Source organism: Hemiscyllium ocellatum, chromosome 29 (assembly GCF_020745735.1).
Source record: "Hemiscyllium ocellatum isolate sHemOce1 chromosome 29, sHemOce1.pat.X.cur, whole genome shotgun sequence".
NCBI classification, from domain to species: domain Eukaryota; kingdom Metazoa; phylum Chordata; class Chondrichthyes; order Orectolobiformes; family Hemiscylliidae; genus Hemiscyllium; species Hemiscyllium ocellatum.
In genome coordinates this window covers 50,750,301-50,980,141 of record NC_083429.1, presented here as the reverse complement: position 1 = coordinate 50,980,141, position 229,841 = coordinate 50,750,301, and the positions used below count along the sequence as shown (strand labels likewise).

General features: G+C 40.7%; 4 protein-coding genes across 8 annotated transcripts; all 4 read left to right on the top strand.

The window, feature by feature from the left end:
- Positions 1-9,886: 9,886 nt before the first annotated feature.
- On the top strand, positions 9,887-15,348 carry atp5l (ATP synthase, H+ transporting, mitochondrial F0 complex, subunit g). Its single transcript, XM_060846878.1, has 3 exons — positions 9,887-9,997; positions 10,853-11,013; positions 15,165-15,348. Exons 1-3 carry the CDS (start codon positions 9,934-9,936, stop codon positions 15,261-15,263), a joined length of 324 nt encoding a protein of 107 aa, XP_060702861.1. The 5' UTR covers positions 9,887-9,933; the 3' UTR covers positions 15,264-15,348.
- A 12,857-nt stretch (positions 15,349-28,205) lies between these two features.
- Positions 28,206-176,526, top strand: kmt2a (lysine (K)-specific methyltransferase 2A). Of its 5 annotated transcripts, none has more exons than XM_060847052.1 (36): positions 28,206-28,409; positions 70,043-70,121; positions 78,464-81,033; positions 87,872-88,049; positions 93,169-93,394; positions 93,906-93,970; positions 95,156-95,524; positions 97,349-97,425; positions 101,748-101,876; positions 103,299-103,412; positions 104,151-104,303; positions 105,839-105,931; positions 107,509-107,629; positions 110,420-110,533; positions 112,053-112,237; positions 115,935-116,105; positions 116,307-116,417; positions 117,950-118,023; positions 123,373-123,569; positions 132,826-132,932; positions 134,278-134,415; positions 136,119-136,277; positions 136,574-136,691; positions 137,559-137,637; positions 138,533-138,693; positions 140,640-140,819; positions 142,766-147,284; positions 148,227-148,319; positions 148,673-148,761; positions 153,273-153,440; positions 154,634-154,708; positions 164,448-164,622; positions 165,301-165,408; positions 166,378-166,461; positions 172,834-172,963; positions 176,219-176,526. In XM_060847052.1, exons 1-36 carry the CDS (start codon positions 28,227-28,229, stop codon positions 176,492-176,494), a joined length of 11,868 nt encoding a protein of 3,955 aa, XP_060703035.1. In that variant the 5' UTR covers positions 28,206-28,226; the 3' UTR covers positions 176,495-176,526. The 5 variants fall into 5 exon arrangements, with proteins under 5 accessions (XP_060703035.1, XP_060703034.1, XP_060703033.1 ...); XM_060847051.1 differs by having other exon boundaries at positions 78,380-81,033; positions 104,151-104,297; XM_060847050.1 differs by having other exon boundaries at positions 78,380-81,033; positions 104,151-104,297; positions 105,836-105,931.
- A 9,640-nt stretch (positions 176,527-186,166) lies between these two features.
- Positions 186,167-189,196, top strand: ttc36 (tetratricopeptide repeat domain 36). Its single transcript, XM_060847018.1, has 3 exons — positions 186,167-186,272; positions 187,232-187,420; positions 188,922-189,196. The coding sequence occupies exons 1-3, from the start codon at positions 186,167-186,169 to the stop codon at positions 189,194-189,196; spliced, it is 570 nt and encodes a 189-aa protein (XP_060703001.1).
- Positions 189,197-197,188: 7,992 nt separating this feature from the next.
- LOC132829670 (transmembrane protein 25) lies at positions 197,189-217,553 on the top strand. The gene is made up of 9 exons (XM_060847017.1): positions 197,189-197,337; positions 200,926-201,040; positions 202,135-202,446; positions 205,517-205,807; positions 208,093-208,224; positions 211,176-211,209; positions 211,944-212,056; positions 213,401-213,493; positions 217,258-217,553. The coding sequence occupies exons 2-9, from the start codon at positions 200,968-200,970 to the stop codon at positions 217,329-217,331; spliced, it is 1,122 nt and encodes a 373-aa protein (XP_060703000.1). The 5' UTR covers positions 197,189-197,337; positions 200,926-200,967; the 3' UTR covers positions 217,332-217,553.
- Positions 217,554-229,841: the final 12,288 nt, after the last annotated feature.

The following is a 229,841-nucleotide window of genomic DNA, read 5'->3' as shown; positions in this document are numbered from 1 at the left end:
CCAACGTTAGCTCCTTGAATTCAGTACATTCTTACTTATGTAGCTGATTGACCGTTTGAATTGAGAAGATCTGTTAAAATAAGTCTACTGAGTGAGAGAAGGAACCACTGCATATTTTAAAGTTGGTAAATGTTTAGTGGCTTTGAAATTGTGTTGTGCTGTATTAAGATGCAAGCACTTCACCTGTTTGGACAAAGTTCCATTTTGCTGCTGTTTTAGCGGATGCCTTAATGTGCTTATTCTTAATGGCTTAAAAACTTCACCTAAATGGCAGATAAAGAAATTTGGTACACTACTGTAGCACAGCATAATTCCCAAGCCTGGAGTTTTCATTGTAAAAGTCTCAGAACCACCTTTTAGAGGCACTGACTGGGCACTATTGCTAATTCAGCTATCTGGCTAAAATGACTTGAAAAGTTCTGTGTGAAATTGGAAACAGCTAATGTGTTGGTGATCTGAGACGCAGATGTGTTGGTGCGCAAAGTCCCTGTAATCATTATGCATGCACCAAGACCAGAACTATTGTGTTATTGCAATGACACTACTCGGCAATGAGTACTAAACAGAAAACTGGTAACTTCTGTTGTGTCACTAATTCTGTATTGAATCTTGCATGCCAGAAGCTTGCGTTAGTGAAGTTTCTGAAATGTCTGGTCCATTAAGATTTCTATAGGTGCTATTCACAACGCCAGTTGTGACAGGGAGATCTGCACATGTTGATATTTTCCAATACATCTGCAAGTATTGCCACACCTTTGGGAGCCAAGATCCCTTCTCCCATTGTCTGTTAGTGACATCAAGGAAACCAGAACATTAGAGGAGAGTTTTTACTTTTTGTTTTACATATCAACGATAGAACTGGTATGTAAGTCCAGAAACAGATGTACAGGATACAGAGTAGCATTCTTAGCAACAGCAACAAAAGCTGTGCTTTAGCCTCTCACAACTCAGTGATTTTTACACAGCCCCTAGAATCTTGGATATCTGATTGGATATCTAATGTGCTGAAACAGAAGACTCTAAACAATTTATGTTGGCTATTTTTGCCTTACAAGGAGTATTGTAGATTTTTTTTCTTGAATTCCCAAAGACTGCACAACAAAAAGCAAAGGCTTACTGTGTGTCTATAACAGAATTTCAACACAGTCTTATAGAAAGCACTGTCCATGTGCAACAGTATGATTTTTGAAGATCTTTGTTTCTTCTTTTTCTCTATCTTTCTCCTCCAAGATAGTACAATCTTTTAGGTCAGTATCAGTCAATACTTGCCTGTATTTCTGAATCTTAGGTTCACTGGCAGCCTGCTTTTCCTAACGCAGCTGCGAATGGATATTAGATAAGCATTGTGTAAGTTTGAACTGGGGTGATCAAACAATACTTGTACAGGCGTGATGTAAAATATGATGTCAGGGATAAGGACACCCAGGTTTATGGAAATCAGTAGTCATTTGACAATTAAAAACTTGAGTATTACTTTAAAGGGACACATTTGTCAAAGCTTTTCTCTTGTACTTATCAGGACAATTCAGAAGAAATTCCAAAGTAAAGGGAAAACAGCAGTATAATCAGAATGATTAGTTGGAAAATGAGTTCTAAATTGTTGTGGTGTTGACTGTGAAGAATATACCAGTTAATGTTTGACATTTAATTATTGTGCTTTGTTTTAAACAAGGCAGGTCGATTCTGATTGACTTAAGAAAGGAACCAGAGAATGACTGTCACTTACTTTGTTGTATTGAAACAGGTTTTGTGTGTGGTTTGTGCACCTTCTTTCAGTCTACAAAGGAGAGGCTCCTCTGCATTACCAGCTGCAGATTCCAGTATATACTGTATTGCTGTACTGCGAGCCTAACTAGCTCTGTTCCTTATCGATGAAAAAAACACCAACCCACACTGCTTCTGTTTCAGAGCAACAAAACACGTGACTGCCATTCTCTGGTTCATTTCTCAGGGCAATGTCTTGACCAATCAGAGTCAACCTGCCTTGTTTAAAATTTAAGTAAAGCTTGAGTTGGTAAAAAAATGTCAGCCATCATTAAATGGTATATTCCCCATGGTAATGCCTCAACCAATCAGAGTCTATGTGTTGACCAATCATCATCTTCCTCCCACACAATATAAATGTTGTTTTCCCTTTCCTTCGGTATTTCTTGCCAATTGTCCTGATGAGTCCAAGGTGAAAGCTTTAACAAAGTATCTTTCTTTTCAGCAATACTCAAGTTGATGGAAACTAGTAAATGGTAGCAATTAGAAAGTATTTTAAAACTATGTGAGGATAAGCTGTTGCTTTATTTTTCAGGTGGCAGCGACTCAGGGGATATTCCATGAGCAGTGAATCTAAAGGAATGGTAATAGGCATTTCATGTATTCAGTGTTCTTCTGTCTTCCGAAATGTGCTGTAGTTTTTTAACTTGATGAGAGTGTCATCAAATAGTAGCACTTGCAACAAAACATTTCTTTTAATAAAATAAGTTTTTGAATAACTGGTACTTGACTGGTGTCCAGTGCAGTTTGAGGCAGAGTAATGTTTCTGATTTCTGGCAGGTTTCAAAAACCTTTGACCCTATCTTGTTCTTTGAACTTTCAAGTGAGGCCATTTGCATTAACCTTAAATTTGTTTCATTTGGAAAGTGTCCATTTCTTATACCCTCTTGTGTTGGCACCTTTAAATCCAGTGCCTCGCCGATTGGCCTCCGGTCCCATTTAGTTGGAACGCAGAACTCTCCAAATCTCTGAACCATTTGAGGAATGTTATTGGGAACTTTCCTTCAGCCCTTCCTTTGTATCGATCAAAATGCTTTGTCTCCTGTTTTTCTACAGATATTTGCAGAAAGATGCTAATTGGTGGAAATGGAAGAGGAATAGAAATTAATTGTTTAATTTGTTGCTCTTTTCAGCTGCAGAGGAACTTAATGGTGGACTAAGAGATTACCTTTGCTACCTTGTCAAAGTGAACAATCACATTTTATTCTTTCCCACCTGGTACAGCACTGCTGTAATATTGAAGCAATGCAGTTGAAATTAGTACTGATAACTTAATCAACAAGCTAACTAGACATGAAACCCTTTTCCATCTATCATTTAAAGCTTTGTGGTGTGTACCTCCATGGTATCACACTGTGACAGTGGATGTTAAACATTTTTTTCATATGATCCAAGAACATTACATTGACCTCCTTGACTTGTACTGGAAATGTTTGATTTCTCCTTGTTTGGAGCTGCAAGACTTGAACACTTGTAAAGAATGTTTTAAAGGAAGTTTATTCACAAATTATAAGAAGTTACTTGTTTTGAAGGTCTGAAATTTATGGAATTTCAGCTAAACGTATTTTCACCTCTCCTCTTTGTTAACCATCCTGGCTGTCCTAGCAAGTCTGGCACCCCTATAGCCTTGACATGATGCTGAATGAGGGAATTAAAGCTCCAAAGTGTGACTTCATATTACTTGGCTACATTGGTGTCTAGATTTTGCTATCCTATCTCTCCCATAAAGGCTGACAGAACAGGCTGTGTGCAGGAGTCTGCTGGGCACCACCTTCGTTATTCAAAAGAGAAAAAAACTATTGATTCAGCACCTCAGTAAATCTTGAAACCAGTCTTGGTTCCTTTGCACATGTTGGGATGCATGCACGAAGATGTTTATATTTTGCTTCTGTACTTAGAATTCATAAATTGAAGCCAGTGTACATTTTAAAAATATTCAAGATTAAACGTACAAAGGAGATCAATATTATCTCTTTTTTTTTATAAAAGAAAAGCTGGTTTTCTTTGTGCTTCTTTACTGATTCTTCTCCTCCTCACCCCAAGCACCATTCATCCCCTTCACTAGTCACATTGAGTAAGAGCATGGTATTGCCTTTGCTGGTATTGAAATTAACAGCTGTGAAGGTACACTGCAGCTGTTGTGTCCTCTCTTTTGTAACATCTGTACACAGTGTTCCTCTTCCATTGGGGAAGCCATTCCACAAGGAGATTATTGAAACCTACCACGGATGAGAGAGCTTCAAGCATTTGAAACATGGTGTGCCTCTTGCCACATCTGATTTCCTGGGGGAGTATGACATTGGCTGGACAATGACCTACTTGCAGGCTGTGCTAGGTTTTATTCTTTTGACATATCTTCATTAACAAGCTTTAGGTTCACCAGGAACCCACCCAATATTTATTAGATTTTCTTTAAAACAGTCTTTCGAGTAGCTAGATACAATGTGGAGCACTTCAAAGTTTTTCAACAGTTCCTCAACCTTCAAGCAAGTAAATCTGTTAATATAGCTAGTTATTTATTACTGCACTTGTTGCTTTACATTTCATTGTTATTTTGTGTTAAACACACTGTTGATACTACAGTTGTTGATCTTGAGGAAGAACACTCAAAAGATTTTTTGCAAAGTGAAGAAATAACTTAATGCAAAGGCGATCAGATTTCAAGACACATGGGCATGCTGCAGCTGAAAAATGGCCAAACATATTATTGACTAGCGTGAGAAACTAGATTTATGACAAAAGGATCCCTGTACTCCCCTAGTGTAGTTTAATCAATTATGGGTGACTTCAGCCCTGCAGCACTAGGCAATCACAAACTTTTTAAAGTTAATAGGAAGCTTTTTTGTATATTTGTTTCTTTCATCTCTGCCCCCTTTCCATAAAAGTGGGAATAGTGTAACCAACTTAATGTCCCAATACCCCACCCTCACAACTTATACCCCCATACACCAAGCTTGAAGTCCGTTCGCTCTGTACTTGTGGGCTTGAAGGGCAGGGGTGCCAATTTATCTGTGGTCGCTTGTTTAAAATGTTGGATAAAGTACATGCTTGTCCTTCTCTTCCCCAATCTCATTTCTGTTGGATTAAAACTGGGAAAGGTGTATTGGACAATTGCCTATTTTACAAAATCAAAATTTTATTTCCAGACTCTTCATGTCCATTGAGGTGTCCTAAGTGGTGCATTTTTTTTTACTTGAACTTTCCTCGAGGGCTTTGTTGTATAAAACGTGGATATGTGTTCATAAATAGAGAGTGACGGCCCTCAACTTCTTTAAGCTGGTGTAAAATTGCAGAGAAGCAGCATGGGGATTCTGTTGTTGCTTCACTTTACTGTAATTTACTTTTTTTTTCTGAAGCTACTGTTGAACTTTATGATGCTTTGGACATGTCGTCCTGTGTAATCCAAGCACTATATCCACTGCTGTGCCGAGTCCTCCTGACTGAGACCAGAGAGAGAAATTGTTTGGAGTTCCTTGCTTGCAAGTTACTCTGGCAGTGTGTGGGAATACCCAAATGGTACAAGTGGGAAATTAAATGGGCAAAGTTTCAGTGGAAACAGGTTCTACACAGAATATTCTGTAATTTTACATTCAAGAGCTTGTTACCAAAAGATGAAATTCTGCCAAATTGTGTTGCTACATGTTGCAAAAAGAATTCTCTCAAAAAGTGAACACAAGCCAACTTGTGATCATTTGCATTCTAGTAAATGGCCTGAAGTTGTTTGCTGTATATAAAAATCTTGTCTTTCTAAGACACTGCCCCCCCCCCCCCCCCCCCCCCCCCCCCCCCCAAATGTCAGCTTATGACTGTAAAGTAACGAGATTTCCTTTCAAGCATTCTCTCATTTTTTAATCCTAATCAACTGTGATGCGCTTTGTTTGGCACTGAATTTATCCCTTGTACTTAATGAGCTGGCAAGGCATGACACAATTGTATACGAAGATAGTCCTGACATTTGTCCGGACCTGCAAAAGCAGTTTTTGCTATAGTTTTAATAGTTATTTAGTTATTCTGAAACGGGTCGTTGTTGGATGATCAATGATATTTTTTTAAAATAGGATTATTTCTCCAGGTGCACATGTCCAAGAAAACAAATGGAACACAAGTTTCCAAAGACAATTAACATTCCATCTTGATTTCTAATGTTTCAACTATTTAACAATCTGGTACAATAACACCTCTGAAGCACAGATAATCAATCTAGGCTTTGATGTTTGTTAAACTGCATTAAAGAATAAATAAATAGTGTTAAGTTCAAAGATCTGATGTGTTTCTTAGATTGACCCATAGCTCCACACCTAAAAAATGGGTAATTTTCATCCAAAATGGCAAATCCTAATCTCTACAGAAGGCAGTGCTGGAGTGTATCTTAACTAGTGCCATGTTGTAAACTCATCCTGAATGTGTATTTGGAACTACGGATCATGCAGCATTTCTCTGAGCTGTGTTTGTCCACCAGTCTCATAGCATAACCATCTTCTCTTATCTATTGAGTCACCTGCTTTGATGCCTTACATGATTATTCAAAATATAGTTTTCCATGATTAAATTATCAGTTCACTGGTTTATGAGAAGATAATATTTGTTTTACTGACACTGTTCTGAGACAGTGCACAATGCATTAGTTATTCCTAACCTTGTAATAATCTTTTTACATAGAAAATAAATACGTTAAAAATAGAAACAATATTAAAATGGCTACTGTGCATTTTTATCCCTATGGATTGGATATAGGGGGAAAAAAAGGTGTGCTTCAAATCCTGATTCCTTGTGGGATTTATGCATTCCTCTGTCCCAGTATAGGGAGGGGTGACTATTCAGGGAGAAAGTGAGGACTGCAGATGCTGGAGATCAGAGCTGAAAATGTGTTGCTGGAAAAGCGCAGCAGGTCAGGCAGCATCCAAGGAGCAGGAGAATCGATGTTTCGGGCATGAAACGTCGAATCTCCTGCTCCTTGGATGCTGCCTGACCAGGGGTGACAACTCACCCTGTTAAAATTACTTTTTAAGTACTGCTGCATCAGGTGTAGTTTCAACTCTGCAGATTTGATGTAGACTGACATATTGATGCAGTACTGAGGAGGTGCTACACTGTCAGAGGTGCGTTATTTCAGGTGGACATTTAAAGATTTCATGGCACGATTCATGAAAGAGGTAGGATTTATCTGGTATTGAAATGTCAATCAAGCAGTTTATTTCTGCTGTTTGTAGTACCAACAATATAGAACACAGCATGGGGAACACTTATTTCAATTTCCTCCCCATCTTCCCTGAAAACGTGAACTTGCACTTCAGTCAATAATTTATCATTTGCCAAGCTCTGCAGGATTCCCAGAGGTGATAAGAATTGCATAAATGCAGATTCTACCTTCACCTCGTGAAATGTGGATCGACTTGTGCTGATGTCTGTCAAGTATCTTGCCCAGTACTCTTCCTTCATGTGAACCTAAAATCATTTGCAATATAAAATATATATATTTGATCCAACTGGGTCCACGCTTATATCTTAGGCGAAAATGAGGACTGCAGATGCTGGAGATTAGAGTCAAGATAAAAATGGTGCTGGAAAGGCACAGCATCCGAGGAGCAGGAAGATCAACGCTTCAGGCAGGAGCCCTTCATAAGCCACCCTGCCCCCTGTAAAAACGCCATCCCATATTCCCAATTCCTTCGTCTCCGCCGCATCTGCTCCCAGGAGGACCAATTCCAACACCGCACAACCCAGATGGCCTCCTTCTTCAAGGACCGCAGATTCCCCCCAGACGTGATCGACGATGCCCTCCACCGCATCTCCTCCACTTCCCGCTCCTCCGCCCTTGAGCCCCGCTCCTCCAACCGCCACCAAGACAGAACCCCACTGGTTCTCACCTACCACCCCACCAACCTGCGCATACAACGTATTATCCGCCGCCATTTCCGCCACCTCCAAACGGACCCCACCACCAAGGATATATTTCCCTCCCCTCCCCTATCAGCGTTCCGCAAGGACCACTCCCTTCGTGACTCCCTTGTCAGATCCACACCCCCCACCAACCCAACCTCCACCCCCGGCACCTTCCCCTGCAACCGCAGGAAATGTAAAACTTGCGCCCACACCTCCACACTCACTTCCCTCCAAGGCCCCAAGGGATCCTTCCATATCCGCCACAAGTTCACCTGTACCTCCACACACATCATCTATTGCATCCGCTGCACCCGATGTGGCCTCCTCTATATTGGTGAGACAGGCCGCTTACTTGCGGAACGCTTCAGAGAACACCTCTGGGCCGCCCGAACCAACCAACCCAATCACCCCGTGGCTCAACACTTTAACTCCCCCTCCCACTCCACCGAGGACATGCAGGTCCTTGGACTCCTCCACCGGCAGAACACAACTACACGACGGCTGGAGGAGGAGCGCCTCATCTTCCGCCTGGGAACCCTCCAACCACAAGGTATGAATTCAGATTTCTCCAGCTTCCTCATTTCCCCTCCCCCCACCTTGTCTCAGTCGGTTCCCTCAACTCAGCACCGCCCTCCTAACCTGCAATCCTCTTCCTGACCTCTCCGCCCCCACCCCACGCCGGCCGATCACCCTCACCTTGACCTCCTTCCACCTATCCCACCTCCATCGCCCCTCCCCCTAGTCCCTCCTCCCTACCTTTTATCTCAGCCGGCTTGGCTCTCTCTCTCTTATTCCTGATGAAGGGCTTATGCTCGAAACGTCGAATTCTCTATTCCTGAGGTGCTGCCTAACCTGCTGTGCTTTGACCAGCAACACATTTGCAGCGTTTATGCTTATGTCTTGCCCAATTTGTACCTCCCCTCATCCTTCTAACTGTACATATGTAATATTCAAGCCCAGACAACCTAATCCTGGACATGTGCCTTCAGCTGCACATTTCAGATTGAAAGACGTGTTAGATGGACAGATGTGTCTTAATTTATAAGATGCTTGACAGCCTGATTATGCAACCCCAAATTAATTCAATCCTATACCTTGACAACTTGGCAGCCAGTGGGGACTCCTGCCAGTGATTTGACATCAGCGCAGGATTTCACGGTGGTATAGCAGGTGGGCTTGAACTTTGGCCTCTGCTGATTTGCACACTTTTCCACCAAGAGTGGGTGAATAGTGGCTGGCAACAGGAATCCAAGGACACTAACCTGAGGAACTACTGTAATGATGTCTTAGACAACTGATCTCCAATCAACACAACCATCTTTTATGTGTTATGTATGACTCCAACTGGCAGAGTTTTCCTCCTGATTCCTATTGACTTCAGAAATGTAGAAATTAAGCACGAGTAAGCCATTTGGCCCTTCAAATCTGCTATGTCTCTCTAGTTTTGCTAGGACTCATTGATGCCACATGCAGTCAAATACAGTTTTGGTGTCAAGGCCAGTCACTCTTATCTCACCTCTGGAATTCAACTCTTTTGTCCATGTTTGAACCAAGGCTGGAATGATATCAGGAGCTGAGTGGCTCTGGCAGAATTCAAATTGGGCATGTGTGAGCAGATTATTGCTAAATAAGTACTGTTGATGACACCTTCCACCCATCACTTTACTGATAATTTAGAGTGGGCTGCTGGGGCAGTAATCGTGTGTTGGATTTGTCCATTTTATTTGTATAAATAGACCTACATTGTTAGCTAAATACCAATTTTATAGCTGTACTGGAACTGTTTGGCCAGGAATGTGGCAAACTCTGGAGTAGATGTCTTCAGTGCTATTGCCGGAATATTGTCAGGACCCATTGCGTTTGCAATATCCAGTACCTCCACCTGTTCCTTGATATCACATTGAATTGTAGATTAGGATTAAAATATTTAGAATTGCATTTAAAGTTATTTAAATTTACTTAAAGATCTCCTTAATGTCATTTAACTCATTTTATTTAAAGTTGTAAAGGAAATTAAATTTATTTTAGTTATACTGAAGTCTTAAAGTGTTGAATCGTGTTTAAAGTAATATTTAAAGTGACATTTATCTGTTTAATAATGTTCACTGGGAGTTGTACTGTATTGAGTAGGAAGTTGAACAGAGCTAAATGGGATAGGTGTCTATAAAGCTGCCTGCTTGCTCAGTAATGCTCGGAGGACCCCGGGTGGATATTGTGGAGTCAGGCAGTGATCTGGGCTGCTGCAGCCGGGGTCCTGGTGGTTGTCCGGACGGTGACATTGGGAAGATGGCGGACGCGACTCGGCGGCTCGTGCAGAACCTGGTGACCCGGGGCCCGAAACTCGCCCTCGGTAACTACCCGCGCGTCCTGTCCCCCCCCCCCCCAGGCCCGGCCCGGCCCGGGGAGCGGGGGCTGGGGGCGTGGAATTATGATCACAGCAAAAGGGGCCCACTGTCTCTCCCCACCCCCCATCATCCATGTCTCCCCCTCAACCTCCCTTCCCCTACCCTACTCGGTCCCCCCGACCTTCCCTACCCCACCCCCGACCCTCTTTCCCCCCCCCGACCCTCTCCCCCCGACCCTCTTCCCCTCCCCGACCCCCCCCCTCTCCCCGACCCCCCCCCCTCTCACCGACCCCCCCCCCCTCTCCCCGACCCTACTCGGTCTCCCCGACCCCTCCCCCCCCCCCCCCTCTCCCCGACCCCCCCCCCCTCTCCCCGACCCTACTCGGTCCCCCCGACCTTCCCTACTCTCCCCCCGACCCTCTTCCCCTCCCCTCGACCGACCCTACCCCTCCCCGACCCTCTTTTCCCCCCACCCCCCGACCCGACCCCTGTCCCTCTCAGTGGCAGTGACTGGGGAGTGAACATTTTAAGGTCAGGATCCTTCCTCAGATCTAGAAGGTCATCCACTTTGAATATTCACCCTCTCCGCAAATGCTGTCTGACCGACTGAGTATTTTCTGGCCTGTAATGTAATGTCTGGTGTTTATTTCAGTATTTGTAGCTTTTTGCCATTTCCATTTATATTCTGGGTGTATATTCTCTTAGTTGAAAATGTGTTGCTGGTTAAAGCACAGCAGGTTAGGCAGCATCCAAGGAATAGGAAATTCGACGTTTCGGGCATAAGCCCTTCATCAGGAATGAGGATATTCTCTTATCCGATCAGTGATGTTGTACATGCACTTCTCTTTCCCACCCCCCAGCTGCTGCTAATTACTCTAAGCCTCGTCTAGCTACCTTCTGGAAGTATGCCCGCGTGGAACTGAGTCCTCCAACGCCTAAAGAAATCCCAGTGGCTGTTGAAAGCTTGAAGGGTTTAATAGCATCGTTTAAGGAGGGAGCTTACAAACATGTAACTGTAAAGGTAAGACATTCAGAAAATTAGGGAAATATGTGGGCCAAGAGTGAACTTAACTGGAGATTTAGATTTTCATTTTGTTTGTGTACTTAATAAGGAAAGCATACATTTGTTGTAATAAAGTCACCTTTTCTGTATCTAGTTGGCTTATTCAATATTGGTTCAGAAAATATATCTAATATCCAGCAGTCCATTATCTTGTAGCCTCTTAAATCATTGGTTTTACTGCATAGCATTAGAAACCATCTTGAGATTTCAAGTCAATAATTGCTGCTCTTAAAATTGATTTGAAAGCTTTTCAATCTTCAGAAAGTTGCATGAATGTAAAACTGATTTTTGCCTTTTGCCTGGCCATTTGGTTGTCAACTGCCCAAGTAGAATTAATCTATTTATTCTGCTGAGAACCACTGAATTATTTCTCAACCAGAAGCCACGGGCAGTAAGGGAGATGGTGGAGTAATGATAATGTTATTGGATTGGTAGTCCGGGGGCCCGCTATCAGTATGCCCTTGAATGTTCTTTGCGGCTGTGTGGGTCTCCAAAGCCGGTGTGTTGCAGTGATTTTTGGAAGTAGAAGTCAATGGCCTGATTGGAGGGCCAATGCCAATCGCCATTCACAGAATGTTGCAGCAGTTGTGGAGCTAAGAGGGAGTGTTGATTAGATGGTGCATTAGGAGACCAGAGTTCAAATCCTACTCTGACTGCCTGTGGAATTTAAATTCAGTTAATTTTTAAAAATCTGATAACAAAGCTAGTGTCAGTAATTATTTAAAAAGAAATGCATCTGGTTCAATAATGTCCTTTTAGGGAAAGACAGCTGCCATCCTATTCAGTCTAACTTATATGTGACTGCTCTCTGAAATAGCTTAGTTCAGTGGCAACCGATATTGGCCTTGCCAGTGTCCACATGTTAAGAAAGAATAAAGAAAAATGAGGCAAGAGACAAAGGGAGTAACATGTTTTCTTTGAATATTTTTCTTCTTGAAATACAGATGGAAACTTAGCATAAAAATAAATATCAACCCTGTTTTTAAAAACAAGAATAGCAACATAGGAGCAGACATAGGCCAACCAGGCGACTGAGCCTTCATTATTTAATGTAATTTGACTGATCAAACTCTCTTAATGCCTTTTACCCACACTATCCCCACAAACATTTATGCCATCAGTAATCAGAAATCTACCAGGCTCTCTACTTTAAATATTGTGACTATGCTTCCACAGTCCTCTGGGGTAGAGAAATCACGATATTTGCAGCTGAGTAAAATTTCTCCTGATCTCAGTCCTAAATAACATTTTTCTTTTAAATTTTGTCCCCAGTTCTAGATTCTTTGACTAAAGTAAACATCTTACCAGCATCTACTCTGTCTATCCCTTTGTGTACTCAGCTGTGGAGAGAAACAGTTAATATTACTTTTAAATTAATAACTTTTTATCTATCAATAGATGCTAATGAGCATTTCCAGCAGCTTTTGTTTACATTTTCCACTATACATAGGGATCTGTTTTAGTATTAGTTTTAATTTCCCTGACCTTTTTTATCTGGAATAAATTTGCATGCATCACTTCTCTGCTGTGTTCACTTTACCCGAAAATTTGTTTTTAGGAAAGTGGCCTCAAGGATCAGTGCGAGGTTCACTGCTTATTGTCATTTTTGTAAATGATTTGGATGTGAATATGGGAGGTATGATTACTAAGTTTGCAGATAACACTAAAATTGATGATGTAGTGTACAGTGAAGTAGGTTACTGAAAAACAATGGGACCTTGATCAGATGGGTCCAGGAGTGGTAGATGGAGTTTAAGTTAGATACATGTGAGGCATTTTGGAAAGGCAAATCAGGGCAGGACTTATAATTTAATGGTAAGGTTCTGGGAAGTGTTGTTGAACAATGAGGCCTTGGCGTGCAAGTCCATAGTTCCTTGAAACTGGAGTCTCAGGTAGACAGGCTGGTGAAGAATGTGTTTGGTGTGCTTGCCTTTGTTGGTCAGCGGATTGAGTATAGGAGTTGGGAGGTCGTGTTGCGGCTGTACAGGACGTTAATGAGAGCGCTTTAGGAATACTGATTTCAGTTCTTGTCTCCCTGCTACAGGAAGGATGTTGTGAAATTTGAAAGGGTTGAGAAAAGATTTACAAGGACGTTGCCAGGGTTGTATGGTTTAAGCTACAGGGAGAGGCTAAATAAGTTGTGACTATCCTCTGTGGAGCAACAAAAGTTGAGGTGTGACCTTCTGAAGGGCGTGGATAGCGTGAGTAGCCAAGGTCTTTATTCCAGGATAATGAAGACCAAAACTAGAGGGATAGGTTTAAGGTGGGAGAGGAAAGTTTTAAAAGAGACCTAAGGGGCAACTTCATGTGGAATGTGGTGCATGTATGAAATGAACTGTCAGAGGAAGTGGTGGAGGCTGGTACTAAAACATTTAAAAGACATCTGAATGGGTGCATACATAGAAAGGATTCAGAGGGATATAGGCTAAATGTTGGCAAATGGGACTAGATTAATTTAGGATATCTATTCATATGGAGGAGTTTCCATGATGTGCATCTGTATGACTAATTCCTCATTAAATTTCTTGCATTTCTGAGCCCAGATAATACACTACTGCAGTATCTTGCTGTGGTGCATAATTTCAGTCTTGATTATGTTGAGATAGCTGGTCTCTGCTTTGGCACCAGTAAGGGTATGACCCTCTGGATTAGAGGGTCTGCTCCTGATTGTTGTTCAATCATTCTTCCTTCCTAAACCCCACCAAAATCATCAGGAAGGCATTTCAAGCTATCATCTAGAAATTGGACTTATTGATGTCTCTAGAATATTTCTCCTTTTAAGGCAATGGACAGGATTGCACTTCACTGTGTTCTTTGTATTCTGAGTTTCTAGTTGCTACACAGGGATGTACAGAAATCTGCTTTGGAATCTTTGCTGTTAATTTAGTTGCATTTCATTAATTCCGTCCTAGTGTGTTTTTGGTCAAATGGATGTATTCCAGGCAGAATGAGTGGAACACTGTTATACAGAGGAACCTCGATTATCCGGCATTCGATTCCGATTATCCGGCAAGATCGCAATGTTCCAATGACTGTTATCTAGTGTTTGATTATCCGATCGCAATACTGCCTGCCCATGTCCTTCGGATAATTGAGGTTCCTCTCTATTTATCTGCGGTGTAAGTAAAACCTTTTGAGGGAAGTAATGGAAATGGAAACCCAAGTGTTTAATGTTTATGAAATGCAATCTTGAAGTTCAGACATTGTGATGTAAGCTGCTTTATTATTCAAAGCTGCCTGACTCTCATCATTATTCTGACTGGTATCAATAGTTTTCCCCAAACTTGAGATTAACCTGAGAAAATTGCAGTGACATTCCTTTTCTTTGAGAAGATGATATTTTTCAGAGTTTCTAGTCTCTCATTGTTGTCTCTCTCATTCATATGCAAATAGACTGTGCCATCTGCTCCTGCTGCCTGACTTTGCAGTCCCAGAATGAGATCTGGTTAAATGAACTGTATAAATAGTGATATTTGGATCCCTCCTTGTGTAAGACCATTGAAAGATGACAAATATAGGAGCCTTTGACTTTAGGGTTTTTGAATTACCTAGCCATGCAGTTCATTGAAGCTTGGGGGGGTGGGGTCTGGGGAAGGTGTAGTCAGAACTCATCTTTTTTGGCCCCCGCCCCCAATCAGATCTGAGTCAATTAAACATTTTCTAGGGAGGCGAATCTTGCGCTCAGTTTTTTTAATACACACAGCTGTTTTCCCTGATTCTGGGATCCACACATTGCTGAGAAAGACCAGCTGGAGAGAGAATTTACATATGAATTGTGACATTAACAATGAGCAACACAAAGTTTGAGAATGGCATTGAAATCTTTACAGACAGTCTTGCGTTGGAAGTCGCAGTAAATGAGAATCCTGTTTAAAGTCAGGATAAATTTCTAAATGATGTATATAGGGATCATGTCAAGAAATTTGATGGAGCTATTTTTTTGAACTAGATGCACTTCAAACTAACTGTCAAAGTCAAGTCTTGTTGCACTCATTCTTTTCTGGCAATTGTAAACCTCCCAAGTTTCTACTCCCTTACGTTGTGCTTGAGTTTGTAACTTTGCAAAACCTAATAACTACCTCCAATTTTATCTTGCCTTCTGTTTGCAGGATGCTCTAAGGAACACACTGGTGGCCACTGAAGTTGTGATGTGGTTTTACATTGGCGAGGTCATTGGTCGACGAAGCTTGATTGGATATAAAGTCTGAACTATGCCCTCTGTTGAACCAGCATTCCATTGTAAATGAATGAAAAATACTTCACATTAAATAAAACCATTATTAGGACTTCGAACACTAGTACTGCCTTTTATTTCAGCATTACACATTTGTGAATCATTTTTGTTTGTCAACATGAATATTATGTATGCTTTGTGTGTTACCACTTCTGGAACATGCTGTCAGACTGGCATTATCAGATAAGACACAGCAAAGCTGCCGTTATTTTTCTTTAGCTGTCTCAAAAATCTCATGTAAGTGTTTGCACCCTATACTACACTATTATGATTCTTAAAGCATTTTTTTTCTTTGAGATTGCATCAAATCATAGATAGTTCTGCTCTAGATTCTCTCTGGATTGGTTTGAGTCTTCCAGGCACATTTCACAAGGCTAGTATATAAAAAGTATTTTTTTTAAACTTGTGACTGTACAGGTTCAAAATCCAACTCTGGCCTCAAGTTAACTTCTGTAGTTGTCTGAATTTTAAAGTCTCTCATTTCTTATTAAAGTCTGCAGACCACTGGTGTAAACACATTTCATACAGTGGACTTTCTGTGTTAGTACTGTGATTATTTACCTTCGGGTTATACCTGGTCCAGTTTCTGATATTATTTCAAAAATAGGTTTCATTGTTCCTTTATATGAGGAAAATAAATATATTTTGTGAACATAATTTGTCTACATTTGTATATCTAATTGTGCTGTTTGCAAGTTCTAGGAATGAAAAGGAAATAAGAGCGCAGATTATCTTTGTACCCTTGCTGTTGGGCGATTTTTAACTGGAGTTGCTAAGAGATCAGGTAAGGATGCTTGTTTTGGGATTGGGATGAAAGAATTCTATCGTTTTCTGTGACAGAATTGTTGGAAGTGCCTCGTAAAATGGTATGTTAATTCCTAATTGCATTGATTTTGATTTTTAATTCTGTTTGACCAGCAGAACTATCATTATTCACAAGTGTTTGGATCTTTTCGAATGGGAGTGTGTTGCTGAACCATCTGCATCCTGTGACAGAGCACCTGTGAATTTCTCTTTCCGTTGACTATATCTTTTTTTTTACTGCTCCATTTAGATAAATGATCCAAAATAGTGGAGACAAAGCTAGTTCAGAATTAAATATTGGTGATACTAACTTTGGTTTTAAAGGTAGACAAGCAGGAGGCTGGAAGAACACAGCAGTATCGGAAGGTGGAGAAGTCGGCATTTCGGGTGTAACCCTTCCTCAGGACATCCGAACATCGACTAATCCAGCTCCTGAAGCTGCCTGGCTTGCTGTGTTCTTCCAGCATCCTGCTTGTTTACCTTGGATTCAAGCATCTGCAGTTTTTTTTGTCTCTAACCAACTTTGGCTTTAAAAGCCAGTGAATTGCAAGGTGCAAAGAAATGAAATAAGGAGTTGGACGATGTTGAGGTCTTGGGAGATTTCATGTTGGATGCTGTTTACTGAGTTCTTTAAACCTAGCTGAGTGTCTAAGATGTTTTCTGTTTGTGAACAAAGTTATAAACTTTGTAGAATTACTTCACCAAAAGTAATGCAAATTTAGAGGACCCAAGAAGAACCGGAGAGAGATGGGAGAACAGAAGTGACTGGAATTGATTGGATATTAATGTCAACTAAAATTTATGAACAAAGAATGCCAACAAGTTAAAGTAATGGGTGATTCAAAGGGTGATAGGTGTTAATTGTGTATATTTGAAAGCAGGAACAGCCAGCCCTGGGAGTGGAGAGAGTGAAGAAATCAATAAACTTTTCAAGGAAAAGCTTGGTGCCTGCTTCACCTTCAAGTTTGATTGCTAATCACATTAAATAGCATTTTTCTAGTATCTTGCCAAGGAAAAGGAGAGAGGAGTTTGACCTTCACATACTCGAGCTTTATAGAGGTCTGTGTTGAGGGAGGCCAGGGTATGAGCACCAATTATCTTGATGGTGCAAGTTTAAAGAATGTTACTGGACTATTGGTGATTTCATCAAAGGGGAATGGAAGGTTATTTGAGATCTGCAAAATACACAAACTTAGAAAATAGGAGCGTGAATAGACGATACGGTATCTTGAGCTCTTTGCCTTTCATTATGATCATGGCTAATCATCCAACTCAATAGCCTGTTCCTGCATTTTCCCATATCCTTTGATCCCATTATTCCTAAGTGCTTTATCCAAATCCTTGGAACCTAATAAACTTTTGGCCTTAGTACTTTCTGTGGTAGCATATTCATAAATGAATAAGCCGTCTTTAAAGAAGAGAAAACGATCCTTTAACCCATTGAAAATTGTGAAGAGAGCCAGATATGGTGATCAGCAAGTCTGCTGTGAGTGGGTTAGAAGTTGAGTACAGAGGGAAATGGTCTTAGTTTGAAAACAATTATAATTGCAGATACGTTAGAAATACAAAGTTATGCATCTTATCTGGAGGAATATAGGAACTTGTTGGACTGTAGGGAAAAAGCAAGGGAGTAGGATTAATAAGAAATCTCTTGATGAGCACTATGATCACCCTTCAGTGTGTCTGATTCTCTGATCAGACTTTGACCATCTTTTTTGCTATGGCATTAGCTGACTAGGTTTTCCAATCTTCAAATTGATAGAGTTTAATAAAATGAACTTTTATTCTGTAGGGCGTGGTTTGATATCTGAATGATTCTTCCAGAAACATGATCTATTCACATCTGGGGATGGGTACATTATTTGGCTGCAGTGCTTAGCATTGATTCAGTGGTTAGCACTGTTGCCTCTCAGTACCAGGGACCCCGGGTTCAAGTCAATGCAGGGAAATGCTGGATTATAGGGATAGGGTAGGATGCTCTTCAAAGGGTCAACTTGCATGCGGGCTGACTTGCCTGCTTCCACACGATCTGAGTTCTATTAAGTACCTGCAGAATCCAGGCAATCAATTGTTTGTGCCCTATTTCCCTAAGGCAAGGCGCTATGCTTAAAATTAAATATGGTGCCTTTGGATTAGCTAGCGCTCTAGTTACTATTTTATGTTGACTCCAGTAGCTGCCACTGTACTGTATAACATCAGTTTCAACAAGTGGCTGGTTTATGTATCTTGAATATAGTTATCTGATTAAGTACAGTTGCACGGTCCTTGGGCAATGGTGTTAGTTTGCCTTCAAGTGGTGTGCCTTTATGTCATGTGGCAATAGATATGTTACCTTCTATAATGAAACAAACTGGGTGTGAATATCATGGAAATGAAGGATCCGTCAGACATTAATTGCAACTAACTTGTGTACAAAGATTACATTCCTCAGGTACTTAAATGTATGGACTAATATAAGCTACTACTTTACCATGGTTTCCAGAGGAGTGTTATGCTTCAAGTGATCTGAGGTAAGATGGAGTATGTGATCTTTATACCCTTGGATCACAAACTAGGTTAATGATGTTGTCATGAGCATGACTGTTAACAATATACTGACAGAGAGACAACATAATGGTCAATGATTTATAAGAATGTACAGCTGAATTGATCATGTGCCAGTGCAGAAATCCTTGGTGTACCTAGAGCTTTGACTTAACTAAGTCAGATACATCATACAATCCATCCCTCTTGTTTTTTTGAACTGGAATGCAACTTTGTTCCTCTGACAATAACCTTTGATTTCTCTGCTCTGATGCACCTTCAGATGTCTGGCTTAAATTTAAAAATAAATCCTGTAAAAGGTGGAGGTTACTTTGTACGTCCCTGCCCAAAACAAAAGACTATGTTCCGTTAGATTGACTGACCTTTATCTCCGTTTACTAAATCTGGGTCCAAGCTTCTCAATCCTTGGCAGGGTCTTGCCATTTACCTTGCCTCTGTCTTGTTTGCCTAATTGGTTTATATTGGTCCAGGATTAACCCCATGAGTTTTAACAAGAAGAAGCTGTTGTCTTAAGATATAGTTTATTGCATGATTGCAGTTGGGTACAAGGTATATTAATTTGTTAGATATGGTTAATAAAACTAAGGAGAGCTGTGGATATCAGTCTGTACATCTTGATCTTAAAATATTTTGCACTTTTTTCCATTCAAGCCTGTACAACATAATCAGGTGGGGCGGAGCTTAATACAGTCTCCAGCATTACCACTTTTAAGAACTATATCTTATACAATGTTGGCTACTTATGTATTTTACAATATTTGGACTATGATTAAAGAGCGAGACACTGACTTACTTTTTTTTCTTGTCTCTTTCCTTTCCAAATCACCCCCCCACTTTATCACGTGCATGGACAAAGGCCCGAGGGCAGTGAAGTGTACTGCAAAATTCCTATTCATCAATTTAAAATTGACTAAACATAGCTCTCCAGGTCTGCAACTTGCAGATCCACACCAATTTGTACACTTACCAGTTGAATTGTTCTGCTCAAAGAAGAAATGCAACAGAACCCGTGATTGCATATGTTCAGCATAACTGTCCAGAGAACATGGATTTAGAGAAATGTATGGGATTGGATAGGGAGAAAAAAGTGAAGCTGATAGATACGGAGGAATTATAACACTGGAAATCCTCGGTGTGTTGAAAGTGCAGAAGTTTCTTAAAATTAAGTGAAGAGGACCCATGAAAAAACACTAGTGGGTGATATAAAGCAAAATCCAGAGGCATTTATAAGCATGTTTGGGCCAGCAGGATGACGGGAGAAAGAGTGGAGCTGCAAGATGTAATTGAGGTTTCAAAGGAATACTTTCTATCTATATTCATAAAAGAATGATGAGGGTATAGAAATTGTGGAAGAGGAACTGTGATGTATTTGAACAAAGTAAAATTGAAAGGAAAGTGTTATTAGCAGTTTTAGAAAACCTAAAATTGAATAAATGACTAGGTGTATCCCAGCTATTGTATTAGGCAAGGAAGGAAATTGCTGGGACTCTGTCAATAATTTTCCAATACTCTCTGGCCGTAGGTGAGATGCCAGTGGTTTGGAAGTTGGCTAATGTGCTATCTTTATTTAACAAGGTTTGGAGGGATTTGGGAGGTCATGTTGTGGCTGTACAGGACATTGGTTAGATCACTGTTGGAATAGTGAGTCAAATATCAGGGAGAGGGAAATATTTTGTTTCTTTAAAATAAAAGGGACAGAATTAAATTCCAGTTGAAGAGCAAGGGACCGATCAAGGATGTCAACATGGTTTTGTCAAAAGGGAGTAATGTCTGACAGGTTTGGTTCTTTTGTTGAGTAAGTGACAGTGTTTGGATGAGGGTAGTGCAGTTGATTCAGTCTACAGATATTCATTAAGGCTTTTGACAAAATGTCACAGAGACTGATCAAGAAGATGAAGACCCATTGGATTGAAGGCAATTATGCAGATTGAATCCAAAATTGGAATGAATGGCAGAGGTTGTTTTTGTGAATGTTAGCCTGTGAGAATGGTGTACCATTGGGTTTAGTCCTGGGTCCTTTGCTGTTTGTGATGTACATTAATGATTTAAACATGAATGTAAGAGGTTTGAGGTCTGATCAGTAAGTTTGCAAATGACATAAAAATTGGTATGAGGAGAGATCCTCAAGAGTTCACTACAGGCTACTGTTATAGCTGGGCTGCTCAGATGGGTTGTGTGCAGGCAAATTGACTTTAATCATGAAAAGTGGCAGTCTTCCCAAAACACATCCATCAGGTCCAGGGTGTACATGATGAATGGTAGGACCTTAGGAAATATTGGCTTACTTTACTTGAAAGCAGCAGGACAGATGGATACAGTCAAGATATTGATTATAATATAAGGGAAGTTCTGTTGGATCTTAATAGATCTTTAGTTAGGCTACAGCTGGAGTACCTTGTAAGTTCTGGTCACTACATTACCAGAAGAATGTGATTGCCTTAGAGAAGGTGCAGAGGAGATTCACTCGGATGTTGCCTGGACCGGAGCCCTTCAACAGTGAGGACAAGGCTAAGTGGAGTCAGGGGATCTCATTGAGATTTACAAAGTTGAGGGCTAATATGGGGGGTAAAACTTCAAGGGGTCAATAACAAGGGTATATAGATTCAAGGAGAAAGTGAGGTCTGCAGATGCTGGAGGTCAGAGCTGAAAATGTGTTGCTGGAAAAGCGCAGCAGGTCAGGCAGCATCCAAGGAACAGGAGATTCGACGTTTCGGGCATAAGCCCCTCTTCAGGAAGAAGGGCTTATGTCCAAAACGTCGAATCTCCTGTTCCTTGGATGCTGCCTGACCTGCTGCGCTTTTCCAGCAACACATTTTCAGCTATATAGATTCAAGGTAAGGGAAAGTGGTTGAGAGAGGATTTAGAATTTATTTTAACCAGAGAATGGTGACTATCTGGTACTTACTGCCTGAAACAGGGTAGAGGTGGGAAACATCATAACATTTATTAAGTATTTAGATAAACACTTGAAATGCCAGTGGCATACAGAGCTAAAGCCCATGTGCTGGAAAATGGTACAAGAGCAGATGGGTGCTTGATGACTGGCACAATCATGCTGGTCCTCTTTCCATCCTGTAAAATTCTGACACTAAGACTATTGCGGATAACTACATTATCAGGTTCTCTAGCTTTGTTCTGGTTTTGATTGCACCCTCACTCATACCTGGCTAACAGTTCTTTAGCTTAAACAAGTCCTGATGCTATAAAATGAAGGAGCCCATTGAGTCTGATCTCCCATTCAATATGATCACAGTTAATTTGTCCTCAACTCCACTGTCCTTCCTTTTCCCTTTAACCCTTCATTCCCTTACTGATGATTTCATGATTAAATCTGGGACTGCCTTGCTTTATCTAGGTCAGAGCTGGACAAAGTATTATGGGCATCATTAATGAAATTTTAATTTTAATTGATTTAAACTATTTTAAAATATTTGTCCACCTGAAATTTGATCTCCCAATCTAGGCTGACTTGGTGCAGGACTAAGGGAATGCTGCACTATTTGAACTGTTTTGCTGTTGATGGTAATAATGAACTGAAACATTATTTCCCTTCCCTGGTTTGAGTAAATAATAAAATGCCGTTGGCATCATTTTTAAAAGAATACTTTCAAAATTGTAAACATATCATTGAAAATGAACTACTTGATACACTCATCATAGCTGCTTTATGGGATTCTACTGTTGCAGTTACTTGTGTGCTTGAATCATTGCTCTGCATACTAATTAACTACACAAATAGAAGTTTATTTTCCATCTGGGTTAAACTTTAGAAAGGAAAAGGTGTTATTATTTGGGTGACAATGAACCTGCCTGACTATTATTTCTTGACTTCCCAAGACAAATGTGGTCATCTAATTATACTAATCAGAGTTGGAAATCTTGACCTGTAGAATGAGAGATTGTAGAGTAAGTGAGCTGCATATGTGTTTTTTTTAGGAAAAGTGTGTGAATTGAAAAATGTATATCATTTAAGTGCATTATTGTTTTGGAAAGTTGGAAATGATGCCGTTATCTGCTTAGTCCAGGCATAGTTAATGCATTATGTAGAAATGCATGGCATGTGTCTATACAAGTGACGCAAGTCTATAATCAGATTGCCATGTATGTTCAAGGTTGAGTATCATCTTTGCCTCCAGGCATCATTAGGCATTGCTGGTGCCAAGATTCTGTTATGCAATAAATTCCAATGAAATGTGACCTAGGTGATAGATGACTAAACATGTTGCAGTTCTCACTGGCTTGAATTTAAAAATCCCATCACTGTGTAAGAAGACATTTATTTGTTGTTAAAAGTTTGTTTTTACTTTCTACTAACGTGTAGATTCCTTAAGCTTTGATGGTCTGAATTATGCAAATCAGTTTGATCATTCTGAATTTTTCTGCTTGTTTCCTGCACCTGATTCTCTCTTTTTCCCTGAAGCTGTTGAATTTATTGGTGGGAAACAGTGGGTTTAACAGTCTTCCAGTCCATCACCCAACTGGTCATTTTTCACCTGGACCTTGACAATGACCCTTCAATTTGGAAAGAGAAGAAAGATAATCATTTTTTTTTCCACTCTTTAACTGGCTGATATTCACATGCACTTTGCAGTAGGGCTTTCGTATTTCTTTCTCTTTCCTATCTTGAAGGCATTGAGTCAAATTATGTTCACATTGTTTGACACCAACTAACAAAACTGAACTGTGATCAAAACTGTGGGTTTAACAGTCTCCCAGCCATCATACTTATGGCTGACTGCTGAGCTATGATGGCGATCACTGGCCAGGTATTTCCATGAATTGCTATTTTCATACGATTTCACAGTTCTGAGCATTGTATATACTGAAATCTTATGTTCTTGTATTTCTCCTAATTTTAAAGTTTTGTTTTTCCCATACTTCAGTATTTTGTATTTATCATAGTGATCAATTCCTAATATGTGCTTGTAATGGTACAACGTGCCCAGTATTATTAGTTAACATTGCATACCCGATGTCACTGCCCCAAGCCAAGATATCATAGGCACATTGAAGCGAAATATCCTTTTTTTAAAGTGGCAACTATATGCATGTATAATTTTCCTGGGTTTAATTTTGACTTGTTCTTATGCCAACGACTATTCTCAGCAGGTATAATTGTAGGGTTACTACAATTGGATCCTTACCTCCCAAGGCTTTGGGGAGGGGTGTCTTGTACTAATCTCTGCTGTTTATGTAGATTTTTGCTGGAAGGAGTGTGCTAGGTGAAGATACGTGGGGATGTTGATTAGTTTTTCCTATTTTTTTTCCTGCCTTGCAATTTTACCTTGTTGGCATTAACTGATCATCTTCTTGTGAAGATCTAGTTGAGGCCTGCAAGATTATTTGATAATCGTGAACTTTATTATAGCACACAGCTAGTTTTCTTCACTCCTTGGAGTATCTTGATAATTTGCTGGTGAATGGTATTGATAGCAATTGCTGTGGAGTGATCTAAGGAGTTTTTCATTTGCAGACACATTCCACCCCCACCCAAAGCAACTTCCTCCTTATATATTGTGAATTTGTCTGGAATTTAATAAGTTAAGTCTTGAGGAATTTTTAATATGTATAACAATACTGAGAGTTTCACCAGCTAAGCCAGTTGTTCTATTCCTCCATAACTCCCTGCTTGCTCAGTCCTTGACGATTAGGTAATTGGATTTTCAGGGTGGATTGAAGGGAGCCAGAAAAGGGCAGAGGGAAGCTCTCTTTAATTTATCAGCACAACAGAGACAGTTCAAAAAACTTGAATGTACAAGCAATTCAAGTAGAGATGAAAAATAGTAAAGGCAATAATTCACACATGGGAATGATGTACAGGCCACTTAATAGTAAGCACAGGGTATGGTGGGGTATAAAGGAAGAAAGAATGGGAACTTGTAAGAGAGGTACAATAAGCATTGTAGATTTTAATCTACATGTAGGCTGGAAAATTCAGAAGTGCTAAGGTAGTTTAGATTAGTTCCTAGAATGTTTTGGAACAGTTTATTTGAATAGCGCCATATTAGAATTAATTAACTAACCTTCTAGTGAAGGAGACCCTGAGTGTCAATGGTCATAGAATGTTTGAATTAATATTCAGTTTGAGGGAGAGGTGAGGGGGTCCAAGATTAGGTATTTAAATTTTTTAAAAAAAGAGTATTTTGGAGGAAGTTAAAGCAGAGCTAGCAAAAGTGAACTGGCAAATTTGGTTAAGAGATGGGCAAGTGGCAGGCATTTAAGGAGATATTTCAGAATGTGATTGGTATGTTGCAATAAGAAAAAAATGAGGGAAGGACTCATCATCCATGGTTAATGAAAACAGTTAAAGATTGTATAATCACATCAGATTTGATGTTAAGATAGGTGGCAGCTCAGAAGATTGAACGGAATATAAAAACAGCAAATAAGCTGTTGAGACTAAAGTTAATTTGAGAGAAAGTTAGCTAGAAATATTAAAAATGGTAAGAGTTTCTATAGATATTTAAACGTAAGTGTTAACAACATGAATATTGCTCTGGTCAAATTGAATCTGGAAATTAATAGTGGAAAATAAGGAGATGGCAAGAAAATTAAACTGGTATTTTGTGTGTCTTCACTATAGAGTAACACTCCAGAATAGCTGTAAATCAGGAAACGAAAGGGAGGAGCTATTGGAAATTCGTTCCAGTAATGAAGAGGCATATTACCTAAATGCAGATTGCAGATCCGAGATGCAAAGGTATCTGGATATCAAAGTGTACGAATTGCAAAAGTATGTGTAGGTACAGCAAGTAATTAGGAAAGCTAGTAAAATGTTTGCAGTCTATTACAAGTGAAATTGAATGCAAAGATATGGAAGTAACGCTTAAATTATAACAGCATATTGTTTGAGACCACACCTGGAGTATTGTGTAGAATATTGGACTGATTATTTCAGGAAAGATATAAATGCATTGGAAGCTATGGGGAAGAGTGAAGGTAGGTAAGTAAATATTTTGGATAGATCTGGGTGACCTGAGAAACTGCTGTCTGGCAGGGCTGGAGGTTTGTCAGATCTGAGGGTTTGGATCTAGTAGCTGGAGGGTTGAGTCAAGTCTGCTGTAGCAGGCAGAGGGAGATGGATGGTCAGGTCTTATTGCAAGAGTGTGGTTTGGATCCAATGCAGCAGCATGGTGAGGGTGTTGGATCTGTTAATTGTTGAGAAAAACCTACCTGGTTCGCTAATGTTCTTTAGGGAAGGAAACTGCCATCCTTACCTGGTCTGGGCCTACATAGGACTTTAGGTGCACTGCAATGTAGGCATTTAACTACCCTTAGGGATGGGTAATAAATGCTGGTCCTAACCAGTGACACCCACACACTCTGAATACTTTTTAAAAAAAAATTCTTAAGATTGACAAGCAGGTTCACTTGGCGGTTAGGAAGGCAAATGCAATGTCAGCATTCATTTCAGAAGGGCAAAGAACACACCAACAGAGATATACTGCTGAGGCTGTAAAAAGCTCTGGTCAGACTGTTTGGGATATTGTGAGTAGTTTTGAGCCCTGTATCTGAAGGACATACTGGCTGTGGAGGGGGTCCAGAGGTTGTTTACAAGAATGATGTGGGGAATGAAGGTCTTGTCATGAGGCATGGTTGAGAACTCTGGATCTATACTCAATAGAGTTTAGAAGGATGAGGGAAGAATCTCATTGAAACTTACAGAATACTATGAGGCCTGGATAGACATGAAGATGTTTTCATTTCTGGGAGAGATTAGGACCCAAGGACTGAGATGAGTTGGATTTTTTTTCAGCCAGAGGGTCATAGCTGGAACTCATTGCTGCAGAAGGCTGTGGAGGCCAAGTCATTGTGTGTACTTAAGACAGATAGAAAGGTACTTGATTGTTAAGGGGATCAAAGGTTCCAGGGAGATTGGGGTTGAGAGAAGTAACAGCCAAGATCAAGTGGCAGAGCAAATTCGACCGAATAGCCTTAATTCTGCTCCTACATCTGTTTGTTTTAGTACTACTGTATTTCATTGCCTTCTGTCAGTTTCAAAACCTGCTGAGCTTACCCCCTTCCAACAACTTGAATTTGATCATGTATTTATTCTCTAATTTAGTGGGTTGAGTTAGGCAAAAATGTCACTGATTGTAATAAACTGAGACCTCGTATTGAAAGGGTGCAGTCATTCCTGAAATCTTTCGGCAAGCCGTGAAAAAAACTAGCACTTTGCCTGTGCCTGTTTACATGTGCCCCCTGCCCCTGCATCAATAGGAGTGGCATGATGCTATTTATATTCAGTCTCCCAAGATTTCCAGTGACAACAGAAGGTTGCACCTTGTATTCAATGTAAAATTTAAACTGTCCCCTCCATGAATTGCACACTGCGTCCAGACTCTACTTTTTCGACATGGGGCCCCCTTTCCATCTGTTACTGTGTTTTGCTAAAAAGGCGTCTGTTTTAATTTGCATGTGAGCCCAGCCCTGTTTTTCCCCCCCCCTCTTGCATATAATGCATTTTAAGTTGCGTCACAGTACTGTGGCAGCTGGGGTGCAAGTACCACAAGTGTGTTGCATGTGAGGAGCTGCTGCTCTCTGTCTGACGAGCAATTAATAGCAAAGAACTTATGTTTGCATTTCCACATGGCACGTTTGCCCCGTCTGTGCCCACACAAAATGATCAATTTAATAGCATTTGAATTTAACAGCATATGCAAATGCAATATTTTTTTTAAAAAATGACCTTTCTGCCACATTAGCTCCACGCAGTTTCTAATTCTATTTTATTCGTTACATGCTTTTAAAAACGCACTTTAATCTGATGCATTTAATTTTTCTTATTTATCCTTGCGTTTTGCTCTTGTGTTATTCAGGTTCCAGAGTTCTCTTTGGACCCTGGACCGTGGATAATATGGTATTATTAGACACCATATCAGTACAATGTACTTCAGTTGGAAGAACGATGTCGTAATATGGCTTGGTGCCCGACCCATGTATATTATAAGTACCTATTTACAATCACTAGGCCGGTGCTGAAATATGCCGATACGGGGTTAACGGCGTTTGAACCCTGGTCCCTGATTACTGCATAACTCAACAGGGATATTCATTGACGGATTATTCCTCATTCAGCCGCCGGGGGTGGGTTTTCCCCAAGTTGTTCCGCAGGCGCGGGAAGCTGTATAGCACCATCACCTTTCGTAGCAACCGCCGATATGTCGGGTTAATATTCATGGTCCAGGGCAGCTGGTAAGGTTAGACCCCCCTCCCCCCGGACCATGAATAATGTAATCCTCGCCGCTTTATTGGTGGGAGGGGGGGGCGGAAGGTGAAACGTCGGCGTGCTGCGCTATGCAAGTTGCGGGGCGCGCCGCCCTCACCCGTGCAGCCAACCTCGGCTCCTCCCTCCCACCCCTGAACCTGGATAGGGCAATGCCCCTCCGGCGGCGGCCTCCGGGCGGTCGTTGAGTTATGCAGGTTGCGGGGCGGGGAGATCCCCCTGCTCCCTCTCCGGCTCGCTCTCTATCTCCCTCCTCGTTCACCCACCGTCATCACCGCCTTCTCTCTCTCTCTACCCCCCCCCTCCCCTCCCCCCTACAACACACACACATACACACACACACATACAAACAGACTCCCTAAAATGGCGCACACAGCTCGGACCCGTTTCCCAGCTCGGCCCTGGAAAAAATCGGGACGGTCGCGGATCCCGAGCCTGAGGAAAGATTTGAAACACGGATTCGACGCCGCCTTGCCCGTCTCCGCCGCCATCGGCAAAAACCTGCACAAGTTCCACGACCTCTTCGGAGAAAGCAGCAGCAGTGAGGTAAACCCACCCCCTCCCCCCAGAAAAAAAATACCCCGCTCGCTTCACCCCCCCCCCCACACAAAAAAAAATTATATATTTTAAAACAGTGAAGGTTTTGGTGATGGATTGTTTGTTGAAGTGGGGGGGGGGGGGGGGGGGGGGAGCTGGCAATGAGAGGCACCGGGGCCTGTCTGACAGATCCTGACGTCCAGAGACTGAGGGAGGGAGGGGAGGGGAGGGGAGGTGGTCGACTTTCTGGAAACAGAAAGAAAATTAAAATTGCGTGTCTTGTGTCTTTTCAAAGCATTCCCCCCCCCCCCCCCACCCCACAAACACATACACTTCTCCTCCTCCTTTTCCCCCCCCCCCCAACCCCCCCAGGATCTAGATTCCCTGTTTGAAAAGTTTGCCCTCCCTTCTGAAAACCTGTTTATTTTTCAGTTGGATTTTATTTTCTCCAAATAAAATGTCAAACCCTCTGCCCCGAGCCTGGAGTTACAGCCTCAGCTCCCTTTGCATTTCTAATCACCTGTTTGGCGGGCTTTCCTCCAGCGACCGCCATCATGTTCAGGATGGATGTAAATTCAGTTGATTTTTTTCTCCCTTATCCAGCTCCCCCACCCCTCTTTCCTCCGTGCCCCTTGCTCACTCTGCATCTGTACATTTTTAGTTTTTTTTTTGAAAATTGCACCTCAACGCATCATTTGCAGCTTCTTGCACATTATATTTAGGAAAAAGGCTACCGACGTCGTAAGCCCCTTCCATTTGAAATTCATCTTTTTCCTACAAGTTCACTCGAAAGGATGGGGGAGTAAGTGCATATTGCGTTTCTTTTTTTAAAAATGCATCCATTACTGTTTATGCACCTGAATGCATTATTTGCAGCTTTTTAAACGCCTACTTAAAATTTACTGAGGCTGTAAACCACTCCAAACCGGACTTCATTTCTCTCTACACTTCGGGAGCTGAGTGGCGAATAAGGATTATTAATCTGGTTTTATTTATTAGAGATTGGAGTCTTCTAAAATTATTTATTTAATTCTCAGCAAACCTTTCATTAACCACACCCCCACCCCGCCTCTTTTTCTCTGCCCAGTATTTTAGGCCCTATAAATGATTCATTTTAGTACAGTGTTATTACTTGGCTTAGAAAGTCATTGAAACCTGACTAATTTTGATCGTTGTGGTTTAGTAAAAATAGCCCCGATGTAGCACATGGTTCCTAGCAAGTAGTTGCATTGGGGTTTGGTCCTGGGGACTTTAAGTTTATGGCTCTGAAACAAATCATTAACTGTTTTTTGTGCAGTACAGTTAATGTCATTGCAATAGTGAAACTTCCACTGTCTTTTTGGATGACAGATCATTAATGGAGGGTGGTCAGTTGATTGTATTAATCTTTTAGGCAACAAATAGCAAGCATCAAAATTTTCTTATGTCTATGCATGTAACCACTCAGTAAAAACATATGTCTTACAGACAGGTCTTTAGTGCATATCTGTACCACTGTAGCGCAAAGCATTTTGTAAACTTCTTTTGAACACCTAAACTATACATTTTGGATTTGTACAAGTTTGTCTAATTCACACCCTAAAATGAACCTTACATGGGTGTCTCATCTTCTGATCAGGCTACTGTACTTCCTTTAGAGAGCAGGGCGATTATTTCTCCTCAACCTATTCTTTTGACATAACTCTTACTAACACTGCAAAAATTGAAGATTTCAAAAACATTAGATTGATGAATTAGCAAAATTATCAAATTTGCAAACTTGAAAGGAAAGGGCTCTGTCACCAGTTGAACATTATGAAAGTATTTCAAATTTTTAAAAAAAATGTTGCTAACTTGCTGCATGTTGGTGTGTAGCAGGTTTTTGGATTCTGCTGAGCTTTTCCAGTCTGATGTTCACCTACATGATGATCTTTGATTCTATTCTGTTTGGTCACATTCTACCCCTGTACACTTTTTTAGTGATTACAAGCACTCTGTTTGACATTGTCCAGCCTTACCCTGGGAACCCAGCTGTATCATTTCTACTGTCATGGTACAGTAGAAAGGGTTGACTCCTGGTTCTTTGAACTGTTCCATTTTCTGTTTTTAAAAATGCACATGCTGCCAAATGAAATCACCATTTTGACTGACTCAAAACTAACTTTATGCACATTGATTTGCATTTACAAAGTCTTTGGTTGTAGGTTTTCAATTGTTTCCTCAATAACTCCGGTTATCTTGGAGTGGTTCTTCACAGTCATTGTAGACTTGAAATAGTTTATGCATCAATCTTTTTCCAAGTTTGTTTTTGTTTTTCACACAGCTGAGCCTGAGCAGTGGTAGTCTTTTTTTTTCTACCTCCTTTTCCAATTCAGTTCTTGACAATATTCAGGCCAAGCATAGTCACCTGAACTATGCTGCTTTGATTGTGATAACTTTCTATGATGACTGATAGAACTAGGGATCTATATTATGTAGCAAAGCATTGCATTGTTGAATAGTTTACCCAATGGGTTGCCTCACCTTTTATCAGAAAAAGGATGAACATCTGATTCAAGATGTGACATGCTTGAAAATATGTCCTTGTTCTCACTGAAAAAAATTTGCATTTTAAGTAAAATTGATTTGCTTCCAGTTCTACAATTGATGCTGACATATTTTCCAATTAACTTCTAGCTTCTGTTGCAGTGATTCATTGAAAAATAGAGATCAATTTATTGATCTGTAATCAATATATTTCTAGTTGTGTAGGACTTAGTGATTAGATGTTGTTATGGAATACAAAGTACATTGGGGAGGGGAACCTTGCAGCGGCATCATTAACATCGAAACTTTAGAATAAAAGTATTGATACTGTTGACCACAAAGCATATATCTCCCAAAAATGGATAATATGCTTGGGAACTGCTAAGGTTAATTTCTTATGGTGGCTCAATGGTTAGCACTACTGCCTCACAGGCCAGGGGCTCAGTTCAATTTCAGCTTCGGCTGACTGTGTGGAGTTTGCTCATTCTCCCCGTATCTGCGTGGGTTTCCCTGGTTGTTCTGATTTCCTCCCACAGTCCAAAGATGTGCAGGTTATTTGGATGCTAAATTATCCCATAGTGTCCAGGGATATGCAAGCTAGGTGGATTAGCCATAGAAAATAGAGTCATAGGGATAGGTAGGGGGTTGGGTCTGGGTGGGATGCTGATTGGAGAGTTGCTGCCTGAACCCTATGTGCCAAATGGCTGTCTTCCACACTGTAGGGTTCCTTAGATTAATATGTAGCCTACCAAAGAGAATCTGTTTGACCTTAAGAATCGATTTGGATGTTGAAACTTTCCACCCAGGCTGTCGATGTGGGGCTAAAGATGAGGCAGTAGTTTCTGTAATAAGCAGCATGTCAGTTGATTTTTTGTTCTGATAGCACCATCTTCTATATCTCTAATGCTGTAAATTTACATTCATTAAAATCTTGATTTTGTTTTTCTTTTTGTCTGATAATGGGAACTCAGTTTCTCTTTGAGGAGGTCTTCTGTTAGTTAGCCTGGTTCTAACTATTAGGTGGAAAGTAATACTGTTGTTGCATATGTAGCTCCATCTCTTGAACAAGATAAATCCAAAGTCCAAGATCTGAGGCAGAATTTCCAATAAAGTTGTGTTCCCCAAATGCAATACTCTGTTTTCATTCTGTAAATGGGGATGTATTTGACTAACTTGGTTGTTAGCTAACCCAGCAATGAACTGGTGAGATCTGTTAATCTATATGTTGAGACATATTCTTTGCTCAACCCATTACTTGATGCTGAGATCTTGCTAAACTTAAAATACACTTAACAATCAGAAACAAACAATAACTTTCAGGAATCGGTTTAATTCTTCAGTGCCCAGTTCTCCCTCCATTCTCTTAAGCATGTTACACCTTTAGTGTTTCCCTCTGAGTTCCTGTGTTCTTTGATTTGTCAGATATATGACAGTTCTTCATATTTAAACCAAGACTGAGTACTAATCAACTGCTTGGCTGCGAAATGCATCACAACTGTTCTTCCCCTCTCTTCCTCCTGCATACATCATCCCAAACTTTGTTCAAATGCCTGCTTTTCACTGGGGCTGGGCAATGTTGCAAGAAGACTTGGCTGCTGGACACTTCACTATGGAGCTTAATGTGTATACATGTTTAAGGGCTTGTATTTTCTAGTGGGATAGAATGGGTGTGATAAGTGACAGCAGTCATTTGACAGTGATTACGAGGGTAATGTTTGCTGATTTACCTGTTCCTGAGATCAAGGATGCTGCTGCTTTGGCTAAGCTTAGATATGATTTTAATTAACAATATTGAAACTCTGCTGGTTTGATGGAAGATTTCTTAAAATTGTAAATAAAAGGATATATGGTAGTTTTCATCTATCCAGTGTCATGATATTAAGTAACATTCTAATATTGCAACATGAAGTTCAGTATGGTCTGAAACGAATAACTAATTTCTGCATAGGTTTTGTAATACATTTTATATCCTGTTATTTTATTACATATTATCTGATTTCTTGTAGATATTCTCAATTTCTATTTTACTCCTAGTGCCTTGAAAGTAGAGACTGATGTTGGCATTTGGTTCTAAATTAGTAGTCTTGTGGCATTGTGATAATATCCCTACTCCTGGACCAGAAGGTTTGGACTTACATCCCACATGTCCTGTAGGTGTGAAATCATATGTCTGAACAGGTTAATTAAAAATAACTGTAGTCCTAAATGTCTTGTGGTATCTGTCTACTTACCGATTGATGTGAATTAAGAGTATTGATTGATTGCGGAATGTGGGCCTATCCTTGCCAGTGCTCTCTGATTGTATCCCCCAGCAGGGGGAGCTCCCTCTCCAGGCTCAGTACCACACTACAACTTATTTCTTTAAGTAGCTATTAGGAAAACCCCAGCTCTATTCTGGAACTTTGTGAATGGCAACCTACAAAATTGAACCGCAGAAGTGCTCATGGAAGCAGTGGCCAAGCAAGATGAATTTTAGGTGAGAAATTGGACCTTTTTACTATTCACTTGTGAGATATAGGCCGTGCTGGCTGGGCCGACACTTTGCCCGTTCCTTGTTAACCTTGAGAAGGAGGTGGTGAGCCACCACCTTGAATTACTGCAGTCCATGTGCTAGATTCACAGTGCTGTTAGGGCGGGAGTTCCAGCACTTTGAGCCAGCAACAATGATTATATTTCTAAGTCAGGAAGTTAAGTGACTTGGAGAGGAGCTAGCAAGTGGCGATGTTCCCACCTTCTTGTTACCCTTCCTTCTAGATGAATGTGATTGTGGCTTTGTTGATTAGCTAAGGAGTCTTGTATTTCTACAGTGTATCTTGCAGATGATACACACTGCAGCTGTGCGTCAGTGATGGAGGGAATGAATGATTATGAATGTGATGTCAATCGTGTAGTTGTTTTGTCCTGGGTGCTGTCAAGCTTTGTGTTGAACTGTATTCATCCAGGTAAGTGAGGAATATTCCACCACACTCCTATTATGCTTTCAGTGGTGGACAGATTTTGAGAAGTTGGGAGGTGGCTTACTCACTGCAGGATTCCTAGCCTCTGATCTGTACTTATAGCCACGATAATTATTTGGTAACCCCAGGATCTTTAATATTGGGGGAATTCAATGATGGTGATGCCATTGAATGTCAAGAGATGGTGAGGTTCTCTGTTGGCGATGGTCATTGTCTGGCATTTTAATGCTGTGAATGTTCCTTGCTATTTGTCAGCCTCAGCCTGACTATTGTCCTGGTCATGCTCCATTGGGACATGGACTGCTTTAGTTTGACTTGCAGCAAATGGTGCTGAATATTGTGTAATTGTCAGCGAACATCTTGACCTTAAGGAGGGGAAAGCTATTGAAGCAGCTGGAATGGTTGGCCCCACCTTGAGGAATTCTTGCAGTGATGCTGTGGGACTGAGATGATTGACCTTGTAATGAGGTTAGGAGCTAAGTGGCCCTAATGTAACTCAAACTGAGGCTCAGTGAACAGGTTATTATTAAACAAATGCAGCTTGATAGTACTGTTGATTATCCCTTTCATCATGTTACTGATTATCTAGAATAGACTAGTGTATTGATTGTCCAGGTTGGATTTCATCCTGCAATTTATAAGCTTGACTGGCTATCTTGTTAAATTTCTATTCGATTAGTCCAAAAAACATTTTGGGTCGCGATGATGTTCACATTCATTCCATTTCTTTTTGAGCTGGAGGTCATCATTAATTGTGTGGAGTGCAGGGCTGAAACTGGAGATGCTACAAGGAATGAATGTTATGGTAGTTTTGAGGTCAAGCAACATTTGAATGTAAAATACTCTAAATATTGGTAGACTAGAATGCATTGATTGTACTTGGTTTGTAATAGGAGCTGTTAGTAATGGAACCAATGGCCCTTAATCATTGTAGATATATTTAATTAACCTGTTAAGATATATTATAACACTTCAGAAGCAGATGGAACTTGAACTTGGGCCTTCTGATTCAGAAAAGGACACTCCCACTGTGTTGAAAGAGCCTTCCAAATTCATCTAAAGCTTTTCTCTATATCACTTAGCACATGAAAATATAACTTACTAAGTTGTTGTTGCCCACTTCTTGCTCTTGTACAATATGACCTAGCCACCACTTTGGCTGAGTGTTGTTGGTCTGAACATTCTAGCCTCCAGGTTTTGATGAAAAAGGAAGCTGTAGGTATGTTTGCTGTTTCAACTACTTTATTGAAGGTGGATTTCATATTCGTGGCCCTCTTATCTCTCCAGGGTTAGATCTAAACAACAGGGATGGGTTGCTTAGCAAAAAAAGGAGGAAATGAATCATGTTTCAAGTGAGTCCTAAAACATTGAAATCATGTTTACATCTGACTCTGCTCTGTCCTGCCCTTCTACTCTAAAAGATAAAATTTTGAGGCCAGTGATACTGTGTCTGAGACAAGCTGAGTTAACTAAGGTCAGTGATGGATCCTGGCATCTTCTTGGACCATAAACTCTTCACCATTTAATTTGGTGCATTTACCCACAGGGAGATGTGAAATGTACATTTACATAGCTTTAATTGGCTGCAATGCATAGAGTTTTTGAAATTGTTACAATTGCATAGAACGCAGCAATTTTCTTAACTTCAGAAAAAGAGCTGTATTGGATTTAAAGCATTAACTCTCTTTCTTTCTCCACACCTACTCTCTGACCTGCTGAGTCTCCCCTAGGATTTTTTTTTGGGAGCAATTTTACTGCCTGACTCATGGAAGATGGTGTTTTTGTTTCTGGTCATGTGAGGTGGTGGTTGCTATTTGGAGTGGTGTTACATCATTTAAGCATTTTGTATCTTGATTTGAAATTGAATCAAATTTACAAAGTATGCAAACTATGGATCCAACAGGAAAGCAAAGCAAATTTCTGCTGCCAATGAAATCAGTTCTGAAAACACAAAAAATGCTGGAAATCACAGCAGGTCAGGCAGCATCCATGGCGAGAGAGCAAGCTAACGTTTTGAGTCTAGATGACTCTTCAGAGCTGGTGAGCTTCAACCCAGTTCTGATGAAGAATCATCTAGATTGAAGAGTTAACTTGCTTTCTCTCCATGGATGCTGCCTGACCCTCTGTGATTTCCACCTTTTTTTTTATTTTCAGTATGTATGTACCAGAATAGGAGTGAAGATAGGATTTCAGTTGAAAGATAAATTCAGCTGACCAGTCTAAAGAGGTATGATTTACAGGACTGTTTAGAGTAAAACCCATTTAAATTCCATTACTAAAGTAGTAATCACTTGAGGCCTGCATATGAACAGTACACAGATTTTACAACACAAAGTAAGGAATAGGAGTTCAGGCATAATCTGTCAGACTGAATCAACTATGCAACCTAGTAACGACAGTAAAAAGGATTGTGCTTTTATCCCAAAGTAAATTGAGATTTTACTTGAAGTTGGTGTACTTGGTTAAACCTCCAGGTATGGTGTGTTTGACCAGCTCTCTGGTACATGTTGGCCATAGTCCTTCATAGCTAATTGTCAAAAGTATGTTGTAATAGAACATGCAGCAAGTTTCACCTGCCATGTGTTTGAAAACATAATTCGTGAGAGATTGTGATGCCAGTTTGCCTTGGAGGAGAAGCTGCTTACATAGTGAACCTGTCTCATTACTTTGCACGTGTGGTTGAGTAATTCTACTTTGCCAACCATCACCTATGCTGCCCTTTACTTTGACTTTAGTCATTGTTTCCTTGGTGCCCTTTAAAGGATGACATTTTCTTCTATCACACTACAACATTCAGTATCGAGCATAAATGTTGGGGTAGTTCTGACCAAATATTCAGGTCTTTTGATATTTAAATTATTTATCTGCTTTGAAATTGTGACACTAGGTTTTAAAATCTAGACTGAACTGTAAAAATTTGATCTGCATGTTGCATTTTTGACTTTCAGTGTAAGAAGTGTGTATAAATTGGTCCATTTATGATCTGTATTTGGAAAGTTAATATGGGCCAGTTTAGTTCTGTAACTCCTGAGCTCAAAATTCAGCACCGGATCCTCTGTTTGTAGGAGCATCCACTTTGTTGTTGCACAGGTGGTAGCACTTGCATCAGATGATTGTGGATTCAAGTCCTGATTCAGAGACTAGTCCAAACATCCAGGGTGGTGGTGCCTGCTATCTTATAATTGAGATTTAAACCTGTCCACATTCTTGTTGGATGTTAAAGCTTATATTTTATATAAAACTGATGTACTGCATTTTTTAGGCTGATATGTACAATTGAAGAGGATTAGAAGTTTTCTCTGAATGTACTGATGAATATTTACCTACTATATCAGTTAGCATCCCTAAAACGAATGTGGGAGCCTGTAGTACAGAAAGTAGCTATCGTGTTTACTATAGCAGTGAATAGACAACAAAAAAAAGACTCAAGTGTTTTGAGACATCCAGGTTCTGTACAAATACAAGATCTCCTATTCCTAACGCATAAATGGGAAAAGGCTACTTAATGTTTTGACATTGCACCGTATTCAGTAGATTGCTTGTATTTCTACAGGTGCTCTCACCTTTTGTTTAAAATTTCAAGTTTTGAGGTTTTTTCCTAGCTCACTTAAAGTAGTCATAGTAAGCTAATAAAGATCTGGGATTAAGGTGGGAATTTCCACATGGCATATAGCCAAGGCAGCTACTCTGTAACTTTATGATGATAAACAAAGACTTGACAAATTTTAAGTATGTGTTTTTCCATCCATCCAACTTTTCTGCCAGTGTATTTTTTTCTTGATGAATTTGGAAATGTTTTGGTTTAGCTTTGCTCCCTCCTTTTCTCTCTCAAGTGTTCCTTTTAAAGTTGCTTTTCCCATCTCACATCAGTGCACTGGACTAGCCCACACTGATGTCAAGAGCAAAATTCAAAATATGCAAGATAATTATGATTAACGTATCTGGTTTTCTTAATTGGAACTTGGAAATCTACAAGAGGGACATGGATAGGATAAATAGACAAAGTCTTTTCCCTGGGGGTCCAGAACTAGAGGGCTTCGGCTTAGGGTGAGAGGGGAAAGATGTAAAAGTGACCCAAGGGGCAATCTTTTCCATGCAGAAGGTGGTGTGTGTATGGAATGAGCTGCCAGAGGAAGTGGTGGAAGCTAGTATAATTGCAGCACTTAAAAGGCATCTGGTTGGGTATATGAATAGGAAGAGTTTGGGGGATGTGGGCCAAGTGCTGGCAAATGGGGTAAGATTAGGTTGGGATATCTGGTTGGCATGGACAAATTGGGCAGAAGGGTCTGTTTCCGTGCTGTGCATCTCTATGACTCTTAAGTTGTGTGCTGTGTTAAAATGAAGGCCTGTGTTGGAGTTTTGAAGCATGGAAGTAAAGTCCCACTTATTATTCATGAGTTACACTACATGAACTGATATCAAAACAATCACAGCAGTTGGAACTTTTGAAATGACCTAGGTGCCCCTGGGCTCGAGAGGAGGAAACCAATCAGATTTTCTTAACTGCTGATCAGTGACTGCCTGCTGGAAAGTGAGTTTGAGAGCATTGTCTTGCAGTTCTATGAAATATAAACAGTCTGATAGCTGACTGGAATTTGTTGCCTATGTTGTCACAGAAATGACTACATGAGCAAATTATTTGCTATTGGGAGTACTTACACTCCTAGGAGGAGGCTAGGAAGTCCTATGTTATTTTGCAAATTATTTTTGTAACTTAGTTAAAGTACAAATTGCATAGATACAGCTTAAGGTTACCTCTTAAGCGAGTTCCCTGAAATGATTTTTCACAGGTACACACAATGTAGCTTATATTTTATATAAAACTGATGTACTGCATTTTTTAGGCTGATATGCTCAGCAGTTGATGTTTTCATATGTGGTTAACCTGTAATTCTCTTTTCTCTCCTTTTGCACTTTACCTTAACACAACTGTGGAGGGTAGTACACAATAAGGAAGTTGGGGAACTGCTTGTGATTACCCACATAGTGGATCATGTTGTCATTTAGGAGATGACCCTGCACTTTATTGAAGGGAGTCAATACATTCCATGTAAAACTTAACCGAGCTGACCACCTTTTTGAAGAGGGTGAGCAGCGAAAATACAAGTATATACTAGGAACATTCCCTCAAGAAAGGAAGAAAATCTGTAAGATGCATTCCATGGTGTTTATGTTAGACATCATTTATTTATAATGAATATTTTAGATTAGATTAGTTACAGTGTGGAAACAGGCCCTTTGGCCCAACAAGTCCACACTGACCCGCCGAAGCGTAACCCACTCAGACCCATTCTCCTACATTAACCCCTTCACCTAACACTATGGGCAATTTACCATGGTCAATTCACCTAACCTGCATATTTTTGGATTGTGGGACGAAACCAGAGCACACGGAGGGGGGCCCATGCAGACATGGGGAGAATGTGCAAACTCCACACAGAGGAGGGAATTGAACGCAGGTCTCTGGTGCTGTGAGGCAGCAGTGCTAACCACTGTGCCGCCCACGGTGTTCTGATATGTTCTGATTTTTCACTGCAATTTATTTTTGTGCCTGCATGCTTGAACTAACATTGATTTCTTTGTATTATTATTTGAATCTTTTGATTTTGTTTAAGGCTTATTGTTTTTCATTTAGAATAATGGCTTCTAAGTTTATTGTCAATACTGTTTCCTGCTACTTGGGCAGCAGGATTGCACTTCAGATAGCACAGTGTTTATAAACCTGTTTTTTTATATATATTCTGTAATGGCTGTTGAACTGATGACCTGTTCACAACCCTGACTCTCTTCATTGAAAATCCACCTATCTCAATTGGATGACTTCAGCCAAGAAAAAAATTCAAATGAAAGCTGGCATCATTCCTTTTGATTAGTTACCTTTAAGTCTATGCCACATGCAGAAACCAACCACACGGTTTTCGTTTTCTGGAATTTATTAGTGTAAAGTAAATATAGGCTGACTTTTTTTTTTCTTTTGGCCAGTGGGACATTATCTGTTACACCTGAAAGTTGAGGACCTTGATGTATGAATGAATAGAAATGAGCGATTTGTATTTATTGTAATCTAATTAGGTTAGACTTAGTGTGGAAACAGGCCCTTCGGCCAACAAGTCCACATCGACCCGCCGAAGCGCAACCCACCCATACCCCTACATTTACCCCTACCTAACACCACGGGCAATTTAGCATGGCCAATTCACCTGACCCGCACATCTTTGGACTGTGGGAGGAAACCGGAGCACCCGGAGGAAACCCACGCAGACACGGGGAGAACGTGCAAACTCCATACAGTCAGTCGCCTGAGTCGGGAATTGAACCTGGGTCTCAGGCGCTGTGAGGCAGCAGTGCTAACCACCGTGCCGCCCATTTAAAAAAAAAATGTTGGAGTGGTTCAACAGTCTAAAGATGAAATAGGTTTGTCCAACGTAATAATCTTAATTTAGAACAATAATGAACTGACTGGTATACGGGAGATACAAGCATATAAATGAACTTGTCTACAAGATTACTTTTCTTTATTTATCAACAATATCAGGAGAGCTTTGTCTACATATTTCCGCAATCATGTTTATCAGTTATGATCCAAAATTCTTGTTTTTGTTAAGTCGTGTGGGACAGTGAGAACTTGCCTATTTTGTAGTTCAGTATAATTTGGAAGAAGAAAACATTGTTTTTGTTTATGCATTGAGGTTGTGAATTAAGTAAAGACCCAGTTGATGAAGGATTTTATCAACAGCGAATGATGGATATTCTGTTCTGAGCTAACATGCAAATTTTGTTTTGCTTGGATTCTTGTCAATAAATAGAATTAGTTATCATCTAAGATATTTTCTAATTATCCTGTTAAGGGATGTTATGACACACCTATAGCAAGTGAGACTTGAACCTGAGTCTCCTGGCTCTTTTAATTGTCATTTAAAGGTAGATGGTGGCCACTTTTGCATTTTGGGGTCAATTGGTGAACCACTTATGAAGAAAATCAAGTTTTTAAATTGAATGGATTGGTATAAAATTTAATTCTCTGTGAAATGGGATATTGGGTTGCCACAAAGAGTTTGGTAGACACCTTAGTAAATCAATTTGAATGCACAGATTACCATCGTTTCTCTATCTTTTTAATCCACTGGCAATCATTTGCAGTAATGAAATCAGACATTCAGTCCAGTTAAACATCAGTGGCCTAGAGTGTGCTGATAGCTGTTAGCCAAAAAAAAATTCCTAAAAGCTGAAGGTGTGATCCATTAGTTATTTGAATTTAAAAACTACAACTTTGTTCATGATGGTTGCAGACTACAGAGCTTTGCCTTTTCATGACGTACTGAACCTGGATCTATTGCCTTATTAATTTCCTGCTGTAATTTTTAATGAAGTATAAAGTAGAGATGTTTCAAATTAAACTTACTGATCAAGTGTTTTCTCTGGGTAGATACTGCAAGTACTTAAAAGGAGAGGTAGGAAAAGTTTTGAAATATCAAGAATCTTGCATAAAAGAGGAATACGGTCTGGTCAAAGCAGCCAAGATTTTACTGAATAGTGGGCAGACTTGAGGGGTTGAATGACCACCTCATACTGTTTATGTTCTGAAGATAGTTTGGGATAAATGGTGACACACAATGTTATTTCAAGTTTGAATAAATTGGTTGTTCTTTATTTTCTGTAAGTGCTAAGATGCCACTTAGGATTTGATTCTTTGGGTCTGGTGATACAGTTTCATTTTAAAATATGCTGATTAGTATCAGCTGCAAAAAAAAATCATTTGGTTTAATTTTTTTGCTTTTTTTTTGGGTAATGGAATAATTGTCTTAAAATCTCTTTCTAATTTATTTATTTATTTATATTGTGGTGGAAGCATTATTCTGAATTTCTTTCCAAATTTGTTATGATTTTGTATTTCTGAATTTTTGTAATGCTGGACTTTTTTTTTCTCTCTTTCCCTAATTTTTTTCCTCCAAGAATTTGTACTCCAGGGTTTGTACCTCTGTACCTAAGCTGGCACTGTAAGTGGTGACTTGTAAACTCTTCACTGTACTCACGTGAGTACATCTTTCAATAAAGAAAATTCAATATTGCACCAAAAAAATCAAGGGAAAGTAGGGAAATTGTTAATAGGACAAGCTTAGTCCTGTATCAGGCAAAGAAAAACCAATGTACTGTATATACTCATGTATAAATCAAATTTTGAAGATGGTTTTATTAAGCTGGAATTAGGAGTCAACTAATACAGGAGGTATTGTTTTCAAGAGGATAAAAGTCATGCTTGGTAAGAGTCAAAAAATGGACAAATTAGAGCTCTCTCCCCCCCCCCCCCCCCCCCTCTCAAATAATAAACAGCAAAAGGAAAAAGAATTATGGCCATTGCATATTTATCTACAAAATAACTGTCTCTATTCTGCCTGCTACAGTAGGATGGTACAGTAGTCCCCCCATACCTGTGGGGAATACGTTCCAAGATCTTCTGCTGAAGACCGAAACAGCAGATAGGTGCGAACCCATTCATTAAATGGGAAATTTATCTCTCTGGCTGGTCCCTGGTTCTGGAATGTTCCCTGTAACATGTTTGGGCAGCAGTAAACCGCGGGTAACTGAAAGCATGGAAACTGACTCTGGATATGGCGGTCACTCTACTGTCGTGTCATTTACAGCAGTTCTGAAAATCTGGAGTGGAGCATGACAGACTGGAAGACCCGAAACGGAGCAACACGGTCAGGTTGGAAAGCGGGAGCAGAGTGCATTGTGAAGAACTAGGGTCCACTTATGCATAGGATATATGGAAATACAATATTTTTGGCCAAAAATAAGGGGTCAATGTATTCATAAGATCAACCTATACACGAGCATACACAGTATTTGTTATTCCTGTTTTCCAGCCAGTGTACTTCAGTGAAATGTGCACATAAGTGTAGGGAGAGAACAAATCGTGATGCTGTTTGATCCCTGGTCACTTAGTATGAATGGCTATTTGGAAAATGTGTTCAGGGAATTATGCATTCAGGAGGGTTGAAATCAATAATAAACAAATCTGTAACAAATCCAATACAAATTATTCATAAAATGTGCGTACGTAAAACCAGTTTGGTTGTTAGCACTTACCTCTGTTTAATCAAATCACAATTAATGGGAAATAAAATGGAAAGGGTGGAAATGGGGCATGGGGAGGAGGTATAAGGAGGCAGGAGTGCAGGTTAGTGACAAGGCTAACTGTTACCAGAAAATAAGAGGAAGGGACAGTGTGTGAATATCATATTACGTTTTCCCTGCCATTGTATAAGCTTTGTATCTGAATGAATGTAGCATCTGGAAGAAAATTAGTTGATAACGTAAGTAGAGACAGTGGGGTACAATTTGGTGTCCATCATTCACATACAGTTAACCAGGTCTTGGAAATAACTATCCAAGAATATTTTGGTATCTGCGTTTTAGAAGGGTCGGATAAAAGGAATATGAGGAAAGGAAGAGTGCTGTCATGAGAAATGAATTTGGAACTGGAAATCAACGCGTAGAATCAGTCTGGATAGAAATAAATACTTAACAATAGTTCCAAATCAGGTAATAGTGGAGGTTTGAAAGAAAGATGCAAAAATAATTGAGTGAGTTTAATATAGACAAGATTAGTCAAATTGGCAAGGGTAGTGTCAAGGGAGAATTCATAGAGTGAATTAAAGATCAGTTCCCCTACATACTGGACCAAGAAACAACTAGAGAGCAGGCTATTTTAGATTTATCATTGTGCATTAGGATGGGATTAATTAATAATCCAACAATAAAGGGTACTCTGGGAAAGAGTGATAACATGCTGGTTTCAAATTCAGTTTGAGAGCGAGAAACTGGAGTTTGATGTTAAAGGTAACAACATAAAAATGAGGATATATTTGGCCTTAGTAGACTGAACTGAAAAGTTAAAAGGTAGGGCAATTGGTGAACTGTCAGATATTTAAGGTGGTATTCTCCAACAAGGAGAAATGATTGTGTGTGCGGGGGGGAAGAGGAGGGAGGGAGGATGAAATGTGTGTGAGAGGAATCTGCCATGGCTAAGGAAGGTTGTTTAAAAAATAACAAAGGCAAAAACTAAGGTGTAACATATTGTAAAAGTCACTGACCAGCTGGGAGCTGTCAAGACCAACAAAAAGTTACGAAACAAGGTCAAAGAACCTTCACTGTATTTAGTTTTTTTTAATGATCCCAAGATAACTGGGTGGCTCAGTGGTTAGCACTGCTGCCTCACAGCACCAGGGACCCAGATTCGATTCACATCGACTCTGGATGTAGATTTGCTTGCTGCACTGGGAGGTTCATTTCTAGATGTTTCGTTACTCTGCTAGGTAACGTCTTCAGTGGGCCTCAGGCGAAGCAGTGTATATGATTCCTGCTTTCTCTTTATATGTTTGGGTTGGTGATGCCACTTCCTGCCCTTTTTCTTAGGGAGTGGTAGATGGGATCAAACTCTGTGTTTGTTGATAGAGTTCCGGTTGAAATGCCATGCTCCTCGGAATTCTTGCGGGTGTCTCTGTTAGGACAATCCATCTTAGGACAAGCCAAACAGAGACATGCGCAAGAATTCCTAGAAGCATGGCATTCCAACCAAAACTCTATCAACAAACACATCGAGTTAGACCCCGTCTACCACTCCGAGGACAAGAACAGGAAATGGCATCACCAACCCAAACACACGAATAGAAAGTAGGAATCATGTACACTGCTTCGCCTGAGGCCCACTAAAGGTGTTACCTAGTAGAGTGATGAAACGTCTGGAAATGAACCTCTCAGCTCAACAAGCAAACCTACATCCATTACCATGGATGTTAAAAATCTGAATAGAAACAGAAAACAGTGGAGTCAGTAAGATGGTCAAGCAGAATTTGCACAGAGAAAACAGTTAATATTTAAAGTCTGTGACCCAAATAACAACTGGGGAAGTTCCAATCAGGTTATGAGCAGTAACTGACAATGAATGGATAACATATATAACTACTAAACCAAAGTAGTTAAGATCAGCTGGAAAAGCGCAGCAGGTCAGGCAGCATCTGAGGAGCAGGAAAATCGACGTTTTGGTGAAAGCCCTTCGATTTTCCTGCTGCCTGACCTGCTGTACTTTTCCAGCACCACTCTAATCTTAACTCTGATCTGCAGTCCTCACTTTCGCCTACCAAACTGATGTAGCAGAGCTAATGACCACATACTGATTTTTATTTCAGAAATATTAAGTATTTGCATAACTTATTGATGATCAATATTTGCACATTTGGAGGCATGGCAAAAATTTTGCAGCTTTAAAAATGTCAATGCATTACAATGTTAGAGAGTTAAGACAGACTAATTGAGCAGGAGGCCACATTTTTGTGACTAATACAAGATAAACGTAGTGAAGAAATAAATTTAAAATTGGTATCATGGGAACAGTGTCATAACATTCCAGGAATTCTACCTCCTTCCATTTATGTTGGTTGATGGTATAAGAGGAGTATTCCCAGTTTCAATCGTAAATAATGAACACCAACATAATCCATCAATGAGTTTTTGTATGAATTTGCAATATTTTGCTAAATATTAACTCATCGATTCTGAATACCGTAATTCTTCATTGGCACTTTATTTAAGAGCATAAGAACTAGGAGCAGTAGGCACCTTAAACCTGCTCTACCATTTAATACGATCATGGCTGCATTCACCCTTGCCTCAATTCTACATTTTTACATGCTCCCCATACACCTTTAATCTGTTATTTATTAAAAATCTTTCCATCAAATTTAGAAGGGTCACCAGACCCGAATCATTAACTCTGATTTCTGTTCACAGATGCTGCCAGAACTGCTGAGCTTTTCCAGCAACTTCTTTTTGTCACCTCTTGCTGTGAATTGTTCACAAGGGGGAGCATCTGCTCTATACCTCAATTAAGCTTTCTTTTATTCTTGTAAACTCTGACAATCATGGGCCTCAATCTCCCTTAAGTCGTACACCACATTTCTGGAATCAAACTGAGTGAACATTCTCTGAACTGCCTTCAGTCCAATTATGTCCTTTCTCAAGAAATGGGTCCAATACTCTCTGCAGTACTCCAGATTTAGTCTCGCCTATGACTTGCATAGTTGCAACATTGCTTCCTACTTTTATACTCTTTATTTTGCAATAAATACCAACATTTAATTTACGCTCATTACCTATTGTACATGCACATCAGTTTTCTGCAATTCATGCACAAGGACATTCAAGTCCCTCTGCATCAAAGCATTTTGAAATCTCTCTCCATTTAGGTAATTTTTTTATTCTTCCACCAAAATGGATAATCTTTCACATCTATGGGTGGCGTGGCTCACTGGTTAGCACTGCTGCCTCATAGCGCCAGGGACCCGGGTTCGATTCCCGGCTTGGGTAACTGTGGAGTTTGCACGTTCTCCCAGTGTCTGCGTGGGTGTCCTCCGGGTGCTCCAGTTTCCTCCCACAGTCCAAAGATGTGTAGGTCAGGTGAATTGGCCATGCTAAATTGTCCATAGTGTTAGGTGAATTAGTCATGGGTAAATGTAGGGGAATAGGTGGGTTGCTCTTCGGAGGGTTGGCGTGGACTTGTTGGGCTGTTTCCACACTGTAGGGAATCTAATCTATTCTAACCCCCATTTGCCAAATTTTGGCCCATTCATCTAACAGGATCTAAATGCATAAATAGAAAACGTCCCATACCACCAAGTGCTTCATCCGGAGGCTCACTGATGATATCTACCATGGTGATAAAATGCTTGAAAAGAAACATTCCAGCTCAGCGAGCAAACCTACATCCAGAACCTCAACCTGAGCTACAAATCTTCTCAAAACTCACTAATCCATGGTAATATGCTTTGGTCTTCAATTATTTGGTGGATAAAATATTGCCAGTGCCCCACCATAAAATTTGGTGTGTTGAATTAACTCTGCTTGGGTGTACAGCATTAGTGAAGACCACAGTTGGCATCAGAATTCTGGAAGGAAATGAGTCAGAAGGTGTGTGTTATGGGTGGTTTGATGATGCAGGTAAATTGCTGGAAAAATCATTCCAGCATTCCTACTGTGCCCTCTTTCCAATTTGTTTAAATTTTTGTGTCTCCTCCCATAAAGATGATCCTTCAAAGCTATCTCTTTGTACAAGCTTTAGGATCTATCTTTTTGACTACTGCTGTGAAATGCCTTTGAATGCGCTACTGTTACCGGCGTTACATAATGCAGCTTAATGTTGAATCTTGCTGGAAAGAGTGGGGAGGGGATGAGAGTATAATTCATTTGTGATGCAATGTTTTTGGGATTGGAATGTCATACTGTAGTTAGAAAATGAGAAATTGTCAGCTGGGAAAGAGATTGAATGGCTGAAATTCTGCACCCTAGCAAGAGTTAGTTAATTCCTTTCAGAAGAGTTAAAATTTTAACTCAAAGCGTCTAATTTACTCCGAAATCAACACAATAAAATTTGAGTTTGTTGAAGGTGGATTCGGAGATCTGTGTGTCCTGAACAGCAACACAAAAATGGGGAAGGTGTGTAAAAAAAAAGATAATGTGTTTGATTGTGATAGAAATAGATTGAACTGAAATTTGCAATTGCATCAAATTAATGAAGGCAGCTGCTCTTTGGAGAGCAAATATGCAACCAGATCTGCCTTGTCAACTAATCTTACATCATTCACTGAAACATTATGGATTTATATCTGGAGAACTGGATCTATGTTGCATACCTGGCTGTGTTTTAGGAGGTATCTTTTTAATCTTGTTTTAATTTATTTACTATTTCTCACGTAGCAGATCCTAAGGTTGAAATCCACTTTAAACTCCATGCCATGTTAATTTTGAGACAATGTAGTTTGAGAGAAATTTTTAAAATTTCAATCCTGTCTTGATAGAGCTAAGTACCTGCCAGACAGGTATAACCACTACAATTTCATACTGTAACATCTTTAATGTAGTAAAATATCACGAGCATGATCAATCTGTACTTTTTAACTGACTTTCATAAGGACAATCCAGGATTGGCAAAGATATTAAGGAGTCTTGTAAAGGAAGATAGAGAAGCGGAGCAGCTCTGGGAGAAAAGTCCACAACTTTGGGACTGGGCTGCTGCATGTGGCAAAACCACCCATGGTGGAGCAATTAAAATTGTGTACGAAAGTTCAGCAAAAGAAATCTTTGGAGACAACTTTGTGTTGAATGTTCAGAAATAGGAAAGTGAGAATCTGACCAGGACACCATAACAGTAGTTATCTTGAGACAATAGAGGTTTAAACAAGGACTTCAACTGGTGAGCTGAGGCGGTGTTGGATTCAAATGATTTTTATCCTAATTTAAATAGGAAAAGTTTGTTAATTGAGAGGCTATTCACAACAAAAGGAAAAAAAAGTTTAAATACATTCCCCAGATTTCGTTGGAGTGCAGTGTCTCATGGGCTTTTTAAGTTTGTTTTATTTTTTCAGCTCAAACCTTTTGGCACTGACTTGCAGGAGGTGCAGCTGATTAGCTTCATTAATAAAGAAAATGAGTGAGCTGTAGTTCTACACTAGTGCTGCTGCTCTGGTAGTGCTAATACTAACATGGATGTTTATGGATATTCCAGTTCGTGGGAAAAGTGGACTAAGTTTCAATTTTGGCTAAGATATTTGTGATCCTGCTAGTTAATAGATTTAATTTTATTCCATATTCAGAACATGACTGTGTATGTTTTAATGGGGAAGATATCAGCTGGTACTTACAGCATTGCCAATACTGTGAAGCATGCACTTTTGATTTGGCTCAATACCATCCTCTTCAACAGGGTTACTGCGTACTTTTGCGTTTGGAATATCTATTGGTCATCATTGGAGTTGTCTTGTATAACCAGGCTCGGCAGTATCCAGAGAAAATCCAGTCTTTGATATCTTGCAATAACGATGGATGTAAGGTTCAGCATCTGCTGAGTGAGGACTTTCAGGCTTTTAAAAAATAAAAGTACAATTTTAAAAATTCCAATTGTGAAATTTTGTATCAGATTTTAAAAAAATGGCATTGTTGTTTCTGAAATGTTTAAGAAATGCAATCATCAAAAACTTGTGTATACATGGTGACTTTATTATGGTAAAGCATTCCAATGCATCTCGCAGGAACATTTTTTAACAAAACTTTTACATGCATCTGCAAGGCACATGGTTTAGTGGCTAGCACTGCTGCCTCTTAGCACCAGGGTTTGGTTCCAGACTGCGTGGAGTTTGCAAGTATTCCCTGTCGGTGGATTTCCACTGGGTGCTCTGGTTTCCTTTCATAGTGCAAAGGTATGCAGGTTAAGTGGATTGGCAATGCTAAATTACCCCGTAGTGTCAAGGGTTGTGCAGGCCAGGTGGATTAGCCTTTAGTGAGGGGTCATGGGTGTGGTAGGGTCAGTTGCAGACTTGGTGGGCCAAGTGGCCTATATCTGTATCTCATTAGATTAGATTAGATATTCTGACTCTTTGATTGGATAGATAAGAATGAAACCAGCTGAAATCTGTCCCAGCCCTGTGGAAGATGGAGAAGAGGCTTTGGGGGAGGACAATGTCAGTGGTTGAACACCAGTTGAGAAGGATAAAGAGGAATGGTTGCAATTATGTAAGAGATTGTTGCAACTGTTAGGGCTTTTTCATTGATACTTGGATGGAAATATGATTGTTCCAGCAATGGCATGACTGATCCACTTCAATCAGATGGATTTGAGAGAAACAGGTTCAAGGACTTAGGAATGGAGTAGGACGTTAGAAGTTAGTTAGTTTACAAAAACAGAAGGGTTGAGAAGATGTTTCTTTTTGAGCAGAGATGGTGGCAGATTTGAAGGAAGTAAGCAATATCAGGTATAAGGAGATCCAGAAAGGGAATTGAAAGATTATTAATTTGATTGAAATAGGCTGAAAGGAGCAGAAGTAGGGTAAAACACAACCCTTTACGTCAATAGCGCAAGATATACTATCCTCTTACGTATCTGTACAATTAAATGGGAAAAAAAGTATTGCAATGCATTGTGTTATAACACAACTATTTGCAGTAAGTGACTTCAGTTGTAATGTAATCTCAGAGTTGAGATCGTGTTACAACTGACCTGAATCTCTTCAACCCCCTTATTCTGTTTCTTGGCCATAACATTTTCTTGTCTGTAATTATAGCTTTTAGGGTTTCTGTGATACAAGACAATTATGAATTAAAAACAAACTCCATCTTTGGCAGAACACAACTTTTTACCTACTTGTAATCAGTATGCAGTTTATTTAGGACAGAAATTATATTTCCAGTTTGCAGCAAGTGTAAATCTTTTTCAGCTTAAATACAAGAAAATATGTGACTGAGTTGGTGTATTGTATAATTGACAGAGTCTAACTATAATTGTTTTGATATTTTAGTTTCCATGATATCAGATACACCATGTTAAATAAGATCCCAGGGGTTTGACTCTTCACCAAACTTTTTTTCCAAGCACAAAACATCAAGCATCTATTTTGGAAGGTGAATGCAGTGTCTACATATATAAATAAAACTGGTGTACAGCACTTTGGTTCTCAGTGCTAAAGGTCGATCTGTTTCTGCACAATCAATCACTTGGTCATAGAGTCATAGTCATAGAGATGTACAGCATGGAAACAGACCCTCTGGTTCAATTCGTCCAGGCCGACCAGATATCCCAACCCAATCTAGTCCCAACTGCCAGCACCTGGTCCATATCCCTCCAAACCCTTCCTATTCATACACCCATCCAAATTCTTTTTAAATGTTGCAATTGTACCAGCCTCCACCACTTCCTCTGGCAGCTCACTCCATACACACACCACACTGTGTGAAAAAATGTTGCCACTTAAGTGTCTCTTCCCCTCTCACCCTCAACCCATGCCCTCTAGTCCTGGACTCCCTGACCCCAGGGAACAGACTTTGTCTATTTATACTATCCATGCCTATCATAATTTTGTAAACCTCTATAAGGCCACCCCTCAGCCTCTGACGCTGCAGAGAAAACAGCCTATTCAGCTTCTCCCTATAGCTTGAATCCTCCAACCCTGTCAACATCCTTGTAAATCTTTTCTGAGCCCTTTCAAGTTTCACAATATCTTTCCGATAGGACGGAGATCAGAATTGCATGCAGTATTCCAACAGTGGCCTAACCAATGTCCTGTACAGCCACAACATGACCTCCCAATTACTGTACTCAATATTAGAACATAGAACATGGAAAATTAAATTGCAGTACAGGCCCTTCGGCCCTCGATGTTGCGCTGACCAAAGCCTACCTAACCTACACTAGCCCAATAACCTCCATATGCTTATCCAATGCCCGCTTGAATGACCACAAAGAGGGAGAGTCCAGCACTGATACTGGCAGTGCATTCCATGAACTCACAACCCGCTGAGTAAAGAATCTACCCCTAACATCTGTCCTATACCAACCCCCCCTTAAAGCTGTGTCCCCTAGTAACAGCTGACTCCATACGCGGAAAAAGGTTCTCACTGTCAACCCTATCTAAACCCCCTAATCATCTTGTACACCTCTATCAAATCTCCCCTAAACCTTCTTCTCCAATGAGAACAGCCCCAAGTGCCTCAGCCTTTCCTCATACGCTCTTCCTACCAAGCCAGGATTTACCAATCCTGGTAAACCTCCTCTGCACCCGTTCCAATGCCTCCACATCCTTCCTATAGTATGGCGACCAAAACTGAACACAATACTCCAGATGAGGCCGCACCAGAGTCTTATACAACTGCAACATGACCTCAGGATTCCGGAACTCAATTCCTCTACCAATAAAGCCCAGTACGCCATATGCCTTCTTCACAGCACTATTTATCTGGGTGGCAACTTTCAGATACCTGTGTACATGGACACCAAGATCCCTCTGCTCATCCACACTACCAAGTAGCCTACCATTAGCCCAGTAATCCATCTTCTTGTTACTCCTACCAAAGTGAATGACTTCACACTTAGCTACATTGAACTCCATTTGCCACCTTTCTGCCCAGCTCTGCAACTTATCTATATCCCGCTGTAACCTGCCACATCCTTCTTCGCTGTCCACCACTCCACCGACTTTCGTATCATGCGCACACTTGCTCACCCAGCCTTCAAGCCCCTCCTCCAGATCATTTATAAAAATGACAAACAGCAATGGTCCCAAAACAGATCCTTGTGGAACACCGCTAGTAACTGCACTCCAAGATGAACCTATACCATCAACTACTACCCTCTGTCTCCTTCCAGCCAGCCAATTCCTAATCCAAACCTCTAATGTATCCTCAATGCCATACTTCCGTAATTTTTGCAGTAGCCTACCATGGGGTACCTTATCGAATGCCTTGCTAAAATCCATATACACCACATCTACTGCTTTACCCTCGTCCACTTCCTTGGTCACCTTCTCAAAGAACTCTAAGGATTGTGAGGCATGACCTGCCCTTCACAAAACCATGCTGACTATCCTTGATCACATTATTCTTGTCCAGATGTTCATAAATCCTATCCCTTACAATTCTCTCCAAGACTTTGCCCACAACAGAAGTGAGACTCACTGGCCTATAGTTACTAGGGCTGTCCCTATTCCCCTTCTTGAACAAGGGGACCACATTTGCTATCCTCCAGTCTTCTGGCACTATTCCTGTAGACAACGACGACATAAAAATCAAGGCCAGTGGCTCCGCTATCTCCTCCCTAGCTTCCCAGAGGATCCTAGGATAGGATTCTCACCAGTAAAGCAAAGCGTACCAAATGCTGCCCTCACTATCCTCTCTACCTGCGACTCCACTTTCAAGAAGCTATGAACCTGCACTCCAAGGTCTTTGTTCAGCAACACTCCCTAGAACCTTACCATTAAGTGTATAAGTCCTGCTAAGATTTGTTTTTCCAAAATGCAGCACCTCACATTTATCTGAATTAAACTCTATCTGTCCCTTCTCAGCCCATTGACCCATCTGATTAAGATCCTGTTGTAATCTGAGGTAACCTTCTTCACTGACCACTGCACTTCTAATTTTGGTATCATCTGCAAACTTACTCACTATACCTCTTATGCTCACATCCAAAGCATTTATATAAAAGACAAAAAGTAGAGGACCCAACATCGATCCTTGTGGCACTCCACTGGTACCGGCCTCCATTTTGAAAAACAGCCCTCCACCACCCTTTGTCTTCTACCTTTGAGCAAGTTCTGTATCCAAATGGCTAGTTCTCCCTGTATTCCATGAGATTTAACCTTGCTAACCAGCCTGCCATGGGGAACCTTGTCGAATGCCTTTCTGAAGTCCATATAGATCACATCTACTGCTCTGCCCTCGTCAGTCTTCTTTGTTACTTCAAAAAAGTTTATTCACGTTTGTGAGACATGATTTCCCTTACACAAAGCCATGTTGACTATCCCTAATCAGTCCTTGCCTTTCCAAATGCATGTACCTCCTGTCCCTCAGGATTCCCTCCAACAACTTGCCCACCATCGACATCAGGCTCACTGGTCTTTCGTTCCCTGGCTTGTCCTTACCATCCTTCTTAAACAGTGGCACCACTTTAGCCAACCTTCAGTCTTCCGGCACCTCACCTGTGACTATCGATAATACGAATATCTCAGCAAGAAGCCCAGCAATTGCTTCCCACCGAGTTCTAGGATACACCTGATCAGGTTCTGGGGATTTATCCACCTTTATGCGTCTCAAGACATCCAGCACTTCCTCCTCTGTAACATGGACATTTTTCAAGATGTCATCATCTACTTCCCTGCACTCTATATCTCCCATGTCCTTTTCCACAGTAAATACAGATGCAAAGTACTCGTTTAGTATCTACCCTATTTCCTGTGGCTCCACTCATAGGCTGCCTTGCTGATCTTTGAGGGGCCCTATTCTCTTCCTAGTTACCCTTTTACAAATATATTGAGGACAAAAACCTGTTGGATTCTCCTTAATTCTATTTGTCAAAAGCAATCTCTTGTCCCCTTTTTTTGGCCCTCCTGATTTCCCTCTTAAATATACACCTACTACCTTAATACTCTTCTAAGCATTCACTCGATCTATCCTGTCTCTGACATATGCTTCCTTCTTTTTCTTAGCCAAATCCTCAATTTCTTTAGTCATTCAGCATTCCCTATACCTACCAGCCTTTCTTTTCACCCTAACAGGAATATACTTTTCTCTGGATTCTCGGTATCTCATTTCCAGCCGTCTATTTATCTGTCAACATCTGCTCCCAATCAGCTTTTAAAAGTTCTTGCCTAATGCAGTCAAAATTGGCCTTTCTCCAATTTAGAACTTAAACTTTTAGATCTGGTCTATCCTTTTCCATCGCTATTTTAAATCTAATAGAATTATGGTCGCTGGCCCCAAAGTGCTCCCCTACTGACACCTCAGTCACCTGCCCTGTCTTATTTCCCAAGAATAGGTCAACTTTTGCACCTTCTCTATTAGGTACATCCACATACTGAAAATTTTCTTGTACATACTTAACAAATTCCCCTCCATCTGAACCTTAACACTATGGCAGTCCCAGTCTGTGTTTGGAAAGTTAAAGTCCCCTACCATAACCTATTATTCTTACAGGTAGCTGAGATCTCTGCCTATTAGGGGGTCTATAATACAATCCCAGTAAGGTGCTCATCTCTTTCTTATTTCTCAGTTCCATCCAAATAACCTCCCTGGATGTATTTCCGGGAATATCCTCCCTCAGCACAGCTGTAATGCTATCCCTTGTAAAAAACACTACTCTCCCTCCTCTCTTGCTCCCCCTTTCTATCCTTCCTGTAGCATATGAATCCTGGAAACTGCCAGTCCTGCCCATCCCTTAGCCACGTGTCTGTAATTGCTGTGATATCCCAATCCCATGTTCTTGACTATGCCCTGAGTTCATCTGCCTTCCCTGTCAGGCCCCTTGCATTGAAATAAATGCTGTTTAATTTATTAATCCTATCTTGTCCCTGTCTGCCCTGACTGTTTGACTTGCTTCTGTTCTCAACTGTACCAAGCTCGGATTGATCTCTTTCCTCACTATCTCCCTGGGTCCCACCCCCCACTTTAGCAAATTTCCCTGCCAGTATATTAGTCCCCTTCCAATTTAGGTACAATTCATCCTCCTTGTACAGGTCACTTCTACCCCAAAAGCAATTTCAGTGATCCAAAAAACGTGAATCCTTCTCCCATACATCAGCTCCTCAGCCATGCATTAATCTTCTCTATCCTCCTATTCCTTCCCTCACTAGCTTGTAGCACTGGGAGTAATCCAGATATTACTACTCTCGAAGACCTTTTTAAATTTCTGCCTAACTCTCTAATCTCCCTTCAGAATCTCCAACGTTTCCTTTCTTATGTTGGTTCCAAAGTGGACTATGACGTTGCTGGCCCCTCTCCTCCTTGAGAACATTCTGCACCCCCTCTGAGACATCCTTGACCCTGGCACCAGGGAAGCTACACACCATTCTGATTTTTTTGGTGCTGACCACAGAAACATCTGTCTGTACCTTGGACTAGAGAGTCCCTCAACACAATTAATCTCTTGGAACCCTTCGTTGCATTAGAGCCAATCTTGATACCAGAAACTTGGCTGTTCGTGCTACGTTCCCCAGTGAATTGATCACCCCCTACATTTTCCAAAACAGCGTACTTGTTTGAAGTGAGGGTAGTCACAGAAGACCCCTGCGCTACCTGCTTTACTCTTTTACCTTTCCTGGAGTTAACCCATCTATGTGACTGTATCTGAGACTTTCCCTCCTTCCTCTATCTGCCATCCATCACATTCTGTTGCTGTTGTAAATTCCTCACTGCCTCTAACTGTCTCTCCAACCGATCCATTCGATCCGATAGGATTCGCAACCAACAGCATTTATTGCAGGCATAATCCGCATAACGCCTAAACTGTCCTTATATGCTTCTTGTCAGATGTGGGAGTTTATCACTCTACTAAAGGCCATTTTTGCTCCTTCACAATTTGCTGACCCAGAAAATAACACTGTCTTATTCCTCTACAAAACACTGCTCCAAGTTAAATGAATAGTTATGGCTTATATTTTAAGTTTAATCAAGACATATCTCAAAAAACATAATCAAGAAAGAACCCACTCTTCTCACTACTGCAGACTTTCTGTAGGTCACACTAAAGTGAATTTTTTTATCTGTCTGTGCTGTGACTTCGCCCAAACAGTTCCTCCAAGATCAGTTGTGAACCTCACGGTTTGTTAATTTTCCCAAAGGCATTCCGATGTCCAGCACTACATGAAGTCGAACAGCAAAGGCAGTAACTGTGCATGTTTTATCTCCTTCCCCCCCACCCCCCCCCAAAAAAAACTGCTCGCATTTTGAATTTTTTCTTCCAAAGTTCCAAAGCAATGCAATAGCATGTAAAAACAGGAATTGCTGCTCCCGGAATTCACCTGAAGCTAGTATCTGCATGCTTGGCTTGAATCACTTAGGATGAAAAGAAGGCCATTCTCTTCTTCCATGCCTTTTAACTGTAGCTGATCATTACTCTTAACTACTGATTTTGATTCTGAAATCCTTAATTCAACAACCCATCAAAAATTGCAGCCTGTATTGTAAAAAGACTGAGGAAAGGTGCATACAGTACAACCTCCACTATCCGAATTTCGGATCTCAAGGTCCCTTTAAAAACTGCATGAGACAACTCAACATTCAGTTAAGCTGCATTATGGTGTGCACTGCCAGATAACTGAGAAATGTTTGATAACTGGCACTCATATATTGCCACTGCTTTAAGATCAGATCGATTATCCAAACAAAATACTCTCCACCTGTTTTGTTTGGATGATCAAGGTTCTACTGTACAGGAATAGGAATAAAAGGTGGGAGAGCCATATGAGAAAGTTGGTACAAGTTTGAATAAAGCAGAAGAGAAAATAATAAAAATAAGGTGGGAAAACAGAGGGAAAGATGTTTGCAAGTATTGCAACAAAATTTATATATCTTTATAATTTGTGACCACATGAGAGACGAGTGTTTGATATTTCATTGTCGAGCAAAATGTTTCACTCATCTTAAAGTGCTGATATTTTACATCATAGAGCTGCATGGATTCTTGATACTTCAGGTGCTAGGGTTATCTTTATATGTACATCTTCTCAGCAAATGCATTATTTGGTTCTCAGTAGCATCAGTATAGAGCATAGTTTCACTCCACAATGCAAAGATAGAAACTCTTGACTGGTAGTTAGGAGAGGGAGTGCTGACTAATCCTCCAAGTTCTGTAGCCAGTAGTACTCAGATGAATTGTTGTAATCCAACCATTGTTCTAACAGCAGCATAGTTAGTTGGCCAACACCAAGCTAGAATCTTTTCTTTTATCAATTTAATTAATACTGTGCGCAGTGCTGCCAAGGTTAGTGTTTATTGCTCATACCTAACTAACCTTGAGAATGTGGTTGAGCTGCCTCCTGTCACTGGTGGCAGTTTATGTAGTGCAGTTTTGCCCGGTGTTTCCATTTACAGACAAATCTATCAGAGAATGTGTTATTTTAAGTACATTGAGTGTTTATAGCACAACTTTCACTGGCCCAAGCTGCAGTATTCTATGCCAGCATGTTATGCAAGATTGCAACGAAAATTGTGCTGCACAGAAGATTGTACAAGTAGAAACAGATACCGAACAACTGTTGGTACAAAATTCATTTACAGGGTAGCTTTGAGTAGGTGAAGGAAAATATGACTACTTTTACTGCAAATTTACAAAATAATTAGGGTGTTTCCCACTAGAGATGCATATTTTTTGAACTGTTTGCTTTGAATACCCACATAAGCTTTTGAATACATTTGAAAACCAGAACAATAGCAAGAAAATTGTTGCTGGAAATATTTACATATAAGGTTTTGTATAAGGTCAACTTGAAAACTGTACCTTAAAACACAAACTAATTTGTTGCAAAATAGTCAACCGCCACCAAAATTCTCCTTTTTATATTGGCTGTTACTCACAAATTACATGTGCTTTCTGTATGGCTGATTTTAATCATAAGGAAAAAAGTCTAAATTTGGAAAATGCCATTCATCAAGTCTTTTTTATCCATTGTTGATGTCCGACTGCTATATAACCTTGTCTTTGGGCATTAAGGGGAAGAGTTGCCCCTTCAAGCAAATAAAAAGTGATTGGAGCATGTGCTTAGAGCAGAGGATTAATGAGGAGGTGACAACATGAAGGCAAATAATTAAAAGGAGATAAATAGGGTGGTGAACAAGGTAGAAGTTGATATCTACAATTTCTAAGGTTGCAATCCCATTTTCACAATGCGAGTGGTAAATTGGACACCGTTTCACTGTGCACTCATATGATTGCAGTTTACTATAAAACAGTGTTGACTGAGACATTGATAAAGATCACCTCTATTTTCTCAGCTAGTGAAGGAGGAAAATAACTCAATTACCTCATTGTGACCAACAACTTTATTTTGTCCCACCAACAGCTTTTGGGTCTCTGTTATGCCCTGGTCTGCCTAACTTGAATATTACTTATATGTTTTGAGGCTTTTCTTGCACTGTTACCCAAGATGCAAGGAAAATGGTTGCCTGATAAGTGATTCTTTGTTCTTTCTTTCAAGATTCACGTTCTGTTTTGATAATGAATAGTGTAGAGTAGTTTTTTCTTTGTTATTTCTACCATATACAACTGATACAGTAAAAATGAGACAGCGTTCCTCCAGTACCGAGGGTGCTAAATGGACAGCACAGACTACACAATCATATGTAGCATATGTTACAGTACTCTACTGAGCTGTCATTCGTGTTCCAAACAGGTCATTTGACATGCTCTTTTACCTTCATACATTTCCACTGTTGAAATAATGAGTCATTTATGGACTGTTACTCCAACTCATTTTTATGATCTACCGTCTGACTATTCAAATCTTTCTTCCCCTAATTTAATACATGCCAAAATTCTCACTTTAAATATTCTCTAACTGAATGAAAGTCCCAGGATTTGTGACAGGGTCAACAACCTTTCCATAGACTTACGTCGCAGAACAGAATATTTGATCATTGTCACATTGTTTGGACAAGCTGGCTGTGTGCAATTGGTTGCCATGTTTCCTACGTAACTGTGGTGATGTTTTAAAAGTACTCATCTGTTGTTTTGGAACTTACTGTCTCTGAAACACCCTGTATAAATGCCAGCCTTATAATTGTTCCAATTCCCATTGATAAGGTTAACCTTTAAAAAGACACTTGAATTGAAGGTTTCAATAAAATCTCAAGTCTTATAATATACTTTGCTCAAGTGCAGAAAATAATCAAGAGTGCTACTGGAATGCTGGCCTTTATATCAAGAGGATTGGAGTATAAGAGTGCAGAAGATACGTTATATGTATACCAAACCCAGGTTAGACAGTACACAAAGTACTGAGGGCAGATCTGAGCACCCCACCTTAGGGTGTATTGGCATTGGAGCAAATATGACATAAGTTATCACTCTTGTTAACCTAACAACCCTGAAGACAAGGTCTGAGGAGAAACTATGCAAATTAAGCCTGTTTTCACTCGGATTTAGAAGGTTAAGGAGTGATCTGATCAAAGTCTTCCAAGATTTTAACAGGAAATGACAGGGTAGATAAATATGAGCTATTTCCACTGGCTGGAGATTCTAAAACGGAGTGGCATTGTCTGAGAATGAGAGCCATCCCATTCAGGTGAAATGTTAGGAAGCACCTCCATACACAAAAGCTGAAACTCTCTTTGACAAATAGCAGTTGATGCTGGATCAGTTATGGAGTTATAGAGTCACACAACATGGAAAGAGATCCTTTGGTCCAACTTCTCCATGCCGGCCAAGTTTCCCCAAAATAAACTAATCCAATTTGCCTCCGTTTTATCCATATCCCTCCAAACCGTTCCTTTTAATGTACCTATCCAAATGCATTTTAAGTATTCTAACTATATGTGCATCTATCACTTTCTCTGGCAATTCATTCCAAATATGAACCATCCTCTGTGCAAAGGTTGCCCCTTTGATCCCTTTTATATCTTTCTCCTCTTGGGAAAAGATCTTTGCTATTATGCCCTTCATGATTTTAAAAACATCTATAAGTTCAACTCTCAACTTCCTATGGGAGGGGGGATTTCTGGATTAGAGTGGTGCTGGAAAAGCACAGCAGTTCAGGCAGCATCCGAGGAGCAGGGAAATTGACGTTTCGGGCAAAAGCCCTTCATCAGGAAAGGGCGTTTGCCCGAAACATTGATTTTCCTGCTCCTCGGATGCTCCTGAACTGCTATGCTTTTCCAGCTCCACTCTAATCCAGAATCTGGTTTCCAGCATCTACAGTCATTGTTTTTTACCTCTCAACTTCCTATGCTCCAGTGAAAAATGCCCCAGGCTATCCTTACCACTCAAACCCTCCAATTCCAGAAACATTCTTGTTAATATTTTCTGTATCATCTCTAATTTAGTATCCTTCCAATAGCACGGTGACCAGAACTGTACACAGTACTCCAAAAATGGTCTCACTAACATCCTGTGCAATTTGAATATAATGTCTGAACTCCTATACTCAATGGCCTGAGCAACGAAGGCAGGCAAGCCGAATGTCGTCTTTAGCAACTTGTTAATTTTACGTCTGAAATAGTTTTCACTAAGCAAAGATGTCAATGGATATGGGTCAACAGTAGGTATATGAGTTAGGCCACAGATCAGCCATGATCTCATTAAATGGCAGAACAGGTTCAAGGGACCTAATGGCCTATTCCTGTTCCTATTTTCCTATATTACTATAATAAACTAAAATCAACAATGACTTAACATTGTTGAGCAAGCAATTTAAACTGTAAGGAAATGTTTCTTCATTTAACCTTTGAAATGACTGAAAATTCCCTTCCTGGGCTTTTTTATTTGCTCTGTCCCTTCGGTTCTCCAAGAGCCAGCCTCTCTCTCTTGTTTTCCCTCTCCTTAAGTCTAAACACCATCAGCTTAACTTGACTACGGTCATTGTTTATAGTGTGAGTATTGTGCACGTTCTTCCTAATAGGTTCTATCTCTTCTTCCTGTCACTCTCTCTCTTCACCACCATCACCAACTCAGCTTACTGGGTAGGATTTAGAGCAGATCATATGGTCCCCTTCAGTCCTGTATTTTACCTTAAATTAAAGAGTCCCAAATCATCATCATCATGCAAAATTTGCCACAATGTTAGGATGCAGAACACCATTTCACCGTCAGAAAATCGAGACTGATCAAAGCTCAAAAAAGGTTTTAAAAAAAACTTACATTTTCAAAACCTAATGAAGTACCAATAGTTAAATGAATTAAGGGAGAAGTTGTAGATGAAAAAAATGGAAGACTACCATTAGCATCTTTCATTACTATTGTATATCTCAATCTCCTATATAGGCCATAAAGATGTAATCATAATTGTAATATAGGAACTGCAACAGCCAGTAAGTGCCTAGCAAGCTCCTACATTATCCAGTCATTATATTACTATTTGGTCAGGACAGTGGGATAACTCCTCTGATCCTCTCAGAATCGAGGGAAATCAGGTTGATGGTGTCCTACTTCTGAGGTGCTCTGCGTTTGAGTCCCTGTTTATGGTTGCAGAAGGTGCATTCGTGATAGAGCTAAACCAAAGCGTAAGCCTTGGGTGGATAATAAACATGGGAGAGTTTCCTGATCTGCTTTGCCTGATGCAGAGTGGAGTCCCTCAATGTAAATGGCTGGCCACTGGTTCCAGGAGAAACTGGAAATGAACATAAACATTTTTTTTTGGTTTGCATCATTGGAAACCTGTAATGTCTCTGAGAAATAATGTCATTGGATATTTTGTATCCATTGGGGTAAGCGCATGGTGAACTGCTCTTAATGTCTCAACTAAAAGACAGTACAGCACTGCCCCTCTACTGCAATGTCAACCTTGTTTCTGTGCTTAAGACCTGGAGTCAGATTTGAAACTGAAACCTGGTCAGTCGGAGATGCGAATACCATAGCCGATATGTGCCTTCCATTTGTATAGTGCAATTTATGCCATATTTCAGATCAGAATGTTGTATGCTGCTTACGATGTAAAGATCCCGTTTATCCACTTTATTCATATTAGGTTGGTTAACTCACTTAGCTGGACAGCTGGTTTGCAATGCACGTCACACCAATAGTGTGGGTTCAATTCTTCCACTGGCTATGGTTTCCATGAAGGATTCTCCTTTTCAATTTCTCACCCTGCCTGAGGTGCGATTAACTTTCGACTAAATCACTGGTAGTCATCTCTTTCTCAGAGGGAGAAGCCCTTTGGTTGGCTGAGACTATGGCAGTTTTATCTTTAGTTAACTGAACATCGCTCATTAGGCTTAGAAATAACCAGGTTGTTTTGCAATAATAGTGACCTCTCTTGTATTGAGAAACCCAGAGGGAGGTTGAAGAAAAAGAATAAGAATTTTAAGTTCTAAGCTTAGGGTGATTGGTATAATGAAGAGAGGGGTAATAAAAAAACTGACAGGAATCCTAATTTAAGCTAAGACAAATGCTGTTCTAATGTGAAACTTAACAGCCAGTCTTTGCACAATGATCCTTATAAATAGTACCTTTGGTGCTATGAGTTTATCATCTTGCTGTTTGTCAATTGTCTTTGGCATTTGCCAACATCATAAGCTGCAGTTAAAAGCAAGTTAGATAGTACATAAAAGATCATTTGGCCTATAAGGTCTGCATTAACAAAAACTACTTAAATCTATATTCTTTCCACTTTCTAGCACTTAGCCCAAAGTCTTGAATTATGACAATTCAGGTGTTCATCAAAGTGCTTGTTAAAATTGTGAGGTTTCAACTGTCTTCACAGACAATGCATTGCATATTCCCACCATTCTCTAGCTGAAAACATTTTCCCTCAAATCCTCTCTAAAACTTCTGCCTTTCACATTAAAATTATGTCCTCTTGTTATTAACCTTTCAACTGTAGGGAACAACTAGTTTTTATCGATGCCCTCACAATCCTATGCACAACAATCGGGTCCCCCCCCAGCCTTCTCTGCTCTAAAGAACACATCCTGAGGTTATCCAGTATCTCCATATAGCTGAACTGGTCCATCCCAGTGAATCACCTCCAGGCCCTGCTCCAGTGTAATCACACCCTTCTGATACTGTGGTGACTGCTGAGTTCTTTTTCTTGAGATTCTTACACACTTGATGCACCTGCAGTAGGCCAACTTCTGTGAACAAGCAAAATTTTATTAAGGAAGTAAAAGCTTTCTGGAGGTACTCCTAACACACTTTGCAGGCTTGCGGAGTGGTGTCAAAGATATCTCTGAGCAAAAGAAACCATCCTTCCTTTATACAGTGCAAGAGTTTCACATTACAGTCAGTAACGTCCACAAGACAACCCCAGCCATTCCCCCAGTCACGTGTCACTCAAGATACAATGTAGTGATCACATCATTTCCAGAAACAGTGTAATGTAAGTCATCCCTAGATGACTAGATCTGTTGTGAATCATTTTTTTAACTACAGGACACAGTCAGAGTTTTAATTGAAATGTTCTTATTGATTCTGAATAGGGGATGATGATAATGTAAATTCTTTTACTCTGAATAACTAGGAAATGGCTATGCAAATGGCTCTGAATGGCAAGAGATAGCAATGTAAATTCCTTACATTCTACCTGTAAGACAGAGACATACCACCCTAAGACAGAAGCATACCACCCTACCCTTGGGACATCCGATTTCCTGCATGTCAGCAGAGCAAATTAACCTCTTAACAGCTCTGTGACGAGGACTACATAGACTACTTTACCTGTGCTCTTCTAAAGTCCAGAACAACAACTACAGATTAGCCTTCCTGCTCATTTAATCCAAGCCACAACTGATGATGGCAGGTATACCATATGCTTTCTTAACTACCCGATTACAGTAATCTCTCCGGTCTTAAGGGGTCTGTGGACAAGCACCCCAAGACCCCTCTGTACCTTTGAGCTTTTTCATGTACTTGAGTACACTTTGAGTGCGCCTTGACTTGTTACTACTTCCAGAGTTAAATTGTATCTGCCATTGATTTGCCCTTCTGACCAATCTACCTATATCTTTTTGTATGCCAAGACCTCCTTCCTTATTCTCAACCACCCAGCCAATCTTTGTGTCATTTGATAACATCACCCCTGCATTTTCTTCTATATCATTTATATTTCTTCTATATCATGTATCAGAACCAATGAGGGACCCAGCACTGATTCCTGTGGGTATGCCGCAAGTCACCGGCTTCCAAACCCACAAAAAAACCTCTGCCTCTATCTTATGTATCCTATCACAAAGCCACATTTGGATCAAACATAGAGATGTACAACACGGAAACAGACGATTTGGTCCAACTCGTCCATGCCGATCAGATATCCTAAATTAATCTAATCCCATTTGCTAGTATTTGGCCCATGTTCCTCTAAACCTCACGTACCCGTACAGATGCCTTTTAAATGTTGCAATTGTACCAGTCTCCACCATTTCCTTTGGCAGTTCATTCCATACACCACCATCTGTGTGAAAATGTTGCCTCTTAGATCCCTTTTAAGTCTTTCCCCTCTCACTCTAAACTTATGCCCTCTAGTTTTGGGACTCCTCACCCCCTGGAGAAGTCATTGTCGATTTACCCTGCCCATACACCTCATGATTTTATAAACCTCTATTACCCTCTGAAGCTCCAGGGAAAATAACCACAGTCTATTCAGCCTCTCCCTATAGCTCAAACCCTCCAACCCTGGCAACATCTTTATAAATCCTTTCTGAACCGCTTCAGGTTTCACAACATCTTTCCTATAGCAGGGGGACGAAACTGAATGCAGTGTTCCAAAAGTGGCCTAACCAGTGTCCTGTATAGCCACAACATGACTTCCCAACTCCTATACTCAGTGCTTTGACCAATAAAGGCAAATGTACCAAATGCCTTCTTCACTATCCTATCTACCTGAGACTCCACTTTCAAGGAGCTATGAACCTGCACCTGAAAGCCTCATTGTTCAGCAACACTCCTCAGGACCTTACCATTAAGTGTATAAGACCTGCCCTGATTTGCCTTTCCAAAATGTAACACCTCACATTTACCTAAATTAGACTCCATCCGCCAGTCCTCAGCCCATTGGCCCATCCAACCAAGATCCCATTGCACTGTGAGGTAACCTTTTTTGCTGTTCACTACACCTCCAATTTTGGTTAATCTGCAAATTTAGTAACCATTCATCTTTGTAAACATCCAAGTTAATTAGATAAATGATGAAAAGCAGTGGACCTAGCACTGATCCTTATTGCACACTGCTGGTTACAGGCTTCCAGTCTAAAAAGCAACCCTCCACCACCACCTTCTGTATTCTACCTTAGCTCCAGTTCTGCATGCAAACATATAGTTCTCCTTGTATTCCATCTGATCTAATCTTGCTAACCAGTCTACCAGGAGGAATCTCCTGGTTGAATGCCTTATTGGAATCCATATAGAACACGTCCACCGCTCTGCCGTCATCAATCTTGTTTGTTACGTCTTCAAAAAAAACTTAATCAACATAGTGAGACATGATTTCCTCCACAAAAAGTCATTAGACTATCCCTGATCAGTGCTTGCCTTTCCAAATACGTGTAAATCCTGTCATTCAGGATTCCCTCCAACAACTTGCCCACCATCGATTTTCACTGTTTCACTGGTGTGCAGTTCCCTGGCTTTTCCTTACCACCTTTTTTAAATAGTGGTATCACGTTAGCAAACCTATGGCTAATGATGATACAAATATCTCAGCAAGGGGCCCAGCAAACACTTCCAGAGTTTCAGGGTACAGTTGATTAGGTTCCAGGAATTATCCACTTTTATGCATTTTAAGATGTCCAGCACCACCACCTGTATAGTATGGGCACTTTTCAAAATGTTGCTATTTATTTTCCCATGTCCACTATGTTCCATATTCTTCTCCACAGTAAACACTGATGCAAAATACTTGTTTAGCAGCTCCACACATAGGTGGCCTTGCTGATCTTTAAGGGACCCTATTCTCTCCCATGTTACCCTATCTGTCCTGAATAGATTTGTGAAATCCCTTGGATTCTCCTTAATCCTATTTGCCAAAGCTACCTCATGTCCCCTTTTTGCCCTCCTGCGTTCCCTCTTAAGTATACTCCTATTGTCTTTACACTCTTCTAGGTGTGGAGGTACCATAGTTGGACTGGGGTAGACAACGTTAAAAATCACACAACACCAAAAGGTTTTTTTGGAAGCACTAGCTTTCAGAGCGCTGCTCCTTCATCAGGTAGCTACTGAGCAGGATCATAAGACACAGAATTTACAGCAAAAAAATTAGTGTTATGCAACTGAAACGATATATTGGACAAACCTAGACTGCTATAAGACATAGGAGTGGAAGTAAGGCCATTCGGCCCATCGAGTCCACTCCGCCATTCAATCATGGCTGATGGGCATTTCAACTCCATTTACCAGCATTCTCCCCGTAGCCCTTAATTCCTTGTGACATCAAAAATTTATCAATCTCTGCCTTGAAGATATTTGCGTCCCGGCCTCCACTGCACTCTGCGGCAATGGATTCCACAGGCCCACCACTCTCTGGCTGAAGAAATGTCTCCACATTTCTGTTCTGAATTGATCCCTTCTAATTCTAAGGCTGTGTCCATGGGTTCTAGTTTCCTCGCCTAACAGAAACAATTTCCTAGCGTCCACCCTTTCCAACCCATGTATTATCTTGTAAGTTTCTATTAGATCTCCCCTTAATCTTCTAAACTCCACTGAATACAATCCCAGGATCCTCAGCCGTTCCTCGTATGTTAGACCAACCATTCCAGGGATCATCCATGTGAATCTCCGCTGGACACCCTCCAGTGCCAGTATGTTCTTCCTGAGGTGTGGGGACCAAAACTGGACATAGTACTCCAAATGGGGCCTAACCAGAACTTTATAAAGACTGCTGTTAAGTTTTCCATCTTTTAGAATAGGTTGCAGGTTTCGGTTCATTAATATGTAAATCACAGAACTTCATTTAAGTTTTCTCGAGTTTTATAAAGCAAAAAAGTGACATCTCAGCTCAGACAGTGCATTAAGGGTGTGAGGTTAGAGTCTATCTGTATCCCAATCTTGAGTCAGACTGGTTCTATTTCCAAAGTAGAAGTTTATAAAATGTTACAGGGGGAAAGTGAGGACTGCATACGCTGAAGATCAGAGCTGAAAATGTATTGCTGGAAAAGCGCAGCAGGTCAGGCAGCATCCAAGGAGGAGGAGAATCGACATTTCGGGCATGAGCCCTTCTTCAGGAATCAAAATGTTAGTCAAAAATTGACTGCCTGCAGATTGTATGCTTTTTTGAGCAAAATAGAACGTGGTCTGCATATGCAAATTCACCCCATAGACTTATGTCTGTGTGTGCGTGTATGTGAGTGTGTACGTATGAGTGTACATGAGAGTGTGTGTGTGTGTTTGCGTGTGTGCATGCTTGGTAGAGTGACTCGGGAGAATTTCCTGGTCTGCTGTGCCTAATGGAGTGGGGTCCCTCAACCTAAAACGTCAGGACACTGGCTTCAGGAAAAAACTGTGGCAATGGACATAAACACATTTTTGGTTTGTCTCATTGGAAACCTCTAACATATCTGAGAAATAATGCTATTGGATATTTTGTATCCATTAGGGCAAGTGCATAGTGAGCTGCTGTTAATCTCTTATTTGCCAGGAGTAGGTCAAGTAGGTACATCCACATACTGAATCAGAAAATTTTCTCGTACACACTTAATAAATTCCTCTCCAAAGGAGCACTTAACACTACGGTAGCCGCAGTCATTGTTTGGAAAATTAAAATCCCCTACCATAACCGCCCCATTGTTCTTACAGATAACTGAGATCTCACAAATTCATTTCTCAATTTCCTGCTAGCTATTGGGGGGGGAAGGTGAGGTCTATAGTACAATCCCAAGAAGGTGATCACCCATTTTTCAGTTTCCCCCAAATAACTGCCCTGGACGTATTCTCAGGAATATCCTCCCTAAGTATAGCCCTAATATTATCCCTAATCAAAAACACTATTCCCCCTCCTTCTTGCCCCTCTTCCTATCCTTCCTATAGTATCTCTACCCTAGAACATTGAGCTTTCAGTCCTGTCCATCCCTGAGCCACAACTCTGTAATTACTATGACATCCCAGTCCCATGTTCTCAACCATGCCCTGAGTTCATCTGTGTTATCTGTTAGGCCTCTTGCATTGAAATAAATGCAATTTATCAGTCCAGCCTCGCTTTCTGATTTGTTCCTGCCTGCCCTGACTGTTTGACTTGCTCCTTTTCCCACCTGTATTGGTCTCAGCCCAATCTCTTTTCTCACTGTCTCCATCACTTGCTAGTTTCTATCCTCCCGAGCGGCTCTAGCAAATCTCACCACCAGTATATTAATCCCCTTCAAATTCAGTTGTCCTTCTTATACAGGTCACTTCCACCCCCGAAGAGATTCCAATGATCCAAAAATGTGAATCCTCCCCTGCACCAGCTCCTCAAGCATGCACTCATCTGCTCCATCTTTCTACCCCTACCCTCACTAGCTTGTGACACCGGGAGTAAACCAGATATTACTATCTTCTAGGGACTTCCTTCTTAAATTCCTGCCTAACTTCCTATATTCTCTCCTCAGAATCTCATCCTTTTCCTGTTTCATTAGATCCAATGTGTACAGTCACCTCCTGCTGGTGTTTCTTTCCTTTCTGCAACCTCACCAAGATATTTTTGATCCTGCAACAGGGAGGCAATGCACCATTCTGATTTCTAGTTGTTGGCTGCAGAAACATCTGTCTGTGTCTCTGACTCGAGAGTCCCTTGTTACACTCAATCACTTGGAGCCTGACATGCCCCTTGTTACATTAGAACCAGTCTTGGTACCAAAAACGGGCAGTCAGTACTACATTCCCCTGAGAGTCCATCAGCCCGTATATTTTTCAAAACCACATAATGTTTTGGAAATAGCCACAGGAGACTCCTGCACGACCTATCTCCCTCTCCTACCTTTCTTGGAGGTAACCAATCTACCTGTTTCTTCAGTTCATCTCCCATTCTGCAACTCACACCTCCTAGCTCCTGTAAATTCCTTATTGCCTGTAAGTGCTGCTCCAATCTATCATGCAATCTGAGAAAGTTTGTGACCAAGCACACTTCTAGTAGACATAATCATCGGTGACATGAAACTGTCCCTTATCATCCACATCTAACAGGAAGAGCACATCACTCTACTAAAGGCCATCTTTGCACCTTAAAAATCTATAGCCCAGAAAATAACACAGTCCTGCTGCTGCAAGCTAGCATAGTACCTATGTATTTATGTTTTTAAAGTTTAATCAAGAGACAGATCCCAATAAAACATATAATCAAGAAAATGCATTTATCTTCTTTATCAGTCTTCTATGTGGGACCTTTTCAGAGACTTGCTGAAATCCACATAAGCTTCATTGACTGTACTACCCTATTCTACACACCTGGTCATGTCCTCTTAAAAATTAATTAAGTTTGTTTGCCATGATTCCTGACAAAGCCATGCTGACTATTCCTGATCAAACTTTGCCTTCCCCAAATGGAGATCATTTCTGTTCTTTAGAAATGTTCTCCAAACGTCCCTCTCCCACTCATGTGAGACTCACTGGTCTGTAATTAACTGGTTTATGTCTACTATCCTTCTTGAAAAGTAGTTGATTCTAGCTTACATTGTCCTGACGATGTGAAAAGCAACATAAGAGCAAACTCTTTACTTTCTCTACAAAGTAAATTTCGGTAAATGGTGGCTGCCTTGGCCAGTCGCAAGAATTGAACTGGGATGTTTGTTTGGCATTCTAATGTAGCTCATTTGTCTTATATAAATAAAGTTGTAGCCTATTCAGTGCTGAAATAGGTAGTGCTCTACTACCTGGTCATCCAAAAGAAAACAGCCCTTGCTGCTCCTTAAACGATAAATAATGAGCAGGCATAGGTTTAAAAGAAGCAAATTAAGTTGAGGAAAGAACGTTTTCGTACAAGTTTTGGATTGCACCTCCTGGAAACTGTTGGTGGATACAGGTTCATTATGAGGAATTCAGGGGATGTTGGATGATCATTTCTATTCAAAAATACAATGATATGAGGAAAGGCAGAAAAATGAGTGATGTTCATTTGGAGAGCTGTTATTGCAGATCAGATGGACCGAATGATGTCTTTCTGTACTGTAACACTTATCTGATTCTGTAATCATTCTAGGTGAAGTCGGCAGGCAGTCAGTTTTCCTAATTTCAGATTTTGATTTGTCTTTCAGGATGAACAGTTTTTGGGTTTCTGCTCAGATGACAACAGCGTACGAAGCCCTACTAGATGCCATTCCAGACCTCAGAGAAGTAAATGTTATCTTTTTTGTGTTATCTATTATAAATGCACACCAAAACACCTCTGTTACCCTCCTTTCTTCTCCTCCTCCTCCCCCCCCATCCCCTCTCTTCCTTCCCTGCCCCAAGGCATGTCCTTACCTTACAGTATTCCTTTCATGTCTGTATCCTGTGCCAGTCTTTTCATTTCCCAATTTCCTGTGCCAGTCTCTTCAATTTTCAAGTAATAAACCATTGATTTTACTTTTCTTCTTGAAGTTTCTCCTCCATAATGTCTCTTACACATGTGTTTCCTCAGTTTGATAGGGTTCTGAGGGGTGTTGTCAGACAAAGAGATCTAGAGGTGCAGGTGCATAATTACATGCAAGTCGAGTCTCAGGGAGACAGGGTAGTGAAGAAGGCGTTTGGCATGCTTGCCTTGATTGATCAGTAGATTGAGTATAGGAGTTGGGATGTCATGTTGTGGACTGGAATTTTTTTTGTTATAGGCAGAGGCTGAATAGGCTGGGGCTTTTTTCCCAGGAGCATCAGAGGTTGTGGGGTGACCTTATAGAGGTTTATAAAATCACAGGGAGCATGGATAGAGTGATCAGCCAAATTTGGGTGAGTCCAAAGCTAGAAGGCATAGGTCTAAGGTAGGGGGGCAAGTGGTAGAGACAGATGCAAGTACAAAATTTAAAAGGCTTCTGGATGGGTACATGAATAGGAAAGATTTAGAGGGATATGGGCCAAATGCTGTCAAATTGGACTTGGTCACATTGGGATGTCTGATTAGCGTGAACGAGTTAGACTGAAGGGTCTATTTCTGTGCTGTGTGACTGTATGATTTGAAATACCTACTGAGATTCAGTCTGTTTTTATTACATTTCATTGTTTAGTTACTTTGTTCATTTACTCTCCACAGTGCTGCTTCGTTTGTTACTTTCTCTGTTCAACTGATTCTTTTCATTCTTCTCCAAACCCAAATTTCAAACCATTTTAGCAAGTCAGTCTCTTCTTTCCTTAAGGTCCAATTTCTCATTCATACAAAACAGCACTTCCAATTAAGGTCTTTACAGATTGCTTCATGAGTTGTTTGTTCAGCTTTTTGGTTCATTGGACAGCCTTCAGTTTTTCAGGCAGCATCAGGAGGTGGAAAAGTCAACATTTCAGGTGTAACTCTTCTTCAGGACTGGAGATGGGTGTAAGGGGAACTGCATATAAAGTGAGTTGGGGGGCACGGTGGTAAGGTGGGGGATAGGTGAATACATGTAGAGGATACAACCTGGTTGGTCAATGAGAGGAATGGAAGGGAGAGGTGAGGGCTTGGAAAGGAGTTGGGTGATGGGAAGGGAGATTATTTGAAATTTGAGAACTCAATGTTAAGTCCTCTGGGCTCAGATCGACTCTTCCTTCTAGCCACCAACTGGATTCATTCCATCGACCAACCAGTTTGTACCCTCTACTTGTGTTCACCTATTCCCACCTCACTACCTCCCCCCCCATCCCGTTTATCTGCAGCTCCCCTTACACCCATTCCCAGTCTTGAAGAAGGGTTACACCTGAAATGTTGACTTCTTCACCTCCTGATGCTGTCTGGCTTGCTGTGTTTCTCAGTCCTGCTTGTCCACCTTGGATTCCAGCATCTGCAGTTTTTTTTTGTCTCTAACCGAGCCTTCAGCTTTTGGCAGATTCCATTGTTGTGCTTAGTACTTTGCTGAAGTATTAACTTGGATTTCATTAAGCCAAGCAGCCTGATTTTTTATAGAGCTCGTACTACAATTCTTAAGTCTTTCCAACTCTTTTCTGTTCTCCACGTACTCTGGTACTCACTGGGTGTCATTTTGTAGGTGGGGAATTCCATTCATACCACACAGTTGTCTTGTGAGAGCTTGATAGTGGGTGTTGTACTGCAAGGTGCATCAAAGCTGAAGCTGTCACCATCTGTTTTCCATATGTGCATCCTTTTCAGTAGATATGTTTAAGTAGCAATCAGAAGCCTAATTTCAGCCAACTTTCTCTACATCCTGTTTATGGCCCAGTTGCTGTCTTCCAGTTTACATGATTTAATGCTTCACTAGGAAATGCATTTGTTAGACCATTGATGGAGCTCATATGATTCTGTTTTAACATTTTGATCTTTGTGTCAGATGCTATGCGAATCTCTAGCTCATAACAGAGGAAAATAACTTAAAGGTCCATTGTAATTATTTCAACTCTCGTTTTGATATTTCAGTCACAGGAAAGTAGGGATCGCTCCTTTAGGAATTCAAAAAATTTATTAAAATAACATAGACTCTTGAGAATTTGTCAGCAGTTTTCAAATGCTGGTAGACTCTCCTTCATTAAACATCTGGAAAATATTGTTGTTCGTAAATAAGTTATTATATATTAACTCCTTGGGGCCAATTTAACATCTGTCACAAAAACACTTGATTCGGCTGTTGTTGTTACTGTATGCTGTGCTATATTGCTCTAATCCGGTGAGCAGCACTGTGATGAAGTTTTCTGATCTGAGACCTTGGGAGAATGACCAGTTCCTGCGAAAAAGCAATTATCATGCTGAGGGAAGCGGTGATTTTGGTTAACATAGTCTAGGAACAATACGAGGGCTTTTATGAGACCTTAAAAAAAAGTCTTTTCTCATCTTCCTTTAAAAGACCATCAATCATAAAGGTTAAGGTTGACAGCTTCTCTCTCCAAACTGCTCGCCCCGACAAATATTTCTAGCTTTTTCTGTTTTTATGTTTGTACTGCAGGTTTTTTGTTGAGTTTTTTGAAACCTTAAGGTTTGGCAGTTCTGCACCAGTGTGAATATTTGTAGTTATGAAGCGAGAGTTAACATGTCTCATTTTTCCATGAGAGCTGAGTAGATTCAGGATATAAAGTAAAATACTAAAAATGCTTGAAATCTGAACAAAAAAACTAGAAACATTCAGCTAGTTAGGTGGATATGTGAAGAAAATGTAAAAAGTCACATTTCTAGTCTAGAGGCAAAGTCACGATTTCTTCCCCTTTTTGAGATTAAGGCTTGATAAGTTTATGACGGGATATAACATGAACTGATGGGTCATTCGCACTGAGCAACAAAGTGGCAATAAGAGAACTCTCTGCTAGTCAAATCTAGTATAAGGAAAGTTGGTTGTGGTTGCCTCAATCTTAGGGCATCACTGCAAGAGTTCCTCCGGAAAGTGTCCTATGCCCAATCTTCAGCTATTTCATGTATAACCTTCTCTCCACTGTAAGTTCAGAAGTGGGGATGCATTGTGGTGATTGCACAATGTTGAACACCATTCATGACTCCTCAGATACTATTTGTATGTGCCCTGTTTGAGTTCCAGCAGGGCCACTCAGCACAAGATCTCATTACAGCCTGGGTTCAAAGATAACAAAAGAGTTTGATTCCACAGGTGAGATGAGAGTGACAACCCTTGACATTAAGGCTGCATTTAACTAAGTATGGCCTCAAAGAGCCCTAGCAAAACTAGAGTCAATTAGCATTAGGGGCAAACTCTGCTGGTTGGAGTCATACCTGGAACATAGGAAGATGATTCTGGTAATTTGAAGTCAGACATCTCAGCTCTAGGATGTCTCTGCAGGAGTTCCTCAGGGTAGTATCTGAGACCCAGTCATCTCAAACTGCTTCATCAATGACTTTCACTCCGTCATAAGATCAGAAATGAGGATGTTTGCGGATGATAGAGATGTTTGGCACCATTTGTGAGTCCTCAGATACTGAAGTAGTCCATGTTCAAATGCACAAGATCTGGACAATATCCAGACAAGTGGCAAGTAACATTTATCCCACACAAATGCCAGGCAGTGACCAACTGCAATAAGAGAAAATCTAATTACTGCCCGTGATATTCAGTGGTGTTACAATCACTGAATCACCCACTATCAAAATTCTTGGTGTTACTATTGATCAGAAACTCAACTTGACTCACCCCAAAAACACAGTGGCTACAAGAGCAAGTCAGAGGCTCAGAATATTGCAGCGAGTAACTCAGCTCTTGACTTCACAAAACCTGTCCACTAACTACAAGGAACAAGTCAGGAGTGTGATAGAATACCCCCACTTGCCTGAACGAGTGCAGCTCCAGCAACACTTGAGAAGCTTGACATTATCCAAGACAACGCAGCCTTCTCGTTTGGCATCACATTCACAAGCATCCACTCCCTCCTCCGCTGACACTTAGTACACACTGCTGCTACAATCCACAAGATGCATTGTAGAAATTCATCAAAGATCTTTAGCACCTACCAAATTCACAACCACTTCCATCTAGAAGGGCAAGGGCAACAGGTACGTGGTAACACCACCACCTGCAACACCCTCTGCAAGTCACACTCCATCCTGACTTGGAAATATATTGCTGTTCCTTCAGTGTCGCTGAGTCAAAATCCTGACATTTCCTCCCGAAAAGCATTGTGGGTCATGCTGCAATGTTTCAAAAAGACAGCTCAGCATTCTCAAAGGCAACTAGGAACGGACAATAAATACTGGCCAATAACTGTGCCCATGTCCAGCAAGTGAAATACAAAAACTATGTGCAGCAAGACCTGGACAGTGTTCAGGGTTAGGTTGATAAGTGGCAAGTAATACATGCCACATTAATGCTGCCAGGCCGTAATGTGCCAGACAACGACCATCTCCAACAAGAGAGAATCTAGTGGTCTTTGCTTGACATTCAGTCAATTGCCATAATTGAATCTCCTCTGTCAATATTTGAACATTGACCAGAAACTAAACTGGGTCAACCATATAAGTAACTCTGACTAGAAGAACAGGTCCGACTGCTAAGACTAGGTAGGATGGCTAATGTGGTGCCATTATTTAAGAAAGATGGTAAGGAGAAGCTAGGGAAATATAGCTGATAAGCCCAACATCAGTGATGAGTAGGTTGTTGAAGGGATTCTGAGGGACAGAATTTAAATGTACCTAGAAAGGCAAGGACTGATTAGGGATAGTCAGCATGGCTCTGTATTTGGGAAATCATGTCTCACTAATTTGTGTTTTTTGAAGAAGTGACAAAGAAGATTGATGAAGGCAGAATGGTGGATATTGTCTGTATGGACTTCAGCAAGGCATTCAACAAGGTTCCGCATGGTGGACTGGTAACAAGGTTAGATCATGTGGAATCTAAGGAGAGCTAGCCATTTTGATCCAAAATTGGCTTGAAGTCAGAGGGTGATGGTGGAGGGTTGTTTTTCAGACTGGAGGCCTGTGACCAATAATGTACTGCAAGGATAGTTGCTGGCTCCACCGCTTTTTGCTTTTTATATAAATGATTTTGGTATGAATATAAGAGGTACGGTTGGTAAACTTGCAGATCACACCAATATTGGTGTGCACAGGGAAGAAGATTATCTCGGAGTACAACAGTACCTTGTTCAGCTGGTGTGATTGGCTGAGGAGTCACAAATGTGGGGGGTTGCATTTTAGTAAGGCAAATTAAGGCATGATTTATACATTTAATGGTATAGACCCAGGAAGTGTTGCTGACCAAAGAGACCTTGAGGTGCAGGTTCATAGTTCCTTGAAAGTGGAATCGCAGATAGACAGGATAGTGAAGAAAGTACGCTTGCCTTTATTGATCAGTTCATTGAGTGTAGGAGTTTGGAGGTCATATTGTGGCTGTACACGATATTGGTTAGGTTACTTCTAGAATACTGTGTTAAGTTCTGGTCTCCTTCCTGTAGGAAAGACATTAAATTGAAAGGGTTCAGAAAAGCGTTGCCAGGATTGGAGGGTTTGAGCTATGGAGAGAAGCTGAATAGCCTGGGGCTATATTCCTTTGAGTGTCAAGACTGAGGAATGACATAGAGGTTTATAAAATCATGAGAGGCATGGTTAGGGTGAATAGCCAAGGTCTTTTTCCCGGGATCGGGGAGTCCAAAACTACAGGCCGTAGGTTTAAGGTGAGAGGGGAAAGATTTAAAAGGGACAACTTTTACATGCAGAGGATGTGTATATGGAATGAACTGCTAGAGGAAGTGGTGGGGCTGGTACAATTACCACATTCAAAAGGCATCTGGATGGGTACATGAATAGGAAGGATTTAGGGGGATACGGGCCAAATACTGGCAAATGGGACTGGATTAATTTAGGATATCTGGTCAGCATGAACAAGTTGGACTGAAGAGTCTGTTTCCATGCTGTACAACTCCATAATTCTGTAGCAGTAACTCAACCGTTGACTTCCCAATGCCTGTTCATAAGGGAGAAATCTGGACTGTGATTGAACACTTCATCTGCATGGATAAGACCATAAGAGACAGGAGTAGAAGTAAGCTGTTCAGCCTGTCCAGTCTTGATGCAGCTTAAACATCATCCATGGCAAAGTAGCCCCTTCTGTGGTACCCCATCTGCCACCTTAACCATTTGCTGACTCCACCGCTGATGCTCAGCAGCAACCCTGCACTGCAGATGCATTACAGTAACTCACCAAAGTTCCTGCAGCAACACCTTCCAAACTGCAAACTCTACCACGTAGAAAGATGAATACAATGGATGCATGGGAGTATCACCAATTACATATTTTCCCCCAAGCTGCACACCATTCTAACTTGGAACTTTATTGCAATTTCTTCAGTGTCATTAGATCAAATTCCTGTAATTTCTTTGCTAAAAGCCCTGGATTGTTTGTAGCCCCCCCCCCATGAGCTAGGAAGACAGCTCATAACCACTTGCTTATGGGTACTTGGACATAAGCAATAAATATTAGCCTAATCTACGATGTTCAGATCCTGTAAAGACTTCTTCATCACTCTTCTTGATCCAGTGGCAATATTTGTGCCATTAGGCTGGCTTTGCAACGTCAAGGCATGAATTAGTCACAGTTCCTTCCAAGTGAACATCAGAAGCACCAATGCTATAATATCTGTCCTCTACCCCTACCAGGTTAAAGTAAACATTACCTACATTCACTACTATCCTCAGCTCCCTACTGCTGTTGAAACATACACTTAAAAGTCAGCTAATTTATGGTATATCATATCTACTATCCTTACTGGTCTTCCATCCATTACTCTGGATAAATCCCAACTTATAGAAAACACATCCTGCTGTGCTCTAAGTCCCATTTGCTTTTCAATTCACTTTGATTTGTATTGACCTTCCTGTTATCTGGTTCAGTTAATTTAAGATCCTTGCTTATGTCTTTACACTTCTAGGTGTGACATGTTTGGTTCTTTACCATCTGTATCATCTGATCACCAATTACCAGTAGAAATGGTTCTTGATTTGCTCTAACAACACTGTTCAACTTTCTGAATATCCCCATCAACTCTTCTGCATTCTCAAACAACTGCAGAGCTTGGTAGATTTAAAAGTAGAAATATTTGGGCCGAGAAATTTGATTGCAGAATCTCTTAAGGTTTCTGAATCCTAGTCTTTCACATCTCAGTACAAAACAGGTGTCCTTGCTTGTGGCTGAAACAGACATTAAGGGGTTTACAATTGCAGTTCGGGGTTTGGCATCTGAGGCCTTCTTTGAGTTGCTGACACTGGCATTGTTCAGGAAAGTGTAGTTCATGTTCAACCTAACAAGTGTTTAAAGGCTGCCATTAGAAAGGTAGTTTAAAAGTACACTTTAACCTGGATGTTGATCCAAAAGGAACAGGAATCCACTTCCTGATGCTTCACTGTAACTGGAACCAGTGCCTGAACACCAGCACTTACCTGGAACGTTGTTATGCCCTTCCTGATTCTGTTCCTTTCCACCTCTGACGTTTACATTGTAACAGTGAAACACTTTTATCAATTGGCATTATGGTTGTCTTTTTCAATTATTTCTATCAGTTGCTGCACTGATAGTTGCATTAAGTTAAGCTTGATACCTATTTCTATTTATCAGAGTGATTTTGAGTATATTTCTAGTCCTTACAACTCATTATTCAACTTGCCTATGTTTAACCACATGTCTGCCTTTTGATGTTTGTGACATATACAGCTTTTGCAGTTAAGTGTTTATAAAGAATGCATTCTTCATTCCTATTTCTTATCCCTCTCTAGTCAGAATGCCCACTCAACCTGAGTTGATTGTATCAGTAATGTCTAAGTTTCTCTGCTCTCTGGCTTAAACAAAAGCAGTAGGTCTCTTATTTTGGGGGGGGGAAGAGAAAAAAAGCACAATTTATTAATATAACCTTAATAAAACTGCTATATATTTTGTTTTTGGCTAATGCATCTGTGACTAACATGGGTGTGGTAATTTGTCTTGAACTTGAAAATATGATAACTACAATATGTTAAGATTTCTCACATCAGTATTTCTCTTTAACATTAGTTGAATCACCTCAAAGAAAACTTCGAGGAAGACAAAGGACATTTTCTTCTCAAAGTTCAGATGTGTTATCTGATTCATCCTCAGCATTGTCCCCTCCAAATAAGCCTGAGTTAAAGCCTGACGAGAAGGAGAAGAGGCAAGAGCAAAGCAGCGGGGAGAGGAGGAGAGGTCGGCCTCCAGTGTTGAGCAATCCCAAAGTTCATCTTTCGCATGACAAGAAAGAGACAACAAATGGGAAGGCAGAAAAAGAAAAAACTGAAAAAGAAAAGAAAGTGAAAAAGAAACCATCTGTGTTACTGCAGCAGGCTACAAAAATCAAGAAGCTTAGGGCAGTCAAACTGTCCCCTTTGCAGTCCAAATTAAAGGAAGCTAAACTACAGATAAATAGCAATGGGGGGAAGATTGAGCGGAGAAGAGGGAGGCCACCATCTTCAGAGCGATTGAAGACCATTCCAAAATTACTTATTCCTCCACAACCCAAGAAACAGAAGAAATTTCGTAAGGAGAAAGATGTCACAGCAACACCAAAACAGTCAGTGACTAAGGAGGTAAAAACTGATGTCAAACAGAGGCCCCGCAGGATATCTAAACCAGTCAGAGTTGTACCTGTCACAAAAAGAACCGATGCAGCCATTGCAAAACAGTTGCTGCAGAGAGCCAAAAAAGGAGCACAGAAACGGATGGCCTCCCCTCAGCTGAAAAATATTCGTCAGTTTATCATGCCAGTAATCAGTGCCATTTCTTCAAGGATAATTAAGACTCCAAAAAGGTTTATAGAGGATGACAGCTATGTTCCTCCTGTCAAGGTACCACGTCTAGAGTCAACTCCAGCCGGTCGGTTCAGCACAATATCCTGTGGGTCTAGTGAGAAGTCTAGTGCTGTTTCACAGCATTCTTCACAAATGTCCTCTGATTCTTCACGGTCAAGCAGCCCCAGTGTCACCTCCACTGATTCACAGGCATCTGATGAACTGCAGACTCTTCCTGAAGTAGCAAACCAGTCCACAGACTTGCACAGTTGCTTAAGTACTACGCAGCAGAGTGAATCGGGTGGTATGGACAAAAAGGGCCATCGATTCTCGATGCCGGAAAGAAGCAGTACAGCCGGCAAGAAATTGTCAACTTCATCACCACAACCAACATCATCATCTCCGCCACCACCCTTGCTTTCTCCTCCCCCTCCATTGCAACAATCTTCAAATATGTCTGATCACTCTCCCTGGTTGATGCCTCCAACAATACCATTTATTCCACCAACCACACTGCCGGAGAAGCGGAAATCTATCTTGAGAGAGCCAACATTTAAGTGGACATCGCTTAAAAACCTGAGGCCAGAATCGCATCAGTACTTCTCCTCAGCAAAGTATGCCAAAGAAGGACTCATCCGCAAGCCAATATTTGATAACTTCATAACGTCACCTTTGACTCCTGAAGATGTTGGCTTGCCTTCCAGGTTTCATGCATCCTCCAACACCCCACCACCTCGCTTTTTCTCACAGCTTCACCCTGCTTCTAGGTTTGATACTCATAAGAGAAGTCCTCTACTTCGTGCTCCACGATTCACTCCGAGTGAAGCTCACTCCAGGATATTTGAGTCTGTTACTGTGTCGTCGCATGCTGTGGGTCGATCTTCAGTTGCTGCTTCAGCTAAGGGCCATTCTTCCAGACGGAAGAAGAAAGAGATGCATGTCCCAAGTCGCACTGATCCAAAATCTCCCTCGCACTCCATGAGAACCAGAAGTGGGCGATTAATTTCTACAGATTTGTCGCCAGTCACTCCGCAGTCATCTGTAGCCTCTTCATCTCCTGTAAGCTCCATCCTAACTGGTGCCTTAACTCCCCCTCTTGGTAGTTTGGTGCACACTGAGGGAACAGTGAAGGATAAAGATGGTAGATCAAAGCTGGGGACTAGACACACCAGCACTCCAGGGGACAGCTTCTCTGTGGAATCTGCCAGTCCAACATCTCCGCTGTTTCCATCACTAGCACCAAGCGTCCAAAAGGACAAAGGAAAAAACAAAGACAAATTAACTGAAGATTTATCCAAAGAGAAAGACAATGAGAGAGGGTCTGAGAAAGACAGAGATCGAGACAAAGAAAAGGAAAATAAGCGTGAAACGAGGAAAGACAAAGAAAAAAAGTCTCAGAGTAAGGGAACAGAGGTTCAGTGTACTGCACCTTTGTTTCTTTTTCCCAGGGCAGTTGATGAAGACAAAGCTACAGCAGATGCTGCTGCTTCATCTTCCATGAAGAAAGTTTCAGGGAGAACCAAAAAATTGATATCAGTTGATAAAGGTGTAGCGGCACTGGGTGATAGCCCAGCCCCAAACCTGTCAGATGTGAGGAGTAAGAATTCAAAGAAAGGCAAACTTGGGTCTGAAGAGGTAGGGCCTGTAACAGGTGATACTGAAAACACTGCAGCTGCTTCCATCGGCAATAAAGACAAGCCTGCTCAGCATTCCTCCATTACCGCTCTGCTGTCGTCTGGTACTCTTAAACATTCGGCACCTGCTATTAGTAGCATGCTTGCACAAGCAGACAAAATGCCAACAACCGATAAGCGAGTTGCAAACCTGCTGAGAAGAGCCAAAGCACAGCTCTGCAAAATTGAGAAGAGCAAGTCATTAAAAATAACTGATCCAACAAGATCCCAGGTAAATTTTGACTTAGTCTTGCTTAAGATCTGTTTGAAATTGAAGTTTCATACATCTTATGGGTACTATGTAAATGCAAACTATTGTTCAGTATTCATTCCAGTCTTTTTTATTTTGTTTACATGCTTATAAACTTCAGAAGTAAAAATATTACTTTTTGAAGATACTATGTAGGAAATTTAAGGAATAGGTGGAGGCCATTTGGCCCCATTCCTTTATTGATACACAAATTCAATGTGACTGTGGTCCTACCGTCTTCGTTAATCTGTTCTCTGATGAAAATGTGTCAAAATCTCTTGATCCAATTTATACTGGTTTACTGGTTCCTCCCCAGTGGATGATGCTACAATATATTTAATATGTTCGAAGAGTGGGTTGTGTTGCTGGCTAGGTCAGCACCTATTGCCCATAAGGTCAACAACATTGCTGTAGGTTTGGAATTACATGTAGGCCAGAACAGGTAAAGATTGTAGATTTCCATCCTTAAATGACATTAGTGAACCAGATGAATTTTTATGGCAGTCGACAATGGTTACATATTCACCAGTAGACTAGATTTTCATTTCAGAGTTTTGATGAATTCACATTTCATTATCTAGCACAGTACAATTTGAAACAATGTCCACATAGCTGGATTTCTGGATTACACGTTCAGTGACTTTATCACTATGCCACCACCTTCTCTGAATTCAGTTATCTTTCAAAGTCAAAAACATTTAACTTAGTCTTACTTAACAATTCCAGTTTTATTTTGAAGCTGGTAGTGTTTGATTCTTTGCATTGAACAGTTAAGTTGCCGTAAGATTTAATTTCATTTGTAATCTTCAAACCATCAAGCATATATTCTTTGAAAGGAAACCAGAAACTTCCTCATTTGATAATCTGAAGTAATTTAAAGTTTGGTTTTTTTTTCCTTTTGTCTGAACGTAGGAATAGCAAAATATTATTGTTGTTAGGTGGTCATGACCATTTCACATGAGGTTCAAGCAATACCCTGTACATTAGTTAACAGCCTTAATAGCTCTGAAGGTTGCTTGCTGCATGAGTTACACATAGTCCATGGCATTCTCTCTAATGACTGCAGACTCCAAAATTTTCCCTGTTCTGACATGTAAGCTTAGCTTTACTCTGCAAATTGAGAGAGTTTAAAAACAGTATGCTGTTTTAAGTTGCCTATTATAGAAGAACCATTGAAGCAATAGAGAACAGACGGGTTAGATCCATCAGATTGGGATGTTTTTCATGAGAGGCTTAAGATTCTTGAATTCCATTGGAGTAGAGAAATCTGACAGGAGTTAATGGAAAATGTTTATAAAATGAGGAAGACTTTTGATAAGATGACTATTGTTGTTGAAGAGTCTGTAGTAACTGTTCTTTATATAAAATTGTCACTAAAAGGACAAGAGGAGATTCTGAACAATTAATTTAGGTAGAGTGCTGGGAAAGCTTTGTCACACTGGTCGAGGCAGAGACCAGTGTGTCTTTTTGGGAAAGTTACATTGTTGTGAGGAGAATGCTGAACAAGGGATTGGTTTTAGATTTTTTTCACATTTACAGAATAATCAATCAGATGGCTGCCTCTTCTGTTGTAAACCACAGCTCGAGAACAAGTTGGCACAGACTGCTTTGGTGGAACTCATAACTGCTTGGTAATGATCATGTTAGAAATAGCCTAATAAGATTTCCTTCACCCTTATCAAAACCACATGGATGGTTTTAAATAAAACGGGGAGGTAAGTTGATAAAATGTCTTTGAACTAATTGATGAAGTAATTGATGGAGAGTTCAACTTTATTCTTCTCAAAAGCAAGTTCCTACTTTCTGTAAAGGAGGTGGAAAAAAGTTGAGGTAGATGCACTTACCCAAACTACTTGGGGAAAATGAGAACAATAGTACCTATGCCACGTGTCCTCATTCCTTGCAGTATGATAGTTGAACATGAAACAGGGCAATGGAAATACTCAGCAGGTCAGGCAACATTTGATGAGAGAGAAACTTAACATTTCATTCCATGTGTTTTGGGGATATTTAGAGGAATATGCATTAATGTTTATATATTACTGATTCTATGTTAAATGCTGACTGCACCTTTATCAGAATAAAACTTTTTCAATAATAATCCATAATTATGTTTGTTAAGAGGTTTGGTTGATAGACCTTTTGGTTTAAAATATAAAGTATACGAAGAATTTGATTAATCCTCCTGGTGATTGAAAGAAAATATTTTATTTCATTTTATGTTGTGATGAGTGGTTCCGTGGGACGAGTGAGAATGCAGTTCTTTAGCCTTGGTTGTAGCATCACGTTCTCTGTTGTCAGAAATATGTTAACTAGTATTTTCTGCCTGTATTTCAGATTTCCAACATCTGGAGTGCTTTGCTTTGCTGTGGTAGCATACTTGTACAATCACCTGCCTTTGGCCTTTGTTCAGTTTCAATGAAAGCCCTCAGGTGCCTCAGCTATACTCACTGGAACTTCTTACATGTGGCTTAGTATCTATTCACTTCAGTCTGAACCTTTTCAAAACCTCCTCAGCCCACACAGTGATTAAACTTTCGGTCACTTGCCCTAACTACTCTTAACCTAGCTTGGTGTGTGTTCCTTAGAGTCATAGAGATGTACAACACAGAAACAGACCCTTCGGTCCAACTTGTCCATGCTGACCAGATATCTTAAATGAATCTAATCCTATTAGTCACCGCTTGGCCCTTATCCCCCTAATCCCTTCCTATTATATATTCATCCAGATGCCTTTTAAATGTTGTAATTGTTGTAGCCTCCACCACTCCTCTGGCAACTTATTCCACACATACACGCGTTGCATGAAAACGTTGCTTCTTAGGTCCCTTTTAAATCCTTCCCCTCCCACTCTAAACTTATGTCCTTGTGTAATTACCCTATTTCTGCCCCTCATGATTTTATAAATTTCTGTAAGGTCATCCCTCAGCCTCCGATGCTGCAGGGAAAACAGCCCCAGCCTATTCAGCCTTTCCCTATAGCTCAAACATTTTGGGTGAAAGTTTTCTCTCGTTGTAATGTACCTTGGGATGTTTCCTATGCTATGTTTTGTAGGTTAAAGACACTCTGTATGCAGGTAGATGTTGTCACAATCCATGTGGGTGCACCTAACAGCAATATTTATGATTGTGAGCGTGTGGTTTAAAATACAGATACAAAGGTCAGCAAAGCATCAATGTCCCACACCACCAAAAAGTATGTATTTTGATGGATGAATAGTGGATCAGGCCCCTTCTGGTTGACCTTCTATGTTCTCAACTGGGTACAGTTGAGAAGTAAATGCAAAAATATAGATGATTAGCAAAAGTGTGTTGAAGCACCTTTTGCTAATAGTGTAATCAGAATAAAGTCCTAATTCAAGCACAGATGTTAAATGTACTGAACAAGATGTTACATGCACAAGTAATGGCTGTTCACCTATAAAAGCCAATCTCTGAATTTTTACCAAAAACGATAAGATGTTCATATTTTTTGTGTGTAGATCAACGCCTCACTTTTAACCAAAAAAACCCAAACTCTTTGTACTTGTGACCTGCTTCAGCTGAAGCTAAACTGTCTGTGTGGCAAGCTTTGTTTGATAAAATTTTAGGAGATTACATTATTAAGGCACAGGTAGAATTTATTCCCTTGCCCAAGTAGAAACTTAAGGTTTCCAGATAGATGGAAATGATTGTATGATCTTATTGAATGTGGAACAGGATTGAGGGGCCAAATGGTTTACTTGTGCTCCTATTTTACATGTTTGTAATAGCTCACTATTTAAGAATTAGTCCTGTGTCTGTACATGTCATCGTGTATATTATGGCTATCACTTCAGAGTCATGTGCTGCGTTCCTGCCAATCCTACTATCTAATATGAAAACATGATATCAAGAAAGAATGGAGGATACACAACCCAGTTCAACCTTGAAGTCTTGAGATTTACAGTGTAAGCAAATAATTTTGCAAAAGCTAGAGAATTCAAGATACTGGAGAAGAACATTCGAGGTAGGAGCAAGCTTTCTACACCAATTAGGCAGATATCGAAGAATAAATGCACAGAGGAAACCCTAACATGTGGCCACAATTAGAAGTCAAAATGGCAAAATATGCCAGTGAAAATCTCCAGAACAGATTTTGTTTATGGACTTACCTGAATTTTCACCTTGAAACAAGCAAGAAAATTAGGCATTGCAAATTTCAAAGCCAACTTTGGAAGTGTACCAAGTTTACGAAAGGAAACAACTTTGCACTGAGATGGAAAGTCCAAGATTTCAACAGCACCTCCCAACAGAACTCAGTGACAAGCCTATCTCTCATTTCAGCGGTTTATAAACAGACTTTGATAAAAGAGTTGACACAGATTGACACATATTAGAATTTGGATGCAACTTCAAGAATTTTGACATGCCAGACTGTTAAAAGGTGAGCACAGTAGTGGAGAAAACCACTATAATGAAGTTAGCTGAACATAAAAGGAATAGATTCAGTTACCTTGTAAGACTGAAGGGACAAACCTTAACCAATGATGCTGTCCAAAAGAGAATCCTTCCCCAAAACAACACTTTCCAAAAGGAGTGATCGTCTATTTTCGCAATAAAGAGTGGATGGATGAAGACGACTCAAAAATATAGCTGTGAATGGTTAATTGGAAACTCCAAAGAGGGTTATATAAAATATCTTCTGATCTGGTACATGTTAGGATCATGCCTGGTTAATGTTGAAATTTGATTGTAAAGTAGTGATATTCGGCATTCCTAGTGGTCTAACCAGCCTTGTTTGGCCTTGGATGTCTCTGTAAGCAAACCTTTCAAGGAAAACATGAGAAAAATTTGAAACTACTGGTTGACTGGAGGAGAGATAACTTATATTGAGGAAAACAGCACATTGGCATCAATGTCAACTATTCTGGGAAAGCGGCCTATAGGAGCCAGAGAAGTCATGAGGCAGATTGTTTTTTTTCAAAAACGTGGGATATCAAATAAACTTGGCTGCAGAAAGGATTATTATTTGCAAAATCACATGGCTGTGACAATGTGCGTCCTTAAGACTTTTGATGATTCATATGATGTTTCCATTCTGGAAGCAGATTTGGGTGCATTATTTCTACTCTGAAGATTAATTAGATGATTTGTATGAATTTTAATACTTATTCATTGTATACGCTGCATTGTGGTGGGGAGAAGAGATGAAATGGTATAAGTTTGTACAAATAGTTTTTAATTTTAAATTGATAACTTGGTGTACAGAAATTAATACCTCTCTCCATGGAGGTTACAACTTATTTTTTTATTAATAAATTTAGCTGTTTCTTGGTTTAATGCTACTTCTAAAGGTGATATCAGTTCCTACATGACCACTGTGATAGCAGTGTAAAGGGAAAAGATTTCCATCTATCCGAAAATGTTACTCATAAAAAACTCAATCTCCATCTTTCTGACCAACTATTTTGTCTTTGAAACTTGACATTTATATGTGCGTTACATTATTCCTGACAATCAAATATTGTTTACATAATGTTCTTTCAGCAGTACTTAATTAGACAATGATGTAACAGAATAGCAACAGAGTAATCACCTAGTCTCGAGCTCTAGAGCTAAAGGACAGAAAATTCACAATAGCTAGGTTCATATGCCCTAAGTGCAGTTATGATAATTCATATTTATTCCAGTTTTATTCTACTGAGATGAGCTGGGATATGTATCTATGCTACAGTATTCTGCAAAAATGTATGTTTCTTAAAAAATCCTTGTATGTGTGTCCATGTTTCCGTATAACCACAGAGAAATTTTTAAATTGGAGACTTGGATGAATAAGTAATTTATTGACTGATTTGATCAATATTTAGTCAGCATGTCCTTTGAGAACTATTTGTGAAAATGTTTGCAGGTTTCCAATTTAACTTTATTTTGAGTTTGTGAAATCCTCCTTTCTCCCTCCTCTTTTCATTTGGATTATCAGCAAATGATCTCATCCAGCTTCTGCCACTATCATTCCTCAGTACATTTCTAGGAAATGTTCAGTTTCAGAACTATTGCCCAATTTTAAATACCCAGCCTTTTCCTTAAGTGGAACCATGTTTCTCTACTTGGACACCTTATTAAAAATCACTCAACACCAGGTTATAGTCCAACAGGTTTAATTGGAAGCACACTAGCTTTCAGAGCGATGCTCCTTCATCAGGTGGTAGTGGAGGGCTCAATCCTAACACAGAATTTATAGCAAAAATTTACAGTGTGATGTAAGGAGCATCGCTCCGAAAGCTAGTGTGCTTCCAGTTAAACCTGTCGGACTATAACCTGGTGTTGTGTGATTTTCAACTTTGTACACCCCAGTCCAACACCGGCATCTCCAAATCATGGACACCTTGTATTATTAAACCTCAATTATTTTTATTCTATAATTACTTGAATGTAATCCTGAAGAGTTTAGTGATATTTCATTAGTTTGTTTCCCATAAATTTAATAAATTCAGTTAGAATATGCTGTTGGTTTTGGTCTCTAGTGTCAATTCTATAAAGCTTGCAGTTGTTTCAATAATTGTGCTAATGTGCATGTGAACCTAGTTGAAGTGAACTATTGTATTCTTTATTGTTCCAGAAATTAGAAATAGCTGATTACTGTATTGGTATTCTCATATGTCTTTATTGTCTACTTAAATACTGTTCCCGAACATTGTGAACAGTGCTTGACTTCCAAGAGTTAAGGTAGTTTTTGTATATATTTATTTTAGGTAGTTAATATTGCTAAGACTTGCAGGTGCAATGGATAAGAACCTTAGGTATTTTTTACTTCTCTATCTGAAAATTGATGTGTCCCAATTGGTTTATAATTGTATCAGGGTCAAGAAAGTGATTCTTCAGAGGCATCAATACGAGGGCCTCGTATAAAACATGTTTGCAGACGGGCAGCTGTTGCCCTTGGTCGGAAGAGGGCTGTGTTCCCTGATGACATGCCTACCTTGAGTGCCTTGCCATGGGAAGAGCGTGAGAAGATACTATCTTCAATGGGAAATGACGGTAGGCAAAATTAAATGCTCTTGCTGCTTAAATTATGGGGTGGGAATTTACCTCTTGGGGTGAAATTGTTTTGTCTTATTTAAGAGCAAAAAGTTTTTTAAAACTGAAAACGCTCTGGTTCAACTACTCCCAAGTTTTGAAGTGGAAGTGTGTTTAAACTTTCAAAAATATGATGTGAAATTTCATGAGGTTGTCTTAATTTGGAACTTCAGTCCATGAAGCGTATGGAGTGAATTATGAACCATCGCTTTTGTAGCATTGAATTAATAATATTCTGTCTTGGTTGCAGTTGGTTGACCAGAATAAATGAATAAAGCTGACTAAATCTACTTGTCTAGGACATGTCAATGAGTGAAATATTATGTTACCTGTGTATGAAGATAGTGACTAAAATATGGTATAACTGACTGCTGATTTTACAATTTCCTAGGTGAAGTTTTAGATTGAACCTGTGAAAATGTTCATCCATAAAACATTCAGCTGTTCAAGTATTGCTCATATTGATTGGTCAGAAACCACATTGTTACAGTTTGTTTTCAGAAAGTTTCAACTGCATTTATTTTAATGTATTATGAGCAATTTTAGAAGAGGTATTAAGATTACAGTTTTACTTTTAATAATAAAAAAGCCCTGGTTATTCCCTCTTGGGAAAATGTTGCACATTCTTGTGGCAGAGACTTTGCTTAATCAGAGTCTATGGTGACAGCGAGTGCATGATTTGCAGATTGTTTAAGTTATAATTGCTACATTAAGTTAGAATTTTTTATCTGATAAGTGCCCAAGTACTAACATGAGATAATAGTAAATCACCATGTACAGTTGCACAATGATCAGTACCAACAGTTTTGTTTACAACGCTTAACGATTTAAATCTGCTTTGCAGTTGGGGGCATCATTCAGGGGAAAAAAGTTTTTATGTTGCCTGGTTGGAATTGTAAAGGCCTTACCAGGAACTGTGAGCTGTTTCCTATTTGTTTAAAAAAATAAGTATTTAAAATGTAGAAAGGATAAGTTTCCTGTTCTTTCTAAAAACTATTTAAAATGAGGTTTAATGAGTTTTGAAAGTGTCCAAAACTTTGGGTAAACCAGGTTCAGCACTGCACTGAAACTTTGAACTATGTTTAGGAAGAGGTATGATCTTGCTGCCTCCAAGGGCTAGCTTTCTGGTTCACTCAAGAATCAGGTTAGCTCTTGAATCCTAATCCATAATCCGATCCTGGTGTTGCTGAATCTCAAATCGCTTCACAATGGTACTAAATTGAGAGGATGAAACCATCCCAGTCTACAATGCCAGTCGTTGATATGGAGCATGCCTCAAATAAATCTTGATAATATGGTTTCTGATTTTCCCATTTATGCCAGCAACATTTGGTTAAGTCATGGTATTGTTTGTAAGTATAATACTGTCTCATTGGTAGAATGTTGTTCTTTAGTGGTTGGGACTGGGTGTATTTGGAAGGTGAATTGGAAGCTTTCCATTACATCCAACTGCAACTAGAATGCTAGATGTTGATTGTCTGAAATGGACAGTGTTCCAATCCTGTTATTGCCCCTTGTAAAATCTACAAAACATCATTTATATTCATTTCTTGTGCGTGAAAATGCAAATCAACTGCATTATTGCACTGCTAAATTTCAAAAGTATCTGAATCCGTGATTGCTTTTCTACTTATTTAGCTCTTTATCTCAGAGTACTTGCTCTTGCACCTCAGACATATTATTAAAGAACATTAGCATTGACAATAGTGGTGAGAATGTTCGGAAAACAAGCAGGTTGCTGTGATGGCATTTTTTTTTCCCTGGTAGTTTGTTGTTTAAATGTGGCTTTGTTTTCTTTTGATTACAGCACCATTCTTTCAATAACTTATTTGTTAGTATGCTTGATTTTTCTTTCCGATCTACAATCATGTGCTATTCTCATATTCATGTAACAAACAGGAAGGAGCAGGACACATTCTCTCATGCCAGTGCATCCATATAGCCTGGACCCACTGTTACCCATTCTCACCCTCAGCAAAGTACCCAACTATATCCAAATATATTCCAGGGTCCTGTGGTCACAACAGGACTAAATGGGCAATTTACTTAAAGAGTTGCACCATTTTAGCATGCTCCAGTTTAATGTTGAAACCCAGTATTTGTGTATTTTTTTTGCAGCTGTTTATCATAAACCACACCTCCCATTCGCATATTCTGGCTGTCTATCCCTGGATAACCTTAGCTAAAACTCATCAATCTCATTCTTGAAGTTGCAAATGACTCCCAGTGTCTACAGCCTTCTAGGGGACAGCTCTATGTTTTCACTAGTGAAAAAAGTATTTTCTAACTTCACTCTCAAACGGCCTGCAATTCTCTAACTGCCATCTCCATAAAAAAAGGTAATTTTTTGACATCAAAGATCCAGCATATGTGTTTAAAGTTGAGATAGTATCTTTTGTATTGATGTAATAAAACAAAGAACTGCAGATGCTGGAGACTGAAACAAAAACAGAAATTACTGGCAAAACACAGCAGGTCTGGCAATGGGAAAAAAGCAGAGTTAACCTTTCAAGTCCAGAGACACTCTTGTACTGAATCCTAGAACACTGAGGATAAATCCATTTGAGGATAACACTAAGTATATTTTATGTTTACAGTTAGTCACATGGTGTATTCTTGACACTAATTTTCTTGATGAATGACCAAGTGTAGTCTGGTTGTTTTGCCAAATTGGATGCCATAACTATAGAGTGAATGATTCTGTCACATCTTAATGACAGTTACAGAGCTTTGTTAGTACAGAGTCCTCTAGACTGGAACAATTTCTGCATACGTAACCACTACTTCCTAACTTAGCTCGATTGCATTTTTTGCAACTACAGGCGTATAATGCGAGCAAGCCTAGGCTTGCTAGGTGTCAAAATTTGAAAGACTGAATGCTGTTACCCAGAAAATGTATTCAACTTTTATAATGCGTAAAAATGTATAGAAAGTTTGGGTCATTTCAGGAGCTGTGGTAGTCAAGATAATAGGTTGTTGAAACCCAACTTCAGTTTAGTTCTGACCAAGCAAGTTACATATCTAATCAGTGTTTTATGATGCATCTGACTCTGTCGTGATGTTCTGTGTGCTTGTATTTGTCAGTTGACTAATAATGAAGATGGGAAATTCCAACTTAAGTTTTCAAACCCATGCTGATATTTTATGGTCGAAGTTGTTTCAAAAGCCATGACCATGTATAGTTTGGAGTTTGAAGTGCTTGTCTGGCTAGTAAAAAACATGTGGCTTTTGCTTATACCTGTGCAAACAGTAATACTAGAATGAAGTTGTACCTAACTTACTTAATGTTTCCTAATGGTTTAATATGTGGAGTTACAATGAAACCAATGCAACTTCCATATGGTCATGAGAAATTGAAGCAGGCGTAGGCTGTTTGGCCCTTTGAACCTCTTCCACTTAACCCTGGTCCACCAATAAAATAATGACTGATTTGAATGTGACTTTGAATTTAACTCCATTTTCCCTTCTCCCCTCCATAATCCTTGGATTTAAAATCTTTGTAACTCAGGCTTGAGTATATTCAGTAGCACAGCTTCCACTGTTCTCAGGAAGAGAATTCCAAAAGCTAATTGATCCTCTTTAGAGAAGAAATTCCTTCTGTTCTCCACCTTAAAAGAGGAAACCTCTTAATTTTAATTTTCATTGGATTTCGCCACAAAGAGAAGCATTGTCTCTGCACTTACCCCATATGCCCTCCTGAATCTTACAATTCAGTAGGAGAAACTGTGGTATAGTGCTTTAGTAATCTGGAGACCTAGACTAATTGTATAGCAAAGTGGGCAGCTGATAAACTTAAATTTTCTGCTGGCCAGGTAGTCATCATGTGGGCATAGACTAGTGTTGTGCATGGAAACACTGCAGAATCCCAGTCTCTTTCCCTTTTTGTGTAAGGGTGTCACGTTGATAGCTTTCAAATCATGCAGGACTTTTTCAGAATATAAGGATTATTGGAAGATTATTACCATGTAATTTTGTAGGTGGACAATCATATACGTAGTTAGTGAATGATGACAGTGACTACCAGTGCAATAGCTATTGCTGTAGCTATTTCCTTTAATATCCTGAGATTCACCCTTTCAGATCCAAGGGTCATATTACTTTTTAGCCCCATTAGTACCTTTTCTCAAGTAATAGTTAAGAATTTATTTCCTGCTCCTGTTTTGCCACTGGCAGCCTAGGATATTCTTACTGACTGGCAATCTTGCAGACCGATTAGATAAAGATACTTTGTTAGACTTGGTGACACAATACTGTGATAAGGCACAAGGAAAATAGTTATAATTAATGTGTGTTCATAACCTCTGACTTACCATTGAACAAGTGGTTTCACGTGGAAGGCAATGAAAATCTAAAATAATCTGCCAAGAGAAAATAGTGGATGTGAAGAGAGAGCCCATCTGTACGTGTGAATTTGCTGACAATGTTTTGAGAGACTGGTCAATAATTTTTCAAGTTTTAGGTCAATTGGAAATGAAAATTAGGCCTTCATTTGGAATCCTGACTCATTACAATTGGTCAGTGTTGTTCCTCTGACTTAACTGATAGGGAGCCTTCTCTATTGGAGAGCATATGTTCTCTACTGAGAATCGAATTTTGTCAGGTGGAAACTTGTAGAGGTCAAGAAAATTGTAGGTTCCATATTTGGCTTTTGGTTTTCAATTTGTATAATTGTGGCCTTGAGCTACTTGGAGCTGGTCGGATATGTTTATAGTATTAAAACTGAGTTTCAAGAATCCAACACCATGAAGGTAGCTCTGGGGACCGGCATGACATCAAATTTCTGTCTGTGCCTGTGTACAGATAGTTATGAGCATAATGTATTAAGAATTATGTCTTATGTTATTTCCACATTTACTGCTATATATATTTAAAAATTGTATATATTTAAAAGTTTAACATTTATTCCTTTTAGATGACTAACATTTATATTTGGAATGTAAAATTCATCCTTTGTGGGAATGAGTGTCTATATGGAATGTGCCTATATTTTGTGGAGATCTCTGCCACTAGAAATCATTGGAATGTAATCCCTGTTGCCCAGAAAATGACAGATATGAAACTTTTTGTCATTGCATTACAGATAAATCGTCTGTAGCTGGGTCTGAGGATGCTGAACCACCTGTGCCAATAATTAAACCAGTTGCTAAGCACAAGGTGCCACAGGAGCCTATTGTTCGAAAAGGGAGGAGATCACGTAGGTGTGGGCAGTGTCCAGGCTGTCAGGTACCAGATGACTGCGGCCAATGTACAAACTGCTTGGACAAACCTAAGTTTGGTGGTCGGAATGTGAAGAAACAGTGCTGCAAGTGAGTGAGCCTTTATAACCAGCTGGATGGTTCAAGCTTTAGGTTAACTGATCTCATTCAGAAAAAAGATGGAATGCTACAATTTGAGCTGCTACACTGGGCTAGGTTGGGGAAGATCGGCTAGGGATTCCTTCTATTGACCCCAATTTAATGAACACCTCAAAAGTGAAACCAGACATTTGATTTACCCTAAATTTGGCTTGCTGGAATGAATTATTGGAGGCCTGCTAGTCTCTGTCTTTATGAAATATAACATAAAGAAGTGTATAAAATTGGGTATGGAGTTTGCTGTGCGTGGTTTATGGTGCTCTTGATTGTCTAAGTGGTTTTTCATGAAGACTGTCCTTTCAGGAATTTTGTGTCAGGAGCTTTGTTTTTCAGAACTATAATATTAAACTGTTCAAAATGCAATGCCTGAAATTGTAATGTGTGTTCTATAACTTTTGTTTCTTTTCAATCTGTTCTCTTTTCAACTGTATCTTAACAACTCCATATTTTCCTGTGAATGTAGAATGCGGAAATGTCAGAATCTCCAATGGATGCCTTCTAAAACACCTCCACAAAAACCAGTTAAAGGTGAGTTCTTGCAGTTTTCTCTCAGCTATGCGCTTCTTAATTTGCATTTGGTTCTGCTTCTGCACTTCACTTTAGGTCAATTTTATAAAGTTGCACTTGCTGTCTAGATAGAAAATCAAGACTTACTTGATTAGCATCTTAGGCCTCTTGTCCAAAACTTTGCCAAAACGCTTGGCCTGCATTTAATTGCTTTAAAGAGCAATGATTATGGTATGTTAGCCTTTAACAAAACTTACCCGAACAGAATTTTTGCATGTGTTTAATGTGCCCTATGAAATTTTTGCTAATAGGATAGGAGCCATCTTATTTGTTGCTGATTTATAAAAATGAAGATATACTGAGAGATAAAGTGTATTTATGTAACAGGTAAAAATCTGTTTTATTTCCTCCAAACTCTCCTTCCTTTGTAATTTTACTCCCCTCATCATAGACACTTATCTTCCTAGTCCCCTGCTAAATGGCACTGTAAAGCTTGCCTAGTGATTTCCTGTTACCCTTAAAGTTATACATTTCTTGTAAATAATTGAATTAAGAAGTTAATTAAGCATAAATTAGTGCTTTTTGTCTATTTATATTTGTTAGGTCTTAGTGAAAGTGTTGAGGTTCATTATAAAAGAACTATCACAGTAGATTAGAATTTCATCTAAACGGCTGTTTGTCCTTAAATTGTACTACCTCATCGTATTGGGGCAGGTCTTAAGTCGGTGGATTTTTTTTTAAACCCGGAAGAGCTTGGAACTGACCAGCTGCTAAAATGTCTGCAGATTGAGTAGAAGTGGCTAGTGTGATCTCCAGATACATCTGTTCAAATTACGAATCAATGCTTTGGGGTGATGCTCCCTTTTTGATTCATGGATAAGCTATGTCATACAGAAGCATATGGAGCATGCATTGTGTTGAACTAGCAGCCTTTGCTCCCCATTAAGAGGCAGCATTTTCTTGAACAAATGTCTGCTTTCCTTCAGAGCACTCTTGGAAGTTGATTATTCATGATAGTCCCTTATTGACAGTTAATCAATGGGCTGAAGTTCACCATGCTATAGTAACCTATCCAGCCTGATGTGTTGGTTTCAGTAGAACCATGTTGTCTATGAGTCTCTGCCCTCTGGAGAGGTGTGGGAATTGGGCTTGATGAGAATTGTATCCTGTTCATTATGACTGATATGTTCTAACTTTGCTTCTTAGTAAAGAAAAAGGAAAAGAAAACAAAAACACAAGAGAAGAAGGAACTTCCAGCAGTCAAACAGCATTCTGACTCCAGCCATAAAAGCTCTCCCCAGGGTGGTTCACAAGGTCAGGAACATGCCCTGAAGATTAACCAGGTTCCTCATCAACACAATGACCAGCAGTTTGAGGAAGACAATGCATCTTCACCTTCTGAAGCCCGGCAACAGACAGCCTTGGTTTCACCTATCCGGAAACCTAACAAACAGCCCCCTCAGCCCCCTGACCTCAGCCTGCCTCAGCAGCCAGGACCTGTGCAACTAAAGAAAGAATCAGTCAAACCTGGGCTGAATGACCCTAAGAAAAAACAGCCATTGCAAACAGATTCAGGTAATCCAAGCTTGGCATTTACGCTACCACGCACATCACTGGAATTAACTTCCATTTTGTGCTTAGGAGTGACGTTTTAATGTAAAAGTGACAAAGTTTCTTCTGGCCATCATTTTAATGAATCTACTCATTTGCAAAAACAGTGTAATTGTTAATAATGCACTGCATTATTTCAGGGTGCGGGTTTTCACTTCCCTAGATGTCACTCATCCCCCTTCCAGTTGTATAATAAGCATGTAGTTCTTAGCTATCTTGATGCTAAATATACATTGTTCTTAGCAGTTTTGTGGATCTTATTGGGAGGTGCAGGAGGGGAATCCAGACCAGGTGCCATTGCAGTTTGATATATCTCAGCTACAAGACGTGTTGACATCTACCAGTCAAACTCTTCACACGTAGAACTGGTTGGCATTACTTGATTGTGTCCTCTCTCTGCAAAGTCACAAGACAATTGGAAAGCAATATTCTAATATAAAAGTACTGAAAAATTCTAACGTTTTGTAATTAAAGATTTATTTAAATGGCAGTTTCTGTTATTTCCTTTAAAAGTGTTGTCATCTCAAATGTCACATCATTTATCTGACAGCAAGTCACTTTTCCCTGCCTTTTGTGGCTGATTACTTCTCATGCTTTGTCTCAGTCCATTAGCTGCAGGTGGGAATACATTGATGGTGTTGAATAATGCTATTACAAGATATCCCAATCTATAATTGTTACACATTTTTCTTTATTAAGTTTTAAGGAATGCTTGCATGCCATGCAGGAAATATTTGTGCAGAGTTTATTTTTTAGTATGTGCCTCGGGTTGTTGTATTGAGAACCTCCTGACTTAGAGCACTTTGTTCCCTCAGACCAGGCCAGGTTGTCTTCCATTACAAAAACTGTGGCACTCCTGTTTAATGAGTTCAAGATAAAACTGTTAAAATTGGTTCTACAGCCAGTTTAGTGTCTAGCACCTGAAATATATGATGCATCTTCCAATTTATTTGTTTTATTTCTTTTCCCTCTTGTTGAGGATTCTTAAGATGTACTTGAGAGCAGGCAGGCAGTTTGATCCCAATCTTCAACTAATGTCTCTCTTGAGGGTGTTGTGGGGTTTCTTAGCTACTTATTTCCACCTCTGCTCCCCAACTTGCATGGGACCTCTTCCTAATATCCGGAATCTTCCCCATAAGGAAATTAGAAAAGGAAAGGTACATATACACTTACCACCTAAAATGGTACAGTGCGATTATATATTACCAGCTTTACCATATAATATCCATTTTCGTCTATCTCCCTTCCTCTGATGCAGGCAGTTCTACAGACACAACTTTGGTACCTTGCCCAAATGGTATTTTACCATAACTGAGCTTTAAGGTAAATTATGACAGGCTGTTAATCTCATGGGGTATCGCAGCCAAGCTTGACCCCAGCTGAATCATCTCATTGTGTCTAGATGGCTGCTGGATAGCACCCAAGAGCCGGAGCCCTGCATGACTTCAATCCTTGTTCTAGAGTGTTGAGAATATTTGCAGAGTCCCCACATGCCACGTTGGCAAACATCAGCAGAGACTGGGAGTCGACCTATGATCTTAAGACCTGTATGGCTCAGTTACACACTGAGCCATCAGAACTGTCCACAATGTCTTTTGTTAAAGGTGCCATAAAGCCCCTGTCCGTTCTCAAACAACTAAAGGGCCGCTGTACCTTCAGTTAGGTAACATCAGATTTTACTGAATTTGAAGCATTTCAGGGAAAAAAAATGCCTCATACGATCTGAACCTGTTGTCAGTGAAAGGTTCATCTTGGTTTATTGCTTAATAAAGATCTTTGTTTCCCCAGCACTAGAGCTGAACAAGCAGAAGAAAGCCCCTGCTCGTTTCAATGTTCAGTTAAAAACTAAAAAGCCGAAAGAAAAGGTGAGATTTAAACTTTCATCTTAGCATTTTAATTCTACCTTACTTAAAGGACAACTCCAGCACATTTTGGTGTATGTGTGTTCTCCTAGGTAACCTTTATCATTCTGATGATATTAAAACTCATGCCACTGTTTTAAATCTTCTGATTGCATTTGCCCAAGATGCTTCCATAAGTTGCAGATATCTGATGTTCTTTCTTTTTATTGTGCTGTTCCATGCTGGTTGAACTGCACATCAGGTGTCTTAGAACCACCCTTCATGTCAAGCCAAAAATGTTGCTTCTACTTCACCTTATCCTGGTTAGATTTTACAATTTACAGTTTTTACTCTCAGCACATGATGCTCTGTACTGTTGTTGGGAATCCTAGTGTGCAAATGTCTGTGTCGTTTTTGTGGCTTCAAATTTCCAGTCTGTTCAGTCTGTACATGGAACCAAACAGGGCTGCGATTCAGGTATATCCCTAAATTGTGCACCTACATTTTCAATGTCCACATATATGGTGCATAATTCTTTCCCAGGGCGCTAACATTGTAAAACCTATTCAGCTGCCCACCTTTATCTCTTAGTCATTTCTTATCCCTTCACTTTTCATTAAGATGTTCCTGTTACATATGGATCTGTGACAAAAGAGGATTCTTAGCTATCAGTACGGTCCAATGACAGCTCAGAAAAATGCATAAAAAGCCAATTATTGATTTTCCCTGGCATTTCACTTAATGCTGGTAGCAACACATGGGGCTCCTTGCTTTGCCCATCTTGCTGTAGAGAATCTGGGAGCCAAGAGTTTCTGGCATTGGTGTTATATGATCAGTACATTCATGCAGAAAATGTATGATTTTAAAGGGAAGTTAACTTTGCTGACTCAAGTAGGTACAGCTCACTAGACTGGCAATGTACATTTTAACCCAGATGGTAATTGCATTAGTTTTAATATAGCGAGCATCACATAAAGGATCCTGATTGATTTTCTTGGCGCTGCTCTAACCTAAGGGTCGGAGACTAGTTGACACAGTAGATCTGTTGGATATAGTCATGTGTTAAAGTTGGCCTTTAACTGTTTGAGCAACTGAGGCCAGCTTTGATTTAAATGGTATTTGCATAGGGATTATTTTCGCAAATGTGTTCTCACAGAAACAAGTCTTTCTTTGCGGGAGACCACAATCAAAAAATTGCAGGAATATTTCCCACAGGTTTTCTTATACTAATAGGTGAGAAACAATGGTGAATATACTTATAATCTTTCAGTCTCCTTTTCTGCTGGACCTGGCGCCCCATTTTTTCAAAAAGGTACCATTATAATTGTTGCTTTCACTAAACTAATAAGTCGACCCTTCTAATTCTCCTGCTCAATAAAATCTTGTCTTTCTTTCATTACTGGAAAAATGCTGAAGACTTTTCAGGTGCAGGGCACAGAGATGGCCCAAAATGTATCTAAATCTAGTGGAAAGGACTGTGCACTAAGGGCTTCAGTGACTCTTTGTTCACTTGATATGGCCTCAGTTCTCATAAAGCAGGTAGAGTTAATGTGTGCAATTCATGCTCTGATCATAGATGCTCCTTCTCAGTCCAACTTCTACACATTTTAATATCAGAGGCATGGGGACACAAAATTCTTGTAGAGGATTCATGTCCGCAGTGTCTCTTATCTAAGGTCTTAGTTTAATATTAAAGGAACAGGTGCTATAAATACTCTGTATCTTCCCAGTTTGTAAGCATGATACTAACATGTTTTTCCTACAGTTGTTTTGTACGATTAAAAACTTATTCCTGGGTTGTTGTTTGTCATACCAAAAATCAGTTAAAAAGAATAATGGGGCAGGAGAATTGAAATAGAACTGACACAAACATTTTAAAATAGCATTCTCCATTTTACCAAGCATTGTTCCATCAGGATGAGTTTCTTTCAGGTATCTGCCAATGCTGCCAAGACAGGCTACAAGCAGGTGTGGCTTAGGATGATTTGCTGTCCAACTGACCTTCCTTCCCTTGGGACTAGTTTCTCCTCCAGCTTGGCCCAGCTGACGTCAGGACTGTATGAGAGAAATGATGCGCTTGAAACACATGTCCTACTAGTCTTATGCTGCAGCATATTCACATAATTCCTCGTTAAACTGCCAGGTTGCTTCATGCAAAGTTTTTGTTGAGGGAGGACTGAAAGAGAACAGAATAAAAGCAAGGAAGTAAGAGAAGAAAACAGGCAGAAGAAAGATGAGAACAATAGACACTGATCATAGTCATGAGAAAGACCACAGGAGTCATGAAATTTCAACTGAGGTAGAAAAGCAGAGTGGAAAATGAAAGAAAGATGTAATAAGTGAGACAGGAAAAAAAACCTAGAAGAGAGGGAGAGAGGAGGAATTATTAAACTACGATTGTTCTTTGCAAGGAGTGAAGTACTGTGAGTATTGGAATTGTATTTCATTTTATGGACTCTTGTATAAAATAATTTAAATCACCCCCCTCCCCCCAATTGAAGAGTAGACTTCACTGTTATCCACAGTCCCTTGAATCATACGTTGTAATGTTCTCATAGTTTTTTTTTTACCAGTCATGCTTCATAACTGATTGTTAGGAGCAGCACTAAGTTTCATCAACTTTACCTCAGTCACTGTTCATGTTATCTCCAGTATTGAAACTGCTATCAGGACAGAAAAGTTTTAATGTTATCACTTGTATGGTAGAGAGGAATTTAAAGTTTATTTTTTCAGGAAACATGAATGGCAATATGATGAAAGCTATCCAGGTGCATCACTGCAGTGACTAACTATTGACTAGTTTGACTTTAAGATGTGTTATTCCCCATCTCTATTGAAAGGTATTTAATGCTGATTTGTGCTGTGTCTGATAAGTGGAGATGGGTTCCACTACATTGGTCACAGATTTGTGATGACAAATGCACACAAACTGATAAAATTAAGTAATGATAGGCAGATAATAATGTCAGAATGTTAATACTCTTTTGGTGAGTGTACATAGCAGTGAAATGTACCTGCAAAATTAAGATTATTGCAGGCATTTCCTACAGCAGTGTAAGTCACCTTGCTTTGCTCTTTATTTGATGCGAAGGCAGAAATTGTTGTAGAAGATCAGCGGGTCTGGCACTATTTGTGGAAACAAAGCAGAGTTAACATTTTGGGTTCTTCAGATCATTTTATTTTCACTCTTATTTAGTGTTTTGCTTTAAGGCCACTTTGAGGAACATTATTGTAGGCTGCACTGTAACCTGATACTATGTGGGTTTGTACCTGCAATTACCCATACTGTGACATCCCAGTTTAATTCTTGCCTCTGATTATTTGCCATTTGGAAACCCGGCACTTCTCTGTGGGAAGGAAGAAGAAAAATGAAATCATATGGCAAATAGGTCTATTTTAATAACTGCTGGGATATCCTTTCCTTTTCTTAGAGAGCGCATAACTGGACTGAATCCAACTTTGGTTCAATCCCACTATCGTGCAGGCTCTAAGTAGAGGTCAGAGACACAAGAACCAGCAAATTGTCATTGGCTGCTTGCCATTGTTCTTGAGAATTTCCAGTCCTACATTCATAGTATTGGGTTAAATACCCTGAGCAGCCTGAAACTTACTTCCTTTAGGATATGAATTTACATCATCATTGCTCACTTACTGTGAAGCTCCCGAGTCCACCTACACTATTGTGATGGCCAATAGGCTGAAGTGGAGCATGAAGCAGTGACAGATCAGGTCTGAATTCTCTATAGGATATACATTCAGGTGGAGGTTCTATTTTGATGACAGTTAAGTGTCTTTTTGTCTGACACACGTATTCCAACCCAATCACATAATTGCTGAAGCATGATAAAAGCTTTGTGGGATTCTTCATGTGAAGAATCCAGTTTTGCACTTACATGTTCTTTTTGTTTACTTTCTACATGTGATCCTTGTCACCCCACCCAAACAAATATCTTGGTTCATTATCACTAAACTCCCTCAGGTTGTGCTAAATATTGTAATACTAAACCACACAGACAAGTTCACAAGTGTAATCCTTATTCCAACCTGAGTTAGCTGATCTGAGCAGCTAAACCTCTGTAGTTGGTCCCAACTCTCTGTGAGGGCAGGTAAAATGGTGATGGAGAAATTTTTAAAATGGCATTATTTTAATGGAACAAAATGTAAATTGTATGGTGACCAATATTTCTTGCATATTTCCAGTAGAAGTTATAAATTAGTCTCCAGTACTTAGCTCTCAGTCAAAAATTATGTTTTTGAAAAGGATAGCTTGAGCAGATATATCTAATTGCTGACAAATATTTTTCAGCAAACAACAGCTTTATTTATTTAATGTTTCTTGTTTTTAGGATAAAGTGATTGCTGTCAGTAAGTTTGAACCCAGTACCCTGAGCCTGCTCACCCCTTTGATGAATGTCACTTGTGGAAAACAGAAACCATTAGCAGACGGAGTCCATAGGATCAGAGTGGATTTCAAGGTAGAACAAAAAAGTGCTGGGACTGCTAAGCTGTCACATAAACTATAGAAAATATTAGTTTAGGACAAGAAGGGTAGAATTTAATTTTGATTTGATTTCTGTCCTCCTCCATTCTTCATGGACACACACATCCTGACCTTCTGGTTCTTCCTTGCACTGTTACTGTGAATCTTGATCAGTTATCCATACCCCTTTTTGTTTCTTACATACTCACAGGCAACTGTTCACTGGTATTCCATTTTCATCAGGGAATTCTTGGAGCAGTAAGAATTGACTTTCCCTTTGTGTTTGTCAGTCCTTCTCCTCATTGCCACTTCTTTCTGATTCTTTTCCAATACGCAGTTTAGCTGAGTTCTCGGACACTAGAGAATATTTTTTCTTCCATGTTCAATCTTCTAAACTCTATTGCATGAAGATATGGTGAGCCTTTCCCTGTCTGCTCAGTACATTGTGATCTGGTATTTCTCTCAAAAAAACTTCCATGGAGATTTAGTAGCAGTCCTGTTAATGCTGTTTTACCTGGTTTTCTGAATTGAATGGTAGATTGGGAAATAATGTTCCTTCCACAGAAATCTCTGCAGATTGGGAGACTTGAATATTTTCCATCATAAAATAGAACCAAACCATACAACTGTATGTAGGACATTCTGGCTTGTAAATTGGTTCCTGTCATCCGAAAGGATCATACCAGGTTTTGCGTCATAGAATCGTACAGTACAGAAGAGGCCCTCGACCCATCGAGTCTGTGCAACAAAAATAAGCTACTATTTCTACTAGTCTAACTTTCCCGCATTAGGCCCCATGATCTTGAATGTTATGAAACTTCAAGTGCTCATCCAAGTACTTTTTGAAGTTTGTGAGGTTGTCTGCCTCAACTACCCTCCCAGGCAGTGCATTCCAGGTCCCACCACCCTCTGGGTGAGAAAGCTTTTCCTCAAATCCCTCTAAATTCCTGCTTTTCACTTTAAAATTATACCCCTTTGGTATTGACTCTTTTACTAGGGGGTGCAACTGTTTTCTTTTAACCCTGCCCATGCTATTCATAATCTTATACACCTCTATCAGGTCCTCACTTGACCTTCTTTGCTGCACAAAAACCAACTTATCCAGCCTCTCTTCATAGCTGAAATGCTCCATTCCAGGCAACATCCTGTTGAATCACTGTGTGATCCTAGCTGCTGCACAGCAAAACAATATTTTTTACAAAAGGCTATTCATTATAATGTGATATTTCTAGTGAATATACTGTTAAAGAATGGATTCGGAAAACTTACGTGCATTTTGTAGAAGGAGGAACGACTGAAGTCGGCAAATGTGAAAATTAACGCATGTAGGCTTCAGATGAAATTACTTAACTATTGAGTAAACTGTTTTTTTTTGCTGTTTATATGTCTTCTAATATTGTTCTGCTGACTTTGGCAGGAGGACTGTGATGTGGAAAATGTGTGGGAGATGGGTGGACTTAGTATCCTGACTTCTTTACCCATCACTCCCAGGGTGGTTTGCTTCCTCTGTGCCAGCAGTGGACATGTCGAGGTATGGTTTCCATCTCATGATCTCAGTCTTGCTGAAGTTTGACTTCCATTTAGTAAAGAAGGTTACTTAATGCATTGGTAAAAATAACTCTGTTTAAGAGCAGCACACCACACCATTACCCTTCTAATTAAAATCTTCTGATCACCCCTTACTCAGTAAGTTAGTTTAAACTCCATCTGAATTTGAGTCAGCCAGCGGCTGTGTGTCTGATAGAGTGGAACTTGGTCTTAACATTTACTGGCAACATAAGCAACATAAATGTGGTGAAGAGGCATCAGTAAAGTGTGGTAGTACAGTGCATGTTCTACTGAGTTTTTTGCAGTGAAATGATCAACTCTGTGTTGTAATGTTCTGCATATAACCAGGTGATGTTTCTGTCTGGAAGGACATTTGATATTCCATAGGCACCAGGCAGTGTTCACATTTTCTGAATTGTGATGGACAAGTTAATATTGCTTGGATGCTGACTAATCGCAAGGCTTGGTGGTTTTCAGTGTCAAATTTATAGGGTCTTCCCTGCTGCGAATGGAAAAGTCACAACATATTTCCATTGTGGAAATGAACAGCCTTGAGGGGTGGGAAGAAATGAAGAAGAGTTTGTATACGCAAACAAATTTGGCTGTATGTACATTAGGGATTGTGACATTGTTACAAATCTGACAGACTCAGGGGAACAATCATTATCACTTCAGGAGTGTAGAGTTTGCTGATTTATTTTCCTTTGTGTTTTGTTTGCAGTTTGTTTACTGTCAGGTGTGCTGTGAGCCTTTCCACCTCTTCTGCCTGGAGGAAAATGAGCGACCCCTAGAGGAGCAGTGGGAGAACTGGTGTTGTCGGCGCTGCAAATTCTGTCATGTTTGTTGCCGACAGAATAAATCCTCAAAGGTAATGGTAAGCTGTGCATAATTGTTTTAGGTGGGCATTTTGGATTTGCCCCTGATAGTGCTGAATGAGTGATATTCTGACTTGTTCTAATTTTAGTACAGAATAAGTAAATTTGACTACAGTTCAATATAACCAAGCAGTATATTGCTAACAAGATTCACATTTCTAACTGGTTCATCCTCCATGTCTATGTCAGTGATTACAAGAATTAAGTGGTTTGAGGGTGACTTTTAACCGAATTCTTATTTTTTAAAATAGCTTGGGCAGGAACAAACTTCAAATCCTGACTCAGACCTTCTTATTCATGCCCCGGAGTGTTCTGTAACAGGAGTCATGCATTTGCAAAGCTGATTAACTCCCTCTGGAGTTTAACATTTCTGAACACCTAGGAGAACTGTTAATCACTGCTGTCTGCTCCTGATAGTCGTTTCTACTTCTTAATAAAGACACATTTTCTTTTCTTTTTGAACCTCAACTTTGTTGTGTTTATTGCTGATCATTTGACAGTCATAAAAAAACTAGGTTTTCAACATAAATTATTTATTTCAAAATAAATGTTACCATTTTATAAAGCACACAAATTCTCTTTTATAAGCTATCCATTGTTTTAAGTCCTTCTGCCCATAATCATCATCTCAGTGTCTCTGACAAATTGATTACCTGCCCATTCTGCATTTGCTGCCTCTGAGCAGCTGCCAAGATGTGAGGCTTAGAGGTGTCAATTCCAGGATTTTTCAGTCCTCTTGGTTTCTGTTCTGCTTTCTGCCTCTTCATGAAGGCTCGTTTAAAATCAGGATCTCGTGAGGCAAAATAGCATGTGATAGAATGGAGCACGTTCTAGCCTAATGCTCCCTTGTTTACTCCATTAGTGCACTTAACACCATAGGATTAGATGGTTTTTATGTAAAATGAATTATTCATGATTATCTGCTTTTCACACCTTTTTGCTCAGTCATCTAAATGCTCAGTCCATTTGCCCCTTGTCAATTTTGATTAAGGCAGACTTGAAATTTTAGCTTGTATTAGTTCTTTTTAGATTGATGGACCTTGTGTAACATAAACATTTTTTTTATATGTGATCCAATAGGTGAGAATCAGATTGAAATTGGAGCAGTATTAGATTAGATTAGATTACTTACAGTGTGGAAACAGGCCCTTCGGCCCAACAAGTCCACACCGACGCGCAACCCACCCATACCCCTACATGTACCCCTTACCTAACACTACGGGCAATTTAGCATGGCCAATTCACCTGACCCGCACATCTTTGGACTGTGGGAGGAAACCGGAGCACCCGGAGGAAACCCACGCAGACACGTGGAGAACGTGCAAACTCCACACAGTCAGTCACCTGAGGCGGGAATTGAACCCAGGTCCCTGGCGCTGTGAGGCAGCAGTGCTAACCACTGTGCCACCGTGCCGCCCAGTATTTAGGAGAATTTCTCTAAAGAAGGGAACTGATCCTAAAAAAAACCTTCTCTTGAAGACTGATTATCATAAGTAAAATGCAATCTCTTAAAACATTTATTTTTACACAGCAGCTTCTAGAGTGTGGCAAGTGTCGAAACAGCTATCATCCAGAGTGCCTGGGACCAAACTACCCAACAAAGCCAACTAAGAAAAAGAAAGTATGGGTAAGTTTTGTTTTCTCATGTGACTCATTTTACCTCATGGCTTAAATTCCATCAACTCTCTTTCTTGCCTCCTTACCCATTTTAAAAGCATTAATATTCTTCTTGGCAATAGGAAATTGGTAATGGAAAAAACAAATATATGGATTGAATAAAGTGACTTAGTTCAAGACTTGTGAGTCAATACATGTAACTAACATTAATATGCAAATGTATTTGTACAAAAGATAAAATGTTTAGTGGGTCTGGCAGCAACTGTGGAGAGAGAATTAATTAATATTTTGTTTTTATGATACGAGAAGTAAGCTCATCATTCCAGTATTTTCACTTTCTTTAGACTTCTGGTATCCACAGTATTTTGCTTTTATACTTGTGTAGTTTTTCTATTTGTTCATGGAATGAGGCGGTTCCTGGCTAAACCAACAAATTGCCCTCAAAGATGGAAATGAGCTGCCTTCTTGAACGCAGCAATCCCTGGGATTCTTTGTTACAGAATATATTTTGCAAGAATAATACTCTTAATGGGGATTTTCTTGTACTTTTCAATTGAATACATTAGAATAGTGTTTAATTGACGGTTCCTTCACGAACCAAATTAAGGCCCTTCTGTCTTAATCTTCTTAAAGTTCTGTTTCCCAGTCACTGGAGAAAGTCTTACCTTTACTTTTCCCATGCTGTAGAAGATCTGTCATGCTGTTGCTGCTGTATCTATATGACAAGTTGTGGCTAGATTTTTTTCCCTCCTTTTACATGGACAGGACTAAATCTGGAAATGACAGACAGCAAAGTGCAGCACACATTATTTCATACGCTGTACTTCTGAATAAAATGCACTCTACCAGTGTTCCATAGTTGAGATCTCAGATTTGCTTTGGAGACTTGGAAAAGTGGCATGTTTTAATTTTCACTGATGTAATAAGGTCAAAGAGGGTGAACCAATTAAAGTTCCAAGTATATTTGCATGTCTTACTTTAGTAAAGAAGCAAACAACTTTATATTTTATGTGTAGCCCGTTTAAATATTGGTAAAAATTGAGTGTTAGGTCTGAAGGATCCGTTTTTCACATTAGTTAAGTGAATCAATTGGAAATTCAAGTTAACATCTATCCGTAGCTCACTGAATGTGGCCCTCATTGATATGCTGTCGGATTGGACATAAGATGAGAGATGGATAGCCTCTTTCATTTATGTAGCATAAATTTAAGTTTCTAGGTGTATTTTGTTATGGTTGAGATTTTGTAAGATCGTTATATTTTGAAATGGTCTTTAACTTATAGTAAATTGAAGGGGTCAGATAATGCTGCATGGCAACATATGAGTGTTGAGTCTGTTAAAGATGAAAGGAAGGCCAGATCGTTCACCAGAAAGAAGGTGCGAGGTTTTCCCAGTTGTAGATAATAGTAGAGACAATTGTGATGCCTGTGGATAGATTGTGGATCTCCAAGCCCATAGGAATTGTTAATAAATGCTGTGCAGTGAAAGGGTATACTTTGGACTGTACATTTAATTCCAGGATAAGAAATAAAAGGGGTCTGAAGAATACCTACTGGGCATTTCTAATAAAGGTCTCCTCTGCTGTAGATCTGTACAAAGTGTGTCCGATGTAAGAGTTGTGGAGCCACAACTCCAGGGAAAGGCTGGGATGCACAGTGGTCACATGATTTTTCTTTATGTCACGAATGTGCAAAGCTGTTTGATAAAGGTAAGTGCATACATTTGTTTTGTTCATAGTACATAGAGCTACCTGGGGCTGATTCCAAGATAGCCATTAAGTGGCTCAGATACTGTCTTAAACTGTGAATTGGAGTTTAATATATAGTTAATACATAGTTACTCACAAATAGGTCCTATTTCATGATGAGAGGGATATCACACTGTAATATACAACATTGCTTCATTTAGATAAAAAATTATATTATCCCTTTAATGCCATAAATGCTATGAGCTAAAAGCTGGCTGAGGTCACAGTTTATTTTTCAGTCGGATTTGAAAAATGGCCTTTTTAAAATGTGGTTGGTGGACAAGTTGAGAGGAGAGCAAAAGAAATAGGAGCAGGAGTAGGCCATTCAATCTTCAAGGCTGCTGTGCCATTCAATAAGATGATGGCTAATTTTACCTCATGCTTCGCCTGTTCTTTCACAGCCTGCAACTCCATGATATTTAAAAAATCTATCTACTCCTCTTTAAATAGTTTCAGTGATCTAGCCTCCACAACTCTTGCGTAGAGGTTTCCAGATATTCAGTACTGTCTGAGAGATGAAATTGTTTCACATTTTAGTGTTAAATGAGTGTCCCCTTATTCATTAACTATATCCCCTAATTTGAAATTCCCTCACTAGTGGAAATATCTTCTCAAAATCTACACTGTCAAGCCCCCTCAGAATTTTGTATGTTTAAATAAGATCACCACTCATTCTTCGAAACGCTGCTGAATAAACACTTTGCTTGGTTAGCCATTCTTGATATGTTACTCCGTCTAGCGACTGTCTTGTGAGTTACCACCAATGCCTGTATATCTTTTCTTCAGTATGAAGACCAAAATTGAACACTTTACTCCAGGTGCAGTGTCACCAACAACCTTTACAGTTGGAACAAGACTTCACTACTTTAATGTTCCATCCCACTCCAATCAAGCCGTGGGAGCCAAAATTCCATTTTCCTCCTTTTAATGGATTGCTGCACCTTCACCCTAACATTTTGTGCACAAAGTTAAAAATCACACAACACCAGGTTACAGTCCAACAGCTTTATTTGAAAGTACATGCTTTTGGAGAGCTGCTCCTTTGTAAGTTAGCTAATGGGGCAGGATATCTAGGACACAGAATTTATAAGTAAAAGATCAAAGTGTCATACAACTGATGTGATATATTAGACAAACCTGTTAGATGGCTGTTAAGTCTTTAATTACTTAGAATGGTGACACAGGTTTTGATTGATAAATATGTAAATCCCTAAATTTCTTTCAAGTCACTGCCCTGAGAAAACTTAAGGTTTTCTGTGTGAACAGGACAGATTTGTGTCTTCCACTGTTGGGGAATCTTTAAGTTGCATTCCAGAAACTTAAGTTTTGTCACAATTATGAAAGATACAATGGGAGTCAACTTTAGGCTTGAAACATTATTTCTCAGAAATATACATTACACACATGCACCACCTAAACTCAAACCACAGTTCCAATCTGTTTCTCTTTATAAAAACATAATGAACACTACTTGCATCTAATTGATCACAAGAAATAAATTAACATCATGTATATTACCTGTTTTGTTTTTAACATATTTTTTGCATCGCACAGAAAAAGTCATAGGAGAAGTATGGTGGACAGGAAGTACCTCATTAAAATAAGTTTAAGTTGATAAATGTCTATAAGTGGCAACTGGTATATTAGGACATGTATTGGAAGTTTTCCTTCAACTCATGGTTTTGTGACTTTCCATTGGATGCCAGATTTTATCCAGAATTGCATGTCTCATCACGTGACCAGATGTCAGCATTTGCATTTCTACCCACCAGAAAAAATATTCAGCTGATGCAGTCTGGAATAGAGTTCCACAGGAAGTAGAAGGGCTAGGGATATTTTTTGTAGTGTGTAACTTCCCTTTTTGCCTTCCTTGCAGTTGTAGATTGCTTTCTCTGGTCTAGTTTAGAAGGTGTTGGTCATTCTTCTGTCCTTGCCCATATGTGAGATTCGACAGGCTAATATATAGCAGAGGAATCATGGGTAGGTCTGACCCTACTTTCCCTTGCTTTGATTAGGAGAATTGGGATGGAATGGATAGCAAACAACAGGCTTCACTAAAGCTAGGTGTTTTGAGAAAGTTTCTGGTGCCACTATGATTGGCTGTTAGTCTGAGGTAACTGTAGAGATTAAGAGTTGAGAGATCATTCAATTAGTAACATAAAGCAGCCAGTCACTGCCTAAACCATTTGTGTTATTAGAGAAGGCCCTTGTTGACTTTTCTAAAATTTACATAATTTTGTGTTATTTTCCTGTGTCCTGATTAAATTGTTCTTTATTTATAATGCCACTATTCTTTGGAGCTCATCAGGCGGTAAATTGTCGCAAGCATTACATAAGAAAATCTACATGGGTAGAGTAGAATACACAAGTCTGACCTGTTCACAGAGAAAACCTGTGTGGCATTATTCTTGGTTCCACATGCTTGTGGTAACTAAATAAGTCAAGTCCTGGTTTAATTGTTTAGAACTTCGTTAGGGATTTTGGTCCTGTGCTTCCTTTCCATGTTGGCATAAAAATCCACATTTACTTATTTTTATCCTAAGTCTGTCAGTGGCCCTGGCCTGATCCTGTAATCATTTGGCTGATAAACCTCTGTTAAGATATTGCATGCAGCTAAGTAGATCGGGAAGTATAGAGCCAGTTCATTCGAGTGAAATTATATACAAAACTTATGTCAACAGTGCTGAGGATTATCAGGAAAGCTGTGAAAGGACACCAGCTGTGTTGATATAAATTGTTGTTTATTTTTAGGAAACTTCTGCCCACTGTGTGACAAGTGCTACGATGACGATGATTATGAGAGCAAGATGATGCAGTGTGGCAAATGTGATCGATGGGTTCATGCAAAGTGTGAAAGCTTGTCAGGTATTTTAAAATGCAGGGTGTGTTTTGTATTTAAAACACATGATGCCATTAAGGGGATGTGATGTCTGGCTGGCTGGTATGTTTCACTGAATTCAGGATTTGTTTACATAGACTTTCCTTTTAACTATTTAAAGTATAAATGCATAATTTGTTAATGCATATAATCTGTTAAATAACATTTAACTTCTTGAGTTCCTGTTTAGCTGTATCCCCAAACATTATAAATTCTGTCCCTTCTGATGAAATTTCTATTATATTTATTACAGCACTAACCAATCTTAGGAACAAAAAATGCTATATTACTTGCCTTCTCATCTGTGCCCCAAACTGCTCCTGTCTTCTTCTGAGGGTTTTGGGTTTTTTTGCTTGTTTTTTGATTTTTGCATTAATTTTCCTAACAGTTTCTTGCTGCTATATATTATAAAAATTACACTTTCAAAATAAATTAGTTTGTTTTTAAATCAGAAGGCGTGTAATTGCATGAACCTGTTCCTGAGTATTGATAGTTGCCTTTTTAAATACTTCTTAGGTCTAACTTGTTCTGTCCAACATGCTGTACTTTCTTTTGGCCAGCTTCTTTATTTCTGTTGAGTTAATGTTATGGAACCAAAGCAGTCAGATAAAAATTCAGAGCGTATTGGCTATGATATTAATGAATGCTGGACCGGACCTGAGTTGAAGGACCACCTCCAGTTCCAATATAAATTTTTTTCTGCAAATATTTAATGGGTTTTCTCTCTCAATAAAGTAAATGTTGTGTTTCAAATTTTAATCCGAGTTTAGCAAGTGAAGCTACCATGATAATTAGAAGGGGGCAGTTTCATAAATGTTACTAGTTTGTTTTTTGGGAAGGGTTGGGATTGGGCAAGCAGATTCTACGTATTAGTCAATTTGACCTTTCTCTCTGCCATTAATTTTTAAGGCTAGCACATGCTTGCTTATCCAAATGAGCTCGCTCATCTTTGATTGTGAGTGGAGAAATTCAAATAATTTAGGTATTTCATTTGAGTTGACCGCTCATAGTTTATTGCCTCAGAAATTGGTTGCTACGTGTAGAGGAACCAATTTATTGAGGTTACTGCCCAGTTTTGAGCAGTTGCTGTGTTCATCCAACTTGCATTGTTTGTGCCCCATGCCCCATCATATTCGTCCCATTTTGTTCTACAGCATTATTATTTCAATTAGCCCAGAAGACCATAAGAAAGGGGAAAAGGTGTAGGTTTATTTTACTACTGATCAAGGATCTATCTGTCTCAGCTGTAAATATACTCAAGGACTCTGCCGCCACAATTCTGCTCCATTCAGCCACCAGGGAGATTAGCTCTATTTTGTCACATTGTCTAACTGCTTCAGTAACTTGCATCTGTTCTGTCCAGCTGCTACGTTCATGTGTATATCACTAAAATATTTAGAGGCATTGAGTTCATTGCCTTGAAAGGTTTGAAGAGGCTGTTGCATCAGGCACAGAAAATATCAGCTATCCAGCTGTGTTATGTTTTGTCTTTGTATCTTCTTACAGATGAGATGTATGAGATCTTGTCAAATCTTCCTGAAAGTGTGGCATACACATGTATAAATTGTACAGAGCAGCATCCTGCAGAGTGGCGGCTGGCTTTGGTAAAGGAACTGCAAATCTCTTTAAAGCAAGTTCTGACTGCACTACTAAACTCTAGGACTACAAGCCACTTGTTACGCTACAGGCAGGTGAGCCTGAACTGCTTCATCAACGTTGTCCAATAAAGCATTACGAAGAGCATATTTTACATTGGGAATGCAAGTTTTCATGCATTGGCTCCTATTTGTTGGACATTAATTTGTAATTTTAAAACTGGTTTTATTTGGCTGAATTGCTTACCATCTTGACTAAATTCTCCAGAATACTTGGTGGGTGAAGAATCCCCTTTGCTTATATATCAAAATGCTTTACTTTTGATTATATTGAGCCCATATAGTTCTCCCGTTAAGTATTACATAACTTGTACTCTGTTTGATAATTGAGCTCAAGTGGAACATTGAATAAACTAGGCTGTTGTAGAGTGAATGCAAAAATGTTTTCAAATGTTGCTTGATAATGCCTTTAGCTAATGCATTATGAAAACAGCTAATGGTATTACTGGACAAGTCAGATTTCTGACCTGCCATTTTTTTTTCTATTTTGTTTAATATTGTTATTTTTTGCTGAATGAGACTACAGAGTTTCTTTTGCAACAAAGTTCATTACACAAAAGACAAAAACTAAAAGGAAGGAACAAATCCACTTACAGTTGGGAAAATCGTAAAACAACCAGCAGGATGAATTTTTAGCCTGTTCCCCAATACAATCTAAAATAAACATTCAATATACAAGGACTTTACCTCCATTGCAAGGAGTTGCGAAAGACTTTCAATCCTTTGAGAGATTAAACTTGCCCTCTCTTTCTGTCTGTGACTTTGTACTAAAGTTATCCCACTCGAACACCATTTTACAGTGATTCACATCTAAAGAAATCACACCGCTTTTATCAAAACTTTAAATTTAACTTGTTTCTGTCCAGTGAGCAATGGTGTCTTCTGACATGAATATGCACAAAACTCTAAGAACTTGCAGATTTTTAACCAAACAACCCTGATTTGGAAATTGCACAAACCTTTCTACTGAGGTAACTCATTTCCTTAACTGCTTTAAAACAAGACTTCTTCCTCTGAGAGTGAGTGTACCCCAGTCATGTCTCCTCTGAACTGCCCTAAAGAGTTTCAGTCTCTGGGTTTCTTTCTAAACTTAAAATTAATCTTCAATTGTCTTGAAAGAAGGACAAATTAATAACTTTCAATGTTTACTGCCCCTGTTGTAAACTGCTTGAGCATAACTAATTTTCCATTAATACTCCAGGGGGTTTCCCTGCTCTGGCACATATTGGGTAAGGTCCAGAAGGACTGTCTGAACTGACCTTTGGTTTTGTTTTGGAGAGTGAGGAGGAGGAGGAGGAAGAACCTTCATTAAAGTAACTCCAAACTCTGAAAATAATTTTTAATGAGTATGACAGGCACACTTTCCATCAGAGTTGAACTTATTTGTCATGAAATTCTCTCTGTGAAACACAATAACAGAATGATCGAGATGGTGTTTTATACAAAAGGTTAAATTGAAGCCTTATCTGCCTGTTCAATTTGATGTAAAAATTTGAGTGGAAATATATGACTAAGACTAAGTGGGAGGTCCTGACCAGTAATCATTTCTTGATTAACTGGTCATTTATCTCATTGCTGTTCATGAGATCATGCTTTGTGTATCAATGACAACAGAAGTCAAAAATTATTTTTAGGGGTCAAAAGTTTTTGTGCAGAAAATTTTGATTTACTCAATTATGAATAATGCCATCATGTTGCAACAATATCTCCTGTATTTGTATTGATATATAGGGCTGTTGTGGTTCTGTTCGCCGAGCTGGGAATTTGTGTTGCAGATGTTTTGTCCCCTGTCTAGGTGACATCCTCAGTGCTTGGGAGCCTCCTGTGAAGCGCTTCTGTGATTTTTCCTCCGGCATTTATAGTGATTTGTATCTGCCGCTTCCGGTTGTCAGTTCCAGCTGTCCGTTGCAGTGGTCGGTATATTGGGTCCAGGTCGATGTGCTTATTGATTGAATATGTGGATGAGTGCCATGCCTCTAGGAATTCCCTGGCTGTTCTCTGTTTGGCTTGTCCTGTAATAGTAGTGTTGTTCCAGTCGTGTTGTGCCACCAATGTAGTGTACAAAATCCCATGCAAGGACTGCACAAAACACTACATAGGACAAACAGGAAGACAGCTAACGATCCGCGTCCATGAACACCAACTAGCCACGAAATGACATGACCAGCTATCCTTAGTAGCCACACACGCAGATGACAAGCAACATGAATTCGACTGGGACAACACTACTATTATAGGGCAAGCCAAACAGAGAACAGCCAGAGAATTCCTAGAGGCATGGCACTCATCCACAGATTCAGTCAATAAGCACATCGACCTGGACCTAATATACCGAACACTGCAGTGACAGCTGGAACTGACAACCGGAAGCGGCAGATTCAAACCACTACAAATGCCGGAGGAAACATCACAGAAGCGCTTCACAGGAGGCTCCCAAGCACTGAGGATGTCACCGAGACAGGGGACGAAATGTCTGCAACACAAATTCCCAGCTCGGTGAACAGAACCACAACAACGAGCACCCGAGCTACAAATCTTCTCACAAACTTTGACATACAGGGCATGTGGGCAATTAGCAGAATTCTATCAACTCGTCCAAATCCTCAATAACCATCAATATACTAAAGATGTACAGGTCAGGTGAATTGGTCATGCTAAATTGCCTGTAGTGTTAGTTGAAGGGGTAAATGTAGAGGAATGGGTCTGGGTGGGTTGCTCTTTGGAGGGTCGGTGTGGACTTGTTGGGCCAAAGGGCCTGTTTCCACACTGTAGGGAATCTAATCTAAACCCAAAGCACAGCACACAAGGGGTTCCTAGACATCACAATATTTAATTAGTACAAGAGAACAGACAAAAGTTGGTGAGTTTTGTCAAAGCAACTGATGCATATTTTTATATGTGAAAATGACCACTCCCAAGGCACCTACTGCAACTGGGTAGGTCACAGCTAATTCATTTCCATTGCATATGCACAAGGCTGAAATATATTAACCAGACAGTTACAGCCCTATTTATTGCATCTCTGATCTCAGTCTCAGATTTAAATTTAACAGTTGATAGTGTTCAGTAAGTTCCACTACTTACTTCCATTCTGTTTATGGGCCAACATTTCTCTGACCTGTCACCTCTGTGGGTAGATTATCCTGGACAATCTAGGAGTTTTTGGGTGGATTCACTTGTCATGCCAGTGGATTTTGAGCACTGGCAGAATATCAATGTCATTTGCTGTCCTGAGAGGCATGATTGCCAGGTTTGTTCTTGTTACCATTTAATGTTTAGCTTTCTGTCTGCAAAATTATTTTGACTCCAATCCATTTGTTTCAGATATTACTGGTAGAGTTGGTGGCTGTGATGGTGTAGAGATTGCAGAAGTTGCATGCTAAATGTACTGTCTGCAATGAGTAACTAGAGAGCAAAAGTCCAAGTTACAACTTGAAACAGGATTGATAATGTAGTTCCTTGATTTTTTTTCTCTCTCTGCATTCAGTGAGATTATGACTGATCTGTGATTTAATTCCACACAACTGTTTTTGTTAGAATTTACTGGCATTTGATTTGGAGTATGAAATACAACTTGGAGCTTATTTCTTGGGTCAGGGGTTCACTTGTTAATGTGAATGACTTCTTATATCACCTGAATTGATTAGCTAGATTTGAAATGGTTGTAAATTTAGTTGAGACCAGTAGGAGGTGTGAGAAGTGCTGCAGCTGAATCCTCCTTTCTCTTTACCAGGCAGCCAAGCCACCTGATTTAGATCCAGAGACTGAGGAAGCTGTCTCAGTTCGCAGCTCGCCAGAAGGTCCTGATCCTCCAGTTCTTATAGAAGTAAACCAACAAGATGAACAACCTCTTGATTTAGAAGGGGTAAAGAGGAAGATGGAACAGGAGAGATATCATTCAGTGGTAAGGTTGCCTTTTATTTAGTCCACATAGATTTGTGAGAAAAGTGTTTTGGTTAACCTGTAGCCCACAAGGAAAAAAACTTGGGCATCCTGAAAGTGCAGCATCGTGAAATCCCTACCACAGGAGTCATTCTCCTCTCTGTATGTAACTAAAGTATTCTATCTGTTGGCAAATGCTGATTATCCACTGTTGTGTGTTCAGCTGGAGTTCAGCGATGACATTGTGAAGATCATCCAAACAGCAATGAATTGCGATGGAGGGCAACCTGAAAACAAAAAGGCCAATAGCATGGTCAAGGCATTCTTTATACGAGTAAGTTGTTTTATCTGCATTTGGAGATGCCAGTGTTGGACTGTAATATACAAAGTTTAAAAATCACACAACACCAGGTTATAGTTTAACAGGTTTAATTGGAAGCAATAGCTTTTGGAGCACTGCTGTTTCATCAGGTGGTTGTGGAGTGAAAGATTGTAAGACACAGAATTTATAGCAAATGTTTACAGTGTGATGTAACTGAAATTATATATTGAAAAAGACCCGGATTGTTTGTACAAATGAGACGGTGAGAGAGTGCACACATGCACACATACACATTTAAGTATGTGGGGTGAATTTTTATTTGTAGAGTTACATTTTACTTCACTCAAAAACTGCATAAATCCATGTAAGATTCTGTAAATTCATTTCTTTAGATTAGAATCAGTCTAAACATTGTGGCACAGACAGTATCAGACAGGGGAGCTCACAGGTTCAGTACATTACCTGGGCTGACAGACACCAATTGTTAAAGTTCACTTGAGAATGTAACTTTTTTAAAAAAAGGTTTTGTGATTTACATATGAAAGAACTGAAACCAAAGTGGTCATTCTTACAGATGAGAGACTTAAACAATCCAGGTCTTTTTCAAAGTATAATTTAAGCTCCATTACACTGTAATCTTTTGCTATAAATTCTGTGTCTTACAATCTTACACTCCACAACCACCTGATGAAGGAGGAGCTCTCTGAAAGCTAGTGCTTCTAATTAAACCTGTGTTGAACTATAACGTGGTGTTGTGTGATTTTAAGCTTTATCTGCAGTTTGCACTATCTCCTGTCTTGATCTCAAGAGTAGGTTAATGTTGGCATATTAAAATTGTAAGATGCAAGTATTCTGTGAAAATCCTGATTCTTGGCAATCAGTTACAACTGTCGGAGACAAATTACAGCAACTAAATCATTCTTTCTGTTGCTAAGCAGTTGGATAATTCATCTTGATCTTAACTTTCTTGGCTCCAACAGTTCAGTTTTTCTTCCAAATTGTTTAGATCTAATTGTCCTTCAACATTTTCTTTTTAAGCTTTGAAATGTTTTGTTTCTGATCTAATGTTTTTATTTGGTTTCTGGGAGCAGGCTATTTTGACCACTTTGGTTTCAGTTCTTTCATATGTAAATCACAAAACTTTTTTTAAAAAAAGTTACATTCTCAAGTGAACTTTAACAATTGGTGTCTGTCAGCCCAGGCAATGTACTGAACCTGTGAGCTCCCCTGTCTGATATTGTCTGTGCCACAATGTTTAGACTGATTCTAATCTAAAGAAATGAATTTACAGAATCTTACATGGATTTATGCAGTTTTTGAGTGAAGTAAAATGTAACTCTACAAGTGAAAATTCACCCCACATACTTAAATGTGCATGCTTCATTTGATTGCATGGCATGATTGAGTCTCAAGTCCGTAGGAGGGAGGAAAATAGGATAGAATAACCGTTAGGAGGATAATGTATTTTCACATAGTTTTGACAATTTGCCATTGTTTGATTTCTGGACAACCTTCTGTCTGAAGTACTTTGATTTCTTCTATAGCAAATGGAGCGATTCTTCCCATGGTTTCGTGTGAAGGAATCCAAATACTGGGAGCCCAACAAGGTTACCCCAAAGTGAGTAATGTAAAAATATTGAATTGGTTTTACAAAGAGGTTTGAAACTACAAGTATAACTCAGAAGGAAAAGCTTTAGAAATTTTAACTGTGTATTTAGAGACTGAACGTTAGAACTATGCATTTAGAATCTCAGTTGAAAATGTTGAAAGACATTAGATTCTCACTTAAGGCAAAAATATAGATCTCAAGAAGAGTGGATACTGAGGAACCTTGATTATCCGAAGGACACAGGCGGGGAGCATTGTATTCGGTAAATCGAATTCTGGATAATAGAATGCTGCATAACATAGTTTAGCCGAGCATCGGAACATTATGATTTTGCCAGATAATCCAATATTTGGATAATCGAAGTTTAGCTTTCAGAGAGCTACTCCTTCAGGTGGTTGTGGAGTGTAAGATTGTAAGATAATTAAGGTTCCTCTGTATATAAATCTGCTTTGGAAACATTGGAATGTAAACTTAACAGAATCTTCATGGGTCAACATCATGGATCTAAACAAATGCACCATGTGTTGAAAGGCTAAAATAATGTCAATAGTATGAAAGGAGGCCCATATGTTGTGTAAAATTCAGCACACACCTGTTGGATTGAGTGGCCTGTTTCTGTGCTGTATAATTCATGAAATTACAGACTGATATTAGCCTGATACATATGAATCATATAGTTGGATTGGAGACTAGAAGGCAATTGAAGTGTGGTTAGGGCAAGAATGCATGCCTGCATCTTAATATGGACAGAGTTGAAAATTGCAATGATAATTGGATGGTTTGAGAACTGACCTGAATCCTCTATCAGGTTCAGGAACTTAAATAGTGTTTGGAATTTCATTCCTGATGAAGGGCTTATGCCCGAAACGTTGAATTTCGTATTCCTTGGATGCTGCCTAACCTGCTGTGCTTTAACCAGCAACACATTTTCAAATGCATTTCTGAATGCCATTATGGTACAGAAATGGAGATAAGCATCTCAGTTGGATGTGGGCAGTTTTAAATTTGAATTGATGTCATGAATGTTGATTTGAGTCTAATTCAAACATTGGTGAGATTTAAAATTGCAATAAAACTTTAAATAATCTCACTATTGTATTGAAAGTTGTTATTATTTACCTTTGCACAGTTTTAGGGGAGTAATCTTTTCTGCTGTTTCTCTGAATGTTGAATTTGTTAGATTTTCTTCATTCCCTGTTTAGTGTTTGAAAATATATTTTTCAAAAACCTAATTTTTTTTAAGTACATAATAGTAATATATCGTTTGCCTTTGGTTATCCCTACATTTTCACAATCTGGCTCAATTTTTTTGAATGTGACAGTCGCTATCAGATTGTTGCTTCACTCTTACATATTTCTGCCCTGACTGAGTTCCCTATTTCTGGCTGCGTCCTCTGATCCCAGTTGCTTCAGAAATGTGGAGTACACCTGAAATTGGGATCCTCCATAGTACTGGATTGTCAGGGGATGGCAGGAAATGGGGTTATATCATCACTTTATGATATTACATGCTGTGTTGTGTTAAGTACTCATTCACTAGCACGCTGAAAAGCTTTGGAACATTTAAACAGCTCTTGTTATGTTAGTGATTGGGGTAGTAGAAGTGGGCAGGGTGAAAGAGGGAACAGGGAAGTGGGAAGGGTGTCGGAGGTCATGGGAGAGTGGGCAGGTTGGGTAAGGTGGTATTTGAATTCAATTTTTTAAAAATCTGAAATTAAGGATCTACTGATGACCTTTGTCAATTGTCAGAAAAATCCATCTGGTTCACTAATGTCCTTTGGGAAGGAAACCTGCCATCCTCACTTGGTCTGGCCTACATGTAACTCCAGACACACAGAAATGTGGTTGACTCTCAATTGCTGTATGAAATGGCCTAGCAGGCCATTCAGTTGTTCCAATCGTTACAAAGGCTTTAAGAAATGAAACTGGAGGGATCACCTGGCATCGACCTAGCCACCAGAAAAGACAGCGGGAGAAATAGCCTTGTCGACCATGCCTTCCTTACCAGCCTCCTCTGGGGGGCTAGTGCCAAAATTGGGAAAGCTGTCTTCCAGATTAGTCAAGCAACAGCCTGATATAATCAGAAGCACTGAGGATGATAAGGGCACAATATATATTTTGGGTGAGGGATTTCAATGTCCATCACCAAGAGTGTCTTGGTCGCAGTATTACTGATGAGCTGGTCGGGTCCTAAAAGATTATAGCTGCTAGACTGGGTCTGCAGCAAGTGATGAGGGAACCACCAAGAGGTAAAAATGTACTCTACCTCATCATTACTAATCTGTCAGCTGCAGATGCATCTGTTTATGACTGTATTGCTAAGAGTGACCACCGCACAGTCCTTATGAAGACAAAGTCTCACCTTCACATTAAGAATGATCTCCATTGTGTTGTGCAGTACCATGCTAAACAGGACAGAATTCAAACAGAGCTAGCAGACTGAGAATCCAGGAGGCTCTGTGGGCTATCAACAGCAGCAGATTTGTACTCCAGCACAATTTGTAATTTCATTGCCTGGTATATCCCCCACTCAACCATTACCATCAGAGGATCAACCCTGGTTCAATGGAGGGTGCAGGAGGGCATGTGAGGAGCAGCACTAGGCATACCTGAAAATAAGGTGTCAACCTGATGAATCTACCATACAGGACTTGCATGCCAAACAACATAAGCAGGAAGCGATAAACAGAGTTAAGCGATCCCACAGCAATGGACCAGATCTAAGTTCAATGGTCCTGCTGCATCCAGTCGTGAATTGTGGTGGACAATTAATCAACTTTACTGGAAGAGGAGGGTCCACAAATATCCCCACCCTCAGTGATGGAAGAGCCCAACACATCAGTGTGTTCCAGAACTGATTGCTCCCCAAGCCAAGCTTTTCCAGTACAGTTAAAACACTGGCATCTACTTGGCAATGGTAGGTTCTGTACATAAAAAGCAGGACAATCCAACCCAGCCAATTGGGACTTTTTGGGGCTTCCAGCACTGTTCTTTGGTCATATGTCATATCTTTGAATTTCTCCGACTTGGAAGGTTTGGATTATTGAATCGTTACTTTATGTCAAACCTCTGAGTGTTAGTCATGAATAGTAACTAGAAAAACACATTGCATGTTAAGATTAATTTCTGAGCTTTTTTTTGTGTTTCAACGATTAATATTCTCAGGCAAGGGTCTCCTTTCATTAATATTCTCAGGCAAGGGTCTCCTTTCATTATCTCCAATGTTATTTTGTTGTTTTCTTTCACCTTATGGCCATCACCTGTCTACTACCAATGAAATTCACAAAGTCTAGTGGCAAAACTGAAAATCCTGTTCTTTAGTTTACCATTTGAATCATGTACCCTGTATTCTTCCTGGACTTTGTAAGACATTGAAGTAGGTACTTAACTGTAGCTTAAGCCTTAATTGCTCCACAGATTGATTTATCCAGAATTAGATAGGTGATCACTAGCAATTACTCACACTAGATTTCACAGTTACAAGAAGCTAACCCCCTTCCCTTAAGGTAGCTTTAAATAATGCACAATCCACTTCAGTTGCATGGATAAAACTTTGTTCTATGTTACTAACCTTAAATTATGGTTCTTTCAACTGTCCACAGAATTTTCAGTTTACCTTCTCCATTATCTCCCTGAAAGCATTGAATGTTTACACTTTGCAAGAGAAACCGTGAAGCACTTTGTGAATCAACTTATATTATGTAAACAAAATTCATAAAATGCTTTTGAGTTAGTTGCCCTCTAACTTAGATGCATGAATCGGATAGTATGAGCATGGACTGGACCTTTGCGCGAGGGAACCTCGCTTTCAATTCTGTGAAGTTGAACAAAAAGAAATCAATATTGTATTATTTTCATAACATTTGCCACAGCATCTTCTTTCAATTCCATATCTCTGTCTCTGGTCATGTTCTGTCCCAAATCTAATTTAATTACTTCCTAACTGAATGACCCCTCAGCTGACATTTGTGTAAACATGAGAAATACTACACTGATTTTACAGACGAAAGTTGAGTTATACATACCATGATGATCTTGAGTCATGGTCTCTGCTGAGTTAGCTAATCTCAAAAGTGGGATGGGGTTAGGGTTAGGGTCTCTGGTCTACTGTGTCAGAGAATGTGTATTTACCTTAACTTCCTGTTCCTGCTTGAAGTGATTGTGTGCAATCATCTGGAAAGAATAGTACAGGGCTTGGTTGTTATCCCTGAACAAACTGTTAAGACTGACTTTAGATTTGTGCATAAGTATTGGTCATTGATGTGATGTGCTGGAGGGTTGTTGGTGTTAGTGGAACTTTACCACAAAGCAAGTCTACATTTTGGGTGCATTGAAGTGAGAGAAAAATGAGAAAATGGAATAATCATTGTACAAATTGTGGCAATTGTTGTACAAATGGAGTCAAGTTAGGTAAAGAGGCAGTACAAAGAGGTCTGGATGTTCTTGTACACCAGTCAATGAAGGCAAGATGCAGGTACAGCAGGTAGTGAAGAAAGCTAATAGCATGCTGGCCTTCATAAGAAGAGGGATTGAGTATAGAAGCAAAGAGGTTCTTCTGCAGCTGTACAAGGCCTTGGTGAGACCGCACCTGGAATATTGTGTGCAGTTCTGGTCTTCAAATTTGAGGAAAGACATTCTGGCTATTGAGGAAGTGCAGCGTAGGTTCACGAGGTCAATTCCTGGAATGGCAGGACTATCTTATGTTTGGAGCGACTGGGCTTGTATACACTTGAGTTTAGAAGACTGAGAGGGGATCTGATTGAGACGTATAAGATTATTAAAGGATTGGCAACTCTGGAGGCAGGAAACATGTTTCCGCTGATGGGTGAGTCCCGAACCAGAGGACACAGTTTAAAAAAACGGGGTAGGCCATTTAGGACAGAGATGAGGAGAAACATCTTCACCCAGAGAGTGGTGGGTGTGTGGAATACTCTGCCCCAGAGGACAGTGGAGGTCCAGTCTCTGGATTCGTTTAAGAAAGAGTTGGACAGAGCTCTCAAAGATAGTGGAATCAAGGGTTATGGAGATAAGGCAGGAACAGGATACTGATTAAGGATGATCGGCCATGATCATAATGAATGGTGGTGCAGGCTCGAAGGGCAGAATGGCCTACTCCTGCATCTATTGTCTATTATCTTGGTTTCTACCCATCTTAAGTTATCTACCCTGAGACTTTATGTTGTCCTCCAGCCTGAAGATGATTAGCTGCCATTTGCACTGGCTTGTGGCTGGCTTCCCTAATTTCACAGATAAGTACACTGATCCAACTTCACAGACTGAAGAATTTGCTTTGAATGATTAGAGTTCAGTGAAGCATATTCGCTTAAAATGCTTATTCTCAGTATCTTGCTATTTCAGTAGTGGAATGCTACCCAATGCTGTGTTGCCACCATCATCAGATCACAACTATGCTCAGTGGCAAGAACGGGAGGAGAGCACTCGCACTGAACAGCCTGCACTCACCAAGAAGATCATACCTGCACCACAACCAAAAGGACCTGGAGATCCTGATTCACCAGTGCCTCTGCCTCCACCGCCCCTTGCAATTACAGCAGGTATGATGAAAATATTAAACATTACAACTGCACTGTTTTATTTTTGTGTCTTTGTGTGAAAAGGGAATCAAGAAAAATGGAATAAGGATGGATAAATGTTTTCAGAAGCACAGATCCCCCGCTGTCTTACTAAACAGGTTCAAGAGGCTGAAAGGTCTATTCCAAGACCTGTGTACTGCGGAAGAGATGTGGGGATGGTGCTTTAGTACTCTGGTGGTGGTGGTGATTGCAGTTGGAGTTTGTTGTTTGGGAAACCTTAGTTCTGGGCATAGTTACCACCTCAGACATTTTGTATCAGCATCAGACATTTCCTGGTCAGAATGCCAAATACAACAGATGCTGGAAATCTGAAACGAATAAAGAAAATTCTGAATAAATTCAATGCATCAGTATTTTTGGAGAGAGGAAAAGTGAGGATCCTTTTGCAAACCTCACTTCAAAGCTGAAAGGTACTATTTTGAAATGGACCACGAGTCTTACATGCAGGCAAAGGAATTGATCTGCAAAGTGGAGAATAAGGGCTAGTAAACAGCAAGAGAAATAATTACAGAAGAGAAAGGTGTAACAAATGAAATAAATAAAAGGCAAATAAGGTGTGTGTGAGTAGCTAAAGGGAGATAACAATGAGGGTTAAGCAAGTAGAATGAGAATTGTGAAATACAAGTAAAATGGAGCAAAGTAGCCTATTGAAATAAAAAGTGGAAGAATAAAGCAAACCACATTTTTGGTAGAGGTTCCTCATACCAAGCAGCAACCTGCTCCTCGTCCCTTCCCTCCCATCATCTCTAGACCAAAACACTTGGTTTTAGATTTCCATCATTTGTTGATAGACACAAGATAGAAAGTAGCATAATTGTTGCTAAAGTTTATATAAAAAAAGGACTCCCACATGCTCAGTGAAAAGATGAAGTACTGTTCCTCAGACGTTTCATTGAAATAGTTAGAACAAAGAGAGAAATTGAAGTGATACTACAGGGGGAAAATTAAACTGGCAAGTGACAACTTGGATCTCACTTTCAAGAAGAAGGGAGAAACTCGACAAAGCTCTCTATGTTTAACCCCCTGAGCATGGTAGTGTTATAATCATATTGTACCAGATTGGAGAAAGTACATGGCTATCTCACTCAGAAGCCCCAGACTTCAGTATCGACAGGGGTAGATATAACATTTACAACGTCTGCTGTTTGCTTGGGAAAGTCCAAGGGGAGGAGGTCGGTTTGCAGGGGTAACAGGAAACATAAACCAACATCATAATGTGACAGCTTGAATTCAAATTGCATCATGAAAGTAATGAAATATTCAAGGTGCTTCACAGGAGTATTATGAAACAAAATTAGACAGTCACATGAGATATTTAGTCAGGTGACTGAATATTTTGCCAGAGAGGTAGTTCTGGAGGAGGAGAGGTGAGAGGTTTTAGAGAGGGAATTCGTAGAGCTTGGCAAGCTGAAGAAACAATGATGGAGTGATGAAAATTAGGGATGCACAAGTGTCTTGAATTTTAAGAGTGCAGATATCTTGGAGCACATAGGGCTGAAGGAGCAATCATGGAAGAAGTTTTATTTTCTGCAATGCTGAGAGTGGGTGGCATCAGCTGATAGATCGAATGTGATTAAGACTATAAGACATAGTAGTGGAAGTAAGGCCATTCAGCCCATTGAGTCCACTCTGCCATTCAATCATGGCTGATGGGCATTTCAACTCCACTTAGCCGCACTCGGCCCGTATCCCTTAATTCCTTGCGAGAAATGTCTTGAAGACATTTAACATCCCAGCAATGAATTCCAAGGCCCACCACTCTCTGGCTGAAGAAATGTCTCCTCATTTCCATTCTAAATTTACCCTCTCTAATTCTAAGGCTGTGCCCACGGGTATTTGTCTCCCTGCCTAACGGAAACAATTTCCCAGTAACAACCCTTTCTAAGCCATGCATTATCTTGTAAGTTTCTATTTGATCTCCTCTCAACCTTCTAAACTCTAATGAATACAATCCCAGGATCCTCAGCCATCATTGTATGTTAAGCCTACCATTCCAGGGATCATCCATGTGAATCTCCGCTGGACACGCTCCAGCGCCAATATGTCCCTTCTGAGGTGTGGGGCCCAAAATTGGACACAGTAGTCTAAGTGAGGCCTAACTAGAGCTTTATAAATTTTCAGAAGCACATCGCTGCTTTTATATTCCAACTCTGTTGAGATTAGTTGAGTGAAAGGCGAGGACAAGGGCAACCCTTTTGGAATTCGTAGAGAAAGGGTGGCAAATGAGGGCACTGGATTAGTCCTGAGAAGCCTATCAACCATAATGAAATGGGATCCTTAGCTGAGGAAATTTTCTTGCTCTGATATGGAAGATGATAAACTTCATGTGCATATGAAACATTTCATACCATTGTCATTAGGCTGATATATTATTGTCAAATTAAATAGAGTTAGTTTTAAACACCTGGATATAAAATATGATTTGAGGATTTAAATTTGCAAACATTATCTTCAAGTTGGTCCCTATAAATAATTCTCAGCAGAATTCAATTCCAGCAGTACATTTACAAATTTTATGAAGAGAAGTTAGGTGATATTCCACAAATGAACCCTTACTGAGTGTATCTGTTGGGATTTGGATGTAGGGATGATGAAGACACGGGTTATTTGAACATTAAAATGAGTGAGGCCCACCAGCTGCCACGATCTGTCCTGAAAATTCAGGATCCCTTCCCAATTTTGTTTCAACCAAGCAAATTTTTGGAAAATATTTTCACAGTAGAAGGTTGAATGTTAATTTATTGCTGGTTATAATTTCTTCTTTAAAACAAAGTAAAATATTTTCTATTGTAGAATTCCTGTTTCTCAAGATTTCCTGCAACTGTTGGTTTTTAAGGTGAAAGTTAGATAAGTGCAGGACTGATTCAGGCTGCAGTGATCAGGCAAAGTTTTAATGTGCAACAGATGCGAAATAGACTTACCTATCTTGGTAATGAGTAGTGAACTTCCCAGTACTTAATGCCTATTTAGATCAGCTGCTTAAAGTCCAGGAAAGTACAAATGTGGCTGGCTAAGTGACATTCTTCCTTTTCTCTCCCTCTCCCGCCTTCACCCCTCATTTCACAGGCATAGCTTTGATTTGAAGGGTCATAATTCAAATGTATGCTGCTACTGCAAATCCCAAAATAGTGGATAACATGCCAGTGATTTGGGGGTATGAGCAACTATCTTGTGCATTTCCCTCTTGTGAGCATGATGTCAATGTATTGTTTCCCAGAGTCCTGGAATCCAGGAGCAAGTTAAATGATTTGCAGGAAAGGCAGAAATGAAGGGCAGGGGCCTGGCTTTCAGTAACCATCACCTGCATGTCCATCTATTCAATCAAAGGCACTGTGCCTTTGATGGAAACCTTCCATTCATTGGCAACGTATGCATTTTAAATGGCAGTAGAGTAGAAAGGTTGGCCATAGACTTTTCTGCCCAAAATTTAATTCTAATGATGGCAGAGAGGTGGAAGAGGATGGAGCAGGAACAAAGTCATTCTGCTTATTTAAGTGCCCTTCCTCCTCCTACCTTGCCTCCTTCAGTGGTGCAAGATCTGGCTGTATGACTAATGTGTTGGACTATTTGCACTACATGCTACTCATCCAGTGGCATGATATGGTACTGTTTTTTTTAGTTGAAACTGCAAATGGAGATAAAAGCAGAAATAGCTGGATATACTAATAAGGACTGACAGCATCTGCGGAGAGAGAAATGAGTTAAAATTTCAGTCTGATAAACTTTTGTCAAAATTGTGTGTGGAGATTTTTAGATTTGACAAGAGAACTAATTTTTCAACTATCTGATCCTGAGTGAAGTCTCACTTCTAAGCATTAATGAAAAATAATAATCTCAAACCTTGCTGTTCATTTATTTAAATGGGCATTAGTTTGTGGGAACTACCTCTGTCATTACCTCTCACACACTTCCAGTACATTAGATTTCCTACAATATGGAAACAGGCCATTCGGCCCAACAAGTCCACGCCGACACTTGAATAGCAACCCACCCAGACCCATTCCCCTACATTTACCCCTACCTAATGTACCTAACACTATGGGCAATTTAGCATGGTCAATTCACCTAACCTGCACATCTTTGGATTGTGGGAGGAAACTGGAGCACTTGGAGGAAACCCACGCAGACATGGGGAGAATGTGCAAACTCCACACACAGTCACCTGAGATGGGAAGTGGACCTGTGTCCCTGGTGATGTGAAGCAGCAGTGCTAACCACTGAGCCACCGTGCTGCTCTTAGATTGGCGGGCGGGGGGGGTGGGGGGGAGAGCATTTACAGTATTCTAGGTGTTGTCTAACTCATGCTTTTTGTAGTTTTAGCAAGGCTTCTTTATTTTTGTACTCCATTTCCTCTGGAATAAAGGCCAACGTTGCTTTGCTTTCCCTGTTACCTGCTGATTGCATATTACAGCATAATCTTAGAAACAAAGTTATTCTATTTATCACCAAAGGAAAGTATTCTACAACAGCCAAAGCCTCAGGTATAGGCAGACATATACCTGCCACATATCGTTACGAGGCTGGAAAGAACTTTCATTGATGTTTGTATCCACAGTTGATTTGGACAGTGTTTGTGGATCTGGAACACAGACATTTGTTGTTGCTAGTTAATGTTTATGAATAATGTGTGAAATTTGATTGAAATTGTAAATCTTCTAAACATCTGGGCCAGGGAATAACATTTCAATTTTGGATCTCGCAGCTTTAGATCTCAATCACATCATAGTGAAACATTAAAATTTATTCCAAATAAAATTCCAAAATATCTTCCAGTCAAATTTTTCTTCTCCCTCCATTCCCAATAGAAATGTACAAAGTTGCATTGCTTGATATGTAAGCAATAGAAAAGTAATAGGATTCTCTTTCCCTTTTCCCCACGAGCACCGAATTTTCCATTTTTGTACATGGCTTTGTGGTTATTAGCGTAGAATTGTACGCGGTTGCTGTGAAGGTTGTTCTGAGACAAAAAGACTGCAGATGCTGGAATCCAAGGTAGATAAGCAAGAGGCTGGGAGAACACAGCAAGCCAGAGGCATCATCAGGGAGGTGGAGAAGTCAATGTTTCAGGTGTTACCCAATTGTTCCAAACAAACTAAATGGCAGCATGACATAGAATCTTTACAAAACACCTTGTTCATCATGCTGTATGTGAAACCTATATAATGAGTCTGTCATTGTGCTCTGAAGGCACCTTTACTTCTAGTTTGAAAGTTATTATTATGAAACTGTTTTCAGCTCAGATATGCATATTCTCATCTCCCATTTTTTAGGAAATTTGCTTGTCCTTTTCTCATTCAAGTAAATCGTCTCTGAACTGACCTTAGTATCCTTCTTAAAGTATATTGTCATAGCGTTGAATGCAATTCTTCAGCTGGTACTGAGCTAGTATTTTATCATTTTCCAAACTAACCGTCCATGTTGTTTGTTCCTTGAGCCCACACAAATAGAAACTGAACTGAACCCATACTTGTCTAGGATGACTGAACCTTTTTGACCAGTGTATGTTTTGTGGCCCCACACTGAACTGGATTCAATTTCTGATCCCAGGAGGATCTGTGCAAACACATTGACTGCCTGTTATCTCAGTAACATGTTTTTAGTAATATGCTACAGAACTCCATAAGAAGTGGAAGGTGACCTGGTCATTCAGTCCATCAAATCTGCTGTGGCCTTTGATGAGGTCATGGCTGATGTTAACAATCCCCAATTACACTTTCCTGCCTTTCCCTCATATCCCTTGATTCTCTTACTGATTAAAAATATGTTTGTCTCAGCCTTGAACATATTATCACACAGCTTTGGGTAAAGAATTCCACAGATTCACTACTGGCTAAGAGAAGAAACTCCTCTTCATCTCTGGGTCTTTACTATAAAATATGCCCTTCGTTCCTGGACTTTTCCTCAAGAGAAACAACCACTCCACATCTCTCCTGTCAAATCCCCAAGAATCTTTTATGTTTCATTCTTATAAGTTCCTTTGGATGTAGACCAAACCTACTCAATCTCTCCTTGTAAGAAAATTTCTTCATACCCGTGATAAACGTAGTGAACCTTCTCTGGATTGTCTTCAATTTTCTTAGTTAAGGTGGGCAAAACATTTACAGTATTCTAGGTGTAATCTAACTAATGCCTTATATAGTTTTAGCAGAACTTCTTTACATTTGTGCCCCATTTCCTTTGAAATGAAAACCAACAGTCCATTTGCTTTCCCTATTACATGCTGAATATGTATGCTAGCTTTCTGCTGTCTTGATCCATTTAAATAATATTAGGCTTCTCTATTGTTCTTGCCAAGGTTCATGACCTCACATTTTTCCACATTACATTTGCTAAGTTTTTACTCACTCGCTCAACCTGTTTGTATCCCTCTGCATCATTTGCCTTTCTGCCTGTTTTTGTCATTCACAGACTTGGCAATAGTACATTCATTTGTCTCATCTAAGCCGTTAAGATCTATTGTATATAGTTGTGGCCCAGTGCTGATCTCTTTGGCACTGCACCATTTACAGTGTGCCATCCTGAGTTTGCCCCACTTCCTCCAATGCTCTGCTTCAATGAGTTAGCTGATGTATCCATGCAGATATACTTTCTCCAACAGCATAGGCACTTATCACAAGGTTTATGAAGGTTTGTAGCTCAGGTTGAGGTTTAGGGTGTAGTTTTGCTCGCTAAGCTGTAGGTTTGATATCCAGACATTTCATTACCTGGCTAGGTAACATCATCAGTGGTGACCTCCAAGTGAAGCGAAGCTGTTGTCTCCTGCTTTCTATTTATATGTTTGTCCTGGATGGGGTTCCTGGGGTTTGTGGTGATGTCATTTCCTGTTCGTTTTCTGAGGGATTGATAGATGGCATCTAGATCTATGTGTTTGTTTATGGCATTGTGGTTGAAGTGCCAGGCCTCTAGGAATTCTCTGGCATGTCTTTGCTTAGCCTGTCCCAGGATAGATGTGTTGTCCCAGTCGAAATGGCGGGTTTTTTTTTTCATCTGTGTGTAGGGCTATGAGGGAGAGGGGGTCTTGTCTTTTTGCAGCTAGCTGTTGTTCATGTATCCTGGTGGCTAACTTTCTTCCTGTTTGTCCTATGTAGTGTTTGTGGCAGTCCTTGCATGGAATTTTATGGATAATGTTGGTTTTGTCCATGGGTTGTACTGGGTCTTTTAAGTTTGTTAGTTTTTGTTTGAGAGTGGATAAAGACATGCCAGAGAATTCCTAGAGGCGTGGCACTTCAACCACAACGCCATAAACAAGCACATAGATGCCATCTATCAACCCCTCAGAAAACGAACAGGCAATGACATCACCACAAACCCCAGGAACTCCATCCAGGAGAAAGATATAAATAGAAAGCAGGAGACAACAGCTTCGCTTCACTTGGAGGTCGCCACTGATGATGTTACCTAGCCAGGTAATGAAATGTCTGGAAATCAAACCTACAGCTCAGCGAGCAAACCTACACCCTATAGGCACTTATCTTTTTAAGTAAATGCCTGTGTGGTTCTTTATCAAACACATTCTGGAAATACAATTATATAGCATCTACTGATTCCCCTTCATCTATCATGTTTGTTCCCACTTCAAAATGTTCTAGTCAATTTGTCAGGCATGTTTTCCCCTTCAGAAGCTGTGATGACCCTGCACGTCGAAATGCTTTGCTCACATTCTTTAAAAGAGACTCTTAACATTTTTCTCAATAACAGATGTGAAGGAAACTGGCCAATAGTGAGTCACCTGTTTATTACCTCCTTTCCTTTTTGAATAAGGGTGTTACATTGGCAGTTTTCCAGTCCTCCATAACTTTTACAGAGTCTAAGGATTCTTGCAGATTTCTATTAGTGCATCTGCTATCTCTGTAGCTACTTTCCTTAATATCTGAAGGTGTATCCTATCAGGCCCAGAAGACATGTCAGCTTTTAGTCCTGTTGGATCCCTAATACATTTTCTCTCCCAATAGCTATTGTATTTATTTCCTGTCCCTATTTTACCTTTTGTTTGCTTTGTTTTTTGTAGAATGCTATTTGTATTTTCTACTGTGAAGACTGAGACAAAGTATTTATCCAACTGCTCTACCATTGGCTTGGTTCCCCATTATTATATCCTCAGCCTCATTCTCTAAGGGGCCTGCGTTCACTTTGGCTTTTCTCTTCCTTTCAATTTATTTAAAGAAATTCTTTTTCTTGTTTGATATTACTTGAAGTCTACTCATGAAGTTTATTTTCTACCTCTTTATTGTTATTTTGTTTTTTTAAAAACTTTCCCAGTCCTACAGTTTACCATTAATCTTTGCTGTATTGTTTGTTTTGCCTTTGATTTGATATAATCCTTAACTTCCTGGCTAAATATGCTTAGCTTATCCCCTTTCCAGAATCATCCTTTCTCATTTGAATATGTCTTTGTTGTGAATTATGAAATACTTTCTTCAATGTTACCCATTGTACCTCAGTTGCCTTTGCTGTAAACTCCTTTCTGAGCCCACTTCAGCCAAGTCCACTCTTATACCTCTGAAATTAAGTATTACTATTAAGTTTAGCATGATTATTTCTGACTCTGATTTCTCATACACAAACTGAATACTAAATCCTACCATGTTATGGTCGCTATTTCCTAGAGGATCATTTACTTTATGATCGTTTGTTTAACTTGCCTCACTACCATCTCTACAGTAGCCTGACCCCTGGTTGAGTAACAAGATATTGTTCTAGGAGACAGACTAGACAGCACACTTTGATTTCTTCTTCGTGGCTACCTCTGACAATTTGTCTTCCCCGTTTGGCATGAAGATTGCAGTCATCCATCTTAAATGTACTGCCTTTTTACAGTCCTTAATATTTCTTAATTAATTTCCCTCTCCTACCACATTGCTAATATTAGGGGTCTATAGACTATTACCACTTGTGTCATCTTCCCCTCATTGTTTTTTTTGATCTCCATGGTATATATATCCTGTATCTTCTGTTCAAAGATTATTTCTTGCAATCATACTTCTTCCATCCTGTACTGACAAAATTATCCCACCACCATTTCCTTTCTACCTGTCCTTTTGCAAATTAATTTCTCACTAATTGCTGTCAGAAAACTTCAATATTTTGTTCTCTTCAATTAGGACTGTTCAGTACCACATGCAAAACTCAGGACTATTAGTCAGGAACAGTAATTATTACTCTTTAGCAGAAGTGTTAATGTAAATAATAGTATAACGTCAATTTGTCTTCTTTGTAGGCTCTGACAGAAGCCGAGAGGATAGTCCTGAACTGGACCCCCCTCCTGATGTGGAAGACAACAGGCAGTGTGTGCTTTGCCTGAAATATGGAGATGACAACAGGAACGTGAGTATCTGTTTGTCATTTATCTCCAAGCCGATAATCAAAGCATACTGGTTGCAAATCTCAAATGTTTTGCTGTTTATTTTTGTATATGTAATGAAAAGCAGCAGTATTCTTTGAAACAAGGCTGGAAAGCTTGTTACTTGATTGACTTAAATGATTTTGGTTTGCCTGCCTTTGTTTTGGGAAGTTAGCTCAAATGAAACATTTTAAAAGTCAGGTCCTATTATTTGTAGATCTTACTGGGATAGTCTGTAAATTCTTTCAACAATTATTCAATTCAAAACCAAGAATCATTCATATAAATTCTTCATTCAAAATGTTGTTTAGTTGAAGTTGTGATTTAAAATTGGCTATAATTGTAGCATTGTACAGTTTTAAAGTGGTTGATTCAATTGTTGCACCTTATAATTGAACCCAGAAATCTTCCAACCCTTTTTGTGCCACGTAAGGACCAGGTAATGACCAACACAATCAAGTACCTACCATTAACATCTTGGGGCTTGCATTCAACTGAAGCTAGTTGGCAGCAAGGGTGGAGACTGAGTACTTTGGAGCATATGACTCACAGCCTGAACCATTAGAACCCCTCCATCATCTACAGGGCTTAGGTCAGGGAATGTGATAGAGTATATGATGCTCACATGAATTGATGAATGCACAAACAAACTCAGATTCATTGTTTTCCCAGGCACATCACAGAGACAGGCTGTTTATGATTTCTGATATTGGTAAAAAAAATCAGTAGTTTTATGTGAAATAAAAGCTGTACCGTAGCAACTCACTTTCATAATGCTTCTCGCCTTTGATTTCCACTACGAGTAACACCTCAAGGTTGTCTTCAACCTTGAGTTGGACATTGCTTTCTGTACCCACACTGCCATTGATTGATATCTTACTTAACGTCCCACTAGGATCATGGTGTTGCAGAGCAATGGCCTGTTACCACCATCTTGAGCTAGCAAGGGATGACTAATAAAGGTGATCTTGCCAAAGTTACACATCTTGAGAGGTAGCAAAAAGAACAGTAAAATAGAAGATATTCAGTTTCCATTTCTAATGTAGTTAAGCCAATAAATGCAGGGTATGTTTGCAAACCTTTTATTTCTTTCCTGAACTCTGCACATTGTCTGGACTAAAGAATTCTATGAATAAATTTCAACAGTTTATGTTCAGACTCTCTCTGCTGTTTGAAGTAAACAGCAGTGTGTTTCATTTTAACTGTAAACAAGAAATCTTCAGTGAACCCTGTAGCTGTTAACCATAGACCATTTAGCATAGACTTCATAATAGTGTCAAAGAATCTGTCTTCAAACCCAGGTATTCATAGAATAATTCGCTCTTTTAGGATGCTGGTCGTCTTCTGTACATTGGTCAGAATGAGTGGACGCACATAAACTGTGCCTTATGGTCAGCGGAGGTCTTTGAAGATGATGATGGCTCTTTGAAGAACGTGCACATGGCTGTAATTAGAGGCAAGCAACTGGTGAGTTTTAGTGGAGTTCCCAAAGAATGTCCTAAAATAAGCAATAGAGGCTTTTATGTTTCTTCAGTTCTGGGGTTCGGAGCTGTGATCCTGGACTGAAATACAAAGAATATTTTAAAAGTCCCTACATCTGATGTGATGCGTAAGTGGCAGTGATCTGAGAATGGAACTTATTCCATTGGTGAGAATATTTTCTATGTTCTCAACCCTTATAATATCTTACATTAAGTTTTAAAAATGATCATTATTTTTTCATTGGTTTTCCATATGTATCATCTGTGTACTCCAACGTTGATATCACTGTGATATACTGATCTCTATTATGGAAAATATGAAAGGAAACAATAAAAGCAAAAGAAGGCTGTGTACTATAGCTTGTACAATACAAATATAGATATCTGCTGGGAATGAATTGGGTATTGTATGTAACGTATTTTAAAAGTAATCTGTTATGTGCTGCTTATTTTTAAAAAAAAGTATTGGGGATATGGAAATATCAGAAACAATACAGCTGCATTGTTGGATTCATGTCCAGAGAGCAGTAAACAAACGATGGATGAAATAGATGCTTTGGATTGGCATGATGAGAGTTTTCTATTAAATGCTGTGAATGTCAGTACACAGGAATGGATACATAAGTCTACTATTGGTACCAAATTGGGGGGTTGGACATTTCAAGTTATAAGTAAAACCATAGAAGTATGTGGACAAATAATCAGAATGGGCAGATGGACAAGAATGCAGAGACCTGAAAGAATTAGTACGTTTCTAGATAAAGGAACAATGGAAAATATGTATCCAAAGTATATAAAGGAAAACTAGTGGCGCACTTACATGGATGTTTTAAGATGGAAACACAATTTTAAAACACTGTCAGTGTAGTTCCAGATTTATCCTTTTAAAAGGTGACCTACTTTTAGATTTCTAAATTGATTAACCACAACTGAGGATAAGATATTAGTCATAAAGAAAGGATCCATCGAATATTTCTGAAATGCAAGACCGGCAATTATAGTTTAGTTAAACGTTGCTTTTTTTACTGGAATGCAAGTGGTTAAGGGGAATCTAATTGTGGTGTTCAAAAATACAAAAGAGTAAGTAGTGAAAGATTAGTTCAGTAGATCAATAGCAAGATGAAATAGATCTAGGATTATCACTGAAATATCAGTAACAACATGTATTTAATATAATTGCTGAATTAAGTGAAACCTTCAGTCTTATCAGATTAGAACAGCAGATTCTAGCCTGGAACTCATCCTTATTCCTTGCTTAGATTCAATTCTAGCCAATAAGTACAGTTTTCTAATGAATTTTGGATTCTACCGCTAATAATGATAATGACAACATTGTTTATCTAATAAGTTATATTCAGATCATCCAGATTCTGTGTTTGGATTCCATAAAGTAACTCACTCTTGGATGTTAATTATCGTTGATACAGTTTATCCTGATGATTATAGATCTCTGATATTGTTTGTCGAACATAGTAGGCTGCCTTTAACCCTTTGTCAAGCGAGGCAAGAAGTTATAAAACAAGAGCATTGTTGTACGGATGGGATTTGAATTAACCTTTACTGTAAAGGCAAGCTTAACTTATTCACCTTGTGGTATGGTTGTTTCAAAAAGAAAAGCAAATAATGCAATCTGTGTTCAACACTCTATTCAACACTCTATAGGTAATGATTATTTATTCTGTTTATTAGCGTTGTGAGTGTTGCCAGAAGTCTGGAGCTACTGTCGGTTGCTGTCTTACATCTTGTCAAAGCAATTACCATTTCATGTGTGCTCGGGCAAAGAACTGTGTGTTCCTGGATGACAAGAAAGTGTACTGCCAGCGGCACAAGGATCTAGTCAAAGGGGAGGTAGGTTGAAGACAGGAGCTCTTTCCCACTGGACATGCACATACAGAAAATCATTAGTCCAAATTAGGGCAGAATTAAGCTCTCAGTAAATAGTTGATTAAAGTGTGAAACGATTGCTTTTTTTTCATAGAAGGAAACCACTTTGTTACATTAGTTTTCCACTGGCAAAGCTCAATTGATCACGGACAACTTACGATACAAGATTCTTTATCAATTTTATTAAACAGGGAAGCAGACACTGAGTGGTTTGTATGCTGTTGACTATTTCTGTTGAACTATACAACATTTCTTTACAGACTGTTGCCGATGATGGGTTTGCAGTTTCACGTAGGGTTTATGTTGACTTTGAGGACATAACTTTAAGAAGGAAGTTTCTGACAGGCCTTGAGCCAGAGAGTATCCACATGATGATTGGTGAGTGTAACAACTTTAATTTGTATAGCATCTTTCAAAGAGTATGATTATCAACCATAATTTGAAACTGTGCTACATGAAAAGATATTAAAACAGGTCACCAAAAATTTGGTTAAGCAGGTAGGCTTTTAGGTACAAACATTTATGGTGTACATAAAGTCTTAATTATTCTCCTTGGATGTGCAGATTGAAAGATGAGCTTCTTGTGATAATCATAGATTCTTAGTTAAATTGCCGTGAAAAAAATTCTCTCATTGTATTTAAAAATGTGAGGTTGAGAATGAAATTTGCTTACCATTGTTGAGTGTCTGGTCATCCACTGTAAGAATTTGCTAGTATAAGACCATTTCTGTCATTGGGCAGTTTGAATCAACTGATGCATATTAACACTAATGGTATGTTTCCATATCCATCTAAATTTGCAGGAGAGTTGAAAAAGAGATATGTACCAAATGGAGTCGGTATTATTTTTATTTAGCTTGGAATATTGGTGCCATAGACTCTCCCTCCATTCAAGTTCAGCCAGACCAGATATATTGGTCCGACGTTGAATTTTAATTTAATTTACATTCAATCTGGATCACTTATATTTGCCTGGAGTCAAGAAATTACAATGCATAGGAAATTCACTTACTGCACATAGTATGATGAGGCTCAAAAGACAGATAATCCTGAATCTTGGTGGTCATCTGTACAATGTGCTTTGATCCTCCTGAGTGGCCTGTTTCTATGCTGTACATTCTATGTAGTCACTATTTGGGAATTTCATGTATTTGTGTGTGCTTAGTTGTCCATGTTTTTAGCTGAAATGTTTCTTCATGAAGGCAGTTTTTACAAAGTATAATTTTGTTTCATCTCATAATCTAGGCTCTATGACAATAGACTGTTTGGGGATACTCAATGATCTCTCTGACTGTGAAGCCAAGTTGTTTCCAATCGGCTATCAGTAAGTTTCATTGTATTGCTATGAAATAGGCTGTGAGCGACAGAACATATAGGATAGGATGGAATCGTTGATAATGCAGTTCCTGATTTCAAGATCAGTTAATGATTATGATTCATAACAAAAACTAGATGTTCACAAATTTGTGTTTGATGTCCAAATGGTTCACCGTTTTCTGCTGCTTTTTGTTTCAGATTTTTCTCATTGTCCAATCCCAACATCTCAACGAGATGTAACATTTGATTTGAGATTGATTATTGTAAGTTTCAATTAGTGAGACATAAAATTGTTGTGTTACTCTTTTTGTACAGGGAAAGTTCAATGGATGGTATTACACTCTGGGTGGAGAATTTTTCCAGAATTGCTTAATGCCTCATTTGGTCACATACAGCCCTGATGTTCTAGCAGTTCAGTCTTGCCTCTCCTCTTGAGTTTAGCTGTTTGGACCAAAACTGTGATGAGGTTAGCAGTTAAGTGGCAGAACCCAAATTGAGCATCAGTGAACAGGTGGTTACTGTCTAAATGCCGTTTGATAACATTGTCAAAAATATCTATCATGTCACTAATGATAGAGAGGCAATTGATGGGATGGGAACGGGATGATCAGCGGCTGGATTGGATTTATCTTGGTCTTGTGTACACTGGTCTTATTTTAACTTGAATTAAGCAATTTTGAATTAAGAGATGTAGAAACCAGACTCGGTGTAGTCAGTTAACCCACTACTTCATAGTTTGCTTAATCTCCGGCTCTTTTCAACCTATCTGGTAGCCTTCAGGATAGGCTATCACCTGTCAACTCAATTTCTCAATTAAATAATACATTCAATTAAAATTCAAAACTTTCATTTGGTGATTGGGTATTTCTGCTAATGTGTCTTTGTGTTACATAAATTTATAGGTGCTCAAGGGTATACTGGAGCACAACTGATGCTAGGAAGCGATGTGTGTACACATGCAAGATCCTGGAACATCGACCACCTCCAGTGGAAGCAGAAGAAAACAGCACTTTAGAACATAGTGAAAACAGAACCATCGCACATAGTCCGAGCAGTCCAGCAGGTATGTGGGCAGGTTACGTTACAGGGTATTGTCCCTAAAGCATTCCCCTGTATTTTTTTTTAAAAGTAAGTTGCTAGTTAAGCCTTGCTGTTGGACCACATGCTTAATCTGATTTACAAAATGCTTAACTGTTGGAAGTACTAGTCTTTTGGATACATTTTTAAACTCAGACACTTCCAGCTGACTACAAATTTAAAACTTGCTGATCTAACACCATGAGCATTTGATGATGGCTGTCACTGCTTGCTGTTTGTCCACCACCAACTTCATTACTCTTTCTGCTATGATAGACTGAGTGTTAGTACTCACTTCTTAATTTAGCTCTGGCTGTTGTATCTGATGAAACTGTAGTTATTAATCCAGTGGATATGAAAATGGCACCACCTCAAATTTTTTTTGTAAGCTTAAATTTAGCATTGTAGATTGAAGTAAAAGCTTGGATTTGCTTGTTCCATTTCAAATAATGGAGAAGGAAGATCTCCATGTTCTTTGCTAATTATAGGAAAAGCTCAGTAAGCAAATTGCACAATATTACTAATTCTATTAACCTTCCAAACCCACATACTATAGATTGAGATCATGGATTACTATCTTGTGCAGCAGCAGACCGAAATATTTAATATCTGTGTTTTTTTGATCTAGCTGTAGAAATACTGAGGAGAGAGAAAGAGAGAGAATCCAACATTGGTAATTTAACATTAATTTGGAGTTATTCTTTTTTGTCAGATGGAGCAGTTGCTGAATAAATTACATGTCTGATTCATCAGAGGTGATAGTTAGCAGAAGATGATCAAGACTGGAATTTAAGCTGTTTTATATTATCGTACAGGGCTCTTTTCAGATTCTTTTTGTTTGCTGGTCTAGTGAAGGTGTTGATCAGTTTGAGAGAGGTAATTGAGAATTTTAAGTAAGCCCCTTAATTCTTTTGTTAAAAAGGCAAGAGAAGGAACAAGGTCCAAATAAAACAAACAAAAGAGCATAGTTTTAACAATATTTTGAGAATCTGAACAAATTTTTGAAAAGAAATCTGTTTGCTGTTTGTTGATTCTTTGCTATCCCTGAAATATAGTGATATCATTATATTCACCTTAATGGTTATCACTTGATTTATTATGTAACTGAAGGAAAATACCCTGTGTATGGACTTGGTTTATGCTTGTTGAAATTCTCTGCTACTTCAAGCTTGCCTCTGCCTCTGGCAGACTGATGTTTTGTGGCACGTGGAAGGCATGAATATAGGAATTAGTATTTTCTTTCGGGACGCATCAGCATGGGACACAACAAAAACGTGCAACTTGTCATTAGAAGTGCGACCATTGTTGATGCCTCATATACCGAGTTATAAAGACTTTTATTGGAGATGTCCTTGTTATTATTTTGGCTGTAAAAAACTGAGGTGATGAGGATATTCAAAGTAATTCAACACTTTCTATGCTCTGATACAAAATTCGCACTGTTTGGCTACTCTCAATGTATTCACCTTGGTTTTGCATGGAGTCACCAATTCTCATTTTGAACATGGGTATTAATAGCTAGTCACACATGGAAATCCACAGAATGAATGCATATTACCAGCTGGTTATTTCAAATTTGTAGCCTAACCAACTGGTACTGTTAGATTTGCATAGATTGATTTTGTCATTAATTCCCTGCAACTCCCACTGTTTATGTCTGGGGTGCAGCTGATCAAGGGAGCGCTGCAACTTCGCAGTTGACTGTGTCTAGTATGGCCAAAATTGTAATCAGGTAATTACAAACTTTTATGCTTTCCTTAATACCCAAGTACACCTTTCATCCATCAAACAGTACATTAAAAAAACTACAAGTCATTGGATAGATTTTTTTGAAGAGATGGAACAGGCACAATAGCCTTTTATATTGCATTATTCTACAGGGCTATGTCCTATTGAGGAATTTAGGTGATTGATTTGGCTTTACTTTGACAGAAATTGACATGGCGGAGAGTCACAATACAAATATGTCTGAAATACCAGATCACCACCCTCCTTCCCTCACACCTGGACCAATACCTCCTAGATTACAACCAGGCAGCAGGACTCAGACATCCAGTTTTTCTCCAACACGACGATCCCCAAGTACTGGATCAAGACCCCTTCCATCACCAGGTAATTGAGTTTACAAAGTGTTAACTTTGAGTAGTGTCAATTTTAGTAATTACCATTAGTTTAAATCAAACTATAAAGGAGGGCAATAAAGTGATAAATATTTGAGATCACAAATATTTTTAAGAGCATAAAATAATGCAGTGGAATAATAATTGCTCACATGTAACAAGGTTGTCTGAAATCTCTTTATCCCTATTTTAACAGATGATCATCCTATTTACTATAAACCAGCTAACACTTATAGCAGAAGAAGAATTTCATGCAAACGTGTTGAGCATTTGTTGATACCCCTCATTTTATAATTATAGACCATTTTTTATTTTGCTTATATCTATACAGAGGATGTACAACAATCAGATCATGGGTTCATTTGAAGAGAATTGTGCGCATTTCAAACTTTTATGTAACGTCTGTTTTGGGAATTTGAATTATTGTAATTCACATTTGAATTTCTCTCTGTATTCTGTATCATTTTATGATTCCTACAGGAATTTTCATGTCTGTTAAAGAGGTAAATCAGAATCTTTATTTTCAGTGCGAATGTATGTTTTAGATGATATTATGATATACTGTTTGGCTTGGGTTTAAAACAAGTCAAGTTGATGGGACAGAATTGTTTCTTTCTGGTATCTGTTAAAGATCTACTTGAAATTAGCATATGGGATTTCAACCTATTCCAGATGATTAATAAACCTGTGACATCTTGGCATGAAAGTGGAATGTTACTCAGAGGCCACGTTTTTATGTTCATGGGAATGGGCATTGTTGGCTAGGCCAACATTTATTGCAGGTCCCTAATTGCTAGTTAAGAGTCACTACGTTATTGTGGCTCTGGAGTTGTATCTGGCCAGACCAAATAAACATGGCAGAATTTTTTCTCAAAGACGGGTTTTTACAACATTTTACCATGGTTACATGGTTGGCTAGGTTTAATTCCAGATTTTATCCCATCATTCTGCCATGGATATAGAATCCCTACTGTGTGGAAGTGGGCGATTTGGCCCATTGAGAGCATACTGACCCTCGGCAGAGCATCCCACCCAGACATCCATTCTCCCCCCCCCCCCACTGTGCCCAATTCCTTTAAGCCTGTATTTCCTACGGCTAATTCACCTTCTGACATATGCCTGAACACTGCAGGCAATTTAGCAATGCCAATCCACCTAACCTGCACACCTTTGGACTCGATATCACCAGATCATTATTCCTTGGATTGTGGATTACTGGCCCAGAGACGTTATCATTATGCTATCGCTTCTCCAATGCAGTGCTGATGGTGAAAATTGGGATCACAGTGCTGTGATAGCGTTTCTTTTTTGAGTTTGGAGATTAAGGCACATTAAGCAGACCTCGTTTGGAAGAGTTTATTAATAACTCTGCATGTGATGCATACTATGTCTGACTAAATTATTCAGAGTTTTAAAGCTTAAATTATGAGTAAACTTGGGTTTTTATTCTCTTCAGGTTAAAAGATTGAACTATTTAAAATGGTAAAAGGGATTATTAGTGTAGACGGAGAGAAATAGTTTCTCATGGTGGTGAAAATCCAGAAGAAGAAGCACAGTCTTTAAATTTGTGCGAGTCTGCATAGCATTGGAATCAGAAAGCACTTCTACGTTAAGGGGTAGTGAAACTTGGGGTACTTATGTCACATAAAAGATCTGAAAGCTGGAATAATTTGAAAGTTTAATTGAGATTGATATATATTTATCAGGTAAGTGTTTCCAAGCGATATGGAGCAATGAGGTTATGGTGCAAATCGTCCCTGTTTTAGTTGAGTGGAGGAGCAGTGTTGAATGATCTATTTCTTACATGGGATTATAGATTCTTCACATTAAAAGGTATAACAGTATTTAATTTTACAAGTCCTTTGCATCTTGAAGAGAAAATGTGGCAACGCCACCAGGACTGGGCATAAGTAATATTCTTTCTGTTCTCTTGTTAAGGGAGCCCCACCCCAATGATACACGAGGTTGTCACATTTGCCGATGCTCTACTGTCATCAGGGAGGAGAAGTACCATTTCCAGGCGGCATAGTACATCTTCTGTATCACCACAACATTCCAGGCACAGAATGGCTTCGCCTTCCCAAATGGGCATGACATGCCTAAGATCAAGTGGGAATGCTAACACATCACCATTGTCATCACTCAATGTGTTATCAGACACTGAGACTGGAAGTCACCTTGGTGAACTTGTTCATAAAGCATTTCATTCAGGCAAAGTAAGCACTTCACACCAAGGAAGTGGCCCTTCTAGCCGTCAAAGATTCAGTAGTATTGATTCTGCCACAATACATCTTTCAGGAGTTTCTCAAGCAGTAGGCTCCCAACCTAACAGATCACCGCTGACATCCACGGGGCATTACAGTTCAAAAGAACATTCTCTGTCTTCATCTGGTAACCAGTCTCGAAACAGTGCCTTGAAAGGTGAAAATATTTCAGCTGTAAATGCATTGGATGGTTCAGTGACAACATCAGCACAAACATGTAACTCAGTTACGACAGTAACTGTATCACGTCCTTCACAGAAAGAAGCATTTAATAACAGTGGGTTGCATACAAACTCTAATGCGGTAACATCGATCGCCAAAGAAACTAAAGGCTGCACACTATCTTTCCACCCAAAGGATTCAAGAAGGTTGGTTGAGCAAAATAAGGACGCTGTTCAAACAGGAAAAATAAGTAGTTTTCATACTGTCAACCAAGACACTGAAAGAACAAGGCTACAGTCTGCGGGAGTCAGCCATGTTACAGCTACAGCAAATGAGCATCCTCGGTCAAACTGCACAGAGAAGCGACCTGGTGCTAAAGCGTCCTCCACTGATCTTTCCAGAAACAGCAAAGTGCAGGCAGTAAAGCATTTTGAGGGATGTCCAAGTGCAGATTCTGCTGTAGATATAACGGTTAATGCAAAAGCAGCCAGCAGTTTGTTGGCTGAAATAGATAAGAAAGCTCAGTCTACTGAAGAATCTAAACAGAAGTTTGGGGACAGATCTGCTGGTATTCAGCATTCTCTGGTCACGATCACTGGGGATGGAGTTCAGTCTGATATTGGCAAAAAGGAAATGCTTACTTCCCAAAACCAAGGAATTCTTGAATGCTTAGAACCTGACTACCTTGTTGAGGAAGATCATGACAAAAGTTTGACCACATCTATGTCTGGGGGCAGCTCTCAGGGAGGTGATGAGGCTGTATCCTCTTCAGTTGTGCCTTCTGTAATGTCAGAAAGTCCGGAAAATGAACGGGAAGTCCTTCGGTGTCCAAAGTGCAACAAAATCTACAAGCAAAGGGTGAAAAATCTTTTTCAGAAGCATGTGCTGCAATGTGGAAATCAAACTTCACAAGATGATGGAGATGGGAACAAAACACAGGATAATGATTCAAACAAAAGGCGGTATCCCCGCCGAAGTGCCCGAGCACGCTCAACCACATTTTTCGGGTTGACTCCCTTTTATGGTGTAAAGTCATATGGTGAAGAGGACTTTCCATTCTACCGAGATCCTTCAGGGAAAAAAAGAGGAGAACAGTCAACTCAAGGACAGGTAGATGGAGCTGATGATCCAAACACATCCTCTGATGAGGATATGGAATATTACTACAATTTCACAAGAACAGTAATCACGTCTGACCGGGAGGGAAGGCTTGAGCCATGCAATTTCTTCGATGGAGAAGATGACTGTCACTTACCCAGGATCAGCCAGCTTGATGGTGTTGATGATGGCACAGAGAGTGATGCTAGTGTAGCCATGACGGTAGGCAAAGCAACACAGGTGAGCAAGATAAAAGCCAAAGAAAATGGAACGGAAAACCTAGACCTAGATGGAACTGTCAACAGTGGGGTTGATGATGTAGAAAAGGAGGAACATGGTGTCAAATCAGTCTCTGACCTGAAAGGCAATGATTCAAAGTTAGATAACTGTCTTCCAGTGAGCAGAGTGAAGTCTCAGGGCCAAGACTCCATAGGGGAGGTTTCTCTCACCTCATTAGACAGTGCCAGGAGAGTCCACTCCAGCACACCTTCGGACAAGAATTTGTTGGATAGTTTTAACACTGACTTGTTGAAATCTGCCAATGACTCAGATAATAACAACAGCGATGACTGTGGTAATATCCTTCCATCTGACATCATGGACTTTGTTCTTAAGAATACTCAGTCGATGCAAGCTTTAGGGGAAAGCCCAGAGTCATCGTCTTCTGAACTCATAACACTGGGTGAAGGTCTAGGTCTTGTTAGTAACAGAGGAAAGGACATGGGCAGTCTCTTTGAAGTGTTTTCCCAACCTCTGCCCAGCACAGAAACTGTAGAAAGTGATGTCTCAGCATCCATTCCTGCAGAGGAGCCGTTTGAGTTGCCCCTGGAGTTGCCATCTGACCTCTCTGTTTTAACAACATGCAGTCCAACTGTTTCGAATCAAAGCCACAGCAGTCTCACTGTCATTTCAACGTCACAGCTGACCTCCACAGAAGACCAGTCAGTACTGAATATACCTGCTGCTGAGTCAGTAGAGAAAGGGGTGACTGTGACAGGAGAGAAGTCAGTGGCGGTAAATGATGCCGAAGTTTCTTTGATAGGGCATCAAGTTGTGGAGCCGTCTGGTGAAAGCCATATGGCTTCTGATCAATTCATGCAAAGTCACATGGATACCGACCAGTTAACTACACCAGCCTGTAGTCAGGTGGAGCAGGGGCCTAACGGCCAGGACATAACTGGGGTTGGCACCAGCTCACCAGTGGTCATTCCAACATCTGTTAGCTCCTCTGTGCCACCTCCAGGTCAGAAATACATTGCAAGCCCTGCAGACAGTCCTGGCCCTGCTCCCATTGCCAACACTGCAGTGCAAACAGCAACTCCACTTCTTAAACCAGGAACAGATAATGTAATTGTTGTCAATCAGCATGGACATCCACTCTACGTTCTCCAGACGTATCCCAGTGGTGTTACACAAAAAATAAATCTAGCACCTTCAGTGGGTCCTGCCCAAGCAGTTGTAGAGACAAGCAATACAGTCCTTGCGCAAAATGTTTCCATGGGAGGTAGCCTAGCATTAGCCACAGGTTTAAATGTAAGTTTGCCAGCCTCCCAATCGATATGCACTTCTGCCACAATGGCAAGCAGTAAAAGTTTGTTGACTTTGTCACAACACCCTCAGCTACATTCCTTTGCGGGACCTACCACGCCAGCATTTCAGTCTAACAGCACTAGCTCTCCCTCAGGCCTGCTCATCGGGGTCCAGTCACCTCCAGATCCACAACTTTTAAACTCAGAATCTAGTCAGAGGCCAGAGCTCCTCACTGCCACAACCTCTAGTCCAGGATCAGCCCAGGCTAAGAAAAGACCAATAAACAGGCTACCTTCCAAAAAAGGCAAGAAGCTTGCACCTTCATACCAACAGACTTCTAGTTCTGCTTCAGAAATTGTGCCTAATATAACTTTGAATAATTTCTCACCATCACAAGTCCCTGGAGGAATAACAAACCAGACCAGTTTGGTGGACTTAGGAGCACTTGCTAACAGTGGACCCCAACGAACAATTCCTAATATAATTAAAAGGCCTAAGTCTGCAGTAATGTATTTTGAGCAGTCCCCTTTGTCTGTGCCCCAAATTCAACAAAACCTGGGCGCAGCAGGTTCTACAAACATGATTGGTCCAGAAAATGCTCATTTGGCAGCTGGAAATGTGTCGGCCTTGGGTCCGGCCCAGTCAGTTTTGAACGTTGTTTCTATGGAAGCAGCGACAGCAGCAACTAGTAGGGGTACAGTAACAGGACACATCCTGGGCCAAAGTTCAGTCACCTTAACTACCCCCATGTTACTAGGGACAACAGACATCACTGGTTCAATAAGCAATTTGTTAATCAAAGCTAGCCAACAGAGTTTAGGACTTTCAGATCAGGCAGTTCCATTGTCTGGAACAGGAATGTTCCAACATCTAGCACCGCCACATAGCCCTAACAGTGGACCCCTGTCACCTTCTCAGAATATTTGTCTGCTGCCTTCCAGCCCTGCAGTTAGTGTACCAGTTGCACCAAGCTCATCTGACCAGGATGGGGCCTATCAGCTAAACCAACAGATATCTCAGCTTCTGTCTAGTAAAGGTGTTGTATCGACCTCCCAACTGGATACTGCCTGTAGTTCAGGAAGTCAAATATCAACGACCATGCTAACCGTCACAACTAGTGTTGTGAGCAGCACAGTTGTTTTTTCGACCACCAGCATGTCTTCACCAGTTCCAGTGAGCTCTGTGTTTTCCTCCACCACGGACCAGCCTCCTGTCAATGCAATGACTGTGGTGTCTTCTGAATCCCCAAAGGTCAAGCCCAGGGTAAAACGGGCATCACCTGCTTTGGACAAACAAAGCATTAAAAAGCACAAATCGGCCCATATTATGACTGAATCCTTTGGAGATCATCAAACCACTTTGGAGTCTGAATCAACCAACATTCCCCTGTCCTCTAGCACAGAGTAAGTACTTAATGTTCTGAGCAAAATCATAAGAAGTTTTAAGATGTTCATTTTAAAGTGACATAGTTCTTTATAAAGCAGATCTTAAGTATTTCTGACATACTTGACAGTATATTTGTGATCTGATATATGTAATAATAAGTGTGTGTATATTTATATACATCTATAAAATATGTAATGATTTGTCAGTCTCCTGTAGGAATACATTTAGGTGTCATTAATTTCTTTGCATGAAACATTAAGCCAGTCCTGCCTGTTCTTTCAGGTGGACTTAAAGGTTTCATGGCACTACTTCAAAGAACATTAGGGGAGTTATCCCCATGTCTTAGTTGCTATTTAACCTATATCAACATTGCATCAGAAGATTACCTGGCCACTATTGCATTGCTGTTGGTAGGAGCTTAACCTGGATACATTTGCTGCCATCTTTCCTGAATGCTGAAAGCTATTCCAACTTATTAGATAATTAATTTCTTAAAATAACAAATTATCAAGGAAAGTTTGTCATCAGGAACTTTTGCATAAAGTAAAATATCTAGGACACCTGTTTGACAGGGCTGGTAATTCACAAGCGCTATATTTTACATACACACTTCTACACTGCCTATAGGATTTTGGTGAAATTTAATGGCTAAGCAAAACTTATACACAATATCCACAGGAACTGGAAAAATGTACTGTAATACTATGCAATTTTACTATAACAAATCAAAATTGTATTGAGTGCATTTTAAATGATACTTGAGATGCTGAAATCTCTGCCATTGTGGCAACATTTTCAGATCATGATTCAAGAGTCTTTACAAGACTGTTATTCACCACATGATAGCACATTAAGACAAATTTGATATTTTCATTTAACTAGTTACTAATGCACTAAACAGACCTAGTAACAACACTTTCCCTAAATCTAAATGTTTGTAATATGTAACATAATTTTAGACCTATTCGAGTACGGATAAAGACCGTGCAAAATGCAGCAGAACTCGATGGGCACCAGCAAGAAGATGGTAACCGGGATTCTGAATCTCCAAGGTGAGCAGAGTTTATGGTTAGCCTTTCCAGTGAAATTCGTTACCATTTTCACACCTAAGCTCAAAGAACTACATTCAGTCCTTCGTTCTCCTGCATGAAACTTGAATGCAGCTGAGGTTATAGAGCATATGGTGGTTGATAGCTTAACTCACTGCTTAGTTCTAGTAAAATTGTTTGACTGAGCAAGTAACTCAGCCAGCTTAGTGAAATCAGAGGAGTTTGTTTTGAAAGTTCATTCATATAAACACTTCAAATAATTTTCAAGAATTGTACTGAGTTTTCAAAATAGTTAATTGCCAGCAAATTTGTCTTAATTCATTATCAATTAAAACAAATCCTTTCTTCACACTTAGTCAAATGGAACATATGCCAACGCTGCAGCCTTTTGAATCCATGAATACTGGAACATCAAACACAGAAGGACAGGATGACTTTGTCGCTGGTAACTAGCAAGCATTGTTTCATAATGCACTTTCGCTGAAATGTGGAACTACTGTGACTTGTCTTTATATGTGAACACTGAGGTTCTGTGACTTGGAACGTAGGGCCAAATGCTACATTTTCAGCTTTCTACTTCAAATCACATATCTTGTCTACTCTCTAAAAACTGTAGCGAAATAATGTTGACGTAGGACTGAGAGAGTGAGGACCCCACACGTAACTGGGGAATAATGCAGCCTGGAATGTCATTGTGAGCATAACATGAGAAATAGCAGAATTAATACACTTAGTCCCTTGAGCCTGCAATTCTAATCGTCAAGGTCATTGTTGATCTGATAATGGCCTTAAATCTGCTTTCCTGACTGTCCCTCATAGCCTTTGACTCTATTATAGGAAATAGGTTATTAAGGGAAGAAAGATAGGACGAAAACTATTTAAAGTTTAGGGCCTTTTTTTTCATCGCTTCTTTGTAGGATTACATAGCATTGCTTTGGCTTGTTTCTGTGCCATATATATCCTCTTGTCCCACCTTGTGCTGATATTTATACTCCATTACAGCCTTTTCCATTTTTTCTTATTTAAACTGCCAATCACTTCTTCCTCAAAATATTGTCCTCTTTCCACTTAAATGCAACTGCACTATTTACTTCAGTGGTGAAAATGGGTTACTGTGGTGTAACCCATTTTCAATATAAGTTTACAGTAAATTCCATTATTTTTAATTTTATGGAAATAAAACCCAATTTAAAATCAACAAGCTCATAGTGAGTCCATTCAGAGTCTTTGCAACAGTTGTACTGTAAGCGAGAAAAGACTAGAAATAAGTAGAAGCATTTTTTGACCCTTTTTTTATTTAACTCTACTGGTGTCAGATCTATAATAATGATTGTATATTAATGGAAATGACCTAGTTTCCTCAAAAGCCTGGTTGGATAAAGTAGTGAGGAGGTCATACTTATGGTTCTGGAAGAAAGATAGTTCTTCTGGTTTTTGCGTTTAAGAAGAAGATGAGGATGTAAAGTACACTGAAGAGTGTTCAGTATAAATCACATTATAGCCATTTTGGGCCAATTGGCCTGTTTATGTGTCCTAGGCTCTGCTTAATTTGATGTAAAATTCATCCTAAACTCTGAACTTGCTGATCTAAGCCAAGCAACAGTTTGAATGTTCTGTGGGAGTGGTGTTACTCCCACTGCAAGGTTATTGCAGATGTCAGGCAAAGGCTGAGCTAACCTGTCATCTACAGGAAGGATTACAGGGCATTGGACATACCTGAAGGTACTTTAGGAATAAGGTGACACTCGGGAGGAAGAGTGAAAATGGAAGAAATAAAACTTAGATTTATAGTGCCACTGTGTGTCTGGTTGGGGCACTGTAGGGAACAGGAGCACGAATAAACTCAGCAGAGCCACCAACAACCATACAGTTGTATTATTATTATTGTCATTTCCAAATAAAGGGATCCTTTGGACCATGTAATTTATGATCCAAAGTAAGCAAATGATTTGAATCTTTGTTTCATGAATTTTGCTGCCTTCAGTGAATAAATTATTTTTTTGCTCAGAATATTAAGAAAATTGACAGCAGAAATACCCAACTTCTCAAGACTTGAGTGCACCAACTAATCACTTACTTTTGATCTTCTGACTTTCCATTCCATACTTGGCAAAGGTCTTAGTTTTATCCATGTGCACCTACACCTTAATCATAGAATCCATACAGTGTGGAAGCAGGGGATTGGGCCCATTTAGTCCAGACTAACTCCCAAAGAGCAATTGTTAGTAACCACATCTCATCTGGGGAGCTCCTTCCAAAGCCTCTGACTTCATAGTCTTAGAACTCTGCACAACCCACTTCTCCTCAAAATACAGTCAGCACTGACTAGGCAGGCCACCTGTTTCTGCCTGTTCCATGAAATGTACTTATTCCTACTTTGACTTAAACCTTTTCTCATCTTGTCCAGTCACTTCCCACTTAGAGCCGCAATATTTCTGATGTTCTACATCAGTTTCAGGATCTTTAGTTTGTGGGCACCAGCAATGGATGTGCAATCCCTTTACATGAACATACCCTGTCAATATGGTCTCCAGGCTCTCCACTTCCTGGAAAGAAGGGCCCAAATTGTCCGCTTCCACCACCACCACCCTCTGCCTGGCTGAGCTTATTCTCACTTCTCCTTGAGATCCTCTCACTTTCTTCACATCAAAGATGTAGTCATGATACCCACATGGATCCCAGTTATGCCTGTCTCTTTGTGGGGTACGTGGAACATTCCTTGTTCCAATTATCCTTTGACCCTCCCCCCCCCCCCCCCCCCCCCCCCCCCCCCCCCCAATCAACCCCTGTTATATTGATAACATCATCGGTTCTGCCTCCCTCACTCATTATGAACTTGAAAAAATGATCAATTTTGCTTCCAGTTTTCAATCTGCCCTTACCTTCCCCTGGTCTAGCTCCAATTCCTTCCCTTCCTCGACATCCGCGTTTCCATTTCTAGGGATAGACTGGCCACCAATAGACAGTAAAACCCACTGACCCCCACAGTTACCATGACCATATATCTTCACAACCCGCTTTTTGTAAGAACTTCGTCCCATTCTGCTAGTTTTTTGGTCTCTGTCACATCTGTTCTGATAATGCCAGCTTCTGCTGGGCAACCTCTGAAATGTCCAGGCTTTTCCTCATTTTAGGATTCCCCACTACCATTGTTGACAGGCTCTTATCTGTGTTCAACCCATATCCTGCACTCCTGCCCTCACCCCTTCCCTTCCTTCGCTACAGCAATGATAGAGTCCTCCTAGTCCTCACCTACCAACCCACTAGCCTCTGCATTGAAAGGATTATAACTTGTCACTTCGATCATCTCCAGCAGAATATCACAACCAGACTCAGTTTCCCCTTCCCTCCCTTGTCAGCATTCTGCAGGGTTCCTCCAGGACAGTCTAGTTCACTGGTTCACCATTCCCAACATCATCTCATACCACAACGACACCTTCCTGTGAAATCACAGAAGGTGTAACATCTGCTTGTTTATCTCCATCTTCACTGTCCAAGGCCTCAGCCATGCTTCCCAGATGAAGCAGCAATTTAACAGTGCTTCACTCAATTTAGTCTGCTTACACTTTGGTCTCTTCTACATTGGGGAGGTGAAGTGCAGACTGGGTGACCACTTTTCAGAATACCTACGTTCTGTCTACAAAAATAACTTCTGGCTTCCAGTTGCCTGCCAACATTTCTGTCACAGGCCTGCAGCAGTGTTCCAGCAAGCTTCAGCCTAAGCTCGAAGAACAACATCTTATTTTCTGCTTGGGCACCCTGCGGCCTCCAGAACCCAACATAGAGATCAATAATATCATTCTGACACATTTTTTAACCCATCCCACACCTGGTGCAGTTTTGAGCGCAGTCGCCCATTTTCACGTATTCCCTACATATTATCATATGGAATGTTTCAGTGCAGCTAGCTAGCCCTTTGTCTCCTACTCTTAGCTTTTATTATCACTTACTCAGCTTTTCTTCTGTCCTGGCCTGCCATCCACAATCTTGTTGTTTACTTAGCCCTTTCACATATCTGTCCCCCTCTCTGGGCTCTGTCTCCCCCTATCTACTCACCTGTCCCTTTTCTCCTCCCTCACCCAACTTTGACTTCAATATAAATACCACGTTTTCCTACCTGCTATCAATTCGGATGTAGTCTCTGGACTTTGAATATTAACTCTGCTTACTTCTCTCAGAATGCTGCCAGACCTGCTGAATTTCTCCAGCAATCTCTGTGGGTTTTTTCCACTTGCATTTGCAGGCTCTGTTATGTAACAGCATGCAAAATTGGAGCAAAAGTAGACTATTTGGTTCTTCAAGCCTGCTTCACTATTCAATAAAATCATAATTATGTGTTTGCACTTGCCCATCTACACCGATAACCCTTCTTTACCCTGCCTAACCAAAGATTGTTCAACAATGATCCTGTCTCCACAACCTTCTGGGACAGTGTGTTCCAAAGTCACCCAGCCCTCTCAGAGGAAAAAACTTTTTCTCACCTATGATTGTGGTTGTCAGCCCGTCCATGCACTTCTCACAGTATTGCCACAGTGCTGCTTCACTCAACATCAGCCTCGACATGCATTGAACATCAGAAACAAAAATAGAAATTGCTGGGGAAACTCAGCAGTTCTGGCAGAATCTGTGGAGAGAAAGCAGAGTTAGCGTTTTGGATCCAGTGAACCTTCCTCAGAGCTGGATCCAATATGTAAAATATGTTTTCTCACCACAGGTGCCGCCAGACGTGCTGGATTTCTCCAGCAATTTCTGTTTATCTTTTAGATTTCTAGTATTTGTAGTTCTTTGTCGTATTGAACATCAGAACTTCCTTTTGGCTCATTCCTTGGAAGTAATTCAACCTGTAGTGGGGCCAGTACAGGGAACAGTAAATGTCTATGGAATCTTTTTGCAAAGTACAAATAAAGTTAATTCTTAAAGGGTTATTGGTTCACATATGTTCTGTTTTCCTGCTAGAATCCAAAAGCTCGGACGATGATGACTCCTTCAGCTCTCCCCTTCTTGCTTTGCTTGAGCAAGAGGAAAAGAGGAAAGAAATCCGGAGTGAGAAAAAAGCAAAGAAAGGCCTGATGTTTCAGATCACGAGCGATGATGGATTTCAGATTCAGTGTGATAATATTGAAGGTAGGGATGGTTTCTGATTTTGTCAGGGGAGGGGAGGTGCTGTCTTAAAAATATGTTGATTGGGTGGAGTCCATGATTCTTCTTGATTTTTCTGATAGTCTGCTGTGAACAGGAATTGCTAAGTAAAACCTCTTGACTTCACGTTTAGAGATAAGTTGGAGACAAATCATTAACCCCAAATTATTCTCATGCCTCCTCCGATGATCGGGCATCAGCAGTAGTCTAGATGGAATAATGATGATCGGGCATCAGCAGTAGTCTAGATGGAATAATGATGATCGGGCATCAGCAGTAGTCTAGATGGAATAATGATGATCGGGCATCAGCAGTAGTCTAGATGGAATAATGCCACTTACTTTGGATTACAAAAATACTTTGAAATAATACTACAATCGTTTTGAAAGGTGGTAATTAAATATTGAAGACCAAGTAATTTATTAACTATAAGAATGGACAGCAACCAACATTGAAGGGCAGAGAAAACAGCACACTGAAGTAGAGATTGGAAATGGCTAGAAAAAGCCTAATTTGTCCATTGATTGAAAAGGGGAACTGGATGGTACCTGCCATTCATCCTTTACCACCTCTCTGCAACCTTCATTGAGTTGAAATCAAAACTCGTTAGTCACTCTCTCCCAATTGTTTTTTATATCTAATCCTTCCACCCTTATATATTTCATTTTCTCCTGTGTCACCTGTGGTTCATGAGGTCAGATGTTTGTGTTTCAAGTTGCGTCCGGAGACATGACCCCAAAATCGAGGTTGACATGTCTTTCGGGTTAGACTTGAAATTGAGGTCGTATCTGCTGAGTTTGAAGAAATGCAGGGAAATTTTCCCTGTTGTCCTGAACAGCATTCGTACTTTACTCAACATTGTAGTCACTATTGCTTTTCTGGGACAGTGACTTAGACCTTGCTTTGCATTCAGGTTTCTAATGCTACAAAGCTTTAGAAGTAAAGCACAATGAAGCATTCGGAGGTTGGGGAAAACCTTTTGTTTAAAAGCCCTTTTCTTACTCTTTCACATTCATAATGTTTGCCACATGCTTTGAACCCTTTTAAATGAGGAACGTTGCAAACATATGGTTTTGGGATGTCTAGAATTAGAATCGAAGTATATATCTGCCTAAATTATGAGAACTGTGAATTTGTATGCAAAAATAAATTTAATGACGGTAACTTTCTTTTTCTAGAGGGGTGGAGGGTGCTGACTGACAAAGTACAGGAAGCTCGGTCCAATGCCCGTCTAAAGCACATATCATTTTCTGGTGAGTGTTGGACGCTGTGAAAGGAATCTTACCTCACAATGGAGGTGGCTGTTAGGAAATACAGATTTTACACTTGATAAGGTCATCTCTGCATGAGCAAGAGCAGCTAAAATATCAATTGCAGCTCCAAAACTTCCAGTAATATGTGAGTCCAGCAGAAACATAGAAAACAGGAGCAAAGTAGGTCATTCGGCAGTTCGAGGCACCCTCACCGTTCAATATGATCATATTGGTCATCCAACTCAATACCCTAATCCTGCTTTCTCCCCATACCATTGATTATTTTAGCCTTAACTATATCTAACTCTTTCTGTTAAGTCTTAATGTTTTGGCCTCAACTACCTTACATGGCAGAGAATTTCACAGACACATCACTCACTGGGTGAAGAAATTTCTCATCTCACTCCTAAATGGCCTACCCTATTCTTAAGACTATTGGCCCTTCATAATTACCTCAATGACTGTGCTGTGCTAAGTTCTTAATGTGGTTATTATGGAAATGAAAGCTTTTTCTTGGAGAGAGAGCAATCAGTATGTTAGTATTAACCAAACCCCAGAAGCAGGAAACAGTATGTTTCTGTTAGAGTGAAAGGCAAGGCTGGTTGGTGTAGGGAATGCTGGATGACTAGAGAAGTTGAGGTTTTAGTCAAGAAAAAGAAGGAAGCTTATGTCGGGTATAGACAGCAGAGATCAAGTGAATCCTTAGAAGAGAATAAAGGCAGTAGGAGTATACTTAAGCGGGAAATCAGAGGGGCAAAAAGTAGACATGAGATAGCTTTGGCAAATAGAGTGAAGGAGAATCCAAAAGGATTTTGTAAATACATTAAAGATAGAAGGGTAACTAGGGAGATAATAGGGCCCCTCAAAGATCAGCAAGTCAGCCGATGTGTGAAACTGCAGGAGATACTAAGTGAGTATTTTGCATCTGTGTTTACTGTGGAAAAGGATATGGAAGATATTGAATGTGGAGAAATATATGGTGACATCTTGAAAAGTGTCCATATTACAGAGGAGGATGTGCTGGATGTCTTAAGACTCATGAAGAGGGATAAATCCTCAGGACCTGATCAGGTGTATCCTAGAACTCTGTGGAAAGCTAGGGAAGAATTGCTGGGTCCCTTGCTGAGACATTTGTATCACTGATAGTCGCAGGTGAGGTGCTGGAAGACTGGAGGTTGGCTAAGGTAGTGCCACTATTTAAGAAATGTTGGTAAGGAAAAGCCAGAGAACTATCGACCGGTGAGCCTGACATTAGTGGTGGAGGGCAAGTTGTTGGAAGGAATCCTGAGGGACAGGATTTACATGTATTTGGAATGGCAAGGATTGATTAGGGAAAGTCAACATGGCTTTGTATGTGGGAAATCATGTCTCACTAACTAGATTAAGCTTTTGGAGAAAGTAACGGAGAGGATTGATGAGTGCAGAGCGATGAACGTCATTGATATGGACTTCAATAAGGCGTTCGACAAGGTTCCCCATCGGGGACTGTTTGGCAAGGTTAGATTTCATGGAATACAGGTGGCACAGTGGTTAGGCCTGCTGCCCCGCAGCGCCAGAGACCCGGGTTCAATTCCCGCCTCAGGCAACTGCCTCTGTGGAGTTTGTACATTCTCCCCGTGTCTGCGTGGGTTTCCTCCGGGTGCTCCGGTTTCCTCCCACAGTCCAAAAATGTTCAGGTTAGGTGAATTGGCAATGCTAAATTGCCCGTAGTGTTAGGTGTAGGGGGATGGGTTTGGGTTGGTTGCTCTTCGGAGGGTTGGTGTGGACTTGTTGGGTCAAGGGCCTGTTTCTACACTGTAAGTAATCTAATCTAAAACTAGCAATTTGGATACAGAATTGGCTTGTAGGTAGAAGACAGAATGTGGGAGTGGAGGGTTGCTTTTCAGACTGGAGCCCTGTGACCAGTTGTGTGCCGTAAAGGATGGTGCTGAGTCCACTGCTTTTCATCATTTATATAAATGATTTGAAGGTGAACATAAGAGTATAGTTAGTGTTACGACACAAGGTAAACTCACCTGCTTAATTTAAAACCAGCAACACAGAAAAGATTTATTCTATGCAGTAATCTGTAAAAATCAAGTGGCCAAGAACTATTTAAAGTAAAATTAACAACTTAAAAGTATAACAGAATAATAAACCAACCACTATTTACAATTTCTTTCTCTAACCTATCTTTTACCTTCCCTTCTAAATACTAGTCTGATAGAACTCTCAATTAAGATTTACAAACAACACTTATCTCAAAGCCAGACAGTTTTTGGTTCTTGTCTTCAATCTTCTTGTGTCTTCTTTTCTTCTGGATAGGGAATTCTGCTTTTTAGCTTATTGATCGAGAGCGATTTTTCAGACAGTCTGTTTACTTGCTAGATCGTGGCAGTTCTCCTCTCAACAGTCTAATTTTCCCTGGTCTTATACTCCAGAGCATCGGATTGTATCGTTGGCCCTCAAGATTGTCAATATACTCAATTCAAACTTGATTGGAGTTTGATATGTTTTGGGTATAATTTAAACCGATTGGCCGAATTCGGATTTGTTTTTGTCTCCAGGCAACGAACTAATCGGGTTGTTTGACCCAGTGTTATATTGAAACCTTTTTGAGTACATTTGGTGCTGTGTCCAGTAGTTCTGCTGCTTTTAACTCTCTTAAAGTACACCCACATCTTCATAACACCTTCCCCCCCACCACCTTAAGAAAAAAATGTGCCATCAAAATGAAAAGATTTGTTTTTTTCTACCTTTTAAACACATTACTCTAATATACCGATAACTTTCATTTAAGTTCACCTTAATTTCTTCCCATATACCTATATAATAACACACAGATAAAACATTAAATAAAGACAAATCTCATCTCAATTCTATCAGTTAAATCCGCGATAACACGTCTGCGATTAGATTCTTCTGAACCACAACATGTATGATTTTTAAATTAAGTCTTTAGCATAAAACTCCAATGAAATAGTCTCATTTTCTTTTAAAACATTCTAAGAATGTAAGCGAGTTGTGATCAGTGTACACAATTGTCTCCGACACATTGTAAGTTTGCAGATGATACTAAAATTGGAGGTGTAGTGGACAGCGAAGAAGGTTATCTCAGTGAAACGGGATCTTGATCAAATGGGCCGAGGAGTGGCAGATGGAATATAATTTAGATAAATATGAGATGCTGCATTTTGGAAAAGCAAATCAGAGCAGGACTTATACACTTAATGGTAAGATCCTGGGGAGTGTTACTGAAGAGACCTTGGAGTGTAGGTAGATAGGATAATGAAGAAGGCGTTTGGTATGCTTTCCTTTATTGGTCAGAGCAGTGAGCGTAGGAGTTTAGAGGTCATGCTGCAGCTGTACAGGACATCAGTTAGGCCATTTTTGGAATATTGTGTGCAGTTTGGATCTCCCTCCTATCGGAAGGATGTAGCGAAACTTGAAAGGGTTCAGAAAAGATATACAAGGATGTTGCCAGGGTTGAAGAGTTGGAGTTGTAAGGAAAGGCTGAATAGCCTGGAACTGATTTCCCTGGAGAGTTGGAGGCTGAGGGGTGACCTTATAGAGGTTTATCAAATGATATGGGGCATGGATAGGGTAAATAGACAAGGTCTTTTCCCTCGGAGAAAGTGAGGACTGCAGATGCTGGAGACCAGAGTTGAAAAATGTGGTGCTGGAAAAACACAGCAGGACAGGCAGCATCTGATGAACAGGAGAATCAACGTTTCGGGCATAAGCTTTTCTTCAGGTCTTCTCCCTGGGGTGGGGGAGTCCAGAACTAGATGGCATAGGTTTCGGTTGAGAGAGGAAAGATATAAAAGAGACCTAAGGGGCAACTTGGTGTGTGTATGGAATGAGCTGCCACAAGAAGTGGTATAGACTGGTATAATTGCAGCATTTAAAAGGCATCTGGATGGCTATATGAATAGGAAGGGTTTAGAAGGATATGGGCCACCTGCTGGCAAATGGGACTAGATTAATTTAGAAAATCTAGTCAGCGTGGACGAATTGAACCAATGGGTCTGTTTCTGTGCTGTACCATCTCAATGGCTTTAAAACCATCCTCCTCACAGTTATGAAGAAAATTTAACCAGCAAAATGAGCGAATGTTTGAATTTAAAACGTACTGTACTATTAATTTTTTCGGGAGCGGTGAGGATAGAGGGAGGAGAGGAGCAGGGGCTGCTGAGAGGAAGTTTCCCAGTTAAAAGGGGCTTACTTCAAGAGTCAGGCCTGCGTTTTGTTCTGGGGGAGTGAGGAGAGAGGGAGGAGAAGAGCGTGGGCTGCCGGGAGGTAAGTTTCCCACTTGAAAGGGACTTACCTTGAGAGTCGGGCCTGCATTTTTTCCAGAGTAGCAAGAAAAGAGGAAGCAACAACTGGGGGCTGCCGGGAAGGTAAGCGAGTGCTTTAAAAACTTACCTCTTGAATACAGAGCACATGCTGAGCAGAGCGGACACAGGACTGCTGGGTAAGTGTAGTAATATGTTTAGGCGATTGTGTTACCTGAAACACTACTTAGATAGTGTATCCCACCCATCCTCTTCCTCTAATCAAAAAAAAAGTTTCTGTGTGCTGGATTGGGAAGGTAACGAATCTTATTTAATTCTTTATTTTTTGGTGGTCTCTTTGGGAATTTCGAATAGTGGGAATGACAGTTAGGGCTGTTGAATGTTCCTCCTGCAGAATGTGGGAGGTAACGGTCACCACTAGTGTCCCTTCTAACTTAATCTGCAGTAAGTGCACTCAACTGTAGCTCCTTGAGAACCACGTTAGGGAACTGGAGCTGGATGAACTTCGGATCATTTGAGAGGAGTTACAGGGAGGTAGTCACATCTCAGATACAAGAAAAAGGCAGATGGGTTACAGTCTTGGGACAGAAAGGGAACTGGCAAGCAGTGCAGGGATCCCCTGTGGCTGTTCCCCTCAATAACAAGTATACTGTTTTGGATACTGTTAGAGGGCATCACTTACCAGGTCTCTGGCACAGAGTCTGCCCTTGTTGCTCAGAAGGGAGAGGGGAGAGGAGCAGAGCATTAGTGATTGGGGACTCCATAGTTAGGGGGACAGATAGGACATTCTGTGCGATCGAAAGAGACTCGCGGTTGGTGTGTTGCCTCCCAAGTGCCAGGGTTAATGACGTATTGGATCGTGTTTCCAGGATCCTTGAGGGGGAGGGGGAGTAGCCTCAAGTCGTGGTCCATGTAGGCATCAACGACACAGGTAGGAAAAGGGACGGGGATTTAGGCAGAAATTCAAGGAACTAAGGTGGAAGCTTAGAGCTAGAACAAACAGTTGTTATCTCTGGTTTATTACCTGTGTCATATGCTAGCAAGGTGAGGAGTAAGGAGAGAGAAGAGTTGAACACTTGGCTGCCGGGAGGGAGGGTTTCAGATACCTGGATAATTGGGGCTCATTCTGGGGTAGGTGGGACCTCTACAGACTGAACCAGAGGGGTACCAATATCCAGGGGAGAGGTTGGTAATGCTCTTAAGGAGAAATTGGTAATACTCTTAGGGAGGGTTTAAATTAATTCAGCAGGGTGGATGGGAATCTAAATTGTAGTTCCAGTGTCCAGGATGTAGAGTGTAGTAGGGTAAGAAATATGGTTTCAAGTCGCAAGGGTGCACCAGCCAACAGAAAGGTGGTTTGAAGTGTGTCTACTTTAATGCCTAGAGCATTTGGAATAAGGTGGGTGAACTTGCAGCATGGGTTGGTACCTGGGACTTCGATGTTGTGGCCATTTCAGAGACATGGATAGAGCAGAGACAGGACTGGTTGTTGCAGATTCTGGGATTTACATGTTTCAGTAAGAACAGGAAAGATGGTAAAAGGTGGAGGTGGTGTAGCATTGTTAGTCAAGGGTAGTATTATGGTAGCAGAAAGGAAATTTGAGGACTTGTCTACTGAGGTTAAGAATGGGAAAGACGAGGTCACCCTATTGGGAGTTTTCGATAGGCCTCTGAATAGTTCCAGAGGTGCTGAGGAAAGGATTGCAAAGGTGATTCTGGATAAGAGCAATAGTAGCAGGGTAGTTGATTAGGGGGACTTTAACTTTCCGAATGTTGACTGGAAATACTTCAGATGGGTCAGTTTTTGTCCAATGTGTGCAGGAGGATTTCCTGAACACAGAATGTAGACAGGCTAACAAGATGCGAGGCCACATTAGATTTGGTCTTGGGTAATGAACCTGTTGAGCACTTTGGTGATTACCACAATTTGGTAATGTTCACTTAAGCGATGGAAAGGGATAAATATATACTGCAGGGCGAGGGTTATAGCTGGGTGAAAGGCAATTCTGATGCGATTAGACAATTTTTAGGATGCATAGTAAGGGGAAGGAAACTGCAGGGGATGGACACAATTGAAATGTGGAGCTTGTTCAAGGAACAGCTACTATGTGTCCTTGATAAGTGTGTACCTGTCAGGCAGGGAGGAAGTGGTTGAGCGAGGGAACCATGGTTTATTAAAGAAGTTGAATCCCATGTCAAGAGGAAGAAGAATCTTATGTTAGGATTTGACGTGAAGGCTCAGTTAGGATGCTTGAGAGTTACAAGCTAACCAGGAAAGACCTAAAGTGAGAACTAACAAGAGCCAGGAGGAGACATGAGAAGTTGTTGACAGATAGGATCAAGGAAAACCCTAAAGCTTTCTATAGGTATATCAGGAATAAAAGACTGACAAGAGTAAGATTAGGGCCAATCAAGGATAGTAGTGGGAAGTTGTGCGTGGAGTCCAAGGAGATAGGAGAAGCGCTAAATGAATATTTTTCGTCAGTATTCACATTGAGAAAAGATGATGTTGAGGAGAATACTGAGATACAGCTATTAGACTAGACTGAATTGAGGTTCACAAGATGGAGGTGTTAGCAATTCTGGAAAATAGATAAGTCTCCTGTGCTGGATTTATCTTAGGATTCTCTGGGAAGCCAGGGAGGAGATTGCAGAGCCTTTGACGCTTTGGTCTTTACATCGTCATTGTCCACAGGAATAGTGCCAGAAGATTGGAGGATAGCAAATGTTGTCCCCTTATTCAAGAAGGGGAGTAGGGATAGACCAGTGTTCCTTACTTCAGTTGTGGGTAAAGTGTTGGAAAAGGCTATAAAAGGCAGGATTTATAATCATATTGAAAGGAATAAGTTGATTAGGCATAGTCAACACAGTTTTGTGAAGGGTAGGTCATGCCTCACAAACCTTAAGAGTTCTTTGGGAAAGTGACCAAACAGGTGGATGAAGGTAAAGTGGTTGATGTGGCGTATATGGATTTCCGTAAGGCGTTTGATAAGGTTCCCCACAGTAGTTTATCGCACAAAATACAGAGGCATGGGATTGAGGGTCATCTAGCAGTTTGGATCAGAAATTGGCTAGCTGAAGGACACAGAGGGTGGTGGTTGATGGGAAATGTTCATCCTGAAGTTCAGTCACTAGTCATGTAGCGCAAGGATCTGTTTTGGGATCATTGCTGTTTGTCATTTTTATAACTGATCTGGATGAGGGTGTAGAAGGATGGGTTAGTAAATTTGCTAATGACACTAAGGTCGGTGTTGTTGTGGACAGAGCAGAATGATGTTGCAGGTTACAGAGGGACATAGATAAACTGTAGAACTGGGCTGAGAGGTGGCAAATGAAGTTTATTATGGAAACGCGTGAGGTGATTCACTTTGGAAGGAGCAACAGAAATAAAGAATACTGGGCTAACGGTAAGATTCTTGGTAGTGTAGATGAGCATATGGTGTCCATGTACATAGATTCCTGAAAGTTGCCATCCAGGTTGATAGTGTCCGAAACGTCGAATCTCCTGTTCCTTGGATGCTGCCTGACCTGCTGCGCTTTTCCAGCAACACATTTTCAGCTCTGATCTCCAGCATCTGCAGACCTCACTTTCTCATCCAGGTTGATAGGGTTGTTAAGAAGGCATACGGTGTGTTAGCCTTTATTGGGAGTGGGATTGCGTTTCGGAGCACGAGGTCATGTTGCAGCTTTATAAAACTCTGGTGCAGTCACACCTGGAGTATTGTGTACAGTTCTGGTCATCGAATTAGAGGATGGATTTGGAAGCTTTGGAAAGGATTCAAAGGAGATTTACTGGGATGTTGCCTGGTATGAGGGAAGGCTGAGGGACTTGAGGCTGTTTTTGTTAAAGAAGGTTGAGAGGTGACTTAATTGAGACATATAAGATAATCAAGGGTTAGATAGAGTGGACAGTCAGAGCCTTTTTCCTCAGATGGTGATGGCTAGCGTGAGGGGACATCGTTTTTAATTGAGGGATGATAGGTACAGGAGAGATGTCAGAGTTAGTTTCTTTACTCTGAATAGTAGAGGCATAGAACGCCTTGCCTGCAACAGTAGTAGACTCGCTAACTTTTAGGGCATTTAAATGGTCACTGGATAAACATATAGATGAAAATGGAATAGTGTAGGATAAGTAGGCTCTAGATTGGTTCCACAGGTCAGCGCAACATCGAGGGCCAAAGGGCCTGTACTGCGCTGTAATGTTCTAATCCAATTTGAATCTGTATTTGTGAAGTTTGGTTCTAAGCTGTAAAACTTTTCATTTTACTTTATATTGAATTATAATATTTTCACACAAGACATTTGCTGTTTCTGTTTAAATTTCAATTGCCTTGCATCTTGACTTAATTGCCATACAACTGGTCTTTTCTCTTCATTCGTTCATGGGAGCATTATTGGGTAAAGTAGGCCAGCATTTTTGCCAATCTCTAATTGCCCTTGAGAAGGTGATGATGAGCTGCCATGTTGAACTGCTGCTGTCCATGGGTGTAGGGACACCCACAGTGCTGTTGGGGAAGGAGTTACAGGATCTTGGCCCAACAATGATGAAGGAGCAACAATATAGTTCTTAAGTCAAGATGCTGAGTGGTTCAGCAGGGGAACGTGCAAGTGATGGTGTTCCCATGTATCTGCTGCCCCTTCCTTTTCTAGGTGGTAGAGGACATGGGCTTGGGAAGTGTCACCTTTGGGGTATTGATGAACTGTTGCAGTGCATTTGTACTGTTGATGGTGGAGGGAGTAAACATTGCAGGTGTTAGGTGGGGTGCCAGTCAAGCTTCGAGTGTTGTTGGAGCTGCAATGAACCTGGCAAGTGGAGCATGTTGGATCACACACCTGAGTTATGTATTGTAGAGGAGTCAGGAGGTAAGTTACTCATTGCAGAATTCCAAGCCTCTGACCTGCCCATTTAAGTGGCTGGTCAAGGTCAGTTTATGGTCCGTGGTAACCCCTAAAATATTGATGATGAGTACTTGTCCTTAAATTTATTATTTAACTGTGAGTATAGAGGACCTGCTGTCTGTTTGTCTCAGCTGCTCTGCTTGAATATAGGAATAGGAGGAGGCTATTTGGCCCATTGAGCCTGTCTACCAACCACTTACATCATGGTCAGTCTCTATCTAAACTCTATTTACTTGCTCTCACTAACCACATTTTACAAAATACTTTCAATCCCAAATTTGGAATTTTCTGTACAGAGTTTTAGAAGGGAGAGTTTCAGATTTCCACTATCTTCCATGTGGGGTGCTTCCATTTGAAGGAACACAAGTATAGGTTATACAGAACATCATTTAACCAGGATTATTGATATTTTCTGTCCTTAAAGTAGAATTGATAAAATAGCATGAGAAAATTGAACTGTTCATCACATTGAAGGATATTAAATTATGTTCTTTTACTACCCACGTGCTTAGTATTTTCAGGGTTTTATACGCAAATGCTAGTTTTTATTTTGTTTCCATTTGCAGCGATAAACGGATTGAAAATGCTGGGTATTTCTCATGATGCAGTGGTGTTCCTAATCGAACAGCTTTATGGAGCCAAGCGCTGCAAAAATTACAGCTTCAAGTTTCACAAACATCAGGAAGTGGACGAGCTTCCTATCAACCCCCACGGATCAGCAAGAGCCGAAATACACCAAAGGTAAAACCCTAGCGTAGAAATTTGTACTTAAGCTGTTCACTGTTGCACTGAGCTGATTATAGTTAGCAAAGTGACTTCATGTTGCAGTTGAGTGATCAGGATTTACATTAGCTACAAATAAAGTCATCAACAAGATATCATTAGGCAAAAAAAATTTAGAATGGTAAGGTGGAGTTTGCTTCCCAACAAGAGTTTCAGATTTGAGAGAGAGAACATGATTACCTGGCACATACAGGACACCCTGAAAGTCTGAACTGGATTTTCTTTCTCTCAACGTCAGAATCATAGATGAAGGACTGGACTCATCGGCAGAATTACCACAAAGCAGGAAATGGGAAATCCTCTAGGGATTATGCCAATTCTGCCTTTGTAAACTTTTGAAGAGAAAGAGACTGTTGAGAACCCAAGACATTTAAAGTTTTTGAGGTCCTGGAGTAGAGTTGGGACAACATGGTTATTGTTGATTTTAATGAAGTGAGAATGGAAGTTTCATGGTGTAGGACACTCCCAGGGTTAACAACAGAGAAAAGAAATAACAATGTGATCGTCAGTCTTCCAAAGCACTAGTTATAAGATTGAGTGAAGCAAGATAAATATGCATTAAATATCGCACTTATCACATGACAATAGTACTTCCAAGAAGATCCATAGTATATTACTTTATCTTTATTCATGCAGGAAGTCAGCATTTGATATGTTCAATTTTTTGGCTTCAAAACATCGGCAGCCACCAGACTATTGTCCCAATGAAGAGGAGGAAGAGGAGGTGCAGCTTAAATCAGCACGGTAGGCTTCAGTTAATCATAAGCACATATCCAACTTGTTATATGTTAATATTTAAAAGTTATTGTGAATCAAAATCAATGACTGAATTATACATTTCCCAAATACAGAAATCTAAGTCTTTATCCAGAGGTGTGTAAATTTGTAAACAGGTATGTGATTAATCAGTTTTTTTAGGTAAGGATATCAAGAAATATATACTGTGGTCATTAAATAAATTGAGATACAGCTTACTTACGGGAGTGAAGAGAAAGGCCTTTGAGGGATGAATGGCTTCCTTTTCCTACCAGTGGACCAGTATCTTAAAAAGAGCAGAGTCATTTTAGATGTTAAACCTTGGCTCCAGTTTTTGTAAACGAAAACAAAGATTCTTTGAAAGTACGATCTATATCTCATGGTGGGGCTCAATGCATCAAGAAAACGATATGTTGTAGCAGGTGGTTTTCTTCTTTGCACTGCCTCGGACAATTTATACCCAAAATACTGATACTGGAGCAGCTATCATATATATAGTGGAATTATGGTCACTTGCACAATATGCCATGCCAGATTACTTGTCCTGTCAATAATGCGAGAAGTGAATTTTTTTTATGGTATTCATTATTTTTCACATGATGCGATATGTTTTTGAAATTCAGCTCGGCTTCTGTTATGTTAATGTGGGTATGAATAGCTTATTTCTTAAATGTTTTGTATTAAGTATGCCATTCATAAAATGTATCCCATAATTTGTTTTTACTGGTGCTCAAAGGTAAATGTAAGATTATTTGACTATGTTTCAGAAGATAATTTGTACATAAAAATACTTACTTGAAGTAAAAATCAAATTGAGATAAATACTATTTTGTCACTGTCAGTGAACTGAAGAAATACATTTGAAGAGAGGTTGATGTTTATAATGTAAATATCCTGGAAAAATTTATAATGAACTGGTAGCATTGCAGTAACTTCTTATTGTCTTTGACCTTGTAGGCGGGCAACTAGCATGGACCTCCCAATGGCCATGCGATTCAGGCACTTGAAAAAGACTTCAAAAGAAGCAGTTGGTGTCTACCGGTAAGAGAAAATGAATTCTACATAGTGTGCACTGTGTATAAAGGTGTGTTAAGCTGCTAGTGGAATAGTGAATGGAATTGCTCCATTACATTATGTTAGTGTCAACTTATCACAAATTTATAGTTTGTGCTGTTGGAGTTACTTTGATATATTACAGCGCACAAAATGAGGATTTTTAAAATTAAGCTTTCTGTAAGACCGTCAAACTTAGCTGAACCGATCATATTGTAGCTTCACAAAGACATGGTTTTGTACGGCCTGAGAACCTAATTCAATGGATACAGCATTTAACTGCATGTTACTTGAATGTGAAAAATAAGAGCCAAAGTAACTAAAGAAAAAGGAAGAGCGGGTTCATGTGGACAAATGATCATCTTTTGTATTGCAGGATTGTTCAACACTCAGGGCACTGTGCAAACATATTTGCAGCTGGTGCAAATCATTGAGAACAGCGTTATCTGTTTAGGATCTTGTTATGTATGTGCTGTCAGTTCCCAGCATATATTCTGATATCATTCTAGTGCTTTTCTTGATGATTATCCATTTAGTTGCTTATTGGAGAGCCTTCTGAGTAAAATCAAACTCATCTCGATTCTGACCATTTTAATTTCTGTTGAGGTCTGCCAGACTGGAAGCTACTAGAATGAACCTAAATTTGGATCCTTCACCAACCTCTCTGCAGCCCCCCCCCCCCCTCCAAAAAAAAACATCCTGAGGGATATTATTGTCCAGCCATAGAAACCTTGGCAACACAAGCATCTCAGGCTCAATTCTGGGGAGAATGACTGTACCCCCTGACAGTCCAATGTTAGCCTGTCATGTACAAGACACAACTCAGGGCATTGATAAGAACAGTCTCCATTTGGCTGAATGAGTGCAGCTCCAAAAACACTCAAGTTCAACACTATCCAGGACAAAACAAACCACCTGTTTGGCTCCCCATCCGGCACATTGAAGATTCAACCTACGATACAGGGCAGCGCTGGATACTATCTACAAGATACACTGTGATAATTCAGTAAGAGTCCACAGGCAGCACCTTAAAACCCATAACTTTTGCCACTTAGGAAGGCAAAGGCAGCAGATTCACTTGCACACTTGAAAGTTCCTGTCCGAGCCACATACCATCCTGGCTTGGTTGTAAATATAGAGGAATGACAGGAACATAATAGTCTGATACTGAAAGACTATGAAATCCACCATTCCTACTTAATCCTTTGATTGATTCTCTTTCTAGTTTCTCTTCCAATCCACTTTCAGGAACATTAATTTCCTGAATGCACGATTCCAATTTCCCTGATCATTCAGAATAACTTTAGATCTCTGAATGATACGTGCTCAAATCTACTTCAACTAACAGTTGAAATGAGTGTGATCTGAAATGGTGCCATTAAAATTTAACTGGATTTGCTAGCAGTATCAATAATCCCAGAATTTTATGGAAATAAACTGGAAGGAAAAGGTTTTCTGGCTTGTAGGGACTATTAAAAAAATTTAAATTGTGTTTTTTTTTAAATTATAGTTCGAGCTGGCTACCCTGAATCCTGAAATGAACTCATTTGTGGAAGTAAAATAAGACTGTAATTGACTATTTTAACACTTTAAAAGTTAGATGGCAATTTGAAAGGACACAAACTCGTAAAAGATGCAACCAGGCTTGAAACAGATAGTGAGCAAGAGGCAGTTGATCCTGAATGATTACTTTCTTCCAAGCAGTTCACTGTGCCTATCTGTCAATAACTTGTCTAGAATTAATGACTGGTACCAGTAAGCTGGAAGTCACAGACTCAAAGTGCTTAACCAAATAAAATCCCTATGGAGTAAATAATATTTATGGACCATTAATCTTCAGTCCCATTTAAAATCATGAGATTGATTTATCGTCTACTTTATTCCTGGTATTGATACAATAATGGCATATTAAACAGCAGTTAACTTGGATTTAGAAAGGAAATATCCTGATTGACTAACCCTGGTTGGCCTTTTTCATTTGAGAAGTTGGTGTGGCATACCCACAGCTTCAAAAAACATTTGGCAAATTTCATATCGCTGGTAACTACTTAAGGTGGTGAGTCAGGATATCCCTTAAGAAAAGATGATGCATTGTTTGAAGAGTAGGAAATAGCAGTCATTCTCATGAGTTACATCAGAGCCACGGTGTACCTCCTGAGACTGGCTTGCATTGATTTGCACACAGAAATTCCATGTAAATTTGTTAGATTTCAAAATGTTGCCAGACTAGGAGGAGGTTGATATTGAAGAATCAGCTCTGAAAATATGAAGTTATATGAATAAATAGGTAAGTGGGCAAAGCTATGTGAAATTTAATATAATCCAGGTAAGTGTATAGTCCAGCTTGTTCAAGACGGAAAATAGACATCATGCATGTCATTGAAATAGTTATACGTTATTTTCTTTGTTTTCACTCATGGGACATGGACTTCACTGACTGACCAGCATTTATTGCCCGTCCCTAGTTGCCCTTGAGAAGGTGATGGTGGTGAGCTGTTTTCTTGGAGCACAGCAGTCCATGTGCTGTAGGTAGTCCCACAAAGCCATTAGTGAGGGAATTCCAGCATTTTGATGCAGCAACTGTGAAGAAATGGCGATACATTTCTAAGAGTAAAAAATGAGGTCTGCAGATGCTGGAGATCACAGCTGAAAATGTGTTGCTGGTCAAAGCACAGCAGGCCAGGCAGCATCTCAGGAATAGGGAATTCGACGTTTCGAGCATAAGCCCTTCATCAGGAATGCAAACTTGTCAGATGGAATTTAATGTGAGGTTCCATTTCCTCTCATCAGAGCACACAGACACAAGGAGAATGTGCAAACTCTACACAGAGAGTCGCCCTAGGTAGGAATTGAACCCGGGTCCCTGGCGCTGTGAGGCAGCTGTGCTAACCACTGAGCCACCGTGCCACTAAACTTGTCAGATGGAATTTAATGTGAAGGGCTTATGCTCGAAACGTCGAATTCCCTATTCCTGCGATACATTTCTAAGTCAGGATGGTGAGTAGCTTGGAGGAGAACTTGAAGGTGGTGGTGTTCCCATGTATCTGTGTGCTTGTCCTTCAAGATGACAGTAATCATAGGTTTGGTAGGTACTGTCTGAGGATTTTTGGTGAATTTCTGCGGTACATCTTGTAGTTAGTACATACCGCTGCTACTGAGCGTTGACGGTGGAGGGAGTGGATGCTTGTGGATTTGGTACCAATCAAGCTGGCTGCTTTGTCGTGAATGGTGTGAAGCTTCTTGACTGTTGGTGGAGCTGTGTTCATCCAGGCATGATGTGGCAGTGCCGGTGTTCATCCAGGCATGATGTGGCAGTGCAGATGTTCATCCAGGCATGATGTGGCAGTGCAGATGTTCATCCAGGCATGATGTGGCAGTGCCGGTGTTCATCCAGGCATGATGTGGCAGTGCAGATGTTCATCCTGGCATGATGTGGCAGTGCCGGTGTTTATCCAGACAAGTGAAAGTAGTTCATTACATTCCTGACTTGTGCCTTGTAGATTTTGACTGGAGGCATGTTACTTGCTGTAGTATTCTTAGCTCTGACCTGATTTTGTAGCCACTGTATTTATTTAACAAGTCCAGTTGAGTTCTTGGTTAATGGCAACTCTACGGATGTTGATTAGTAGAGGATTCAATGATGGTTACTTCATTGAATGTCGGAGACAGTGGTTAAATCGCCTCTAGTAAGAGGTGTTCATTTGTGTGCTACAATTAGTATTTGCCACTCATCACCCCAGATCTTTTTGCATTTGAACATGGATAGCTTTATTATTTGAGGAGTCACAAATGGTGGTCAACATTGTGCAATCATCGGTAAACATTGTGCGTGCTTTACAGGAAACTTAGTCGACAGGACACTCAACATGCCACCCACTTTCAGACCAACAATTAACAAAGCAAATTAAATGCTGCAATAATTAATCAAAAGTCCGGAATTAAGAGTCTAATGATGACCACGAATCCATTTTGATTGTCGGAAAAACCCATCAGGATCACTAATGTTCTTTAGGGGAAGAAACTGGTATCCTTAGTTGGTCTGGCCTGTATGTGACACCAGTCCCGTAACAATGTGGTTGACTCTTAACTGTCTCCTGGGCAATTATGGATGGGCAGTAAATGCTGACCGAGCCAGTGGTGCACTCATCCTGTGAATGAATTTTTAAAAAGTCAAAGGAGGTCTTACTCGAACTGTATTTTGCATGCATCAGACTGTGCCATGAGTTCTGTGTACAGTTTTTTGTCAAGCTATCACACAGAAGACAATCAACACCGGAGGCAGTCAGAGGAGAGCAACATGGTTGATGCCTGTAGTGTCAGAGGTATGAAAAAAGATTGGTGATGTACTAGGCTTTGAGCTTTGAAAGGATTAAACTAAGGTGCTGTTAGATGTACAAAGAAAGTATGAAAAATAAATTTGTAAAATTAATTTGAGAGAGCGGGATGGGTTTTAAAAGTTCAAACTAACAAAGTTTCCGTATCGAAGGTTAAAGTTAGTGCTGATTCCATGAAGCTCAGCTTGGCACTAAAACTGCCATTCGGAAATTAATTTATGGGTTGAATAACTGAGACGTGACCTGTGGAATTCCTGGAGAAATTATTGAATGCTCCAGTTGGGCAAGCTGGGGTTTGGATGGATGAAGCTAAATTGACTGAATGGCCTTACTCTGTAATTACCCTGTAATCTCCCACCTGATTCAACTAACGTCAACGCCTTTGAGCTGAGAAACAAAACATAAGCAGTATCCTTGCTGTTGATCGCTGTTCACCAAACCTCACTGGAAGTGTTTATGTGAATGTTAATTGAGGATTGGATTGAGCCCAACTGTGACACACTGATGATTGAATGACCTCTCAGCATTTGTTGTTTGGATTAGCACGTACAAAGAATGGCCATTCACACAGATCAATATACCTGGGTCAATCCACTGGTATGTTAATACAGTTCAAGCCGTTTGGCAAGATTTAAACCAAGACATGTATCTTGTCTTTTGAGGAGAAGTGTTTACTCAGTCCTAGTCCTCTCATCCCACATCCAGTGTAACAGCTGCTCCCTATTTATGTGTTCAGACAATTAACAGCCACCAGGGTCCTCTGTGGCACAGTGATAATGTCCCTCCTTTTGGACTGACAGGTCTGGGTTCAAGTCCCAGCTGTTTTAGAGGTATGTAATAGTATCTCTGAACAAGGTGATTTGGGGTGGGGGGGGGGGCGGTGGCGGGAAGGGAACCCGACCATTCTTAATCTTAAATAAACACATTAAGGAACCTTAAAGCTAGCAAGGTTTAAGCTACTAACTAAGTACCTTCCAGAAAAGACAGGAGGAATCGGAAAGCAAGAAGCTTAGAATTCTTTTCTCTGGGGATAAATCAGTAAACTGTTCAAATCCAGTAGTACAAAGTGCTTCCTCCTTTTATCAATGTGAGAAATTTTTCAGTTTCTTAAATGCTATTGTATTAGTTCATCCATTCAAAATCATTCTGATATTCGAAATAAACCTTTTTAAAATCTCCATACTCTGTGTAAATGTATTCAATCTGCAGGCTGATGTGCTGCTTCTGAACAAGTGTCCATGATGTGAGCAAGACCAGGGTACTACAGTGGAACAGTTGTACCTCAGCAAGAGGTTTTATAGTGCCTTCAACATCATAAATTGTTCCACGGTGCTTTACATAAGCATTGTCGTGCAAGTTTTAGTAGGTTTGCGGAGAGGTTTCAGGAGGAAGATTTTTTCTTTTGGGTCTAGGCACTGAAGACAGGGCGAGCAGTGGTGGAGTGATTAAAATGGGGTTGTTCGGAAGACCAGAATTGGAGGAGTGCAGATATCTTAGGAGGGTTGTAGGGTTGGTGCATGGCTGAATGCAAATAGAAGAAATTTAAAATGGAGTTGCCTCCTAACTGGGAGCCAGTATGGAAACCATGTTGATAAGTAGCTGTAAGATGATATGAGTTGGAACATGGGCATTAGAGTTCTGGATGATCTCCTGTTTATAAATGGTTAAACTTGGGAAACTGACCCAAGAATGTGGTCAAGCAGCTGAACTCCAAACAATGTAATCAGGTTAGAGGGAGAAGTTGAGAACGTTCGTGGTATCAGTTTGCTGTGCACTTTTAATAAGTACTGAGACTCTGTGTTTATGCAGAATTTAAACTGTCAGTTGGAGCAAAGTATCTCATTTAAGCAACTGACTAACTTATTGAGTTGGCTGGGAAGGGATTGGAGTTTTAATTATCATACAGTGGAATTTTACTTAGCCAAGAGTAAAACTGACATGATGCCATGAGTTTAGTGTTCATAATGAATGATTTTGTGCTCTTTCTTCTTCCTTTCCACCCTTCCCGTCTTTGTAACTGCTGTAGGTCACCAATCCATGGACGAGGCCTTTTCTGTAAGCGAAACATTGATGCAGGTGAGATGGTCATCGAATATTCGGGTAATGTCATTCGATCTGTCCTCACAGACAAACGAGAGAAATATTATGACAGCAAGGTGAGTTTCTAGTGCAGGTTTACGCTAGATAATAACCACAGGTGCTGGGATAGCCATCGTGGGAATCACTGATGTTATTTCTCCGCCGTTTAATGAACCCTTTCTGAAATAACGCTGTCTTTATGGCATCAGCGACGCACCGCCTTCCTTGTGAAATAAAACAGCTTATCTGCTTGTGTTGTTTAACTTGCAGCAACTTTGCAGTTCATTTTAAAAATTGGTTTGTGTGCGAGCTTTTTTGGCTGTTGTATGTTCAGTGTACGCATTGTGGGGGATGATCAAGTTGGTTGTGGAACTGTTTCAAAACTTGGGCAGTTAAGTGCCTTTATTTTGTACGTTGGACAACTTGCTGTGAAATTTGTATTTGATTAACAACAGTTTAAATGGAGAATGTTGTTAGAATTTGTTGCATCCTCATACTCCAATTATACCTGGATATGCTGTTTTGCCACTGAAACAGCAGAGTGAGCTGTCAGGCTGTTGTATGTTAGAGCACCTTGTAACAATATTTTCCACTCGGACCTGACTGCTGCCAATTGCAAATACTTATCAAGTTGCCAGTCTTCATGGAACGTTGTTTATTTTAATCAGATTTTTCAACCCCTCCATCTATTAATTACAAATTGTCTTTTATATAGTGCCACCTTTGACATTTTCTCTGGACACTTTGCAGACAATGATTTTGATAAAAACTGTCTCTCAACTCAGTGAGGAATACCACCGGCTCAAAGTCTTGTGTCTGAGGCATGTTTGACACTTCCTGCATCTTGCTTAAAAATAACTAATGCTTTAAAGTATATAAAGCGAGATTGAAAAGCTAGCCTCTTCCTAGTTTTTCTGGCATTAATCTCAAGGCCAGAAGCAGCAGAATTCATAAGCAGTTGTCAATCTGTACAGACCTTACCCAGCAGTCAGCCTCATGTGCCTGATGAGACATCTCTCTCATAGAAACTATCTGATCAAGTACCTTAGGAGGACATACTAGCTTAAACAGCATAAGTTTTAGCAGCAAAACATCTTAGTGATCCAGACCTTGGGATACCTGTGAGTAATACTGCAGATCAATTAGCTATGCATTCTCTTCAACTCTTGCTCCTGTATTTGTTGAATAAAATTTTACTTTAAAAATGCTTGGAATGCTTTTGCTTGCTTTTGTAGTTTTGCCTGCTTAATGGGAATGAAAATGAAATTGTATTTGCCTTATGATATCGTCTTATAACTGACTAATGTCACTGGTGAAGTGGGGGGGGTGGTTTAATGGGGTTTTCTGATTTGGAATGGAAGTGTATATTGTCAATCACTGAGATTAACATGATTTTCAAAACTGAAGTGATCCATATAGTCAGTTTGATCAGATTGTGTAACATTGACAAATTTGCCCAAAAACAGTATTTCATGAGAAACATTAATTCAGCATTTTGGTCACTTAAGCTAATGATGAGTTATGGTCCTTTCCTTTACCTCTTGGTTGATGTACGAATCATTTTTTGTTATTGGCTTGTTTTCTTCAGGTCTCCTAACATAGGCAGCGTGTTGTCCAAAATAACAATATTAATTTTTGCCCCAATTATATAACATTACAGACCATTTGACCCAACTGGGATATGTTGCTGTTAGTGCTTTACAAAGAACCCTCTCACCTAAGTCCAGAAGACATGAATGGAAGTAAGGCCATTTGGCTCCTCGAGTCCACTCCGCCATTCAATCATGGCTGATGGGCATTTCAACTCCACTTACCCGCATTCTCCCAGTAGCCCTTAATTCCTCGTGACATCAAATATCTATCAATCTCTGCCTTGAAGACATTCAGCGTCCCGGCCTCCACTGCACCCTGCGGCAATGAATTCCACAGGCCCACCACTCTCTGGCTGAAGAAATGTCTCCGCATTTCTGTTCCGAATTGACTCCCTCTAGTTTTAAGGCTGTGTCCACGGGTCCTAGTCTCCTCGCCTAACGGAAAAAATTTCCTAGCGTCCACCCTTTCCAAGCCATGTATTATCTTGTAAGTTTCTATTAAGTCTCCCCTTAATCTTCTAAACTCTAATGAATACAATTCCAGGATCCTCAGCCATTCCTCGTATGTTAGACCAACCATTCCAGGGATCATCTGTGTGAATCTCTGCTGGACACGTTCCAGGACCAATATGTCTTCCTGAGGTGTGGGGACCAAAACTGGACACAGTACTCCAAATGGGGCCTAACCAGAGCTTTATAAAGTCTCAGTAGCACAATGGTGCTTTTATATTCCAACCCTCTTGAGATAAGTGACCTCTTTTCATCTGACCTTCACAGCATAATCTAGTTTCTTCCTTTTTATTTCTGTTTACCTAGCTACCCGTTATACATATCTATCCTAGTTGCATAAACTACTGCTTCTGGTAGTGAGCTGCACATTAGAATTACTTTCAGCTGAGAGATTTCCCTTGAATTCCTAGATGGATTTGTTAATGACTACCATCTACTTAGAGCTCCTGAGTCTGGGCTCCCCACTCGTAGAAACATTTTTATTATATTCTTAATTATTTCCGATTGGAGGTGTCTGTCTCTTCTCTGTCTATCATGCATGCATGCACAAATTCTCTCTCCCTTCTGTTTTTTCTCACATGCTGTCTCTTCCCCATTGCAACCCCCGCCCACACCCCTAGCTTCTCTAGCCATGCCTTTTTGGAGAAAACACTCTTAGAACCTAACAGTATTGTACCAGAAAGTAATGGCATTTTCTAATGGCCTAATCAATTTTCTGCCTGTGAAGCCCCAGCCTGTTGATTGTCTCCTGATTGGTTACATCTCTCAATTCTAATAGTACCCTTGTGAATCTCCTCTGCACCTACTCCAGTGTCTCTGCATCCTTGTTCTAATGAATTTGACATCCCAGTGGATCAATAAGATTAAAGCTCTGTCGTACTGAACCAAATATAGACTTGTGGGTTTGGGTTTGGCTGAAACAACAGTGAGATGCCAGCCAGCTTCAAGACCCCCAGTCTATGACTAAGTGTCTGTCAGGGCCCCTGCTGCAGACCAAAGTAGAAAATGAACTGTTTGAACATTGTGAGAGCTGTCAAAATTGGCTGCAAAGCTTCTTTTGTTCATGTGCCTGACTGGTACTCATTATCCAGGCAAACCTGGGCAAGATAACCAAGGGCTACAAGGCCCTAAGGACTGTACTCCAGCAGGAGTTGGTATTTTTGGGAAGATACACTAATGTTAATTTATTAATATTTTTTCTACTCTTTCTCTTTTTCTTTGTATTAATAGGGGATCGGTTGTTACATGTTCCGTATTGATGATTATGAAGTTGTGGATGCCACGATGCACGGAAATGCAGCACGTTTCATCAACCACTCCTGTGAACCGAACTGCTACTCACGGGTGATAAATGTGGATGGACAGAAACACATAGTCATCTTCGCCGTGCGAAAGATCTACCGTGGTGAAGAACTCACATACGATTACAAGTTCCCAATCGAAGATGCCAGCAACAAACTGCCTTGTAACTGCGGAGCAAAGAAATGCAGGAAGTTCCTGAACTGAGGAAAAAATAAATTAACTGGTGAAAATAAAAACCCTCTTGAGGTGATTGATATGATTTTATGGGATCTCTGAAAGAAAAGACCTGGGATGGAAATGGTGGTGAAGTTGCTTTGCAATCTGCACTATGAAAATCTTGTTGGAGAAACAAATTAAACACTAGGATCATAGGATGGTTGGAGCACAGGTGGGGTTCATGCCGAATGATTAATGGCAAAAAATGCCATTCGCACACATTCATAGAGCTCATGGTATTAATGCAGACCTGGTAAAATAAATTGCTAAACAGTGTTGACTGCTGACCATTTCCAGATTTGCATGGCAGAATATTAATTGACTACAGCTCCATTTCCATCCTTAAATCATCCTGTTCCACATATGGAACTGAGTGAAATGAACTAGTGCTACCAACTTGCCAGTCAATTATGTAGCAAGGCAACGACAAAAACTGAAATTCAACTTGAATTAGCTGTGTCTCTTGAGCAGGGTCTCCTCTCAAGTAAAAGAAACGTAAAGGTCGTACGTGAGGGAAATTAATATCTTTAACAGCTGTGCAGTGGAAAAGGCAGGGGCAAGGCTGGGTGAAAACTGTTTTGATCCTTGTGTTTATAATTTCTGGCCTAGGAGCAGTTTGTTTCTAATAATTTTAAACGTGAAACAAACTTACTTTTCAAATTCTTTCTTCCAATGACAGTGGCTCTTCAACTGCAGAGCTGCTGTAAGATAGCAGTGAAATGAAGTGAACTGTGTTTGTACCCATACTGGGTAACGTCTGTAGTCCCATAAAATCACTTCAATCTGGCGACTTCCCTCCTCTTTCCAGGAGGCAGTTATCACGTGTTTAAGTTTAAAGCTTTGTGAATTTTTAGAACTTGAGTCTCGTTTAGAATGGCAGAGTGTAAAATTAACACTAACTAGGTAAGCATTCTGCCTCATGTTTCTTTGGATTTTATTTTTGTAAGTTTTTTTCTAGTTGCTTCAAAGTAGTACTGCACTTACTAGTGAACTGGCTATTCAGCGGTGAAATTAAGAAAATCATGGGGAAGGAAACAGGAACCAGGGTACATAGAAACTTCATGCTGACCTCATTAATGTGGAAAAGCCTGCTGATGTGCGTTCAACCCAATAATCCCTGAAAACTCCTTTCTAGTTGTACATGAGTGTTGACATTCACACCACTTGTTTGAAGTGCACTAGTGATGCAGAAGCACCACTGATATGTTAATTGAACTCTAAAAGTTTTATTGGTACCTATTTCTGGATGTTGGAGGGGCAAAAAAAAATCATTATTTAACCCTTTCACTGATGGAAACTTATTAATCATTGGGTGGATGGAGTGGTGCAAACAGTCAGTACCCCAGAATTATGGCTGTCACATCATTGTCTTGCCTGTCTAAGAGAACATGGGTAAATTGGAATATAAAACATCTTGGTCTTCCCTTCCACTTAAAATCAATAGACTTCTAAAACCAAGCTTGATATAATCTGACCACTGCTCTTTTCAATCACGTCATTATCCTGCATCATAGCTTTAACTCTTCACTTGAGTTTTTCTGTCCAAACATTAATACATTTCTGAAATGTTTGGAATTCTTCAAGATACATTCATGTTGGAGGAGTAGGTAGCAAGTTAACCTTGAACATCCAATTAAGAGATTGTAGTCTACACTTGAATTCATGTTGATACTCTTGTTGTTTTAATCATTCCGTCAGTGTGTCTATTCCTGAGGACTGTTTGTTGTGTAGGGAATTGCAAATGTTTCAAGTTTGGCCATGAGTGAATCTCAAAATTGAACACCAGGATATTGTCATGGATGTGCAGGCATATGAATGCTTAACACGCTATTCTGGTGTTTCTTAATTCATTTTTTAATGCAGGTGTTAAATGCCTCCATTAAATTGACAGGTAACATCTAACATGTTAGCCAACGTTCTAGTTTCTTCTTATTGCACTCTCACCAGTTAACAGCTGTACTGCATTGTAGTGTGGGGAAATGTGCTAAAATATTGCACAACCACATTACAGTTGTGGCAGCTTTTCAATTTTAACAATGTTTATTTTGACAGTAAGGAAATAATTTCTGTTATAGTGCCGAAATGCTACCATAACTGGCTCCTGGAACGCAGGCATTTAGTTTGACCAAATGAATGCATCTCAAGTGGGTTTATCACACTGACTTAATGTTTGAAGCTCTTGATCCCTTAATGTTTTGCACTGTGCGCTATTTAGATTGACGCTAAACCTAATGTGTTTGTACTGACTACAGCAGTGTATTCTGTTATTCAGACTACAGCAGTGTATTGTTATTCAGACTACAGCCGTCTTCCCATGTATCCCCTTGTCCAGATTATTAGCTGTATCCTGTGTTTTCAATTGTCCTGATTATAGATATAACTCCTGTTGTCCAAACTCTCTTGAATTTTCAAAAAAAAAGTTCAGTTTGTCTGATCAGGGTGTTGTTTCCTTAAAAGGGCACTGTCTTCATTTTAAATAATGTGTCACTAACCCAACCCTTTTTCCACATTTATTCCTCCCTCCTTTGTTGACAGAGCAGTGCCCTTTTAAGCAATAATTGACAGCTAGACAGACTGCTTGTTTCAGGATGAATTTTTCCCTGATGTGGTATTTGTTGTCCATTGTTCCTCTTCAGTTAAACCTCTGGACAAAAGTTGGGTTGGTGATGTTTCTTCACGTTTTGTTTGCCTTCACTCAGTTACTGCTGCTTAATGACATCCATCTGCCACCGGCCTTTTGGGACCATGTTTCTCGCTGCTATGACATGAGCTTTTTTCTTGAGGGCACCTTTGCTTGTAGGAAGGTATTAACCTGATATGTAAGAAAGGGCAGTGTCTACTTAAGAAGGACATTGCACTTCACCAAGTTTGTGGTGGAATTGCCAGGGCAGCGTATTTACAGCACAAGGAAGTCTAGCCTTCCCTGTGTGGTTTTAAAGTTCAGGTAATGGGGGTTCTACTGGAATGGGTTGGTGGGAGGGGGGGCTGGGTGGGAGGACGTGGGGGTGGTTGGGGGGTGGGGGGGAAGCAGTTCTGTATGCACTGACAGTTGTGAAGACAGAATCTGAAATGCTGTACAAATGACTGCTGGTTGATTTGACACAATACCAAGCTAAGACAAACTTGGTTATTACCTTTTTAGTTAGTATGTGTGTTACTAAACATCTGCAGGTAAAGTCCATGATGGAAGAGAACAGTGACTAGCAGTGGGCAATTTGGTTTGTGTTTCCTGGCGCACCCCTCTACTGCATTGCGGGGCATTTCAGAAAAGGGGCAACGATTTGATTACCAATTTTTGTTGACATTTTATTCATAAGGTTTTTTTCATAAGTAGTTGAAAGAACATACGAAGCATCGGTTTACAGTCCCAGTAAGAAATTAAACATGTACAATGACCTGCAGTTTTTGTCAAGTCATTTATAATTATATGGATTAGAAAAAGGTTTTTAAAGCAGTATTGTTGATTTTTAACCACCTTTATCTATCTGGGGCTTAAAAATTGCCTTCAATGTCCATAGTCCTACCCAAAGATGTGTAGTATTCAAAGGATTTGATGAGTAGTTCAGAGAGTTATTTGTGTGGGGTCAGTTAGTTCAGTTGGCTAGGTGGCTGGTTTGCAATGCAAGGAGATGCCAATTGTGTGGGTTCAATTCCTACACCAGCTGTGGCTCTTCTCAACCTCGCAACTTGCCTGAGTCATGGTCACCCTCAGGTTAAACCACCACCAGTCATCTCTCCCTGATAAGAGAGCAATTCTATGGTCTATTAAGACTGTGGTGAATTTTCCTTTTGTATGGACATCCAGTATTCTTTGATTCTTCTCCAAGATTCCACTCATAATAGAACTGTGGGTATAACCTGCATCAGATAGATTGCAGCAGTTCAAAAAAGCAGCTCACCACCAGCTCCTTGTGGCAGTTATGGATGGACAACAGATGCTGGCTTTTTTAATGACACCCAAATCCTATGAACGAACAAAAAAAAAACCTTTGAATTTGTTGAGAAGGCTAGAAATTTTGAACAAATTGAATAAGTGTGCAAACAATGAATAGAATCATGTGAAAGTCTGAATACACTTACAAACCTTTAGTTGCCCAAAGCCCAGAGCAAGCACTACACATTTGGGGTATAATGGCTTATTGGGTTATTGATGCAAAGGAGCTTTGGCATGCTTTTTGAATGCAGTGTTTATCTCGTGTAGTTTTAATGTGATGGATTGCAGGGTCTCAACTCTATGGCTTGTCCCTCATCAACCTTATCTTGAAACCCCATTTGTGTTACTAAATTAAATGCTGTACTGTATTAATTCTGAAGCAGGGTTTGGGCTTGCGTGAATTTTTTTCTGATCCTCATGTTCCCACTAACAGGAAGTAACTTGACAATAAGTGTCTTTATCTTGATAGGAATTTGCAGAGATTTTAAATAGTACTTTTTATCCAGAGTGGATTTCTAGTGACTGTGGGTAATGAATTATGACATTGTACAAAGGTTATTATAGATGTTCTTCCTTAACGCTCACTATCTATAACCCCAGCAGAGATTTTTAATAAATAATATCATCTGTATTTGTTTGAAACCCCTTGAACGTATAGGACATTTGAATATAACTGTATTTTTTAAAAAATTAGAATGGAAAGAGGGAGAGGTTCTTTTTCGAGTAGGTAGTAAGAAATAGGTAACTATGATAGCACAGTGAACCAGGTGGTGATAGCCTGAGTACGTGTACCAAAGCCTTCATTCATGGGAATGAATGAATCATTGTGTTTCTTGCAGGCCATGCCTCCTAGCCAACTTTCTCCTTAATTCAGAGCCAAGAGACAGAATAATTGTATAGCTATCAAACCAGGCATATGAACAGGAGATACCATTGTCTTTTGACACCCTTATATGGCCTTCAGTCTGGCTGGTAATGTGGCATTCACAGTTCTTAAATCTGGTCACAGTTTTTTCCGTTTCAGTGTCGCCTCTGAGAGGTGCGAGTGGAAAAGTGGATAATCTGCTGAGAAGGAACTTGACTCCCCATGTTTCTATATCATTGATGAAACCCTTTACATATTTTTACAGCGTTAAATGCTTACAGTCACCCCAATCCCACATCTTTATAAAGACTTGGTTGGGCATAGGGGTTTGGGTGGAGAATTGTGGCAAATCTGAAGAAATGGCTAGTTGCTAGTTCGCTTTTGTTTACAGATGTCGCTGCTTTTTTTTTGTCGATACGGCTGTTCGAACCTTGAGCACAAAGCTGCCATGAGTTCCTTTGTGTTGGCAGTTGAACTTTTTAAAAACCATTATAACCCGCGCCATACAGTGTATATAATAAAGTGCCAGGTTATTTGTTTTTTTTTAATTGAGATTTTTAGACAATTAGCTGAAGTTTGAAAACCTGCCAATTAACAATTGAAAATACTGCCATAGTGCATATATATATTTTTTTATTACAATTTATTTATTTAATTTGGGGTCTTTTTGTTGACTGTGTACTCTGTGCAGCTATCTATTGTTTGGGGTACTGCTCAATAAATGGCAGATACCCCACATGTTGCTCATTCCATGTGCTGGACTGAGTTCAACAAGGACACTTGGTATTGGATGCTGCAAGCTTCTTGTAGGGTTATCCCAAATGAATGAAGAGCCACTTAGATCCATGCAACCTCCATACCTCTGTAGTTTTTGTGGGTGGTTGGAATAGTACTCATGCAGTGGCAGATATACTTATTTCTGGGACATTCATGCCATTTGAAGGATTAGCTTTTGGCAGGAAGTACCTCTGTAACAACTTATTATTCTTATTCCTTCCCCATGAGATGTGATCTGTCAGAAATAGCTGCATTAGCATCAGGCTCATTCTTCTGAGCAGCATCCACGAGGCTTGATCTTCATTTTAAACACCAAAGTAAAGAAAAATCTATTTTTAATGCTGCTGTTGTCCTTTTGCACCATTTCATAAGTTTCAGTCTACACGTTTAGTATCTTTGTAAAGCAGTTGAGGTATTGTCTCGCCTCCATTTTGGCTCAGACCTGGCATACCACTACTGCAGAAATGAGTTTTCAGCTCGGTCTCTTGGATTGCAGAATAGTCAAGGTTAGACATGTCTCTATGATTGCCATTAACAATCCATAGAAATATTTACAGAGGTTTGCTGTATTTTGCTCTCTGTAGAAATTGTGTATTTTATTTTCATTCTCCTATTGGATCATTTCATTATCCTATCCTGTAACCGGGTTGGAACTGATGAAATGTGTGTCCTCATGTAGAGTGGAAGATTACAAGCTAATCACATGGAATAATTTGGCTCAAACCCCTGAAGGCCAGGCAAGGAGGGACTTTAGTATTTTTTAAAAAAATAAAATGGTTTAACGTTGTCCCTTTTGCAATCCAGTATAGTAGGACACAGCGGTTTTACAATGAATGTATCTTTTTCTAATGACTGAACTTCTTACTCAAAATTTTTTAAAATGAGTAATACACCATAAAGTTTGTTCAATGAGATACACAATCCCATCTGGAAAAAAAAATGCGGGTTAATTTGAAGGGCTGGTTCTCATCTTGTCTATTTAGCATCCATTTCAAAGCAATACGATGTTTACGGTAAATCTGTAGAGATCATGAAAAACCATCATGTCTTGATAGTTTAAAAGTACATAGTTATGAGTCCTAGTTCAGAAAGTAATATCAATGAGGGGGAATGCAGAATCTACAATTTCTGAATTGTTTTTAGAGAACATAATGCTTCAATGATAATTTCCCAAGATTTTTAAAATATTTAAACACTATTCTTTTTATTGTCTGAAGAATAGACAGCTGACTATATAACTACTAGATGGGGCGGGAAGGGGAATATGCATTTTAAATTATTTTTTAAAAATTAGGGTACACCTTGTGTCTGAACATCCCTGTTCTCTGTGACTAGGACGCTTGCCTTTTCTCTCCCATATCCCACCGGAACGGAATTATATTTATATGTGTGTTTTCCGTTAATGTGAATATATTTTTATGTCTCTTTTGAGATGAATACACGAAGTAGTAGATGTAAAATGTTCCAGGTCTGAAAAACCTTTCGTGAGAAATTTGTTTTATTTTTATTCATGACAAGGTAATTTGTAAACTTTTTTAGTTATTTTTTCAGTCATTTTTGTGTTCCTGTAAATTGTTATTTTTTACATTGCTCTTGCAAAACATTATTAACAATCTGATTAGTGCATCAGTGTTAAACCATATCATGGTAATGAAGGTAATTTTAATTCAGAAAAACTGAAAGCTATGCTAAAGAATGAATGTAAAAAAAATTGTACATAGTTGTAAAAATGTTTCTAAGCGTCATTTTCTATGCACTTTTTTTATTTAAGTGATAGTTTAATTAATAAACATGTCCAGTTTATCCTTGGAGATACTTTAAATATATTTTGTGTATTTCATGCGGGTTTGGGTTTTCTTTAATCGTTTTTTTCACATACCACTTCTGCCTGACTCTGGTGCTCAAAGTGCTCAGCCACCTCACCTAAATGTATGGTCTTCATTTGAGAGCGTTAGGAGGGTCATTGGTAGGTTATGTTGTTCTGGGGGCATAACAGTGCAGAGTTCCTTCCTTTTTCCGACTATTATCCCCAGAGGAGAGCTGAATCCCATTGTAGTAGCTCGTGTCTGTGCCTGTATTTTGAAGAGGCAACTTACCGTAGAGAAAAATCTCAGATTCTTGACCTGTGTTTCTGCCTGGTTCTGAATGCAAGTCAGAATGCAAACTGTTCCGTACTGGAGGATGCATGATAGGGTTGGATCATGGGTAATCCTTATTGCAGATGTTCCAATTATAAATAGTAGGATCCAGACCACAGAGAAAAAAAAATGCAGCCATGACCTCAGTGGAAAAAAAACTTCAAAATAAATTCTGGAATTCCCTCACCACTTTCCTGGTTTGTGACAAATCCCATGTTGAGTTTTGGGAGAGTTGCAATTCTTCTCCTCATATCTGTAAATGACATGGACAGTAAAGGGAAATAAAATATAAATAATGGAAATGACCTTGCATTAATTTTGATGAAGGATGCAATAAATCTTGCTGGAGGACTGCATAAATCTGAGGACAGTTGAGATGAAGGAGTGGCCTTTGAATGATTTGAAATCAGGGGTGAGAATTTTAAAATCTAGGCATAGAGGGTGGTATGGGACCTGCACCCTGACAAGTACATAGGAAACCAGCACCTCACTTGAGTCAGCACTTAGCTACTACTCTCACTTTATCAAGCACAAGTGTTCAGTACCAAGAAACGCCTCACAGCACCAACAGAAGGTACTGCCCAGCCTTAGTCTTTGACTACGTTTATGGGTATTTTTATTTCCAGTCATGGGCTGTGTTGGGTCACTTCCTGAAAGTAAAATGCACCTATACATTGCCAGTGAATCTTCACAGTGAACATGTCTGTTTGAAACATTTTATTTCATGCTCCAGATATAAAAGGTAACTGTTATGACACAGAAATATCCAGGAAAGATTAAAGCTGATGTGTTTAATGGATTTGAATGTTGAAAATCATCTTGTTTCATTTTCCCAGTAAGGCGGAGTTGTGTTTTTACTTGGCTACAATCAGTGAAAAAGTATAATTGACCCTTGTAATTGCAGTGTGTTCCATGTTGAAAGCTCAGCAATCTAATTGCACACAGCAAGATTCCACACACAGTGATGAGATTAAGACCAATTAACATGTTCTTGGTGATGTTAGATCGGGGGAAGTATTGGTGAAGACATAAAAAGAACTCCATGCCTTTCCATGTGAACCTTGACATTCAGAACCAAAATGAGCATCAGTTGAAGTCACATGAAAATTACATCACAGCACTTGCTTTACGCTCTACTGGAGTGTCAGTGTAGGTTAGGCTTCAGCCTGGGTTAACATGAAAGAGACTTGACTCTGAGTCAAAGTACTTTCAGAATGTGAGCACTGCAGATGCTGGAGGGTCAGAGTGGATAAAGAATGGATCTTAAAAAGCATAGCAGGTCAAGCTGCATCAGACAGAATGGGGAGTCAACATTTCAGGTCGGAACCTTTCATCAGGATCTGACCTGAAACGTCGGCTCCTCTGAAGCTACTTGAACTGCTGTGCTTTTTCCAGCTCCACCGCTTATCCATTCTGAGTCAAGGTAGCAAATGCTACCATTTGCAGTTAGTACACATTGTTGACACATGGTGCTTAATCTTGACATGAAGTGAATTTTATTTCAGTACTTAAATTTGTATTATCCTATAAGATTTTCTCTCATTCCTTTAATCATGTCTCTTGCAAAGTTTGTGCCTTTCATTACTTTGCTAAATAGCCATTGCTGATTTGCACAGTATCAACTGGATACTGAACAATAAGGTCCTACCTCAGAAAGGGGGACCTGGAATCAATGGTTAAGAGTGGGGCTCTGACTGAAGGTCTGCTGCTTGCTGTCTTTGGGAATGATCTTTGGTTTCTACAAAGCCTGTGTTGTCAGATATTCTGTGGTTGATGTCATTGCTGTTTACAACTGTGCGCAGGTCAGTGCTGTGAGCATTGGCATCCGCCCCACAGTCCCATTGGCTGGAGTGAAGTCTGAAGTCCACTCCACAAGCTTGGATAGAGGAATCTGTTGTGAACAAATTGTACCTATTTGCAAGAAATTTTCATATCGACCCCAGGAAATGTCTACCCTCAGTGACCAAGCTGTGCTCCAGACTATCTTCAACCCCAACAATCCTTTTGGCAACAATCTTGGGCTGGAAGCAGAGGTCGATCTAACTGATGATGGTGAGTATTTGACAGTTTCATTTGTTTATTTTGGCTAAAGAGCTTTGTGTTACCCTTTAGAAAAGCAGTTTTGCTTGTGGATGTTGTGGTGAGGGCAAGATCAGGTTTTGCAGTGACATTCACCAGTATTCACTGATGTCAAATGTAATGCAAACTTGAGTGTAGTATGTGATGTCTGCCTGTGGCTCGTGGGCACAGTGAGGGTCAGCTCCCAGGACCTTAAACCCGAGTGAAAGTCGGTGTTTTTAGATCCTGTTTCTGATTGACAGGCCTGGGAACCTCTATCCCAGCAATGGTCAATGACTTGGGAATGAATATATTTGAGAATTAATGTCTGAGGGACATTAAACCAACAAAGTCAATCCTCTTCAGAGTTGTACCCCACAGAAAGCCAGTCCCCATCAATCCTGTTTTGGAGTTAGATTAAGCACTTTCGGAACCCCATAGCACAGAAAACACTTGACCTGAGAAAGTCAGTACCCTGCAACAGTTTACATTTATGTAGCACCTTTTAATATTGTAAAATAGTCCAGACTGCTTCAACAAGGGATTGTTAAGACAGGAAAGAAAGTTTGGGCAATTCAGGGAGGGGGATTCTAACCTTATGGACTAGGCAATTGAATGTCGTTTGTGGAAAACTGACACTAGGAAAGCTCACAAGGCCACAACTTGAAGACTGCAGACATCTGAGGACAGTGCAAATGCAAGAGAGGCCTTTGTGTGACTTGAAATCAAGGATGAGAATTTTAAAATGAAGGCATAGAGAGTGGTAGGGGACCTGCAGCCTGGCAAGTTTCAGTACATAGGAAACCAGCTCCCAAGCTACTGCTCATACTCTCTCACGCTGAGATCATGCTCCCTGTGCAGTGGGCTGTCAACTAGGGTTAAATAGGGGGGAATGTTAAGTTTATTTTGGAACTTTTGATAATCTGTGTAACCCTTCTCGGTGTTATGTTTAGATAGCAAGTTTGATCCAGTCTTAGTGCAACAAGCTAAACAATTGGAACTGCATGGAGTTTCCCTGGCAGAATCTGGGAATGTGAATGCAGCTGTGGAAGTATTCACTCAGGCCATAGCGATCCTCCCTGAGCGAGCATCTGGCTACAACAACCGAGCACAGAGTCTGCGCCTGATGGGAGACACAACAGGTAAAGATCCAGGAATACCATAGCACTGATGGGGTGGGGTGCAAACTTTTTTTATTAAATGGGAACTTACCTTTAGCCATTTGTGCTGATACGGTGCACTGACTGTCTTGTCTGTGATGATGGATGAGTGTTTGGGGGAATGGGAGGATGATCAGGTGAATTGTGTTGTGCAATGGATGGATGGACAAATGGCAACGGTGAATCAATTTTAAAGAGCTGAATATGACTGATGGGTCTAGTGGGTGTAACAGTGGCTTAATGGATAATAAATGGTGATGGGATAATTAATGTATGGGATGACAGGTTTAATGATGGATAAGTTGATGGATGATAGAAATAACAACCTAATAGATTGACAGAGTTAAAGCTAGACAGGGGAAAGAGAAATGTGTATGGAAAATGGATCTGCTAATGCATGGGTGGAATGATATTTCCACATGCTCTGTTATTATACTTCAAAGTTGAAGAAAGTAAATGTGTTAAAAATGATATTTGCATCTAATTTCTACTCATTAAGTGATCACAACAACGGACAGCAGCAGCCAAAAAACCGAGGACATTGTAGCTGATATGCAATCTTTACTGATAGTTATAACTGTTCTCCAGTACTCACCATTGACGGTGGCTGGAAGTAGGAGCTCAACATAATTTTCCCCTTCCTGAAATGGCAAATGTCTCAAGGCAGTTATAGTAAACAAAATTCCTTTGACTTTAATTTAGATGTCCACCAACTTTAGATGATACCCTTAAAATGTAATTGAAGCATACAATGGTCTTAAAAGACTGAATAAGGTCTTGCAGGAAGGATGTTTCCCCTGGCTAACTGAGGGGGTTGGCCTTGAATTAAGGGACACAGTCTCCAAACAAGGGGCGTGACAGAGTGAGATGAGGAATCTCTTCACTCAGGATAGTGCTTTTTTTTTTGCAACTGTCTAGCTCAGAGGACTGTGGAAGTGCAACCTTTGAATGGATTCAATAGATTTTGAGATATTGACATAAAGGATATGTATGTGAAATAGGTATTGAGTTGGAAAATCAGCTATGATCTAGTTGAGTGGCAGAGCACCTTTGAGAAGCCAAATAGTGTTTTGCTATGTCCTGTAGAGCTAGTGGTGGTGATATAGCATTAACAAAGCATATATTCAATTGTCGAGAAGGAAAGATAGTGAGATGTGTGGATTATGAAACTTCTTTCTCGCTTCTATAGTATATTGTTTAGGATGTAGTATTAATTCACAGTTCCACCTATTCCCACCAACCTTCCCATCTTCTGTCCCCCTACCCTGCACCAGCTTAAGGAACTACAGGAAATGGGATTTGTGTGACAGTTGGTCAAGACTTTCTGATCTGCTATAGATCACTACATACGGATAGTGGAGGGCAATCAAAGGGTCAAATGCCTACTCTGATCTCCATTATTCTGGTTCTCTCAGTTGACATTTTATATATTGAATAATCAAGAGACACTTGGCTCACTAACAGATAATCTTATCCATCTCAGGGGCCAAGAGTGACCTGAACAAAGCAATTGATCTCAGCGAAGGAAGAGGACGGACAGCCAGTTTGGCTTTGGTTCAGCGAGGGCTTCTTTACCGACTCTATGGACAGGATGAAGAGGCTCTGCAGGACTTCAGAAAAGCGGCGGATCTAGGCAATAGATTTGCCAAGTACCAAGTGACCATCATGAATCCTTATGCAGCTCTGTGCAATCGCATGCTAGCCAAGATGGTGGGCAGCCTAAGGAATCCAGAACCTCCTACAACTCCCTCTGTGTAAAGGCCTATGTGCTTTTTTTTAATATAAGGGTTTGCTGAGCATGTTGTTCCTACCTCCTGTCATTAATGATAAATAATGCCCAAAATATTTGTGTCTTGTCTCCTGTTTCCAAGTTGTCCTCTCAGCCAGCTGATGATTAAAATTCATTGCCTTCATATTGAGAGAGGTTATTCCAAGTTTTGTAGGTCCCCAAACCTCTGCACAACATTGAGAATTAGTAACGTTGCCCTTTTTTTAATCAGTAATAATGAGGACTGTAATCAATTCTTGCACTGAGGAGGAGGCTGGGACGCCATCACAAGTTACTAGACTGAGAGTCTGCTGTTTAACCCCATGTTAGCTGTTTGTCACATTTTAAGCTTTTCTCCTCTCTGTGAAAAGACTTCAGTTCATACTAAAACTAAGTTCATTAGGTTAAATACAGCCTGCCAGAAATTAAATCACCGTGGGGATATAGGCGTTGCAAAGCATTAACCTACATTGCATATGAAGCTCTGAATTTGTAGTTCACACAGTTAGCAATGAATGCTCTTTGTCAACATACAAGTAATGGATCTCAGAGCATGGCTCCTCCAATTAACTCTTCCAAGAGGATGGGAATTCTTTGGCTGACCAATCTCTGACCTTTGTGACCTCGGGTTTTGCCTAATGGTAAACTCCTGCAATAGCAGAGAAAGGAAGTGGTACATAGTTTGACACAGGCTATGTTAGTCTTAGAAAAGTGCATTTATGCTTTTAAAGGGGTAGAGTAAGTTTTGGTTATTTACATGGTTACAAAGATATTGACAGGAAAACACAGGGTAGGTAAAAGCAAACTATGCCCTCTGGGGATTCCAGACATATGGCATTATCTGAGGATTAGAGCCAGAGCTTTCAGGAGAGATGTCAGGAAGCATTTCTACACACAAAGGGTGGTAGAGATTTGGAATTCTCTTCCACAAACAGCAGTGGATGTTGAATTTGTCTATTTTTGAATCTGAGAATGTATTCCAAAGAGAAAATGCCAATAACTTGAAATGTCAAGGTGGGGCATTGCTTCATCTAAAAGCTGCAAAAATAAATCAACCTGCTAATTGATCTTATTTCACTATCAATTTGCATTTCAAAATTGGTGAAGTGTGTATGGGATATGAGTGACCCTGGCTGGGCAAACACTTACTGCCCATCCTTACTCCTTGAAGTAAGCGGCATGCGAAGGCCATTTCAGAAGGTATTTAAGAATCAGCCACATCGCCACGAGTCTGAAATCATATGTAAACCAAAACAGGTAAGGACGGCCAATGTCCTTCATTTGTGAAACACATGAGATTTCACAACAATTGACAATAGTGATAAGACCATATTTTTTATTGAGTTCAAATTACATCATCTGACATGGAGGAATTCAAGCCCATGTCCACTGAACATTAAACTGGATTACTAGCCAGCGACTCTCTTGTGATAATAATGACTTCCGCTTACAAGTGTCATCTTGCTTTTTCAGCTCAAGTTTTTGAAGTGTCACTTGAGCCTGTAAACTTCTGACTCCTGGTGAGACTGCTCGCTGTTCACATCACATAGTGCCAAAGTCTTTCACACCAATGCATATCAAGAAATATTAGTAAAGAAAAGTGCTGGAGCAGTGGAATTTCAACTATAGCTTCATTGACACTTTGGACAAAAAGATGCTGCCTAAGTTGGTCTTGCAGAGAGCTGGCCCAAACTCTGGCTGAATGGCCAGCCCAAATGGTATACGTTTGTAATTTAAAAATATCAGTACACAGAAAATAATGAATTTTAGTTTTGCTGAATGTCATCCAGGCCACTAGATGGTGCAGTTAGCAATATGGAAGTGCAATGTCACCCTCTGTTGGCAAGACAGCAAAAATCTGTCAATAATTGGTGGCCTTTTCATGTAGGAAGCTAATGATTTGTATTTGTATAATGCCAGTGGTGCAGTGAGTCATCCCAAGGCACTTCACAACAGTGTAATCATTCAAAATTTGACACACCGTTGCAGGAAGATGTATTAGGAGAGTTGGTTAGAAGTATTTGCTAAAGAAATATGTTTTAATCTAATGAAGTGAGAGAGAGTTGAAAATGGTTGGGGGGATGGAATTTGAGAGCTAAGCAGCTGAAAGTGCAGTCACTGATAATCAGTTGATGGAAAGTAGGGATTGTAAGGGACCTGATAGTGTTCAGAGATCCAGGAATGTTATGGAACTGCATAGGTGTTTGCAACAGTAGGGAGAGGTTGAAACCATAGATTAGAAACGGAAGAGATCAATTTTAGTCATGGCATTGGTGGACCGGGATCTGATGTGGTCAGCAACGTTGTCACAAGTCACTCAACAGAGAAGCTAAAGAAGGAAAGCAAAAGCGTGGTGGGAGGTCAGGAAGCCAACTGCTCAATCAAAATGATGTGCTTTAATAAGACTTCTAAAGCTCGTGAACAAAACCTTTAGTAATGGTCTTGGCTTACAGATTTTGTTTTGCATTAAATTTTGCACAGTTGGAGAAATCTTGCATTTTGAAATCAAGTCTTTTTCACTGATTTTCATCTAAATGAGGATAGATTTGTGACCTGAAGATTCCTAAAATCGTGTGTTTGTTCTTTGTCTCTCTTTAGAAAACTTGATTCTGTGTACATAATTGGTCATAATGTTTCAGTGCATTATTTCTCAGGGGCCTCCTTTCCTGAAACCACTATATACATATTACATGATATCAAATGATATCTGACTACACTCTTGGGGTGTTTTCCTATTTAAAGGTGCTGTATACTAGAATATATTACAGAATATATTATTAGAATGGTAAAAAATTACAGCACGCAGATGTGCAGAGGGACCTGGGTGCCCTTGTACATGAATCACAGAAAGTTGGTCTGCAGGTACAACAGGTAGTTAAGAAGGCAAATGGAATTTTGTCCTTCATTGCGAAGAGGATTAAGTTTAAACGCAGGGAGGTTATGTTGCAGTTGTATAGGGTGCTGGTGAGGCCATATCTAGAGTACCCCAGTTTTGGTCTCCTTACTTGAGAAAGGATGTATTAGCTCTAGAGGGGGTGCAGAGGAGGTTCGCCAATTGATTCCAGAGTTCAGGTGGTTGCCTTATGAGGAGAAACTGAGTAGACTGGGATTGTATTCATTGGAATTTAGAATCGGGGGGGGGGGATATCTTTTAGAAAAATATAAAATTATAAAGTGAATAGACAAGATAGAAGTGGAGAGGCTGTTTCCACTCACAGGTGAAAATAGTTCAAGAGAACAAAGCCTAACATTTAGGAGCACCAGATTGAGGAATAAATTGAGAAGGTACCTTCACCCAGTGGGTTGTGAATCTGTGGAATTCCCTCTCCAGTGAAGTAGTTGAGACTTCCTCATTGAATGTTTTTAAAGCTAAGATTTTTTTTGAACAATGAAGGAATTAAGAGTTATGGTGAGAAGGTTGTTAAGTGGAGTTGAGGTCACAAAAAGGTCAGCCATGATCTTATAGAATGGCAGAGCAAGCTTGATGGGCCAGATTGCCTATTCCTGCTCCTCGGTCTTCTATTATGTAGAACATTTTAAAGTGGTTTAAATGGTCGGGAAGAAGGTGCTGCAGAAGGAAAGCTTTTCAGTGTGAGAGCAAGTGAGTGGTGTAGTGGTATTGTGCACTGGACTAGTAATCTAGCTAATGTTCTGGGGATGAGGTTTTGAATCCTGCCTTGGAAGATAACGGCAAATGTATTCAATAAAAAAATCTGGAATTGAATGGCCACACTTGTCATAAAAATCCATTTGGTTCACTAATTCCCTTTAGGGAGTGGAATGTGCTGTCCTTACCTGGTCTAGCCAACATGTGACTCCAGATCAGATGAAGAATCGGTATAGCACAGGAATTTGGGGCTTTTTGGCAGTGTCCCTATTTCTGAGACAGGAGGCCTAGATTCAAGTCCCACCTGCTCCAGAGGTGTGAAATAACATTTCTGAACAGGTTAATTGGAACAACACTGAACGTGGCCTTTGGACCCATCAAGTCAATGCTTGCTTTTTGAAAGAACAATCCAGATATTCCACTTCCTTTCTGTCTTTCTTTCCCTGCAGTTTGTTTCCTCCAAATATTTATCCAATTCCCTTTTTGCAGGCTACTATTGAACCAAACGGTGCATTTGAAATCAGTGCATAAAACACATTTCCCTTCATTACCTTCAGTCATGTTAAGTCTATACCCTCTGATTATCAAGTGTTCAGGCATTGTAAAAAAAATGTATTCTTAATCTAAACTATTCCTCTACCACTATTAGCGTATTGTGACATCAAACTGGTATCAGTGTCGTGGGATTTAGTTGCAAGTATGTTTAGTAAGTAGTACAAGGAGAAAACCTGACTTCCCTTTCTATTGTTAGATCAATTTAGACTTCTCTTTCCTTTTATTGATTACCCAGCAAGGTGTTTATGAGACTGATTGTGGTTTTATTAACTGGTGACTATTCCATTCTAGAGACCAGTGATATAACGATCGGCGTAGACTAGCCCCTTGAGCGTGCTCTGCCATTGAACTCAATCACTGATCTGTTACCTCACAGCAAATCTGTATTAGAGTTTGTTGTTCATGAGCCCATGCAGAGATTATTGTTATAGAATTATTGAAGAAGTCATTTAGATGTGCACTTGCAAAGCCAAGATATGCAGGGCTATGAGCCAAACACTGGAAAGTAGTAGATTAGATTACTTACAGGGTGGAAACAGGCCCTTCGACCCAACAAGTCCACACCGACTCGCCGAAGCGCAACCCACCCATACCCCTACATTTACCCCTTACCTAACACTATGGGCAATTTAGCATGGCCAATTCACCTGACCCGCACATCTTTGGACTGTGGGAGGAAACCGGAGCACCCGAAGGAAACCCACACAGACACAGGGAGAACGTGCAAACTCCACACAGTCAGTCACCTGAGGCGGGAATTGAACCCGGGTCTCTGGTGCTGTGAGGCAGCAGTGCTAACCACTGTGCCGCCGTGCCACGCACAGTAACAGTATTAGAACTGTTAGATGCTTTTTGACCAGCACCCACATATTCAATGGGACAAGGAACCTTCTTCTATGCTATAGATTTCTGTAAATCTATGACTAATGACTAACAGCAAATCTAATTCTATATGAATGCAATTTGTTTTTGCAGGGTAAATGTGAATACAGTAAGTTGAGGCTGGGCTGTGACAGGGAGAGGGTTGTGTTTTTCAGGGTGAATGAAATATGATGGATTGAATTTACCCGCCATCTGGACCACATGGAGGACATTCTTAAGAGTCTTCCCTGGGAGTCCCTCAAGTGTGACGATTAAAAGAAATGAAATGAGGTCAGAGCAATTGGTTACAGATGAAGTGACTTTTTCCTATCTCAGGTCATCTGTTGCTGAACCCCTCATCTCAGCATCTGTTACACCAAGACTTGATCATTTCACCTGATCACCATGTCAACTCATTAACTTGCAGTTTTGGAAGTTAATGCTATGCACAGATTGTAAGAAATGGGAACAGGAGTAAGTGATTCAGCCTCTTGAGCTTGCTCCACCATTCAATCGGAATATGGCTAATCTGCTCATCACGTCCATTTTCCTGCTTTTTTCTCACATAATCCTTGACTCCCCTCCTGATCAAGAATCTATCTCTGCATTAAATATACACAAGGACTTTGTCCCTCCAGCTCTCGATGGCAGGGAGTTCCAAAGACACTCAATCATCTGTGGGAAGAAATTCTTCCTGATCTCCATTTTAAATCGGTGCCCCTTTATTCTGAGACTATACCCCCTGGTCCTAAACTCTCCCACAAAGGGAAACTTCTTCAGCATTTACCCTGTCAAGCCCCTTAAGAATCCTCATTCTTCTAAACTCCAGGGTGTGGAGTCCCAGTCTGTTTAGCCTTTGCTCAGAAGACAATGCCTCCATGTCAGGGATCATCCAAGTGAACCATCTAACCTTGGCCTCTACGCTGAAAGAAAATTAGAGGAAGTGTTGGTTCCACAGCATTCCTTGCTGATCTCCTATGTTGTACTCTCCATAAACTTGAGGTCATCCAAACCTCTGTTGCTGTTGTCTTAAAGTGCAACATGTCTTGTTCCCCTGTCACTCCTGCACTCAATGACCTACATTGGTTCCCAGTCAAGATTGGCTAGATTTTAAAATTCTTAACCTTAATTTGAAATATTGTTGTGGCTTGGGTGTTGACTTGTGTATTGTAACATTCCTGTGAAGCACCTTTGAAAGCCTAATTATATCAAAGGTGCTGCATAAATATATAAGTTTGTGCTGCGAGGGGAGGGGTGAGATCCACTGCCCATAAGTAAGGGAGAGAAAATTTGCCATCTCATCAGGAGAATTCAGGAGTTAAACATTAATCACTTCCACAGAGAAGCGCCGGAGAAAGATAGCAGGTGGACATTCACCAACGTTTTGCTTAAAGATCTAGGACGCTAACCTGCAAATATTTAAATCTGCTGGGAACTTTCATACCCCAAAATCTATTCAAATCTGTCTAAACCAGTTCAAAATCCTGCCCCCAAACTGTGAAGACACGGGATAAACCCCTCTGTTTAATTTAAACCAACAACACAGAAAAAAATTATCCTTTGCAGTAATCTGTGAAAATTCAAGAGGCCAAAAACTATTTAAAATAAAAATTAACAACTTTATTTCTTAAGTATGACAGAGTAATTAATTAACAACTGTTTACAACTCCTTCCTCTCACCTATATTTTTTATCTTCCCTTCTATGTACGAGTCTGATAAAACCCCTGTTTAAGATTTATAAAACAAAACTTCTTATTCAAAACCAGGCAGCTTTCCATTCTTCTCTGTATCCCTATCTTCTTGGGGATTCTGCTTCACAGGTTACTGATTGATAAAGGTACCTTTAAGAGAAGTATTTTTTCAGCCAGTCTTTACATGTTGGTGACTTGGCAGTTCTCCTCCCAACTGTTCAATTTTCCCCAGTCTTATACCCTTAAAGCACTGGATTGTGTCAATGGCTTTCAAGATTATCAATATACTAAATACAAACTGGGTTGGAGTTTGGTATTTCTTTGGGGAGTATAATTTAAACTGATTGGCCTAATTCAAATCTGTTTTTGTCTCCAGATGCTACATTGTATCTTGTTGAGAACACTTGGTGCTGTCAGGTAGTTCTACTATTAGCTTTCTTAAAGGTACAGTAGACTTGCATCTTCATAATACTAGTTTATTCATTGTAAAAATATCAGAAACAGAACCTTGGACAGCACTTTCAAAACCCACGACTACTTTCATCTAGAAGGACAATATATACATGGGAATTCTGCAAGGTAGCCTCCAAGCCACTGACCATTCTGAGTTGGAAGTATCAGTGTCGCTGGATCAAATTCCTGGGACTCCCTAACAGCATTGTGATTATCCCTACACCAAATAGATTGGCAGTGTGAAAAGGCAACTTGTTACTACCTTCACCAGGTTAACTACTGAGGGCAGTAAGGGCTGGCCAGCCAGCAACGCCCATGTCCTGTGGAAGAATAAACAAGATGGGGTGCTTGATGTTTGGGTATTTTCCAGCTGAGTAATGTTGGGGGTGAATAAATCTCTGGGCTTGGGAAGATGCTTGCTGAAGGATGTGTATGTGCTTGGCCATTGAGGCTGAGGCGTTTGAGGGAAGTGTGACAATTTTTAAAAAATCTCTGGGCAGCCGTCCATCCAAAGTTGGCAGCCCCTAATGGAGAGTGTGTGCGTGTGAGAGAGAGAGAGAGGAGGTGATGAGGACACAGAGCAGGGTGAGTATAGAGAGAAGAGAGTAGAGGGGTGGTTCGGGGGGGCGAGGGATTTCAATGTTTATTGCTTCTCTCCTGGTGATAACGTGCCTTCAAGCTCCTCCTGGGCACTGGGTTAAAAAACTACAGGCTGATGAAGCTTGGGAATCATGAAATCAGGATTTGATTAAGTGTGTCTGAAGGCAGCCCTGCAGTGCAGTACGTGAGAGAGAGAGAGAGAGAGCAGCAGCAGCAGTTCTGCCAGCAGAGAAGGCCATACAAACACCAGCGAAGGGGGGAGGAGGAGGATGCCTCACCGTTAAAGGACCAGAGTGCCTCATCCTGGGTCATTGGAATAAAGCACAAAGCTGTCAGCCTCTCTCCCTGGAATATTGCCCAGAGGTGAGATCATTTTGTTTTGTTTCTGCTTTCCTCGTAAACCAAATACCATACACTGAGATTAGAAGTCAGTACAATGGCCAGGTCTCTATCTATGTGACGGTCCTGGTCTTGTTCCCTGCACTCTCTCTTATCCCCGGAAATAAAAATGCCCTGGTGAGGCCAACTCTGGTATCTGCCTCGGGCACAATGTACCCAGCTGTTGTTAGTAAGTGCTCCTCGGGCACGTTTACAGATTGGGGTTATATTTGCAGAGAAAGGAGGTAAATTATCGGCCATGGACCTTTGCCAGGGATATAGCCACCTTGGATGAGAGGGGCTCCCTCTCAGCATTTCTCATGGAAATGGTGGGGGGTCTTAGTGAAAAACAGGGAGTTGGACCTGCAGAAATGCAGGAAGATCCTGATTACCCGAATGGAGACGGATTACAAATTTGAGGGTTTGTTGTGTTTGGCCTTTCCCTGTTGAATTGGATCATAATTCAGCTTGAATGTGCTCACTGATGTTCCTACAGTGGGCTGTGTTTGGAAGAGAGAGATTGGAGATGTAGAAGCCACAGAAGAGAATTACAGGAATGCTACAAGGACAGAAGAAAACTGAACAGGCCAGAGGTCCTTTAGGAAAGAGAGGACTGAGCAATGAAGTTTATCGAGGCCTGGACTATTACGAAGGGGGTCGAGAAGATAATTTGACCTGTAAAACACTTGGCTATAAATAGACAATAATTACTATTGAATCCCAACCTGGGATTCAGGAGCAGCTTGTTATTGAAGGAGTGTTTCGAATGTGGGACTCACTACCAAAAGGAGTGTTGGTGAATCACATAACTGCTTTAAGGGGAAACTGTTAGGGAGGAAGAAATAGAAGGAAATAGATGGAGTCAGAGGAGCATCATCAGAGTATGAACTGTTTAGAACCAAAATCCATGCAATAGTGTGAAAATTGTGAAATAAATGCATTGGATATCAGAGCTAACATGAGCAAGTTTTGAAGACTCACCAATGAGTCCATGTCCTTCACAGTTTTTCCCAAACAAATGATCCAGGCTTCTCCGAGGATCAATTTCAGGCTTCACGGAGTTAATTCGTGCTGATTTCAGGCTATATAGTAACCAGAGGGTTACAATGAAGCTGAACGTTTGTTAAATTTGGGAGAGAAAAAGGTAGCTGTGGTTACCGTTCCTGATTGGTTCCCTGGTGGGAATTGCATGCATCTGGAATTTGTTCCTTAACCCTCTCCACCTGTCTCCTCTTTAGGCAATTTTTAAAATCTCCTCCCTTTTGTGGCACAGAGGTAGTTTCCCTACATCTCAACCAGGAGGCCTGGGTTCAACTGCCACCTGCTCCAGAGGTGTGTAATAACATCACTGAACAGGTGTATAAGAGAACTGGGTTAACTAACAAAAAATCCTCCTCCTTCCAAATCTTTGGTCACTTATCCTATTATGAGACATGAGGTGAAGGTTTGGTTGGCCGCCGTCCAGGGAAATATTTACTTTTAAATGTTCTATATTAAAACGAAATGACTGCATTCATATAAAAAAAGGGTGGTTGAATAAGCCATTCAGCCAATCATAGCAACATTAAATCCGATTACAACTGATTCTCTACATTATAGTGTGGAAACAGGCCCTTCGGCCCAACAAGTCCACACCGACCCGCCGAAGCGCAACCCACCCATACCCCTACATTTACCCCCTTACCTAACACTACAGGCAATTTAGCATGGTCAATTCACCTGACCCGCACATCTTTGGACTGTGGGAGGAAACCGGAGCCTCTGGAGGAAACCCACACAGACACGGGGAGAACGTGCAAACTCCACACAGTCAGTCACCTGAGCGGGAATTGAACCTGGGTCTCGCGCTTTGAGGCAGCGGTGCTAACCACTGTGCCACCGTGCTGCCCATACCATACCTGTATCTCAATACCTGTACCATATTCCTGCTTACTTCTCATACCCCTTGATACAGTTAGCCTCCAGACATGTCTCTGTTTTTATCTTAAATATATTCAGTGATTTCTAACCACAGCTTTCTGAAATAGAGGACACCAGACATTCGCCACTCCTTGAGTGAAGACATTTCTCTTCACCTCTGTCTGAAATGGCCTACCCATCTCCTAAGATGATGACTCCTTGTCCTGGACACCCAGGTCTCTTTGACAATTTCTCAATCTATCACCATTTAAATAACACTGTGCCATTACGTCCTTCCTGCTGTAGTGGACAAATGATAGCGTGGTTGTCATGTATTTGCCCACTCACTGAACGTGACTAAATAATCCTGAAGCCTCTTTATATCCTCCTCAGCAACACCACTCCTACCCAGTTTTATTTCATCAGCAAACCTGGGAATATTCCATTTGATTCCTTCACCCAAATTGTTGCTGTATATTGTGAATAGCTGGAACCAAAGCACTGCTCCTTGCATTGTCCCTCTTGAAACTGCCTTCCATGCTGAAAAAGACTCAATTCCTACTCCATTTCCCGTCTTCTAATCAGCTCTCAGTCCGTGCCAGTACATTACCACCAATCCCAAGATCTTTGATTTTGCACACTAGCATCTTAAGTGGGACTTGAACAAAAGTAATTTGAAAATTTCATATATCCATATGATATATGAAATATATCCACTGGTTCAGTCTCATCTATTTTACTAGTTACATTCTCAAACAATCCCAGCATGTTTGTCACATGCTATGCCCCTTCCATAGATCCATGTGCATTTCTGTTGATGTTTACTAAGTGCCCCTTTAGCACATCCTTTCCAATAGACTGCAAATCTCTACTTCCTGGTTTTCACCCTGATGTGACAAAACAGCCAATGGAAACCTTTTGAAGTGTAATTGCTGTTGCAATGTGGGAAATATGCAACCAATTTGCATACGGTAAGCTCCCACAAACGATGGCCTGATAATCTGATTTTGTTAACTATTTTCCAGGATAACAGTGAAAACTCTGCTGTTCTTCAAAATAGCCCCATCAGAGCTTGTACGACAGCTGCCCTGACAGTGCTGCCCCCACCGCCCCCCCTCCACTCCGTTCTGCACTGCACTGTCAGCCTGGATTATTGTGACAAGCTCCTCAGTGCACTCACCTACCGACACAGTGATGTGCACAAATTTGAAACAAAAACCAACAGAAACAAAAAAAACTTCCATTTAAATCTAAAAAGATCACGTCCCTCCTGCATTGTCATGATTTTGAATTCATTGCTCATTTTAACTCAAGGCTGACGCTCCCAATGGCACACTGATAGAGTACTGTCACTTTGAGATGCCATCTCTTAAATAAGACATTAAACTGAGGATGCACTGCAAGGGAACTTAGTGGCTTTATTTGAAAAACAGCTGAGGAGTTTTTTCTGATGTTATGGGCAACATCCACCATTCAACTAATGTCACAGAAACAGCTCTTTGAGGGATCATCCTGTGTAAACATTGGCTGCTATGTGTCATGTGTTTCAACAGCAGCTGTATTTCACAATCACTGAGTTGGCTTTGTGATGGCTTGGTGAAAGTCTGTGGTGTTGCAAGGTGCCAAACAAATGCAAATTCTGTCTCTTACCAAATGATGTTGTTCTTGATCCAGTTCCAGGGAAGATGTAATGATTGCAGGTGAGCAGCCTCCAACATGAGAGTGGCTGGATGCGACAATGTCGTAGGAGCCTTCCTACTTCTGCAGCTGGAGACCTACGTCCGCTCAGGTATTCCATGGGGAACCGACCAATTCTCATTCCTTGTAGTTTTAGTGATTTTGCTCCCTTGACCACCTTGACCTCCATTGCTCAGAAATGAGCAGCCATTGAGGAACGAGTTACAATTTCCAATTTCTGACGGCATCGATGGCCTAGTAAATACTTAACGGCATCTACTGTCCCCAGACCGATGTTATGGATAATGAAAGGCTGGGAGTCTAGAACAGAGAAGGTTTGGCAGTCTCACTGGGTGCCTTTAGACTTCAGAAGGATTTGAAGGGGAGATGTTCCCACTTGTAGTGGGAGAGTCTAAATCTTGGTGCAATTGACATGAGACAAATGGGAAAAATTCCAACAGCGGACTTAGGAGAAATTGGAGAGAATGTGTAAATGCTGGTGAACAGCATCTCAGATAAAACTAGATATTCACATGGAGGAGGAAAGAATAGAGGGTATGCTGGAGGACTGAGATGAAGGAGGGTTGAATAGATGATCATGCAGAGCAGTTACACCAATACAGATCAATGGAGCTGAATGGCCTGTTTCTCTGCTGGAGGTCACATGTAGGCCATTCAGCCTTTCAGCCTGTGCTGGATTAACAAGACCCAGCAGGGAACACAGCACGTTGCCTCTATGCCCCAAAGATGAGGGAGGGATAAGAGGGGGTGGCCAGAATTTCGGACCATGGAATGATAACCTCTGCTCCAAGACCCCAACCACCACCCCGACCTGGCAGGTTACAGTTCTGGGATGGGACAGGGGAACTGAGCTAGTCTGCGAATGAATTGACCTTGAAGCGCAGTTGCTGTTGTAATGGACACATGGCAGCACATGTGGGCACAGCAGGATCCCACAAGCAGCAATGTGATAATGAGCAGCAGGTCTGTTTATGTGAAGTTAATTGTGTGGGGATGTGATGGTGGGATTTGGCTGAATCGTATTGCCCCGTGTGTAGAATAACTCGATGTATGCCCTGGCTTTGTGCTTGGAAAACCGTAAGATTCTGGTGGAGTATCTGAAGCCACGGAATTGCCCCCCGGTAAATGTTAAGGCGTTCTAACGGAGTGACCCTCTGTTTACTGCTGCTTGCTTTTTGCTTCCAGAAAATGTGGAGCCATTTCCTCTTCTCAACGGGCGCCCTCGGCCCGTGGTCTCCTTGGAGGAGAACATCACAAAGGAGTTCACCTGCAGGATGGATGGCTGGAAGTCGGTGCCCGTGGTCACCTGGTACCTGAACGGTAAAAAGCAGCTGAGTAACCAGACAATGCTGATTCCCAGCTCCAGTGAGACTGTTAACCAGAGCTTCAGCTCCTTTGTGATCACCACCCACAGGAAGGACAAGGAACTCAACTGCTCAGCGACTGACCCGGTCACTGGAAGAACTGAGAATGCCAGTGTCATCCTCAATGTGCAGTGTAAGCACCAGGAAATCACCCACCGATCCCTCCACAACCATCACTGGGGCTTCTCAACTCACTTAAACCCTAATGGTACCAAATGGGGAGAAGCTAGAAGGATAGGCTGGCAATGTTATTTCCAAGCTCAGGGGCCAAAGGAGATGGTGCATCTAAAACCAGCTTTCTCTCTCTTGGCTGCTGGGGAGACACAAGAATTTGATGAGGGACACTGACCCCTGGGGGGCAACATGTGTCCCACGCATCTGTACATCTCTCTTGACATTGAGAGGCTCCTCTGCTTGGCCTGAAGCACCAGGTTCTGTTGCTGCGGCCACACCAGAAGGGGATGCAGGCTGTTCCCCATCACACTGTGCTGGGACAGTAGGCCTGTCCTTCCCATTTATAGGCCTCAGTACCTGCCCCAAGTGGAAAATGTGCATGGAGTCATAGACTAGGGACACAAACCCTTCAGTCTGAATCATCTGCACCAACCAGACATCCCAGGCTGACCTAATCCCATTTACCAGCACCCAGCCCATATCCTTCCTATTCACCGACCCATCCAGATGCCTTATAAATGTTAAGGCGCAGAAGAAGGTTATGCCTTCACCAGTTAGTTTTGATAATGATATTCATTTAACTAATACTCGGCTTTCTCCTCATTCCCTTGCACATTCTTTTTAACTAAAAAGGGACTCTTTGTGGGTCAGTTACTTTGCTGTGGATCTGGGGTGGGGCCAGACTGATTAGATTAGATTCCCTACAGTGTGGAAACAAGTCCACACCGACCCTCCTGAAAAGGGTAAACGTTTCCTTCCCTGAAGGATGTATGTACACCAGGTGGAATGGTACTGTATTTGGTTACTTCTCTTGGTACCGCATTAATTTTTTTTGCCCTTTCGCATGGCGCTTCCATAGTTTATAAACATTTCTGATCTATCGCGCGTGAAGTATGTCAAAGGTCACTGTACCACCTCGGTGTCATATGGTCTGACTCCAGAACAAAAACCAAAGGAACTGCAGAAGCTGGAAATCAGAAACACAAACAGAAATTGCTAGAAAGGCTCAGCAGGTCTGGCAGCATCTGTGGAGAGAAATCAGAGTTTCCTCAAAACTGATGATAGCTAGGAAAATGGTGGTTTATATGCAGAAGGTAGGGTGGGAGGCAAGGGGACAAGGAGTAAGTGATGGGTGGCGGTAGAGCCCAGAGAGAGAGAATGGTTGGGCAGACAAAGGAATGGATTATGATCAGGCTGGGAAAATGATTAGCTTTTAATGGGGACTATTAGTGGCTAATAATAGGCTGTGTGCAATAGCAGACCATGTGATAACAAGGCTCAGTGTATGGGGGTTGGGGTAAGGACATGGAAGAAGGTGCCACAAACCTTGAAATTCTTGAACTTGATATGAGTCTAGGAAGCTGTAGAGTTCCCAAATGGAAAATAAGGTACTGTTCCTCCAGCTTACACTGAGCTGCGCTGGAACACTACAGCAAGTCTGTGACAGAGAGATGTTGGCCAGGGAACACAGTGGTGTGTTGAAGTGGCGTTATATTACTTTGTTCAACCAATGACATTGCCTATTGTGGTGCAACGGTAGTGTCCCTTCCTCTGAACTAGAAGACCCAGGTTCAGATCCCACCTGTGCCAGAGGTGTGTCATAACACATCTAACAGGTTTAAAACATAATAGAAGGTGCATGTGTGAAATTGAGACTTTGAGGGTGTATTTAACTTGGGTTGATTTGTATAACTGAAGGTGTTGCTGGAGGCAGACCTGTTATTTTTCAGCTCCTGGTATCAGGATTCTATCATTGACTAAAAGACTAACTGCATCCATGCACTGGAGTCTGATGGGAGTGTTACATGACTTATAGTCACAGATCTCCTCAGTGAATCGTCTCTGAATATCCAAGTCAACATTCTAATCTCTCAGTTGAGGTTGTAACTAGTTGTCAGGGAGTGAACAAGACAGCATTTCCCAGTCGTTTCCGAGATGTGACCCCCATTGCAATGCCTCAAATTCCCTTTGGCTGGAGGGTAGGTGAAGAGAGCTGACTGATAGTGAGCAGGGATGTGAGGTGGGTTTTGAGAGTTGTGTGGGTGAACTGAGCTGTCACCAAAGTGGTGAGGATATAAAACTGCTCCAAAAAAAAGTCTTGCCTTTATACAGGTTGCAAATTTGGAAATCTGAAATTAAAATGGACAAGGCAGGAAATACTCAGCAGGTTAAATAGCATCTATACTGAGCAACAGAGGGAATGTTCCCCAAAAGAGAAGGTTCTAATGAGGGTTCACTGACCTTAAACATTAGCTGTCTCACTCTCTTTCACTCTCTCTCTCTCTCTCTCTCTCTCTCTCTCTCTCATTCCTTGCTGTGTTTGCTTCCAAACATTTCATGATCCACTATTAGTCAGCACGCCTTCGGCTATTTGAACGCTTCGCTCTAGATTTCTTCCCGAAAACTGTCGATCTTTTTCTGTCTCTCTCTCTCTCTCTCTCCTCCCTCAACCCTTTTTCTTTCCTTTCTTCTTTCTTCTTCTTTTTCTTTCTCTCTTTCTTCTATCTCCTTTTTTTTCTCTTTCTCTCTCCTTCTGTCCTCCTTTTCAGACTGTCTATAAACCTGTCTCCTTGTTCCAGCCCTTGGAACCCCATTTTAATATCTCCTCTGGACTCAGTTTTGTCTGTTAATGATCTTTGAGAAGTTTCCTTACTTTAATGGTGCTGTAATGCATTTAAATGAAGTTCAGAGTCCTAGTGGATAAAGATTTAAAAAGGACCTGAGAGGGAACTTTCACACGCAGAGGGTGGAATTAGCAACCAGAGAAAGTAGTGGAGGCTGGAACAATGACAACGTTTAAAAGGCATCTGGATGGGTATATGAATAGGAAGGATTTACAAGGAGATGGGCCAAGTGTTGGCAAATTGGATGAGGTCAAATTTGGATGTCTAGTCAGTACGGATGAATTGAATTGAAGGGTCTGTTTCTGTGCTGTATAATTGCGACTCTAGATCAATGCAAATATAAATTGCTGTTGTTATTGTGCCATTAAATGATATCTCTTGGTCCTCTCTGTGTTTGTCTCCCAGTTAAACCCGAAGTTGTGCAGATGGATGCTGAGTACAGGGAACACAATGACTCTGGTCTGTTCCTCGCCCTTTTTGTCTTGGTTCATGCTAACCCTCCAGCCACCATTACCTGGGTGGACGAGAGTGGACACGTCGTCGTGAACACCTCCCACTTCATGATCCTGGACACTAAGACGTACCCATGGCTAACCAATCACACGGTCCATGTGCAGTTATCCAGCCTGGCCAAAAACTACACCTTCACCGCCGGCAATGAGTTTGGTGCAACCAAATCCTCCTTTTCTTTCCCAGGTAAACTGTGTGACAAATCTGCTGTTGGTTATAAAACCTGTTTCGAAGCATTCCAAAGTCCTGGTTTTCCAAAATGAATTGATTCTGTCAGTGATATATTAAAGGGATATGGAGCCAAGGCAGGGAGATCAGTTCCTGGTTATCAGCCATGACCTAATTAAATGGGGGAGCTGGTTTAGCACTTTCTCCTGTCTCAAGTCTTTAATTTATTTAATAGAATCCCCTACATTGGGGAAGCAGGCCATTCAGCCCATACTGACCTTCCAAAGAGCTATCCCATTCATACTTACCCCACTACAATATCTCTGCATTTCCCAAGATTAATTCATCTAACCTGCATGTCCTTGGACAGTATGGGCAAATTATTATGACCAATCCACTGAATCTGCACATCTTTGGAAAGTGGAAGGAAGCTGGAGCAACCAGAGGAAACCCATGCAGACATGAGGCAAATATGCAAACTCTGCACAAACAGTCAGCCAAGGTTGGAATCAAACCTGGGTCCCCAGTGCTGTTAGGCAGCAGTACTAACCACTGAGCCACCATGCTGCTCTAAGTTTTAGGGATGTGGATGTCCCTGCCAAGGCTGCTATTTGTCCCTAATTGCATTGGAGGAGGGTGTCAGAGGGCATTTAAGAGTCAACTACATTGGCTGTGGGTCTGTAGTCACGTGTAGGCCAAACCAGTTAAGAATGGCAGACTCTCCTTCCCTGAAGGAGATGAGTGAACCCGATGAATTTTTCTGACCATCGATAAGCATTTCATGGTCATCATAACTGAGATGAGCTTTCTATTGTCCAGGTTTAATAAATTGAGTTTAACCTCCACCCTCTGCCAAAGTGGGATTTGAACATGTGTCCCCAGACCATTTGGTGGGCCTTGGGATTATTACCGCAGTGACTTTACCACTATGCCATCAAACCCCAGATAAGAGTTGATCATTCACCTGTTTAAACCCTAATCCAGAAGTGGACATTTCCAGCACAGTCCTGAGGGAGTGCAGCACTGTCGGAGGTGCTATCTTTCAGATTTGAGTTTAACTGGAGGCTCCACCTCAGGTGGGGGAATAACAAAGGTCCTACAGCGCTCTTTCAAAGAAAAGGCGAGTTCTCCCTGATCAATATTTATCCTGCTGCTCCAAAAGTTTGTCATTTAAACCTGTTGGACTATAACCTAATGTCATGTGACTTCTGACACTATTTATCCTCTAATTTTATGTTATACAGCACATTAGTTAGACCACTGTTGGAATATTGCGTGCAATTCTGGTCTCCTTCCTATCGGAAAGATGTTGTGAAACTTGAAAGGGTTCAGAAAAGATTTACAAGGATGTTGTTAGGGTTGGAGGATTTGAGCTACAGGGAGATGCTGAACAGGCTGGGGCTGTTCTCCCTGGAGCGTCGGAGGCTGAGGGGGTGACCTTATAGAAGTTTACAAAATTATGAGGGGCATGGATAGGATAAATAGGCAAAGTCTTTTCCCTGGGTTGGGGGAGTCAAGAAGTGGAGGGCATAAGTTTAGGGTGAGAGGGGAAAGATATAAAAGAGACCTAAGGGGCAACTTTTTCACGCAGAGGGTGGTGTGTGTATGGAATGTGCTGCCAGAGGAAGTGGTGGAGGCTGGTACAATTGCAACATTTAAAGGCATCTGAATGGGTATATGAATAGGAAGGGTTTAGAGGGATATGGGCCAGGTGCTGGCAGGTGGGACTAGATTGGGTTGGGATATCTGGTTGGTGTGGACGAGTTGGCCCTAAGGGTCTGTTTCCATGCTGTACATCTCTATGACTCTATAATCAGTAATGAATAAATAGGGTGGCACGCTGGCTCAGCGGTTAGCACTGCTGCCTATCAGCATCAGGGTCCCAGGTTCAATTCCAGCCTTGGGCATCTGCCTGTGTGGAGTTTACACATTCTCTCTGTGTCTGCATGGGTTTCCTCTGGGTGCTTGGGTTTCCTCTCATGTTCCAAAGATGTGCAATTGGCCATGTAAATTGGCCCATATTGTTAGGTGCATTAGTCAGAGGGAAATGAGTCTGGGTGGGTTACTGTTCAGAGGGTCGGTGTGGACGGGTTGGGCTGAAGGGCCTGTTTCCACACTGTAGGGAATCGAATCAAAAATGATCGGGTCTTTATCATGTTGCTGTTGGTGAGAGCTTGCTGTCTGCAAATTGGCAGCCATTGAGAGTGTGAAAGGCACTACGTGAATGCAGGGCTCTCTTTCCAGTTTGGGAGGGACTTGTGCAAACAGTTGGCCAGCTGATCCTCTCTGCTTTGCTCTCCCAGGTTTCCTCCATTCACGTGTTGAAGTGCCTGTTTTAGTTATCATTCTCGCAGGAGTTATCGGGCTCCTCAGTATCCTGCTCCTCAATGTTGTTGTGCTGTGTGCTGTATATCGGAGGAAGAAGGGACGAGCAGGTGAGAGACTCAGTGGGACATTCCAATGTGTTGGCCAATGACAACTTATCATAGAGACGCAGGTGGAGCAAATGTCCCGTCAACAAAGCCACTTGCAGACTCATGGGTAACTGCTGAGTATGAGAACATGGCAAAGGTCCTGCTTTTGGCACTTGCTCCCTGATAAAATGACTGATAGTATTTTAGCAGAACAGTGGCTGCTACAACAGGTCAGAGGCTAGGAATAATGTGGTGAGTAACTCACCTCCTAAACACTGCCTACCATCTACAAGCACAAGTCGGGAATGTGTTGGAATACTCCCCACTTGCCTGGATGGCTGCAGCTCCAACAACACTCAAGAAACTTGACACCATCCAGACAAAGCTGCCCAGTTGATTGACACCACATCCACCACCGATGCACAGCTCCAGCAGTGTGTGCCATCTACAAGAGGCACTGCAGCAACTCATTGTTCTTTTTTCAGAAAGAACTTTCTAAATCCATGACCTCTACCGTCTGGAAAGACAAGGGCAGCAGGTAAATGGCAATGCTACCATCTTCCCCTCTAAGCCACTCATCCTCCTGACTTGGAAATATATCACCCTTCCTTCACTGTCACTGGGTCAAAATCCTAGAATTCCCTCCTTAATGGCACTGTGAGTTTCCTTACACCAAATGGACAGTAGTGGTTTCAAAAAGGAAAAGCCGCTATCTCCTCCAGGAGAAAGTGAGGACTGCAGATGCTGGAGATCAGAGCTGAAAATGTGTTGCTGGAAAAGCGCAGCAGGTCAGGCAGCATCCAAGGAATAGGAAATTCGACATTTCGGGCATAAGCCCTTCTTCAGGAGGGCTCTCTCCTCCAGGGTAATTAGAGATGGGCACTAAATGCTGGCCCAACCAGCGACACACGTCCTGCAAGCAATGTGAAAAAGTAAAAACCTTTTCAAGGCACCTTGTTGAATGTTCTGTTGCTTTGCAATGGAAAGATTCCTGTCAACATTTCCCTGGAGGCCAGACTTAATGGAGTGTCTGTATGCTCAATGTACACCACAGGAAGAGGCCATTTGGCCCATCAAGTCTCGCTTTTTGTAATTCAGCTACTCCCACCATTCTGCTCTTTCAGCTCCAGCACCCTTCAATATTTTGCCTCATGTTTATCCAATTTCCTTTTGAAGGCTACTATTGAGTCTGTACCCAGCATCCTAACAGACAGTGTTTTCCAAATCTTAACCACAGGTATAGTATAAAAAACATTAAATAATGTTGTGTGTGTTTTTTTAAATCTTAAACTTGTTCCCCCAGTTAGTGATCTGTCAGCCAATTGAAACAGTTTTTGTCCATAATCTGAATACTTCTTCATGTGAATCCTGTTATCAAATCTCCTCTTATCCTTTTCAGCTGTAGGGAGAGCGGCCCCAGGTTTTCTCGTCTCTCCCTGTAAGGACAGTCCCTTATTCCTAAAACCATCCCGGCAATTTTTCACATCCTTCCTCAGGTGTGGTCAAGTTGGTGTTGTAATGTCAAACCTTTGGAGCTAATTTGCATAGAGTCATAAAAATAGTGATCTAGTGATGATCTCACTGATTGTTTTTATTAGTTCATGAGACATGCTGACTGCTCTTCAGATACGAGAACTGTTTAAAAGTTCATGGAATCAGTGTGTGCTAAGTTGCCAGCTTATGACATCACTAGTTAGGCCACCATTTATTGCCCGTCCCTAATTGTGAGCCACTCTAGTCCATGATGGTGTGGGCATGGATTGGGGGGTGGTGGAGGTTGGGATGGTTAGGATATCAGGGCGCTCGTCATGATGTTAGGGAGGGAGTTCCCAGGATTTTCACCCAGTGACTGTGAAAGAACAGCATGATAGTTAGACATGTGCGTGTAAAGTGGTGGGAGGGGTTGGGGTAGATTAAGGGGACTATTGAGATTCTTGAGCTTGTTCCACCATTCACAGACGGTTGATCTCTCTGTGTTTCAAATTCCACATTCTTGTCTTGCCTTGATTCCATTATCCCTCATTCCCCTCAATAACAAGAATCTGTTCACCTCTCTGTTAAAAATATTCAGTGATTTCCCCCTCCCTCTCTCCTACCTTGATTGCCTTAGGAGGCACAGAGTACCAAAGTCATACAACCTTCTGAGGGTAAAACATGACTCCTCATATCTCTCCTATAAAGGTGACCTCTCGTTTTAAAAAGTGCACCCTAGTTCTGAACTGACCCACAGGAGGGAGCACTTTTTTTTATATCCATCTTGCCAAGGTCATTCAAAATCCTGTACATTTCATTCAAGTTACCCCTCGCCCCTCTCTCCAGCGAAAACAAGCCCAGTTTGCCCATACTTACCTCATAAGATAACCTGCTGGTTTTGATGTCAGTATGGTGAAACCTTCTCTGAACAACCTCCAATGCATTTACAACATTCCAAGTCAGGATGGCTTATGGCTTGGAGGGGAACTACAGGTTAGTGTGTTCATGTATCTGCTGCCCTTGTCTTTGTCTGTGTTAGAGATCACTGGAAAGTTACCGCATGTATTTGACAGCACAGACTGTACCCATTGCAGGTCCACAGTGGATGGGGTGAATGTTTGCCCTGGTGGACAGTGCCATTCGAGTGAGTCACTTTGCCTGAGATGTGTTGAACTCTTGAGTTTTGTTGCTTCGGAGAGAACATTAAGAGAGACACAAGGCAGCGGGGCCTGTTTCTACAAATTATATTTTAATTCTGCTCAGCTGAGAGAACAGGTGAAGTCTTGGTTTCGAATGTTATCAGAAAGGCAGCACTTCTGACAGTGTGACACACCCTCAGTACTGCAAAGGGTAACCACCTAGAATTCGACTCAACTCCCTCCAACTTGGAGTTTCTAGTGTTACCAGCTGAGTGATAGCTGATGGTTTGGAAATGATTGAACCTGAAGTTTCTGTGCACAGGACAATAATTGATTCCTTTTTTCCCCAATCTGTTCCAGATGTAAAACCTGACTGTGACTCAGCTGTTCACAGGTAAATAATGTTCTCAATTGTTACCTTTTGGTTTGTACTTCACATCTTTATTGCCTCTATGCAGGTTTGATCCTTAGGTATATGTCACAACTCAGCGGGGGAGCACACTGGAATTTAAACCCTGCTGTTCATAGACTGTCACAAAAATTAAATTTAAAAATCACTCAACACCAGGTTATAGTCCAACAGGTTTATTTGGAAGCACTAGCTTTTGGAGCACTGCTCCCTCATCAGGTGTTTGGACTATAACTTGGTGTGTGATTTTTAATTTTGTACACCCGAGTCCAACACCAGTGTCTCCAAGTCATCACAAAAATTAAAGTTTTATAAAAGTTTGCAAACTTCCCCAATTTATCTGTCTTTTAGACCCAGGTTGACAGAAAGCTCAGAAGAAGTTTCTGTACTGAGCAAAAGTTACTATTTATTATAAATAAATAGACGATGGTTACATATAAACAACCATAAATTACTGACATACAAATCTATTAGTTAAGACTTCGACTCCCTTATAAACTTCCCCATTACACACAGCCAGGCATAAAACAAAACATGGGTGTTACGGATGGAGGGAAAGACTGAGATGGCAGTTCACTGCTCTCTACTTGTGCTGATCAAAATGGTGTATCTCAGTCTTCCTTCTCCAGATACTTTAATTTGTTGTCAAACAATTTGAATAATAATACTGAGCAAATCCTCTTCTTCCATAAAATGGCCCTGTCTTTTTCTCAACGTAGTGAATCCACAAATGTTAAATGTGATGAAGCACAGATACCGAGAGAAACCATTTCACTTCAGTCAAATCTGCGGCTGAATCCAGACTTGAATAACCTGAGCCAACCTCCTGCAGGTAGGTCACCGTCTTCATCTTGAGTGGGTCTTCTCTGAATCGCTAGTTGATTTTTTTATATTGCTTTAAAGGAATGAGGTACAGTCAAGTCCACCCTTTGCAAATGCAGAAGAGCTTACTGGGTATATTTTTGCCCCCTCCAGAACTAATCTGCAGCTGCCTATGGTTTTAAAGTAAACTTTGTCCACGCTGTCAGAAGTGCACATTGTGTTTGACTTTCTCAATTTATCTGCCACATTTGCCATTAGTGAAATTGCCATTGATGAGGTTTGCTGGGACTGTGTCCTCCCAAACTAAAGGACCTTGTTGTAACGTAAGAGCTGGCTGTTCAACATCATGCAGAGGGGCGTGATTTTAAGGAGTTGTGGGTGGCTTGATGGCTCAATGGGGTCAACCCCACCGCTGGGCGACTGTGTGGAGTTTGCACATTCTCCCCGTGTCTGCGTGGGTTTCCTCTGGGTGCTCCGGTTTCCTCCCACAGTCCAAAGATGTGCAGGTTAGATGGTTGCTAAATTGCCCATAGTGTCCAGAGACATGCAGGCTAGGTGGATTAATCATGGGAAATGTGGGATTACAGGGAGAGGATGGAGGGTTGGGTTAGGGTGGGATGCTCTGTTCGAGGTTCAGTGTGAACTCAGTGGGCCGAATGGCTGCTTCAGCATTGTAGGGATTCTATGAGTTCATGTTTCAAGGAACTTCTTAGAGTGAACAAGGAACAAGAGTAGGCCATTCGGCCCTTCGAGCCTGCTATGCTATTCAATAAGATCATGGCTGATCTGATTTTAACCTCAACTCCACAGTCCTGCATTCTCCCAGTTATCTTTCATTCCCTTGGTCATCAAGAAACTGTCCCATCTCTGCCTTAAAAACTTTTAAAGATTCTGTACTCACTGTCTTTTGAAGAAGGGAATTCCAAAAAAAGTTTCCCCATCTCTGCTTTAAATGGGCATCCCTTATTTTCAAACTGGGAGCCGTGGTCCTGAGGAAAGGGAATGAAGAGGTTTAGAAACAGGATTTGCAGGGTTTGAGCTTCAGGCACAGCCACCAGTAGCAGAGTAATGGAAATCACAGACCCTCAGGAGGTCAGAATTAGAGGAAGGTAATTGGAGAGACAGCAAGACTGTGGAGGGATTTAAAAATGACAATGTGAACTTTTCAATGGAGTTGACCTAGAATTGAGGTCAGTAAACATCATGGTGATGGGCTGAATGGGCCTCAGTGTGTTGACATTCAAAGATTTTCACACACACTCATGTTGTTTTCTTGCTGAAATTCTTTTTCTCTTAAAGTTTGGTTATTCTTGAGCATTTACTAATGTTGCCAATTCCTTCTGCTGTGAACCAGAGCCCCATCAAGGATCGAGACCGCTGTCTGAAAGCCACGCGGCACATGAAGATCTCTCTGATCAGGAGAACGTCTCAGCCGCGGACTCTAGAGGTGAGGAATTTACACAGTCTGACTCAGCATAGTGCCATGTTCACCTGTGGTCAGTCCTTTCACATGAAATGAGTCAATCTGGTCTCTTTCCTACACTGTGGTTCACAAATGAGCAATGTACAGTTACTATGGTGATATGAAGCTTCCTTCGGGGATCTGGGTGGTGCTACCATTGACCTGCACTGTTCATAGAACTATACCCTATACCCTAGAGACCCCATCCTGTACCCTAGAACTATACCCTATACCCTAGAGACCCCATCCTGTACCCTAGAACTATACCCTATACCCTAGAGACCCCATCCTGTAACTGCAAACTTTTTATTAACCGGTACCTTTGGGACCAGGAATGTGCCAGTTGATCCGAATAATCAAGAGGTCCACATAATCAATGTAAAAATACAGTAGTAGAAATGTTATGTGAGGGATATACACATCACTGTTATACTTTATTTACAGCATAAATCAATTGAATAAGAATACAACTTTGTCTTAAGTACAACTTAGCAGCAGAGAGCCTTCTCACCCGCACCCTCCACTGACTACTCGGACATCGCAGTGATCGCGCTAATATAGTAAACCTCTGGTATTTGAGAGACAGATGTTTTGCCAATTTACCAAGAGTGTCACCTCATTTCAAGGTGCCGGTTAAACCAAAGTTTGTTGTATTATCATATGCCCGGAAACTATTCCCTCATTAGCATGACCACCCTCTGAGAGGCTTACCTACAAGGATAAAACAAGGCTGGGGAATCTCAAAGCTGGGAATCTTTGCAAAAGGAGAGGAGTTAGTAAGAATAGTTAAAAGCTAAAATTATTCAAAGAACTGCTGATGCTATAAATCTGAAACATAAACAGAAATTGCTGGAGAAAATCAGCAGGTGTGGCTGCATCATGGAAAGCAGACAGAGTTAGTGTTGGTCATCCGCAGAGTGAAAACAGGAAGTTAATTGCAAATAATAAGGAAACAGCTGATGAAGTAAACAAATATTTTGCTTGTGTCCTCACTAGAGAGGAACAACTGCAGTTCAGGAGGTGGAAGGGGCAGGAGTGTAGTGAAATTACAATGGTGAGGGACGTGGTACTGAATAAACTGAGGGAGCTGTGGTCTGACAAGTCTCCTGATCCAGATCAACTCCAATCTGAGGCCTTCAAAAAGGTAGCCAAATGACAGTAGATGTGTTAGCTTTTCCAAGATTCCTGGATTCAGGAAAGATTCTGTTAGATTGTAAAGTAGCAAGTGTGATCTCATGTTCTTTTTGAATCATGAAAGTGTAGGCCCTTATAGCTTGACTCCTGTCTTGGGAAAGGTGTTAGAATTGATCATTAAGGAGGTTACGGTAAGGCACTTAGAAAATCTCAAGGTAATTGGGAAGAGTCAGCATGGATTTGTGAAACAAACATATGTTTAAACAGTTTATTAGAGTCCTTTAGAAGTGTATCACATATAGTGGAAAAGGGGGACGCCGCACATGTTGTGTGCTCGGATTTCCAGAAGACATTTGATAAGATTATTTTAGAAAATAAAAGTTCATATTTTAGAGGGTAACATAGACATGGATAGAAGATTGGCTGGCTGTTAGAAAATAGACAGTAGGCATAGATGGAACTTTCTCTAATTGGCAGGGTGTGATAAATGGAATACTTCAGGTTAAATGCTTTGGTGTCAACCTTTTACAATTTACAATGACGTAGATAAGAGGAGTGAAGGCGTGGTAGCTAAGTTCACAACAACGCTGAGTTAGGTGGTGAGGTATGTTGTGACAAAGACATGAGCAGGTTGCAGGGTTGCAGGCTTAGATAGCCAGGATGGGTGAGTGTGCGAAAATCTGACGGATGGAGTCTATTGTGGGGAAAATATGTAGTTGTCCCCTTTTTCAGGAAGAATGAAAAAGCAGAATGTTACTTAAATGGACAACAATGGCAAGATTCTGAGGTGCAGAAGGATTTAAATGTTTTGGTGCATGAGTCACAAAGCGTTCGCATGCAGGTACAGCGTGTAACCAAGAAGATTGTGGAATGCTATCTCTTTATGAAGAGAAGAATTGAACTTTACAGTAGCGACGAATAAAAACAGAAATTGCTGGATAAGCTCAGCAGGTCTGGCAGCATCTGTGGAGAGAAATCAGAGTTAATGTTTGGGGTTGAGTGATGCTTTCTCAGAACCCATTCTAAGGAAGGGTCACTTCGACTGAAACGTTAATTCTGATTTCTTTCCACAGGTGCTGCCAGATCTGGTGAGCTTATCCAGCAATTTCTGTTTTTCTGATTTACAGCATCTGCAGTTCTTTTGGGTTTATTTTTAAAGTGATGATGTAATGCTTCAGTTATACAGGACACAGAGAGAGACCATATCTTGAATACTGTGTACAGTCTTGGCTTTTTAGTTAAGGAGGAATATAAATATTTAGGTGGTTCCGGGAGGCTTACGAGACTAACACCTGGATTGAATGGTTTGTTTTACAAGGACAGGCTGGGATTATATCCTCTGGAGTTTGGAAGAGTGAGGTCTGACTGAATTTAATCTCAGGACAAAGTGCGGACTGCAGATGCTAGAGATTAGAGTGGAGAGTGTGGTGCTGGAAAAGCACAGCATGTCAGGCAGCATCCGAGGAGCAGGAAAATCAAAGTTCGGGCAAAAACCCTTCCTCAGGAATGAGGCTGAGAGCCTCTGGAGTGGAGAGATAAATGGGAGGGGGTGGGGCTGGGGGGAAGGTAGCTGAGAGTGTGATAGGTGGATAGAGGTGAGGATAAAGGTGATAGGTCAGAGAGGAGGGTGGAATGGATAGGTGGGAAGGACAATGGACAGGTGGGACAGGTCATGAGGGCGGTGCTGAGCTGGAAGGTTGGAACTGGGATTTGGTCTTATACCATCTTGAATGATCTTCAGAAGATGGACATTGAAAGGAAGTTTCCACTTTCTGGTGTATCCCAGAACCAGGGGACACTGTTTTAAAATTGGAGGTCACCCTTTTAGGCTGGAGACGAGAAAAACTGTTTGGATTGTGTAATTTTGGAACTGTAAGTTAGGAAGCTCTGGAGGAGGGGGAATTGAATATTTTTAAGGTAAAAATAGATAAATTCTTAACAGGTGAGGGAATAAAAGTTATTGGAAATAGATGGGATTGTGGAATTCAAAACATCATCAGATTGGCCATGATCCTGTTGAATGGTGGAGCAGGCTCGATGGGCTGAATGGCCTGCTACTGATTCTATTTCATTTGTTTTGGAGGGGGTGAGGTTGGGAGGAGGTAGTCTTCAGGAGTGTGTTAATATTTACATGGGGGGGGGTGGGGTTGGATCTGCGATGTGGTAATATTTACAGGGGTGGGATGGGCGGTTCCTGGGATGTGCTGATATGTATGTGGGAGGGTTCTATTTACAGTGGGGGTGGGGGGGTGTGGTTCTGGGATGTGCTCATTTTTACAGAGGGATCTGTGGGATGTGTTAATATTTACAGGGGTGGTATCTGGGATGTGCTAATATTTAAGGGGGGGGGGTGGAGCGGTTCTGGGATATGCTAATATTTACAAAGGGGTTTCCAGGAGTGTGGTGTTATTTGCAGGGGAGGTGTGAGATGTGCTAATATTTACAGAAGGGTCTCTGGCATGTGCTAATATGTATGTGAGGGACTTGGGAATGTGATCATATTTACAGGGTGTTTAGGAAGTTGTTCATGTCCTGGGAATATGGACAGCACAGGGCTCCAAGCATATGGTTACCATGTTTGTCACCTGATAGTTTACTTTGTTATTTTGCTGCAGGATTTGTTCGTTTCCCGATGTACGGATATATCTACAAAGTCTCTAGTATGAGCAGTGATGAAATCTGGCTTTAAGCATGGCCTTCCCCGATGTCCCATGAACATTGGGGCTTCCAGACCACGAGGACTATGATCTGCTTTACCTAAAAATGCCCTCAGTGTCCCAGCCATCGCCATCCACTCCCTGGAGCTGCTGCTGGTGCTTTGTGCAACTTAATGATTGTTTACAGCAAGGTGGACCCCCCTCAACACACAGTTAATCCAGTCCGGTCATTCACTAAAGCAATGAGAAACCAGTTGGGCTAAACTATTTTTCTGTCTGTTTTGGGGAACCATTTTGAATTGTATCACTCAGAAAGAGGCCATTTCCAGCACATGACTTAATCCTGACAAAAGATCATTTAAAATTTAAACTTCAAAGCTGTCACAAGCTGAAAGGCCATGTTTGTTTGTTGCTTTTTTAACCGCTATCTTTTAACAAATTGCCCTGACGTAGCACCTCTGACATAGTAATAATTACGCCACACAAGTGCCAGACAATGACCATTTCCAATGAGACAAACTGGGACAGCATTGTGGCTCAGTGGTTAGCACTTGTGTCTCACAGCATTAGTGACCCAGGTTCAGTTCCAGCCTTGAGTGAACTGTTTGCGTGTTCTCCCTGGGTCTGCTTGGGTTTTCTCTGGTTAGCTCTCACTGTCCAAAGGTGTGTGCAGTTTAGGTGGATTGGCTATGGGAAATGCAGGCTAACAGGGATAGGGTGGAAGGGGGGTTGGGTCTGAGTAGGATGTTCTTTGGAGGATCTATGCAGACTCGATGGACCAAGTGGCCTTTATCTACACTGTAGAGATTCTGCGATTCTATCTTCCTTTCAGTTTCAACAACATCACCTTTACCCCCGCAATAAACATTCTGCCAAAGGACTAGCTGTATTATCACAGCTGCTGTAAGACCAGATCAGATACTAGGATTTCTCCGACAGGTAACTCACCCCCTGACTCCCCAAAGCCTGTTCACCGTCCACAACACACAAGTCAGGAGTGTGATGGATTACTCCCCACTTGCCTGGATGAGTGCAGTTCCAACAACACTCAAGAAACTTGACACCATCCAGGACACAACCTGATTGGGACCACATCCACTCCCTCCACCCTCCACACTCAGTAGCAGCAGTATGTACTATCTACAAGATGCGCTGCAGAAATTCCCCAAAAATCCTTAGGCAGTATCTTCCAAACCCATGGCCACTACCATCTAGAAGGAACACCACTATCTTCAAGTTCCCTTCCAAGTCACTCACCGTCCTGACATGGAAATATATCACTGTTGCCTCACTGTTGCTGGATCAAAATCCTGGAATTCCCTCCCTAAGGGCATTGTGGGTCTACCCACAGCCCAGAGGCTGTCATGGCTCAAGAAGGTAACTCACCCCAAACTTCTCCAGGGGCCATTAGAGGTGGGCTTCCTTGTCAGCGATGCTCTCATCTCATGAACAAATAAAAATAAAACTCCCCAAGTTACCTTAAATGGATCATTCTCAAACAAAATTTATCTCAAAGGTATTACGGCAGATGGCCAAAGGTTTCATCAAAGAGCTAGGAGTGTCGTTGTAGTGAGGTGTTAGCTCCCCAGGCTGGAGGCTGCACTGAGTCCCTTCCAGGCCCCCTCTTCCTCCAGTCAGAACCAATGCAAAACATGACCACAATCATGAGCTGGCCAGTTATTAGGAAAGCGGGAGGACTGCAAATCCTGGAGAGTCAGAGTCAAAAAGTATGGCAGTGGAAAACCACAGCAGGTCGGGCAGCGTCCGAGGAGCAGGACAGTCAAGTTTTAGGCATAATCTCTTCATCAGGAATTCAAAGTTTGGGAGAAGATTTGTAGCTCGGGTGCTCGTTGTTGTGGTTCTGTTCGCCGAGCTGGGAATTTGTGTTGCAAACGTTTCGTCCCCTGTCTAGGTGACATCCTCAGTGCTTGGGAGCCTCCTGTGAAGCTCTTCTGTGATGTTTCCTCCGGCATTTATAGTGGCTTGTCTCTGCCGCTTCCGGTTGTCAGTTCTTGCTGTCCGCTGCAGTGGCCGGTACATTGGGTTCAGGTCGATGTGTTTGTTGGTAGAATCTGTGGATGAGTGCCATGCCTCTAGGAACTCCCTGGCTGTTCTCTGTTTGGCTTGTCCTATAATAGTAGTGTTGTCCCAGTCAGGAATGACATGAGGTGCTTATGACTCTCCTGCTGCTCGGATGCTGCCTGACCTGCTGCGCTTTTCCACTGCCACAATTTTCAAAGCTAGATAGTTATGTAGGTCTTGGGTGTATCTGCTTTAACAGTAGTATCAGTTCAGCGAGATGACTTTCATTGATGACAACAGCACATTTATCACAAATAAAACTTAAACATGCAAAGAATTATTGATATGACAAAATAGGCTGTGTAAAGATAGCTAGAACCTGTGTTCTAATATCATGAGCTCAGCATGGACAAATATGGATAAGAAATCTTTTTTTCCCATTTACTCATGAATCTGACTGGGCCAGCATTTATTGCCCATCCCTAATTGCCCAGAGGACTGTTAAGAGTCAACCACATTGTTATGGGTCTGGAGTCAAATGTAGGCCAGACCAGGTAAGGATGGCAGTTTCCTTCCCTAAAGGGCATCAGTGATGGTCTTTTCCAGATAATTGTCAATTGTTTATACCTATCATTAGACCTTCAATTCCAGATTCATTATTGATGTCAAGTTCTGCCATGGCAGGCTTTGAACCCAGATCCCCAGAACATTAGCTAAGATTTCTGAATTAAGTGTAGCAATTATACCAAGAGGCCATTGCCTCCCTGGTGTCCAACATCTCACATGACACATCAAACAGATCCTTCTGATTTCTCTGTAATTCTGTTCCTAACACCTTGCCCCTATAAACACAGGACTTCCACTCTCTGCTGTACTGAATTGTACACCAGTTTCTTTTCAGTCCTGTGACGCTCCAGAGTCCCAGCTACACAGATCCTTTGCAGTTCAGTTGCCCTTTGTGGCAGAGAGTATTTCCTTTGGATGTAGGTGTGCTCACTGAGCTGGAAGGTTCATTTCCAGACGTTTCGTCACCCTACTAGGTAATGTCTTCAGTGGACATCCGGCAAAGCTCTGCTGATAAGTCTTGCTTTCTATTTATATGTTTGGGTTTCTTTGGGTTAGTGATGTCATTTCCTGTGGTGAAGTCACTTCCTGTTCTTTTTCTCAGGGGGTGGTAGATGGGGTCTAACTCTATGTGTTTGTTGATAGAGTTCCGGTTGGAATGCCATGCTTCTAAGTATTTCTTTTCTGTAAATTATTGGAAACAGTATGGCCACATTCGAGGGAAAAGATAGAGAAAAATCTTTCTATGTTAAGATTCAGGAATTGATCTTTCTCCCTATTTATCTATGGAAGTGACACTTCCAACAGCCACATCCAATACAAACTCTCAATCAGGGTCAATGGGTAAAAGGATCCACCTAAATCCGAAATGCATTACCAAAATATTAACAACAAATGCCGAAAAGTGATGGGTTGAGGCAGCCAATTAGAGAGACACTCAGCTGATGCACAGTCTGAGAAAGCACAATAGAGAGACCATGAGGGTAGCTCAGCCCTTTCTGTCCGGTATCTGTGCATGAGGGTAGCTCAGCCCTTTCTGTCCGGTATCTGTGCATGAGGGTAGCTCAGCCCTTTCTGTCCGGTATCTGTGCATGAGGGTAGCTCAGCCCTTTCTGTCCGGTATCTGTGCATGAGGGTAGCTCAGCCCTTTCTGTCCGGTATCTGTGCATGAGGGTAGCTCAGCCCTTTCTGTCCGGTATCTGTGCATGAGGGTAGCTCAGCCCTTTCTGTCCGGTATCTGTGCATGAGGGTAGCTCAGCCCTTTCTGTCCGGTATCTGTGCATGGAGCAATGCAGCTAAGGAGGGCAAAGGGGAAATGCTGGGATTTTGGGGAGATGGATTTCCGTGAGTGAAGGAGGGTGTTTCGGGGAGAGGGAAGATATAACAACACCATTCCTCGAAATTTTAAATTCCATAATCGGCTTTGCACTTCTATCTGGGTCTGATGCAAGATTTGCCAAGTTTACCAATGCTGGTTTTATGATGGAAATTTGACTTGTTACTGATAAACTGCATGCAATTTTACAAAGAGCAGGTCTCAGAATGAAAATGCTGAAGGATTATCCAGCCTGCTTAAAATGCTGCTGATTATAATATTCATATTGTTTAAAAGTGCAATATTGTATCTCTCTGTTTTCTAAATATGATATAAAACTGGTACAATGAATCTGGTATTTCTCTGGTGTAATTGAAGGTGATCTATCGATTCTGCCCATTCAGAGGATTCACACACTTGCCAACAGTTGCAACATTTCCAAATGTTGCCTCAGATTCCCTCCAGTATACTGCAGCTTAAATATTATCTCCACCCTTTCATTATCTTACAGAACAGGCTTTCCAGTTCTAGAGAAAATAGCTCCAATATTTTATGAAAATTTATTTCAATGGATTGGCGTGTAATTGGCAAGTTTGTTCCCCATCCCCAGTTGCCCTCGAACTGAATGATTTGCACACCTGTCGCTGCAAGTACACATGCAAGTGCAGGAGAATGCACGGTGTAAACACAATGACTGGGAAATCCTGAACCAGGGGTAAAGATACAGGGGGAGGCCAGAGATGAGGAGAAATGTCTGCACCCAGAGAGTGGGAAGCGTGTGGAATTCTCTGCCACAGAAATTAGTTGAGGACAAAACATCGAATGTTCTCAAGAAGGAGTTAGATGTAGTTCATAGGGCTAAAGGGATCAAAGAGTTTGGGGGGAAAGCAGGAACAAGGGACTGAGTTGGGTGATCAGCAAAGATCATATTTTTGGTACAGCAGGCTCTTTGGGCTGAATGGCCTACTCCTCCTCATTATATTTTATGTTTCGATGCTTGCTGGACGAGTCCAGAGGGCAGTAAAGATGCTTACCACGTTGTTATGGGTTTGGAGTCGTTTGTAGGTTGGACCGGATAAGACAGCAGATTTCCTTCTATGAAGGACATTTATGAACTAGATGGAATTTAGCCAAAAATTGACAATGGTCACCATTACAGAGGCTCACTTTACCTTCTAGATTTAAGAAAATTGAATTCAAATTCCACCACCTTTCAGAACATTAGTCTGGGTATCTGGATGACAGTGCTGTGACATTATAGCCACCATTTCCTCCTCCTGATGTGCTCAATCTCTCCTGATGGTTGTAACCTTTCATACCAGGAATAATTTCTGAGCAATTCTTTTGTGTGCCATTTCCAGCAATTTGCCCTTTTTATTTGAATATGCAGACCAGAACTGTCCACATCAATCCTGTTTGGTCCTAAGCCAGATTCTGGACAAAACAATCAGGATTTATCTGCTTTCAAAGTTTAGTGAAATTATAATCAGAGTAATGTTATAAATTTTCTGTAGCTCCACAGGTTTGTTTTGTGACCATTCCTATCATAAATATTGTATGCAATATCACTGCTTTTATGGGAATATTAGAATTAAACTCCATGAGCCATGAAATTATATTTCAAGTGAGGAAAATGCAGAGAGAGGGACAAGGTACCTGAGGTAAATAGCACAGAACTAGGCCATTTGGCCCCGCCAGTCCATGCTGGTATTTATGGTCCACTCGGGTAAGTTTTCATTTTGTTATTACATGAGTGGGTGTGACACACTCAAGAATTTTCCAAATAATTAAGTCGTAGGAGCATGAAGACTTCAATGCCCAACCGTGTTTTGAGGATGTTTGAAAGTGTGAACTAAAGGTGATGTTCACACCTTGGAGACATGAACGAATGATAGAGGGAAGTAGTGGGCCGGTGTGTGCCATCCTGATGATCAGTGACTACAGCATCCCGGCAACAGGCACCAACAGCAGAACGAGGGAGCCCAACACAACCTTCCACATCCACTCCCTCCACCACTGATGCCCAGTAGCAGTAGTGTGTACCATCCACAAGACGTACTGCAGAAACTTATCAAAGGTCTTTCAACAGGACCTTCCACCCCTCTTCCATCTAGAAGGACAAAGGTAGCAGATACACGGGAACACCACTACCTGCCATCCAAGCCACTCCCCATCCTGACTTGGAAATGTATTGCTGTTCCTTCACTGTCGCTGGATCAGAATCCTGGAATTCCTTCCCTAAGGGCATTATGGGTGCCCCGTTACCCCATGCAGCAGTTCAAGAAGGGCAAAGAGGGATGGGCAATAAAGATGGGTCTTAGCCAGTAATATCCATGTCCCATGAATGAATGCAAAGAGACAACCATGCACAAAGTCACTCAATGATCATTTCAGACACTGAACACGAAGCAAAACAACTGCTTCTGTCAGACTCTTTAGCCATCAGCTAGGGTGCACTGTGAAAGCAACTACTCACTCCCTAGTGGATTGCATCGCCTAGGAGTGAGGATATTGATCGCTCAGGCAGGTCTGAAGTTCTGAAGAAGAAAATTACTGAACTGAATATTAACTCTTTCTCTCCCCACAGATGCTGCCAGATTTGCTGAGTTTCTCCAGTGCTCTCTCTGTTTGACTGTGGCCATTGTGATGGGTTTGACAGGAATGTGCCTGTTCTTTGGGGTATTTCCTTGTCCTTCAAAATCCGGAAATCTGATCATTCCCAATCTGCTTCCGCCCCTTCCCCGCTCCAGCCCGTGAAGTGAAATCCACCCCGGGGGGGAGACTGCTGACTGGAGAAGTTGATGTCTCCACCTGATGCTGCCTGGCTTGCTGTGGTCTTCCAGCCTCCTGCTTGTGTACACTGGATCATAATACCAGAGTTTGTTTTAAAGGCATTCCCATACACCTGTACTACTGAGTGTCAGCACAAGATGGCAGCAGAGGTTCACTCTGAGGTGGCGACTGGTATTTTATTGACAAAGGGTGATTTTGAAACTTTCATGTGGGATTGACTCCTGACATTTTCCTGCCTCTCTTCAATCTGGAGGCACTCTGTCACAGGAACTGTTGACCATAAGATATAGGGGCTGAATTAGGCCATTCGGCCCATCGGGTCTGCTAGTCCACTTGTTTGGTGCCAGTTCCTGACCCCAAGGTGCATGTACTTTACCTTGGTGGGGTAGGGAACCCCTCCAAGAGCTCTGATGGCTGGTGGCAGCTCCCCCTTCCCCCTCCCCATGCACAGAGCAGCACATCACCACTCACTAGCCCCTCACCCACTCTCTCCTACCCAACCACCACCCATCCTCCCCAGTCTAGCTCACCGATGGGGCTGATCAGTTCTCAAACAGATTCCAGGCAGAGATTGATGGGTTTTGGGGATGAGGGAAACTGGGGTACTGTGGGAAGGTCAGGGGTCAGACAGACCTGGCTTTGGGGTGGGGGGCTAGGGGAGGTGCCGTGATGAGGTCAGACTTGGGGTGGGGATCAGACAGACTGGGCTGGTGGAGTGTCAGACAGAGTGTGGGGGGAGGGTGAAGGGGGAGCTGGAACAGGAGGTGATGGGAGGTATCAGACAGTTCAGGGATGGAGGTTGGTTGGGGCTGTCAGACAGACTGGGGTTGTTGGGGGATGGGAGGTTACAGCTGGGCTGCTCATCCCCTGCAGCTTCCTCCCAAACAGCATGGGGGTGTGGGAGGGAATACACCTCAGCGATGAGGACAGCTCAGCCCCAGCTTCTCCGAGGCACCATCTGAACCCAGTGATTCCCACGTCAGTACAACACAGTGTGCAGGCAGTAACAATGACTTCATTAGAGAGACACATTGTAGAAGATCCTAAAGACAGTGAATGAGGTAAACCAGAGAATCCTCTATCCTGGAGAAATATTCAAAAGCACTACCCTCAGTAAGAATCGTGTAGAGGAAGCTTTACTCTGTATCTAATCCAGTGCTGACACTGTCCTGGGTGTGTTTGATGAGGACAGTGTAGAGTAAGCTTTACTCTGACTCTCACCCTGTGCTGACCCTGTCCTGGGAATGTTTGATGGGAACAGGGTGGATGGAGAAATAATCTATCCATTTGTACAAGAAATTCATCAAGAAAATAAACTTTTAAAAATTTTATATTGTGGCATAGTTTCTGTTCCCAGAAGGTTTAATCACTTTTAAATGCTGTGAGACGTTTAATACGATACAAACAGAGGCAGAGATTTTAAATTGGACACTGAATCACTCTGTTACACTCTATAAGATAAAAATAGTACATTAAAGGTCAGGTTACATTTATCCCCCTCCCACATGTTAATTCAATGGCTCTCCAACTTCATAGCTCAGGGAGGTATGGACAATTTCTGTGGATATTTAGCATTTGTTAACTGAGAGTTTCGATGGAACTAAAGATTTCCAACCCCATCAGATGGTCAAGATGATGATAACAACATAACCATCACAATCTGCTCCTGTGGATGTTTCTTTCAGAGTTCAGTCCAGTCCCACAGCACGAACCTGAAAGAAAAATAATTGGATAAAACATCGAATATTATCAAACAGCAAGAAACAGGCCATTCAGCCCAGCAGATTCATGCCAACCTAGATGACTACGCAATCTTCCGCCTATTCTGCTTCCTAAACCCATCGACAAATCTTTCCAATTTTTTTCTCCCTCGTGTTTATCCAGCTTCATGTTAAAATTCAATGACCTCCTGAGTTTGGTGGTTCCACATTCAGGTTTCTCCTGAATTCCCAGTTGGATCTATGAGGGAATATTAAATAATCATAGTCCCGGGTTCTGATCTCAAACAGAGCTGGGAATAGTTTCTCCAAGTTTACCAGATTGAATTGTTTGAAGGGGGAATTCGGAGCACTGCATAACACACTGATTAAGATTGTAACATTCTGGCACCTTTAGACATGTTCTGACAGTAAGGATGTAAAATCTGATTGAAGATTTGTAGCTCGGGTATCCGTTGTTGTGGTTCTGCTCGCCGAGCTGGAAGTTTTTGCTGCAAACGTTTCGTTCCCTGGCTAGGGAACATCATCAGTGCTGTTGGAGCCTCGTGTGAAACGCTGCTTTGATGTTTCTTCCGGTATTTATATTGGTTTGTTCTTGCCGCTTCCGGGTGTCAGTTTCAGCTGCAGTGATTTGTATGTGGGGTCCAGGTCGATGTGTCTGTTGATGGATGTTCTTGCCGCTTCCGGGTGTCAGTTTCAGCTGTAGTGGTTTGTATATGGTGTCCAGGTCAATGTGTCTGTTGATGGAGTTTGGGGATGAATGCCATGCTTCTAGGAATTCTCTGGCTGTTCTCTGTCTGGCTTGTCCTATGATAGTGGTGTTTTCCCAGTCAAATTCATGTTGCTGGTTGTCTGAGTGTATGGCTACTAGAGATAGCTGGTCATGTCGTTTTGTGGCTAGCTGATGTTCATTGATGTTCCCTAGCCAGGGAACGAAACGTTTGCAGCAAAAACTTCCAGCTCGGCGAGCAGAACCACAACAAGTAAGGATGTAAGATATATAAGTGCAAAACTGTGTGATTATACATGGGGCTGATTGATTTTGTTAGCTGAAGTTTGATCATGAAGATATTGGTGAATTGTGTTCTGTGGTTTATTGGGAAGCTGGTAGATTGTGGTTAGAATGGTCAGTGACTATTCTGAAGATGGTGACATGAGGAATGAGCCTGGAGGTGTTTGTGAAGGTTGAGGAGAGGGGTCTGATTGAAAAGGAGAAATGTTTGAAGTCATCAGCACGTCACTGGCTCCTCCTGGTTACAGTTCCAGGTATTGCCTCACAAGGAAGGCAGAAAGGCCGGAGTTGGTTCGCTCAGTTGGCTGGACAGCTGGTTTGTGATGCCAACAGCGTGGGCTCAGTTCCTAGAGTGGTTGGGATGATCCGAAAGAAGGATTCAGGAAGGGAGCTGAGATTTCCTGATGGTCACAGCTGGTAGTGAAGATGTTTTCTAATCAGCCTGGGACTCCTGGTAGAGAGACAGGGATGTGACCATGGCACTATCAGAGTCTTCTAGAGCAGGTAGCAGAGTCTGGGCCTAATCTGTCAGAGAGAGAATCCTTGGAGAGGGTTATGAGAGGAGCCATAGAAAGTGAAGCTGAGGAACATTCCAATGTCCCACGTTGCTGTTCCCTAAAACTGCCCCTTCTGATGTTGCTAAGCAATAAGTTGAACATCCAGCGATGGTTGAAGCTAGATTATTGAGCAGGACAATTCCACTTACAACAACAACAACAACTATTTGTATAGCATCTTAAAATGTAATGTTCCCAGGTACTGTATGGGGCCATTTGCAAAACGAAACTTGACAAATGAGTCACGCAATAAGATCTTTGGTTAGACGATGAAACACACAGTTGAATAGTTCAACAGAGAGAGGGTCTTAAAGGAGGTGAGTGAGGGAATTCCCAAACTTGGGGTTTGTGCAACCACTAGCGATGCAGTGATGAGAATCGGCAAAGGGTCATAATTACAGGAGGGAGCAGCAAAGATGAGAATTTAAAAATCAGGACATTGCTCTTGTAAAATATATAAAATCCTGAGGAGTCTATAAGGGGTCAATGTGGAGAATATTTTCTCTCATGGGAGAAAACAGAGCTTGAGGTCTCTCTCCAATTTTCTATGATCTAAAGAATCCCTACTGTGAAACAGTGCATTTGGCCCATTGAGTCCACACTGACCCTCCAAGGAGCATCCCAACCCAGACTCACCCTCTCTACCTTATCCCTGTAACTCCATATTTCCCATGGCTAACCCACATGGACTGCACATCCCTGGACACTACAGGTAATCTCCTGTGGTCAAACCACCTTAACCTGCGCATCTTTGGACTGTGGGAGGAAACCCACACAGACACGGGGAGGATGTGCAAACTCCACACAGACAGTCACCTGAGGCTGAAATTGAACCTGGGACCCTGGCTCTGTGAGGCAGCAGTGCTAACCACTGAGCCACCGTGTAACATAACGATGAGGCAAAACCCTTTCTCTGAGGATGATGAGGGTGTCACTCCATTCTCAAGGGTCAGTGGAAGCAGAGTCTTTGAATCTTTTCTGGCTGAAGTTGATGGATTATTGCTACGTTGAGGGGGGGGGGGGGGCGTGTGCTGGTGAAATGTTATCAGAGGCAGACAACAATGTAACTTAGAGTCTACAGTGAGATCAGCCACCATTTTATTGATTAGCAGAGCGGGCTGGAGGAATGGAATGGTCATGGAATGAATAGAAAACTAGCCATTTGGATACAGAACTGGCTCAGAGGTAGAAGACAGAGGGTGATGGTGGAGGGTTGTTTTTCAGACTGGAGGCCTGTGACCAGTGGAGTGCCACAAGGATCAGTGCTGGGTCCACTACTTATTGTCATTTACATAAATGATTTGGATGCGAGCATAAGAGGTACAGTTAGTAAGTTTGCAGATGACACCAAAATTGGAGGTGTAGTGGACAGCAAAGAGGGTTACCTCAGATTCCAACAGGATCTGGACCAGATGAGCCAATGGGTTGAGAAGTGGAAGATGGAGTTTAATTCAGATAAATGCGAGGTGAACTTAATGGTAGATAGGATAGTGAAGGCGGTGTTTGGTATGCTTTCCTTTATAGGTCAGAGTATTGAGTGCAGGGGTTGGGAGGTCATGTTGCGGCTGTACAGGACATTGGTTAAGCCACTGTTGGAATATTGCGTGCAATTCTGGTCTCCTTCCTATCGGAAAGATGTTGTGAAACTTGAAAGGGTTCAGAAAAGGATATTACCAGGATTGGAGGATCTGTGCTACAGGGAGAGGCTGAACAGGCTGGGGCTGTTTTCCCTGGAGCATCAGAGGCTGAGGGGTGACCTTGTGGAGGTTTACAAAATTATGAGGGGCATGGATAGGATAAATAGGCAAAGTCTTTTCCCTGGGGTGGGGGAGTCCAGAACTAGAGAGGGGAAAGATATAAAAGGGACCTAAGAGGCAACTTTTTCACGCAGAGGTTGGTATGTGTATGGAATGAGCTGCCAGAGGATGTGGTGGAGGCTGGTACAATTGTGACATTTAAACGGCATTTGGATGGGTATATGAATAGGAAGGGTTTGGAGGGATATGGGCCGGGTGTTGGCAGGTGGGACTAGATTGGGTTGGGATATCTGGTTGGTGTGGACGGGTTGGACCGAAGGGCCTGTTTCCATGATGTACATCTCTATGATTCTATGGCTTGCTGCTCCTAACTTGTATGTTCCTCTGTGCGCTGGTTAGCACAGTTGGCTGAATGGCTGGTTTGCAATGCAGAGTTATGCCAACATTGCGGCTTCAATTCCTGTACCTTCTGAAGTTACCTTGCAGGTGTCTCCTCAGCATCTCCCCTTGCCTGAGGCATGGTGCCCCACAGGTTAAACCAACCCCAGTCAGTCATCTCTCTCTCAAATGAGCATGTGGGTCTATGGCATCTCCTTCATGTTCCTCTACTTGGCCAAGAACCCATAGACAATAATAAGCACAGGGCATAGAGGTACACAGCACAGAAACAGAGCCTTCAATCCAACCAGTCAATGCCAACCATAATCCCAAACTAGTCCCACCTGCCTGCTCCTGACTCATCTCCCTCCAAACCTTTCCTATTCATGTACTTATCCAAATGTCTTTTACATGTTGTAACAGTAC

What these genes read in the sequence shown, in the direction of transcription:
- atp5l (XM_060846878.1), top strand. Translation starts at nt 9,934, where the DNA reads ATGGCGGACGCGACTCGGCGGCTCGTGCAGAACCTGGTGACCCGGGGC. An exon ending in GGGCCCGAAACTCGCCCTCG is followed by an intron (nt 9,998 to 10,852) that starts GTAACTACCCGC and finishes CCCACCCCCCAG; the next exon opens with CTGCTGCTAATTACTCTAAG. An exon ending in ACAAACATGTAACTGTAAAG is followed by an intron (nt 11,014 to 15,164) that starts GTAAGACATTCA and finishes TTCTGTTTGCAG; the next exon opens with GATGCTCTAAGGAACACACT.
- kmt2a (XM_060847049.1), top strand. Translation starts at nt 28,227, where the DNA reads ATGGCGCACACAGCTCGGACCCGTTTCCCAGCTCGGCCCTGGAAAAAA. An exon ending in GTGAAGAAACAGTGCTGCAA is followed by an intron (nt 93,395 to 93,905) that starts GTGAGTGAGCCT and finishes CTGTGAATGTAG; the next exon opens with AATGCGGAAATGTCAGAATC. An exon ending in GCCATTGCAAACAGATTCAG is followed by an intron (nt 95,525 to 97,348) that starts GTAATCCAAGCT and finishes TTGTTTCCCCAG; the next exon opens with CACTAGAGCTGAACAAGCAG.
- ttc36 (XM_060847018.1), top strand. Translation starts at nt 186,167, where the DNA reads ATGTCTACCCTCAGTGACCAAGCTGTGCTCCAGACTATCTTCAACCCC. An exon ending in GGTCGATCTAACTGATGATG is followed by an intron (nt 186,273 to 187,231) that starts GTGAGTATTTGA and finishes TGTTATGTTTAG; the next exon opens with ATAGCAAGTTTGATCCAGTC. An exon ending in CCTGATGGGAGACACAACAG is followed by an intron (nt 187,421 to 188,921) that starts GTAAAGATCCAG and finishes TATCCATCTCAG; the next exon opens with GGGCCAAGAGTGACCTGAAC.
- LOC132829670 (XM_060847017.1), top strand. Translation starts at nt 200,968, where the DNA reads ATGAGAGTGGCTGGATGCGACAATGTCGTAGGAGCCTTCCTACTTCTG. An exon ending in TGTCATCCTCAATGTGCAGT is followed by an intron (nt 202,447 to 205,516) that starts GTAAGCACCAGG and finishes TTTGTCTCCCAG; the next exon opens with TTAAACCCGAAGTTGTGCAG. An exon ending in CTCAGCCGCGGACTCTAGAG is followed by an intron (nt 213,494 to 217,257) that starts GTGAGGAATTTA and finishes ATTTTGCTGCAG; the next exon opens with GATTTGTTCGTTTCCCGATG.